The sequence below is a fragment of the Vidua chalybeata genome, chromosome 1 (genome assembly GCF_026979565.1).
Source record: "Vidua chalybeata isolate OUT-0048 chromosome 1, bVidCha1 merged haplotype, whole genome shotgun sequence".
NCBI classification, from domain to species: Eukaryota; Metazoa; Chordata; class Aves; order Passeriformes; family Viduidae; genus Vidua; species Vidua chalybeata.
This window is the reverse complement of record NC_071530.1, coordinates 144,979,806-145,235,709: the sequence shown is the minus strand read 5'-3', so window position 1 is coordinate 145,235,709 and position 255,904 is coordinate 144,979,806. Positions and strand designations below refer to the sequence as shown.

Sequence of the window (255,904 nt, the reverse complement as noted above, 5' to 3'; positions counted from 1 at the left end):
TTTGTCATGTGATCATAAACCAGACAGTCTGTCTTAGCTTGGATGAGACAGGGCTCAAGGACTGGCCCTGCAGCTCCAGGGCAAGGGTGCTGAGACATCCAGGTGCCTGAGCACCCTTCTGATAGTGATTCCTGTGTGGATATGGCACACTGGGGTACTTACAGGTGTGTCTGGGTGTAATGTTATTTCATTAAATCCCAAATTACAGGGATATTTTGGCTCCTGTTGAGAGAGAAGTAGCCCAGACCCGGGCTTCTGTGAGCTCTCTGATCCCTTGAAAATAACAATGCTAAAAGAGATCACTGCAATCCTGTGTCACCCTGGCTTGATCCTGGGGAGTCTTGTACTGACCTCAGTAAATGAAGGCTCTAAAACCACTTCTCTGTCTAATTCAAAGACTTCAATTTAAGATCTTCAAATGATGGAAAATCCACCTTATGTTTTGATAAGTTCAGTTACATTCACTATTAAACATTTGTGCCATATTTCAGTCTGAGTTTGCTGGTTTCATCTTTCTGCCAATGTCTGCTTGGCTGATGAGAATTCAGCACTTTCTTCCAGCATATAAATATGCAAAGGTTCCATAAATCACTGCTGACTCTTCTCTTTAATCAAACAAGGAAGCCACAATGTTTTTAATTCCCAGTGTCAAATTGGTTTTTGGGAACTTGAATGTAACAGTTTTATGACTTTTATCTCTTTACCTTTCCCTTTCCATGGACATTGTATCTGCAAATGCCACTATCCATCACTCTACAGCCATCCACAGTGAACAGGAAACAGGCAGCATGTCCCAGTTCAAGCTAGCTCTGATTCTGTCAGGTTAATGCTTTAATATAATTTTTTCCTCAATACATCCCTTATGCCTCTTGGCCACATAAACAGGTTTCTCAATTTGACTTCATTTTACAGTCTTCTTAGAACAAGTAAACTGGGAAATTGATTGATTTATTTTATGCTGTTGGATTTGTCTGACACTTTTACTGGAGGCTGTAGCAAGCCAAAGAATACAGGGACAACTAAGAGCAGAAAAAGAGCTCAGGGAGGATGGGTGCTGTTTTCTCTTGTAAATGCATTACAAGAATAGCTCCTTGTCTGTAGCTGCTTTCCTTTGTAAATAGGTGAGATCAGTCTACTGACAAGTCCAGGGGAAAAAAACCAAAACACCTTGGACTTTCCTGACTCATTAAAGGTAAGGGCTGAGTCATGAATCTGACTTTTAAATGATCCAAACCACTAGCTGTATTAGTTTCCTATCAGGGTGCTTTTTCTTCTGCTTTTCTCTGTGATGAAGGTGACATCCTGTTCAATCAGGAGAAAGGCTGGGTTTCAGGAAGCAAATACTGGAATGGAAAGGGAGGTGGAGAAGTCAAACTGCATCATCAATTATTGTTGCTGTTATTGACACTACTTAGGTGACAGGAAGGAGTTACATCAGCCTGGGCCTTTGAAATATCAAAGAAGCTTTACAAACAAGAGCATGTAAACATCTGTTTTAGCTGACTCTCTATATCATCGAACATCTGAACACTCAGCCAGCCCCACTTCAGCACAGGTGAATATCTCATTTTCAGAGTTGCTGGCCTTTGCAGATGAGACCTGACACCTGAGTGAAAGAAGCTGCAATACTACAGGAAGATTCACTCTTTTGCTGTCTAAAGATTCTTTCCAAAAGAAGATGGACAGAAATCACACTGGATACAGAGCCAAGTGCCCCTCTGCTCCTGCTCAGCCTCGTGTCACCCTGATGCAGTGATGCAGAAGGTACCAGGATCTAAGGTGGTAAATCCAGCACTGAATTCCCTCAGTCCTTTAGAAAATGCCAGATGAAGGGATTTACCTTGGAATGTTGCTCAGCCCAGGTTTCCATTACTGAGTACATATGCACCATGCTGTGTGGCTTGAACTCCTTGTGCCAGAATATTTGTGGGGCTGATCACACACCCAGCTGCTAAACAGAGATTCAGCTGGTCCAGGTAAACCAGCCTGACTGTCAGCACTCCAGGACCAACTGGTCATTTCTCCAAAGAGCTGGTGTAAATCAGCTCCACTGATTTAGGTGAGGCAAAGCCAAGTCCGAAAAATGGAACATTCAATATTTAATTCATTCATGCAGCCAAAATAATTTATTCTCACCATTTAAGCAGGACTATTGCCTTTGAGGAGACATGACTGTGGTTTCATTCCCCATAAATAAAGTCAGATTTATTAGGACAGTTCTTCAGCTGGTGTCAATCTGTGTGACTCCTTTGATTTCAGCAGTACTAATCTGGCTGACAGCATCTGAGCTGTTCCACTGTGAGCAAAAATGTACAGGCACCAATGACAGTAGCTAAGAAACAAGTCATTAAAATACTGTAGTTTCCCATATAAAAGATTATAGAACTTTATATCAATTTTCAAATCTGTGTTATATTAGATTTTCAGTTACTGATGACAGCAACATTGTATTTTCTACATTGCCCTCAATAGCAATGGCCTCACTACTGTGTTCATCCATTCATAAATTCTCATAATTTCCTGATGGACATTTATGTGGGCAAAACACATACTCTGATGGTTTTGAACCACTACCAGACATTTGTAACAATGGCAACAGTACCCTAGGGTATCCAGTGTTTTTCCTGAGTAATTGTCTGTCTGAATATCTGCACTCAAACCCCCACCAATTGCGTAATTAAAGCTTTCAAATGTAAATTTAAATAAAAATTAATAACAATAATTTTTTAAAAAAATCAAACACAAAACCATCACACAAGTAAGATACCAAGCTCTAAAAATAATTAATGACCAAAGTGTACAGTCCATAAAGAATGAGGAAACTGCCAGAAATACAAACTAACTCTTAATAATTTCTTGCTGTAGAAAAGTAGTCTTCTGGAAAGTAATATTTACATAATGTTTACTAACCATTAAAAGAAGCTGGCTCAATAACACATATTGAATCTGAGCCTCAGCTGGTTTAAGTATGAAGTACTTGGAGTTGCACTGATTTGTGGCATTCATGGGTGCAATGCATTATTCATAAATATTAGTTCAACTATTTGAACAAATGCAAGAAGTGCAGGGGAGGAATTAATCTTTGGGCTTGCCTCCTGCAGATGCTTTTCTTGATGTCCCTTAAAAGAGAGGAAAATATATAGGCTAACAAACTATGAAGGGATAAAGAATCCTAACAAATATTGCACACATTCCTGAAATGGCACAGCTTGCTCCCTTTATAGGTTTGTCAGCTTCATATCATGGTCTCCTGGACAAGCAATTATTTTATGATATGCTCCAAAAAATTATGCCACCCCCTGCAGATAATGTCCACATGCTGACAATTCTATTGTCTAGATCAGTAGACCATAGAATTGCAAAATTATACATTAATCTGGTCCTTTTTTATTTCTACTAGTGCTGCAATATTCTGCAGTCTCTGGAATGGAGTTGGTTACATGAGGAGGGAAATCTCTTCCATTCTCCTGGAAATTCCATTCTAGGGAAGAATAGATTTTGAACTTTTCCATCACACACTGAGGCTTCCCAGCACTGTAGATATATGTCTGTGAATTTCCAAGACTGGGTTAGATTATGCATGTATTTGGGAAAAAAAACCCAACCAAACAAGCCCATGAAATTGCCTTAAATGTACGAGAAGTAAATGAAGTCTATAAAATAGAACCATCTCCTGTCTGTGGTGGCCTTGTTTTTTTGTTGGAAAGTAGGTCTGCTCTTCCAGCCCAAGTGTTATTTTTAAAATATTTTTTAATAAATGCAGACAAATCATACTGTTTTCTTATTAAAGAAAATAAGAATGAAACCTTGTGAGATGTTTAGAAAAGTTACGGATAAATTCCCAAGTGATCAAACCTGTTTGAAACATGAAATATTTGAGAACAAAATATTTTCCCTCCATGGCCCAAGTGTCCAAATTCTGCATTCTAATTCTGGTAACATTTTATTCAAAGTTTCCTGTGGTATTTGGTTAGTAAACATTTTCCTTTCAACAGAACTGCTTTCAGTCTGTGTTTCCTGGGGAAATGGAGCTTATGCAATCACTCTGTGCATGTTCATGTCTGTCTGCCTGTCTGTGTGCCTTTGCGGTAATTTTTGAGCCTTTTAGGCAAAACCAAGCCTAATGTTGTCAGAAAGATGGGTATCTCACTGATGATGGCATCCCTGCACTTTGTGAAAGGAGGCACCGAGGAAGATAAAAGAGGCCACTGGAGTATCACCACACTTCTGGGAAAAGTGAGGTGTTTATTCACACACTATTGGAGCCAGAGAAGCCACACAGCTGAGACCTCTCAGTCTGCAGGAAAACAGCTTCAGCTGGAGTTTGCCACCAGACACAAATCTGTGGGGAAAGTGGCTTTTATTGATGAAATGCTCACAAAAATACTGCTACTTTAGGCACATATGGTCCACATGCTCTCAAAGTCTCATATTTTTATTTTTTATTTTTTGCAAGCAGAACACTATAGTTCCTCTTCTCCCACTCCATGCCAATATTTGTTCTTAATTTGATCTTGGTTATAAAAGCAAAATACTTGAAAACAAAGGTATCCATTTTCACACTACCACCTTTGCAAGTAAAATAGTAAAAAGTCCATTCCAAATTCCTGCCTGGATGCTTTCAAAGTGCAAAGATACGGTCACTTTCCAGTAGATATAGAGTGGTTCTGTCTCAAGAAGATCAATAAATTATCTGATGATATGAGCTCTTTTAGACCTCTTCTCAGCAGAAGGAGGTCTAAAATGAGAGCATTCAGAATTTACACATTTTTATTACCATTGATAATTGTATTTGAAGCATTTAAAAATCTGACAATGAAGATAATGAACTACTTTTCCATGCCCTGGAAGGTGTTCACCACAATGTCTGCTAGCATTCAATGTCAGTTTTACAAAATTGGGAGCATTATGACTTTGTTTCCTAATTTCATTTGGACACTGTTGCCAACACAACAAACCCAATGCAAGGAAAGGAACCAAGGCACAGGAGGAGATGTATCACACCTGGAGTGCCAGAGCAGAATCACTGCCCTGAGCTCTGATCTTTGTGATCAGTTCTACTTTTTTCCATCCCTGCCTAGTGTGATAAAACTTTCCACCTTCTCCTGGTCTTAGATCACCACACACAGTGATCACTGTTTCCTTCTGGACTTATTTTTCCTTCCTCTTCTCCTGTCACCCTTTTGGAGCAGAAGACATGATATAGACTTGTGTTCAACCTGAGGGAAAAGAAGATCAGGCTGCATCAAAACATTGACCCCATGTGCTTAGGGAAAAAGTTGGTGCAGTTATGTCTACCTTGATCAAGCAAATGTTTTTCTTCTTCATCAAGTGATAAAAAAGATTTCCTGGGTTCTGGCAATACTTCTTTCCCTTTAATATGGCTTTAGTCCATCTCCCTTTAATCTCACCTGAAGTTGTTTCCCTGAGGAATGGCTGAGCTGCACATATTCAGCCAGGACAGGCTTCCAAAAAGAAATTTGGACAAGGAAGATGTATTTTGGGACGCTATGTGAGAACTCATAGGGGATCCACAACACTGTGCTTCTTAAGGCTGCATTAGTTATCCCAGGATTTAAGCACCAGAAAAGTATACAGAGCCTGTAGTTCTCATATTGAGCAAAAATTGTGGCCAGCATGGTGTCTGGTGTGTGTTTGTTTGTTTTTCCCCAGGAAAACCACCCTTTTCTTTGCACAGGGGGTACTGTTGTCTTCATCTTCTCCCATGTCCTAAAGGAAACTCAGGAACAAAAATATCTGACCAATTTGTGGCTTAAAGCAGTTGCTGAGATTACAAGTAAGGTGGCCAAGTTAGGAAAGCTTTCATATGTTAAAAACCTCTTGGCATTATCTATTCACCATAGGCTGGGTCAGGGTTGAAATGTGCCCCGGGAAAGTGTCCACATAGGCGCTGGAGAGGCCTGGCTTCCATCAGGGTACCAGCGATGGAGCACAGCTCCTGGCAAGGGACATCCTCAGGTGGGAGCAATCACAACCTCCCACCTGTCTTAGGACTCCAGATTTTTTGGAGCAGGGAAGGATATGGGCAGAGAGCAGGGCCAAGGTCCTGAGCCTTGAGTGAGCTGATTCCAGAGATGAAGAGGAAAAATGGGAGGGAGAGGGAAGCAAGGGAGCACATCTGAGTACACAGAGGGCTGGAAGACACTAAAGGGCTCCTCTCATGTCTCCTCTGCCCCAAGGCACAGCCTGCATTAACTGAACTCTTACTGACAGATGCTTGTCTAACCTTGTCTGTGGGGAGCACAGCCCCTTCCCTCTAATTTCTCTGCAGTGACCTGTTCTAAGTCTTCCCTCTCCTCAGAGAGTTTAAGCCAAATCTCTACATGAAATCTCTCTTGCTGCAGTGTAGGTCCACTGCTTCTTGGGCACACTGGAAAAAAATATTTTCTTTGATCTTCATTGCAGAATTTCATGAGTTTAAAGACAACATACATATATCCAGTGCAGCCTTCTGTCTTTTCCTTTGAGGTGCCCCAATCAGAGCTAGCGCTGGGACTAGACAGAGAACCACTCTTTAATTTTCCTCGAGTTCACTTCCCACTTCCTTCTTCATGACCTAGACTATTTCTGCAGGAAGGTGCCTATTCCCACTGTAGTGGTTGCTCTCTCTGAGATCAATGACTACCAAGCCAAAACAGGCCTCACCTCTATAGCCACAACCCTGTTGTTCACATCTGGGAGAGCCAGGCTGGTTGCCACTGCAGTGGAAGAGGGAGGATGTCTGCAACAGCACTTAAATTATATGGAAATTATAAGGAATCTGCTGGGATAAAATGGTTGACAAAAGCAAAAAAATCTCAGCATCAGCAGACATCCTCAGATATGCCCTGGCAGGACGAGTAACCTGCAGGGCTTTACTTCTCCCCATCTCTGTACTTCCCTTGTGCTGGATTTTGTGTGATAAATAATAATCTTGTTAATGCAACCTTGGAGAAAATGACTGTGAGTGTGGTTGATACAGCTGAGGAGCCTGAGGCAACTCCATGCCTGCTGTTGTCCTCAATGCCTTTATGAAATAGTTACTTTGTAGGATCTCCATGGGATCTTTTACTTTCAAACCTAGATTTGCATCATCAGCTGCTGTTCAAGACAGAAGATTTTGAAAGAACCCATCTTTCACTCCAAAGCCCCACTCCAGCTTTTCTTCCAGGACAAGAGGGCAGCACAGATAACCCCTGCTGAGGATAACTCTCCTACCAGATAGCCATCCACACTACAGGACGGAATCTGGGTTAGATTCCCAATCTACTTGAGCAAATTTCATGTGAAATAGTGGCAAAAGCCTTCCTACAGTCAAGGGAAAATCACACCACAGCAACTTCATCCTTTCCTACAGCACAAACTCTGTCTCCCATACCTTCAAGTTCTGTCAAGTCTGGTGTTCTTTCAATCATGATTTGATTTTCATAGTGTTCCAATATGGTCTGTTCTACTTGTTTCAATGTTTTTTCTAGGTGTTGAAAGTATGCAGATTGGTTGATAATTCCCTAGTGCCGCCGTGCCTACTCTGAAGCTTCCTGACTTCGCCTGACAGGCCGAAGCACGGTCAGCAGCAGGGGACACTCCCCTGTTTCTCAAGGAGATTCGGGGAGCGGCTAAGACAGAGCCCTTCGCTGTCTGCCTTGTATGGAGGAGAGGCGGCGTCCGAGGAGGTAATGAGGGAGTCGACTCAAGGCCGGGGAAAAGTCTCAGGTTTAATGGAAGCTCCAAGGAGCTCCGAATGCCATTGTATCCAACAGCTGAGAGTGGCCTCGAGGCTCTCAAAATCATCTTAAGTACTGGGGCGGTGACAAGGGGGAAGGGATGCTCACCACCCAGTGGGGGAATTCAGGGGAGTGGAAGGCAAAAGGACAGACAGACACACAAACCAATGGGGGAAGTTCAAGGGAGGGACCCCTGGCCCTCGTCCACTCACTCGATGCCCAAGGTGGAGGATTTTGGGAGAGTGGAATTAGGAGCCGAGTGATGGACAGGGTACCAGGGAGGGGACAGGGGAGTGACTGAGCATTTTCAGGGAGATTGGCATTGAGGGAAAGGGCAGGAAAGCTCAGGGTGTAACTACTGGGAGACAATGGGGGGTGAAGGGGCAAACCATTACAGGACTGTTACAGAGATATAAAAACACAATGCAACACCCTAGCTCTTCCCTTTCCTTCAGAACATCAGACCCAAATCTTCCCTTTTCTCTCCCTCCTAGGTCTCACATATCCTTTAAGGGAGTGGTTAGCCAGTTTTACAATTTGAACCAAAACAAAAAAAAACCCTGTGTTTTTAATGAAATCCCTTATCCTGCCTTCTGCCTGCCTAACAGTGGAATTGCTCCTCCCCCCTCACTGGTATTACCATGTTAGTTATGGGCTCATTGCAGTTTTGGTGAAGGCTGAAAGATGAAAGCCATTAGCCACTTCAGCCCTCCAGGCATCATCAGCTTTTCTTCCTCACTAAGTGAAGGACCAGCTTCTTCCTTCATCTTCCTCCTTCTGCTGAAATATTAATAGGAAGCTCTTTTCTATTTTTCACATCCCTTGCTAGTTGTGTTTAATTTTGTGCTTTGGCCTTTATGATTTTGTCCCTGTATGCTCCAGCAATTCTTCTTTAGGCGTCTTTAGTAAACTGACCTAGCTTCCACTTCTTGCATGTCCTCATAGAGCATTTGTCTGATGCCTGGAATTGCCAGTCCAGTGTAGGCTGTGATTTGCCTCTAAGCTGGAGACTGGGGGAAACCAGGATCCTCTACCAAATCATTTCCACCAGGGTGAGGTTGCTAAGAAGAAATATTCTAGGATCATCTCTTCTGTGAGCAAAGAGAAGCCTCAGTATTGTACTGGATTGAGAAGCAGGTGCCTAAGACAGAGATGTGCCATCAAATGGCAGAAGGTGTCAACCCTCTGTATTCAATTATTGATGTCTTTTTTTTTAAACTCTCCTTGGAAACTCGGGCATGAGAATTTTGAAGAGAAATAGGATATTTAATGGTTTCAAATTCACATCATTGTGCATGAATCCTCTCCCACATTTTCTTAAAATTTTGCTCTTTTGCTCAGAATGGCAACACATCCTCACTAACAAGCCCAAGTACTTGCTGAGGAATGGCTGTTTCCACTGTGTGCTCCTGTGGAGGAGAGTGGTGAAGAAAGTGCTGGAGTAAATTATCTGCTGTTTGAATTATTGTCATGAATGCTAAAACAGATGTTTCTTATGCATGAACTTTTCATGATCTTGGGCTGCAGGCTGGTGGGATAATCAAATATTATTACAGCATGGAACAAGGAGTTGTAATGGGCATATAAATCCCAAATCTAGCTCCCAGTGATATAGTTTTTTCCACAGCTTATCCCTTAAGCCACACACGTGCTAGTTCTTGCACATCCAGCAGCATTTTCTGTACCAATTCTTAGCTGGAAGTGGGACTTTTGGCAAATTATTTTGAAAACTCCATAAAATGTACACTCCTGCTTCCTCAGCTAGTGCTAAGCTCAGTGCCCTTCAGTGTGCTCGAGGACTCTGGAAGGTTCTTGGGCATGATTGTTTCTGTTGCCTTGTCCCAGGTGAGAATGTCTATTCTTACACCTACCATTAGCATGCCCTGGGCTTTGCAGGAGAAAATGCATCAAAGCCCTTTGCAGGGCCCCAGGGACACAAAGCAGCTATAAAAGAAGCTAAAGCAGTTAATTGCTCTGCTTCCCCAAAGCAACATAAAGGAGTTGGAGCTCCCTGGAGCATCCAGCATTTAGAGAGTAGTTTCTGTTGTATGAATGGCACAACTCTTAAAATCATAGACATAATGCTCAAAGGGATTTTAGATTACACAGCCCAACCTTTCCCACTGAGGTGGGCTCAAGGTTAGAGGCAGGTTACAGCTGACGATGTTTGCTTACACCTTTTTATGAACTGGAGGAGTTTATACAATATGTGTCTGGAGACAGCTTTGTGCCTGCCCATGCAGAATGGCCGAGCTCTCAGAAGAGATTTGCACACCAAATCCTCAGCCTGCTTTTTCTGTTTGCTGTGTAGTTTTCGTACCTGCTGTAGAACATCTGACAGGAACCAGCAGCAGAACTGGACACAGCAGCAGAACTCTCTTCTTCCAGTAGCCCCTGGCACTTGAACCTGGATTCAGACTTGTCACTCTGTGGAAGATGTGACCCTGCATTTGGGGTCCAGGCCAAGCCTTCCTCCAGCTGCACTGCTGGCAGGCAGCAATGCCCCATTGAGAGCTGCCTTTCCAGTGAGCTTGAGTACATGTAGCAGAGCTGAATATCTCTGACAGTCTGCACATGTTGATCTGAGGTCAACTCTACAGTATGTGACTGCCACATTCTCTTGTTGTAAACAGAAAAAAAAAAAAAAAGGACTTTTTGTATAAATTACTGTCATATTTAGCAATTCCTTGCAGCACTTTCTTGCACTGACCCTACTAATCATGAGGTTAAGGAAATACTGCTTGAGAGATGTGGTAATGGCTTAAAACCCAGCACAAGCAGTAAAAAATTGCACTGTTTTAGGAAATATTGTCATTATCTTATAAATACAGTGTATCTGCATAGTCTCTGTCTTAGCACATATGGACCATGGAGAAGAAATTATATTACATCATAACATTACCATGTGCAGTTGGCCAGAATTTTGGGAGCTGTTCCTTAACTCCAGGATCAGATGAGAGCAAAAAGGGGAAAGAAACAAGTGACAGGTAGAGCTGCATCAAGGTAGAATTTTCAATTTTTTAGAATAATTTTTCATCTGAAACAATTTTACAGTGGTAGAGATATAAACCCATCTTCCCCCAGTTTGGTCAAAGTTTCTATGGAATGAAGTTCTTTGCATGCAGTTTATTCATGTGTTGAAGTAATTTGCTTGGCTGTATCCTAAAATAGCAGAGACATCAATTTTCCTTTACCATGTGAAATAAGAGTAATTGCAACACAGGCCAGAGCAATGCATTCAGTTTGGTCCTTTATGGTACTCATATCAAATCCTCAGAAGTAGGGAAGATCTGTAGGACAAATAAAAGTGCATTCATAACATCTGCCATGGTAGGAGGCACACCTGAGCTGTCTGGTCTGCAGTCACAGCCCATTGAGCCAGTGGAGTTCATGGGATAGTTTATCCATTCACACACAGGTGTGTACTGCTGAAGGTGAAGCATCCACTCAACCCCACATTACTGCTTGGTTGTCCATGGAAGCACAGTCATAGAATCACAGAATGGTTTGGGTTGGAAGGCACCTCAGAGATCATCAAGTTCCAACCCCTCTGCTGTGGGCAGGGACAATTTCCACAGGACCAGGTGGCTCAAAGTTTGACTACACAGGAACCTGAGTTTGTTTGGGCACATAGAGAGATGTGCACTATTTGATCTCAAACTACTCACTGACTTCTGTAAGAATCTGCAGAAGTCACCCTTCCATGGAACTGAATGGTTTGGAGGTTTGAATCTGTTTGTTTTTTTTTTTTCCGTGAGGAAATTTGCTAGGTGGTAGAAATGAGTCATTGATAGATATGCAATGCCAGATATGTACATGGTAGTCTGAGCCAGCAGCCAGGTTGGACATGCTTGATTTCTACCAATAAATGAAGAAAAATAGGTCAAAAAAAACAGAAAAAAAATTGGGGAACTCATAGATCCTGCTTCATAATCCTTTGTTAAAAACCAAGATATGCCTATGGCAAATATGGATGTGTTAAAAACCAAGATATGCCTACGATACACATATGAATGAAGTGGGCTCTGAAATCTCTGTACAGTAATATATAGATATGCATTATGCATTACCTGCTCAGAGCAGGGACATTTTTACAGGATTTAAGACCACCTTTCTGTGAATTGTAAGTCACAGAATATCACCCAGTTGCCTGCAATCACATCATTATCTTGAAAAGCCTCCAGCATTGGCTGGAAACAGCAGGAGACTGAGCAGCCACCACTCCTCTTGCTGACTTGTTTCAGCAATCTAATCAGCCTGCCTTTGCTGAGACTGGTAGATCTTACCTCAACCCTGAGCTTGTCTCATGTTAACTGGTAGTTTCTGTATTCTGCACAACTTCCCTTGGTGTTTTCTCCCTGCCTCCAAGAAGCATCTCATTCTTCTTACCTAGTAACTTACAGAAGACAAATTTTCTAATAACTTGCTTATTTCATTGTGAGATATTTTCTTGCTGCCCTGTTGTTTTTTTTGTTTTTTTTCTATGGTTTTTCTCTGCTTCCTGTGCAATTTTTCAGCATCCCTTTAAAAACAGTTATCAGGCCAAGGTGTAGTACTCCAGTACACACTGCTGCTACAAAAGCAGGTAGAAATCACATCCCTTCTCTTACTCACTCTCCTCCCCTGTGTCTGATGATGTCATTTCCCCCTGCATCATTCTTAAGGTTCAAATTCATCTGTGCATCCAGTATCATCTTTAGGTCTGTTCTTCTAGGACTCAGCTGCCATCTTTATTCACTCACGTTTACTTTGAATGGCTCTAATTTACGAAATGTTTCATCATCTCTTTCGTATTGCTTAAGCACAGGAAAAATTTAGGAGTCTGACAAGATTTATGCCATTGGGAAGATCTAGTTTCAACCCCAAAGCTGCTGATAAAAACTTGGGTTTGGACCAAGCTCTGTGAGATCCACTAAGAGATCTATTGCTTGATAAAATCTACTCACTAAAAATGTAAATAAATTGATAACTGACAGTTAAGTGGTTCTTTAATCCATTAATATTTGTGCTTCTGTGTTGTACAGGGCATATTTTATCGTAGTTTATTTAGAAAATTATGTGGTATTAAAATCCTAAAATATTTAGAGCATGCTCAAGCTATGCAGTCTCTTTATTCAGTTTACTGCCGTATAAAAAGTATCAGTTTTGGTAAATAAGAGACATTTTCATATTAACATGTCATAAACTGTCATTAATTGCAGTCCTAGCCTTGAGCCTTATTGTTGATTTATGAACATGTCTCTTTTTAATACAAACAACTTGTTGGCTTCAAGCCTATCTTTGCATTGTCTTGTTTGTCTCTGTCAAGCATTGGCAGAGAAATAACATTTTTCCAGTCATTTGTAGTTTCCCCAGTATTGTGAGATTAATAGGAAGCATCAGGGAACCAGACACGTCACCAGCTTCACTTTAAGATGCCTGAGTCCCAGTTATCCAGACCTGCTGTTGTTTCTTGCTGTCTGAACCACTACAGGCTCAGAAGATGGTTTGTCATCCTCATGTGATCTCAGTGTGTCACCCTTCTGGCTCCCAAATCACCTGGAAGCACGCCACCTTCATTGTTACTAGCATTTGAGTTGTTCCTGATACACTTAAAAAAACCCTCCTTCTTCTTGCCTCTGGCCCTTTTAACTCTGGATAGTGTCCATCTTCTTTTATCAACCACCTAATCAGAGAGGAATCCCAAAACATATTCCCAGCCTTTTCATTTGCAATATTGTTTTATTTTTCAATTGTTTGCACTTATTGCTTTTACTTGCCAATTGTACTTCTAACTAAAACTAGTGTGTTTTTTTTTTCTTTTCTGATGTTTTGACACCATTTTTATCAATAAAGTCCAACTGCTAACCCTGATGACTCTTGCTTTCCTTTCTTTTAGTGCATTTTTAGTTGTGATATTGATTTTATGGGCAAACCTTGCTGTTTCCATTTCTGATATGAGAAATGCTGAACAAATGATAAAAACAGTTTGAAACTTCAGGAGGAGACTCCCAGCATACAGACAGATGGAGCATCCAAAAATAATAAGTGAAAAATGCAAATCAGTACAAGCAATCTATTGGTGATTTTGTTAAAGCATCTACCAGAAGGCTTCAGAGCAGTGCACGGGGTATTGGTTTGATTATTGGGATAATTAGACCACTGGCTGACCTCTGACACCACCTGGTTGTGTGACCACTTTCAACTTTTTCTCTGCATTTGTCTTTTAACAATGAACAGATAACATTAAATAAATTGTATAACAAATATCTATGTTTAAGAAGAGTTCAGTGAAGACTGCAGATGCAATCACAAATCTGATCTTAAGTGTTGAAGATTTAACTAGCAATGAAAAAGTTTTCATCTGCATATTTCCCCTTGTTTGTTTGCTTTTAAAATATGCAGTTTCCCAGGAATTTTGGGTATTTTTACTGAAGGAAGAAAGCAGCTTTCTTTTCATATATTACTGTTTGTTTGCTTGGTTTTCTAATATACTGCTCCCATGGATTTCTCCTTTTTTTGTGGTAAGGGAAGAATCCCACAATGTTTTTGCATCATTCTCCACACTCAGCAGCAGCAGCACAGCTCGAGCCATGTCTGGAGCTCCAGAACAGAAACAGAGCTGGTCTGAAGCCCTTGCAGGAAACCTCTGAGCCACAGCCTGCAGGTGTTGAGCAGTGCTGTGCTGCTCAGTCTGATGTGGTGGGCACAGGTGGGTTTACACAGAGATCTTGTCTTTTTGCCTCCTGATTTTATGTCTCTGTACTTCTGTCAGTGGGGTTTTACTGACACAGAACTTGCTGTGTAAAATATGAATATATGTGGCCACACATTCATGTTCCAGCATTGTTAACAGGCTCACAGAATTTTCTTGAGAATCACCTGTGACAGAAAAGTGCTGGTTTTACTACTGAAGTTCAGCTCAGGTAAACACATCTGGAATGTCACACAATAAAAGAAAAAGGCAAATCTCTTAACCCTAGTCTTCCTTGCAGTGAAACTTTTTAAGGCCAGCAGACAGAAAGGCTCTTCTTGCATTTCTCAGAAAGATTAGAATAGTGCAGGAAGTCTGACAAATGTCTCTATAACTCTCTCTGTGCTATGACAAGGTTAAGTTAAATATTTGTGTTGCTCAAATCTTATGCTGCATTACCACTGAGGCTCTTGCTGACCTACCAGCTGTGAAGGCAGTGCAGGAGACACAGGGAGCAGAGGAGGCCACTGAAATCTGTGGAGGATTTCTTTTCAGATGATGGGATTACTCCTAGCAGGGCATGTTCCTCTCCATAAAGCTATCACTGGCTGATCTTTCAAGGGCTGAGTGCCACCAGCTGTGATCTTCTACTCTGGAACAGTTTATAGGAAACTACTAGAAAATGTGATTTCTTTAGTCATTCAAATTACTTACAGATTGAGCATTTGTATAGGAAGCTTAAACTCATGGCTGTACTTCCTTGCTGCCCTTAGAATTTTTTTTAATGAGTCTTGTTCTGAAGATGCTGGAAAACATGTTTTTATTGGAAATTTTCTTGATGAGTTGCAAACAACATGTTGTCAACCTAAAGTTCTGTGTTTGTCTCTCGGTTTTTTTTTTTTTTTTTTTTTTTTGCTGAGGCCACTTACCAATCCCGCACTTAAGTTCTTGTTTTGATGATTTCAGCTTGCACAATGCAAAATATGAATGACACCAGCAAGAACCACATAACCTATTGGTTGACTCCAATCCTGAGTGAGGTACTTGTCTGTTTCCACTCTTCCTTAGTGAATATTGAGGGGGGGATGCATTCCCTCTGTCAGCTAACACCACCCAAAATATACCTTCAAGTCCAGTCCCTTGTTCATTCACTTTGACTTAATACTGATTGTAACTTGTACTTTCTTTTGGAGTAAACTGTCTCTTCCTGAAAAAAAAAAAAAAAAAAAAAGCCTTTCATGGGGCACAATTCAGCTCAAAGGTCCTTCCCACTAAACAGGACAAGTCTGCAATGTACACAGCTCCAACCCTCACACCAGCCCTCCAACATCCTCCAACACAAGCATTCCTGCAAGGCAGCTCATGCAGTCTGATGGCCATTCCATCAAAACACCCCTGAGGCACACAGTGGTCCACAAACTGCTTCAAACAGCTGAAGCAGAGCTAAAGCACAGAAGTTGGCAATGATATCTCAGAGGCACAGAGCACCTGATGCCAGGAAAACACCAATGCCAGCTGCTGTGCACTGTGACAACCAGAGAGTGCCAGCACTGAATGATGTGGGCACCAAGTTTCTGCACCATTTGTCCCTGGGCCCATATTCACCCTTGAATGGCTGTAATAGGTATACATTTATAAATATATTTACCATACCGGCAGCCTGAAATGTCCTTGTCCATGCAACTTATGAAGTCTTCCCATGTGAGTCTTCTGTGTCAACTTCTCTAGGCTTAAGAGAGATTTAATCTTCTCATTCTTCATAAATTACTCATAGTAAACATTTTAAAAGTTGAAATAACCAAACAACATATTTTAATCCATGTCTAACACACATGAATAACCTACTTGATCTTAATCTACTTGATCTTTCACTAAGCAGCCACCTCCAGTAGTATAGAATATACCAGTGTCCATAAATGGTGATAGAACCCTGGAATCCCCAACAGCCGTCCAAATAACAAAAAAAATGTCTATTTTTTTTTACCATGTGTAATGGGAATGCTATTTGAGATGCATCATACTCTTTACACACTGCCAGAAGCATCCTCTGTTACTTGAATCCCATCATTTCCCTTGGAAAAGGGTTATGGAAAAGAAACCCACAAACCTTATGTTTAAATAACATTGTAGGCCTGGCTGTAACCCATGACTGTAATGAAAATACCTAATTAAGGTTTCCAGTTTGCCCCTAATTCACTCCACACTGCTCAAATATTACAACATGTGTCTCACACTGTGCTTACAGTGAGATCCCTCAGAGACTGAAGAGTCCCTCCCCACCCAGGCAGTTTGGGTCAATCAGAAAGTATTTCATTAGCTCTGAGTGATCTTTAATGTTATTTGAATACTGCAGTCTGGGTAGTAGACTCAAGCTTTTACAATAACATTCAAATAATTCAAGGGCAGCCTAAATATGACAATTTTATTAGCAAAGCTCTTAAGTTACTCCTTGATTTTTTCCTTCTACCACTAAAACATACAAAGATAAAGCACTAAACAAAGATCTTAGGAGACAGGACTTTCTTACAAGGTTTCTAGGTGGCTTTGAACTATCACTTAGGTCCACATTTAGCCCAACTGACTTTGATTTGAGGCTACCTACATTGTCAGAGGATGAGAAAGAGAAAGTAAAAAAGGAGTGAGAAGCTTTCAGAGAGAAGCTCATGATGCATTAATGAGGATTGTCCAGGTGACCAGCCTTCTTTGAAAGTTGTAGGAACCTTGGCCAGCTGTTTTCCTGCTTGAGGATGTTCAGTCCAGGTAGTAAAGTAAATAAAGATATTTGGGCATACGTCTGCAGACAGCAGATCTGTAACTGGTAAACATTTGCCTTTGTGTAATGGAGAGCATTGCAAAAAATATTCCCTAGAGATCGAGAGATAATGCATCCACAGTAGCTCAGCTGCTCCAGTGCAGTCCTGTAAGCAGGACATGATGTGCATATGATCCTGGAACTCACACAGAGGGTACACTTCTCCCTGGCCTGGGTGGATTGCTTTCATAGGGTGTGAGCTCAGACCAGTTTAAATTGAAAAAGGGCAAATTTTGATTAGATATTATGAAGAAACTCTTTACTGTGAGAAGGGTGAGGCACTGGCAGAGAGAAGCTGTGGATGCCCCAGCCCTGGAGGTGTTCAACACCAGATTGGACAGGGCCTTGAGCAACCTGGTCTGGTGGGAGGTGTCCCTGCCCAAGGCAGGAGAGGTTGGAGCAAGGAGATCCTTCTGTTCCCTTCCAACTCAAACTGCTCTATGATTCCATGATGACCACCTCGAGTCTGGCATTGCTCTGGTGAACAGCACATCCCAGAGAAGCACAGTTGAACAACATCCCAGAGAAGCACAGTTGAAGAAGAGCTGAAGCTTTGCCCTTGCTTTTCTTGTTAGTGCCTGGTTCATCTGGCCTTGTCCAAGATTATAGCTTCTCCACTGACATCCTGTTGCTCATTGCAAATTGGTATTTACCACACACACACTTCTTTAACCCAAGTTTATAGCAAATCGAACACCATGTAAATGTAAACTGTTTGGATTTGTAAATTTGCTTTGCTGCTATTTTAGCTTTTCTTGACAATTGTATTTGTTTTTACAGAGACAATGTTTTCCTTTTCCCACATCTTACAACATGACTAAGAGAGACACAGAGGATTAACCCTTCTACATCCAGACCACTCAAATTCAAAGCACACCCAGCCAAGCTGCTGAGCTGTAGACAGACTGCTCATGAGAAAACCACTATACCTCTGAGGGTTCCCAAAACCAAGGACATCTTTGTACAGAGTACACATTTTGCTAGAAGTTTGTGCCCTTGGTTAACCCAGTGTAATAAGCAATTATTATAACCAAGTTATGGTATCTTGGTTCTGGCAACTTCCTCAGTGAGTGACTTTTCCTGCCACAGACCTACTGAGTCTAGAAACTAATTTCAGTTTTGAAGCTAATTTCCATTTTGAAGGGGTCTGTAAGCTATGTCTATGTCAAGTGACGACCACATAGCCTGTAGTTTTTCAGATATGCTTTAAACTGACTGGGACAAGGAGCAAGAACCCAGAGCTTTAATGTGGCTTTCTTTTCTGAGGCAGATAAGCCAGCCTACCCCTAGGCCATCAACAGGCTGCTACTAACACCTGAAAGGGAGTGCTGGGTGACATGGCACAAAACTGGAATAACTTTGGTGCTGGCAATTAAACTTTAGGTATGACCACAGCACAATTAGGTCTATTCCCCTAGTTTAACACTACAGCTGTAGCCACACAAACAAGTCCGAATCCAGCTTGCTGTTCCTAATCCTGATGACTGCCTGCAAGTTAGAGTAGACACTAAAAATTCCAGAGGGTCATAGTTTATTAAGATCTCCTGTTGTTTCATGAGGCAGAGTTATTTCATGTCAGTTGAGGCTCACAATTTTACGGGATATAAGACAAAGAGAGGTTGGTTTGCCAGGAATGGATGTGCTCATTCCCCCTCCATATATGTATCACAGATGTCTCACAAGACAAAAAGCTAAGACTGTTCTGCAGCAGCACAAATAATTTATGTTCCCCTTCCACAGTTAACTGTCCTTCCATGATTACAAAATATTTCCTTCTCTTTCCTCCTTAAAAAAAAATTATAAATTAAAAAAAGCAGTAGTTGGGATGCTTGGAGGGATGATGGAATGTTTGTTACACTGGAATAGGGGACTGTGCTGACTAAATACTGATGTGTGGAGTGTAACTTTTATGGAAGTTGTCATCTTTAAACGTTCAGCATCTGCTCCTCACACAAGATACCCTCTGTCCCTGCAGAGTGAACACACAACAAAGACTGTGATGAAATATTTTGTGTTCTGGGGTTTAGAATGTCTCTTCTCTTAGGGCAGGATGTAATAAAAAATTAACCTATGGATGATTAGGAAGTGTTTAACAAAGGTGGGAAGGCAGGCAATGTGTTTTTACTCAACTGAAGCCCCATGATGGCTAAAATAATCTTTCATCCTGAAATGAAATACAGGCTTGAATTTCAAAAGTAGAACCTCTGTTGCCAACTTGAAATTCTGAGACAAAACTATGGGGGTTTACTGGAACCAAAGCGGCTCATGGCTTCCAAAATAAAGCACAAGCCCAGTCATGGGATGAGAAGTCCATCATACACTGAAACCATGGAAGATCTAATCATCAGATGTGATGACAAGGGGAAACACCCAAGGGGCCATCTCTTTTTTAATAAAAGTTTCCCCCTTTTTCTCATTATAAGACTAGCTAAGGGCAAGCCTTTTTTGTCCTCTTTTTATTTTTGTTTCTGGGTCATTGCTTATAGGGAATAGGATGGAGAGTTTTTATATATGATTCTATGATTTATTGTTCTTGGATTTGTATTTATTTGGGCAAATGATTTGTCTGTGAGTAATTATATTTGATTTAATGCCATAAACGTGTTGTTCCAGAAGAGATTTTTTGTATTTCTTTTGTCTTCTTTACTGTGCAGTGAATATAAATTTTTCCTAAAAAAACCTCTCCAGAATCTCACAGCTCTTGTTACTGAATATTTATTAATCACAAAAATTTTCTGAAGAACTAGGATTAAAATCACCCTTAGCTAAATGTCACATATAGCCAGAAAACAAAAGAAGATATGACTGCAGTTGGTGTTGTTGTCCATGCTCCAAGTGCTGTTCTTTAATATCACAGTATCTTTAATAACACAGTATCTCAGTCGTGGCATGGAGGATGAGCTGTTACTGTAAACAGATTCTTTTTCTGCTAGTTCTTCCCCAGTAATCCCAGTTCCATCACTGATTAAAAAACTAAAGGACAAAGCTGATATTAATATTGCTCCACACTCAGAATTTGGAGCTGTTTTCATTTGCCTGCCACATTTTTACACAAACAAATTTGCCTTTTTAACCAAACCATGAGGGTTAGAAATGTACTTTTATTTAAAAGGACAAAGCCTTGCAAAATCACATGACCTCAAAGCTGTCTTTTGAAAGAAAACAAAAATTACGGGTCTTTTAATGTTATCATTGTTCTTCTTCCAGGTCTATTCTTACCAGTTTGACAGTCTGGTCCTGCCACTCTTGCTAAATATGACATGGGATGGAGATCAAGGCAGAGTTCATCAATCTGGCTACATAAAAGTTAAGATGTCTGAGCTGAGATAATCATCCTGTGTCGACATTCCAGAGTCACCAGAAGAAGACATGGACTGGGGATTGAGCCAATTTATTTTAAACACCTATTTTAGTATGAGAACAATTTTCCCCTGGGATTGACTAAAGAGAGCATGTAGCTCACTATTTGGAATCCAGGCATAACAGATGCATAATATAATTATTGTAGGTGACCCTAATTATATTCTATATGCCCTCAACAGAGCCCTCACAAGTCGTGGAGTGCCTTTCAGCAAAAAAATGTTCTGAGAAAATACCAACCTTTGCTAAAGGGCAGAGCAGACACTATACATGAAAGAGTGCTCCAAAATAGCATTGAAGTGGACATAAACAATGTGTGTCCTCTGTGCAAGGACAAATTCCACCATCTCATTGCTGTCCTGTTCCTGAACTTTGGATGTTAAGGCCCTCTGGGATCTGATAATGATGTTAAAATATTTCACTTATGAAATTAGCTCTTATAATACACATGGTCATCTTAAAAGAGTCCAGTGCTGGAGCAGTACTGGAAGGGCAGTATATCCATGATGGAAACACCTCCTAAAACTGAGGATTGATTTTTGTCCCATGCAAGTGATTGCATGAAGTACATATACATGTCAATATCTTTGGAAAACAGAAACCCACTGAAAATCTTCACCACAATCTCCCCTGGTCTGATGCTGAAATATAAATAGAACATGTGCTTTCTTTCCTCATGCCAAGCCAAAACAATACACAGTAATGGGTGCTTCCCATGTTATTCTTGCTGTGGGACAGACAGAATCTACCTCAGAAGCACCATGGTAAAAAAAGCACAACCCTAATTGCCTTGAAATTGGGTCTAGAGGGAACAGTTTCCTGTCTAAACCTGCTGTGCTAATTATAGTCCTGCAAAATGAACATGAACTCTGACCCATGTTTGCAGACATAGCTCAAAGACAGCCCTTGACCAGCAGCCAGTGGCAATCTCCAGGCAGTGGGTCCCAGAGCTCATGAATCACCAGGAAAGCAGATGCTCCATGTGTACATTGATAGAGGAGAAAAAAAGCTGGCTGGAGAAAGAGATTCTAAACAAAATCTGTGACACAAACAAGGTGGGTGGAAATTCAAGAAGAATAAAGATGGCAAATGAGCCTTGTGAAAGTATATTTGTCTAACCACAGCCTGGAAAATAAAGATTGTTTTATAATTGAGATATGAAGTTGAAGGGAGTCCAGGTTCAGACTCTGGTTCTTGTAGACACTTGTTTCATATTTTTCATCATGTCAATGATTCTGTGCTTCAGAGCTTAGAAAAGGCTTTGAAGAAGTACCAGGTGTCCTTCTCTTGCAAATGGGGAACTTGTAATTCCTCTCTACATGTCTCATTTTTCTGCAGGAGCCCTTCCCCCTCCCCCTCATGAAGGATAGTTCAAAGATGCAGACATAGGTACAGATTTCACATTCATAACTTGTAAATAGAAATTGCCATAAAATTCTAGCTTCTGAAGGAAAGAAAATATATGAAAAATGACTTTAAAAGTCATTTAAATGTGTCCAAAGTTTGATTTCTTGGAGGTTTTTTGACAATGGCAAAGTGATCTGAGCCTTCTTGGAAACTTGGTAACTATCAGGCATCCTGAAACCATAGTTTGCTCGATGATTTAGACCCCATAAGTGAGATTCTATATTTGACACATAAATAGAAATTATGTTATTTAAAACTTTTAAATGCAAAAAATAATATCTTTGAAGGCACAACTGAATGAAGAGTATGTCTATCAATCCACAAGAAATGTGTCTTTCCACATGGGTCAGCAGTGGCATGTAAACTATCCTCAGCAAGTTTTCCTGGAAAGGTGTAGCAGAAAAATAAATCACTGGACCTGTTCACTAGGACCTTGGGGAGTGGAAGCACTTCTCATAGAACCATAGAATCACATCTTGAGTTGGAAGGGACCCACAAGGGCCAATAAAGTCCTGGCCCCGCACAGAATATCCTGACAATCCCATCATGTGCCTGAGAACATTGTCCAAACATTCCTTGAACTCTGTCAGATGTAGAGCTGTGATCACTACCCTGGGGAGCCCATTCCAGTGCCCAGCCACCCTCTGGGTAAAAACTGTTCCTGATATCCAGCCTAAACTTCCCCTGACTTTTCTTCAGGCCATTCCTTCTGTCACTGGTGACCAGAGAGGAGATCTGTTTCCTCTCCTGAGGAAGTTGCAGACTGCAATAAGGTTTCCCCTCAGACTCATTCAGGCTGAACAAACCAAGACCTCAGCTGTTCCTCCTATGGCTTCCCTTCCACACCCTTCACCATCTTCACAGCCCTTTGAATATTCTCTAGTACCCCTATATCCTTCCTACATTGCAGCACCCACAACTGCACACTTTTTAAAAAGAGCATTTTTAAACAGGTCAATGAATCCACTGCAGTCAGTCACAAATCCCATTTAATTTTCCTTCTTAGCCTGGAAGAAGGCATTATAGCTGAGGTTGCATGATTAGACATTAAGTGTTTAAGGACAGTAGGCTTTTCATTAGGAGGGTTTTCAAAAGCTTTTTGAAATCCAATTTCAAAAGTGTTGTTGAGCCTCCTAGCCAAATCCAAAATGCCTAAAACATGTGTAGGATCATGCTTGATCAATTATTTGATTTCAGACAGAAGTAATGAATGGAACATGTTAAATCAAAATGAGAGCCTGGTCTAAAATTCTTCAGTCTTTAGTAAGGAGGGCTGATGATTTTGTCTTCAGCCTCAAAAAGGTAATTGCTATTCAGTTCCAAAATTCTTTGCCCTGACAAATCTGAGCACTGTTTATCAATTCACCCAACCAAATCCATCTGACAGCGGCACGAGGTTCTGAAAGGTTTTGCAGCCAGGATGGGATTACTGGTGTCTCGCCTGTTACCAGAGGTAACTGGGTACAGCCATCAACACTGCTGACATGATGACAAGGGGAAGCATCCAAGAGTCGACTGCTTTTTTGCTAAAAGTTTCTCTGAACTTGGCTGTGGGAAAACTTGGAGTAAATGGAATGTTCAGCTTCCAGGTTTCCAGGTGATGTTAGTCACACTGGAATTAATAGCACTTAGAAACAAAATGCCTTCTTGCAAAAATCTGAAGTTAACTCTGGAAGAAATTAAAATCTTTTCATTAATGCAGGCACTGAACATAATTGAGAATACATCTGTTTTTATCACATGAGAAGCCCACAAAGCATCCAGCACTTTCGGGATTAGGGTACAAAAGGAATACACGGCGATTGGCACGATGGAATTTCCATCACAGCAGACAAGAAAGCCATGTTTTCACATCTCAACACGAAAGAAAAAATGAACACATGCCTTGGAGTTATGACACTGTGGTTGAATTTCCAAGAAATCTTAGCAGCTGTGATTGAGCCAAATGCCTCAAGCCAGGAATCCTGATGTGAGCACATTGGATGAGGAGAGAGTGTTTGGGATGCTTGTGGCAAGGAACGTCTTCAGGCTGAGAGAGGTCAGAGGAGCTGCTCGGAGAGCAGGTCAGGCTGCTGTGCTGGTGAGAACAGTGTGGAACCAGTGCTCCTCTCAAAGGGACTACAGTAGAAAACAGAGATTAAATAAAGAAATAAGAATTCCTTGATATCATGCATTCATAACTGGCTGATGTTTCTGAGCTCTAGGGTAGTCAGGTAATAGAGAATCTTTATTCTGAAGAAGAAACTCCAAAACTGATCTTCAGGAGAAAGCCTGAGCAGGAAATTTATCTTTCCTGCTATGTATTTTCCTGCTATCTTTCCTCCTATGTATTTTCTGCAATTCCTTGTCCCATTCTTAGCTCCTTGTCTGTCTCAGACACTCAGATACAATTCAAAAGAAAAATAACTTTTTACATTAAAAAAATACTAAGATGAAAGACTCAAATCCTGATAAACCTGTCATTTCAAATTTTTATTCAATATATATTCAAATCTCTGTCCTCAGGAGGGTGAAGGAAGGGGGAACTGGAGATAGGTAACATTTGGACTGACATGTACAGTCCATACAGCAGATGGGACTATTAGGATTTCATTTTGATAATACATCCCAAAAGAGAAACAAACTGAACTGGGAAGTCCTCTGCTCACAGGAACTTTTTAACATCATGTGAGACACCTGAAGCCAGATTGGGGTGTCTCACAAGAATCCCTTAGTAGCTGCTAATGGGTTATTGTAATTTTAGGCCATGAAACACCTAATCTATGAGGTGCATCAGCTCTGGAAGAAGTCCTCAGACTATGCCCCAGGCTGCTCTGTCTCTCCTGGAGAGGAACCTGCTGAGCTGGAGGCACATCCTCAGCCAACACCTGTGGGTGGTCATCCCCTTCAAAAGGCTCCAGAACAACTTACTCTTGACATTTTGTAAATTATAGGGGAAAAAACCAAGGTGTTATTAGTAAATATTAGCAAATATAGAAACTTAGAAATGTAGAAAATTAGTTTTCTGTAGTTACTTCTTTCCATTATCTACAGTGGCTACAGCCATATTAGTGAATTAAATAAAGCTGGAACTTATCTCTGACCTCCTACCCTGATGAATCCTCTGTGCAAGACAGGCAATTTCTCCCATGTTTCCAGGCCCTGGATTGTCACCATCACTTCACATCATTCTCCTTTTCAGAATGATTAGTTCTGAGAGACAATAAATAATATCAGGGAACACAGGAAGAGACAAGATAAATGTTTTTTGATAAAACATTTCAAATTACTCTGTCAATGAAGATCAGAAAGGATTGAAGTCACAGACATTTGGAGTAGTAGTGAAACACCTGGCCCCAGACTGATGTTGATTTCTTGAGGGATGATGAAATGAGGGCCATCGAGTAGCTCGCAAAAGCAAATGATACAGGGACTCCTGTTTGTTGGAGAGATATTTTTCTTCAGTCAATTAAAGACAAAAAGAAAAGAGAAACTTACATTCCCTATTGTGCTTTTTGCTCTTTGGAACTGAATACAGAAAGCACTCTATTATTTCAAATTAATAGCCTGAAGATTGAAAATTTCTGCCTTGGTCTTTGTGGTGGAAGAGTGACTGCATCCTCTGCAACAAAATCTCCCCAAACAGCCAAGGCCTTATGCAAGAAGGAATACATTGCCATATCCTTCCTATTTTTTCTCTTTTCTGCATTTTGTGCAGCAGTTGGTTCTATCAACACTTCATTTTTCTTCATTGAGGATCAACCTTTTATCCCAAAGGAACCCTGAATGGTAGCCTGAGCCCTTTCAGAGTTTTGAATGTTTGGATTCCTTCAGCAGAGAAGAAAAATGAAAGAAAACTTCAGCTCTTCATCTGAAGGCTGTGTCTGACTCACCAGCTACTGGATGACAATTTGGAAAGTTTTGAATTCTCCTGACAGTTTTGGCCATTAATAAGTGAGATGATACATGCTTTTTTGAGACTGCCAACAACCTTGTCTGTCCAGGCTTTAGTCACCACTCTGTTGATTATTTTTAAGTAACTTAACACATCCATTTAATAAAGTTGTTCACAAGAAGACTCTGGAAGGTAACAAGAAAACTCATCAGATCTCTGTGGAAGGATACATGGCTTCATAGCCCTTATCAGCTCACCCCAGTACTGGTGCAGAGCCTCCCAGTTCCTTCACCGGGATTTTGCTGTGGATTTATGAATCTCTGTGATATCTGCAATTTCTGCAGGTATAAGCAAGTAGAGTGGTGCTGTCTAGAAGACTGTCAGAGAAACCTGGCACTGCTAAATGCTTTTAAAGTTTCCCTTCAGCTATGAATGGTACTCTGTACTTTGGGAATTTAAGATAAGAAGTCTTGATGCAGCTCTCAGCATCTGCAACTTATTTCTGTATTCATCATATTTGTTGCCTGTCTGCAGGGATTGACCCAGAGCTGTAATAAAAATTAATGTCCTTCACATGCCACTGACTCTACAGGTTCAGACCACAGCAAGAAAGAACGGTGCCCAGTGAAGGCTGCAGCCACCAGGGCAAAACAAATATATGAGAGTAAATTTGATGGTCTGGCATTGTGAAAGATGAGGAGATGATGATGCACAAGAGAAAGCTTTCAGAAAATCATATTTCTGGGCTGTTAGCTGGGCATTTAAAAATGGTGTAAAGACTTCACAGTTGTGGGGGCCAATTAACAGTGTATCTTAGTAGGGTGACAAAATATTGTGGGTATGTGTGTATATAAAAAATGTACTGTTTCCTAAGAAACAGTAAGATTTCCTACTGTTCCCTAAGATACAGAGACTAGCACACCGTTCCTGCCCAAGAATTGCTGAAAATAGTCTGCCTTGGGCTTTTGTTTAAAAGTTACTAACAAGTAGCATGGAACATGCCTGTTGCACATTGCACTTGGAGGAAGACTTGGCAAACAGCTAGTTATTCCTATCTCCCTGTGTAATCATAGCAATATTTCAGTTGCATTGAGTCTCTGGTTTGCCTCATGATGCACACCTCTGGAAGGAGACTTGCACAGACAGAGGGAGCATTTTGTGTTCAGCTGTTCACCCTGCTTAACCCTGGCCCTCCTTCTCCTCCTTCTCCCCAGCAGCACCAACTGATGCTCTGACACGTGCTCTGAGTGGGGACATCTGTCCCCCTCTCATTGCCCCTGCAGATCTCTGGTCCTTCTAGCAAAAAACTCAACACCTAAGTTAGCAATCAAATATCATGATCTGATATTTGATGCTTTTACCTCTTGCCCTGGTTCTGTCTGCAGTGCAGCCCACAGGGTGTTGGGGGGAGGTTGGAGTTTTGCCCCAGCTGTTTCTAAATTAGCCATGGACCAGGCTCAGCCCTGCAGCACTCCCCTTTCTAAGGCTGGGGCTTGGTGGTCTCACAGTGTCAGCAAGTTTGTTTTGCTCTTCCCTGTCCATTGCTCTCATCAGGGATTTGAAGCCAGAGAGATTTTAACTGTAAGCTTCAGTGGGAGAAGACCTCAGCTCTATTTGACTTTCTGTTTTTTTCAAAGTACTAACAACTTCAGGCTGCTTCCAGGGCCAGACACTTTCTTGGCCAGTTGCAGGAAGTGTTCCTGATCTGGCTGCAGTACAAGCAGCCAGAATTTCACTTGGATGAATTGTTTTTGTTGGAAACAACGTCTCCAATGTATTAGGCAAAAAAAAGGCTTTTCTTTTGATGTCAGCTGTTATGCAGGTTCTTTTATCTCAGCAGACTTTCATTCACAGACCTATTTACTGTGGTGGTTGAGTGAAAATGCTGAGTGAGAATTAAAAATGTGTCTCAGGCAGCACTGCAGTGCAGTTTGAATTTATTATTTTTTTTTCCTTTATACTATTACCATTAGATTTTATCTACTACCCCTAAATGTTGCTCTTAGGGGCTGTGAATCATCTGCTTTCTGCAGAGCTCCGTTCCTTTAATCAGCACTAAACTAAGTCCCCAAGCACATTTTAAGATTAAAACACTATATTATTTTAAATTTTCTTCCTCTCTCTATTTTATTTTTTATTCTCAATCATCATGAAATGTTAAGTAAATCCCAGGAAAAGTGGAAGTAGAATAGGTCTGAGTTCCCTATAGCAGAAGCACAACAAGCTTCTACTCACAGCAGGTAAAAAATTCTATTAGGGTTTGCTGCAGTTAAGGACAGAATCACAGCACAGGAACCAGAATGGACAGGGACTGGAATCCTTGCTAAGTGAGGACTCTCTCCTGGAGAGCAAAGGGATACCTGGCTGGAACTCTGCAGTTCACCCCAGCTGTTGGCTTTGCATCAGAGGCTCAGCTTGAAGGTGAGGGAGAAGAGTTGTCTGAAACCAATATAGACAGTGAGAAGAAATGGGATAGAGTAGAAATAAATAATTAGAGGTTAAAGAGAAGAGCAAAAGCAGCTGCAGGGGGCAAGAAGAAGAGTGAGCAGGAAAGAGGCTGAGTGCTGGCAAGCTCAGGCTCCGCAGCCCAGGGAGGGCTGTGGATATGGAGCAGGACTCTTCCAGGACAGCATTTCCTGTTGGCTCAAGGGCTGTGATGAAACCAAAATCAGTTGGGGAATGTGGATTTCTTGATACACTTCTGTGCTGGCAAAAGCATCACCACTATAGATGAAAAGTGCTCATTTTTTGGAGTTTCACAAGCAATAGGACTGCTCCTCCACTAGTGTAAACTGATTTGTGCAGAAGGACCTGCCTTGGAATAACTATCCCAGTACCAGTGTCCTCACAAACAAGACATTTTTCTCACACAAACCTGACCTATGGCAGCATCATGAGCAGGGTAGGAACATGGTCTCCTCTAATTTACCTTTTCCTGAGGGTAATTTCTTACACTGCTGTACCTTAAAATCTACCTGCCCTTCCATTCCAAGCCCCATCCTGCAGCCCTCATGAGGTGACAGAAAAAGAGGATTCAAGCAAACGATAAAAGAAACCCATGAAGATGTGTTTGGGGGCTTACATTGGAACAGCCAGCCTTTCATTGGTGCTGAAATGAAGCTAAACCATTGTCACCAGCTTTGGGTCACTGACAGGTACACACAAAGGGGGGAGCATGAGGTCCTCCACCAGAACAGCCTGGTCAGCTGTAGAGAATTGCATGCAATGGAAAGGAATGAGAACAATAACAGGAAAGGCAAATTTCACCCAAAACAAGAGGTGGTGGATTAAAGGAGTATGTTGGATTTGTCTGGGCAGATCCCAAGTACCCGATCCCTGGGAATCATACTCAAAATTTAGCTTTCTAGTTTTCTACCAAGCTTCATTGAGCTCCACTCTGTGAGACAGTGGCCTTACTGAGAGCTAAGCATAGCCCAAGGAATCTATTTTTAGCATGCTAAAATATTCCCAAAAAGGTGATAAAAAGGGTGTAAATCTGCAGCTGGACTCCAGGGTGGAAGGTTGTGGGGAGAGGCTTGATGAAAAATGGCTTCTCAGAGAGAGTGCTCCTTTTGGAGCACTTGTGGCATCTTGGCAAAGGAATAATCCATTCCCTCATAAACACAATCACCACTCTAAGTGCCACTGCTCTGAATCAGTGCAGCTTGCAGCCTCTGGCTCTGATGACATTTTTGACATCAACTGAAAGGCAGGCCCACGGCTTTTCTGCCAAATTCAAGAGCCTCAGCCCTTGTTGAGGTGTTTATTACCAGGTGTGAAAGGAGCAAACTGCCATGTAAGTGATCTGAAGCAAACACGTCTGTCAGAGTTTGCCTTCGCTCCTGCCAGCCAGCTGCTGTCTTTGAAAGCAGTCAGGCTTGCCACGGGGTTTTTGACTGTGCTGGCTGGACCAGAAACAGTTTTTCAGGGTGAAGTTTTAACAGACATGGGAGCCTGTCTCCTGAGAGTGCTTGTCCTTGAGAAGTCCCTTGAGGAGTCCCTTGGGTGGGCGTGCAGCCCTTACATCATCATGTCCAAGTGATTCAACCTTCATCTCGCAGCCACAAGTTCTGACAGCCCGGGAGGCTGCAACAGAAACTGTGAAAAAAACAGAGCTTTGGAGTCACAGAAACCAGGCTGTCAGGCACAGCTCTGGCTGTTCTTGAAAGTCTTATTCCATACCCACGTCTTGTAGGAGTTGCAGGCAATAATGAAGGGTAGGACTGCAGGTGTTAGGCTTAGCTAGCTCCCAAGGTGCTAAGTTAGGTGCCTAAATAGCTTTGTGAATTTGGAGAGAATGGGGAGATGACACAGAGCTCTCTTCAGCACATGGTGGGAAGTGACTGCTTCCTTTTGGGATGAAGGGAAGAGTCAGGTTGAGGTCCATCCTTCCCCTGTGGTGAACACTGCTGGAAACTTCTCTACTACTTCTGAACCAAGTGCTGTTGGTCACCGCCCAGGCTGACCTACACCCTCTAGAAACAGGATCTGACTTGTGCAACTGCCCTACACCTTACTCTGCTACAAGGTAGCATTTTGAATGAACACCCATCATGAATTTCTTTGCACTTTAGGCTGATCTGATATACTGAATTTAAATGATGCTGCTTTACGATAAACCAAGCAGCCAGTCCTTAGTTATTTGAGTGATCTTTCACCTTTCACGTGGCCTTTACTTTAGAGCTGAATCTCCCAGGTAGCCAGCATCCAACCACTGACTTTTGAATTGCCACTCCAAAGAGCAGCTATCAATTCATGCTTGTATTCCCTATGTTTTAGGATATAAGTACTGAGTAAACTCTTCAGAGCCAGAATAAAGCCTTGCCTTACCTAGGTATCCTGTTTTTGAGGTATCCAGCCAAAATCTTTTAAACAAAAGGCTTTGCAATGAAAAATCATCCTTCTGTTATTTAAAATTGATGTATCTGAGCAATTGTGATTGCAAAATGTAGACGAACATCAAGTCTCTTTGCTCTTGAACTTGGACTGTCATTTCACTTAAGCTGACACATGCAGAGCAGATCACTGCTTTCAGTGGTATGTAAAAAATGCTGTAGTAAACTGATTGTGACACGTCTGAATTCTTTCCTGAATTTAATATAGGGATATGTGAGTCCCTTTAGAGGTGTGCATTACTACTCTGTGTGAGACAGGAGCTGTATGCTAATAATGGTCATGAAAATGCTGGCTGCCCCTGAAAACTGGCCGCTGTCTTATTCGCATGAAAAAAAATAAGCAAGCTTTTTTGGTCTGTCTTGCTAAAGATCTCAATCTGAACCAGGGAAACTAAATAACAAGCTAAATTCTCCCCTTGTGAGACAATGAACTGCTGCCAATTGCAATGGTGCTTTTGTCTGTGGCCATCCGCTCATCATGAAAGGGAAAGGCTCCTAAATGAGCACTGACCATTGCACAGATGTTGGGTGGGGTTTCCAAAGCCATAATGGGAACCGGGCATCCAAATTCCCTACAGGTTAGTGGGATCTGACTTACAGAGTTCCTTAGTCAGCTTTGAAAAACAGCTGTAATATTTAAAAATATCCAGTCCCATCTGACTCCCATCAGAGACCTAGAAGATACTATCAGTTACAATGACTTTTGCTCACCAGACTGCCTGTAGAGTGATTGTGTAAGAAGCAGGAAAGAAAAATTTCTGAGGCATTGCCTCTCAGGCCATGATAGCAGAATATATAAGGAATAACAACAGGAAGGAAAATGAGGTCTCCTTAAACCAGGAAAATAATAGCTTTTGTAATGATCAAAATCTGTGCTGTGGACCACTGCATTCTCCACACCCAGTCATACCCCAGCCTCTCAAAGAGTGAGTAGATTTGTCAGGAATCCTGATGCAAAACTGTCTTAATTGTCCTTGAGGGCAGTGAGCTCTCAGGTGAGGTTCACTGAATTTTAGCCAGTGCTGGAATCAAAGGGTCTTCCCTGTACAGCTGGAAAACTAGGAGAAGGAGCAAACACCATCATGACCAAAGGCCATGTTAGAGGATTCACATCTGCAGCAGCAGGAAGGAGCAACCCCTTAGCTTTTGGTCAGATCAACCTCATATAAAAACAGAAATAAAAAATAGAAGTTGAAAGTCCTGGCTATCACACTTCCAATTAATCAAATTCTCTCACACCTGAAACATATAAAATCCTAACCAGGCTGATGTCTGTGTTTCAAAGACCAAATGAGTACAATGTGGAGGATCTTTGGCTTTGTTTATTTTTTTTTCAGCCTCACATAGGGAGGAGCAATGGTCCATAAATATCTAATTACTACTATATAAGCCACTGCTATAGAGTGTAGCTCGAGCAATGAGAGAATGTGAGTCTTTATGTAATACACAACACTGACTATGGTGCTGCTATGGTGAAAGACTGAATCCTTAATTTTAGCCAAGGGAATTATATGATGTGAGTAATAGCAGGATGACAACTGTGATGTTCCACCTCTATGTGTCAAGTACTTATGCAAACAATCAATGTTCCAGCGTTACCATTAAGTCAGTTGTTTTCTTTCCAACTCTGCATGGTAAAATATTTCTAATACTCCACATTTTTTCTCTGTTGCCTAATATCTCCTGTGTGAAAAAAATCACACAAAATGCTGTAGGTTAGATATTCAAGTATTAAAAGCAACACATACAGAAAGGTTCTGATGGCTTGTCTTTCAAAAAGTTCAGATTAATAATTTAAGTAGCATTAACTTGAATTGTCTGTGTGTGTGCTCATAGGAAGTTTTAAAGAATGCTACACTTTTAAAAAATTATAGCCATTTCCAGTAGGAAGGAGGAAAGCATGGCTCTAGTTGTGCTTCTGTGCATTGCTTCAATACCAGATTACAGTCTTTGGTATTTCAGTTTAGATCTCAATGACCTAAATAGTCTGGGAATGTATTTTTCTTACTAGGAATTATATATGTGGGAGCAGACTTGGCCTCTCCGTATCACTAAGGCTAAAGTTTCCTGACCTCTGTCAGTCAGTCCACATGTGTGCTTTTCTAATTAAATCTCCTATTGGATTTGACCAGGATATTTCTAACAGCTTGGTTCCCCATAAAAAAGAGGAGTAAGGTCAGGAAGGTGATGAGACTCGCAGCCAAAAAGACTGAATCACTTGTGCTAATGCAAAACTTGTCTCAGAATTCAAAGATGTTTGAGCTTAGGGTATATGGGATGGAAGATGTAGAAAGATGAGGAAATGTGGAATTACAGGAACACAAGGGATCATGAGACTGCATTTGTCAGCATCAAAATGTGCCTTTACAGAAGCAAGTTTAAAGAAGCATGGAGAGTGAGCAAGACTAGCATAAGAAAAGAAGAGGGTGCAGAGAACTGGGGAAGAATATATTCATGCTTTTTTAAAGGAGGAAACCAACAATGGGCTACAGAAAAGACACTTCTAGGAAACCTGGAGCGAAACAGAACAGTTTGTCTGCATCCACTATAACAGAGTGTGTGAGGGCAGTCAGTCATGAAATAAAGAGGTTTTACAAAAAATCCATACTTAAAGAGTCTCTTTTACCATGTTTGCGGTCGAGCTGGATATCTCAGGAGGGATGACTGAAAAGCCCAGTCAGACCTGTCCATCTACCAGTCCTACCAGATGGCCAAGCCTGTAACTAGGAGCCTACAAGACTAAGTTGCTGCGTTCCTAGCTCAAAATGAAAATCTTTTCTCAAATTCCTGAGACATCTCTGGACTCAAGGTGGAGCTGAATAGTGAGTGGGAAAAGATTATATATTTGGCTTTCATTAACATAAGTCAGTACTGAATCCTTCTAAATCCATTCTCTGTTTACCAGTTCTATGGGCAGCAGAATAATACTGGAGTTGCTGTGACCAACAATTAGTTCTCAAATAGGGCAAAAATAAGCCCAGTCTTGCCCAAGGAATCAGAGCTGCTGTATCTATGGTAACTGCAAAGAAAGCATTCTCTGCTGAGATAGATGTTTAAATCTGGGATTTTAAAAAAGCTTTTAAATAGTTTTGGTTTTTGTTTTGTTTTGTTTCTTTTCCTTTACAGTTAGCTAGTTTAGGTATAGCTAATGATGGAAAATAGAGTTTGAGTTCTCCATATTTACTCTTTTATATTTAACCAGTTAACGACCTTCTTGATTCTTCCAATCTTTTTACTGTTCATTGAACAGGATGGAAGAATAAGAACTAGGAATGTTACATGGTTTTTCTTCTATCTTGGTAAAAGCTTTGGAAACCTGGATACATAGCAGACAGCAGTAACAGCTCATGTGCTGTCAAAGGGCTCAAGCAGCAAACAAAACCTTATGAGTTGTTTTGCTAAATCATTTCAGTACTGCACAAGAAATTTGTGTCCTACTGGGCAACCTTGATTTTACTTTTTGTGAGGTCTCATGGACATGTGTGTGGCATACTGTCAGCTGCAGGCTGTCTGTTGCCAAATGATACCAGCAATAAATTAACAGCCTAATCCAAAATACCTTCAGAGTCATTAGAGGTATCCTGTGATTTTTCCTTATGTTTCCAAAACTATTGTGTATCTCACCTTCTTCTTTAAAAAGATAGATGCCCCAGGGATAGCACGATCTAAGCTTTAATGAACATATTCTTTGCATTACCTCTTTTGTGTACTCTGCTTTATCCAAATAGTCTTCAAATAATTTCACAGGGGATCATGAATATAGCATGTGCATGACTTCATGTGAACACACTCAATTCATACTCTTTATTCACTTCTTAATTGTTCTTCCTTCCTATTTTAGACTTCTTTAGTTTTCTCCACAACGCCAAACCAGGCTCTCTCTCCTATCAGCAGCTTGTGATAGGATGAATAAGGAAAAAGGACAAGACACATATGACTTTTAACAAATATGAGCCTCATCAATGAGGGAGGGGCTTCTGACTGTTTTAATGTATGTCCTTTTCTGGCTGGTGATACTAGAATACGCTGGCATATGTGTAGTTGCAAGAAATAAAGACCAAGTGTATTTGTTTTGGTTTTGCAGTTTTTATTGATACTTTATTTTTTTTCAAATTACAGTCTCTTCTGACTTAAAACAATAGCTGTAGTGCTTATTTTGTCCCATATTAATAAATTTTCTAGAAAACTACTTTATTGAAAGGTCTAATTGACTTGTTGAGAAAGTTAGCTAAAGGAAGTGCTGTTCATCTGGTGTGAGATGGTTGTGTGACAAAGCCCTGTGATTCCCTATCTGCTGTAAGCCACCTCATCACCCAGGGGCTGGCTCTCCAGGGAGGTAACTTCTCTTGGAGTTTCACCAGAGCTGTTTTCTGCAGATGGTTCTCCACCACTTGCACTTCCTGAAAGACAATAAAATTAAGATTAAAATAGATGTCATATTGTTGAGGCAGCAAGCTACAAGGTACACATTTTGTCAATCACACCTGAAAACCTTTCATGCAGCTATAAATGTTCAGGAAACCGTTTGGGTTTTTTTTTTTTTCAGTTGGCAATCCATTTGCAAAATGCTTTAGAGTAATGGTAGATCACCTCATAGTAATTAAGTATTGTCCTTTAAAGAACTGCCATTGGAACACATAATAGCTTTTTCTCCACTCATGCAAGGCTTTATTTTTCTATTATCTCCTGAAAATTCCCTGCCAGGTAGGAAGTGTGGGCAACATTAATTTTTTGTCTGTCTGTAATACAAAAAGCCCCAAACACCCACCTCCAACAAATCTTTTCTTTGTTATCTTTTAACTTCTATGATTTCAGTCTTCAACCCTATTTCAGTGATGCAGTTTCCTCAACACCACCAAGTTATGTCAAGAAAGTGTACTGAGGGTATTTATTTAATTCTCATAGCCAGAGTGCTCTCATTGCTGCACAGATGTCTCTCATCCTAAAGGAATGTTTTCTATTTGAGATTTCCAAAAAAGAAGGTGTGACTAGAAAGGATAAAAGATAAATGCTAACCATGACATTGCTGATTCAGTTTTGATTCAAGTCTGAACTCTGAACACTCTTACTTTGTTTGGACTCTTGTTTGGCTACACCAGGCATCCCAGAGCTCATGGAGAAGGTTCCAGCTTTGCTTGAATTTTCTACAGATAAAGTCCAACCTGGCTAACTTGGGCATAGCTAATATGCCTAAAAGTCAAAATTTAGGCACATGAGTTAGACAGACATGATTTCACTGTGAGACACTAAAGGCATCTCTTTCTCCCCAGCTGCAAGACTGCTTACAGAGGCACTTGCTTTAGAAGGATTGGTTCTGTTTAGATACCAGCTAGAGTAAGAGATGCAGACTGGATCCAACTCCACCTGTTTGGGATGCAAACAAAGGGACTCACTGTTAGGCACACACAGTCCACCACACTATGTAACGGGAACGTTAGCATCCAGACATCTGTCTGAATATATATAAACATTCTGGAGCTCCTGTTTTTAACTGAATTTCAAGTTATTAACACATTCCCTGGAAAAAGCCATCTACAGCTCCCTTTTTCCACAATTGCTACTCTTCTTGTTTCTCAGTTTGATGTTTCCCATGGAAACCGTCATAATTCAAAATATAAAGCACATCTTTGAAATGCAGCCATGGGAACTCCAAACCTCTTCAAGCACCATCATTTTCATAACTCCCCAAGCAAACTGCTCCTCAAAATGGCAACTTTACAAACTGGTCTCAAACAAAACTTCAAGAGATTGTTAGTTCATTGGCAGTGAAACAGATTCCAAGTTCCCTCCATAGTTTGTGACGGCACTGCCAGCAAACATTATGATGAATCATTGCATTTATTACATGGATTTTTAAAAATTATCTTCAAATACAACAACATACATTCCAATTATGTGCCAGGGACAAATGATACATTCTGTCATTAAATATTTTGGTCTGATCACAAAATGAAACACCAACTTGGACAATTTTTTTTACTAAATGGAAAGAAAATTACAGGTAACAGCTAAGATAAACAGCTTCTATATCCAGCAGTGAATAATCTAAAAGACATCTCAGATTCTTAATATGAGAGATTTTGTTCCAGAAGCTGAAATTTATGAGTTTAGCTTAAACCACAGCAAGGAATACCTCAGTTTTCTGTTGGATAGAGATATTGAGCTTTGAGCCTTTAGTCATCTCTGATTTGACATTTTCAAGTCAAGACATTTCCCATGGCAGTATACAAAGGATTGAGAAAAAAAAAATTAAATGCCAGTTCCAGCTATATTTTATGACCATTGGTTTGTCCAGTTCTTCTCCATTTTATTGAAATATATTGGGGATTTTTTTGCTTATAGATTCCAGATGGTATAAGAAGCTGGAAAAATATTAATTCCAAGGAAAAGATGAGATGAACAAAACAGGATTCATCACAGCTGGTTGAGATTGCACCACAGTAGATCCTGTACACCTTTGTACTTAGATGTGAAGACTGGAATGTTTTGTTATCCGTGCTTCTCACTGGCACACTTATAAATTCCATTTGCTTGGCATGAGGACACAAATTGCATCTCACAACAACAATCTAAGAACACTACCATGAACATTATAATTTTTGAAAGGCAGGAAAGTGTTAGATTGGTTCTCAGAGTAGCTGACAGACAAATAGATCCTCCTCAGGAAGGAATACAAGGAACAACATCCAGAAATGGTTTGCAGCATTGTTCTCTTAAATCTGTGTTCAGAATATGCCAAGGACAGCCTGACAGCACTCCAGGAGCAGAGGCTGGAGCAGTCAGGGAACAACAGAGGTGCAATGCTACAGTTTTGAAGGGAGGTCCAGCAAACTACCTCAGGTACAAGGACAAACATCAACGAGGTAAAAACATGATGTATAGGGATTCAATTCTTGCAGAATCTAATTTTTGGGAGCAATGCAGCTACTTGTACTGGTAGACTGACTCTTCTTTGGCATGAATTTCAGCACAACATCCTCTCAAAAATAAAGGGTGGTCAGCCATCACCATCTGAGTTTTTTGCAGTCTTTCTAACCAAACTGATGAACATTATGAACGTTTTTTCATGAGGACCTGGGTTCAGATTGTTATCAAGAGACTCACAGGATGTGTCTCTGTAAGTTACCATCCCAGGCTAAGGGGTCTGTAGCAGAAAAGGGTTGATGTAATGTCTATTTAAATTGTATGAAAAAGTTTAGTATTCAAGAGAGAGAATAGATTAAAAATGACTATCAAAGTAAAGTGTGAAGCCAATATTGCCGTGAGATGGAATTTAGCAGAAATCAGCTGTGTAACTGCATTACCATGGTGCTGAGGCCAAGCAAATACTGGCTTAAAGAGCCAGCTGGGTGTACTCAGTTCTGCTTGAAGATTAACATGCACTTTTGACATGTACTTTTTAAACATTTTCTTGACAATCCATGCTCCATAAATTTCACACTTTATGGCTCATTTTCAAAAATTTTACTCAACTTTGTGAACTCTTCAAGTATGTTTTTCTCTCACTCCCTGTATTTTTATGTTTAACATGCAAATATTTGGCTTTGGCCATGGACAAGAGCAAGATATTGAGCTAGACAGATCATTGGACTAACCCATACATGAATTTTGTGTTACTATGCCAGTTTGGATAGTTTTAAATCTTGTCTATGTCAAAAACAATATACCCTGGTGGATATTTTCCCACTTTTCGGGGAATTTCCATAAGTGCTAGGAACAGTCTCTGTCCGTGGTGCTTGGTCAGCAGTCATTCTACCAGAGCTGTGACTTCAGCCCAGTCTGGCATTACACAGGCACAGTGCTGTGAGATGAGGTCCAAAAAAGATCTAGAAGTTTTTGCCAGGACTATTTAAACATCAGAATAAAGCTGGGAAAATTAGCAATATCTCAATCAGCACAAAGTCATTAGAGAGATCAAAGTTCCCTCTGACCTTGAAAGACATTGAGGGATACCAGGAAACTGATAAAAAGGCTGACAACAAAATCTTGACTCCACTTTGGAAGAAAGACCATGAGTAAAGACTGAGGTTGTCTATTGAATGAGGGAACTGATGCTATGTGTTTGCATCAGAGCCACCAGCTTGATGGTTCTGAGACATTTTAGTTTTGTGTCACTCAAAAATCAGCCTCAGCCCATCTGAGGTCTCATGTCAGGAACACATAGCCTGGGTAGTTTGGTGTCCTGGAAAGTACATTTTGTTCTCAGAAATTCAACAGCCCCCAAAGCAGAGCAAGCCTGAACTGTATTCACTGTGAAGATGAATCCTTAGGACAGAAAAAACACATGCAAAACTTGCAGGCCTCCAAGAACAATTCAAAACATCTCTGCCTGCCAAAAAGGGATGGTTTTGTTTGCTTTGCTTGAGGCTATCCATATTTATTTACAAGATACACAGATATGAAGGGGAGTTTATTTACTAGAATAAATTCAGGACAGGCAGCAGATTGAGATCTAAGCAGAGTTGGTTTTACTGTCCTAAGCAGTAAGAAAAAATTGAAGGGCTCTCATAGCTGCATTAAAATTTATGGCAAATATAAAAGGACACACACAAGAGGCATAATCACCACAGCTATAAAAAAATTGAATAAATTAATCTAGTGAGAAGTCAAAGCATGCAGGAACCATAATAAGATTTAAAGCCTCAACTGCAATTTTACAGTGGATGGAAATTATTTGAGCTCCTCCTAATCCATAGGAGTCTCAACATTCTCATGTTAGGTGTTTCCAGTATACAAAAGAGGCCTATATACATGGCCTTCCAGTTTACCCAGTCTATATTGTGACTGCAAATAGGGAGTAAGCTCTCTATATGGCTTTGTCACATCTTCTACCACCATAAGAATATTTCTCTAGCTAGTTAAACTCCTGGACAATTAAAGTTTATTACACATTATCTGCCACAAAGTAAATTTGTTTAGTGTTAACATTCTTAACTGTATACCTTGGACATTGCAAGATGTTTAATTTGCAAAAAGTGCTTTTCCACAGTGACGTAACAGCACTATAGTCAGACAAAAACATTTAGCAGAGAATTTAGGGTTTATTTAATGTCAGAAAACATTCTCACCTGTGGATGCTTTCAGCCTTCTGATATAATCAGACCAGAAGGAACAGTCTGCTTTTTTCAGTCCTTTAAGAGTCGGCAGAGAAACAGTGAATTCCTTGTAGTTATCGCCATCATCACTTGACAGATACATAGGCCAGGCAGGCATCACCCTCAACGCTCTTCTCGAGAAACTGTGCAGGTAGTTTGGATTTCTAAGGGAGTGGGAGACATTGTCATTAGAAAAGAATGACATAAACTGATAAGAATGACATGAAATGATAAGAAGATTGGCTAGGTCAGGGAAATGTGTATCCAGTCCCTCTGACCAACGGGGTTCAAATTCAGTGCAGATTGGTGAATCATTCATGGTGCCTCATCTGACAGTATCTTTTTAGTCTGGTTCACTTCCTAAGGAACAGGTACACAGAATGTGTATAGACACAGGCTTATGAACACCCTCAACAGCCCTCAATCCCAGCCCAACCCAAGATACTGGAAAAAGCACATTAAGTCAGTGTTCCCACCATTCCCACACTAGGTTTCCAGAGATACTCCTCATTCTCAAGCATGGCCACAGCATGGTAGCACAGAATGATGTTCACAGAGTAATTGGTAAAGGGTGCACTGTGTCTTCTTGTGCTTTCCCTTTTCTTCTGGGAAAAAGAGAACTCTTAGCCAAGAGGTTTAAGCATTGGGATCCTAGAACTAAGTTCTGGAGACAACACCAAGGCCTTTGAAGCCTGCATGTACTTTAGCAGAATTTGCAGCTGTTCCATAAAATGTCTATTCCTTTTAGGTAAGTCTCATACTCTAAATCTTTGGTGGCTGCTCTGGTTGGTAACGTGGCCATGACTTTCCAGCAGTGTGGACCAAACTGTAGGCTTATAAACTGCAGAGGAAATGGAGAATGACTGAGGGCAGGGTCTGGACTGACAACACTCCCTCTACTTCTTACCATCTCCCCAGTCACAGCAATTCTTAAATATCTCACACTTACCCCGAGTTTATGAAATTGGAGATATATTGCATAATTTGCAAGGAAAGGCCCTTTTCTTCGTCAGTAAATTGTTCTTCATACTTTGGGTAAAAGGGCAGACCAAATGCATACTGAACATCCAGCAGGAACTCCTGACCTGAGCTAAACCAAATATTTATAGAAAGGTAATTAAAACCATCATTTATTTATTTGTGGAAGAAAGGGAAATAAATTACTTCAGAGAATAAAGCAATGTTGTAAATAATTAATGACCATTAATTAGAGTGTGGTGAGCTGTGGGACTTCAATCTAAAACATAAATGAAGAGCAAGCAATAACAGAGAATTTTCCATTATGTTAGTGTAGGGTCTTTAACATTTGTTACAAAAGGAAACTGTGGAAGGTGTTAGAGCACATTTTCTAAATTAACTGGGTGTATAAGAGAGAGTGATAGAGGGAGAAAGTCACTTGGCTATTCCTTAAATGCCTCTTAAGTTTTGGACAGATTTTCACTAAAATTAAATTTGGAAAGTGGAAGCAAGTGGTGACATGGATTCTGGCAGCCACAACGGAAGGTTAATTGTGGATTATTTCACAGACTTGGAATATAATTCTGGCCTTTCTTAGCAGCAACTGGAGTTTTTCCATTGACTTCACTGTGGCCAGGATTCTGGATAAGAAAAGATGCAACAGGAGATGTTTATGAAGATTTCTTTTAGACACAGTTTTAATCTAATTTCTCTGCTGTTTGGGTGGTTTTGGTTCATACGCTCTGTTCATCCCAAGTTTTATATGGCAGACAAGTCAAAACAGCTTGAAATAATCCCCTAGATAAGATTTAAGAAAGAACAACTGCTGTGTAGTTCTACGTAATACTTATAACTTATTATAAGGAATATTTCAACATTTCAGGGACAAGACAGGCCAGGTAAGATTTGCAGGATCTAATTGCAAAGGTTACACACCTCAGCATTGTCAAGTCCTGCAGAAAAACAGTGGCCAACTTCTACTAATAAAATTATAACTAAACAGTGTTCTACACATAGTTTTGAACCACAGCTCAGGGGGAGATATTTATGGCCTGATCAATTGTATTTTCCATATCCCCACATTTGGACAAAGGTCTTATTGACTTGGTGTAATGCTGCATGAAGGCAGACAGCATCAAGGGACCTGGGACAAGGAACAGATGTCTGTGAGGCAAGAATAAACAAATCCCAGATCCACTTTTGACTCGCATTTGTCAAAAGGTAGCACAACTGAAACGATTTTCTCTTTGGACATGAAATGCAGCAGCACTGGTGTGACCCTGATACTGCCTCTAATGGAACAAGGAGGGTTCCACCACCATTATAAGCACGTGATCTAAAAGCAAGATGAGTGCTTTACATTTTATGAGTGGTGGCACCAAAGCCTCTATTTTGAAAAGCACACAGCCCTCTAAATGAAATACATCTTGGGTTGTGTTTTCCTTAGTCTTATCATAATACCTCAGTAATACTTTGCATCTGGAAAGTGAATTATTCACAGATTATTCACCAAAAAAATGTAGAACTGAAACAACATTAAAGCATATTTTTCTTCTCCAAATATTTATAAAAGGATTAAGCAAGATCATAGTTTAATAATTTTGCCTTAAAAATAATTTGCTTGGCCCAGTACCTAACAGCAATTTCTAGTGTCAGTATTGCAGCAAAGGTACGATATATTTAAGGAGGCAATTTTCTTGGCAAAGAAGAGTCACTTTTGATTAGATTAGAGGACATGAAATTAGTTGAGGTGCAATGAAGAGACAAATCTACCCATTTAGGGACTGCATAGCAGAGGTGAACTTAGCTGTGAAGCTAAAACAAATAAGCTGGGACTGGGGTTTCCCTCTAAATGAGATTTTGTTCTTAGCCCTCATGTTTCTAGAGGTGAAAACTCTTAGGGTCACAGTCCACACTAAAAATTCATCAGTCTCATAAATAGAGAATTTATTTGATTTGAAATTATTTGTATGACTGTACTTGGTTTGATACAGAGACATAAAGTGGTACAAAACCCTACAATTTCACAGGCTGTTTTCTATATTTCTGGTTGATGAGAAAAAAAACATGAGAATGAGAAAAAACTTGCTAAGCTTAAGAGGGAAAAGAGGCACATACATAAATGCACAGAAGAGCAGGAAAGACAACTGGGAAATATCTAGAAGGCAGCTGGATGGGAAATATCAGGAGAATAGCTCTGTCTCCTTCCTCAAACTCTGATCATAGAATCACAGAATCATAGAATAGCAGAACTATAGAATGGTTTGGGTCAGAAGGGACCAGAGGGAAGTGCAAAATGCCCAGAAATACTCAAACAAGGATTTTGGAGTCTTGTAGGAGCTCTGAGCATACTTAAGGTAACACCAGGTACTGACACTGCTTTCACTGGAAAACTGGAGTGAGAGAAAGAAAGACAAATAAGTATTTGTAGCTTTACTGTTGTACACTGCCAGCTCTGAAGGGAAGTTTTTATTTCCTAAGCTGCTCCAAACTGCACTCCCAGGATACCAATCATGTGCTCAACAGCAGCAGCTCTAAATGGGGACATGAAGTGCCCACGACTGTTGGACTTCAGAGGAAAATTTGACAAAAGGGGGGACTGCACAGACAAGGGCAAAAGAAGTTTTTAAGGAAATCAAATAGCAACTAACTTCCTCTACAGAAGTCCCTTTTCAAGGATCAGATCTGTTATTTTAAAGACAGCAGTGAATGTAATTATGTGTAAGGATGAAATCTTGGCTTTGGTGACTTTACAGGAGTAGTACTTTGTGCAAAGGTGGCTCTTCAGATCTCCTCTGTATAGCTTTGCTTTTTAAGATGTCAATATTTTTAAAAACAGATTCACAGCTCTTTTTGTTTGGCAGACCAGTAAATTAAGCCATGGGGAAGATAGAAGCCAGATCCTACAACTTTGTTAACACTAAAATGAGTTCTACATGGGGAATTCTTATTTCACCTCAGAAGTGAAATGCTGCTGGAGTCCAGTTTACAAAAAAATAGATGGTAAAATCAGAAACTTTGTGACATTCATAACCAATGATTTAACAGCAGGGCCTGAAATATCATTTGCTGGGATTTTTTATTATCCAGTGCCAAGCCATTTAATTGGGAAGGTATAGGTTCTGAGAAAAATTTCCTTAAACCTAAGATGGATTTTCCATTTAAATTTCCAAGTAGGAAAGACAGAAAGAGATTACTCAGCCATCAGATACTCCACTTCTCTCTCTACAGAGTTTTGGCTACTTTCACACACAAAGGACAGCTTCGACAGGGAAGAGTAAAAGATTAATAAATCAGAATTTAGAACAAAACCACCCCAGTTATGGTTGATTTGGTTTAAATTCTGGTTCCAAATCAAACAGAGCATAGATATAAGCCCCCATGTCCAAGAGCTGAAGTTAAAATTTTTTTTCACAAGCTTTTGGAACAGAAAAAAACCAAGCCAAATCAACAACTAACAAATAAAACCAGACAAAAAAACCCCAAACCAAACTGCCTCATGACCACCAACCCCAATTCAGAAATCCTCAAAAACTTTGTTTGCAAAATGGAATTGTCATTACTGGCAATCTGTAATCAGGGCAGTCAGAACAGAAGAATATGATCTGACAGATTACCATGCTATGTTAGGACTGAATGCACAACTCAGAGCTGGGGCTGCAGGGACCTCACAGTGCGATCCGTAGTGAATTAGGACACAGATCTCATTTTGAACCCTGTCCTTTTTCTAGGTCTGGCTAATTATTTCATACTGGAAACTCATTTTGATGATTAATGACTTACTCTAGCATAATATTTCTCCTTTTCCTTTCATTTAAAAATAGTCCTTACTCTCCGTTCCAACTAATATCAATCAATCTCAAAGCATTTTGAGTCACAGCTTCTATTTTTAGTTGCCTTAATGTAGTTTTTGGTTCTTTTTTAAACCTCCACACACAGACAGAAGCCAATGTAAATTACCTCAAAATTCTAATGATATCCTATATGATATCAAAACACCAAACTTCCTACTGCTATTCAATCATTTAAATTTTAAAATAACAAGATAGATATAACTAGCTAGAGTTCAGCCAGAATTACCAGTGATCACCTGAGAAATGCAGAAGAAACATTGTACTCAAACTCATGTCAGTCACCAAATAAAACAGATGTTGGCAACCTGTGACAGGTTGCTGAGATAAGAAAATCATTTGTCCTTTAATGTAAACTTTTGTGAGAATAACTGCTCATTTTAACAATTCTGTGAAAGATCATGGCTTTCAGTTCCCAGCCTCACAATCAAGGCCCTGTTCAGTATCCATTTGCAAGGACATGCCTATCATTGGGCAAGTAAAAATCCCCACCTCTTCAGTGTCACTTGGCTTTGCTGAGAACAGGTTATTTACATACTGAGTGAGTTGAACAGCGCAGGTGAAACCCAGACTCATAGGTTGCTCATAAATCTCCTGCTGATTTGAGTTGAAATAGGATTTTGTAACCACTCTGTCCCAGGAGAAGAGGATATGGTTTACATAAAATGTGCCACTGCCTGTGTGCCCTTCTGCCCTCATTCTGTTTTTATTTTCAATAAATGCATTTAAAATTATTTTTGTAAGAATTATTGGAAATATTAAATGTGCTTAAATGTTAAAATTGCACCCATCTGCATTATCTTCACATTAATACCAGCAGATTTTTACAGAGTATATTTGCATATCCAGTATCCTGAACAGCCATTGTCTCATCCATGTCATGGGAGAGGAGCAGCCTGCCAACCCTGCACTTTGCTTGAGCTGAAATGCTCATTTGTATGCCAAGGAAAAATAATTTTAAAATTATATACAGTCACATATTTTATGAAAGGAAATGGTATGTCATTGCAGGGAGAAAAAACTAATCAAAGGATAGCTGAATATTTATAGAAATTCAGTGAGCCAATATGAGGCCTGGTGTGACCTCTGCAGTTCTAGGGATGCATTTGGCTCATTGTGTCTCCTCTCATCATGAACTCCTGCCAAACAAATGGGGGAAAGGATGTGAAAAACAGATGAACATTTTGCTTTCTTCTTTTCAGGAAAATCAGGACATATGGAAAAAGCTTAACTCCTAACAGGATTAAACTGCCAAGTTTATCCACCTTTGTACCAAAAAAGCCCTATAGATACATGTGATTTGCAAAGATATTCTAGAGTTTGCTGCACCTTTTCCACTTGAATTACTCCCAACACACACAATGTTCCACTTTTGCATTATAGCTGTGCCAATTAAAGAAAATAAAACTGAAATAGCAGATAGTAAATTCAAGAGCCTGAAAGCTCACACTAATTGAAAAAAAAAAATCATAGATCTTAAGGCAGGAAGAAAGAAAGCACTTTTATCAACTTGTCAGAACTCCTAAAGAACACAAATAACACAAATCTGCCAGGGAATTACTGTACTTAAGATCTAGTAATAGGCATGATGACACTTGATTGGACTTTTGGGAGACAGAAATTCATGTGTTTGTTCAGAATGTCTACTCTTAAGCTAAATGAATGGATGAATTTCCAGAAAAAGGTGATGTGTACATCTAAAGATGATCAGATCACCAAGGAGAACATGGTGCTCAACATGCATGGACTTTGTGCTTATCTTGTAGATTACATTTGATGGGAACTGCCACCACAGCACATGGAGCTCCAAAATTGCTTTGTCATTTCCTGAGTCTTTCAGCTGAATTTTGGTTCATTTAAAGATGTTTTCTGCTTTTTCTGAGCTGGCTACTTTGCCTTTGCATATTTATTGCTAATTTACAAGACCTGGAAAATCTACTGAATTACAATGGCCTCTAAACTACTTCACAGGAAGAAAAAACAAATTCTCCAGACCCCAAGCCTTTAGAAGCAGAGGAACTTTGCAAAGAGTTGAGAATGGCATGATGTGGCTGTATCAGTGGGACAGTGTTTTCATAGCTGCAGCTGGCACAAAGCAATGGATAAGGCCAAAGGAATGAGAGGCACTTCCAAAACAACAATTTTTAGGAGATGGCTGGGAGTAGAGACTGGGATATAGAGCACAATGATAAGCTGTTCTTGCAGCAGGTGGACATAGGCAATTGTGGTGCTTTCCCAGCTATGGAGCAACATGCATCTTGTCACCACCCCACTGGTAATTTATTTGCCGTCTGTTTTTAGATCATTTATTTGAAGCTCAGAGGCAATCTCCTGTCTGCCTGCACAGCACCCAGTTTAGACTGTGTCCCCAGCCTGTGGGGTACTGGTACTCATGGAGTAACAGCTACAGATGGGAGGAGAGCATCAAGTGGACAGCAAGTAATGGATGGATTAAAGGACAGGGATATAATTGTTGTGAAATGAAAAGAGTAGAAAAATCTCCTTTAATTGAAGAGATATTAAGTACAGCCAGAATTCCTGCCGCATCCATAATAAAAGGAAACCAAGAATACTTCACATAGTTGAATGGGTTTATACACAAACATTTTTTGTTTTATCAGTCAGGAGTTCTCGCCTTCAGTTACAGGAATCTTAAGAAGTGTCACCGAAACCCAGCCAACTATGTGAGCCTTGGCACACAGCAGCCTTTTAACAACTCACACTGATGTACACCAGAGTGCACAGTCAGGAGGTAAAGACAGCCCCAACCAAAATGACTCAAAATAGGCAGCAGCTCATTAACCTTGGGTGAATCTGTCCCATGCAAAATCAAGTTTTTATGATGATTATTATGGTGATGTTAATGACTAGAAGATAAAGCCTCATTAAGTCTCAGTTTGATGCTTTTCCATACTGCTGATGATGATGATCAGCCCCCCTCAGTGGGCAGAGCACTGAATTTTAACCACCATCTTTAAGATAGAACATTTAGCACCACAATGTGACTTGGAAACTGTGCTGGCATGGCAAGAAGTGCTTCTTCAATATAATACACAGAAATCACCCAGAAACCTCTTGAAGGGTTAACAAGGCAAATCTTTGTACAGTTAATAATATTATCCTCATCAAAACATACTTCTCCTATCACAAATTTCTTTACCATACCTAAATCTATCCTCCAGTTCTCCTCACTAATCCTAGGCAGTGCTGAGCAGTCACATTCCTCTGACATTGTTTAGAATGAATGTTTACTCCAAGGCCTAAGTGTTCTCAAAGAGAGAGTGAGAAAATGGCAGCTGGGTCATGTATATATTTTTACCACAGATTATTAATGTGGGAGTTGGTTCCTCATTCAAATGGGAACTGAAGACTAAAGCAGACATGGTGTCATGCCAAGCTCAGGAGAACGCTACCACGTGGAAGGAGATATTATTTTTCTCTCTGCAAGATCCATTCATCTATACAAAAACTGTCAGTTCATGGTTTTATGTGATTTTCCACATATGTCATAGACATCAACTTAGAGCAGGCTTTTTAACCCTACGTTTGTATCTACACAAGCTTGAATGTGTGTGTGTGTATGTGTATACACTTTAGAAACATCCAGCTGAGAGACAAATTTTGGCTAATTTACTTTTACTGGCAAAAAATCCTCCCTGTTTAATAATTTTTTGTCTACTTTTCATCATTGTGGTTGAGTCTGTCTTTACTAGCTGACTTTTCCCTCCCTCTTGTTTATCTTGCTGTTAGTTATTAAGTGAAACAAGAGGAAATACCAGTACTTTTCTCATCCCTGCATTTTAACTCTCTTGTCTGTTACATTTTGGGAGACACATAAAGTAGGAGAGAGGTGACAAAGTAGAAATCGAAGATTGTGTTGCTATACGGTGCCTTATCTAATTAATGAATGGCTATTTTGCCAGACAGAATATTTTGTCCAAGAGTAAATAGTCTTCCACTGTTGTAATTATCTAAACATTATTTTAATGTACTCTTTCCAATACTCCTTTGAGGTAGCCATTAGCAATTATTATAGATTATATATAATTATATTATCATCATCTTTATGATACAGATTGCAAACACAAAGAGAGAAGATTCATCTCCTGTGTAAACTGATTTCTTAGGAACATTTTAGACACCAAAGTAAAAAACCCTCATTATTTTATCTTTTATGTTACCCTATGGACATATCACTAAAAAAAAATCCCATTTTTACTTGTTGAGAAATCATTATTCTATCAAAAGCCTATGAGTGATCAGGAATGTCTAATGAGGTTTTCCTCCAGGTACAAAAAATGAGGGAATCTGATTTAGTGTTTGCCCTCACAGAATACCATGTACATGACTACCATGTGCAAATCATGCTTTGGCTATTGCATTCATTAACACAAAGAAATGGCTGTAACAGGGTTCTGCTATTCAGACCTTTAACTGATTGTTTGCAGGGTTCAATTCTCACTTCTGCTGAGCAAGTTCACAGCCACAAGTCCTGCCTTCCAGCCTAAGGTGGAGGTTATCTGGGAGAGTACATGCCTCTGCTCCCCACACCCCCAGGAGTCACAGTTTTCAAAGAAGAACTTGAGAACTGTCAGGACTCTGTTCCAGTGGTTACAGAAGTCTCTTGGAAGCTGGGGGCATGTTTGCCAGATCTTTCCCCAAGATTAGTTTATATATTCTACTTGAAGGCTGTTTCATGGATATCACTGATTTTAGTCTGGTAAGATAAATCACTGATAATATTCCCAAGAACTGTTTTGTTGGTTCTAGATTCTTGATGGTTTCCCATTTTTAGGAGTCAAAGCCACTCTCCCATTTGAAGCCCCTTCCCTCAACAGCATCACAGCACTGGCATGAGTGGGGCTGCAATGCACCTACATTGCATGGAGGGGGGAATGCTCTAGAGAGGGTGACATGGCAAAAGTGGGATGAAGAATAAAGGAAGATTCATTTAGGAATGAATGAATTAATTAATTAATTAATGACAATGTTTAAACAAAATACTTTCAGTGTATTCAGCAGAGGACCTACTGTGGGGTCCCTTGGGAAAACGAGGGTATCACTTCATAAATAGACACATTGTAGTGACAAATTAGATCATTTCATACACAGACAAGCTGAATTCTGCAACTTCTGTTAAAGTGCTTGCTTTTCAAGCTTTTTTTTTCGGCATTTATTTTAATGGCACTTAGGGATAAATAAAGACTAAAGGAGTAAGAATATTATGCAGCATACCAAGCTGGGCCATTTTTCCTTGCAAGTAGCTTAACTTAAGGCAATTGAGCCTCTGCCTCACGTTCCTGCAAGTTTCAGACAGCATTCTGGCTTTCTTTGTTCTTGTAAGGAGGGTTATGAAAAAGCAAACCAATAACTTTAGCACTAAATTTAAAGTAATTAGCCTAGAACACCAGTGTCAACATAAATATGATTAAAATCTGTAGCTACATGCTATATAAACTATTGCTGTACAGAAGAGCTTGAGGAGAGCTAAATAACATCAGCACAAGAGAAATCTTAAATAGGGCTTGATAGAAGAGAAAATTCTTATCAATTCAAAATCAGTGCCTCAAAGCCAGTGAGTCTAAGCTGCATAAGTACTATTTAATCTACTTACAAATAAGATCTAATCGTAGATGGCTGGGTCACTATCATTCTCCAAAGCAAGAAAAAACTTGCTGGCTCACTTGAGAACACATCTTTTCTTTTTGTGCGGCTGGATTTTTGGCATACCATAGCTCAGCCCTGTTTGGAGCCTTGTAAAAATCACTTATCTGGACCTATCAGTAGCCAAATGGAACACTGTGAACATTCCCGCTGGAGCTGCCAGAGAAAGAACGGCTCCCTGAGGATTAACTTCTCAGTTAAAAAGAAAGCAAGCCTGTGTTACCACAGCATAATGGCCTTCATCTGTAACCTAGATCTGGGCTGGCTTCTTTCAAATGCTTTTTCATTATGCTATCAGGAAGGGAAAAAACCCAGGCAGTTTGCAGGGAACTTCACAGGATCAAATGGTGCCAGTAGGAACCCACCATCCCTCCCCTGAGCCCCTTTGGAGGAAGCCTGAGAACAAGGAAAAGGTCTCAAAAAGCCTTCCTGGAGAGAGGTGAGGGGCAGTCCAGGGGGCTGGGAACAAGCATGGTTTCCTCATAAGGAAACAGTATGAGAATAAGCATCCCTGTGTGCTTTCCTGCCCTGGTGTGTGGATTCAGGGAACAGAAGGGGCGACTGTCGCTGCAGTTTCTGGTCACTAAGCCTTTGGGAGCAGGAGCCACTCTGGTGAGTCACAGGGCAGCCCAAAGTGTTGACCAGTGCCTGCAAACTTCAGTGCTCTTCCTGACTTCTGCAAAGGGCTGGGTCTAAAATAAAGCCAGGGAAGGTCACCTTAAAGGCCTCTGCCTACCAGATTGTTCTGTGCCCAACAAGACATTGCATCTCCCACAGCCACTTAGGGCTTTCTGCCTAAAATATAATACAGCTTGTCCTGCTGACAATCTTTCAAGTAAGCTTCTAAAATGAAGGATGACACAGAGCCTGAGTCCCCAGTGCTCGTGTGCAAAAATATTTTTCTTCCCATGAGACAGTCTGTCAGCAGAACACCAGTCATAGTGCCAGTACAGGAAGGAATAAATCCCTGAGCTCATCCACACTGAAGGCCAGTCAGTACAACTGGAGTACAACTGCACTGACCTCAAAAAAGGGCAGAGTGGAACTAATGTTGAGTAATTAGAAAATGATACCCCATTTATCTTGAGAGCTGCGGACTCCTGATGACTTGGACCAAATTCTGATTCTTTGTGGCATGTTTATCAGATGTAGAGTACGAATCTGAAAGGCTAGCTTTGGAACTGGTCAGCACAGGTAAGTTGGAAAGGGGAAACTCAGTTTAGATATCTAATGGAAAGTGCCTCAGATCAGAAAAAGCATTCCTGTATAGTTAAAGAATTTATTAGAGACCAATCCCTCCTTTGCTCATCTGAACTGTTTATTTGATGTACCTACATCTATTCATTTATTCCACAGCATGCCCAAACAGTCAGCCCTGGTTTTACAAACTCTAAATCCAATAAAATCCATCTCCTTACCTGCTCTGTGAGGAACTCTCAGGTACGTGGTACATGAAGACATTTCCTTGAGAGGCAGCAGCCCAGTAACTCGCCATGTTTATGATGGGACATGTGATAAACTGGTCACTGATAAAAAAGGAGGAGCAGAGAACAGAAACAGTTGTGAAAAGGAAAAAAGGGAAGAACTCCCACAAGCAACAGATCACTCTCTATCTCGATAGTTTACTTCAATTTCCCAAACCAGCTCATATCTGTCTTCAAATCAACTGAAGGAAACCACATTCACCCTCTACAAGACTAGTACTACTTAGAATTCACTAGAAGTGATGTTTTATGGAGCGTTGAACAATGATAGTAAACCAAGCAGATCTGATCCATAAGAAATATCCTGTCAAACAAACCCCAACACCACTTTAGTTTATAAGGGCTCATGCATATAGTAGTTTAAAGTTCTTTCTGGTACCACTAGGTTGTGATGGCATCTAATAAGAGGTCTTACGTATTTCCTAGTTTAAGGATCAATAATATGATTTCTGAATTTGTATCTGTGTGATTTCTTGGGTAGTATTTCCAGAACTGGAAGAGATAAGAGACCACTTCTGAAGATAACCTGCAGGGCTTATCAATATGGAATTCCTGGTGCAATATGTCTGGGAGAGGAAGATTAACCAATAAGAGTGCAATGAGGAAGTCAAATGGTCAATTTAACACCAGGTCTAAAAGGTACAAGTGAAGCAAATGTATCCAGACCTTCCTGCCTTCCTTTGCCCCAAGAACGGGGCCTGGAAGGTGGGGTGAGCAATAGGTGGAAGAAACATGAGTGGTTCAAGAGGGGCAGGTAGAAGAGAGGAGACCTTACTGCAATATATCTCACTGTGATTCCTCAAGGCAATATGCAACATGCACCCCCACTCCCTGCTCTTCCTGTGCCTGAGGACTCAGCACATGCTTTGGGCGTTTATATACCTTTGCCTAGGTGGGTGCACACAAACATAGCTGCTGAGGAAGTGGGAGGTTTCAATTCTCAGTTTAGTGGATCTGAAACAGCAGCTTCTTCTTCAGACTTGGTAGGTTAAAAAAAAAAAAAAAAAAAAAAAAGTGGTGCAAGAACGAACAGCGTCAGAGAAGCATGAAAACATTTTGCTATTTTTAACTGGTATGGTTATGAAAGGCACTGTTTGGGTAGCTATCTTGGTTCGGCAGAGTTTATTTTAAGCTCATCTGTGAGACCACAAGCTTTGGGCTGACTGACCTCAGGGCTCTTTGACAGTTATGGTTGACAACACCCAAATGAAACAAAAATTACTGCTCTTCACATGCCTACCAGCATGGAGCCTTAGAGGAGCCGATGGTCTTTGAAAACCAGAAGTCTGGGAAGAGCAAAGCTCTCAAGAAATGCTTTGAGCTACATTTCACCATTTAAAATGGATTCTCAGTTGGTTAAGTAGAATTATTTTAAAACCACAAAATAGGCACAATGTATGTAGTTTATAACAACCACTTATGTTGCTTTGTCACGCTTGGTAATCCTGTTAAAACTTTAGCAGTTAATTCCTTACGTAAAACTTTCCTTGGCTTACACATCTATGCTGGTAGTAAGTTTTTTGTTAAAATGAAACAAAACTAAGGAGAAATAACCCAAAACCAAACCAACCAACCAAACATCAAAAAACCTAGAACCAATCCCCTGTTTTCTCCACCACGTACGTGATGCTGATATGGGTGACTCTCATTCTGTTTCACCTCACTTTCTGCTGTAGCTGGAGTAATTTCCAAAGTGTTTGAAGCAAAGTATTATCATCAGATGCCCTGGTCTCACTATTCATCCTTTTGCCTGGCCAAGAATAAGCCGTTCACTTCTTTCCTTAGCCAAGGTATTTGCCTCATATCATAAAGGAGCAGGTAATCCCTGTACCCAGGAGGCTGCCAAACCTGAGGAGCTGCTGGTGATCCCATTCCTGCTGGAAATGTGTGGTGTATCCCATTCCTGCTGGAAATGGGTGGTGTGCCAGCCCTCACAAGTTTGCAGAAGTCAATGTTTGCACCACACTGAGCCCTGGGCTGAATGCCAGTGATCAAATGTGACAGCCCTGTGTTATAACAGCTCCTTATAGAGGGTTCTCTGGATGGGAAGAATGGTTGAAATGTAAATCCTACAATGGTTTATTATGGCTTAAACCTCACTGATCTAAAGGATTTCCCCCCAGGGCTAACAGTGATGGAAGGAGACTGAAGACAAATTCTGGCTTTGATGTCCATGAAACACAGTGCTTCTACATGTACTGCAGGCAATGGCTCCAGTGTCGTGGTGATGGAAGGCCCATCCCTGGGACAGGCTACAAAGGAGGACAAATGTGGCAAGATGTGTGAGTTGATAAATGGCACAAAGCTCGGCCCACAACGCTCTGACTTGTTTCCTCCATGACCTCAGTGCACCGGCACACCTGGACCACCCAGAAACTGCTGTCTTCTTTTTGAATCAGATGTTTCCCAGAGAATCTTGGCTCCTGTTCCTCTCCGGCTCCCTAAGGCTCTCCCAGAGCAATGTTCTTCAGCTCTGGTAGAGGAATTAAAGGAAAATCCTGTCTCTGAGGTATTGTGGAGAGGCTCACAGTGGGACAGAGAACACTGAGAGTGCAGATACCAGGAGCCTATAGCTATGATGGCTCAGTTCAGAACACAGGTGGAACATCTTGGACAGGCCCATTAGGATTCAAGTCCCCAGTTTATAAGCTACATCACATTAGAAAAGTAAAGAGTATTCACAATGAATCTGCTCATAAAGCAGAGACAGGAATAGGGAAATATTTTTTTCGATTCATTGCTGAAAAATCTGTTTCAGTTACAAATCCAGTCCCTGAATTTGCTCAGAGGCAGAAAACAGGAAGTTTTCAGCTTCCACCTCCCAAAGGTCCATGCAATGTTTCAATGCAAAGGATGGGAGTGCATTTACTGCAGGCAAGTTCCTCATTCCTCTGCTGACATGCATGAGGTGCTGGAGCCTCCAGAGCAGGGCAGTGGAGTGGGGAAGAGGTTGAAGCACAAGTCTGATGAGGAGCAGCTGAAGGAGCTGGTGGTGTTTAGCCTAGAGAAAAAAAGGCTCAAGGGGAACTTCACTGCTCTTTAGAACTGCCTGAAAGGAGGTTGTAGTGAGGTGAGAATTAGTTTCTTCTCTGAAGTAACAAGCAAGAGGAAATGGCTTCAAGTCATGCCTGACATTGTGAATAAATGTATTTTGCAGGTTTCATAATTAAAAAAAAATATTGTAATTGCTGAAATCAAAGTTTTCAAATTTGGCCATCAAGAAAAAGTATCTGACTGTATAATTAGGGGACTGGGAATAAAAGGCAGACTATTAATTCTACTGTCAAAGGGATGAAACAACTCAAGGAACTGTTGATACACATCAACCCAGAACTCTATGACATGAAAATGCAAAAAGAAGTATTAGTAGTCTGAACTCAATATCCAGTTCTAGAATGACATGTCAAACTTTTCACAAGGCATAAAAATCAGTTCAATTTCTGTTTACCAACGACACTGGAAACCTCACGGAAAATGAAATCATATTCCCCATTTTCTGTTCATTTGCATAAGAATTTCTCAAATTTTTCAGAATATAAGTAGACACTTTAGACAAGCAAAACAAGCCTTGCTCAACTCCAATCACATAGGATGACTTTCTTACCGGGTGGCATTTTCCAATGCCCTGGAAAAGGATGAATAATCATCAGTTGAGTGTTCCAGGGAGTAATACCATGTAGCTGCATCTTCAATGAATGAGTTGGACTCTTCTCCTCCTAGAGAATTTTGCAGAGCCTGATAAAAGGCAGTTTTGCTGTTGGCTCTTCCTTGACTTTCTTCAAATTTCTGAGAAAAAAAGTGCATACATGGAATTCAGAAACAAAACCAAAAGATAAATTTTTTAGGAACAATGTAAGCTCAGATCTCCCTCTGCTGGAACAAGTCCTCTCTGCTGTGATCTCTGATTCCTAGGGGATTGAGTAGAGTACAGTCCTACTTTTGTTTTCCCAAAACTGTCACCAGTGAGAAATATTGGCTTCCTCTGGACACACTATAGTACAGAAACCCTGATCTAGTAGGTCCAAATCATAGGCACCAAGCTGTGCCGATGATCTCCAATAGTACAGAAATCTTGCTGGCTCTCATAGAAGGGGGTCCAAGGAGCAGTCCTCCACTGCATATGTGTCCAGGGCTGCCTTTCTGATGATCTGAGGAAGGAAAACTAGAGAGGAGAGAGGGAGTTACTGTTCTTTTCCTTTGAAAATTCCAGAAAGCAAACATGCTGTGTAGGCCATTTCATGGCTATGTCAATCTGCCTCTTCTGGGAACACCAACAAAGGAACATGGTTGCTCCAATTCCATATTTAGGTCCCTCCTGGAATAATATCTGCTTTAGACCTGGAAGAGAAATTCCATTCCTTCAAATCTCACAATGCAAGGAACAGCCATGATCTTCAAACTTTATAACCCTTAGGGCCTTTCAGAGAAACCAACAAAGAAATGCCCTTTTTCCTGAGATCTGTGACCTTTCCTAACATAAAGGTATGTTCCCCAGAGCAAAGCGCCCATGACACAGTGACCACCTTCTATGCCAAACTGTGTATCCAAACATATTTTTACCAAAGCTAAACACTGCTGGAATTTTTCAACACATTTTCTTTGTGGAAGTTTTTTATGTTATCAATTGAAAGTTTTCACTTTTTGAAAAAATTATTTCAATTTCAGAAACAAAACAAGTTTGTGAAAAAATGAAAGCCTACCCTGAACTTTTCTGTGCATCAAGTCCTTTCTAAAGAGGGCACTATACAGGTGCATATCGGTTGAAACTTGGATAAGAACTCCAGAGAAAAAGATCTTACAAACCACCTCTATTATCTTGGGCAGTCAGTCTGATGCAAACTAGGCCAGTGTCTGCCCAGTTTAGTTACTGTAGATGCTTTATGTATCATTTTGATGGCCCACAGCTGGTTTTCATCATGCTGCTAGAAGGTCTTTCCACAACCCTATACAGAAAGTACAGATGGAATTATACCTTTTCAGTAGATTCACAGAAATGAAAAGTGGAAAATAAGTTCCCATGTGCTGAGGCTGAGGTTTGTCCTTAGTATTCTAACCCTCTGTGCATTTTGAATAAGTGACTTTAAGGGATTTGAAAACTCTGCCAAGTATCCCAAGGTCCAAGAAGATCTTGGCAATTTGCCTTGTATTTTTAACAGATTCTTCTTTTGCTGGGTTTTAGCCCATGCAATGTGAAAGAGTCATTTGGTGCCAGCTTTAGTAATACAGCTGTACTCCAAAAAAGATGGGGAGTTCACTCCTGACACTTCATGTGCACAAATGCCACATATGAAACTGCACAGCACTCTTGCCTGCAAAATCATTCAGCTTAAAACCAGCAAGGACATGCATATTCTTCTGCAGGAAATAGAAATGCTCACTGAAGACCTGACTGCAAGGTCACTGAATTCAAAAGCAATTTTTCCATCGCAGCTTTGGCACATATCAGTCCAGGTTCCTACTAAGCAGCAGAAGTATTGCTTTGTTTAGTTAAGAATTTCTCATTTGAAGACTGGGGTTAGCAGTTGTGGGTAAGAAAAGATACTTTTCTGTAGCAGAGCAAAGCCCAATCTCTTGTGTATAAATCAACCCATACAAGCAACTTTCATGCAGTGCTTTCATTTTGTTGTCTTTTTAAAAGGGATTTGTTAACTTGTTCTACTCTTGTCATGGACACTTAAACCAGGGAGACACAAAATGAAAAAACCTTAGGGTATTGATTATGTAACCTAGGAACTTATCCATCACTCTTTCATCAATGGTCAAGTATCAATTAAAGGTTATGGTTGAAAATCACAGAGAAGGAGATGGATCATCATACAACAACATATGGTTAAGATGACAAACTCCCTGCCAATTGTTTTGTAAATGCCAAAAATTAGTGAAAATTAAGTTTCATGAATGATTTTTTTAATTAAAAACAAACAAACAAAACAAAAAAAACACAAAAAAACCAAACAAAAAACAAACAAACAAACAAAAAAAATAAAAAAACAAAACAAAAATAATTTGGTAGTTATTAAACACAGAAAGATCAGTTCAGGATAGGAAGTCCCTGAACTGTAAAGTGCTAGAGGTTTGAAGAGCTTTTACCAGAAGTATCAGATTTGCTTATCCTAATCTTACAGCAGCCTCTTTTAACCACTGCTGAAAACAGCATTTTGTGCTGAACTGCCCTTTGATCTGACTCAGGGTGGTCAGCCTTGGGTATTTAATGTCAGAAGTCAAGGAGAAGAGGGAGAAGTTTGGCTTGGCTGGACAGGGATCTTCTCTTGGAAATAAGGCAAAAAAGGAAGGTGTAGGCCCAGCTAAAGCAAGGTCAGGTGATATGGGAAGAATATAGAAATGCTGCTTGCCACTGTAGGGAGAGAATTCATTTGGCCAAAGCTCAAGTGGAGGTGAAGCTGCCAGAAATATGAAGGGCAATAAAAAGTTTTTTTTCAAATATGCAGTGTAGAAATAACATGGACCCTTTCCAGAATAAAAATGGTCACTTTCCCCACAGGGACATGGACAAGGAAGAGATGTTCAATACATTCTTTGCCTCTGTCTTCTACACTGATGATGGACCATGAGGACCTCAGTGCCCTAAGCTGGAAGACCATGACTGTGAGAATGATCAGCTCCCAGTTGACTCTGAAATTGTGTGTGATCTGCCCCAGCTGGATCCCTACAACCCTACAGGGCCTGACGGGATTCAGCTGAGAATGCACAATGAACTGGCTCATGTCATTCCAAAACCTCTCTCAATGATTTTTGAGCAGTCTTGGGAATCAGGAGAGGTTCCAGTTAACTGGGAGTTGGTGAAGATTGTCCCAATTTTTCAAGAAGGACAAGGAGGACCTGGGAAACTACAGGCCTGTCAATCTCACTTCAGTGCCTGGTAAAGTTATGGAGAAGATTATTCTGGGAGGTATTGAAAAACACCTGAAAAACAGCACAGTCATTGGTCTCAGCACAGCTTCATGAGGAGAAACTCCTGCATATTAAACCTGATTTCCTTTTATGACAAGGCAACCCACCTAGTTGATCTGGGAAAGCCAGTAGATGTAATCTCTTTGGATTACAGCAAAGCTTTTGATACTGTCTCTCACTTAAACCTGGACAAAACATCCAGCTTTCACCTGAATAGCTGTGATACATGATTGGTGAGCAACTGAGTCATGGGTCAGGCACCATGGAGGGGGTATGGAATGGGGTGACAGCAGGCTGGTGACTGGTCCCTAGTGGGGTTCCACAGGGCTCCATCCTCGGCCCAGCTCTTTTCAGCGTCTTCATTAATGACCTGGGCACAGAACTTGAAGGAAGTTTGCCACTGACACTAAACTGCCAGGGCAAGAGAGGGGATTGTCCTGCTCTGCTCTGCGCTGGGGCAGACTCACCTCAAGAACTCTGTGCAGTTTTGGGCACCACAATATAAAAAAGACAATAGGCTTCTAGAGAGCATTCAGAGAAGGGTCACGAGGATGGTGAAGGGTCTGGAGGGGAAGGCATATGAGAAGCAGCTGAGGTCACTTGGTGTCTTCAGCATGGAGAAAGGAGACTGAGTGGGAGACATCATTGCAGTTAGAATTTCCTTATGAGGGGAAGTGGACAGGCAGGCACTGATCTTTTCACTCTTGTGAACAGTGACAGGACTCAAGCGAATGACGTGAAGTTGTGTCAGGGGAGGATTAGGTTAAATGTCAGGAAAAGGTTCTTCACCCAGGGGGTGGTTGGGCATTGGAACAGGCTCCCCAGGGCAATGGTCACAGCCCCAAGCCTGTCTGATTTCAAGAAGTTTTTGCACAATGCTCTCAGGCACAGGGTGGGATTCTTGGGGTGTCCTATGCAGGGACACAAGTTGGACTCAATGATCTTCCAACTCAGTGCTTCTGTTCTACAATTCTATGATTCACTGTGCCTATGTACGGGTTTCTGTGGTCTTCAAAATGCCCCCAGAGATCTGCAATTTTCAGAGTTTTCTCAGCAGTAATTTGTAATATTTTGAGGCCCTCAAGACGTGTTGACTCAGATGAAAGAAAGCTCAACAGGCAGAGATGGATGATAAACAGAACTAGCATTTGTAAGATAGTAAGAATTTTCATCCCTCAAACCACTAAAATAGCACAACGTGAAACAATTTCTCAAGCGTTGCTTTGGCTACGGTATAATTTAAACATCTGACTTAAACATGATAGCCAAAACCAAAGCATTATGTTCAAAGTAAAATTCCACCTTCTGGTCTGGTTGCAGCCTAGAGTTTCACTCTCACTTCTATGTGAAGAGTGCAAAGAGTTTATAATACTTGCATGCAACTTCAGTCTAAGGTGATAAGATTTGCATCATGTCTCAAGTTTGCTTACATCCAAATAGCTAAAAAGTATCTCCTTACCATTTACAGGATCAGTACTAAGAGAAATCAGGATTAATAGAGCAAGTCCTTGACAGAATTGCCCAGCACAGTTATTCTCAGGAACTGGTGGAGAAAGTCAGTAAATGTTTTTACCCCTCACTCTTCACACTGTCTACACTGGCATCAGCCATCCTAAAGACAGATATTAGGACTTAACCAATTCCATACACTTGCCAGAGCACCTTTTAGCTGTGTTTGTCTACTGAAATACATGCACAGATCTCTCTGCAGAGCAGGAACACAGCCATAGGTGGACTTTCATCCCAGGGAGGTTTAGTTCCCTCTTTTTAGAACAGATGAAATACTTTGGGTGTAGTCAAAGGCGAACCAGTAATTATGCCTTGGTTTCCCAAGTTCAGTTCAGTGCTCTGTCCACCAGCTAAGCCTTCCCACACTCCTTAGTGTACCAGTAAAACCGGCTTTGGCTATTCCTAGAGAGGTGCAAGTGAGATTTACCTCAAAGGAACCCTTAAAATTAATTATGCAGATGATTGGGATACAGAGGGGATTGTCTCAAATCCTTCTCTGAAGTCTATTGTGGGGAGAGGACAATTTAGCACAGGTTAAAGATCTCTTATGACATTTATGACAGAGGAAATGGGGTACAGACTTCCAAGTAACAACAACCATCTGCACTAGATTTTGTCACTGTAGCTAAATATGTCTGTGGCTTATTCAGGACTTCATAATCAGATTGACTGCAACCATACATGGTCATGGCTAGCACAGAAATGCTGCTGAGGACCTGGAGATTGCATCTTCACAAGTAGCTCAGTGATGGAAGGAGCATTACAGTTTCCCAACAATTAATACCCTAACTGTGTCAACAAGGGAGAAATCAGGAAACTTCAACCTTGCAGCAAGTCTTTAAGAAAACAGCCCAGACAGGAATACAGACTGCTCAAAGCATCCATATTCCCTCAAGTCCTAAAAGCCTGAAGCCACAGGAAAATAGAAATAGAGGGAAATGTGCATTAAAAAAATCATCTGTGGATATGGCCCCTTCATATGGTTGAGTTGCACCAATTTACTGAGTTCCCTTCCAATCTTATTTTCTGCAAGCCTTTAAATAAAAAAGATATTTCTGATTTTATTTTTGGACAGGCAAGATTTTCCTACTGAACTCTCGCTTGCAAGTGTTTTTTTCTTTTCATTTCAGTCTGACAGTGCTGGGATTTAGCACTTGTGCCTTTAATCAACACCATGACTTGTTGCAAAATTTTTAATACAACATGGAATTTCATCTCAATCTGTCATATGCAGAAATAGTGGTAAAGAATTTCACTTCCTAGTCTTCATCACAGGGCTTGTAATGAGGTCACTGTGGTTTATTCCACTCTCAGAGGGTCTGGATCATTATCTGCAGGCCTCCAGCATCACACTATATCTTCTGTACCTTTCTCCTATAACTTTCTCATGAAATTGATTGCAAAAGAGAAAAAGAAATTTAAAAAGAGCAGGAAAGTTCTGAAAGAGAGTAAAAAAGTAATATGAACTTTGATTCAGGTGGGCCATTAATTCTGAAGTAAAATGGTCTATGTGCTGTTGGCTACCAGCAAAAAGAAGCTGGGACTGACATTTCAGCACCTTCTAAGAGGTGAAATCTTGCAACAATCCTGTTGCAAGATAGCAACAGACAGTACAAAATGGATGAAATTCTTTTTGTTTTCACCAGTTTCTGTTCAGAAACCTTAGACCACACATCAGGCCAGTGCTCCTCCTTATAACAGCTAGTCCATACTCAGAATCATCTTTACAAGAAAATGTACTTCTAGGAGACAACAGAGGAAAAGATTGCTAAAAAAACCTCAAAATGTTGATTTAATCCTGCTACACAGTGAATACATTTATAGTTTAGTTGCTTTCATCTTTGTGAGATACTACTGAGATTGAAATATAAATAGGATTTTAAAGACAGTAGAACATAAATGCTAAATAACTTCTGGTCTCTTACCATTTTGTATCTTCCACAGAAATATTAATCAACACATATTATTTGCCATTAGTCATCCTGACCAAGACTATGAGAAGGAGAAGGACAATGCATTTGCATATTTCTGTGGAGCATAATTCACAACTTATAGAAATCAAAAAGCATCTCTCCAGGCTGCATGTGATTACTGTCATCACTGTAATCACAGAGATACCATCAGTTCATTAACAGTGAGTGTCTTCCTACCTTAATTGCCTTGGCTCTGCTGATGAGACCATCTTGTTGAGCACTTCCAATGAGCAGATCTACTTTCCGAAGCTGAGGGCGCTGCAGGGCTTTAGCCAAAGGTTCCCGGAGGTAAATTCCATCCATCACTGGACCCCAGTACTGGAATGGGCCACTTATAGCTAGCAGCTATGTTGGCCAAAAAAAAAAAATATATATATAAAAGAGCAAGAATTGTGCAGTTGATTCAGCTTATCCTTTAAATATGCTTAATTCACCTGATCTGAATCCCTTCAAGTGAACAAGTGACCAGGTAATGTAAGTGCAAACTCCTCATTGGCAGGAAACAATGATTTTGCTGACTGTCTCAGTAGGAGAAAGAAACTGAAGAGGCCAAGAGAAATGTTGGTCTTATAGTAATAAAACAGTCGTTTTAAACTAGGGATTGACTTCATGCTAGTCCTTATTGGAAAACTCATTGCAGGTGGATATGTTAATTTGTGGGTAAAGGATCCATCTCTAGAATTATTCATACTGCACCTTTCACAAGCCTCCCACTTCAAATACTGAACACTGACATCAGCTACAGACATTTGACTCTCCTCTACAGAAACACCCAGGGGCAGGCAAGAGGGAACTGAAAGAAGGGAAAAAACAATATTTAGATTTATTTCAGGAGACATGATTAAAGCAGTGTAAAAGGAATTTAGTCTAAAGGAGAATCAAATTGTGAGTATTCATAGCTCAGAGCTGGATGTCATGGACAACAACTTCCTTCCACCAAAAATAGTCTAGTTCCTCTTTCACAAGGATTCAGACTAGATTATTTTTTAAGCTTTCTCACAGCTTTGTGTGAATGGAAACTTTTTGATTTCTTGCCAATGGCATATGCTTTGCTATGTTGTACCTTAGTTTGAGCATCATTGAGGACACGAGCAGGCAACTGGCGAAGGCAGGCTACAATTTCCTCACTGGTGGATGAAGGGCATCCCACATCTTCAGCCAGGGCTGCTGCTTGGGTCTGTGCCCTCCTGGTAGTAATTATAGATGCTGGAGAAAAAGCTGAGCCTCCCTAAAAAAAAAAGCCCCACAATATCAGTCAACATATGTTGTCAGAACACCTGGTTCCCTGGTGCAGGTACAAAAGTTGAGAAGAAAAATCTTTCCTCCTGCAGAATGTAAAACCCTGGCTTTTAAATTAAAATAAGTGAGTTCTAAAGATCAAAGCAAAGGGGTGAGGGTCAGTTAGGCTGTTTCCAGCTCTGCCACAGTTATTTTGGAAAAGCTCTAAGTGTCTATATTATGTGTCTAACCAAATCAGAAATCTTTCTGAAAACTTTGGTGGAAGGACTAATTTCCAAACATTTGCATCAGTTTACTGATAATAACTGCTAAGATTAGCTCTGTCCTCTAAAAACCCCATAACCTGGATGCATGATATGAAAGACCCCGATCTATTGAACTGATTAACGTACTTCTTACTGAATTTGCTCAAAGCATAACTACAAGTCTTGTAAAGCAAATTCAAAAGAAACAAAAATCAAACAGTAAAATTTTAAATTGAAATAGTCTCAAACCTTTGAGCCCAAAGAACTCTGTGAAGCCCTGGCGAGCACCCACAGCAATTTTTATATTTCAAACAAGGAGAAAGGAGAAACATTGAGACAGGAGTAGATATAAAGAAGGTGCTGTGAGGTATATGAGGGAATGGAGAGCCCATCTTACAAGAGGATACTAAATGGAGCTTTATCATAGCTCTGATAAACAAGGACTGAGAGCAGGCATGAATTCCATAAAGAAGAACTATTTCTACCTTGGGACAATGCTGGTACAAGGACAAATGAGCACTAAATATTCACATTGAGTGCAAATCAACTTCAGCCAGAAACCAGAGATAACTAGCACAAGGAGCAGGGAGGGTCTGGAAGTGCAATGAACTGAGCAAATAGGAACAAAAGACTAAAGGAAACTGCAGAAGATTAACCAGAGCATGAAGATCAAAACCAGAGCACAGGCTACAGTTCAGTCTCTACCCCAGACTCTTCCTATTCTTGTTTCAGCTGTGCCAACATAGCAAATGTTCTTAACAAGAAAGGATGGCACAACGTTTTTGAGTAAGCATGAAAACTAGTAGCTGCAAATGCAGATAAATTAGTTAAAAACTGATAAGATCTGACCTAGAAGAGAAAGGTTGGAATAGCTCTGACATGGTTCAAATGACTAATTTCCAAACATTTGCATCAGTTTACTGATAATAACTGCTAAGATTAGCTCTGTCCTCTAAAAAACCCCATAACCTGGATGCATGATATGAAAGACCCCGATCTATTGAACTGATTAACGTACTTCTTACTGAATTTGCTCAAAGCATAACTACAAGTCTTGTAAAGCAAGTTCAAAAGAAACAAAAAAACAAACAGCAAATATTTAAACTGAAATTGTCTCAAACCTCTGAGCCCAAAGAATTCTGTGAAGCCTTGGCGAGCATCCACAACATTTTTTTATATTTCAAACAAGCAGAGCCAGTGATACTAATGGGATACCATTGCTCACAACTGGAAGAATTGATTTCCAAAAATAGTGAGAAAGAGGTAACTTGGGTTTGGGTGTAGAGACAGTCTTTTTAAGTTCACTGCATGCAGAATTTCCAATGATACTATGCAAGCAAAACTACCAGTTCTTTGCTTTACAAATGTACATCAAAATTCAGGGTCACTGTTTCTTCATTATTGTCAAAAAAAAAAAAAACAACCAACAAAACGAACAAAAAAAACCCAAAACAAACAAACAAACAAAAAAACCTTCAGGAACAAATAAGTGAGGATAGAAGCCGGTATTACCTAGAACTAATTTTCTTTCTTTTTTTTTTTTTTTTTCTTTTTGAGCCTGCAGTTTTCATATTAAACAGAAATCTTCCCTAAACACTGAATTCACATTACAGGTGGGTTCAGGACAGAGAGAATAACAGAGCTACACTTAGCAGCTCCCTCTTTTCCTAAAAAAACTATAATTTATTTGTGTGATTAGTCCCAGAAACCAATAATGGGGGACTTGTGTACTTTAAAAAATAGCACTTCTTAGGCAGAAGCAGAAATATTGGAGGGCCTGTTTGTTTCCATTACATGACACCCATATTACCATCAACATGACAGAATCATGAATCAGAAAACCAAAAAATCATGAGATCAGCTCAAGAATAACAAACACTGTGTTCTTTTTGTTAGTCCTCTGGTTTTTAATTCTCCAAGAATTCTCTTGTACCCATGAATACAAGAGCTAAAAAATTCCCTTTTAAAACTAACAAGTGAAATCTTTGCTGTTCCAGCAGAGTTGTTTTTCGAAAGTGAACCTCTAAAAAATGGCATATACAATAAAATTGTAGTCATTAGTCACTTTGTCATCACTGGGGGATCGTTTAGAAGTGATTTACAGGGAACTGAAGCCACACACACTTCTTGTTTTAGCTGTCCTTACAGATGGACCCACAACAAGGAGGAAGAGGAAGACAGAGGAAGTTCCATTGACATTTTTGACATCAACCTGAAAGTGTTCAAAAGTGCTAAGAAAAAGCAGTTGCAGCTGTGTTACACAATCCACAACAGCACTGTTACACTGCTGTCCAAAATTCATAGGAATAGGAGGAACTTTACAGTGTTGAGCAATAGCACTTACTGCAACAAGTGATGGCATTGAAAATGGGAGGCAAAGCCTTCGGTACTATTTAGTTCAGGGACCAGGAGCATTGCCAGCATTTCTTAATTTCTGTTTTCAACATTAGAGGTTCAGATACACAGTAGAAATTCAGATACCAGGAAATGTTGCAGCTCACAATGGTGAGAAGTTGATGAATCAGTATTACAATGAAGGTGAATTCTCACGTTGTTATCAATGTGACCAGCTGAGCTGGGGCTGGTGCCTCTTGCAAACTTTTCTTTTGGGACATCAGAGCTCATCAGACTTTCATTGGTGCTATCCTGGCTATCTCACTTCTTCCTGCACAAGCTCTTGCTGCTATTCTGATGGGATGATAAAAAAGAATATACGGACCTCTGTTTGGTTTGTGTGGCCATGTTTTGGTAGTGAGGGAGTCTAAATGAAATAATTGCAGTGTTGTGAGGAAGAGTGAGAGTGGAAAATCCCAGATGGTCATAATCATGCTTTACTTCTCATTATCCTGCTCTGTTTAATTGGTAATAAATTAAATTAATTAAAATAAATTAGTTTAATTTCCCTGTCTTTGCTGGTAACCAGTGGGTGATCTCTCCCTGTACTTATCTTGACCCATGAGATTTTCATTTTATTTTCTCTCCCCAGCCAGCTGAGGAGTGCAGAGCAGGTTTAGTGTGCAGCTGGTGTCCAGGCAGAGTGAACCCACCACAGTGCTATCACTGTACTCTGTACCTCTGCCTCACAACATATCTGGAAAAGCCAATTGCCGTATAAGCTGCAGTGCTGAATGTCTTTTGATTCCTCATTTACTTTGGAAGCTCACTTCTGCAAAATCTTTCAAAAATTATTCAGAACACATCTAATGATTAGAAACTTCCCTGGAACTAGATTTTATCACCCACACTTTGCAAACCCAAATGCAGCTTCCTCTCCTCACATCACAATCTCTTGTTTTTTTCCCAAACTGACTTGAAAATGAAATTCTTTCTTGTCTCCTCAACACAACCACTCCCTGCAAGTGCATGGGGTTTCTCTGATGGCTGCAGCTAGAGCAGGCTTTCTGTGTGCCCTGAACCATGCTATAGGCAATGCAAACAGCAATTACAGTAACACCACCCAAAAATGAGATCAAAAGACATCTAATGCAAACAGTCAGAGCAAGGAAATGTCCTGAGAATTCTACTTTCCCAAAAGAGCCAGCTGTACAGCAATATTTTATTTGTTAAAAATAGGCACTCTCCAGGCTCAGATGCACACAGTTCCCAGCCAGAAGTATCTGTCAGACCATCTGGTTTGACCTCCAGGATAGCCAGGGCTCTTCCATTTCCTGGCTGCTGAGCTCAAGTGCTTCCTATCCCTTAAAACATGGTTTGTATTTGATCTTGCATGAAGCATTTAAGCTGGGCTCAGAGACACAGAAATGGACATTGCAGCCTTCTCCTTGGCAGTTTGTGCTTAAGGATAATTACTCCATGGACAGGCAACAGAACCTTGTTTCTGTTTGAGGGTGCCTTCAGTTTCAGTTAATGCCAGACTACAGATATGTTTAAATCCTGTTTTTTCTCCCTGCAAAAATAAGCAAACTGCAACTAAACAACCACTGACTACTTTCACAATGAGTTCAGGAGATTATTCTTTAACAGACTGGATTTAAAATATTTTCAGAAGTTGTTTTCAATTTGGACTCTATTTGCTTCTTTCTTGCAGGGTTGTTTTTCAGTGTCCTTCACTGGTTTTCCTTAGATAACCAATTCTACATAGTGACCAGTACTTACAAGACACCAAGGCTGCAGGGCTCTCTGTGATGACATTAATGTAATTTTTCCAGGCTTTCATGAAGTCTGGCTTCAAGAGCCTGGAGAAGTAGAAAGCTTTGGGAACAGCTCAAGGAGTCTCTGTCACAGCTAAAAAGACATTTGGCAGACACCTGGCAAACACCAGCACAGGGAGTGTGACAGGGAATGGTCAGGTCAGTCCAGCAATGGAAGGGGGGACTGAGAAAGAAACATCATTCCCTCCATAATTGTTTACTAGACTGTAATTTCCATATAAAAATGGGGGGAAGGCAAGGGTTCTCTCTCTTATATCAAAAATAACTTTTTGAAGAAGGAAAATTTCTTTTTCATATATCAGCCTTTGCAAACCCCTCTTTGCTGACATCAGAGGCAGCCCTGCAAGGACAATGTTCCTCTCACAAGTGACTCACAGAGTGCCTGTGTCAGGTTAGTGACTTGAATAACAGGATATGAATATTTCTAAGATGACATATAAAGTCTCTCTTAATTCATACAAGCACTTTCTTCCATTTAGATGTAAACACTACCTTATAAATTATTCTGTTTGACATGAGGTATTAGCTAAATGCACAGAAAGGGTAAATCAGCTCTCATCCTTGCACAGGAACAGACAGCCACCAGCAACAGGCAGAAATGACACAGAAATGGAGAATTCTATCTACCACCCTCCACTGCAAACTCATCTGTTCCTCTACAAGCACGATACAAACAGTGCCTGAGATTTACTGTGTTTCCAGCAGATCATGTTCTATCAAGCAAGTCCAACCTGTCCTTAAGTGTGACCAATCTTTCCTGCTCAGTCCAAGACCTGTCCCATTCCCAAGTGCATCTTATTTCTTGTAAAGGCACAAAGACTGCCAGAGGCAGTCTAAGGCTGAGGGTGGTGAGAAGGATTGGGAAAAGGCTCTGCCTCTTCCCATTCCCACATGCAGACATCCCCTAACCCATGATATTTCAGTAATTGCAGACACACTGTTCATCAGTTCAGTGAATGCCATTAGTGGACATGCATGTCACATCCTTGTGATTTGAAGAAAGCAAGAAGGTCCTAAACAATCAAAATATAACTGGTCAGGGTAACCACGGAGCTGTGCTTTAGACTGATTAGTTTATCAAGCTCCCTAGTGCTTTCCTAACCCTTCAAACTGAGGACTGCTGGTACAGCCTATCAAAGAGAAAGAATATTCTCCTGAAATTACCAATTTTGGGCACAGCTTTGGGGATTTGATCAGTGTTTCCTGGTTTCAATAACAGTTACACATCAGCTCCCACATAAGCACCTACTTGGAGCTACTCTAGTGCAAAGTAGGAAATCTGCTAGGGCTTGCTGGTTTGTTTTCTCTGGGTTTGTCAAGAGTTTTTTAATATTTTCCTGTACTATGTTAGGGAGTTTTTCAGATCCCATCTTTATTATAAAATCAAAGGGCAAACCTTAATAAGTCCCTTTGACTTCTATATTCATATCCACAGTACAACATTCTTCAGTGCCTTTATCAGGTTATTTAACAGGCCAGTATCTTGGTTCCTCCATCACAGACACTGAGATGAGGAAGGTCCTGAGGCTTCTGCACTTTTTACAACCAGTGTGAAAATGGGCTTCACAGACTGGCTTTCAATCCATATTTCTTCATTGCTGATCTTAAGCTTCAATTATTTGCAGAGAGAGGTATTTTGGGGTGCAGACTGAAGCATAAAGCAAAGGCTGTTTTCCTATTCAGACTCAATAAGAGAGAAAAAATGTTTTGTGCCTCTTCCTGTCGGTCAGAAAAAAAATAGCAAAACTGCATAAAAGAAAACAGTTGGGAAATGAGCATTGCTGGATAAATAAATTCAGAAGAAGAAGAAAAGAAAATAAACCCTTTTTGTGTAAGTAATATAAACTGGGTTATTTCCCTCATTTTTTATATCTGCTGAAACCAGCCCTGATGCAATACATTGAAAACCTCCCTGTTTTTTTCAGCCCATAGATAAAATGTGCCTTCAGTAGTGACTTGCAACAGGAACCTCATCTGTTGCAAACACTTTGAGCCTTCCTTATTTCTCAGAGAGGAAGTATGTGGCCTGTTTGGCAAATGCTGCTCTACATGACAGCGTGAACTTCACAACACTCTCATTCGACCGGCTGCTCCTCGACTTGATCAGCTAAACCTTGCTGGCAGCGTGAGAGCAGTACTATGACTACGGCTTTTCTCAGAAATTCTGCAACCTGGAATGCCATGCCCAGCATTTAAAGGTAATCACTGCTGTGATATATTTTACATTAGCTGCGTATGAGACCAAATGTTTCAATTTTATTTATATACAAGGGTGTTCTATTTAATTAACAATGACAGTATTCAGACCGGGGATTTCAAGTGCCACCAAAGGCAGAAATAGAAGAGTCTGCCTTGATCCTTTTCATAAGGAGTGGTACTAAAGATAGACAGGACAAGGAGTATTTCTACTGAAACCTAAGAGTAAGAGATAGATGCTTAGGACCTTATGCTAAAGCAAACTGCATTTCACTATAACCAAAATATGAGCCCACAGATTAGTGGGTTTTTTATTCAAAGTGTTAGAAGTGTAGATAGTGTAGTATTTCTGTGTTGTTTCATGTTTGCATGTGTCTCTGAATTTCTTTGATGAGAGTATTATGTTATTCTTTCTAAGTGCAAAGGTACAACTGCCTCAAATCTGAAAGGATGTTCATTTTGATTAATGATAAATTAAGGGAAATCCACAAAAAAATATGCAGTTTCTGAAATCTAAGTTGTTCTGCTTTTCCTTTCCACACATGAAAATAGCAGGATGCCAGTGCTTTCATTTTCAAGCTAAATGAGATTCAGACATCACCTGGGAACTTCATTGAAAATTAAATTGTAAGACTTTGGCAATATAGATGTGAATATCAGGAAACAAAAATAAAGTATGGTATAGCATCTCAGGAATGATAAATGCTCTAATTTTACTAGTCTACAGTATTCCTTGTAGGAGGGCTTTACTCAAGTGCTTATCTTGCCTTTTTATTCCTTATTACTTTCATTTCTTTATATTAACTAATTCTCCATCGTATGAAATATAACTTTTTCAAAGTTCTCACCAAGTAGCAGAATTTCGTATGTTCCATGCTATTTAACTGCTGCAGAAGCACGTTTTCTCAGAGAACAAATTCTGTGAGAGGAAGTTATTGCTACACGTGCTGCACACAGGAACGGAAGAGGAAAATTGTACCATAGGTTTTGGGGTCACGCGATGTAGGTCAGTGGGATTCCAGTCTTGACAGGTGAAGAATTCATATCTGCTGAGAGTTCTGATAAATAGGACACAAAGCAGGTCTGGAATTGTGGATGTTTCCTCACATTCCTTTTGGCAGCAAAGATCCCTGAGCCCTGACAGCTGTGTGTGCAAACAGCCCTATGACCACCCTTCCTTGACACTATGTGCACAAGTGGAAAGGAGAGAGGAGGAGGGATCAATCCTTGGAACACTGCAAATGTGATCTTAATACTTAAAACCAAATTTTCATGCAAGCCTGAGGAGATGGCTGGTGATCAGGAGAGCTGCAGGTAGATTTTGGTTCCCAGCAGCCCAGCAGGATTGGGGTAGATAAGACACAGTGAGTTTAGAGTCTGTCATTTCTTGTTAGCTCTTTCTACATCACCCACAATGAATTATTTCCTTTGGATCTGGCATAATTATCTGTTCCTGTGAAGGAAGGATGGCACTTCTACTTGTATCCCAAACTCTGTCATCAAGTTTAGATACAAGGAACAAAGTTTTTACAATGAGGGGGGTGAAACACATGTTGCCCAGAGAGATGTTAGATGCCCCATCCTTGTAAACATTCAAAACCAGGCTGGATAGGGCTCTGAGCAACCTGATCTAATTGCAAATGTCCCTGTCCATGGAGGGATGGTTAGACTAGGTGGCCTTTAAATGTCCCTTCCAACCCAAATTATCCTATGATTCAATAAGGTCAAGTGAGATGCAGTGCCTGTAGCAAATTTGCTATTTGAAAAGATTATAATCTATAAAACTGTTACTGTTCTTCTATCAATTACAATGAAAATAATTGGTTCATGACATCTTTAAAGCTTCCAGTAAGTCTAGTTTTGCAGAGTGTCTCAAAATTTCAGAAAACCACACAAGAATTTATAATGCAGCAATGGAATCTTGAACTCTGTCCCTTTCAGGACTTTATGCTACCAATGGTTGTGACAGTAAAAGAGCACGGAAAATGCAATGAGAAAGAGCAAAGTGCCACGTTAATGACGGCAAAGCCCGAGACGTCACTGCTCTTCACTGTACTGAAAGTACTTCACAATGTTTGCATTTTCCACAAGCCACATTATTCCACATCTAAGGCAGCAGCACGGAGCTGCACATTATGCCCTGATGACTTCAGAGGTCCTTTGAGAATAGCAATGCTTGGTATGGCAGAAGGGAACCAGGCTGTGCGCTGCAAAAATAAAAAATAGGAACTTACCTGTTGTCCAGTATTTAATCCCTCTGTGGTTTAATTGCAAATGATGTATAAGCAACCCTGGAGAAACACTTCAGGTATTTCTAAAGCAGCATTTAGACTGTAGATCCTTAAATACCATCTAGAAAAATGCAAGTTCCTTGGTGAAATGTGTCACACTTTTAAAAAGATTGGAAGCCTGAAGAAAAAATTTTCAGAAGCCTTTCCACCACTCACAAATATTACGGATCACTTTCCAAAGAGACTCAGGCACACCTGAAATTAGGAGCAGGAAAAAGGCCACTAGTCACGAGCCTGACACTTGTAGGATGACTTGCTCTCCCAGCTCTCAAATAACAAAACTCAGCATAAAATAGTACTTAGAGGTATGACTCTTTTTTGTTTTTTCCCCAGACTTTAGGGAAAAAAAATTCAAGCAATTCTCATCTAAATATCAATTGCATGTGTTAAAATTATAGATGGACATCAGATGCTTGTGCTGTCATTCTTGCCATCTATCTGGAATTGCACAACATTTTCGGTAACTGCAGCTTAGATTCTCTATACTGAGCAAGATTTGAGCTCCCCTTTTAAATTACATTACAAGAATGCACCTACCAGAGCACAGAGCTCAGCAGAGATTATCAGTCCAGGTATTTATCTCACTCTCCTGGCTGACATTTTCAGCCCTGTTGAGCTCTCTATTGCTGTGCCCAGGAAATTTTTCTGGCTAATTTGAAGATGAGCCATGAACATCTATAATATCTGTAGCCCTAATACTGGCTGCACTACTCCTATGGGTTTACCTCTTGTTCTTTATGGGATACAAGTAAGAAAAATGTTCAACAACTTAAAATTGGGTCTTGCAGAAAAATACTCATAATTAGATCAGAAAATTATGATCTTGAAAGCAAACATTGCCTGACAAAATGAATTCTGGTTTCAGGTTTAGTAATTTAGGTGCATTTATGTGGAGAAAGATTTTTTGTTTTGTTTTCCATAATGAGACCTATTTTTAAAACGTGAATACTCAAGTAGTTTATTTAAATTTAAGGGTGCTGTTTTATTCAGCTTCTAGGCATCTCCTATCAGGCAACACATTTTTGTTCTTGTGAAAGTAGGTTTCAGATGCTTGTCAGAAAGACACTGGCACAGCTGCACCCTCCAGATGTGCCACAAGCCAGTTCTGAGTGCATAAAGTGAAGGGGTAATGTTTCATTTGGCCAGTGAAATAGAGAATTCTAGCAAAGAGCCTTTGGGAACAGCACTAAGAAGCTTGGAAAGCAGATGAGGTGGAATCAAACTGTGCACTACCATCTGTTCTAGCACTGAGCTCCTTGCATTTGGTAAGGGATGAATTTTCTTTCCTTTGAATTGCATTTTATTCTGTAGGATATCTTCCTAAACTGTCTGTAAGACATTAAAAAATTACAGTATTAATCAACATACTGAAATTCTGCCAGTCTTATTCCAAAAGACAATTAGCAATAAAGTACTTTCTTGTTGATGTCAGTGGTTCTACTTCTCAAGTTGGACATCTCTCCGCCTGACTGACCCTCATCAGGCTCTAGCATGGGTAGGTGAAGAGCAGCACACCAAAGTCAGTAATCATCTTTGAAATATTTAAGCTAGAAAAGGCCACAAGATGCAGAATACTCACACAATGCTGCTAGAGCTCCTGTTATCATTGGGCAATGGACAGAAATACATTTTTAAAAAATAATTACCCATCAGCTGGTGGAGTTATTTTCCTTAATGAACAGTTCTTAAATAGATATAGCTTTTTGTCTTCTGCCTCTGAAAATATATGATACACCTTCTACATTCAAAATATTTATCTCTTTGTCCTCTGTCAGAGAGAATTAGGACGGCTGCAGCAAAGCTATGAGAAGAAACTGCTCCTCTCACACTATTTAGTTCCACAATTGTCTGATACTGTTTCTTGTACATCCACCAAAACTTTTTAAGACAGGTATCTGAAGAATTTGCACTGCTGGCTTTATGCAGGAGGATTGATTTGAGATCTAACATTTTTTAGGCAATGTATTACTTAAAAAAATGTGCCCACGTTTGCTGAGGGCACAATTACATCAGAAAAAAACCCAAACCTACCAAGCTGTGTTCTTTGTATTCAGTAGTAAACCAACATAATATACACATAGTGCTGAAAACCAGGGATGTCCCTACTGCCAGGGACGTCAGTCTGATTAGATCCTTTGTAGCCTCAGAGCCCCAAATGCTGAAAAAACAGTTTGTATATGAAATGCCCATATGGGCACAGCTCTGCTGTTACTTCCTATTGTGCTGAGGTACTGGTAATGGAAACTTTTACTACATCATGTTCTTCTGAGCAACTTCCCTCGCTGTGGTTTTCTGCTATTCCCCTGATAAAAGAACAAAAGTGGTGAGAGTTTAGCAAGTATGTAAAACTCTTGCATGAATTTGACACCAGAGTTCTCAAAAGCAAAACTGTACGAAATTGGATACGCCCAAACTAGGTCATTTCTCATCTGTTGGCACAGCAGGTGTTATTGTGATGTTAAATTTCAATGTCTGCTTTGATTTAGTTCTGAAGAACTTTGACGGAATTAGCGAGCACAATGGGAAATACTGTGAAAACTCCAAGAGCATCTGAGGAAACAAACACGCCGAGCCAAACGGGTAAGCACTCATTTCATTCCTTTCAAGAGAAAAAGACGTTCACGGTGCATGATAGACTCAGCCATGTGTCGCTCTTCACCCGCCTGACAGGAGCAGGCAAGTGCATGGCTGCTGCGGGAGAAGGAGGGCATCCACCAGACAGTGCTTATATTTAGCTACGTTTTAGCTCATTTTCCAAGAAGCACTTTAATTAAAAACCCCAAATGTTAAACGTATTATTTGCTGGTGCTCCTTGAAAGACGTTCCTTCCAAATCAGAAAGCACTGAAACACTACTTCAGAAACCAAAAATGCTGTGTTTTGACATAATTGTATGCGATATTTTATACAAATTTATTCTTGAAATTTGGGGATCCTTCATTTAAGGTTAAAAGTTTTAATGATGTATTGCATTGAACCTTATGTCCATCCACTGTCAGATAATTGCATTGAAAGTAGCACACAGCCAACCTGTCACCAGATTTATCCATAAAGGCTAGGGAGGAATACAAGTTCCACAGGGCAAGCTGCCAAAGAAAAATATAAGACATCTGCCTTCTGCATCCACATGTGAATAAATCAGGTTGCAAATCCCTCCCTGCCACCTCTGTAGGCTGGTAGAGGTCATGCATTAGAGGGGGAAAGGAAGAGGGATTTGGTGATCAGCTACTACAAACTGTGAGTGAGTGGGTGGAGAACCAGTAGTGCCTCAGCCTTCCTGGTGCACTAATACAGGCAGCTGGCACAAGAGCTGCAAGAAATCACTCCCCAAAGGTGAAGAGGAGAAAGCAGTTTTGGGTTTTTCCTTTGGATTTGGGCTTTTTAAGTAGATTTGTTTGTGTTTTGTTTGTGTTGTGTTTGTTTGTGCTGTTTGTGTTTTGTTTTGTTGTAATTTGGCATTTTTTCCATCAAATATTTTCTGATTGGGATACTGATTATTATTATAAGGATAGGGAATCAGCCTGGTTTGATTTTTGCTGCAAGGAAACACAGCCCTGCTCGTAGTATGGTTAGGAACTCACTGAGATGGGGTCTTGCAGCCCTAGGTCCTAACATAGAACATAGCAGAGACCAAAAACTACTCAACAAGTTGCTTTTTTTTTTTTTTTTTTTTTTTTTTTGGTGAAGAAAAGAAAAAATATCAGCCTTATGCTGATATTCCAAACAACTACTGACACAAATACCACATATGAACACCAAAACAGAGACATGCATTCACTCAAAGCAGGACCTTGCTGATGAGCAGGCCATGGCTGTGACCAAGTTTGTCCTGCATGTGCTAAAAGTCAGGATTTAGCAGGGCTAAAAACAACTGCAACCCTTTCTGTGATGGAAATATAACATACCCCTAAAAGTTACCTCTGCAAACATAGATAACACCGTGGCTACCAGGGAGAAATATCAATTTAGGAATTCAGGTCAATCCACTTGAACTTTCCTACACATCTAGCACATCTAGAAAGGGGTGTTGTTAGTCCCACCTGACCTCCTGCTACCACCTGGGGAGAGAACAAATCTCCCATGGTGGCAGTGGCAGCTGCCAAGGCTGTAGGGATGTTTCAGACACTCTCACAGCTGAAATTGCAGCAGACACCCATGTTTAATCATCCAAAGACAGGGGGTTGTCACAAAAATGATCAGTGATGGAACACCTCTCCTATGAGAAAAGGTTGAGAGAGTTGGGGTTATTCAGCCTGGAGAAGAGAAGGCTCCAGGGAGACCTTGTTGCAGTTCTCAATACTTAAAGAGGGCTTATAAGAAGGAGGAGGATGGGCTTTTCAGTAGGGTTTGTTGTGATACAACAAAGGATAATGGTTTTAAGCTAAGATAGGATAGATTTAGACTACATATAAGGGAAAAATTATAATGGGAGTGGTGCAATACTAGATCAGGTTGCCCACAGAGGTTGTAGATGCCCCATCTCTAAGAACTTTCAAGGCCAGGGAGGTCAGGGCTCTGAGCAACTTGATCCAGTTGAAGATGTCCCCATTCATTTCAGAGGGTTTAACTAGATAACCTTTAAAGGTCCCTTCCAACAAACTATTCCTTGATTCTAGGATTTATCATCCTGAATAGCTCTTTGGATCCATCCACCTCTTAGTCTGGGTCAGACCAGTATCTTTAATAATGACTTAGATGTTGCTAATGAAAGTTGAGAATACAAACATTAGTACTGTCATCTAAATCAAATGGAAAAAGACTTCTAAAAATGAACCTGGTACCAAAGTGTGTGTTGGGGTTAATCCAGTGAGTTTGTATCTGTTTGCCTTCCTGAGCAGATCAAACTCCAAATCACATCACAAAACAGAAGGTTTCCACCAGACCAGAAATAAACTTGATTTAAGTGAGGTGGAGGATCCAATCCATGCACTTTCAACAGTTGAAATAGTTATTCAGAGAAGTAGGTTTGACACTAGCTCATTTCAGGAAGACTGAATAAAATTAAGGACTGAAACAGAAGGGAAATAATGAAAGTTTCCAACAAAAAGGAAAATAGAAACTGCAGTCTGCAGACTTGGTCTGCCGTGTTCATTAGACCCCCATGAGCCCCTTGTGCTGCCTGAAATTTGCACTGAAAGCAAAACCTTGTGCTTTTCTCAGCACCAGTGTGCCAGTCTTGGTCCTGGTAAAGGGAACAGTGTATAAGCTGCATTTCCCAAGGAGGCATTTGGACCCCAAAGATAACTGCACCCCATCTGCCTGCACACTGCACAGGCATTCCTGGCACAACCCAGGGACTGATGACAGAGTAAGCAGAACAGCAAGGGGTCATCAAGGGTTGTGAGCCTCTCTCTGTCCTCCTTTGGGACCCTGAATCAATGGTTAATCCTTTTGGGCTGCACCTTCACAGTTCTCAGTTCCCAAGCTGGCTGGTTTAGATCTAGCTTTAGACCTACCAAAATGTGACTCTGCAGACATACCTTGTGGTGCTGCACATTTTCCCAGATGAGTGCCCTCCTTCACCCTCTCTGGTGCACCCCATGCCATAAATCATAATATTTCTGCTGGCCAGTAAAGCTGGATGATGCATGGAGCTGAACTCCAAAGAGTTCGTTCCCACTCCAGACATGGATCTGAACAGAACAGCAGATTTTTGAGGGCAATGAGCTGATCTGGATGCTCTGCCTATGCTCTTCCTACTCTCTATTAATGCTTCATAGTCCATTCCCAATGAATAATTTGAACGGTACAATATTCAGTTTCACATTTTTCAAGACATGTGGGTGTGAAGACATCTAAAATTAGCATGTATTTCACATTCATTTCCTACTCCTAAAGAAACCACCCAGAATTAGCACCTGATGCAGTGGAAATGATTGTGCTTCGATCTTTCCACTCTAACTTTTGGGTTGTTCCACTCCAGATGTGACCTATACTTGCCCTGTGGAGGAGAGTTTGTGTTAGATAAACTCAGGCAAATATATTTTTTTTTTTTTTTTTACATCTTGAAAATGTGGGGAGCCCACCAGATCAAATCTATTAGATCACTGTGAAATTTAGGTGTGGAGAAAGCATGTAATCTGTTTCGTTCCTGTTTCCAGGCTTTTGTGTTTGTAAGGAGCTGGTATGGGTTCTGTGAAATGTTGTACAGTGTGGTGGAGTATTTTGCATGACCAAAAAACCCAGTGAGGTTTGACTTAAATACCAATCAAAATGAAGAGAAGAAGGAGGGGTTCACTCCTTTCCTTACGCTTTAATGTAACTGTATGTAGTTTAAGAGATAACATTTGCACATGGATGTGGAAGATAACACTCTGATATATTCCTTCCTTTTCAGAACTACAAATTACATGCAAAATTGAAACAAAAATTAATATAAATATGAAAGTGTAAGCAAAGTAACACAGGTCTTGCTAGAGTAGACAAAAAGTCACCTTCCCCACAGTGCATAATGAAATGCAAATTACAGTGCGCAAGGAAGGAGAGCAGAAAAGCATTTGTTTTCCACTCTTTCACTATGGAAGCAGAATATTTATAAATAAACAGCATAATTTTTTTAAAAACCATTGCTAAAGACATTAAGCTAAAAATATTTATATTTAATGTAACATTACATGATGTTTTATAACCTGCAACGAGAAATGAAGTGATGGCATTTTATCCTCATTTTGCTATTTTTAAAATGCACCTTCTAGCCTGTATATTTTCTAGTAGTTCTGGGTAAAGATTTTGTCAAAAAAGACTCAGTGCTAGTGCTTTGGTGTTATTAATCTCAGGTACTAAGTAGCTTCATAGACAGGAAGGTGCCACTAGATTTTCTGTGCAGAACAAGGAAATCATCAAAGGCTTAGCACAGAATTTCTTCAACAGGGTTGAACTAAGTGTATAATAAGTTATATTAGACTAATCACAGTGGTTGGCTGTACTGGACTAGTCCTGTTTAATTCAGTGACTAATCAACTAAGAAAATCATAGCAATATCAATATTAAAATGTTATCAAAATAATAATAGAATGGTCTAGGTTGGAAGGGATCTTAAAGATCATCTAGTACCATTCTCACTGCCATGGGCAGGGATGCCATCCACTAGATCAAGTTGCTCAGACCCCATCCAACCTGGCCTTGAACACTTCCAGGGATGGGGCATCCACAACAACTCTGGGCACCTTGTTGTGTTTCTTTTCTTCGTGTTTCCTTCAGCCTTTTACTGTTATCTCTGTGAGTTGTTTCTAAGGCCCTGAGACACATAGCTAAAAACACAGAGCATTCATTCAGGGTGTTGCACCTAGGTTTCCCTCAAAAGCTGTCTTCCTTAAAGAGAAGTTGGCAACAAATCTACATTAAATGAGAAAAAACTAACAAGATACAGAAGTGTTTCTATCTATCTAATTTCTTCCTTTCCTACCCTGAATTCACACCCATTTTTGCACATGTTGGGCTGCACAGAATGGGAAGTATGGAGATCAAAAAACCTCTGCAAATGTAGTGCTAGATGGTGTTCCCAAGGTGCTGATCCTGGTGGAGGCAGAGGGAAATTCTGTCTCCCTGTGAGATCATGGAGGGTACTGAGATGTGCAGAGGGGAGGAATTGCTTCTAGGAGAAACACAGGCAGTGTATGGCATAATCCCTCTTGCCAGGACAAAGAGCTCAAAACACCCAGCATGACACATTTCTGAACTTCCCAGCTGTCAGCAGTTACTGGGCACCACAGATTCCAGTAGGATGAGGAGCATTTCATGATTGATAGTCCCAGTCTTGTGTAAAGTGCTCTATCCTTCAGAAACCCAGAGACTCAGCATGTCCTACACAGGGTGCAAGTCCCAGATTCATCCCAGCTGATGTAAAAGGTCTTCTCCTCTCTTTGCTGACCTCAGCTCTGCAAATTGCCATTGTGCAATGGATTCAGCTTAAACACTCCTGTGCCTGTTTTCTTTCACTGAAGCTCTTGCACAGTTTCCATGCAATGGTGAAAACCAAGTGCACTGGCTGATCATGAAGCTCCTTTAAAAAGTGATGGAAATGGGCAATAATGGCCAAACTCTCATTGACCTTGATCTAAACTACCACTGAAAAGTATCAGTGGTGTAAAATTATGAAACAATTCAACATGCATCTTCCTTTTCTTAAATCTTATGCTACAAAACTGTAGCTGGAGACAATTAGAGACAGTGGCATTAATCAAACTGGGTTACTTCCTAATACTATAAATAATTACTAATTTTTTAGTTTCAAACTGAATATGTCCTTTAAATAAGTTAATTGCTAGAAAAAGTGATCTAAATTTAGTTGCTTACAATTAACCTCTTGACTTTTCATTTCTAGTATCTTCAAAGTCTTCTTATAAATCTATAGGTTTTCTTTGGCTCAATATTTTTATTAAGTGACATTTCAGAGATTTTTTTCCCCCATTTGACCTACTACATAAATTCTATCATACTTAAAGAAAAATCCATTTTTGTCTCAGAGCACTACCTTTTTTTAAAGTGACCTTTTCTTTCTTATTTCACAGGTCAGGAGAGTGACTTCCTTGCTGTTCTCTATGACTATCCTTCAGCAGACATAAGCCAACCTATATTTCACGTAGGGGAAAAATTACGTGTGCTATCAGAGTAAGTTGATCAATTTCTTTTTAGATTAGGTTTTATTAGTGAGTGAAGTAAAGCTCTGTTTTAGACACCTGGCCCAAACTGGATGCAGTTCAGCAAAATGAACTGAGTTCAGAATTTTCAAGGAAGGATGCTTAGCCACAGTGTAAATTTCCATGTAGTTTAAGAATGTGGGATCACATATTGTCCTTTGATCTATAGATTTCTCTTATGTTTCTCAAGCTGGACTCAGACTCTATTCTAAAATAAGACTCAAAACAAATCTGCTTTGAAAACTGATTATAAGAAAGTATTCCCCAAATGTAATGGAAAACAGAGTAAGAGCCAGACTATTTTGAATCACATAGAAAAGGAAAATCACCCTGAATTTCTTTATGTCAAGCATGTCTGTCATTTTCTCTCTCACCCTTTTTAATCTAACAACTCCATTATGATTAAGTCTTAGAATTTCATCCCGATTTAAGGCACATGTAAAAAAAAATTTTTAAAAAGTGTGTGTGTGTGGGGGGGTTCTTTTTCTGTTTTTTAATCAATTCTGCATTTTCTTAGTGAGGAAAAAAAGAGAGCTTTCTCAGCCAGTTCCACTCAAAAAATTTAAGAGCCCCAGAAATAAGTAGGCTTCAGAGCACTAGTTCAGACTGACCTTAACCTTAGTGCAGTATTGCCAGACACAAGAATGAGCACATGTACAAAAAATGGAAGCATGCAGCCCTGATGTTCTTCTAGGCACAGCTTGTATCAGCACACAATGACCTCCTGGAAGTTACCTGGCCCCACAGCCACTATTTGCAGTGCTCAAAATGAAATGAAAGGTTTCGTTTTTGCAACTGGTCGAGTAGATGTATTCAATGAGAGGCCAGACACATTGATAGCAGAGGAATCCTTGGAGGACTTCTAAAATAATTTTAAAAATTCTCAACCAGATAGTCAAATGGCTGAAGGAAAGAAGTACTCAAGAGAAGCATCACAGATGACTGATGAATTCTCAGACTCTTCTCCAAGCCACCATGACCTGCAGTGGCCTTTGTCAGTTACAAGACACAGGCCTCAGTGGACCTTTGGACTGACCCAGAATGGCTGCAGTATGTTCTGCTGACACAGTGCTTTCTTTTCCTCCCTCAACTAAGGGTCCCAAGACTCAGACAATACCACCAGATAAATTTTCTGCTGATGGAGAGCTCCTCTAAACCAGGGGGATTCTTCTCTGCCAGCTTCTAGTAGTGTAAACCTTGCTGCAGTTTGCAGAACATTCATGACATGGTACAACAACTGCTTTAGCTTGGAAATTCCAGCTTAAAGCCTCACTCTCAGATTTCATCAGCTTCAAGCCCTCACACAGCACAGGACTGCCTATGCCCACATCAATGGGAATTATATGTGTGGCACATTATATGTACACATGTGCTGCAAAGTATAATCTACTGCAGGAACAACTTCTAAAAGAATAGGCTTTGGCAGCAGAAGTTTTTGACATGCAGTGATCAAGGGCTTTTCCTGATGGATAAATTAGATCCAAAGCAAGTTTTGATGGGAACTTTCCTCTTCTTATTTTGAATCATGAGCTTGTTCACAGATAAGAAGACAGTCCAACGCTCCATGCAAACCACAGTGTCCTGATGAAGGACCTGCTCTCCCCTGCTGGGGCACCTGCTGATGTCAGTAGGAATTGTTTGCCTGCAGCCTCTTCCTGCTCATAAGCTGCAATTCTTTTTCTGAAATCTTTCAAAGAAGTAAAAGATAGTCAAAAAGAAGAATAGCATTGCATGACCAGAGCACAAGTGATGAGGACTCCTCACCACAGAGGAGTCAGCACAAGCAGCAGCTTTTCAGTTCTTTTACAACAGCAGCTTTTCAGCCTTCTACCAAAGTAATGATGTGTAGTGGCAATCAGCCCCACCAATCCTGCCAGGAACAGGACATATGGAGCCTCCACAGGAAATGCAATTCCTCACAGATATTTGTGACTGCTCTGGGTTGGCAGTTTTATATAAGCACTACTGGCATAATTTCTCACTCCCCACACTGGTCAGGCACTTTTCATTACCAGATGAACTGCATTTGGCTGGCAGAAGTCAAACCAAATATCCTCCAAGATTTGCCTCAATATACATAATTTATGTAGCTCCTGACACAGGAGAGATGTGCTGCTTTGGGATTTTAAATCATCATAGGGATTTTTCAGGGTTAGTAATATTAAAATTTGGAGGGAGAGAGATGATGAATCTCTCAGGGTTTTTTGGGTTTGTTTTTTTTTTTTTTTTTTTTTTTTCTTATTGCAATTTTTGGTTCTGTCTAGGAGAGTTCTGGGGGGAAAAGGAGCAAAATAACCTAAAATTCTTATAGATAAATTAATTTAATCTGGAAAACCAAACTCAAAACTTTACTTCCCCTTTTTCGCTCAGCACAGACATTCTGGACCATGGTCCCAGAAGCTATAACTCATGACATTTAACCTAAGTGATTTCAACTCAGCTGTTCTGACACACACTGAGACTCTGATCTGCAGTGTAGATATTATTTTGGGAGCATTTATATGAACATCCACAGAAACAGCATTCAAACACAAGACACAGTTCCTTGTATGCAAACTCTTAAAGTGAAGGTGCAAAGGACCCATCAGTCATCAGGATCCTTGTACTATGATTAAAGCTCTGCAGCATCCCTGTGAAAATTCTTGGTACCATTTATTTCTGAAGAGATTCAAGAGAAAAAGCCAGAATTCAGTATCACAGCAATAACTTAAGATATACTGGGGGGAATACATATCCTGCAGCTTCAGCTACAAGGTCTATTTTATTGGAGTCTGGTCTGCAGCTCATGGAAGACAAGGGAAAGAGCAAACCACAAAGCAGGTTCAGTTGGACTGACAGCCTGCTCCCAAGCAGACAGGCTCCATTTCCCAGATCCTCTACCCTGGTGTTTCAGGGCTGTCCAGACACAACACACTCAGCTGTAAACTGAATATCTTGGACACCAGTACAAGTCTAGCTGTGGGAAGGCAGAGCACAGCATGGTTTAACCACTGAGTATTTATCCTTCTTCTTTCAATTGCAGAAAAATATTTTATTACTTACGTAATTTAAATGGAACAAAGTAGCTTATTTCTGTGTCCGCATTTAATTCTCAAGTAGGTTTAAAATGGAACTACTCTAAATGAAACCAAACAGGGTTCTTTTCTGAATGCATCGTTTCAGAAGCACACACAGAAGGTTGCAGGCTAATCTGTGTAACTTCACTAACTTCCAAATGACAAGAAGCTCTGAAAATACATCTGAAAATATCCCTTCTCTTGCTTTCACACAGTGAAGGAGGCTGGTGGAGAGTCCATTCCCTTACAACAGGTCGAGAAAATTATATTCCAGGAAAATATGTAGCAAAGGTTTATCATGGGTAAGTAAATGCATTTCTATAGCCTTTCATCACCACATTTTTACATATCTTCCTCTGATTACTCTGAGTCATAGTCCAAATAATGCCAACAGTGAGTTGGCAGACAAAAATTTTATTTATTGACAGTCTCAAATACATCTTTTGAAAATTGAGAACCTCAAATCCACATATAAATTTAGACTAAGTGAAAAGGAAAATCCTTCTTTTAAATGCTGGAAAGAGCCAAAACCACCTCAAATCACTAATAAGATATTTAATATGCATCTGTTGCATGGACTGATCTCTAACTTAAAGACATTGATGAAGAGAGCCTATTTAGAATGGCTTTTTAATATTTAAATAGAGCAAAATTTTAGCTAGGTTTGCTCATGGAAAACAAGCCAAAAAGAACAAATAGAAATGCTAATAAGTCATTCAAGAATGTAAACTTTCTCACTGAATGAACTACGGAAATTTCAGACATTTCTTGTTGCCATAGACACCACTCAGGGAAAAAAAAAACAAAAAAAAAAAAAAAAAAAACAAAAAAAAAAAAAAAACAAAAAACCCCATTAAAGCACAGACTTAAAAGCTTTCTGGCAAATGTTTTAATACCTGTTTAATTTTAAGGATACGAACTGTGAATGTCACTACAAACTATGCAAGTGCTTCAATTTTAACATGCTTTTACATCCTCCTGAAACAGCGATGCTTTGCCAAAGGCAGGACACAGATGTGAGGTAATGGAAGCTACTGTCTGAAAATTCAGTGACAGCAGACTGGATCAAACACATGAGAACAACTTTAAAATAAAATTCTATTCTATTCTATTCTATTCTATTCTATTCTATTCTATTCTATTCTATTCTATTCTATTCCATTCCATTCCATTCCATTCCATTCCATTCCATTCCATTCCATTCCATAACTCTAGAGCAGCTGAGCAAGCCCAGGTGCCTGGGCTTGAGACACTGAGACAATGAGACACTGACTGTAGCAAAACACAGCGCTGCACCAAGTTATGGTGAAAATTTGTAGGACTAATTCCACTTTCCCTTATCCACAAAGCCCTTTAACTTAAAGGGTTGGACTCTTCCCTAGAAGAAGTAAAATAGTTGTAGCTTATATGGAGTTTATTTATGATACAAATTGGGGTTAACAAAAGTGGTTTAAATGAAGAGAGATTTAACTAATGCCACAGATGTCAATATACCACATGAATCTGTCCCCAGCAATACAGATCAAAGCAGCTCCAAATGTTTTGTTTTCCCTAGTAAGTCCAAACCTTATTACTCTTCTCTTAACCTCACAAAGGTTAATGGAACTCAAAACCAGCAAAATTTTCTCCAGAAACTGGGGAAATATGCCTGAATATAGATGAGAGAATAACTATAGAAAGCCACAGTGTTATTTTTGCAGTCACTTTTCCTGGCTAATGCAGCACTTTCACAGCCACATGCTGCTTGCTGTTTCACTGGTGTCCAAATTTCAGAATTTGTTTTTTCCTGCTTCACAGCTGGTTATTTGAAGGTCTGGGAAGAGAAAAAGCAGAGGAACTTCTACAGCTACCCAACACCAAGGTCGGCTCCTTCATGATCAGAGAGAGTGAAACTAGGAAAGGTGAGACAATACAGATTTTCTCCCTCTTGATCTCAGGCATTTACTGTTTATAGGGTGATCTATACAGCTCTTTAATTCACTCTCTGTCCTGCTTCATATGGATCAGTCCAAAACCAGAAAAGGTATATAATGGGAGGGTGAAGGCACCCAGTGCAGTCTGCCAGCCCTTACCAGTCACCTACTGGAAACAGGGTTATTGATGGCCATGGAAAGTTCCACAGGCATCAGCACAAAAAAGACACAGTTGTTTAAACACTATTATTTACTTTGGTTGCATGAGGCAACCTTATGAGGCAGTGGGACTTTCAATGAAGGAACAGTCACAGCTTTGCCTTTGTCCACAAAAGATTGATTCAAGAAGGTGTAAAATGCACACCAAGTAGAGGGGATGGCAGACAAGTGTGTTTACTATATAAACGAGGGAGGTCTTATTTATTTTTAAAGATGACTGACCTTCAATTTTATTTTCTTTCTTTTGGGAATTATACTGTACCAACTTTATACTTTTATTTTCTTCAGTGGGGACATAAATCAGAATCATAGAATGTCCTGACTTGGAAGGGACCTACAGGGATCACTGAGTCCAGCCCCTGACCCTGCACAGGACCACTCCAAGAATCCTACCATGTGCCTGAGAGCATGGTCCAAACCCTTCTTGAACTCTGTAGGGCTGGTGCTGTAACCACTCCCCTGGGGAGTGTGTTACAGGGCCCAAAAACTCTCTGGGTGAAGAACCTTTTCCTGCTATTCAACCTAAACCTCCCCTGACAAAATTTCAGGCCATTCTCTTGGTCCTGCCACTGGTCACCAGAGACAAGAGACCAGTGTCTGCCCCTCTGCTGCCCTTCTGAGGAAGCTGAACACAATAAGCAATAAGGTCTCCCTCAGTCTGCTCTTCTCCAGGCTGAACAAATCTCCCATATACACCGTGCTGTGCTCCTTTTCTGAAGCACCAGAACACATTCTAATATCATGATACTGCAGATAAAAGGGAATAATACATCATCTCTTCTGACCTCGTGCATACCACTGGCCACTTGCTTTCTTAATATCTATACTAAATTCAAAGAAATTTAAGATTGGCATTTATTCCTTGCCAATAAATGCTGCAGAACAATTCTAAACAAAGAAACAGAAAAGTCCAAGTGGCCATCTCCTGCCATGACTGCATTACCAGGTCTCACCTACTTACATTAATTGAAGCTGTATCCAGAAGAGTACCAGCCTGTGAGCCTGATCTCCCTATTCAGTGGAGGGCAAACTCTGTAAAGGCCTATTTCCTTTATGCCATTTCAGAAGATCCCATGCCAGCAATAATAAAGGAAAAGCACACCAGAAATTTGGTTGAATTTTATTTGGTTGAAATTGAATTCAACCAAAATCTCAGGTCATGTTATACCCTTTATTTTATTTATGTATATCTATAAGGTATAATAAGATATATAAGATGGCCACTCAGGTTTTCTCAGCTGTTTCTGAGATGTTTTGAGTAATGGCACCATATCTTACAGATACTCTATTCTGCTACAGATACCCAACCAGCCCTACTTTGGTGTAATTAGTTCTTCTCTCTCCAGGGTTATATTCCTTGTCAGTGAGGCACAGGCAAGTGAAACATTACAGGATCTTCCGCCTCCCAAATAACTGGTATTACATCTCTCCACGACAAACCTTCCAGTGCCTTGAAGATCTTGTCAATCACTACTCAGGTAAAAATAAGTGCAGAAAAAACATATTCCACTGGCAACTGTAAAACTATCTATCAAAGGTGCAGAACAAGAAGTTTTGCTTATGTCCAAGACTTGCAAATACTGCCACAGAACAAGCAATGGAAAAAGTTTTGGTTTATACATTTTACTTCATTTTTCATCCCAAATAAAAATATGTTGCCCTTAACAGTATAACTGAAATCAATACAAGAACTCAGCTAAATAAGGCCAGATAGGCTCTGTCTGTATTGGTGTTTTGTAAGATATTGTATAGCCATGTCAATAACACTGTTTGAGCCAAAATGCAGTTTGGAGGTCAGCACAGGTCAGGGATTCCCAGACCCTCTCAGAGCACACCTAAAGTCAAAGTGTGAGCATACAAAAATGTCCAGCTGTACAGAAGCCATGTACCTGCAGATCTGGGTTCCAGAGACAGATTGCAACTCTTGGCTGACTCTGTTTGCCAGCATAAAGATGTCTGCCATTCATTTATTTGCCATTTAGGCAGGCAGATAGCTTCAGGGCATGCAACACCAGGTTTCTATTCACATTTTCTTAAAGAACCACTACAGCACACAACCTTATCTGCAGTAGAAAATTTTCAGAAATATTGTAAACTTCTTCCCTATCACTTTAGCAGAGTGCATGGCAGGAATTTATCAGCAGAGCTTATATCAAGAGGCTCAAGCTGTTAGCTCAACTGCAGAGCCAGCTGTACTGTTACTAATATCAGTCCAGTGGATGACACTTTTTCAATGACAGTTTTCCAGATTTATGGCAGAAAGGTAACTTGACAAACAACACAATTAAGTGGCTGCAGTTACTATGCATCATAATGAGAACGTTCTAAAATGAGGAAGGAAATTGCAAAAAACTAATTGCCTAAAAGTTATAAAAGAACAATAGGTTCTGTGCTTTAACAAGCAATGGGTACTCTGTAATTTTAAAAATGTGAAGTTACCATACCTAAGCATTTCACAGGTAAAAGAAAAAGTATGATGGCCAAAGAGAACACTGATAAACTGAGAAGAAAAGTCATTCACATTCAAAACAAGCAAATGAAACTTTCAAGTCCAATGACATAAAGAGAGTAAGAATTTGTACAGGAGATATACATGCATTTACATGTTAGCTAGTTGACACCTTTCACCATTTAGAAAGAAGGAAACAATTGAAGCCCAAAATTTGGGCTGGGGCAGAACCCAAAAGAGGAGACATAGTTAGATTTAGGTCTTCTCCTTCCCTCACCATGAGAAGATACAAAATCTCCCTCTGAAATAAGACTCAGAGTTGAAGAACACCAGCATTTAGCCATGATGTTCTCTACTTGGGCAGAAGAATATCTGTGATGTTCCTAGTGGAGCAAGAAGAGGGTAGAGCACAGAAACATTGATGAAGGTAATATGTGAACCCCAATTCATTCCACTGTCATATTCCACAGAAGAGTAGGTGTGCACACAATCCAATCTGATCTTTTTCACACTCTCTTTGCATGGCTGACACAATAGGAAGCAAAGCAGAACTCACTGAGGGCTCAGAAAAACTAGGTTTAATTTTCTGCTCTGTCACCAAATTCCTTCTCATCTTTGAGCAAGTCACATTGTCTTTCTGTGTCTCAGTTCCTCACTTGTACTGTACGAAATATACCCAATGAAAAATTAAAAGGCAAAGGTATGAGGAAAGGAAAAATTAAGCCTGTGTTACTGTGTCCTTGCTGAGAACAGACAATTTTTGAATGCTGTTGCTGAGTCCAAAACTGTTAATTTGAGCATGCACCAGGGAAAGAAAACAGTAAGCAAAGATTAATTGTCTGTGTATTCATTTTCCTGTTCAGAAGTTGCTGATGGTCTCTGCTGTGTCCTTACAACACCCTGTCTCACCCAGTGCACTAACAACAACACCGTGATGAATCCAGTTCCTCCTGTGGTGATGAGGAATAAAAATTTCAGCTGGAGAAACATTCACAGGTACCACACAGAGCACAGGCTGCCAGAAACAACAGGGCTGTTTCCCAGCCATGTATATTCTTGTACTTGCGACACAGAAGACATAGCTATTTATTTCCTTCTCCTGAAAGCAGTTTTAAAGCTTAGACAATCTGACATCAAGCTAACCCATGAAAACTGAATGCCCAGCTCTCTAACTGATAATTTAGGTTTTAACTTTGAAAGGAATTATCATTAGCATTCAATATTTCTGCTCTCCAGCTATCCATGTGTTCAGTCCCTTTGGGACTCCTGAGTCCTTTCACCAAGGGGTAGGAGTGAGAGCTGGGTCACAAAGCCCAGTGACATCCACCACTGCTGATCCATCCCCGCTGATGTGCAGGGACTCACAGGTGAGCCGTGGCAGGCAGAAGTGGCTCCCCTTTCTTCACCCACCCAGGAAACAGCACAGGTGTAATGAACACATTGTCCAAAAGTAAACCTTTCCTGTTGTGTCTCTCTCGATACACAGCCCAATTCATGAGATTTCTAATATCACAACTGCCACAAGAGAAAGTAGGTCAGGTTTCAGAAGCTGGGGAAACAACAGCCCCCAGAAACAAAAGCACCTTTTACTTTTGAAGGGTAAATTTCCCTTCACTACTCTTCTTCACAAAACATTCATGTGCTTATGAAGGCAAGAAAATTTTGTGCAGTATTGAGGTCATTTTTCCTACAGATTAAGAAGAGAATATAGATGATATTTCCTTTTCAAGTGCCAAAAAGTATTTATATCTTACTGTTGTACTGTTGTTTTTTTTTTTTTTTAGAAATGCTAAGTGACAGAAATTCTTGGTGATTTATGAGGCAGAAATGTTTTTATACAACAAAAATAACATTATTAGGTTTCACAACTGTTAATATTATCCTAAGAGGCTCAGTCCAAGTAGCTGAGATGATAACAAAATTTTGTTCTTTTAAAGGCTGGAGGTGACTGAAGATACCAAAAGTACCCTGGCAGCAATGGATGACTCTTGCCTCAGCTATGGCCTGAGGGAAAGCATCGCTTCCTACCTCTCCCTAACTGAGGATGACAACACTTCTTTTGCAAGTGCCAGAAAGAAGAAATCCCAATCTCTCATGTATACAGGGAGCAAACGTAACAGTATCCTTCACTTGCCACCTACGTACTATGACGACTAAATACAAAACAAGCAGGAAAAAGCCACAAACTGACGAGTTAGGAGAGAAACCAGAGCATCCTGTGGTCCTCCCATCCTTCAACAGCTGGGAGATACAATCTGCTAAGCTGGTAACCAAATGCCAGAATGCTTCTGCATTTCCTCGTCTAAAGATCTTCTCAAGGGTGCTGTCCCAGCCATGGCATATGCTGGGAATGTCCCCAGTGCACCAGAACTGGATCACAAGCAGGATAAACTGAGACAGACTCTAATTCAAAAGCCAAGTGGTGCAGGTGACTGTTCAGCAGGGGCGATGCCCAGCATTGTACAGAGGTGACTGCATAGGGAAGAACTAACTGCAGCTCAAGAGCTTAAATTAAGACTTACTCTGGTTTTCTCTACAAGGCTGAAAACCTTCTTTACAGAATCTATCTACACTGAAAAAAGGAGCATTTTTCTTCTCAAGATAGACTTATCCATTGTCATCGAAAATGGGTCAGAGAGACATCAATAACCCCAAGAAAGTATCTGACATCTGGCATCCAAGAAATCCACACCTGATTATAATGACTCCATATTTACCTTTTAGGAGAAAAAATTTAAATCACTGACTTTATAAGTAGCATTTAATTCACTTGCTGGCAATGGCCTGCAGTGTCATAAAACAGTCACAAAATTAAGAACAGGTTTAATTCACAGAGAAAAGCAGTTCCTACTTACACCTGAGATGGGAGTTCAGGCATATCCAAACATGTAGCTCAGCTGCTCATAGTAAAGCAGATAAACAGAGAACAAAGAGGGGTTTAATTGAAAAGCAAGATGTGATGATAATGTGCCTAACTGCAAAGGTTGGCTTGGAAAGGTGTGACATTTTATGTGTAAAGGGAGCTATTTTAACTTTGACTTCTGAAGTCAGCCACATATTTATGTATAATATTTATATTAATAGCAGCTTTTAAAATAATTAAACTAAGGGAACAAATCAGTAACAGTGGATGTTGGAGATTTTTCCTAATTTCTTGTCTGACGAGGGTTATGTCAAATAGTAATTACACTTTTCATCAAATCACTTAAGGATTAGAGGGTTTTCTGAAATTTCATTTATTTTTTTTTACCGGTATGTACCCTTTTCTAAGTCATAAAAGAGCAAGTAGCATTTTCACAGAATTCACAGAATCACAAGGTTGGAAGAGACCTTCAAGATCACCAAGTCCAATCCATGCCCCAACACCTCAACTAAACCATGGCACCGAGTGCCACATCCAGTCTTTTTTAAACACATCCAGGGATGGTGACTCCACCACCTCCCTGGGCAGACCCTTCCAGTACTTTCTTTTGAACCTGCTTGTGATTGCTTTCTAAACCAAGCAGTCACTCTTGTTTGAGTGTGTAAAATGCTGTCAAGCTGAGATAGTTTCATTCCAATATTCTCTTGTACCTTTCTGCACAGATTTGAATAATGAAGGTTTTGAAGGTTTGGAGAAATAGAGAATTGGAGAGGTTTTATATATATATATATATATATATATATATATATATATATATATATATATATATATATTTAATCTCTAAACAGCTCTTAGGACAAATCTATGTGCTCTTTAGATCTTGTGTCAGGTTATTTGCACTAGCAAGAAGATTCAGAGATCAAAATATTTCACAGCCTGTTTAAATGCATTTCAGGACTTAAATGATGAATGTCATTTGGCTGGTAATCAAAAAGCAAAACACACTCAGGAACTCTAGGCATTTGTACAATCAAATTACTGTTACTGATAATCAATGCATTATGGTGGCTGCATTTTATCCATGAAATGTATATGGGGACCATTTCAGATTTCTAAGTCATGACTTGTATTTATTCATTAAAATAATATTCAGTAGTTACTTTGTGCTGCTTTTAGAAAATGGGAAACCTGGTGTGCAAGTAGTACAATCACCCAGCCTTGCAATGCAAGTGCCAGAAGGTATCTTGGATGGAAGGTGACAAAAGAATCCCAGAGCCCACACAATTGGCAGCACTCGGACACACTCTGTGAGAAGGGGATAAAACATCCTGACATTGACAGGTTCAACAATCATGGACCAGTTCAGCGTGGAAAGGACCCCCAGACATCCTCTGATCCAACCCCTCCCTGTTTCACCAGGGCCACCTTGAACCATTTGCCCAGGACCATGTCCAGATAGCTTTGGAATACCTCCAGAGATGGAAACTCCACTCCCTGGGTGACACTATGCAGACACTCTGTCATCCTCACAGTAATGACTTGACAAAGTGACAAAAATTAATTAAATGTGCCATAGGGATGGCTGGATTTCATGGATGGTTATGGGGAAATTCTGTGAGGTCTGGCCATTTCCACAATTAAGTGAAAGCCTTTACTGGGGACCTTTTGGGAAATACAAACTTGCAAGGGATGACAGCCCCCAGGTGATTTTATACAAATCTGACACTACCTATGAAATGGTATCATGAAAAAAGTAACCAAGAGAGCTGGTTGGTTTGCCACGTCAGTAAAGGGTTTTGAGAGGGAATGAGACTGGTAAAGGGAGAGAAAAAGGAGATGGGAAAAGAGGGAAGAAAGGGGATCTAAAGAGTAGCTAATTACCAGGATCAGGGATATTTAGAGTCCATGTCAGAGAGCCCTGCACCTGACTGCAGTAGAAGAGCAATAAACCTTCTCTGTGCACTATTGTCTGATATGCTTCCATGGCCAAGAGGGACCTGGTCTTCCCTTGCACTGGGTGGAAGAAGGTTGGAAGCTGCCCTTGACATTCACCAGGAGTTCTTGGAGAGGACACCCAACACAGCTGCCCTCTGCAGCCCCCTGCCATCCATACCATTGATCCAGTCACCTACATCAAAACTGCACTGGTAAATTAATTGAGTGATCAAAAACTGAAGTCAAATGCCAGGCTAATGCTCTTAAACCACTTAAAATAAGACCAGAATTATTGATAACACTTATTTCTAATCATACCACTGAAAGATGAAATAAAATCTAAAAAGTCCCCGTGATAGCTTTGCACTGATTTTGTTCAATCTCTTTTCAGATTTGTTCCAAAAAAAGTTATTATAGGGTAGACACAGGAAACTCAACAGCATTTTGCTATTTCAGGTGCACATTTTCTAGTAAAGGAAGTTTTGTGCACCACTCCCCTCTGCATGCTCAGAAGCAGCATGGTTTTATCATGCATAGCAAATACAGAAACAAGAAGCACAAAGCTGACTTTTGCAGAAGGGCTCTATTGAGGGATTTTCCCTTAGGAAAGATATATCTGTTATATATTCTCAGTTTCATGATTCTAGTCTGTGTGCACCTCCTTTTTAACAGTAAAATTAAAAGTACACAGTGATTTTGGTGTCTTTGAACAAAAACAAGATACATCCTTTACAGGAGATGTAAGTGAAAAACCAACTTTGGCACCACTTAAAAAAAAAAGACAGATCAAATATATTTTTAAGATACAAGCTACTTCTATTGTTGCTTGCTTTTCATATTGTCAGTGTATTTCACAAAAAAAACTAAATCCAATGTGAGGCTGTCAGGATAAATAACACTACTCTGAACTCAGTGGAGATGCTGCTTTTGCCAAGACAGTGGTCTGCAAAGTCCCAGAAAAAAAAAAATATATATATATAAACACTAGAAAAGTAGGAAGAATTGATGCACCTGTCTGATCATTGCACTTGCCACTCTTTTCCATTGATTAGTGTTCTGCTGTAGGAGAAAGAATGAGTTTAAACTTATCTTATAAAAGAAAATACATAACGTGGAACTACTCTCCAGAAGCAGCAATAAGCAAAGATGTCCTTGTATTTCCCTTCCCTAAGTGGTTCAGCTGTTAAATTGCACTGTGTCTAGCACAGTTTTCACAGGGCCCCATCCTCAGCCATGTCAGTAAACAGTTTGTGACTTCAGAGTAGGAGGAAACTGAGAGAAAAGTACTCTGGTTCCTCTAGCAAATTAAATTCTATGTCAAGAGCTGACTAAAAATCTAGGAACTGTGTGAGGAATTATCTGTAATGACAGAAAAAAACAATTAATGAGCAGCAATTTTCAGAAACTTCCCTTGCCTTCCCCACTAGTGCGATGCAATTAAAATAAACTTATTGAGCCATGGGGATGCAAAAGCAAGTTATGTTTCCTGAAGCAAGGACACAGTGAAGAACAATTAGGTACTGAATTAAGATGTCATTATATTCAAGGCAGCATTTTATTTAATTGGGCCCTCAGCTTCCTGAATCAAGAATTCTATTCCACTGCTCACTGTTCCAAGGCAGCACTGCTAGCAGAGCTCATTTTGTCCAAGTACCATTTCTTATGGATATATAAAATTCCTCTGGTGATTGAGCCTCATTTCAGAGCACACTGAGGCTGTGAAGATAAATGGCAGTATTGATGCTGACAAAAGTGATACCAGAGTCCTGAGGCTCAACACAGGAAAGACTGTAAAGATATGGATCACTTGGAGTGACTGAGAAAATAGTCTAAGCTGATGGGAAACAAGCCCATCCGTAACCTGATTTTTACTCTCTGAAACTTGTTTTTTTCTTTTAAATGAAATCTGTCTTAAGATCCGATAAAAAGACTGGATACTTTAACATGTGGGAGTTTGGCTCATCAGTTTCAGGGTCTAAAAGCTGCTGACCAACATCATATTTATGGAATGGAAACTAAGCTGTTGTACCTCCAGGTTATGAAACAAGGTTATTTATATAATACACAAAAAACCACAGTGACGAAAACTGGATTCTTACTATGAGTAAATCAGACACCAAAGTGCATCTCTCGTACATCCTGGCAAAGCATCCAGCTCCTGGAGATAACAGTCACAGGTGAGATGAAAAATAACTACAGCAATAACAGCCCTGTCAAGGTATGGATGAAATAAAACCAGCACCCACGCACTGCCACTGCAGCATCCTCATCTCTGTAGCAACATCCTTTCACAATGCAGGTGAAGCTGAAGCAGGAATGGAACTTACCATCAACAGCAGCCTCCTGAAGAGGTCTGTACCCGCTGAGTCTGTGAGCAGGTGAACGCTGGTGACATCGGCCCCGCCGCGCTCGGCTCCCAGGGAGACGCGGCTGGGGTCGCCCCCAAAGCTGGCGATGTTCTGCTGCACCCACCTCAAAGCTGCCAGCTGGTCCCAAAGGCCAGCGTTCCCACTCGCCTCAGCAGAGCCTGGAGGAGGAAACAAAGCACGGCTGAAAAGAAAACTATGAACATTGAAATTTGGGGTAAATGTTACATGTTTTGCAGCTCTTGTAGCTGAAATTTGACAAAACTGATACCAGAGTTTAAAAGTCTAAGGTGGTCTCTTCCAAGGTAATCACTTTACACAGTGACTCCATTTCAGTTTTTGACACTCCACAGGGCAGCCCTAGGGGTGCTGGTTTGCACCAGTGATAGAAAAATAACACATGAACTTCTAAGCTTCATTAGGACACATCATGGCAGGAGACAAATCCAAGCTCAAGTATTCATAGATTTAGCCATAAGATTCTTTTTCAACATAAGTAGCTTAATCTTAAAATGAATTGAAAACAGACAAAGCAAAAATCTGTGTGTTTGCCAAGTTCACAAGTTGGAAGGGATCTATAAAAATAACTGTCTTCCTGGGGTACACCTGATTGCATGTTTCCTTCCTACATACCTCTTACACTTGCCCTGCCCGACCAATCATAAATCACAATATCTTGAATTTCTTTACACTCTTCCAGATATTATTTTAAAATTTATAAGATTTCTGTCTATATTCTTTGAAATTGTCCTATGTCTCTCCAATAGAAATCTAATATATATATATTTTTTTGTAAACATAAAAACAAACAAATAATTAATCATGTGCTTCTTATACCTAAATATGACCACCTCCTTTTCAACACCAAAAAGTAGTAACCTGATACTTTCATTAATAAGAAATAATGCTGAAAGCATCTAATGATGCAAGAATGTAGGCAAGCTTGATTTTATGTCAACAAAAAGAAATAAGTAATTCCTCCATGGTTTGTAAAAAAGGAATAGAAAATGATTATTCACTGTCTATTTCTTTTTAGTCCACAATGAGCCATTCATTTTCAAAGTTTTAAAATTCTTCACATTTAAAACTTGGAAAAAACCAAAAACCCACAGGATAAAACAGAAAAGCTGTGAATAGAAACACAGCTGAAACTATTTGTTTCTTCCATTGCCAAGACCAAATAGTACAAGTTTAAAATAAGGGTAGGTTCAGAAACTAGTGAATTAAAATGAATAGAGAGTGGAATAAAAAGGTGCTGCTTTGTGGATAGGTCTTAGGCAAAGAGCAGTTAAAGTGTACGTCCTTTACACTTCTGTAGTGAATTCCTGAGGTATCAAACACACCAGTTTACACAGCAGAATAAACACAGAGGAGAACAGATTAATGGTAACCTTGCAGATCTTAGAGGTGCCCACACTACAACAGCCATTGTTAGAACAGCCTTTCAGTAGGACAGCCAAAAAGTGAAAGGCCCAAAACACTGTGACCTATAGCCATTGTTTCAGATGGTGAGTCCAAGCCACACCAGTGAAGCAATGGAGGAAATATTTTCCCTGCTTAGTTTTTTGGTTTTGTGATTTGGGTTTTTTTGGGGGTTTTTTTAGTTTGTTCTGCATACCATGACCAGTTCCCAGAGCTCTCAATCCAGCAATAAACCCACTCTTTAAAAAGGAAATCTCATTTTAAGAACTTGCTCCATCCCCATTGAGACCACTCCAAAGGAAGTGAAATCATAGAATCAGTCAGATTGGAAGGGACCCTTAAATCATTGAGCCCAACTGTTAACCCAGCATTGTCAAGTTCACCACTAAACCATGTCCCCAAGTGCCACATCTACATCTTTTTAAATATTTCCAGGGATGGTGACTCAACCACTGCCCTGGGCAGCCTGCTCCAATGTTTTTCAATCCCTTTGGTGAAGAAATTTTTATGTGCAGATCCATGTAAATGTTTTAGCCACACAATCTGCCTTGCTTTCACTATACTAAACAAAAAGACCAAAGAGGGAAATATAACCAGTTCCTTTCTCCTTGGCAAAAACCACAACTGGGTTGTGAAATGTACCACACTGGAGAACAGATGCACGCATGGACCTTCATAGGAGTTAGACTGAAAGAAACGTGTCTGCCAGGAATCTTTTCCACTGCCTTTTTGTAGGAAAAGATCACATTCCTGAGAACCACAGGAAGCTGAAAAGAAACCAGAGTCCTCGTGTGCTTCCTTCTGTTATTACTAAACAGAAGAAGAATAGTGCTAAATTAAAGCATGAAAATCATTCTGGTTTATATGACTTCATGGAATCTTTAATGAATAAAACCTAAAAACATGACTGTCTTCTCCAGACTCTTGCCATCCATATCACTGGCAACTCACCTTAATTTTACTGGACAAAAAGGAAGAAGTGAAGGCATTAGTAAGAATGTGCATCACTTTTTGCAACATTAATGGGTGATAGCAAATTTAATTAAACATCTTTTATATTTATAAGAAAGAGAGCTCTTTCACTTTTTACAAAAGCCATGCCACGGAGAGACCAGAAGAACTGTAGAACTAACAAAAACTCCATCCACACAAAAGGAAATCTTCTGTTTTCACTACTCTTCAATTCACTAAAAATCTATTTAACTCCTTACTTTCTAGTTTTGTAATTTATAATAAATTAACTTGAGAGGATTCAGGACTTTGCTCAGTTGAACAATCAAACTAATATTACTCACAAGTTCATAACTTTTATTTGTAACTGCAGGGTCTTCTAACAGCTCTGCTGTGAAGCCCTAAGGGTGAACTCCTGCTCCCTTTGAAACTAATGGCAAAAGTTCCAAAGGACCAGGTGCAGGAGCCTGGAATGTTAATGGTTAATGACTTAAATAATCACCCATTTGTTGTCACAGCACCAGGCCTGACAGAGTTCAAGGTGTGTTGGACAACATTCTCAGGTGTATGGTGGGATTCCTGGGGTCTCCTGTGCAGGGCCAAGAACTGGACTTCAATGATTCTTGGGAATCCTTTTCAACTTCAGATATTTTGTGATTCTAGGAGTGCACAATTTTCCCAAATACACACCATGGACTTCTCAAAGACGAAGAGACCAGGAAAGACTGAACTTTTTCCTGACCACAGCTCCACAGTACAGAGAGCTGGAGAAGGTCCCCAAAAAGTCATGTAATGAACCACCTCTATCTGAAGGTTTGCAGGAATGCCAACCATGCACACACCAAGCCCATGTATTGACATTTTGGGACATGCAGGCAGAACCCTGTGAAACAGAGACGAAATAATTTTCCAAAATTATGCATCATCATATAAATACTGCTGCATCATTTTCAACCAGCATTTTTCATTTAGAAGGAAACCTAGGCTGAAGGAGGGTGGTGTGGGCAGTGCTGTGTACTGGAAGCTCCCACAGCACCTATCCACACTGCATTTGGCTCTAGACAAAATGAAATTGTGGTATCACTTTCATAAACATTGGGTTTGCACTGATGAAAACAGTGATGTTTTTTCTCCAGACACATCCATAACCAAATTCTTATCTAAATAAGTAAAGATCTTGTAGTGACAGCTCTCTATTTACAGAATGAAAGAGACTTTCCTGTGAGTGAGCTTTGGACAAAACAATAAACAGAGAAGGGGGAAAAATAACCAACAATTACAGCTATAACCTTAAACCAGACAAAATCCACCCAACATCACTAGCAGTGAACACTCAAAAGGATCATGAGACCACGTATGTAAGTCAGATACTTGTAAACATGGCAAATATGACATCCTGAAAGTTATAAATGTATTAAAATGCCCCCTAAAGAGGCCAAGGATTGCCACCAGACTGAGACAGAGCTCCATTTGCAGCTGTTGCATTTTTTCTCAATGGCTCTCTACCGTAAGTTCCCCTGCCCGAGGCAGAAGGGAAAGATGGTAGAAAGGTGTTCCCTACTTGCTTAAAAAGGCAAGGCTAAAAAAAGGCAAAGTGAAAAAAAAAAATGGCACTACCCCAAAGATTTAGGGAGACTGAATGTGTGTTTTCATACCTCTTTATGCAAGACAAAATCCTGTTTGTAATGGGAATTTGTGTAATTTTTAATGGCAACTGGCATTAGGAGAGCAAAAATCCTTTACACTGGAATGTGGGGAAGGGTTGCAACATAGAACATGCAAATGTTCAGTCACATCCAGGCCAGTACAAATTCAGGTTAAATGTGGCAAGTCCTTCAGAGAAGTCAAGCTGAATTGTTAAGGAACCAATCAACCACCTTTGTGCCTTACTTTCCATCCTCTCACATCCTTCTTACCATAAACCTGCAATTATCTGTCTCTGCCTCTTCCCCACTCTGACATGGGCACAAGAGAGCATCAGCAACATTCCATGGATGGAACAGGTTGGAAGTTGAAATCATTGAAAACTCTACCCACAACAATAGGCCACTGGAATTAGCAAGGATTTTTGATACTAAGCTATCTTCACATGTGTCTGCAAAACTCAATATGCAGAAGTTCATCTGCAAGCACAAGTCTATCCAGTGCTTTGATATAGATATTGAGTTGGGTTTGTTCCTGTCCCTGTTCCCCCAGCCTCTCCCCTTTCTCTTCAGATCAAGTCCCCACTCCTTCTTGGCCATTTTTTTCCCACAATAATTTAGGAAAAAAAAAAATCTGTGAAAGGTATAGGTTACTTGAGTTAAAAAATAACTTGAAAAAAATAAAAATCAGAAACAGAAGAGTTACAGAATGCATAATTGTGTTTGCTCTGGAAACCCATGACTTACCAGTGCTCAGGAAGCCAAAGACACCGACACGGTAGTTTGCTGTCACGACGATGACGTTGCCAATGGCAGCCAGGTATGACCCATCCAGGGTTGTCTTTCCCTCCTCAGCATTGTAACTCCCTCCATTGTGGAAGAACAGCAACACTGACATGTTTTTGACCTGCCATGACAATGACCAGGTTAATATTCCCGTTGCCAACTGCTTTGGTAGGTCACACAAGCAGCTTTTTCTTGAACATTATCTAAGCCATTTATAGCTTTTTAAGAGTGACCATAAAGAGGGAATATCTGCCCATCTGTCTGGAATTTAAAGGGTGTTGTCCACAATTGTCCACAAATTGTCTGCAATGACCTGAATATCATAAAGAGGACACTATCTCCAGTATAAAGTAGATCTAACAGTACCATCATATTCCATCAGCCAAAATCTCCTCTAGGCCAGCTCCTGCTGCCTTGGCCACTGAGCATGTGGTGCGCTTGTCTTTGCTAGAGCACATCTGCTTGATACAAACATGCAGGAAAAGTTCAAACAAGTGGGAAACAGGAGAAGGAAAAGGCCCGTTGGGTTGCTCCATCTTGAGTAAGACTAACTTATAGCTCTGCGCATCTGCTTCCTGCTCTCAAGTCTTCAGCACCCAAACACTGCCTAGTCTCAAAAATGTCACATGATACTGATAACACTCCATGCTCCTTCCAGTGCCCATGGAAATTTTCCCCCACCAGATACACAGAGGGATCCTGTAGAGAGGACTTTGTCTCTGCAGAGGAGAGACCCACATCTCACAAAGTACAGATGGATTCTGCCTCAAAAGAGCCCATCAGGACTCCTGGGATGGCAGGAGTCCCAGTCTGCACCCATGCTAACACTCCTGGCAGAGCCACCTGATTGTGCACAGAAACAGAAGCTTTTGCCCAAAGCAGCACCAGGTATGGGCCCTCTCTGCACACACTGCAGAGCTGCTGCTGCATCAACAGGAAAAAGGCAGAACAGCCCCAGGACACCTCAGCACTTACCAGCAGGTTACACACACTCAATAGAAACATCCTTCAGTGAACAAAAGGGAGGAGGTTGGTTTGGTTTTTCCCTTTCCTGTAGCAGCATCAAAGTACATCTGGGGCTGGTTTTCCCTGCACCTAGAGGGCATTGGCCTCTGCTGCTGTTATTTTCTGGATGGAGCTTAGCTAAACACAGCAGTCCCATCTGTTCTGGCAAAGAATGTCTCCAGCAGAAACACAAATGGCTGTATGGGAGAAGCAGCAGAGCAGCGATGGCTGCAGCATCCTGCAAAATTACAGCTCAGCAGGCAAACTACCCTCAACTGCCCTTAATTTGCCCACAATTGTGTGGGCACTCCTCATTTATCTCTCTGATGAATCAGTTCAGGGGCTTCTTGTGAACATAACAATGTTGCCAAGAAAACACAAGACATTACAAGCACTGAGACAGTTTTTGGTTTTTTTGTTTTGTTTTGGTTTTTTTTTGTTTTTTTTTTTTTTTCTCACGAACTTCTCTTGAATTGAAACTGCCTAACTGGTAGTGCCTTGTCCCTGGTTCCCATTTCTGCACTGCATGCAACAGAGAGAGATGGGGGTGAAGAAAAAAAAAAGAAATAATCTGTTTTCACATGGAAATTCATTCTGAAATACAACCACATCGAGTTGTGTCAGCTAAAATGGTATTAACAGTTATATTGAGACTGCTCCATCCCCTCAGCTCAACATGGTTAAGCCTGAGGCTCATACTAAGCATTTCCCACATGTCCACAGTCTCCATAGCACCATGACCTCCAGCTGCCCTGTAAATTGCATATTACATTATTCTGAGTGACTTTACACAATAAAAAGCTTACAAAGGTCAAAGATGGGCAGTAAAATTTGGAAATGGCAAACCAAAGCCATTTACAACAGCTGCAACAGATATGGAGTAATTCAGGGGAAGATTTAGCACTGGGACTGTGCACAGAGCCAAGTGTCTGGATGCAGCATTCCCGTTTGTTTTTCTGCACCAAGCAATGGGAAGCCCAGCAGCTCCATCATGGTCTCATGACTACAGGGGCTTAGGTTCCATGTGCAAGCCCTGATGGGGTAATGAAGTTCAGCAGCCACCAGGATGCTGCAAGTCAGCTGGAAGTCTGAGAAGCTTCAAAATATTCACAAGCATCTCCTCCATCACAGAATGACAGAATGGTTAACCTTGGAATGGAACACTGTTGGGGCCATCTGGTCCAACCTCCCTGTTCATCCTTCTGTAAAACACTTGATGAGCTATTTGACAGGAACAGATTTAAACTCCATCAAGACAGGAAACCTTACTACTGTATAATATTGCTCTGTAAAGAATTGAATGCAATGGGGATGACACAATAAGGATGGGAATGTGCAGGAAATGGAGAAAAAAGAGAGAGGGCTTAGTTTTTTTTCCATTTTAATTTCTATTAATGGAGATTTTTAAGTCTTGATCTTACAATTAAACACTTTCTAAATAAAGGCAAAGCACAGCTTTTCTGAGCTAGTGTGGCAGGTGGTGATAATTATAGGTGGGAAAAAGTCAGAAGCACCGGTTTAACTGTGGTACAGTAGCTATGGAAGTAAAATTATGTCATTCACCTACTTCAATGCTTGACACTTTGAGAGTCCTTTGGTGACAGGCAGCAGTCCCTGCACTGTGCTCTTTTTGAGGCTCAAAATGCTTCTGAATGACCTCTGCATTCACTGCTCTCTGGGAGATTTTATATTCCATATTTACTAGCTAATTTAACTTTCCACAGGCTGAAAATATATAACTATCTAGCTGCATGTGAGCAAAAAATAGAGCTTGCCACAAAAAGAGACAGGAAAATTCTATGCCTTCTGTTCCCAGTTACTTCTGCAAAACCAGAAATTTTAGTTCTCTCCTGAACTAGACTTATTGCATGTGAAACTGATTTTCTTGATTGGACTTACTTCTACCTTACAATTTTACAAAAGACAGGAGAGATTCAGTTCACAGGACTGAGAAGGAGAATAGACAAGCCTATTTAGTCTGGTGGAAAATACAGTGCTTTCAAATAAAGTATCTTGAAAGCAGCTCTTGCAGAGATGGCAAACTGCCTGGGACAGTGACCTGATGTTTTCAATAAGTGGTGACTGCACTCAAGGCAAATGACAGCCTCTTGCTGCAGGGATAAGACAGACTGCTGGTCTCTCTGATGATTAATATGGGCCTGCAAGGGACTCTCTGAGCTGCTGTCAGATTGCAAAACCAGCTCTTTCTAGACATGCAGTATGACAGATTCATAAATTTCTATTACAATTACCATCACCTTCTGAAAATTGCCAGTACTGTGGAAAGAAAAAGTTCCTGTCTCTGGGCCCACTCCTCAATGGGATTCACATGTTATTCAGCATCTTCATCCCCAGCCCCCCAGGGGCTGGACAATCATTTTAGCTTGGCTTTAACTTGCAGCTCTCTTTTATATCTGCTTAGAATGAGAAAATCAAGAACTTTTGAATGACAATTCCTCATATTGTACCAGTGGCCCAGCCATTTTTGGAAACATTTATTTTTAAGCTCTGTGAGCTGGCCACAAATCTAGTATTGCTTGCCACTCTCCCAACAGACCTCCCACAGATGTCAACAGGGGAACAGTAAAGAGGAGGGTGAAAAAAAACATCAGCAGCCCCCTGTCTGCTGGTAAATGTTGATGTATTGCATTGCACTGTTGTCTCCTGGACAGATGGTCTGCTTGCAGGAACTCTGCCTTCTCTGTCCTTAATTTCTCCTCCTTTGCTGTCACCTTCTTCTGGTGTTTTGTTTCCCTCTCTGTCTCTCTTATTTCTAGCTTTTTAGTGTGCTTCCTCCAAGTCACCCAACACAGCTCACACAAAGCCTGTAGGGAATATTCTTGTACCAGTAAAGACACCAGAGTGCCTAATTTAACTTTGCAGCCTTGGTGAACTACACAGGCAAAACAGCCATTCACGCCAGTTAAAAGCACTTTGGAAAGAGACAATCCTCAGCTACAAAAAAAATTTGATTTTAATTACATCTCTTACTTACAGTGGTGGCAGGAACAAAGATGTGCAGATACAGACAGTCTTCACTGACAGACTGTGATGGGGCCTCTCCATCTCCTGGCTGCCAACATGCTGCCCTAGAGACACAGATTGAGAAAGTTACAATCAAAAAGGCTTTTACTCTTCTTATACTGCTGCTACTTCCTTATATTTTGATGCATTAGGCTAATAAAACTTTTAAATCTATAAATCTTGATCTCATTTAAAACTGTGCCCACCTGTAAGTTAACAACAGCTATGTGGGTTTGTATACACACACATAATGCATTGCATTTGTGTGCCTAGAACCCCTCCTCAGAAACCCTGCCTCATTTTAAAAAGCTTAAAACTTAAAAATATGCTTTAAAAAAATCCACACTTCACATAAACTACACAAAATTAGGACCAGCTGTAAAGAGAGCAGGGCTGAGGCTCACAGGCACAGTCTCCCCTGCACACCTACAAAATCTACTCTTTTGCTGATCTGCTGGTTATTTATTTAAATTTCTAATAATCTGTGGGATACATACATTTTGATTTATTTCCCAGTGGTCTGTGGGCTACATTTCATAGTGTTTAATTTAATTTCTAATGGTCTGTGGGAAAATTTGGTAACTTCAAAATTTTAATGCATTTTTAAAATCTCTTTGTTCTAAGCATCATAGCAGACCATTAACAGTGTCAATTAATGTTTAAAGTACCCTTTCAATAAAAATTCAGTAGCCAACCACATAGAGAAAATTATTTTCTGGCCATCATCTGAATGAGATTCTTCTGCTCAAACATATCAAACTTGAATCAAGTGGATGATTTTTGCTGTTCAGTGATAACCTACTTTGAAGCCAGTTCCTCTATTTTACAGCTTTATCCATACCACACAATGAGTTATGGAAAAAACTCACAATTTATTACTGAAGAAGCTAAAAGAGGCTTCAGAAAATATGGTAATAGCTCAGAGAATTATTTCTAAATTATCATTTTTAATGCCCTTGTAAAATTTTGTCCTAAAGCTGTAAAGAAATTATTAGAAAACTACAAGGAAAAGGACCAGACTTAATGGAATTCTAATTTTTTTTTTCCAAAAGCTGGAGATTCCTAGGATGGTGATGTCACTCAACAACTTTTACACTGACATAGTAAAGCACATCATCTCCAAAACAAAAAAACTGCTAAAGCCACTTTTGGCAGAAAAAATACAAATTCCCAGGTACGAAACCTGCCAGGACAATAGGTATTACATTATTAATCATACAGCTTTCCACAGGGCAGCAGGGATCATCACCTGTGATCACAGCTTCTTTTCTCCAGCTCCCAGGAGAAAGGCTGCCACCTGCTGAAGCAAGTCCACAGCTCTTCCAGGAGCTGGAGAATCCAATAGCTGGCTGGTGGTTTTGGTTGGCTTGGGTTGGTTTGGGTTGGGATTTTTAAGTTTTTAAAGTCTTTTATCAAGTCCAAGCTGATAAATAAATATATCTCTTCCATGAATAATGGCCCTGTGCTAATGTGAATTTCTTGTATATAAATATTTTGCATCAATACAGAATATATAGAATCCTAAAAAAATCAACAGTTTCTATACATAAAGTGAGGTCTCTCCAATTCCCCAAGTGTAAACTCAAATAATTGCTTTTTTAACCTTAAATGAATAATAAAAGATAATAACCAAATTCTTCATTGGACTAAGCAAGCACTGTGGATTCAAAAGTCAGAAACAGATTGACAAAGTTCCCCAAATTGTTTTGAAAATCTCAGCCAGGCTGCTCATTGAAACCCCAGGCCTTCAAGGGGAGATCACAGAGGCAGGTGGGTCTAACTAAACCCAGACTGTGGCTCAGACACCAAGAGCTGGTGCTGTGTGTGCTAAAATAACACCACTGAACATCTGAGGAAACAAAAAGTCACATCCCACCAGATGCCTGCAAAGTACTCGAGGCTGTGGCTTCACACATCTGGAGCATCCTGAAAGATGGAACAACCAAAGGCCAAATACACTTTCAACTCCCCAAGAATTTGCCTTACAATAGGTTTTGGACAGAAGAGATTGATTTTCTGGGCTCTTCAACCTGATCTCTTGGACACTACCAGGCAGAGAATTTCTATATGAGGCCCACAGCTTCTGGTTACATCAGTGTTGAAGTGCTCTCTTGGATTAAATGAGTAAAAGTGCATGGCTCAGCAGGAGCAAAACTATTTGTATAAATATAATAAATACCTATATAAATACTATTCAGAATGAAAATGGACTGAGAGCAGACAGTTGGTGGGGAGTTATGCAGAGATTCAACAGAGTGTACAGGAGTTTGCCTTTTCTCTTGAGGTGCTTGCATTCTTTAACATATAGATGGAAAAAATATTCTCTTTGCTGATCAAAGTATCTGTCTGTACTCTGTAGGTTGCTTTGCAAGAAAGGACATGAATATTGTTGTCATCACTCCAGCAGCTTTCCCAGCCCTGGCTGGAGCAGGTGATCAGGGGTTCCTTACCGAGCCGCCGTGGCATTCCAGGTCTCCAGCCAAGCAAACGGCTCTGGGGGATGGAATCGCCTCTCGCCGAGGGGAGGGGCAGCGTAAGGGATCCCCAGGAACTGGCTGATGTTCCTCCATCCTGAGCCAACGTGGATCACCTGGGATTTGCCCATCAGATATCCGTGGGACGGGATGTACACTCTTGGGGTTGAATCCGATTCAGAAATGGGCAGGAGAAAATCTATCAGAGAGTGAGCAGAGGAAAAATAATTTGTTTTTTCAAGTTTCAAATTTCAGAAATGAAAATCAGTCCCATTTCCCATAGTTTCAAACTGTTAAGTGTCCCCTCTTTAAATGAAATACAGATAAATTTACTGTTTAGTTTTACTGTTTTCCTATAAAATAGTTCATTAAAACACAGTGAAGTGACACCTCCTGCTATTTTTCTCCTAAAACAATGTATTTGATAGGCAGGAAAAAAATTAAAAGTCATGGGACTAAAACCAAACCTGTAACAAACAATAAACACACAAGTCTATTTTTGTATCTCAGTTTGTGATTTTGTTTTATTTGGCAATGATAAACTGCTTTTTCTCTCACTGAGTTTCAACCTAGAAGGTTCTCAATGACTTTATGGAATTTCAGTGAAAAGGAAAATTTTCTTCCTTTCCCCCTTATTGTCACCTGTGTTCTAACTACCTTTAATAAATAAAATATTTTTTTTATTACACAAAAAGAAAGCAGTGTCTTTAAAAATCAAGGGGAATAAACCCAACAAACCTACACTTTCAAATAAGTATGTAACCAAACAACAGAATTTTTACTTATCTACACTGTCTACACAACTTCTTTTTCTCTCAAATATTTTTCACTTATTTAAAATATTATTTCATCCTGTTTAAGGAGCAGGGATATCTGTTTAGTTTTATGTTTTCTCTAGAGATTGTCCTTAATACTTTCAATTTACAGTGACTTTTCAACACTCCTAGTGTTATTCTCCAAGCTTAAAAGGAAGAGCATATCACAGCAACTTCTGCAGATGAAGCTAAGAGCTGGACTTGCATTACTGTTGTTGTTTGGTTTTACTACTCTGCCATTTCAAAGCATCTTTGATTAACTAGACTTCCTCTGTCATGCCTGCTTCACCACCAGAGGGTAACACTACAATTTCATGCATTTTTAAAACAGTATTTGGGAACATTTTTCCCATCCTCTTGGCTGTAACTCCTCTGCAGCAGCCATGGACAAGTGTCTAGGAGACATCCATATTGCTTTATGAGGTGAGGAATTCCTCAGTCCTCCATTCACAAGAATTGAGCATCACAGTTGAGGTCCTTACTCCACAGCTTTGACCTGCTCTTACCTTGTCTCCTGTAGATATAGGTAGCAGGTTCTTTGAGTAAAACCCAGCAGCTCTGCCCTTGCAGGCCATGTGCACACGTCTGTGTATCAGGGTAGAAAATGCACCTTATGGCTGAAGGCTGGATTTCCAGTGTAACCACTGTACATGACTGGTTCTTTGAACAAGCTGTGAGGTGAAGCATGAAGAAAAAGGAGCAGGTAAAACTGTGTTCTCACATTTTGCATTTTGACAGTGTTACACTGTTCTTAAAAGAAAGGTTTTCAACAGGTGAAGCAACAAGGATATGATGTAATTCAGAGTAATGGGACATAAATGTCCTCAAATGCTCAGAACATTCTCCAAAATAGCCAAAGGACAGAAGCTTATATTGGCTTTAAAATGGAATAATGCAGCAAAAGAACTATTATCACAGGTTTTTGAAGGAGAAATATATAATCTAATAAAGTGCTGATAACCTCATCTGAATTCTAACAGTCCGCAGTGAGTAAGTGGGAACTTTCCCTTATTTCTACCACTCTGTGGCATTGAGGATTTCCCAGCCATGTGAAATTAAAGGACTCTTCTCTCTGGTCAGGCTGTAGAATAAAGCAATTCTCTTTGCTGTTACTACAGCTCAATCCCTGCTTCAACCTGCCACAGGTTGCTTTAGGTGTTGGCAGGTGGGTTTAGCAAATGGCAGTGGTTCTTTAGAAAAACAAGACATTGTTGCTTTAATTATTTGGTATAATATTCTCCCAGCTGTACAATGCCTGGAGACGTAAGAGATCTCCACGCCCAAGAGGTGTCAAAATTACCTAATTACTGTATTATATTACAGCATTTTATATCTATTGCATCTCCCTCTAAACTGCTTCAGAATCCCTCTCTCAGATTAGGAAATGCTGGGATAGTCTTTAAAGACAAGTAAAATCAGTGTATCTATGTCAGAAGTGGGAAAGCTGTTCTTGGTTTTCAGGCTCACAAGTCAGTATTTTCTGTAAAGCTGTGAATGACCATTTCTTACCAGACAGGCAAAAATCTCTGGCCGTGGAGAAGTCATTAGATATATCTCTGCTAACATGCACAACTTCAAAGTGTGAGATGGATGAATCCATGAGAACAGATGACACATTTAAGGGTTGCCAGGTATCCATATACTCTGTAAAATGAACCATAAAAAAATAATATAACTAGAAGGAGCAGTAAAAATTTCAGAGGAACTTAATAAAGAGTTAAAAGCATTGGGGAGTTCCTCAATGAACAAAAGACATCTTCCTTTGCATCAACTGAGAATAAATTAAATATTCAAAGGCCTTTAATTGACGTGAATAAATTAAATATTCAAAGGCCTTTAATTGAAGGTCCAATCCTATGTTCAGAGGTCAGATATTAATTTGTTTACAAAGGTGTTTAGTAAAGAAACAGGCAAATCCAGAGCAGCTTTATCCAGGTTTGAAGGTAAACCCAACTGATTTAAATAAAATATTTCTGAACAGCCCTAATTACATTAAAGGGCATGGGTTCTAATGCTTGCATACAAGTTCCTGAACAGGAACAGACACTAACTTCTTGGAAAGTAAATGGAGGTTAATTTGATCATTTTAATTTGATTTGGTGGACAAAATTATACTAAATTCTATGAACAGATATAATGTTATGCAACTTCTACATAATTAAGATTTCACTCAATTTTACAGGCATATATATACACAAATATGTGCATATGTGTAAATATAATCATATGCATTACATATATGTATATTCCCATATATACATTTAACATCCATGCACTTGTGTGAGCATGCATATACACATATGTACTAACTCTGATATTCCTCAAGAATTGTCCTTCTGTCTCAAACTATATTTTAAAAAAATACCACAAACATTCTTTTCTCATGCACAAAGAGATAAAAATATCTGAGAATTCTCAGTTTTGCACACAGAAGACAAAAAAAGAAGGTTTGGGAAAGAATGGGCCTTTAATTACTTTAGTTCCTTTCAGAAGTTCAATATATTTTAAAAGCAAAAGGTCCTGCTGTGGCCACTGAGTCCTAAAGAGTAGGTTGGTGTTGCCCTCTCCATGTAATTGTAGGGTGAGGACAGAGCAGAGTGAGCTGTTCCTTTGCTATTCCTAGTGAGCAGGTCTTGCCCTTGAGTTCATTGACCCACACAGACACGAAAGTCATGACCTGTCATTTCATTAAACATTTCTTTTATTCTACTGAGAAGTCAGTGACTGGCAAAGATGGCCAAAGTTTCCTTTCTCCCCCTCTCAGAAAGACAGTTTGACCACAGCACTCAACATCAGACCTGAGGCTGAGGTCTGGCATTCAAACACTCAGCTTGAAAGTCCTGGTGTTGACACACTTGTCCAGTTGATGAAAACCCAAGACCCAAAACACCACAGAAAAGGCTGGTTGCATCCTCCTTGAGCAAATAGGCAGGGAATAGCAGAGACTAAATTTGATTTCATAACTATTGTATAATTGATGACAACACAGGGTAACTGCCACAATTCAGGACTCTACAATGATGCAAAAAGTCTTTTCTTTTGTAGGGTAAATCCTTCCCTAGGAAGTGTAAATCTCAAGCATGAGTTATCTCACAAAGGACAAACTGAAAAAAACTGATGTGCTACCACCATTACCAAGGTTGTTGCATTAGGGCTTGGCTCCTTTGCCATCCCCCTTGCTGAAGAGAACATCTGATGGAGTGATGAACTGACCTTCTGTATTCCATGGAACTTCACAAAGTTCAGGTTTTGAATTAGAAGCAAGAAAACAGGACTGGGCTCCGTGGGTCCTTTACAACCAAAATCATTCCATTCCTCTTATAGTTGTGAGCAACTTTTCTATGAGAAAGAAGCTGAAGGTCTCCAGCGACGTAGAAATGAAGGTTAATGTGGTGTTGCAGTATTATGTTAACACCACAAGCTTACTTGAGTCACAGAGAGGCAAAGTCATCAGCAGTGCTACATCAGAGGGGATCTGAATTAGTCAGGAGCAGTGACCCTGCAGTCACAGCTTGACTTGTGTGACAGACTCACTGCACTGGATTTTTTCTTCCCTTTAAGGACTGACTATTCAATTCTTTTAGAGGAACAGAGTGATTTTAGTCATGTAGAAATTACTATTTTTAATATTGTCAATGGTTTCTCCTTTTGAAAAACATCCACTATTAGCTGTTGCATGACCTATGTTAGAAAACTTCAGCCTCTACATCCAGGGTGACAGTTTGTGGCACTTATTTAGAAAGATACTTAAAAATAGACATCAACTTTAAGTGATAGAGAATTAACCATTACATCCTCTCCAGAGATTTTCTGCCTCCTTTACTAGATCCTCCAGGTCTTTCTTTTCCAGACTGAATCTTGGCAATTTATGTTTTCAGTTTGTGGTTTTTTGGTGGTTTTTTTTTTGTTGTTTGTTTGGGTTTTTTTTTTTGGTTTTTTTTTTTTTTTTTGTTTTTTTTTTTTCCTGAAGAACAAGAAAATATTACTTTTATCAATATGACTAAAAGTTTGTTTTTACCTAAGAGCAATGTTGCCATCTGTGTGCTGTCTACAGTACCAGCAGCTGAGGTCCTACTACTGGAACAAGCAAAATCTCTCGAGGTTCAAACACAAAGCTTCAAATTACCAGTTGTGGTTCTTTCAAAAGAGAGCCTTGTCTGGATTCCACTGTAACACAAAAAGTCTGGGTGCACCAGTGGCTTTGGATGACATTTCCCCAGACTCTCTTTCCACAGCTTCCCTGACTACCAGGTGACCTCAGGCAAGTCTCACCCTCCTCATTGCCTCCATTTCCCACTGGCCAAACATTCAGAGGGGTCCTCGCTCTCTCAGGAAGGAAATTCAAAATGAATCCACAAAAACAAAATAAACTTTTTGGATTTACAGCTCTGACACTTGAATTTTGCTTCCTATACCTAATTTCACAAGCTAAACTTTCTACTTCTACATTAGAAATTTATTTTATCCCTTTATGTGGGATAGAGTCAAGTCAGGAGCATACCTTTTATATATATATGAGGCACACTGGTCACTTTGCAGCCTGTGCTAGATATGGAAGAGTGACCACTCATGATGCAAACATCCACAGCTCATACGTTCCTATCTAAACTGATTATTCATTGCCCCAAATCTCACAGAAGTGACCCTTGCCATGCCCACATGGCAGGTTGTTTGGGTTGGGTTGGGGTTTAGATTGTTTTGGGATTTTTTTCATCCTCCATCCTGGATGAAGCATTCATGATCTCAGATTTAAATGCTGAGACTCTCAGTTTTTTTTCCTTTTCCCTTTTTCTGCCCAGCTGACCCCAGATGCAGAGAGACACAGAAACCTTAATGGTTATTTTAACAACAGAGCAAACCTCTTCAACCCAGAGCTGTGCGTGGCACCCCGGTGGACATTGACAGCCAGCAGTGAGCTGCTAAAGAGATTTTGTATATTGGTTCTTCCCTTCTCCTGAAAGCAGATCCAGCAACAGCCATGCACACCCACTTCATTCTGTGAGCAAAACACAACTTTCCATGGCTGATCTAAACTTGTCTCACGTGGAAACTGCTCCCACAAGGCAAAGCTGCAGGCTGGACCCGTGCTCCTGGCAATGCACAGTGCACCTGATGGGCTGGAAGACATTTCTGATTTATATATAGGTTAAGAGCTGTCCTTCCAACCCACATTTTGGCAAAGGCTTTCATTGGATAATTACAGCCCTCTGAATCCAGCCATCCCTGTAACTCTCATTTCAAAATTATAGATGTCCCATATAGAGAGCCTCTCTCTTCCAGATGTTCTTGTTTGGGTAGGCAAGGTTTAAGACTGGATTTGCAAAAAGACTCACACTGGCCTTACTCTGCTCCCACTGCAGTCAGAAGATCACAAGACTGGAATAGATTTCCTGGCAAAGAGATTATGAAATCTTTGCTATAAAGTCAACTAAAATTTCATCACTGACTTTAGTGGAAAAAAAAAGGCATCAATTATGAGTTTGCTGCAAAATTTAACACTTGATCTAAGGAAACAGAGATACGGAAGTGCATTAAAATAACAAGTTAAATTTAAAAGAAAACTTGTGAAGCTGAAGAGGTCAATATGAGGTTAAGAAGGTATATAAATCAGACCTCTGGGTTCAGTATGCCTGATTTATGTTTGAAAGACAAATTCTGATCTTAATTCTGAAATTTGTGAGCCATATTTAATACCCCTGACTCAAACCCAAAACATGCTTACAGACTGAACTCAGTGCTTTATATTCCTAGTTTTCAGAAGTTTTTTTCAACATACTGCTAACCTGTCTGTATACCAACAATCTTCAAAGCCTGCAAATCATCAATTCAGAGTGGAGCTGCAGAAAATATGCACTTCCTAAAATATAACTACTTCTTGTTTTTGTTGATCCACTGAAATTCGTTTAATTCAAAATGAATTATTTTCTTTAAACTTCTGCATAATAACTGTAATGACACCTCAGGCAAGTCTCAAAAATAACAACTGTGTATTTATGGCCTTTAGCAGGGAGCAATCTCACTATGTTCCTGTTAAATACAAGCTTTCTGTCTCCTTTAGGGATGCCAATTATAGCAAATGATATAGTAAGGGGATATTAAAAATGTACTAGGTACTTATTCTGGTTTAAAATAAGCTGTTTTCAAAAGGCTAAAATCCTCATATTTACAAACAATAAAAATCAAACTTAAGACCAAAGATAGAGTAATTCTATGTCAGAGATCAAATTTGCTGTGTGGGAGCATGGTAAATCAGTTCCCAAAATTGGATAAAATAAGCTGTCTTTGTTTCACACTAAGGATGTCTCTGGCAAATACTCACCATTGTGGGAAAACAGGAAGATAAATTATACTATTAATCACCAAAGTCAGCTACATCAGCACTTGTACTACCATCAGCATCACTCTTGAGAATGGAAATACCCCATGTGCAGACATAGCCCAATGGGAAATTTATTCCCATGTTGGAATATCCTGTAGCCACTGCTCTGCTCAGTCCTGCCTCAAGGGAATGACTATAAATCACTAGGGGATCATAGGGAGGGGGCAGGAGCAGGAAGGGCCTAAGATCATTACATCCACATGCCTTGGTGGTTTCTCAATTAATTACTTGATTTGCATGGAGTGGGAACAGAGCCCACATGATCTGTTTGTAATCCGCAGGGCCATGCAGGAGCCACCCTGTAAGGGCCACTGCCTCCTAACAGCTGCCAAATCTAAGATAGATAGACATGCTCGAGTTAGAACTGAAGACAAAAATATTCATTAAAGTTTAGGCAATTACTGTATACATTTAATAAATCTCGTAACAAAGTCAAAAGTCGTCAGGCTTGTTCCTCCCACATACACAGGAGTATTTTCAGGCTCTCCAGTCTGTTCTAAGCACAAGTATTCCTTCTATAAATTCAGGTAATATGTCTCATAGATTGTTTTGCTTCTTTCAGACTAATTTGCAAACGCATAAAAATTTCCAAAACTCAAACCCTTGTGCATAAACTGTTTGAATAACAGCGTTGCACATTTGGAAAATAACAATACAAAATTATATAATTAAAAACCCCATTTTCTTATCTCCCCTAGCTTACAGCTGGCTGCAGGTAGTTCCATCTCAAACCTACTGATGAGACCTGGTTGTTTTCTCTTTATAAGACGGTCCTCCATGTTCACACAACTGAGGAGAGTTGTTTAAATACCAGCCTAAGTAAACCAAGACTGCAGGATGACATATGAGCATTTTCAGCATAGGCAGTCTTAAAATAACATCTGTCCTCCCATTGTTAAAGGTCACAGATCATACCTGAAACTCCCCACAGATGGTTCCATACTCAGTGTCATCACAGCACATGAACTTCTACAGGGGAAAAAGTGCTCCAAACATAACAAGGTGGACTTTCCCAGTCAGTTCAGGCTATCAATTTTTCAAGCACCACTTCTGAGATGACAGGAACTATGAGGAAATCACAACAGACCAGCAGGAGCCTGCTCTGCTCCATGCAATAGATGTACAGAAGTAAATGGAAGTGTTCATTCAGTTAAAGATGAAAACCATGCATTCAGTTACACACACTAGAGCCTGGAGATGAGATGACTTGGAGACTTTAGCCTTGTAGCAGAAAGGTTTTTGCAAGTAGGCAAAACTTGCTGAGGCAATAAAAAATCAATGAGAATTCAGGTGAAAGACATTGTGCAGTTCACCTCCCTCCTGCTAAAGAGTAGTGGGCACTAGAGAGCACTAATCCCTCTTTTTCAAGGCTAATGGGGTATCTAGTGAATGTTAGAAACACACAGCAGTGTTGTTTGTAGGGGCAATAATTTGGGGAAAACCCACTGGAGCCTCAGGCTTTTGAGAGAAATCACAGGGCTGCAAGGGGCTGCTGGATGAACACTCTGGTACAAGACAAAGGAAAGGAAGAACCCTGACCCTCTCCTTTTGCTGTGTCTCTCCCAGAATTGACCTTACATAGGGAAGGGTCTTTTCTTGCATCTCCCTAGTGGCTGCAGGCTGCTCTAGGACAAGACATGAAAAGAAGTTGCTCCTGAAAATTATTTTTGTCATTGCAGATTCAAAGGTCTAGACATTTTACGGTGATTACTGCTGAGAAACTTCTTCAAAAGCCCAGACCAGGAAACAGAAGGAAAATAAATATCTCCCCCACCACCTTCGAAGGTACTTGAGAGTGGCCTCAGAATGATATTAACCAGCTCCCTCTGCATTCCTGGATTTGTATGTCCAGCTTGGTCCCTGACCTGATCCTCCGTCTCTAAGTCTAAAACTTCCTTGCTGCAGTCTTCCCCCTGGTCTGAATATCCTGAAGGCTGGACTTGCCAGGAAAGACTGAGGTGAAAAAGGCACCTTGTCCTTTTCCATCTCCTTTGTCATCAGGTCTCCTGCCCCATTCAGCAGCTCCACACTTTCCCTTTCCTGCCTTTTGCTATCCATGTATTTGTGAAAACCTGTTGAGATCTTTCTGTTGTTTTGTAGTCCTACAATGCCTTTGAGAAGAACAACGAGTAAAACAGACAAAGCATCTACTTCCCACCAGGCTGAAAATAAGTCTGCTCATCTGGGTTTCTTCACAACACATTGGGGCTGCAGACACCACAGATTTTGAATAGAGCAGCATCCTGACTGCAAATGGGAGGAAGCAAAGTGCTGGGCACTCTGTCCTGAGCACTGCAAACTGGCTGACTCGGAAATGAGGCAGTCAGTGCATTAACTTTTGATTAAAAAGTTAATCAAAAGTTAATCTTAATAGAGCTTCAGTTAACTCAGACTCTAGATTGGACATAAAACTAACTTCACGATTTTACAGAGCCTTCTGGCAAAGTATGCAAATTTAAATATTTTTCTGATCTTTCGATGGAAAAAATTGTATTTTTTATATGTATAGATACTCTTACATTCACACACACACATATCCACTCATGGCAGTGCCCTTTAATCAGTGATATTTTCTCACATTCACCATCTGGTTACCACAGAGCAGCCACAGTAATTTTTTATCCCCATGTACAAGCATTACCACAATGTACAAAATTCAGTAAATGCTAGTTTTTGTGTGATGCCCAGTTCTAAAACAGTTAGTCTTCTATAGCACATATTAATGTATGTAATTGTATGTTATATTATAACATACAATCATAAAGTGTTTGGAAACAATGTTTCTGAAAATTTTCTAAAACCTCTGACAATATAGCCCAGATAACAATCTGACCTAAATAAGCAGTCTGGTACTTTTACTATCAAAATGAGGCAGAACATAGGGACAGATGGTGTCCAGTTGCATTTTGAATGTGTTTCTCCAGTGGTGTCAGAGCCCCAAAATGTCCAGGAAAGCGGTGCTAATTTGAATTCCATTCCATTCCATTGCATAAGCCTTGCTGTGCTCTGTAATTAAATGACTTCTCCTAACCACTATCAGTCCCCAGGACAACCACTCTAGCCCAAAATCCTGCATCCTTGTGGGAAGCTCTGCTGGCTTGGGTTGCAAACCAGTGATATCCCGAGTTGCTCTGCATTTAGAAAGATGACCTGGAAATGGGTCTGATAGATCAGAGTTGTTACAAAAGATGAGCACATCACTTGCTGGGGCTGCTCTTCTGGGCAGCCTTAGAGTCAAAAGCAAACAGCAGAAAGACCTAATTTCCTGATTTTCTTAAGTGCTGCTTAGGGCACTGTTTTCCTAGATTTAAGCAAGCAAGAAAAACATAAAAGGAAAATGACAAAATTACTACCAAGCTTCACTCTGGGAGGAAGAAAGTTTCAGCGAAGTTGTTTTCCACATCCCATGGGAAAAACAGTTTGCAAAGGAGTTGAATTGCCCAACCTACATGCCAGGCCTACCCCACCACCTCCTCAAAGTGTTTTACACAAAAATTATTTCTGCTTACCTACAAAGATAGGAGTTTTCCTTCTATTGCATTAAAATGATCATTTAAAAAGCACAAATTCTACTAAAAAATAGACCAAACTTGATCATGACTCGTGGTTATGGACATGATGATAAGACAGGTCATAATAAATTCTGAATTAAGTATTGAAAATTCTTTACAAATATCAAGTCTCCTGCATTCTCAGCTGCATATAGTTTAAAGAAAGACAGATTCAGTCAGATGAAATATTTGTTCAGATCAAACAGAAAATCAAAGGCAGAGATGGAAGTGACTTCTCATTTCAGTATAATTGGAGGGTTAAATTGAGTTTTCTAATAAGCAGTTCACTCCCTTCCTTTCTGTTACACACAGCATTTTGCTGCTATGCAGTGTATTTCTGGAAAGGACACTTCAGGGAAGCCTGTAGCTGCTGACAATTTGCATATATTTTTAGGGGTCAGTAGACACAAAGCCCTGAAAGAGAGCAGTTAAGTTTCATTTACTAAGAAGTTCCACCCACTTTTAAAATAATGCACGTGAGTACCATAAGGTTCATTGTATCTGGAAAGTGATGCAATATCCACACTCATAAATAAATTTTTTCATCAGTCCTGCCAAATATTTTGTATCATGTGGCAGTGAGTGAGAAATTAGGTCAGCATTGTGGACGTGACAGTTCTTTCTTTTAAATGGTACACAATTAATGAAAATGAGTATACACCTAAATGAGTGACCTCATGGGGAACACTTTCATTATAGTGTGATTTTTCAGCAATATGAACAAAATAGAGGATGGGGGGATTTTTACTGGTTTTTTTGTTTGTTTGGTTTGGGGTTTTTTTGTTGTTGTTTTATGGTGGGGGAGATGTTTGGGTTTGGTTTTGTTCAATTCATAAATACACTTACCACTTTCTGGCCTGAAAGGTACATTAACAGGTGGACACAGGTTGGGAATGGTGCTCTTCAAGTCAGCTAAAAGCAGAAAAACAACAACACAATTGAAAACAATAATACTTCAAGGTTTAAGATGCAATTGATACTCAATATTTCCAGTATTACTTCTCGGACCTGGATGTTGCATCTTCTCCCCACAAACACCAAGAGTAAGGATGCAAGGCTGCTGTGCTATCTAATCCTTTTGAGCTCATACAGCTCAAAAAAACAGACTTCCCTAAATTTCTGTATTTATAAACATTTCTACAAAAGCTTTTTGAGATGCAATTATGAACAACTCATTTCAGTATTTCTGTAGTTTTTTTGTGCCTCTCTCTGTATTCGAGTTTCTGCACCAGGAGAGATATGAGATTCTCTCTGCTTCCAGCAAATTGGAATTTCTCAGAAATATTAATTAGAAACAAGGCAGTTTCCAGCACAACACTTCCCAAATTGAAGTTCAAATAAGTATTCATCATACACCAAATTTCATATTCATTTCCATACAAAAACCTTCTCATTTGCTAATACCTCCCATAAATATTTTGTAATCACAAATAATAAAAATGAAGTTTTCCCTGTGCATTCATATTTTGTAGAACACTTTGGCCAATCAACCAGTAATAAATTCTCCACTAAGATATAATAAATGACCACCCCTACAGAAGATGAAGACAGATCAGATTTTCTGTTAACTCCTTCCAGCATGTATTTCCCATGCAGGTAACCAATAGATGTTTCTAAACACTTAGAGGTTTTCCCATTAACACCAGTGAAGAGTTGGGCCTACCCAAAAGTCTTTGAAATGCTACTCTGTTTTCCTTTTTGACTGAGCTACAGCTGTGACTATACAAAATGAAATTGCTCATGAGCAGAGCTGTGCAGCAGACAGATCACACATCAACTTAGCCTGTTATGAAACACAGAGACAGAAGTACCTTCCTCAAACCAAACTGTGGAATACAGCCACAGATGCTGTATCATGCTAATATCCCACTGCCTACAGTAAATCACTCCTTCAGATTTTACTAATTTTCCTTTTTAGTCTCAGAACCCTTTTGTTCCTTTTCCTGGTTCTCAGACCTTCAACTCACCAGCAGAACTGATACAAATTTTTGTCTGTAAATATCCCCATTTGCATAAACATCTGTGCCCTGCTGTGTGTTATGGTGGAAACACATCTGTAGCTCTCTCAATGCATAAGGAAATGTCACTGTCTCTCTTAAGATTCCCTACTTTGCATACACCCGGGCTCCTCTTCATCATCCCTCTGTCAGAAATAGCCTATATTATTTTTTGGTTCTTTGCCAACAAGGGGAAAACAATTCCAAGAAATGGAAGTGTATCTAAAACTCTGCTGTCCTCTCTTCACTCCACCTTTGTTTTCTTCACTCTTACCCATGTCTGTATCTCAACTCCCCCTGCCATCAGGATGCTTCCATTGCTTTACCAGGGTGTTGTTCCCTTCCTCTCAGTGCCAGACCCTCAGCCCACCTCTTCCCAGCTTCCAAAATGTTTCCATGCTCTACCCTTTAACAAGGACTGCCCCACAAGAGGACATGGACGGTTCTGTGGGCATAGGGACAGTGCAAGACTTGAAAAGCTCAACATTGAGTTCACATTTCAGACACTTAGAGTGTGAATGAAGGTTTCATTTATCAACACTGTAAAATACAAGGTATTGCCACAATATCTGATCCATCTCTACACAGCTTTAACTGGATTATCACATTTTCTGGACAATATATATCCATGCTTTGTGCCCCCCTCTTGACAATAGGCCCTTCTCTACTCGGCAAAAACTAGGGGTATAATCCAGTATAAAAGCAGAAAACAAGTATTCCTTATTCAAAAATTTTCCCTGATTCTGTCAACATCACCAGACCTGCCCCCATGGGGGCTCTCTGCTCAGGAGTTGTGTTTGTGTGACCAAGAAACAGGCTGTCCTCCCATTAAGGGAGACAAACTCAGGCAGGCAATTGTTTTTCTCATTCTTTCAGTTATGTGAACTCAGAGCTTCACAAAGTAGAACTAGACCTGCCCAAATAGAGTGTGACAAATGGGAAACCTATTTAAAGTTTTCAACAAAGCAATGAAGCTTTTGTTTCTCCAGAGAAAATAAAATCCATCTTGACTAGGAGTGGTTTTGATTCCTCCTGAGAAAACAACATCTCTTCTGTTTAAACACCTGATGGCTTCTTGCTACTTCAAAAATACAGGTCTAATTTAGAATTTGGTCTTGGTCCTTTCTTTACCAAAACAACCAGAAGTGAATTTTAAATTCTGTAGCAAACCCAAACCTTTTAAGATTATGTATCCACATGGATGGTAAAACTATAAGCCCAGGAGTGAGAAGCAAAGAATGATTTTCTGACCAGGACTTCTCAGTGAGGCAAAATATATTTGAATTCTGACATTGGCCACAAGTTTCTGATAGAATCTAAGAAATTAAATTATACATCTTTGAGGTATTGCTATTCCTTTTCTATTAAAATGGATATAAAATTGCACCTTTCTTTCCTTTGCACATACTTGTTTGCCTTGTCTACTTGTGGTCCTTGCACATGGCTCCTACAGCTGGAAGCTGGAACTTTTACACACTGAAGCTAAATTATAAACTTCAATGTGCAGAAACCCGTTAGAAAAGTCATGGGTCCTGCATCACTTACCAGGCTTTTGATACCAGCCAAATGGGTGTATTTTGACTTCAGCATCTGGTGAACTGCAATCTGAAATGTGCCAAGAACTTCTTGTTTCCTCAGCACAGGTCTGGATTCCAAGGCTGTTCAGAGTCACACACACGATCTTTCCACCTGCCAAGGATGCACATGGCTATAGCAATAAGGAGGAAAATTTTCCTTTTCTAGATAGTGTTGTGAGGAAAAAGAACACAGCATGGTTCCACTGAGAGTTAAGTGAAATTCAACTGACTTAGAAATCAAAGAAAGGAAATACCTGAAATGAGCCAAGTAATTGAAACTAGTGCTGAAAAATCCCATTGAATTCATTATGAGGGAAGGTGGGTACCAGCATAAAAATCCATTATAATCCAAATCACAGAGAATTTCACTGAGCAAAAGTCACAACTCTTTGAGCAAGGAGCCTTTTTATGTTAATGAAATTAAAAATCTGCATGTATGTTGAAACATGTCCCCTACTTGCATAAAGATAAAAATTATTTCAAAGCCCTGGTGTAAATAATTTTGTTCCTGAAAAATATGGAGGATTTGAAAAACAGTTTCATTGAAGATTTCAACTCATGTTAAAATTACTACTAGTTCTCTTGACTATATGAGTGCCAAGACTGGATGTCTGAAATGTCATAGATATTAAATATTAATCAGATAAACTAAAAATGGGTCCATTTTGCATGTTGGGCACCTTAATTTTTTTTAATTTATTTTAGAAGTATTTAAAGAAACTCAAAGTCACATTCAGTTAAGACTTCAAATTTCATATGATCATAAGGAGACATGAAAACTATCAACTATTTTTTATTTGAACATTAATTCTTATCTAAAATACACTGGGTTAATTTTCTAAGCCATTCACTTTTGACCAAGTGAAAATTTTGTCTTCTTAACAAAAAAAAAGGAATTAAAAATATGTATTTCTGGAGAGTTTCAGATTCCAAAATGCATTATAAAAAGAGCACATTTAGTGACCTCAGGGAGAGTTAGCACATGACTCCACCAAAAACAAAGTTGCACATTTCAGTGGCCTAAATCTGAATTTGCAATAATATACTAAAATCCATTTCATTGACTTTGAGCTGGGTGGTATCCAATTTCAAACACCAGCTGAAGACTTCCTCAAGTAAAAGACTAAAATCTGGGAGCAGAGAAGGTCAGACAACCAAGAAAGCCAAAAGGCTAAACTGCCCCAGAATATCCACAGACATGATGTGCTTGCGTGCACCTAATTTCAGTAATATTTGGATTTCAGAGTCCTTTAGGCTTTAAAAAATGAAACAACATAAAAGGGGGAAAAATCACTAAAAGAAATCAAGCAACACTTTTGAAGATAGGCTGATGAATGAGGAAAAAACTGGAGTTTTATCAGTTTGAATTTTATGCTGTTGGAATTGCAGCCTGTTAAGGACTCATTCTCATGAAGTTTTCTTAATAATTTCTGAAATGTAGAATGTATCATTCCTAGAAATGGTTATGGTTACCCAAAAAGGTGCTGAAGAGAGCTCCATGAGATCTGAAAGAGCTTTTAAAGTGCACTTTTAAAGAGCAAAAAAAAAGGTAAAATTTGGATAATGAAGAAAGACTGAAGTTATTTTATAAACAAAAACGGGGGGGAATACCTGACAGCTGGGAGTCATTAAAAAAGCCAAATCCTGTGCAACAGGGGTCAGCATCACACCAACGCTCACACTCAAAAAACCTAGGAAAGGAAAAACATTACCCATGGTATCATTAGACACTGAGAACCTGTAGAGATGCCTTTCACAATAAGGCTGAAGAACCAGTATGCACACACACTTCCATACATTTTCCATATTTAGATTAAATTGTGCTTGATTATTATACACCTACCAGACTATATCTATTAATTTAGATGATCATTTTGATATCTGCCCAAAAAATATCAGCCTAAATTGATTTGGTGTATCATTGGCAAGAGATTTAACAGGCCAACTAGTAATTAGGAGCATTATAAGTAACAATTTTCATGTATATAATTAATAATTATATCGATTATTATTTATAACTCAATTATAAATATCCTTTAAACCATATGTTATCTTTTCTTCATTAAATACTCCTAAACAATGCAATTCTTGGATTAATACATTTGATTACCTGTATCTGCATAACACAGCCTTGGAATTCCAGACATGGTTAAAATTCCAAGGAGAACAAAGGAAAATTCATGTCTTACCCATCTGAAACAGCTTTTCCGCTCATGTCAGTCTTATTCCTCACTGAGATTTCTGTTACTTTCTGGAATGGTACACGTGTGTAGAAGCTCTTCACAGAACTTTTAAGAGTGACTGGAAGGAAACAAAACAAAATTGGAAAAATCAGTTTAACTTTGTCATATACAAATACTGGCCAAGTAATTAAATGGTAGGGGTCCAGTCTGTGCTTTTATGCTGACTCTGGTTGATTAAAAGATAGTTTTATGTTATCACAGCAACATTTTGATTGTTAAGCCTGAAGATGAATAAAAATTCACCAAGTGAAGGCTCTGAAAGCTTCACAAATTACATCACCAAGGAAAGACTTCCAGCCAGGCCTTTTGTTTCTGAGACCTGTATTGATGCTACTTTTTCCACGAGGTCTTAAACTGGGATACAGCTCCAGACTGGAAGACTCCAGTGTGCTCATGCATTATTCAGCCCATGCTGCCCTTTGGGCTCCCCAAAATGACATGACTGAATAGCTCAGTTCAGTGGACCTTTACATTTGTGGTAGCAAAATTACATGTTCCTGTACAGTGAAAACAGGCTTGTTTGTTCAGCTTCCTTACATGTGCCCTATGAGAAAAACACTGAACTTCCCAAATATTCACAGAGCAAAGGTTAAAATTCACATCTATAGCTCTGAATTTGCTAAAAAGATAATTTAAAAAAAAATTTACACTCAGCGCGTTCAATTTTTGCATTTTTTTTGCTACCATAGAAAATTTAATGGCAGATTGTGACATTCCAATGACATTCCTATTTCACCCATATTATAAAAAGGGCTAAAAACTGATATATAAATTTGAGATCCACTTGGCCTCTCTGACTTGGGAATGGCTGAGGTGGACAGACTGAAATTCATGGTTAATTTCTTTCCATTCTGAACTGAAAATGAAAAACCACATCCCAAACAGCCTGACCTTTCCCTGCACCATCACATCCTAAGACTCATTCATACATGCAAACTTTTTATCTCAGAACCAGGAGCCAAACAGTGGCTTGCATTCCCAGAGTTAGAGCAGACATTATACATCCAAATACCAAAACTTGCCTATTTTATGGTACAGTGTCTGTGGTTGCCAGGGTAGCACAGTTGCACAGTTTCCTGGTACTTGGTTGATGCTGCTGTCACAAATCTGTGCCTCTGGATAGAGGGTACACACAAAGTGCTTGTCTGTGTTACTTTGCAGATCTGCCATTCGACAGAACTCTTCCTCTTGGGCACAGCCTAGGAAGCAAAGTCATGAACAGTTACACACAGAATTCCTTTTCCTCTCTGCTTCCCTTCATGTTCTCAGAGCAAAGCTGTCATCAGCAAACAACTAAAAGTGAGAATTTCAATATCATCCTACTAATCGGCAAACTAATTAATTTAATTAATTAAAAGTGCAAAAGAAAGAGGGACACGTTCTGGCCCCAGTGGCACTGAAGAGCAGGTTTACCTGGAAAGCACAGTAAAGGAGTTACAGCACAGCTACTTGGGAACATAAATTCCCCAGCTGTGACAAGCATTACTCCAGTGTATTGGTCTCTCTTTAATATTTTAATTCATAAAGACCTCTTTCTTTTTTAGTAAATCTGACATACAAATTGTATAAACATAAGAGAACTCTGCATCAGTCATGATCTCTAATAAATAAAAAGGACAATAATGTCTACAATGTCTTAATAAGCTTTTACAAAAAATATTTCTGAAGCATTCAAATATCACACAAAATTAAACACAACTTTCCTAGAATCAACTGTTCAAGACATTTGCTCATACTAATTTGTGCTGAAGTTTGTCCCAGGGTAAGAGCACATCTTCAGAAAAGAACCAAAGATGTCAAACACATTTCTTAATTACCAATCAATAGCTCCTGTAAGCATGTGTGCCAATGCTTAATTTTAAAGAGGAATAGCTCTACTGACCTCTCACAGTGATGTTTGTGCACTGTTTAGTACTCTTAGTTCTGACTTCCTGGTAGAGCTAGAAACTCTTGTTCATTTACTGCATTAAATGTAATTGATCATTTGCAATTGATCATCACCCCAATTATCTAAATTTTACCTTCCTTTACCTCTATGCCACCTCTCTATTTGGAGTGGTACACTTCAAGAACAGCAGGACATTGCCCAAGCTGTACCTTTGACTCCTCTTGCCCATGACAGGGGCACCCTGACGGTGAATTATGAGCACCCCTTCAGCCATGGCAGACAAAGACTGTAAGGAATAGGTGGCCCCATTGGCAATTTCCATGAAAATTTTAGGAGTTGTCTACCAAAAAAAAAAAAAAAAAAAAAAAAAAATCTCAAAGTCTAAAGTTTCTACTCGTCATTATTACAACACCTGTTAAAAGATTTTAGTTAGTTATTATCCCCTACAGAATGAGTCTCCCTGATGCCTTACGTGTGAGACACCAAAGCAGAGCTTCCTCAGCTGAGTATTTCTGTCTGAAGACCCAATACTGCTGGTAAGGGAGAGAATAGTTTTGGTCACTTTGTATCTGGCTGTTGTCCATTAGGTAGAAAAGATCCTTTGTGGAATCTGAGACAAAAACAAACAAAGAATCCCACCAAAAAATTAACTGTGATCTGGAATGAATTAAATTTATTTATATATAAAATTCTGCCTTTCTCAGTAAAACAGCTGCAATCATGTTGTAGGGCTAGAATACACCAAATCCTGCTTTTAATAACAGAATGTCCACCTACAGTGCCTCTCCTGTAGGCAGTGCCTCCTCACTGAGCTGTACTGCACAAAATAGCACTGCCAGACTATTTCCAACACCCAAAAACTAGATGAAAATTCCTCCTCCTAGAAATTAGAGGGTTTGCTCTACTCTGTCATGCAACAAAATATTCTAACAGTGAAATATGAGGATTCAGAGGATATAAGTATGAGGATTCAAAGAATGTTTGTAATTCCTTAATTGATGTAGTTTTGTTAATTCAAAATAGAACAGTTTCCTTATATTCCCTTAAGAAGCTTTTACACCTCTCAGTCTTAAAAGTTTTCTTGACAAGCTTAATACCTATTTTAGTCATTTAAGCTCATTTCTCTGAATTTATGCTCCCAGAGACCACATTAAATAACTCATTTCTGTCACCTGCCTGTGAACTTTAGACATGCATGCAATGATTTATATCTCCTGAGCTCCCTCTGAAAGAATCAATCACAGCCATTTTCTTGTTCCCAAATTCATCCCCTTAAATAAGGGTCCAGTATTAAAAGAAATGGACACTCCTCACTGATCTCTTACAAATTTCTTCATAAACACTTTCTTATTTATAAAATGTCATCAGCAGGTCTCATCCCCAGTTCCAACATTATGAGACATTGCATTGCTTAATCTCACATGCAGTGAAATGTTCAGACCATAATGAAAACAAGAAGTAAAGACGTGCTGATGATTCTGTTAAGTGCTGAAGCACCTACTGACAGGCTGACAATGCACTGTAGCTTTGAATTTTCTATCAGAAACTAGAAAATATCTGTAATCCTGTGTTTTACAAATATTATCAAGTGATAATAGCTCTGTAGACATTTTCCCAGATGTATTCATAACTTCCTAAAAAAGGTAACCTATAATTCGTGTCACCTCTCAAGTCATAACTTCAACCTTCAGTTTCTTTTAAACAGCTGGTGTCAAGACTAAGATTTAGGGATGGAGGTAAAAACTGCATTCCTTGCATAACTGCAGGCTTTAATGATATCATCAGCCCCAGCAAGGTAAATGAAGAACCCTGAGGGCTGCACTCATGCCTTGGCAGGTAAATGCAAGGTACTTTCAACCACCATAGTAAGTGCGTTTTTTTTCTCTCTATTTTAAGTCTAGAGTTTAAAATACCTCTAACTGGATAGGAGCTCTGCTAGGTAAATGGGCATTTTTCATTTTTTAATTGGTTTAGTTAACTTTCCTTTCAAATAACATAAGCAATTCACTTCCTTTTAGGATTTTGCACTTATGTGCTCAGACATTCATCAAGACTCCTCAGCAAAGATTCTCATTCATTAAAGGTGCTGTCAGCAAACTCCACTGCTCACTTTCTCTTAGGATTATGGTGCTGATGGCCAAAATTAACTCCAGTAACCTCCTACAAATTATTTGGGTCTGTACATGACTTCATATAACAAAGAACAAACCCCAGAATAACAAAGGAGCCAAGAGAAGTTCACAGGTCCCTCACTGTCATCATGCGTGGAAGAAACACTTGTGATTGCAGTTCATCCTGGGTTTCTCTATGGGCTGTATTTACAATCATACTGACAGTAGCAGTAAAGATGCCCAAGTATCCAGGCCAAGGATTTTATTTCTGGGTTTATGCAATTTTTTTTTCTCAGTCAAATAATAGTTCCTGTGCCTCTTCAGCTCAGTAAGTCTGAAAGAACAGGTCTCCCATTTAACATTTTAACACTTTAATTTCTAGCCTTTCCTGGCAAGGTAAGAATCATAAATCCAGGCCTACATGTTGAACATCTTTCTCAAAACCTGTATCAGACATCCTGCTTCAGGGAAATCCTCTGGACTTTACAATACCTATACCATAATGAACATATATATAACAATATATGATATTTTCTGGTTAAATTCTGCACCTCCTCCCTGCTCTCTTCTGTTGCCTGCTCTGTCTGCTATTGCTCTTATACCTGATAACACCAGATCATCCTTTGTCTTCAAAGCAGCAGGCTCACACAAAGAGGTTTTCATCCGGGTGACCATATCAGAGTCTGGAATGAAACAGGAATCAAAGAGCAGAGTAATTCCCTTTATCTTTCTTTCACAAGACAAAATAATCCTCAGCTCCCACAATTGAACAAACATATAAAGTGCACCACCTAGGAAAATTCCTTTGGTAGTTCCTCCAAATGTTGAATCAAGAATGAGTAAAACCACCTCTGTATAGCTCTGGGGAATACTTAAACCAAAATGCATTGTTTGGATGACAAATGTAAATGCCATATCCACAGTCACTCTGTATTCAGCATCAGCCCTCTGAAGGCTTTGTGCACCTATAAAGCATTACTACAAATCATTTGTGCAAGTCCTGCCATGTACATGGTGAGATTCAGAAAGAAAAAGATACAATTGTTCTGCTAATAAACATAACCCATGTAATTAGGCATAAAGTGCCAAATTATTATGATATTGGACACTGATGGGACAAAGGCAGGTGTCTTCATGATATAATTTTCAAGGGTATTAAAAGTTATAAATTATGTTCTTAGACACAAGAATTTACCCAAATTTCATGAAAGTGGCAGTAGAAGAATTACTCCAGATTACATATCCCTGCCAATAGGCTTCTGAGTTGTGTCCTAATTTGGATAACATGAAATGAAGTAACAATGACATTTACATTATAGAACAAACATCTGCCACACCCTACAGTTCATCATAAGTTTTTATAAGAAATTCTGTGAGATAACTTACCTCTCCACAGGTAAATTTCCTGAAAGGTAGTGAAATTTCTTTCTGCCATTTCCACCAACTGAAAAGCTAATAAAGAAAAAAATTTGTTAGAATAGCTGTTTAAATTGACCATGTTTTTTCAATGCTCAGAAATTGCACAGAAAGCACATCACTAAACTATGCATCACTTTCATTACAATATAAAAGTTTAAAGAACAAGGTCCCAGGTGTTATGGGGCTAGTCTGGGTCCAGGGTGCCAAACTTCACTCAATTTCCTATCATTGCTTTTACCATGTAGATCTGGACATCTCCTTTTTTATCTTTGCTACAGACTTTACCTTTCTTTCAGATTATTGGCTTGGATCTGCCTGAATTAAATGCTGCAAGTATTACAGAGTGACATATTAAACTGTCTCAACTTTCATTAATATTCATGTGGCAAAATGTGAGAGGTCCGTCTATCCAGCAATACATCCAGCCAGAGAATTCTTATTCTCTTGTGATATGGATTTACTTGAAAAAAAGCACTGGAGAACAAGAGCAGGCTGGTGAATAAGACAGTGTCTAAACAACAATTAAGGAGAAGTGATGTAAATTGAGGTTATTCACTGACATACTTCCACTGAACACTTGTCCTCCCAGGGTGAAGGAAAACCTCTTCTCCTTCTCATCATAGCTCACACCTTTACACATCTCCCCCATGGCTGAGGTTGGTGCTGGACTCCAGCCTTTGGCATTGCAGATCAGCACGTCTGGGGAGCTCAGCAAACTGCACAGAATGGTACCTGGGGGCAGGAAAAGACACAGCTGCATCACTGCACTAATGCTTGGCACCTACCCAAGCCCCCCAGTACTTTCTCTGAGTTCCAAATGAACCTGTGTCACTGAGAGAGGTACCCTTCAGTAATTGCTAAAAAAAAAACAAAAAACAAAAAAACAAAAACAAAACAAAAAAAAACCTAAATAAGCAAATTAGAATCATATGTTCAAATCTGAGTGCTAAGGTTAGCTACTCATACCCAAACAAAACATTTACAGGCTGTTTTATTATCTGATAATACCCAACAATGTTCTCAGCACTTCATAGCACCACAGAGACACATCCAATCCTTTGATGGTCTTAAAATCTCAGGTTCTGAACCAAAAAAAAAGCACTTATATATTTTTACTGCAATGGTTTCCTGAACTGGTGCCTCATTTCAGTCATCCCAGGCCTGAGTCTCCCCAGCACTGTGATGTGAGCTGGAGGACCAGAGTGTTTAAGGCCTCGTGTTCTGGCATCAATCTGTTATCATAACTTCTAGACAATATTCAGTTCTTGCTTTGCACTTGGTGTCACAGCTCAGGCATTTCTAAGGTTTTACAATGCCCTCTCCAGTTTGTTTTTATGTACTGTGTACACAAGATATTGAATATGCTGTCTTTCCCTTCTTTTTTCTTTCTTTTCAAGCAAAATGCCAGTTCAGGTAAGGCATTTACCTGTAGAACTGATTCAAATAGTCACCCCAACCAAAGAGATAGTCACCTTCTACACTCACAAGCAGAGAGAACCCAAAATTTGATTGCAAATGTATAGTGAAATAGACTTTACAAGATCATCTAGAATACTGTGATGAAAAAAAAAAAAAAAAAAAAAAAAAGAGATGCCAAAGCAGAGAAGAATTTTCTGGAATTATTTTCTTGAAAACTTTCACAGATAATTTGTGACAGATTTTCACAGATTTTCTTAAATCTAGGATCAGTTTCCACTCCAAACTGGAGAAGTGCTTGTCACATAGCAGCCACTAGCACATGCCTGGATTTCACAGAATCATAGAATATCCAGAGTTAGAAGAGACCCACAAGAATCATCATGTCCAGCTCCTGAGCTTGTCTTTAAATCCTTGAGGCATGTCATTTAAAACTTCACATTTCCTACAGGAAATGCATCTCCAGGAGGAAAGTCAATACTTTATGAGCTTGAAACTAAACTGCAAAAGGTAAGCATTGGCATAAAGTGCTTGAACTTGTTAGCAAAAATCTGGTTGTGCCAAAGTCCCACCTCTGCCAGACTCTATCCATCCCACTACCACTTGCTCTCCTAGATAGACATCCAGACCTGGGAGATTTTAGCATTTCTGCATGAAATAATATAACATAATTCTGTCTAGCATCCTTTCTTCCTGCTGTTAAAAGGAAGCTGATTTTCATTTGCATCACAAGAACTCTGTCTGGAGGCATCTTCTTAGTTCCTGCATCAGCTGAAAGGCACCAACTTCTGGCAACCAAGCTGCACTATGTATGGAGAGAGGTGTTTTCAGAACAATTTGTCTCATCCAAATGCAGATGTCACACACACAGAGAACAGGCTGAGTTGGAAGGGACCCAAGGATCCCTGAGTCCAATTCCTGGCCCTGCACAAACTCACACCATGTTCCCAAGAGCATTGCCCAAACACTGCTGGAACTCTGTCAGGCTTTTCCCTTAAAATGCCCATCTTGTTCCAAGAGCAGGTTGCTGCCTCAGGTCTTTACTGCTCCAGACCAAGTCTCGGGCATTACTCAAACCATCACAACACCACAGAAAAGTCAGTGATGTAGAGACAGGCTGCTCACACAGGTATGATTCACAGGTGGGTGAACTGTGTCCAACAATGACTTCTACTCATTTAGCATTGGTGTCCTGCTGCAGGACTCTCTCCTGAGCAGCCAGGCAGTACCTCCATCCAGCAGGAGCTGGCTCAGGATGAATCCATCGCAGCAGGAGTCCCGGCTGCACTCCTGTCTGCAGAGCAGCTGAGCGTCAGTCTGGGACGTGCCGGCTGCTGGGAGCACCAGGGAGCGGTACACGCCAGACAGAACGTTCTGGAAGCCAGTCCTCTCAAAGGCCTTGGATCCAGAGGAGTAGAATTCCTGTCCTGGGTAGACACAAAGAGAAAGGAGCTCAAGGGGAGCTCAAGGAATGTTTCTGAATTGCCTGCAGACTGGAGTTGTTTTATGATCAAAACTCAGTTTTAAAAGTCCTTTTCTGGATTTTGAGTTTCAGAAGCAAGATAAGATCATCAAATGATGTGGTGGCATTATTCCTGAGTAGCTGGTTGTAATGCACTGCCATCAAAGAGCTCCTAAACTGATCTATGCAGTAAGGTTGGTAATAGTCCACCTTCAAGCACCCAGTTACACTGTTAGTAACTCCCAGATCAAACTGAAACAAATTCATCTCCTTTAAAAAGTAAAATGTGTCATATGGCCAGCATAACTGCATCTGCACTTAAGACTTCTGCTAACTAGGAGGGCATGGTTCATAGAATTTTGGATCTAGAAAACTAGAATAGATTAGAATTAACAAGATTACACCAATCACAACAAGCTTGGGGGACTTGATTTATTTTCAAGTGAGACTTAGATATTTTATTTTTTATTAATATTAATAAATAGTGACTCAGTGGTTTGGATAGAAGTACAAAGAACATGGTCAGAGCAGAGACTTCTGACTCAAACCATGCAGCATTTGGTTATCTTGCTCCCAGTTTGGCATGACACTTAAAGCTGGACACACAACAGATGGGGTGCTATCAGCCACACTCAGGCCATAAATGAATAAATAAGTAAATAAATAAAATTTGTCTCATGCATCCATTAGTTCAGCTGAAATGTTTTGGGATTCATGGAGAGCAGTTTACTTCTTGGCTGGTATATTACTAGAACAATTCACAGTCAAAAGTGAAGTGAACTTAAATTATGTACAGGCTGGTCATTAATAGTGTCTTACGTATTCAAATAACAAACTGCTTAGTATTAGATGTTTATTTACTATTATATATTTATCTGTTGTTAGATGTTCATTATTAAATGTTTATATTAATAGTTGTTTACTATTGTGAGTTACTTACCTGTTATTAAATACCTATTATTAGTAGATATTTAAAATAAAGACTCAGCGAGGTAAAGGCCTTGTGTAGCCTCTAAAGGGGGGAAATGATGCCTTAGGTTTTAGCTTTTATATTTTTCAGATTCTGTACTGCTTTAGTGTGTAGTTCTGAGCTTCACATTAAGAGATGGTAAGCTCTCTTCACAGAGTAGGGAGACAAAACAATTCCTTCTCTAGCTGGGGATCAAGGACAAATGATCCAAATTTCAGGCCCAAGAGCATAAACAACAGCAGAATGAAGAGAGAAAAACAAGAAGGATAGGACCTCACAATCTAAAGCTGTAATTGGACTCCAATATGCAAATGGACCAGAACTTATAAAATGTGAGACCTCGTGACTGGTTGTGCATTTTGTGACCATTTTGGATTTATCTTGGGTGTAGTCCTGGCTGGGCTCTTGTGCTGCCCAAGGTGCATCCATTGAGGCCTTTTAATAAATACCTACTTTATTCTTTAGCTCTGTTTAGCCTCTGATTTAGGTCAGCCTTCTCAAGACATCAAGAGAAGTCATAATAGAAAATACATTGGATAGATTTTGAGTTTTTATAAGACTAGTTGCTGCAAAAAGCATCAAAATGGCTTACAAAAGTATTCCCAATTTCTAGGGAACAAGATATGAAAGAAAGATTTGCTGAAGCTTCTGGACTGTCACTAAATGTTGAGCTCTTTAAAGTATTGTGTCTTCTTAAACAAAGATGCTCCCAAATTTAGTCATGATCTTCTACAGAGGTAACTACCAGCTTGGACACCGAGTCAGATTTAGATGAGTGATTCACATCTGGTACCTCTCTTCAAAAAGGCCATCAGTGCATCTCCCTCTGGGTTCCTGACACGCAGCAAGCAGCTGAGGCCGCTGATGCCAGTGGCAGCAGGGTTCCCCAAGACACCTTGCACCTGAGACAGAAAACAGGCAAGCCAAATAAATACAACTTAATGGATTTCCTCTCCTAAAATACATCTTCTTTATTAAGAAACTCATGGGGAGCAACGAGCAACACAAAGGTTATCACAGCACAACTCCATGTGGACATTTTTTATTCTTTCTCATACAGACAATTTTTACATTATCAAACTGAGATCTCAGCTCCTCAATGCCACATTGATGTTTAAAGTAGTGAATAGGAAAACAGTACAGTGATAAAGAGCACACAGCTCAAAGCCTGGGCTAGAGGAAGGGACTCAGAAAGTAGAATTGTTTCAGGTGACCTGATTACCAACCTGACTACTTCTAGTTTGGACTATCTAGATTAATGGATAATCCAAACCCTCTTTTTAAACCAACCTGATATCCTATCTGCAGGTGCTCAGCATGTTTTAGGGACAACAGTGCTGTGTGATGTTTCAAACATTGAAGTATTCAGATGCCATTTTTGAAAACATCTGGGTGTAGCTTCTTTACCAACTTGCAGGGATTTATCACTGCCATAGGGAAGAGCAATGCCCAAGGGGTCAGGTAACAGCCTGCCTTTCTCCTGTCATCTTGTCTACTTACATTGAACACACAGCACTATGATAAAAATATATTTTTAAATATGATCACTCTTACCAGTCCAGAGGTGGTGCAGTTGAAGTTGGCTTCAGCAGCGCTGTATAATTCACAGAGCACTTCACTACCAGCAGGAGTTACAGTTGCAAAGCCACAGGCATCTTCCCCCTCACAGCCTGAAAAACAGGAAGGAAATTTTAGGTTTCCTAGCACTTCACATGCAAAATTCCACTGCTTACTGCTACTTATGTAGATTTCCTTATGTTTATCAGACATTAAGTTAATTAGCCAAATGAACTTTAGTACTCAATTATTTTAGTAGAGAATTAAGGACTTTAAATTGAATTAAATTAATGCAGAAGGTTGTTCATCACCTGATGATATAAACAGCTGAGACAGGTCTGACCACACACCCAAATATTTAAAGTCTGCTGGATAATTTTGCCAGAGGCAGGACTCTCATGAACTACTTTGCCAGCACATCACATCTGCCTGATACAGTAACCCCATAGTAAGGAGGTTGTGACAAATATCAGAGTGATAGGAAGGAGGGAAACATCAAATTTCAAATTCTTCAATCCTGCTGGCTTCCCCTGCAGCAACCCCCTGGCCACTGTAAGAGAGAAAGAGCCATTCTCTCCAGATTTAGGAGGGGTTGAAGATCCTTCTGCCCTTACACATTCACCATTAACTTGTTCCCACATCTCTGCTCCTAGCCCAGGTGAAACACTTTCCAAATCTTTAGTATAAAATCAACCAACTTAGATTAAAACATCAGCTGAAATGCAAGCTGAGCTTTCTGACCTTACAGGGACTTAGGGAGGGAAAGATTAACCCTCACCCCTCAATGAGAACTTCAGCAGTTCAGTATTCAGTATTGAGTAATATTTTGCAGTTGTGCTGCCATTTATTTACACAACTCATAAAGAAAATACAGCTATGAGAGAGATGGAACCAGATTGGTTGGCAAAGGGGCATGATTTCTTCCCCAGGTTTGTTCTCAGGCTCTCTCAGTTCAGTGCCTTGCTTTTGAAGATCTCCATTTTCAGGGGAAGGTGCAAGAAATCTTACAGTATACAGCCAGGATGAGCTTGTGCAGGAAAATCATTCTAGTAGTAAAAGGTTTCACATATTCAGTTCTTAGCATAAGAGGTGATTGCTCCAACTAAACTGTGGCACATGACACAAAGCCACTGATTTGTCAGAATTTTGGACATATTTGTCATTACTTTGAACATATCCCTTTGCCTCCTTTCACAGCCTCAGCTTTAGGAGACACAAGGTGAGACTGACTCAAAGCACCCTGAAAGTAGTGTGTGATTCCTCTGGGTTTTAGGTAATTCTGAACCAACTTAAACCAGATGCAATACAGTACATAAACTGCAAGGCTTGGCAGAGGAATATCTCTGAACTCCTTATAATGCCCTTCTAACGTAAGCAAGGATGATTGTTCCTATTTCATGTGCCAATCAGGTAATTTGTGAAGAGGTAAAAGCTGACTTTTCCTATGTTCTGAACACCTAATTCTTCTTTTATCTGCACAGTCGGATGAATGTTTCCTGGTTTAAATCTCAGTTCTCATTAGTATTGCAAACTACATCAACTGGCTTTGAAGTCAGATGACTTGTCTGAAGTAGTATGCAAAGTCAGAAGACTTCTTTCTGAAAGAAACATCAATCTCTTCCCTGAACCAAGGTCACCAGAAGTTGTAAATATCTTGCAGTGAATTGGTGACAAACTGCAGAACATATATTTCATCTAGGAACTTAACTATAAACTCATAATATGAAAATAGTACTATTTTCCACAATTATTAGTGTCGTCTCTACAAATTTTCTCAGTTTTCTCACCTGAAATACACTGAAAATATGTACTTTGCAGGTCTCCCTCAAATGACTGAGACTGAAGAATTTGAGCTTCTTCTGATCCATAAATCAGGCTAGAGGCAGGAACTCTTTCAAATTTTCTGAGCACTAAAAAAGAGATAACAAAAAGCCCCAACCAAGTAGTATTATCAGTTTCCATGCTGCAAACAGACAAAGACGTAAGGTAGAAATTAGGCTTGAAGAATTCTGGGGAAAGAGGTTTGCTCATTAAATGATGTACCATAACCTCACAGATAATGCAGGAGACAGCTGGCGTGAGGGTAGAATTTCTGCTTTGAAATAAAAAGTGTCACAAGATAGTTTAAAAACCAGTTAGCCAGGAGTGGGCTGTGATTTTACTTTCCAGTGAGGCTTTCTCCCAGCAGCAGACCTGCCATCTCTCATTACTTGTTCATGGCATTGAAACAACTATTGAGTCAAAGGGGGAACCACCTTTCTCCAAATCAGTCACAGAAACAAGAGCCAGCTCCAACAGCACTTGGTTAGACAGGAAATCCAGAAACACAACAGCCTGATCTCCACTGTGGGAAATAGTAAGGATAAGAAGATTTTAAATAGTAAAGGTAAGAAGATTTTCAGGAAGCTGAGAAAGCAGGCCTTAGAAACAGAAAGAGCAGAGACATTAGAACTAGCTGCAGCTGCAAAGTTTGAAAGTAGAAAAAGTTACAATAGTACAGCAAGCAAGGACATGAAATAATACCTTGAATTTTAGGCTTGGCTGAGATAGACCTTAAGACTGCAGGAAAACATGCTTAGCAAGATAACAGAAGGTTTTAAGCTGAATGATGATGTATTGTGTATTGTCAATAGAAGGCATACCAGCAAGCATTGTGTGACGCAGGTGTACATGTACTTCTAGTGATTAACTAGAGCAACTGTCTGTAAGCTTTAACAATATATTATTGGCTAAAATGTTTTTAAAACATATGTTTAAAACATATGTTTTTAAAACATAGCTCTGTAACAAAGAAATCTTTGGCTGCTGCTGGTTGTACGTGAGCTTTGCCATCTTTTCTATTGTCTCAACCATGTAATGAGGCTGATGCTGCAATAAAAGCTCAAGGAACGTTCCCCAGCAGTCCCGTTCCATTCATGAAAAGAAAAAACTTCCCAGCACATCCACTGACTTCAGGCCCAAGGCTATACCCAAGCTAGTATGTCCTACATGCTGCTTTATTACTCCTCCATTCCACTTTTCACACCTGACTGTCACTTTTCTGACCAAACCCTTTTATCTGCTCCCTCTGCACTGGACCTGCCCATGTGTGAGGAGTCTGACAATCAGCACTGTTCACACACTGGGAAAAACTCGTGGGCTCTAGAGATGCAAACCCCAAAGGTCACTAAATGGGGTGAGGAATCTAATCCAGGCTCCAGAGGGTTTGGCCCTGTCTGTGCCCTGCAGAGGCTTACAGGCTGGTGAGAGGACACACAGTGCCACCACCACCCTTCTGAGGTTGCTACTACCTGTATTACCAGGGGGTTGGGCACAGGGTGCTCACAGCTTGATGCACCAGTACATCTGAGTGAGCACAGCACATTATCCCTGACCATGGCAGGGGGTTGGAAGTAGAGGCTCTTTTAAGATCCCTTCCAACCCAAGCCATTCTGTGATTCCATGACACATTGTTGCTGTGTTTATAAACAGTCATAAATGAATTTTCAACAGTCATAAATATTTGTAGTGTCATCTTCCAGCATGACCCACAAAACCAAGCACAAATATCTACAACTGCTCCATCCTGCACAGAGTCAGAAATGCCCAAGCAGAAAGGCTCATGGTAACAGGAGAATTAAGATCCCGAGTCCTTTCTGCAGAGAAACATCCCAACAATCATTGATTGAGAGCAACAGAGGCTTTCACCTCATGTTCATAACTGTGATCAGTCTCTGAGTATGCTCAGAGGAAAAAAAGTTATTTTTACTGAAGATAGTTTTGCAACCTCTTCATAACTGAGGACTTTACTTTTCACACTCCTTCCACTGATCACACTTGTCATAAGACATTGTCTAATTCAAAGCACAGCATGACATCAGTTTCTAAACAGAATATTCCATTAAATTCAATACCAATCATATGATGAGCATATAAAAACTTCTGGGCAAAAGCAAAAGCTGTGAGGCTGAAAGATGTAATTAGACCTTACTGCAGGCAGTCTGGGGACTGTTTGATAGATGACTTTCTTTGTTTTTTCAAGTTTTTCATCCTTGAAAACCAGTGTTTTGCAGCTGTATTCAAGGAGAAGCAACCTCCTCCAGCCTGCTAGGATGTGTTCCCCAAGTCAGATACCTTACAGCAGGGGCCCAGAGAGTGATGTTATGCTGTGGCTGTGAGGTCATTGCTAAAAATATTCTATTTCCCATGAATACACAGATGAAGGATAATTTTACAAAGAAATTAATAATTCTGCTTCTTTCTCATTAGCCCTCTCATTATTCTTTTGGGTTTCCAAGCAGAGAGCACCAAGGTCAGCACAAATCAAAAGCTGGCAGCCATCTGAGAGTGCAGGAAACCTGCTTCTCTCTCTTCCTTACCAGGAATAACTTCCCCAGTGTAGTCAAGAAATGCAAAACTAAGGAGGAATGTGGCTTAAGGCAGAGGCCAAAAATATGGGAAAGTGAATAACTATGGGACAGTGAATCCCCATAAGCTGTGGAGTGCTTAGTCTCTTCATAAGGAAGTTACACCAATGTGGGGTCAAAAGATATCCAAAATACCCTTCTGCCACTTACCCAAGCACTGCTCATCTGTAAGGAGATCCTCTGTTTCAGTCCAGTCCAGGGCTGCTCCAAAGCTGTCGACACAGAGGGATTTCTTGGTGGCAGGGTCCTGCTGGGAAGGTCTGTACTGGCCATCTTCATCACACTGCAGGCCCTGCTCACCGCTCTGGCAGGGGGTGACACCTGGTACAAGGGAGCAGGGGAAGGAAAAAAGGCTCTTTGATAATGCTATCACTGAGTTTCACAGAACTCAGAGGCTGGACAGGACCTCTAGAGGTTGTAAGGTCAGAGACCCCTGCTCAGGCAGGGCCACCTAGGGCTGGCTGTGCAGGACCCTCTCCAGATGGCTTTCACCCTTCTCCAAGGACTCCACAGCCTCCCTGGGCAACCTGGGCCAGTGTTTGGTTGTCCTCACAGCAAAAAACATTTTCTGATGTTCAGAGGCAACCTCCTGTGCAGCCACTGGTCCTGTCAATGCAGTAGGACAATGTTTCAGGACTGTGGGACAAAAGTCTCCTTAGCACAGCAGAGACTGCACTGAAAATTAAGCCAAGATTTGCACAGTATTTGCCCACTCTGAAGCATGGTGGTCTCACTGCTTTGTTGCTACTTCGATTTGTGTTTCAAACATTTTTTGGATTCTCTGTCATGCACAAATCTCTGTTGCTGTATTTCCAGTACTGTAAAGCATAGTGTAGAGAAGAAACTGTACTTTCATACAGGTTTGTTCAGTGACTGCTGCAGTGGATCTGTGGAATGTTGTGAGCAATGAGAAGATCTATCACATCAACAAATTCAGAAAAACTCTTCAGACTCTGCAAGGAGATGGCAGGGACTGAAAGAAAGGAGGAAGGTAAGGTGTAGCCCGGCCTTTTGAAGAGGGCTGGCATTGAGGTGCAGCACAAAGGTAAAGTGGAAACCAGGTGGGGAGGAAGTTTAGTAAAAAAAAATTGCAAGTGCAAGTTTTTAAACCCTAAGGAGTGAACTCTTAAGGACACAAGTCCAATACCTACCCAGGGAACACACATGGAAAAGAATGATAACTGTATGCAAAAGCTAATTGATGTTGGGGTGCATTACAATAAAAATGGGAGGTTTATTCCCACCTAAAAGAACAAATAGGTTGAAAGAGAACAAAGTAGACCATATACTTAATGACACTTCCCAAGAAGCCAAATCTTGTTACTCTTATTTATATCTTATTTTATATAAGATAATTCTGTAGACAAAACTGAATTTGGACCTAATAACTGATTTTCTGTATAGAACTGCATGAAAAAAGACCAAATAATTTAAGCTGAATTCACCAGCTTTAGTGAACATTTCAATAGTTGCTTTGTGAGAAGTGTTTATATTTGCAGGGGAAAGAGCTGCACAAAAAAAGACTATTTTAGTGTTCACGGAAATTACAATAAATTAACTTCATAAGAAGTTTCTTACTGATACTGAACACCCAGATATCATTCCTGAGGACAATGAACATGTCTAGAGGAACCACAACATCCTGGATGAGACTGACCACTTGTTTCTCATGCATTTTTGGTCAAAAAACCAGACAGTTTGTACTTTGTAAAATGCTTTTGAATGTATGCAGAAGGGATCATATCCATCCAAAAACCCCCAGAGGGAGGATTAATTTTTTTTAAAAAACAACTTAGAAATTAATAAAAAAAAAATCATTAGATATTTGAAGCCAGAAAATAAAGGATATGGAAAAAATGAGTTCAACTTACAGTGATCAGCACTGATTGCCCCATAGGAGTTGGTAGTTTTGCCCACAGGACACTTGATACAGAAGGAATATCCTGTCTGATACTGATAGTAGCCAAGAGGGCAGGGAATGCATTCATCATCCTGGAAATAACTGCCTGGAGGACAAACAACTGCAGAGAGAACAATCACCTTATTACTCGTTGGAATTCAACCACTTCTGGCATTTGCACACATGTGTGGGTATATATAAAAATATAAAAATATAAATATATATATATATAATGTGTATAAATATATATTTTTATAATGCTGATAAATTTGCCATAGGCTTCAAGCTCTTCATATATGTATTTCTAAGTAGTATAACAAAGTACACTCTTTAAGTAATCATTAAACTCATCAATGACAGGAATATAGGCTGTGATATGTTTTCTCAGATCACCCAAAATCTCTTCTTTAGAATTCAAGCACATGAAGCTCCTTGGAAACGCCAAGTCCAGGACTGATTTCCAACTGTCAAATCCATTTGTAATAAGATAATGCAGGTGGACGAGTTGTGAAAGAAAACAAAGGAAGTCAAGCTACAAAAAGAGTAACTTCTAACACTACAAACAGAAACAGGAAGCTTCTGAGGAGCAGAAACTCCAAAACCATCATATAGAAATCCACCATATGGTAACACTTTTATTCAGAATTCCTGGTAAAGAAATTTAAGCACTTCCAAACTAAACATTAAGGGCTGGATTAAAAGCCACTAGCTGTGCACATGACAACTCAAACACAAAACAAAAAGGTGTTTCAGTGATGTTCTTAGTCTGTATCTATATAATTTTCAAAACAATAAAGAGCAATATTTCCAGCTGACCTGTTGCATATTACAGAGAAAATTTTTGTCTTCTGGAATATCATGGAATACTGTCTTTCCCTCCAGAGCATTCAAATGAACACTAAAGCAGAAGAGGCACAGACATTTTGCAGGACAATATCCCTGCTTGTTATTTCACAGCTGCTTCCCAGATGTAGATTTCCTTCAAAACACTATCAAATGTATATTTTGGGACTTTGACAAGGTGCAAAACTTTATTTCTGTTCTTGCCCTGCATCCTGACAGAAGTTTAAGCTTCCAAGAGAGAGAAACAGCAATGGAATATTGGCCATTCTCACTACAACCCATATGATGAATTGCTGTTCTGGCCAACACACCAGAATGTACATGAATTTAACTCATGGGACCACCTAAATCATAATAGACTAAAAAGACAGCTAGTAGGAAAATTATCATATCTTCCTTCATCATCTGTAAATAGTCCAGTGGGAAGGTCTGGGAGGATACAACTGTGAGACTGAAATTTTTCTCCTAGTATGCACCAAGGCAATTACTCTGGGTAAAACACATATCTAAAATCAATTACAGAATGAAAAAAATCCTGGATCAGTCAAAATTCTCTTTTCAAAAATCCATCATCTAATACACAATTGTCTGATATGTTTTAAAGACAATTTTCAACACATGCAAAAAGCATAATACTCATTGAACAACAGCAGAAATTAAAGTGAAATGAGAAATCCATTCCTAAATTGAAGACAAAATGCATTGAATGAAGAGGCTAATTAAGGAATTAAAGTTTAAAAATAAACAAATTAAGCTTTTCAAAGAATTCTACTTTTTTTTATAGTTTTAGTCACAATGTGAAAGAAACATCTGTGTCTCTTATCAGATTTTGAGCATGAAAAACTGTCTTTCATTTCACATTGTTGGATTGACAAAAGGGCACAAAGAACAGTAAAAAATGTTGGTGCAGAATCATATTTTCTAGACTCTATAACTCTTGAAGGGACCTATCAGTTCAGCTACAGGCCATGCTGACAGAATCACATGTAGGTTCAGTTTGACCCTACAAGTGAGGCAAACCATTATATTGTACCTCTTTCAAGCATTAACATTAATACAATTTAACAACATAAGAAACTAGAGAACAAGTTTCAACTAAAATCTAAGAGCTAAGTGTTACCAGTGGGACCAAACTGTGTAATCTAAAACAGGGAAAAAAAATTAAAATATATAAAAAATAAAAAAAAAAAAACAACCAAATAAATTTAACCCCTTGCTCCTGCAATGAAATTTGGAACGTGGTCTCACTTTTAACTGGACTTGGGCTTCTGTGTACCAGGGGAACAAGCTGCAAAATCCAGGCTAAGGAGCAGCTCTCTGAAGTGATTCCACAGGGATATTGCCCTTCACAAAAGCCTCAGCTCTCACTACACTGAACAAGTTCAAAAACTGTCCCAGCTGATCACTGCCCAATGCTTGCCCTGCTTCTGCTTTCACCCAGGGATACTGGAAAACTTTGGGATATCAGATTCTTGAAATCGATTATTAGAAATTAATTCTTAAGCAGTCAATCAGCTATAAATCTAGCCCTTTCATTTGGGTTATATTATGTTTAAAGTAAATCTAATAGAATCATAAAGCATTTTAAATAAAAAGAGCCAGCATAAAAATGTATAATAAGACAAAGCTAATTTACAAACAGCCTTTAGGTGTTCTCCTGAAATAAATGGGGGAGAAGGGTTATGTTCCTAAAGTCTCCCTGGACAGTTTCTAACTCTCTTAATTTTAACTCATCCATTAGCAAAAGAAAGTGCCTTTTCTACTATTAAAATTTAGCTAAAATAATATTGTTACCCCCAACTCTTAAGGAATTGTATTCATAGACACCTGTGACATAACATAACTCAGTGTAAGGCTGAGACTAAGAAAAAATGTCATATAAGAAAAACTAACATATGATAAATGTTACCCATTTTACAGGTAGGAAGATATGAAACAACAAAACAATAAATGCAAATAAACAGATGACTGTAAAGAAAATACAAGAGACAAAGAGGCAGATTCATATAAGTTGCATGTTCATATATTAATGAATACATTAAGCTTATTGAGAACACCAGAAACCTGTTCCTATTGAGCTTCCTGAAGGAAAAGCAATGACATTGACAATGAAATAAAACCAAACAAATCAAAAGGATCAGGATCTGAAAACACATTTTTTATTTCAAGAAGAAGCCAGAACAGGAAAGAGAAGAGAAAAGAAGAGAATAAAGAATCTCTGCCACCCTCACATAATTTTTTTTTCTGTAGTCACAGGTGATGCTTCTTACTAATTGTCACTATTATTAGTGGGGAAACAGACCCAGACAGGATGAATGAGCAGGATATATCCATACATACATATATATATATATATATATATTAGAAGAACCAGAACCTGAATTCCTAAGTTCCCCGTTCAGAACAAAATACGCAGTCCTGCAACACAAACCAGTGTCCAGCAGCATGTACACTATGACTGCTTAGAGTATGAAATCTGTCAAAGGCTGGAGCAGAAACTGTCTCCTTGCCACATATCTATGATGTCTGTTTTACTGAGTGACATTTTCCACAGCTAGCTGGTTCAAATATGTATTAATTAAATCACAAGGCAAGTTAATTCACTGCTTCCTAGAGGTCTTTATGCCTGGCAGGCAGTACTTGGCAGAAAGATCCAATCCTTTGTAAGTTCTGCTCTAAGTGATGGATTCTACCTAAAAAATAATGATACCTTTAAGCAATACAACTCTATATCTTGTTAAGTAGCTGGTTGTTTTTTTGGTTTTTTTGTTTGTTTGTTTGTTTGTTTGTTTGTTTGTTTGTTTTTTAATGTGTTTAAATAACTCAGATCTGAGGTGTTTCAGACTGTGGAGGTGAACTGAACCTGCAAACAATTTACCCTTAAAGGTCCAGGCTGGAAATTGCAGCAGTTCAAAAGTGTTCATCATTTGATTATCTTACTCAGGCATTAGGAAACTCTCTGAGCTTAAAGAGAAACACCACACCAAGCAGGGAGATAAGTTTTTTTCACATATTCTGATGGGCTTCATAGCAATGAAGTGATGAATATCTGAAAACATACCCATTACAAAACTTACTCAAAACCTGCCTCTGTTATCTTATACCTACAAGTGGTACATCTCTACTCTGTTCCCTAGATAAAAAAGGGCTAGATATAGTAAATCCATCCCCAGCTGACATAAATGAGACATGGACTCATTGAGAACAATTGGCCAACAAGAACAACCAGGACCTGAAGGAAGGTTGGTGCTGATAGAAACAAGAGTGGGGCTGTCAAGGCAAAGGCACTTTGGCAGCATGACCTGGTACAGGGACAGGTTGGCACAGCCACAGGGAGCTGTGGAAAAGGCAGGTTTGGCAGTCCTAAGCAGGATACTGGCAGAAAGGCAGCCTTTTCCAGGGAAGCAGACTAAAGAGAAGGAAAGAAGAAAAAAGGGCAGAAGTGCAGTTAGGTCTGGGTGTTGGCCAGCATCAAAAAAAGCTTCCATCTGAGCTGGCTGGACTTGGCCCAGGAATTCACAATCTCAGGACTTTTGGCATTTCTGCATCTAGGTTTCTATTCCAAGTAATGGATCATTATCTGAAGCTCTGGCTACATTATCTTTGTGAAATCCTCTTATTAAAGTTCATGTGCATTACAGAATGACCTTCTATTACCAGACAGATCTAAAATGTTTACAAAAATCTCAAAAATGTTTACAAAACTCTCTACAATGTCAGTGCCATGATGCCTATTTCCAAATCATTGGTTCAACACAAGAGCTGAACAGTAAGCAAAGTACTAATTCCCATCTTTCTCATTCACATTGGTGCCTCACACCTTTAAATATGAACTTTAAACACAAGTTCCTTGATGACTTTCTAATTTCAGCTTTATACTGATTCCTGACAACATCTAAGAATGGAAAGCTAAAAATGAGACATACCACATCCTTGTGAATTAGGACCTGTTTTCCCAGGAGATGAAATTCTTCTAAACCCGCTTCTACACCCAAGCTGCACACGGGGAGACAGATCAAACTCTTCATCCCGGGGAAAATCAATGACAGAATCTGCTATGAACTGCTTGGAATCCAAATGCAGCAGAAAAACACCATCCTTAATCTCTTTTATAAATGCTCCAATGAGATTTTCCCCAACAATTGCATTTTCTAAAGAGGGGAAAAAAATACAACAAAATAGCATGAAAGACTTTTCCGTAATACAATGGATAACCACACGGAAACTGATGGGTTGAAGTTAAAAACAGAGGCAGATGCAGAAATACAAGCATGTTAACAAACAGCAGACCATAATTAATCTGTACAGCATCTATAAAATTACAGTCTTACTTTACTCTGCTAAAATAGACCCAAAACCACCTCAAACAGAAGGCCCCAAAGCTGCCTTAGCAGGTAATGAAAGTTGGAACTTAATGGGACATGATGGTGCCATGACTATACAAAGAGAGCAGGCTCTGCTCTGTCTCTTCTGAAACCACACAATCATTCCCTCAAAAAGCTATTTTTGTACTACAGGGAATTTTTAGTATGGAGAGGGTCAAAAAGGTAATTCCCTCAAAGAGGAACACTTTCAAAAGGAAAGTTTAACATGAAACCAAACACACTTAAACTTTGATTCACTTTCTGCGAACTGCTTGAATATTCACAGGGGCAATGGAATATTAAATAAGATATAATTGAGATTAGATATAATTTAGATTAGACATAAGGAAGAAGTTTTTTACAGTGATGGTGTAAAACACTTCACCAAGTTGCCCAGAGAGGCAGTAGATGCCCCATCCCTGGAAACATTCAAGGTCAAATTGGAATGGACTCTGAGGAACCTGACTGTGTTGAAGATGTCCCTGCCCATGGCAGAGGTGTTGGACTAGATGACATTTAAAGGTCCCTTCCAAGCCAAACCATTCTATCATTTTGTGTTTTTTGTTTCGCTTAGAATATGTATGTAAACAATATCGAACTGTAGAGCCAGGAGCTACAGGACCACTACAGCTGCCATCTGTGTCCTGAAGGATTTTGAATTCAGTTCTGGTCAAGCAAAATGGCTGTAGGACACATATCTCCAAGCCCCAAAGTTAGAAGGAAGAACACATGCAGACAGACCTATTTCCTTTTAGTGCTGGGAACACCATTCCAAAGCAGTAAAACTGGAGGAAAGGTCACACAGAACCACCAAGGCTGGCAGATAATCTAGTAAAAGAATCTACTAAAATAATCTTCAAGATAATCTAGTCCAACCACCAACCCAGCAGCACCATAATCACCCCTAAATGATATCCTCAAGTGACACATCCAGATGCCCCTTGAACATTGGCAGAGACAGTGACTCCACCACTTGCCTGCCCAGTTTATTCTAATGCCTGAGCATTCTCTCAATTTAAAACGTTCTAATATCTAATCTGAACCTCCCCTGGGACTCCCTGAGCCCATTTCCTTTTGTCCTGTCACTTGAGACTTGGGAGAACAGAATGATCCTCACCTCCTTTCAGGCAGCTGTAGAGAGCAATAAGATCTCCCCTTTTCTCCAGGCTAAACAGCCCCAGCTCCCTCAACTGCTCCACACCAGACTTGAGCTCCAGACCCTTCCCCAGCTCCATTGCCCTTCTCTGGACACACTCTAGGACCTCAATATCCTTTCTGAAATTAGGGGTCTAAAAATGAACATGGGATTTGAGGTGTGGCCTCACCAGTGCTGAGTATGGGGGTCAATCACTGCCCTGGTCCTGCTGGCCACATTATCCTTGATACAGGCCACTATCCTTGATATGCCCACAGAGGGCATTTGAACTTGGGATATATATTTTAATATATTTTATATTGGAGGAAAATACTGACTGCTTTGAAAGGAATTCCTTACACCACCCCTAACTCTCGTGAAAACCACAGCAAACATCTGCCAGTCAGTGGTCTCTGTATAGCTGCTCTAGGATGTCAGAAGTAAGGATCATTCTTTAGTGTCAAAGGTAATGCAACTAATAGAAAAAGAGGGAAAAGAGAAAAAAAAGAAAAAAAAAAACTTGGAAGAAATTAGTTAAGTTTTTGACAATGTGTGAATTGTGTTTCTCTGAATACAATGAATATAAATAGTTTTCCACCACTGAGGACGTGTCCAATGGAAATTAACATCTGGGACAGTTCAGCTCATGCCTGATAAAGTAATTTGCAATCCTAGTTAAGGCAGCTGCAGTCCTATCTGAAAGAAATATTCAATTATAACTTCTTTCCACTGTGTGGTCACAGCCTGAGAAGGGAAATGTATCAACACGGAAAACTCAAAAACACAACACCAGCACTTATAAAGACAGGGAAGCGATATGATTAAAAGCAAATCAGATTTAATCCACAGAAAAATCAGAGAAAGAAAAATTACCAATATCATGTAAGTCAGGGAGAGAAGCTGTGGGGATGTTTTCCAGCTGAGTCCTCCATGTGATGTTCACTCCCAGGCGATCCACACTCAGGCATTCGACATAGACAGTGGAATCATCACACATGGTAACTGAGCCAGTTTTTCCAAATGCATTCACCTTGAATTCAGAATTAAGTGAAATCACAGTTAGACAATCTGAGAACTTTCTTGCTCTTGCCTTGCCCTATTCATTTGCACTGCAGTATACTCCAAGTATACTGTCAAAAGGGGCTGTAAAAACAGAAGCAAGAAAATATAATTTTAGCAAGTCATATACTCACTGAAAGAATAGTCAAAATATTCTCTTCCATTGAAACATTTTTTTAACAAATATTGGGCTAGCATGATATTACTTTTATGGCTGGAACTGAACTGATCTGATGATGTGGTGTGAGACTAAACCTATTTTCCCACTCATCCATATGAGAGTGCTGCCAATCCTGAGAGATTTCATGGCATATTCCATTCTTCCACATTTCTCAAACAGGCAAAGGTCTATGTTGTGTTTCACTTTTTTTTATTAATTATTTTTAATGCAACACAAAACCCAACCAAAGAAAACAAAAACAAACCAACCAAACAAAATCCACCAACAGGAATTTAAATTACCTGGAGGTGACATAAACCACGAGCCTTCAATTCATCTAAAATAAATATCTGGAATGCCTGGAGTAATCCAGAGTAGTCAGAACTACACGTCTTCTCAGGAGGCAGGCGTAGTTGAAAGTGTGTTTGAGCTTGGACCGTCTGAAATAATTGAAGCTCTAAAAATGAAGTAGAGAGGACATTTAGTAACCTCACTAATGAGGAACCTGACCTTCAGAGTTACTTTGAAAAAAGACAACATTGATTTGACATTCTCATGTTGCATCAAAACATCTCCCCACTTTTAGATGAAAGCAGTAGAGCTGTCAGGAATAAATAACAAGCATCAAGACACAATCTTGATAAATATAAATGTTGTGCATTAGAGAAAAAACCAAGTGATACACTTAGATAATAATGAAGAGATATTTGACACTGGAGCACTAGCTCACAGAAGGATAAGGGCAATCTGGAGAATTACTGATAATTTTTCATAAGCCTTAGCAAATAGGAAGTTCCAGAGAACTACATGAAAGCTGACATTTTGCCAATACTTAGAAAAGAAACAGAAAGACAAGAACTATTGACCTGTCAATTTTCACTTTTCTTACATGCAATCATGAAAACAATTTAAAAAGGAATTGAATGGTGAAAACAATTAATACTATTGTAAATGGGCTTTTGGAAGCCCGCCTTGTCAAACTAACTGAGAGTAAGTTTTAGGAGAGAATAAATTTGCAGAATAATGGCGTTGCCATGGATGTCTACTAGTGCTTTCTGAATTTTTGATAGAAAACCCAAGTGATGCTAATCACTCAAATTGATGACAAATCGTGAGCTCATCAGTCAGAAAATCAAAATCTATTTAATGAGTTTTTAGCAAGAAAAAAATATGCAAATTTCTTGTCTCCCCTGGAGTAACACTGATCCCAGGCCCCATGGAGGGTTTGTTATCTCAGGTTCAGCACGACAGTCATGCTGTCATTCCACCTCCAAGTGGAGCTGGTTCTTATCCCACCAGGCTGGACAAGCAGCAGAGCTCTCCCTCATTCAGCTCCTCTGCAGGCCCCCCCAGCATCACATACAGGTGTCACTGCTGGAGTACAATTCCTCATCCCTCACCCCAAAAACGAGCATGAGAAAGCCTGGAGAGCTTCCAAGGAAAATGACAGACAGGACCAGAAGACACAAACCCCTGCTTCTTCCTGCAAGGCACAAAGCCCTCTCTCTGCTTAGTTTCTCAGAGAGTATTTAAGGAGCTGATTTAACCACAGTCTCTAGATGTATACATAAAGAACACAAAATACGATTTTTGAGAGTGAGGGTAATTATCCATTGGAAAAAATTATGAAGTGTTTTGGTGAATTCTCTATTATTCTGAAGTTTGTTCAATCACCTTCTGATGTGTTGGGAATTTTTAATTTCTCCTTAAACCATGCTCTATTCCAAACACAAATTACTGGGGGAAGTCCTTGCTTACAGTAAACTTTATAGCAGATTGCTACACATGCCCCTCTGTCCCTACAAAGCTATCCCACTGCCATCAGGCAAACATGGAAGCTATTTCATAACATGCTACAGAAATCTCACAAACACAATCACAAACAGACAAAAGTTTCAGTCCGAAATTGAAAGTTTAAAAGTATTTGCATTTGGAATAGAAGAGTTTAACCCATTCTGAAGACTGACTAATGGGTGTAACCTATTCTGGAAGTGAAAAGTAGCTGCAAATTTTGCAGGAAGACCTGCATTTCTCAAAGTTCAGCACTGCTACAAATTGCCATTTCGATCACAATGTATGTCTTTTAAAAATAATTGAAAAGGTCAACATTAATATCCAATTACATGAGCTTTGAATGGGCATCCAATTCTTCCAAGATTTAAAGTGCTATTATTTTCTTGAAAGCAAAATGGTTTGAAAAATACTAGAAGTCAGCCAAAAAATACAACAACAGTCCTTAAGAACAGACTGCTGCAAAAAAGATGCAGAACTAACAGTGACTTGATTATGCAAATAAACAGTCAAGTTCTGCCAAAATCAAACATCTGGCACTCATCTGTTCTTCCAGGACTAAGTAGTTCCATCAGAATCACTTATGCTGCCAGCATCTTTTAGCTAACAAGAAAAATCTGCATGTAGATTGAATAGCTATTTATAGCTCTATTATTACAGGCAAGATGGACAGTTTTTGGCATGGGGGCCAGCCAAGAGCCACAGGTGAAGATGGCAGAAGACAGAACACATCTTCTGCATCTCAGCTCAGCAACTCCCCTCTAACTATGGCTGTTATTCACACAGTAGTTCTGTGATAAACGCTGATTTTTGCACTGTTTACACTGCTCTGAGCCCTCAGAGCAGGCTCCAGTAGATCAGATCAGACCAGATCAGATCAGATGAGACCAGATCAGACCAGACATACTCTGGCAGGCCTGGAGCAGAGGGGCAGCCGAGACCCAGCGCCGCTGCCGCGCGTCACACTGGGATGGGGTGCTGGGAGTGGCGCTGTGGAAGCCCTGGCGACACACGAGCTGGCACTGCTGGATGCTTGGAGCTTGCCCAGAGATGGTTTCACAAAGTACAGCCCCATTGGCAACTGCTGAGGCACCAAATGGCAGAGCACACTGCGGACCTGCGGGCACGGGAGAAAGGGGATATGTGTTAGAGGCATGCTATGACAGAGTCCATAAACCCCTCACATCCACAGATTCAAACCTAAACAGCACCCTGTGCCTTTCCCACTCATCAGCTTTGGCCTGGTTTGAGGTCAGCTTGGTTCAGTTTACTGAAGTGATGGAAAGGCACATATTGACTGTGATGGGTAATGCATCAGGTCCAGAAAGGGACGTGCGTGGTTTCTAGGAACAGATACATTTTGAACAGTCATGAATAAATTTAAGCAGGAAATGAGAAGGAGATTTCTAACCAACAGCAGAACAAACCTTTACAGAAGATATCTAGTGGAAACAGGCAGAGCCAAATAAACCTCAGCGCCCCTTAGACTGAAGTTTGAAAGGTTTGAGATCAGGAACTCATGACTGTGGTGTCTTCAGTGGAACCAAGATGTTTCTAGTGACCAGTAGGGCAGAATATACATTTTTTTATATGTATATAGATATAACAGTAGTATACAGCTCTAGAGTTGGAGCACAGTTTTCCTTATCAAGTCACTCTGTATGACTACAGTCATTCAAACCCTGCTAGCCCACTGTAACAGACTAATTACAGCGATAATTAATTTTTACTCATCAGTACAAGCCAACTGCATCACTCAATATTAGCCTAATCTCAACTCAATTACTAAATATATCCAGTAATAGCTAAACACTTATTAGTTCCAGAGCTACAAAACATAGGAAAAAAACCAATTAATTTCCTCACTTATAAATAAATACAAAGAAAAAGATGCTATAATATCATACAATTCACTTGCTTGGTGTATATATATAGATCATTTTCCAAATTACAATGCTCAGATCAGTCTTAAACTTCCTGATCATTGAAGGGAGGCAAATATTGTTGTTGGTTCAGATCCGAGCACCCTCCCTCTCCCCTTCTGATGGAGATAAATTCCATAACTAAGCAGGCATTTCATTTAAAGTATTAAAAAACTTGTATTAAACTTTCAGTTATAGTATTAAAACATTGCAGGATGAATCTGGGATCCAGTGTGTTTAGTACATCTTTGCTTTCCAACCCTGAGCATGTCAATGTCAACAAAAAAAAGCTTTCATATTTGCCTCTCTGAATTGCCAAATGCATATTTTTATCCAAGTCTCCTTTATAGGAACTTTTTTGCAATAACTCTGTATATGGGGCCACTACATTCCTTCTCTTCACTCACTGACTCTGTAGCCAGACTCTCTCAGTAAAGGTGGAAAGCTGGAATCCTTGCTTAACAAACTTCTAATAAATCTCCCAAGCTTTTAGGATCAGAAGGCATCTCTGTAAAAGAGATAGTAATACTTATCCTGGACATTAAATTACAATAATATAATCTTTATACAGAGGATGTAAAAATCAGTCTGTGGTTTCTTAATTGCTCTAACACATTTCTATATCCAGCAAGTTATATCCAGTCTCAGCTGAATGGTGCTACAATCTCTTACTGCCTGTTCCATTGAGATTTGGTGTGTGAACCAGGGAAATACCCAGCCTCCAAAACAGAAGCAATCAATGGTTTCCTTGTGTGGTTCAGAGGTTTCAATTCACCATCAGTAACTTGTTTGCTTATCCCTCTAGAGATTCCACATCATTTACTATTTACTAAGCCTGTACCATTTTGTCATTGTCCTGTTTCTTGGTCCTGTAGGAGTGAATCAGAAACCAGCTGAATGCTGACACTTCTTTCTTAGGTGTTTCCAAAGATTTTCACAAGGAAATTAATATCTCCAGGACCTTCTCTGGAAACCTCTCTCCTCTGTCTCTACTCAGAGTTACAGGAAGTGGGCACAAGGATGGGAGACACACGAGGACTGCTGGGGTACTTGGCATCGTCTCTCCATCATCTCTCAGCTAGAAGAAGCTGGATTCTACCTCCAATGGAAGTGATTAAACTAATGAAAACCTCCTGGTATGTACTGGGCACTCTGAGTTATTACTTTCTGTTTAGACCTGTCTGTTCTGATGCTGGAGGAGAAATTTATCATATTTTCCCACCACAACAACTTATTTTGCTGAGAGACAAGATCTCCAGAGTAGCAATACAGTACTCCTTTTTCCTGAACAATTATTAGTAATTCCCAGGACTAGAGGCATAAGGTTGGTTAGACTGAGGAGAAAACTAACTTTTTATTCTTCATTTTTACACAATAACTAAGTTGTGCATTGTGAAAATTCCATTGCTCTTTCAAAATCCAGGGAAACCATTAAAGAATATTTCAATCTTTATGCAGAAAAAAAGCAAATCACTTTCAGTAAAACCAGATTTCCACTATATTTTCAAAGCAGTTCTCCTTCTCAGCTCAGCATTTTAAAAAAGAAAGGTCATTAATCACTATTAGTCATTATTTTCTCTAGGAAAAGTAGAGGATGGCAGCAGCATTGTACTTGTGGTCAGCTCTGCTTCTCTGAAGAGCTAAAACTCTGCCTTGGATGGCTACGTTCAGGTGACTACACCACCCTACTTTGGAGCTCATTTCCTCAGAGCTCAGCTGGCATCTTCACACACCACCACAAGCAAGGGTCAGATACAGCCATGGGGTCTCCTTCTGGCTTCTCATAAAATCCCACCCTTAGAACTCTATTGATACAAGAGAGCACAAAGAAAATTATTTCCAAGTTGCCTGAGCAGTTACCTAGTTGATGAAAACCTTGCAGGCAATTGGGTTGACACATTCAGGTATTTCACAATAGAATTATAGAATCATTAAGTTTGGAAACAACCTGTATGATCATTGACTCCAGCTATTAACCCAGCACTGTCAGCTCCACCACTAAACCATGTCCTTAGGTGCCTCATCTCCTATTTGGTCAGTGAGCATCAAATCTGTGTTGATCTTTATACAGCAGAATCACAAAAGGAAACTGAAGCAAATTATGTGGTCTTGTTTCCCTAATTTTTTTTTGAATCTGTCTCCCCCAAAACAAACAATCAAAAAAGCACCAACAAAAAACTATAAAAACAGCAGTGTCCTGCAGATAAACCTGAAGGTTTTCTTTTTACATCTCTACTTCCCACTAATCATTACATTTTGGAGCATAGCCTTGTAGAAAGTTTAATTAATTTTGCTTCACTTCAGTGATGGGAAAATGCATAAAGGACATTGAAATTAAGTTTATCCTAATGTCTCCCATTTGGATGTCTCACTGGAAACCATGAGTGAATTCCAGTGCTTCACAGCTCTGGTCATTCAGGAAATACTCTGTGGATATGCAATGTTTTGGCACATCTTTTACACAATTCTGGTCGCAAGCCAAGAGTCAGAATGGCAGAAGCATACATTTTTCAAATTTTATTTTAGTCAGCTGAATGGGTTTTAATCCCAGAGCCAGCTCAGACTGGAGCAGGTTCAAGTTTGCAGCAAGCTTTTCAGGTTGGCCTTATAGCTGGGTTTCATAGCTCAAATGGTTTGATTAAACCAATTTCATGAAATACAAAAAGTCAAGGATCCGTTCCGTTCTCCTTTTTCCCTCACAAAGCACCTGAAGAAAACCAGACAGCATGCCCTGGTAGGTCTGAAATCTGCTGTAACACAAAGATAAGCATGTTGCTTGCAAAAAAATATCTCTAAAGGTCTGAAGAAATAAGATTAAATTCAACTAGGGAGTGGAAAAATTCAGGATGTGGGTTAAATTTCAGGCCTGGATTTGCTCACAAGTAAAATGCCTGAAGCAGGAACTCACTTGCACATTCCGGTCTTGTCCCGTTTACTCGTGTCCCTGGCACCTCTTCTCCATTGCCAAAGACACACCAGCAGCTCTCCTGGTCCTGGCTGCACTGCACAGGGGAGAAAGTCCCCTTGTCCCCTTCACACTGGGGGATGTCTCCTCTGGCAGCTTCTCGTGAAACCGCTTTGGACTTCAGCATGTTACAGAAACTGGGACCTTCAAAGAGAGAGATTCTTTGCAAGATACAGAATAGAAGACAACAAATTGACCTAAAGACTTTACCAGCAGTGCTTCCAGCCTGTTTTGTTGGTAGAAAGAAAGAAGAGTGACCATGAAAACAAATAATTTGTTTCAATATAGAAGTGGGAAATTTACTTCCACTAGAAAAAAACCCACATTTTTTTTTCTAAAGATTGAAGTGCAAGTGATACTGTTTTAGAAAAACAGTTGAAAAAATGCTATTATTTATTTTTCATTTATATATATATATATAAATATATATATATTTATAAATGTGATGGTGTATCATTTAGAAGCTGATATTTAGGAATAAAAAAAAAAAATCAAGTTAGTAAAATTTAGCTTTCCATAAAAATTTTTGATCAAGATAATTTTAAATGTAATGATATGATCATTTACATTTTTAATTAGTTAAAATGGTGGTAAGAAAACAAAGATTTAAAAATGCATAGAATTGCATTCATAAGTTTGTCTAGACTGTTTTATTTCTGGTGTTTTGAAAGTAAAGGGTAACAATTTTCAGATACCCTTTCAATGTTGCTGTGCTTTGTAAGTACCCTGTCACTGAGGAATTAAACTACGAGCCTCCCATGTTTCACAGGCAGCATTCTGAAAAGGAAAGTACATATGCTGCAAAGCATGAGGGATCACAGGCAGGGGGCAAAGCATTACTCACACTCAGGATTGCCATCCAAGCCTTTGCTGCCACGCTGGAATATTTCTCCTGACACAGGATCCACACACCAAATATCTGTGTCAGATCTCTGCAGCACAGCGTATTCTCCTGTCTACAAAGAACCAAGGACTTGTCATTGCAGAGCAATGTGTTTTAATACAGACACACCAAAATCCATACCCCAAAGATTGGTTAAAATGCTTTATTATATTTACACTTGTCCGTTATTAAAGCATATTGAAAAGAAACACAAAATACAGTCTAATTTAATAGACAGACCAGTCCCTGAGAGAATCAAGAATCATTTACGTAGGAAAAGACCTCTGAGATCACTGAGTCCAACCATTAAGAGAGTGTAGACTGAAAGTCCATTGAGATAAAGTTCTGATAAAATCCTAGATTGAAATGTTTGCAAAAAATGTGTAGCTGTGGTGCTTCAAGGTATGATTCAGTGGTGGACTCAGCAATGCTGAGGTGATAGTTGCACTTGATCTTTGCAGTCTTTTCCAACCTAAATGATTACATGATTCTATATGATAATGACTCTATTACATGAAATGTCTATTCCTTGCCTCTCTCCTGCTCCCTGCCACATTTTGAGAGAATCACAGACCTTGGTTTTTTTGGGACGTGCACCCAGCTCCCCCTCACATTGTCATTGCCTCACAGCTCAGGAAGAAAGAGCCCCCCAAATGTCAGTCAATTAAGATGCGCCTTTTAAGCACAGCTCTGCAAGAGCACCAGGCAGAGCCAGCCTGTGGGAGGGAAGCGTGGGCAGGCACAGAGCTTCCTATTCCCAGTCCCCACCTCAAAGCTATTTAAATTCTGCCTTCTGCAGGGCAACACCAGCTGTTAGTTTTGTCTTGCCCTTTTCTTTCAGGTTAATAGAAATGCACACGGGGTGCTTGAGGAGCATGGACAGAAAGTGTGTGTGACTACGGCATGGTGTAAGCAAAACTGCTTCCTCCCTCAGTCATGTCAAATCACCTCAAGGCAGCTGGGGATGAACAGATCAGCTGTAGAGGTATCCAGCTTTGCACTGCTCTGTCTCCAGCTGGAAATTAGGGCATTGGCTTGAGATCGCTGACATGAAGTCCGGCCTGTTAGAGGGAAAACATTTTTAAAATAAAATCAAGTTTCAGACCTAAGCAAGAGAAAGAGTTACATCACCAGCTCCCTCACACATCTGCATTAGGCACTGCTACAGTCTCAGGCAGGGCCACCAACAGTAGAGGGTCCATTCTCAAATCATGCAAGCCAAAATCACATACAATGAAATTAAATGAATTGGCAAAACAAGAATAGAATTATTTTTACTTTTCTTGGAATGGTTAGAAGCAAGCCTTACTTCATGCATATTAGAATTTCCAATAAATATTAAAATTTGCAAGAATAGGTAAAGACAAATATTTAGGAAGAAACCCAACTGACATTTGGGAAGTTCTGATGAACGTGAGACCAAGGAATCCATGACATAACGACCCCTCTCATCCACACACCAGCAATGACCTGGCCAGGGAAGAAAAGCAGCTTTATTTTAGATGTGGTACTGCTGTGTGCTGTGTTGCATACTAGGAAGATTTTCACCTTCAGCGGCTCTATAGAAAGGAGTCAGTAAATCCAAGTCACAGCTATCCAGGGGTAAGAAGACCATATCTGAGAGCAGTGGTACAAATGGAAATGTAGCAGCTCTGGTGAGACTCTCCCACTGCAACCCTATCACCTACTCACAGAAATCTGGCATCATCCATAAACTTGCTGAGAGTGTGCTCCATCTCATCATCCTGGTCATGAGTGAAGGCATTAAACAATACCAGCCCCTGGACCTACCCCCAGGGAACACAACTAGCAGCAAGCAACTGAATATCTACTCATTTTTGAGCCCAAATGAACTTCCACTTGAGTCCAGCCAATTTACACACATCTTGTAGACCACATCACCTTCCTCCAGTCTAATACTGGTTTTCTATCTTTTAATTAGAATTCTTGGGGGGGGGGGTGGTATTTTTTGGGGTTGTTGGTTTTTTTGTTTAGGCAGTCCAGAGTGTCTTGTTAGGAATTGCTCACCTGTGCTCTCATAGCACTGAACTGGCTCCCAGTTTCCCAGGCCATCACACTGAGGGATGTAAGGGAAAAATCCCAGCTGTGCTGCTTCCCCAGAAGAACTCTTTGAAGTAAAGTGACTCTGCCAGTAGAAGCGCAGGACTATAAAAGAGAAGTAAAAGGAAGCTCCAGTGCCCAGTACAGGACATATAAAATGCACATACTTGCAAAAATCTGAATGTTCCCTGTACTTCAGAGGACAAATTAATAAATGTTTTAAGTACATAAAGCAAGTGCCCCGATTTTCTATTTGCATTGAGTCATGCATATGAGACAACTGAAATCAGTTCTTGGAGTGGCAGCTTAATGACCCCGATTAATTACACCTGCTGAGTCGCACCTGCTTTTCAGCAAAGTTGCGTTTGACATCAAGTGCTCTTGCACAGATTCTGGATGTGACTCCATTCAGCTCAGCCCTCCTCTCCCTCTCACCCACCTGACCATGCAGCCAGCTGGAGAGCAGAGTCACTGCCCGACAGCAGCTTTTGGGAGATCGCTGCCTCCAGCCCGTATGGCCCAGCAAAGCGCAGGAGGTCCCTGTCTGTGAGCTGTATCCCCTTTGCCAGCAAGAAGCTTTCTCCAAAGGCAAACTGGGACCCATTTGAGGCCAGGATGAGCTGCTCTGCCTCCTCCATAAATTTCATGGCTTCCTGCTTCACACCTTCACATATACCAGGGCCTGTATAAAAAAGTGTATACATGAAAAGTATATTAATGACTTTCATCTAAATCCAGTAGATATTTGCATGTGAAAACTAACAGGTCTTTAATTAGCATAATCTGTTTCCCTCTGAAATCAGTGTTGAATTGCATAACAAAACAAGCAAAGGAGACTTGCCAGTGTTCAGCTGTTTAACAGCAAGAAATGCTATAAGTCACACAAACATTCTCCATGTCCTGGGCCAAAGGCTTGATGTTTTCACATCCTTATTGGTTACAAACTGAGTTAATACATCTCTACAGAACATCCCCTCAGTTGCTGCCATTAAAAAATGTGGATAATCAGAAGTGAGAGTCAGAAAGGAAAATGAAGGTATATCCTTTGGGTCTGGAGTGGCAGCTGGCACTTGGCTTGTCCTCTCCATATATCTACTGACCCAGAAAGGGCAGTTCAATGCACCAATCCAGTTCCATGAAAGCTGCTCCTCCAAAATAACTCTGTTAATCTGCTTCATCCCCTTTATTCCCCATTTGCCCACAGAACTGAAATCTCCACCAATTCATTGTCCTGTCTCTTCTTCACAGCTGGAAAAAAACTTTATGATGAGAAAAATTTCAGTGATGGCATTTATAATACAGGTCATCTGCTGGAGTAACCCCAAAAGGGCCCAGCACCTTTGGAGGACGTGTCTAGACAGAGAGCTTACTGAACTTCAGTGCTGGCCTCACTCTCCTCCTAGTGACTTCTAGGGGATATCTCTTACTCTTGACCACATAATAACAAACAGTAAAGAAAATCCCTCTTGCTTCATTTTAAGGCATTCTTGAAAGTCATTTACATTACAGTGTAATCCTGATTTTTCCATACAACCCTTCACACATTCTAATATCTTTTACCACCTGGATAAGTATCTTCTGCAAAAGCATTATATGTCCAAAGTCCAAATTATAAAATCTACTCAATCTTGATATGGAAATTTATTTTTCCTTATTCCCAAAGCGCAGCCATCACTTATTTATATGGAAATGAGTTACCCTACTTCTGACATCCAACGATAATGGCAGTGCTGATGATCTGTCTGACAAGTTATTGTTGGCTACTTTACAGCAATTGAAAGGACTTCCTGCTCTTGTGGCATAAAATAAAAGACCAGAAAACACTCCTCCTTACACACCAGAAATTGTTACTTACATGCTGGAACCTGGTTCACTCCTGCCTTTGTTCCTTCCAGCTCTCCTCCTTTGCTGTCAACACACCAACAGTCCCGAAGTTCAAAGTGGCCTAGAGGAGCACTGAAATCAGTATAGGGTCCAGGGTAGTAGCTGAGCTGGTCAGTCAGAAGCTGCCAGAATGTATATGGGTCCAGCAAAATGTTCTCAGATGCACTGGTCAGGTTTCCTTTCAGCACTTGAGGTGGGAGATCGGTGAAGGAGGAATACATGGAGAATGTGGGGAAGACATTCTGGTGCCCAGCCTCATACAAAGCTTTAACAAAAGCTGAAAAGTCCCCAGAGGATGCCTCTTTATACCCAGCTATTATGTTCAATAGATCAGGAACAGGCAGGGGCTTGCCCTCGTTGTTCTCTGCAATCCACCTTTCGTACCACTCGAAGGCTTGCTCGGGAGGGCCACTGCACTGCACCTGCCTCCAGCCACCCGCAGCGTCACACTGCGGGAGGTGAAGGCTGGACAGCTGAGGCACAGCACTGGGATCTGACAACAGCAGCTTCACAGCCCTGAGAAACTCCTGACCAGCTGCTACTTGGCAAGCACTTGGGCCTGGGAAAAGAAAAACATGCACATCTTCTGAATGCACTGAAGATATACAATACCCCTATCCTCTAGTACAATAAACACCACTACTAAAAATTGGCCACTCAGCCCAATAATAACAACATTCCTGGCCTGTTGCTAAGAGGGCTTAGCAATATTAAGGTCCCATGCTGAATCAGGGTAAGATTTCCAAAGGGATGTGAGCCCTCCAAGATGAATACAGATATGTTTTTTTTTGAATTTGTGAGTACATTAGGTACTTGTAGTTCTTACCGGGGGGGGGGGGGGGGGGGCAGGTGTCACTAAATGCCTTCCTGAATCTGTTTACATAGATCAAGTACTTTCAGATATACTTGGTAATCAGGTTGTTACTTGTTATTCAGCCACTCAATGCAAAAGCAACCATCTGAATAGCGGGATAATTTTATTTCCCCTTGGACTGAACCCGAATCTTAATACTGTGTGTCCTCTCTTCCCACACTCTACTGAACATTGCTGCTGAATATGAAAATAACATCCCTCAAAATACTGGAGTGAGTTTGGTTTGGAAGCCTTTTCTGCCATCTCCAGAGCCAAATTTCACTTTGCCACCAAGCTGCTCTACAGACACAGCCAACCATGGGAGCTCATCTTTTGAGCACCAGAGAATTCTAAACCTTTTTATTTCGGATTGCACTACAGTTGGGTTGTTAGATATAAATCCCCTCTCAATTCAGATCATTACAACAAACTCCCCACTACTTCTGCAAACTGCTATTCAAAGGAGGTCCCTCACTATGCACCACTCTCAACTGCTGGACACTGCTATTTCTCCCAAAATGAGAAGCAGACTCTCCTCTTGGTCTCTTCTTCCTGTTGATGTGTTGTTATCAGTTCACAGAAACTTGAAAAACAAATATTCACTGCCTTTGTGCTTCCTTCTTTCATCATATTCCATTTTAAAAAAGAGCAAGGAGAGGCAGTTCATAGTCTATCAAACTGATGTCAGAAGTCATTTGCAGCTCACCTTTTTGGCCTGACTTTGTGACTTATAAGAAACTTACCAGCCATTAAATCCCCCCTCTATGTTTGGAGTCCTGTGATATCTTACCAATTTGAGGATATATTCTTGAGCTAAAAAGACTAAATCAAGTTCATAGTTTAAGGCACTGAAAATCTTAAGTTCTTATGAAAAGATGAGCCAGTGACCATGCCCAGGTGCCTTGGTCTGGAAGTAAAAGGGCTTTTTCACTAGCCAGGGGTCACATTCAATTCCACAGATGCTCCAGGTCTCCTGGGCATCATGGATGTTACACACTCCAGCTGCACACTGAGGTAGAGACATGGCAATGACATGTTCAGTAACCAGGCAAGACCTCAGGCTCCTCTGCTTTGAGTGTGCCCACCCTACACCCTGGCCACCTTTAGGACTGGGGATATCAAGGCTGACACACACTGTATTTCCCACTATCCCCTTGCCACTGTAAAGCTGGCTTACTTTCCTGTTAGGAGACATTGGCATACATCATCCATTTATTTCCAGATGTAATCAGATATGAAGAAAGAACCATGGAATTCCCATAAAAAAGAAAATTTCTTTAAATTCCCAGTCCCTAAGACTTACATTTCACTGGATTTCCAGCTTCCCCCCTTATTCCTGGAATGGTCTTGCCATTCAAATCGACACAGAAGCAATTTGTTCCATAACACTGGAGTGGCAGAAAGTCTCCATCCTCAGTACAAGAGGGAATAAAGAGATCTGATCCCGCAGGCAGGCTTTGCTTCAGGTTTTTCAGGTTTCTCCTTTGCTTCTCACACTCAGTGGGACACCTTGGGCGTTTGCCTTGACGTCTTGAGCCTGGAACCTCCTTACCTGAAGTGTCCAAACACCAGCACTCTCCTGCATAGCACTGAACCTCCTCATACCTCCCCTCCTTGGTGCATGTTGGAACAAACAGGTCCCTTGGCTCCTCACCACAGCCTCTGGATCCCAGTGCTAGTTTCACCACTTCACCTAAATCTTCAGCTACACTTTTGGGGACAGAAATTACTTGTTGAAGAAAAGTAAAGAACTCTGGTAGTTCCAGGACAGAAGAAAGGAATTTCATCAAATTCTGATTGTCCTGCAGAGTTACTGTGCGGCCAAAGCTGTTCACAAGAGGTTTACTCAAAATGGAGCTCCCCTTTGATGCCTCCAGTGAAAATGCCTCAGCTGATTCCAGAGGGCCTTGGCCATTATCCATCTCTGACAGATCCTCCTGTGGAAAAAACTGGCCAATGCTGTACTTCCCACTAGTGCCAAGGATCCCCGTGAAGTTAAACTGGATCAAATTTTTCAAGAACCTTCCTCCAAAGAGGTTTTCTTGGAAGCGCTTTGGATTGGCAGTAAATTGCAGTGCCACTCGAGCCAGTTCCCTCGATGGGAAGATCCCTGTGATGGCTTCACTAAGGGTGGTTTCTAGCTCAGGAGTCTGGCTGGCAAACGGGCTTTGTGCAAGTGGGGATGACAATCCAGAGTCCAGAAACAGCTCCTTGAAAGAGGGAGGGCAGGGCCTTGAAAAGCCATCAATTTTGTCTGACTGCTTATCTGGTGTGGAAAACAAACTGGACTGACTGAAGTATCCAGCAGGGCCATAAAAGAGCCTCGACAGGGCCCGTCGCCGCTCCGAGATGCACGACTGCTCCTCACCTAGAGAAAGATTTAAAAAAGAAAAAAGTACATTTTGGAACCTTCAGAACCTGTAATTCTATTGCTCACTTTCAAGCAGCTGGGGCAAAAACAACATTAAAGTATAGACTAACCTGCTTCTCAACTATGCATCATGCACATTGTTAAAGAATTTGAAATGTTAGTACCTATGGTCTACAAATAAAATTCTCCAGTCAAGACCCAAAATGAAAGGAAGCATTCCTTCCCCCCTGCCGAGTTCTCTGCTCTGTGGTCTTTTACTGGTTCTGTTGCTTCCCAATGTAAATTCTCATCCCTGTTCCCATGGCTAAAAGAATGAAAAATGTCTTTTTCAAATATTTTAGCACTCTAGTAGGATGCCTGCTGCTAATAAAAAACTCCAATGATCCAGGTGAAATGTGGGAACCTAAGAAGGAGAAATAGATTGTGAAAGAACACAAAGTTATTTTAAACAATATCCACCAATGAGGAATTTATGGAAGTTTCCTAAATAAATCTTCAGTTTCATAGTGAGGTGTTTATTGCAAGAGGTTTGAAAATGAATTGTTAAAATTAGCAGTAATAGAGTGCTAAGGACCAGATGGCATTAATGAATGAGCTCTAAGGGGACAAAAATGCAGAATTTCAACAAAAATAGTCCAATGTCAGCATACTGAGGGTACCAACAGTGGCCCTGGGCACCCATATCCTGGGCTAAGCTATGTCACAGGTGTAGCTGCATCCAGCCCCATCTGTACACTGATACACAGGGAGCAACAGCGACAAGTTAGGATGCAACACATCAGTGAAGAAGGGCAAAGCTTAGGGCTCAAAAGACAGCAAAAAAGGAAAGACTTGGTAAATATAAAGACACCAAGACAGACAGCATTGTTATGGCACTGACTGCATGTCTGGAATGCACACAGCAGCTTAACTCACATGCCACACAGTTACCTGTCCTTGGAAAGCAGAATTATAGAGAAGGGAGGCAAAAGTAGCAGAATTACAGAGAAGGGGAAACAAAAATATTTTGAGGACTGAACAGCTTTTCCAGTATGAGAGAACATTCAGCCTGGACAAAAAAATATGAAAAAGGTCTTTTAGAAAACAGGATTCTCCACATCATTCACAATAGACAATTATTATTCAGTACAGAGAAGTCCAGATGTAGAGCACATAATGATGATCGTGAAAGTTATTGCCAGAGAGTGCTAGGAAGGTTAGAGGGTTAGAGGGCAATTAGGCAAATCCCTGGAAGATAACTCCAGAGGGGAGGGCTGAACACAATGATCTGGACTCAGTCTCCACTTTGGGGCATCTCCCACCTGCAGGAGGATATTTGGAAGTTATCTGCATTTTCCATGTTTCTCAGTCTTTCTGACTCAGCACCACTGCTGTCCCTTTAGGGGACAAGATGGATAAGGAGCTTTAGTCTGCTCCAGCACCAGCTCCCTTGGGCTCCCCACTCCATCTCCATTTATTCCACAACCAAGCAATATGATAAAGCTGTCATAAATCCTGTTAACAATAAGGATAAAAGCCAGAAACCTAAAAAACTGCTAAAAAGCTAAGCAAGTAATCTGATGCTCTGTGATTGACGTCTTTCTCACTCCTGCTTTTGCACCCTTGTCGTGTTCTACAGTTCCTGACAGGAGCTCAGGGCCCCTTCCCAGAAGATCCTTTGTAAAAGAACTTTCTGTAGGACGAACCCCTTCTGTTTTCAGTGTTGGCTCTTGGTGGTTGGAGGGATGAAGAACATTCTTCAGAGGGCCAATAAGTTAGTGTAAGCCACAATTCCACAAGAACAGTAATATGAAACAAATGTAGGATCATGGGTCATAAACACTCTCCCCTCCTACCCACTGTTGAATCAAATCAAAACAGAGGAAGAAAGAATAAACACCAAAGGCACTGCTGACGTGAATCCACTGCAGAAGGTCTGAAAAGAAGCACGTCCCTATCAGGACTGCCTGGTGCTCTGACTACTCCACTGTTAACAATGCTGAGTGTGAGAGCCAAAGACATTAAACAATCACAGAATCATTAAGTTTGAAAAGACCTGTAAGGTTATTGAGTCCAATCATTAAGCTAGCACTGCCAGGCCCACTACTAAACTGTGTCCCTAAGTACCACATCTACATGGGTTTTGAACACAAAATAAAACAGAGGAGAACTGGAGACACACACATGGCATGTAGCTGTCTGAAGACTTCAGCCATAACCTCATGAAATACCTTCTCAGGAGTTAATCTTTGAAACCTCTGCAGAAATTTTTCCCTGCTTAAATTTCCTGAGTCTGCCAATAAAAGCTGCAAGCAGCCTGAAGTCATTGTCCCCCTTTCTTCAAACCACCCCCCCCAAAAAAAATTATCAGGAGGGCTCAGCAAAGCATACTCAAAGAGAAAACAACTAGCCCCAGCATATGGCAAGGCCTCTCAGAGGTTCCCTTGTAATATCCTTGGTGATCAGCCTTGAAGGCAAACTGAAGTTTTCATTTCACAGCAAGCCTGTGTGTGCCCAGAGTGCTCTGAGCACTTGGAGCTGTGACACCTAGGGCAGATTCCTCCTTTTTCAGCTGCATGGGAAGCTGTGTATGTGTGATAGACACAGCAACTGCCTTTCCCCAAGGCAGCCCCCACATTAAGACACTGTGCCCCAGCCCTCCAGCACAATCCTGAATATTTAGGTAATGCACTTCAGAGCAAAGGTTTTTAACTTTCCTCCTCCCCTCCAGCCCCTGGACATTTCTGCTGTCATTTCCATTTGGGGCACTGATTTGATGGTGTATTCTCTGTGGAATCTCTCAAAACCCTAACCTATACACCTTTTCTGAATTGTTTGTTGTGTGGGTTTTTACAAGATTTGGCAGTTTTCATGGAAAAATATGCAGTGACAGAGTTGAAAAAAAAAAAAAACACAACCGAAAAAACAGTCCGAATGGGAGATGAAATTCCACAGCATTTCACCAAAGGAAGGAGGTAAAACACAAAATCACCATCATTTGCTTCCTTATATCACCCCAGACATTCTCACTTAACACTTCAGTTCCTGGAGTCAAGAGCCAGATATCAGAGCTGCAAAGAAAAGCCCTGCTGCATGCAAAACTAAAAGGCTAAAGAAAGATCACAACAGGAAATAAAAGCAGTATGATATTTAATAATTTATAAGAATGTGACTCTTAACCGTGGGGAGGTTTCAGGATCTTTGAACACCAGAATCTGTCGGAGCCGAGAAAGGAGCTGGTCTGCTCTGTTTCCTTCTAAAGACACTGAGAGATTTCTCCTTTGGCAAATCTCACACGTACCACAGGCCGGGGGCTGCCCTCGCCGCCTTGTGCCCGGCACCTCCTGGCCCTGGGTGTCCACGCACCAGCACTGTCCCCGCTGGTGGCACTGCAGGGGCGCGTAGCCCCCGCCGGCGGCGCAGGACGGCACGAAGGGGTGCTGGAAGCGCAGGGCTGCCGCACGCTCAGCCTCGCACCTCGAGGGGCCTGGAGGGAAAACAGTAAGCGGTAAGCAGGGAAAGTTCAACGTTTCAGAGCCACCTCTCTTTGATCCCATTTTTTGCCTATTTGGGAGGAAAAAAAAAAAAATAGGAAAAAAAATTTAACTTCCTGATCGTTTCCAGTGACGCATCAAGTACTAGCTCAGAATGTGAATTCTCCATCCTCTTTTCCAATGAAGAATTTGCCCCATGGTTTTCTACTGTAGGTATTAATGCATGAAAACTAAATAGAAGATAAAACCTCAACACATTTTTCAGCCACAGTTGCAAGTAGGCAGAGAAGGAATATTTCTCCCAGGGAACCATGCTGGAGGCTGGGGGAGCTCTAGCCCTTAGTGCAAAAGCAAAGTTGGTCAACAGAGACAGATGTACAGCCTGGGGGACTGATTTGAAGGTAAACATCAATGTTTCTGAAGAGAATGAGTCATTGCTCCTGCAAACTGACTGTAGAGATTTGGGCTGAGACCACCCCATTTCTCCATTTCCCTCTGCAGGGATCTGAGATCCTATTCCTGTCAATCTGGCCTTAAAGGCAGAGAGCAAGCAAAAATTCAGCAAGTAAATTTTCTGGGGTATGATCTCACCAATGCAAGATTTCACTCTCTGAACAGATTTTTTTTTGTTTGTTTATATTAATCGGCAATCCTACAGCCTAAACACTTCTCACCTTCAAGAACTTTCCAGCTACACCCAACTACCTGAATGAGGCAGCGAGAGCACTGTGTCAGAGCAACCTGTCCATCCAGGGGAGTCTGACAACTTCTCCAATTTGAGTGCATTCAGGTGACAGTGTGAGAGCTTCATAAGTCACCAGAGCATGTCCCTCGATGGCTGATGAACGAGGTCACATCTCCATCTTGTGGCTGTACACATCTTCATCTGTGCTGACAGCTGCTGCAGCCCCAGCTACAGCCAGAGCTAAGCCAGAACCACTGTACAGTGCAGAGGTAAGATGCCTTCAAAACTCCCCAGAAGGATCAGCTTGTCCCAAAGCCAGGAAAACTGTGTGACTATATGGCCAAAATAGTGACATCAGTATCTGCTTAATATTTCTGGTGATGCAACTCCTTAGCAAGAGTCAGAAAGCAATGTCAGAGTTTCAGACTTTGGATCCAAAGATGAAGTATCACACAGGAGATTCAAACTCTTCCCAGTTTGCTCTGGGCTCTGGTCTGGGAGGGAGGAGGTACCTGACCTCCTGTCCTGCAGAGTTCATTGCCTGTAGGTGGAGAAACTCTCTCCCCGCATGCCTGCCCTGACCAGGGAAGGAAAGGGCCCAAAGGCAGATCCAAAAGTTCAGCCTTGCTGGCCAAGGCTCTTCAAACTCTTGTATGGCCTCCTGGGAATGGAGTGTGTTGTGGTCAGTGTAAAGTCCTTCCTGTTTCTGAGTGTACCAACATAAATTAGGGAGCATTTTCTCAGTCTTTTAATTTAAGAACTCAACAAATCTGTATCCATAATCTCAGGGCAAGAGATACGGAGAGTTCATGGGATTTCAAGCAATGTGATCTGTAGGCATGTGGGAAAGCACTGACCAAGTACAATCTGCTGTTAAAGACAGGTACAATCTACTGGTAAAGAATGTACAGTGCAGAGGATAAAAGCCATCTGCAGCTCAGGGACCTTGATTCTTGCATTGGACCTGTGATAATGCACATTTTTAGAGAAAAAAAGTCCTAGAACAACTCTCCCCAAGAGTAGCTGTCACATAAAAGTTCCAGAACTGCCACCTGATTTACAGGGCATCTCCTGGGTGCTACTTACACCTGAACTTGCCAGAGGTAGCCAGCTGGACCCCCAGGAATCTCCTCTGCAGGATGCGATGGATGCTGCTCTCTGTGAACGTGCGAGCAGGTTCTGGCACCGAGAAAACCGTATCATAAACTTCATCAAGCAGCAGCTCCAGGCCTGGAAAAAAAGACTTTTAGCACAGGGCCTGCTTTTAAGACAGAAGTCACCCTTACACCAGAAGAGCAAAGCTGGGAGAGTCTCAGGAAAAATAAATCCAGTTCTCTAAACAAATCAAATGTGAAGTTATACTGCATAACCCCAATAACCCTGCATAACCCTAATGCACCACACCCTGCAGCCAGTGCTGGGTGCCCAGGCACCACCTTTATGCCTTGACATCTACCAAAACAAGCAGGAGAAACATCCCATACCTGGCTATAGGCTGTGGTTTTGTTAGGTTCAGCCATCAGTACAGAAATTGATGTAATTTTTGAAACAGATGTTACCAAAACCAACGACAAGTCATTTTGTTTGCATACTAAAATCCATTCAGTAGTTTCTCTGAGTGCACAGATTTTTGAGAACTTCTTTCTTTTCTGGGAATTAAATGTTGAAATTCTTGTCTATAATCTAAATTTCAAGCTATTGAAATTTAGATTATTTCAAGCTATTGAAATTTAGATTATCAAATTTGTATTTTTCCCCTTTAAAAAAAAATGAAAATTGAAACCACAGTGTCTAAGGAAGGTCTGGAAATTCTCAACCTCCTCATTCCTCCTTGCTGAAGAAAGAACATTCTTTCTTCTAAAGCATCCCATCAACTATTAACATGCCTAAATCATAAGATTATGAGAGAAGAGGATGTCCCTACCCACTGTAGACAGATTGGACTAGATAATCTTTAAAGGTCTTTTCCAACCCAAACAATTCAATGATTCTACCTAAGCAAGAAGAAAAGAGTTCACTCTTCAGGCCCTTTATATTCCCCTGGATCTGCTAATAGGACACATCAAATATGACACAGCTTTCCAGTGTGGGCAGAAAGTGGACATTCAGAAATCTTATTCTACATCCCAAAGAGGACAGGATTAGCTCCCAGGCACCAACTCCACTCATTGCTGACTGAAGCTCTGCTCAAAAAGGTGGGATTTCATCAGTGAGCTCCAGCCCTTTCCATGGGCATTACACTGGTCACATTGGTCTTATCCCTTGTAAGAGTGAAATTGAACTTCCAAATGAATCTGAAGACTGATAGTTGTTATTTGTCCTTTCCCTTGGGAATGCAACACCCCCCAGATTAAAGGATGAGATGCTGGAAGGCACTTACCTGTGTCTGCTAACTCCCTCCCCAGGCTGTCCACACAGTAACAGTACCCAGAGATCTCCGGGAACGCTTCCCTCACTGAGCTGAATTTTTGGAAAGCCCTTGGGAGCCTGGAATAAAAAGTAGTGTGCTGAGAAGAGCCCAGGGAGGCTCATCAACCACAACAAAGTACCAGCTGTTTCCTTCCTGATTTTGTAGGAGAAGGATGTCTGCAGAGCACAAGGCCAGTACAAAAGGCTTTGCTCTCCTTTTGGTAACTAGGCTCTGACAAGATCCAGAGTGCTGTTTCAGCAGGATAGCAACTCTCCTAAATGCCATTTTTCTAAACAAATGGGATAATCTCCCTTCAAACAGATTTCTGAGCCCTCCTAATCATGTACTCAGCATCTAACCCACTTTCAATTCTATTCTCATCTTCGGAAGCCTGTCAAAGAGTGTAAAATAGACAGGCGTTGGCTTAATGTTATTACAACACTCATTCATTAGCTTCTTCCACAAATCTGCATGAGATGGCAGAATGCCTAAAAAAACAGGTTGCTTTCCCTTCCTTACATGCCACGTACAATTTCTGCACTGAATTAAGTACAGAAGCCGATAAAAAACTCACTAATATCTTTCATTTTCAAGGCATGGCTCAACAGATTAAGGAGAAGGAGAAAGGGATTTTAATATGAAGCAAGACTGACTTTGGCTTCTGGAGATCAAAGAGATGGTTTCCAATGTAATATTCTAGGAGTGACAACAGCCAGATTCCAGCAAAGCAATTATTTAAGAAAGAAACTTAATAGGGTCCAAGTCGGAAAAACCATAATAAATGTGATCTTAACTGACAGACATCCTAGGGTTTCTCCAAGCAAAAGATAAGTTTCAAGTTCTAGTTGAAAAAAAAAAAATAGGAAAAAAATTTAACTTCCTGACCATTTCCAGTGATGCATCGAGTACTAGCTCAGAATGTGAATTCTGCAGCTGCCCTGGATTATCATGCACTGTCTACTGCTAGAACTAGCTCTTTGCTGTGGAACTCATCCCTTCAACTCCACATTCTGCCCTGGTTTGGGGAGGGAATAATAACATTTCAGGCAGGAGTAGTGTGAAAATAAATATATTAATGACCTGAAATACTCAGATATGATGGCAATAGGTTAAGCCAATGCCACAATTAGAAGGTAGACAGCTGGGACTGAAATGATCCTGCTGTGATTAATTACATGACATGGACAGAAAATAAATCCAATTTCGCAGGTCTTTGCAGGCAAATCTCCCAGTGGGAGAAAAAAAAAAGTCAATTTAAAGCATTGATTTCTCCACTGTAATTGCTTTTTAGCATTTCAACACTCCACAGACCAACAAACAAAAGAGCCAGATTATTTTGCTCTCACCAAAATAACCTCTCCTGAAGCTCTGACAAATTTGCACTGTGCATTCAGACCTGTCTTTCAGTTTTAGTTAAATTAAAGAAAAAGAAACCCCTCCACACAGCAAAACTGACATTTACAATAAAACATCTTTGCTGCTACAGAGCCAAGTCACAATGAGATGTTATGTTTAGTGCTCTGCCCTCCACCAGGGAAACTGGTGCTGACTGAGGTGCCAAGTCAGTGGCACTTCACGAGACACTGACAGGTTTCTCAGGAGAGTCTGAACATCTGCACCAAAACAAATTCCTCTCCCATCAGCTCCCCTTGCCCATCCCCATATCTCCATCACAGTATTAATTCCCAGTTCCTCCACAGGACAACTGCTTCCTGCCCCCACAGACAAGGATTTGATCCGGCGTTCCAAAGCATTCCCCAACCCTCTGCAACCACCTGAAGCCAGTTGTGCACTAGCACAGCTGTTCACCTTTGCTGTTTCACCCACGTGAGCAGCCCTGGCACTGCCTAATATTTGGGCAGGTAAGAGGTTCTCATCATCACATGGAACTTCATCTTTGCATGTTATCACTTGTCCATCTGCTTTCATCTCCTATATGGAATTGTCTTTCCTACCTCATATATACATCCAAGTTCCTCTGTTCCTTTTGCATTTATCTCATTTGCTGTTGTCTGTCTGTCTCAAAAGTAGTCCTGGCTACTTTTCCAACTATATATCACAATGTGGTATCCAGTGCTGTGTGAGGACACACCACTTAGAATGCAGGGATAGAATATATATATATATATATTTTTTTTTTTTTAATCAGCAGATTTAATTCATAAGAAAAAGGTTTTTTTGCTTGGTCCATTCTTTAACAGAAAGTATCATAATGTGCATTTACAGAATAAGGGCTCCATGTAGCAAAAAATCACAAAAAATCAATCAGATGGTGCCTTGAAGGGGTATGCAGGATTGCACTCCTGATTTAAAAGCTTGAGCTCTTACCTATTGTAACTATGAACAAGATCAAAAACACTCATGTCTGTTGTATTGACAAACTTGCACTGGACAGGCAGAAACTCTCCATCTGCTGAGCACTGTGGTGGGCTCTTCTCCCCAAACCCATGCAGGATGCGACGATCTCGGATCTCGCAGTTCCCTGGACCTAATGAGAAAAGAGGCAATGTTTATTTGTGTGTTAATTTCCCCCAGACAGATGAATGGTCACCCTATTGTTTAAAAGGGGGTTACACTGAGCAGAGACACTGAGTGCATCATCTTGCTTTTATGAATAGCAGGGAATTGGACTCAATAATCTTATTGATCCCTATTCACACTAAGCCTTTCAAACCCACAAACCCCGTAATTTTGTTGAATACCACTTACACTGTGCTGGCTTTCCTCTTTGTCTGGTGCCATAAATCTCCATTCCCTCTGGATCTACACACCAGCACTGCCCCAGCTCCATGTCACACTGCACCTCGTCGAAAGCCCCTGAATCCAGGCACTGAGGGATGTAGGAGATGCTGCTGCTGTTGATGTATCGGCTCACCAAGATCCTCTGCTTTTGCAGCTGGCAAAAGGACAAGCCTGGAGTATCAGAGAGGGGCACTATTAGATGAAGGTTTTTGTTGGGCACTGAATCATTTATTGAGGCAACATCTGATTTTTCTCAGAATTACAAGTTCTAAGTCTGCCACCCAGGTGGCATGAGGACATTGATGGACTTGAGGTTATGAAAATTGGTATAGAGAAGTCCACCACAGATGGGGTTTGAAGTTCTCCAACTCAAAAGCCATTACACTAAATCAATCTTTTGTTCACAATTTGTCTTACTGGGACCTTCATAAATGCAGACATCCAGATGTATCAGGTTTTCATGATAAGCCTTGAAGAAACTCCAGAACTTCCAATAGAAAGACCTAGCAAATTAGCACAAACTAGAGTCCATCAAAGTCTGGGGCTAGCCTTTTCTTGATTTCAGCAGTTCAAATGCAGATTTAAATGGTTCTTTACTCAATCTGAGCAAAGATAGAAACGTTTTACTTACAAGATATGGGATATCCATTCTGTTTGCTGCCAGGAACCTCAACACCATTCTCATCTACACACCAACAGGAAAGACCATTCCTACTGCACTGGACTGTCCTGAAGAAGATCACAAGTAACATTTTATTTTGTGTAGAGTCCTCAGTCAGACATAAAAAAAAAAAAAAAAACATAAAGCAAACCAAAACACATCAAATACTTCAAAATCACAAATAATGGAACTGGCAAGAGCTGCATTTCTGGTGACACTGATCAGTGGGAACCTTTAATTCTAGTAATTCTCTGAACTCTTCAGGAATTGCAGATATGTGAATTGAAGTCATGGAGAAAGCAAGCAGGTTGGACAGAACCCTAATTCTCATTATTTGAAATTTACCAAACACTTTGAGACAGTTTCAAGGTCAAATCTAGAATGGTCACAGCTGCCACCAGAGGCAATAAAAAGATAATAGAGAAATTACAATCTGTACTCAGCCTCAGTTTTAACTTGTTAGCTTCTTGCACCTTCAAGCAACATGCTGCTCTCTAAATCACTGTTCTCTGTGTGCTTTTTAGTTCCTTCACTGCCTTTAGAAGGATACCTGACTGTTCCACTGACCAGGGTGGATAAGTTCTCAGTCACTTGGCTGAGTTGTGCCAGCTGGCACACACATTCACCCATGAGCATGTGTAGGAAGACAGCAAAGTGCACTACACTGCAAACTGTACTAAGTATTTGACATGCAGATAATGCTGTCAAGATTAGCTGTTAATCTCAGATAGACCTCTTAACTCAGAGATTACTTTGCATAACAGGGAATTCATCTGGGAGAGGTTGGATCTGCAACATGGCTCAGTGAAGTCCCTTCAAGTCTCCTGCACCCCTCATCCTCCAGTCCACTGATACAGTGGCTCTTCAAGACAAGCTAAAACTTTCATTAGCAATGAAAGGTCACATCATATGGCAGCACATTAATAGTAGGGATGAATTACCTGAACTGGCCATCCTCTGAGCACTGAGGAACATAGGCTTCTCCTGCTGAAAAAGCCTCTTCCCTCTGAAGCTCACACGGACGCAATGGTTGGGAGTCGGTCTGATACTCTGAAAAGAGCAAGGAGATAAACACCTAAGGGTGGTCTCACCACAAACCCATTCTTATCAAAACCCTGTTAGTGCCAGTGCTGCAGGGGAGCATCCCTGGATGTTTTCCCATTGCTCCCTGTGCATTCTGTGTGGGACAGCACAGGGAGGTACCGAACAAACCCACTGCTCTGCCAGCTGCAGGATGAGCACGTGGTGGAGATGATCGTGAAACCCTTTCCCAGGCCTGTGTTTAGTTAGTCTCAGCTCTGTTCTGTACTGGCCTGCCTATAATTTTCTCGTACTTGTAGTTCTTTACTTAGTTGTGCCTATGACCACAAAAGAGCCCTTTGCATAACCACACACACCACTATTAAATTTTCTGAGTAATTATCCTTTACTGAAGCTAAGTCACTTGCTATTTCACCAAAAGGAGAGGTATTTCTTCTTAATCTTATAAAAGATTTTAAAATAATCAATTTCTAGCAGTAGCATCAGACTAATTCATATTAGGAGCACTCTCAGTTTTCAGTAGGCAACTACTGAAGCCACCAAGCAAGTTTTTAATCATTCAAAGCTGCACTAGCTGCTGTTTTAGATGTAGAATGTAGAATGATGAAATTCAATAAGTTCTTTTTTACAGAGCAGATTAGTTGATCTGACACTTTCCTCATCCTTTAAAATCTGATGAATGTCATGTTCTTAATACCATGGATTAGTTTATAAAAATACAGCAAACAAACCACAGGTATAGCAATCTAGTCCAAATGTTTGCTTAAACCAGTATTTGGTCTGAGCATGACTACACACTGTAGTGCAAATACATCATAAGTATTCTGAATGCTTTTCAGCCTGAAATAATTTGCAACTCATGGAACTTCTACAGCTGCAGACCGTTCCTATACTTCTAATGCTTCTCAATCACATCTGTTTCTTGAGTTTTTACTGTGTCCCTTTAAAACCATGTGAAAATTTTCATGAGATTGCAAAATTTCAGGTCATCTCATCTACAGACAATGTCACATAGGCAAAGCTCCCCATTTTCACCTCAAACATCAGCTGCTTTGGGATGTGTGGAGATCCCTATGTACAGTGCTAGAGAGGGTCTACCAAGACATCTGAGTTAAATGACTAATTAATTCAGTGATTCAAATCACTGGTTGTGCAGGACTATCAAACTCAGGCCAAAGAACTGCAGGCTCAGTTAGCACTCAGACTATCCAATATCTTTAGGTTCAAGCCTAAATTAGACAATGGCACCTACAAGTAGAAGATGTGATTGAGGAACTTCACAACCTTGCAGCAGCACTTTTTCTTACCTGTGTTCCTTCTCCAGCCCTTGATAAAAATTTTTCCCACCTAAAATTCAGGTGTACAAATTCAGGTAAGCCTGACCACTTAAAGATCCTGATAGTTTAGTATTCAACCAGAAGCCCAGCCGTAGTTTGCACAGTACACAATAACCTGCTAAATTTTCAGAGTGCAAGATTAAAGATCATTATATACTTCATCAGGACAACACACAGAGCACACAAAGATCAGTCACCCTTGGACACAGGCAGAGGAAAAGGACAAGTGTACTTACCAAATATATTGGCTGCTGCTATGCTAATAAAGCAACAGAGGGTGCAAAATGGGATGGAGCCCATCTTGCAATGGGAGAGCCCCATCCCCTCCTGTCCCTGAGGCAGCTCTGTGCACCCCACAGAGCCTTTGCTGCCCTTTTATAGTGCCCATCATGGGGATGGGTTCACTTGTGTGCTGCTGGCTGGGCACAGAATTGGGTGAGTGACGCACATAATGCTTCTGAGCAAACTGCAAGAGGCCCCTTCAGCTGGAACTGCCCTCCTGGCTCCCCTCAGCCAGTTCTCATCCCCGCTCCAGGGAGCACAACTGAGCCAAGTGGCAGCAGGCACAGTGGGTGGCAGGGGGGCTCAGTTATTCCAAGTAAATTGAGGATATTGGCCTGACCCTGGGCAGAGCTCTGGCTCTCACCTGCCCCAGGGTGCAGCCAGGCTCTGTTCTACCAAGTGGAATTGCACATTTTTGTATTCCCAAAGAACTGAGGCTGCTGAGGGACAGACCAGAGTGAGACCTCTGGGCGCTGCATATTAGGAGTTAATATAACTCATAATGTGGTTTTTTACTAAGTGGAAAACAGGATGGATGCACCTCACTGGCTAAAGTGAATTGAGGATCAGAGTCAATCACATTCCATCTTTTGCTTTCACTCCCACTTGCACCATGCACTTTAACACAGCCAGGTATCTGACAGGCACAGCTTCACTTCTTGGGTTTCATCCTCTGGGTGTGAGATCAGTATGACCATGAAGCTTCTTAAGTTAAGCTTTTTTGTACTAATTACATGCAAGATCCTCAACATAAAACATATGAGAAGTATTTTCTTGGTTCCAGAATTTCACTTGTTAATTGGTCACCTCTTGTAACTGTGAGTCAGCATTTACTTACACTAGGAATTATGAGAACTCACCCTCACTTGTAACAAAGGTGGTTGGATAAATAAGCCCCAAATCATTACTTAAATAATAACAGCCCATGTTTGAAGCTGGAATTAACTTGATTTCAATAAAAAGTGAGAGCAGCTCTCCTGTTTGTGATTCATGAATACTAGACAGCCTTAGAAACAACTCTGCTGATACTCTCCCACAGACTAAGATCATGACAGCAATGATCCAAGCATCCATCTGTGCTGGCTGTAGACCACTGCCATGCCACGGTGTTTGATGGATATGGTAAATATGATCTCCAAGAGCAGCACAAGCTTCTTTTAGCATGACTAGGTTTTTAAAAATGAGTGGGATTGTATTTGCTCAAGTCCAGAATAGGTTGCTTGAATGTAAATTCCAAAGTTAACAGTCTACAGAAATATCAGGCTAGGAAAAAATGAAGAACACATCCAGCATAGATGACAGACCAAAAAAAGGCATAAAGAGGCATAAAGATGACAAATCCTGTAACAGCCCTGATCAAGCAGGCACAGAAAGAAACTGAATTTCTGGATTAGCACAGCATTTGTAGGGAAACATCCATGAAGAGCGAAAGAATCAGATTAAATAACAGAATTAACACCAGCATGGTTAAATCAGGAAAGAAGAAAAGTTTGACCACACCATGTATTTCTGACCCAAGACTGCTTCAAGAGCCTCAGGTTTGTCCCCCCTGCACAGTGGGGCAGACACAGGAGAGCAACAAGAGAGAGCCCAACCCAGTGCCACAGACAGGCTCTGCAAGGCAGCTCGGTGCTGGCAGGTCCTGTGATGTCTCCAAGCCAACGAAACATCTCCAGAGTGTGTGGGGGTCTGTGTGTGATACTGATTTAGCCCAGTATTCTGAAGTTATTAGAAAAGTGTCATTCAGGTTCCTTGCACAGCAAATGGAGAGAGGAGCTTATTAATGTCGCTATTCACTTTCCTTCTTTATTCTTTGCTATAAAAGGCTGATAAATGGAGGAAAGCAGACAGGAAAGTATGAAGTATCAAAGGGCTATTATTATTAGAAAGAAGCACAAACTCACCAAATCTACGTATTGCTGATTCCCAAGATGATGTTTATATCCTTCAGAAACACTCAAAAACAACCTATGAACTACTCAAGTTGGGAAGAACAGCCAAGTCTAAGTCTCTTAAAAAACTAAGTGAGAAAAGGAATTTTGGCAATTGGCATCACTCAAACCACTTCTAGATGTGCGTCAAACCAAGATGGGCATCTTGGTTCATGAATGTTCAAGGGGATGCAAGAGCCCATGGATTAAAAAGAAAAAAAGTTGTTTACAAAGCATTGTGTGGAATTCACATTCATCAGAGAAAAAGAGGCACTTGTCTATGGCTAGTCAAATACAAAGAAAAGCCTTGCATAACCTTCAGTGAAGGGACAATGGTACTGACCTCTATTTTTAGCACCTGATGGAGTAACATCTTAAATTAGCTCACCAATGACGAGCAGAAAAGGAGTAAGTGGAAAAGGTCCCTGTGGCCAATACAGCCTTAAAACTATCATGTCTTCAAAATCATTACTCTAGTGCTGGAAATGAGGGTTTTGTTTTGTTGTACCTACTGGCAAAAACTACTCAATCTATACTACAAACTACAACTCCTGGGGCAAAGATAAAGGTCAGTGGGATGAGACACTGCAATCACAAACCTCAAAGAAGAAGACATTCATTGTTCCAGTTTTGCATACACTTTCTTAGCAGAAGAGACAGTTTGTGCAACTGCAATTTTACATATTGAAAGGCCCAGGGATAAAAGAGTCATGTATATAAATACACAGACATCTGTACCCACAGAAAAGTTACTCTTACCCCAATCAAATTTGAGCCTGAAAAGTCAACCTGAGTTTAAAAAAAGAACTGGAGGGAGCTTCCCAAATGAAGCAGCAAATTGGAAGCAAAAGTGTTAAGAAAACATTGTGAAATTATGCTTACATCAACCAGTTCATTCATTTCAAATGATAACTTGTTTTTCTGTGTTAAATAAAGCACCAATGTTGGACAATCCTCTCACTCATTTTAAGAAAGCTACATAAAAAAAAGGTTTTTTGTAAGTTTTTTTTTGTAAAAAAACTTTTTTTGTAAGGTTAACATTCAGCACATTTCTCTCCAAGACCTGTGAAGCACTTATCTGTGTCATCTCTGATTAAGACCTCATGTGATGCAAAATTAAGATGACAAGATGACAGCCCCAGATAATGCACTTTTCAGTGTATTCACTTTATATGTGACATATTCTTCAAATTTGAAGAACAAAAGGGAAGTTTCAGTCATTTCCATGCTAAACTTGGCTAGATCAGAAAAGTGGGCACAGGACTTGTCAAATTTTAAAGTATAACTTACCATTTGAAAAAGTGCCTTTGGTGACAGAAGAACCTAAAGAAGCCCATGTAAAAATATTTGATTTTGCATTTGTCCCCGCAGGAATTGACCATTTCTAGGACAAATAAAATGCCTTTTTTTTCTTAGTTATTAATTGAAAATAACAAGAGTTTTCCTCAATCCAATAGTACCACAGTGATTCCAGGCAGAAAAATAGGTATTTTATTCTCACAGCACCAGGGATGCAGATTGGTTTGAAACCCCAAGCAGGAGCCAGGTCTGCAATCACAGAGACACACAGGATTTGCAGCTTGAATCGATTCAGTATTTGACAAAAAAACGCTGAGGCAGCGAGAAAAATCACCACCAGTTACAGAAGGACAGCAACAGAGTGCCAAACCCTTGGTGTTGGTGAGACAAAACTGCTTTGGGTCTTTTCAATAATGCAGTATTTAACCTTCTCTGAACTAAAGGCAATGGTGCACAGCCAGTGGAGTCAGAAAGGAAGATCTGACATCCTATTTCTACTGCAGACAAGACTCTGGGCTGGCCAGACAGTTGGTCTGACTCAAGAAACCTCTTCTTCAGAAAGTCTGCTAATTCAAAAAAGTGTTTCACTATGTTGCTTCAAACCTGAATCTGGTCTTGTATCTTAAGTTTGAGAGCCTGCTTTGAGACTGTCCCTACAACGATTAAAATGTTTCAGAATTAATTTTTTTTAATTCATTATTTATTATTGTATCTACTTTTTCTGTGAATGAAAAAAAATTTCTGTCAGTAACTTATTGAGATTCTGTCCAATTTCATTCATCTGCTGCTTATCATATGTGCCCTTGTCCACAGGATGTCTAAGAGAAGAACTTCCTTAGCATTGTTGGCTTATTTGTTTTCTACTACAAATGTAGTAGTGTCTTGGACAACTTGTGGATGATATTAAAATAAATGACTAAAAGCAAATTAAAGTTACTTTGTAATGACATTGTACAAAGGCACATGCCTGCCCACAAGAAGAGATGACATCACTGTGAACGCATTGTTGAAAGACATTTACTGTAAAGAATAAAGTGCATTGCAGAACTCCAACCCTGAAACTGTTAAAACACCAGTTCAAGAACAGAAATATCTTCTAATTACTTTGTCAGATACATTGAGTAATCCAGTAGTGTAAATAATTTACTGATTGAATAATTTGCCTACAGGCTAAAATACAACTGAAGGTTCCCCTCAAGCCTTGCAATGTAGAAAGCTGAGTATCAAAGACTGCACATAACCTAAGGCTAAATGTGCAACGGAAGATTCCCTAATGCTTTAAAACATATGCAAACAATCACTAGCTCACCAGAAGAGAAGTCCATGGAAAGGGAGCCCAGGCACGTAACAATCTCAACAGACCTTTATTGTGAGTATTAGAATGCAGTCAACATTATTGCTATTATAAAAAACAAATCACAGAAGGAAGTATTTTGCTTCTCTCACAGAAGATTTAATCATAGTGCAGTGCTGCCTCTCTCAGAGTCTTTAGTGACAATACACTGATGCATGTGGCTACAGCTGAACACAGGAGGCTTGGCCAGTTTTCAGGAAAGGAAGACAGCTGTTTGAAGCAAATAGCAATTGAACTAGCTTTAGTTATCCCACCCACAGAGTAAGGGAAGGGAACTTCTGTCCTGAATGATTTTTCATGCTAGTTCATTTTCTCCATGTGGTCTCCAATTTTTCATTTGGGTTGTTCAGGCTGGTGCAGAATGGCTGCCAAATGCACAATCTGCACTCGGTGCAGTGTATTTTCACCATTGTTACATGCTCTGTATTTGTTTTCCATATACAAACAGATATACACATAGTGTATAATATTTATTGCTAAAGACAGACCCCCAAACCCAGTGCCCAGGACATAACAAAGTATAAAAGAAACCATTACTGAAGCATTTCAAACAGCCTCTGCAAAATCCTCACCTAAAGCCATATGCAATCAGTACAACAGAAAAAAATTGTGAGCTAATAAAATGTGAGAATAGCAATGGGTATTTCAAAAGTGATTAAGTCTCTGACTTTAATAAGCACTCCAAAATTAAGGTGCATATACTGAAACATTTTTAAGCAGTAGAGCAAAAACCTATCGTTCCAGTGTTCTAAACAATCCTGCTTGCAAATGAATGGCATCATTGCACACACCCCCTTTACACATCAGCACCTCCACTGAGCTACTAATAGGGTAAGGCAGCCTGACTGCTCTTTTGGCTGGGAAGCCCCTGCCTGCAGTCCTGCCCATCCTGCACTTGTTTCTACACCAATCTCCAGTTCAGTTCAGGATCTGTTTTGTGCCTTTAGAGTTCCAGTGAAGAAAAATGGTTACAACTTCCCTTTAAATACAAAGGAAAAATAGTGTGGTTTACAACATCAAATACTTTTATAATTTTACTGTAATGTTTGAATGACTCCTTTGCATCCCAACCCTCAGTTTGGTAAGGAGTACCAACAGTGGAGCTGGAGCCTAACAGTGCCAGAGGGGTTTTACTGTAATATTAATTCAAGTCTAGTTAAGTTAGAAGCCAGATGGGAGTAGAGGAAGATCACCAATTGCACAAGACAGAAGAGGCTTACTTAAGAAAGGCATCAAAAACACCTGGAGATTTTGATTATGGTGCACATACTCCAACTGTACACAAGTCCCAGGACGCTCTGGAAGCTGTGGACAGAAGAGCCAAAGAGGCCTTTCCCCATGACTGCTTCCCACAGCAGCCAGGAAGAACTGGGCATGAGAACAGAGGTGTGACACCCTCCAGGCACCTCAGAAGCCAGAGTGCAGAAAGCTGAAGAATGAAAGGAGAAAAAGATGCAAGCTGCAGAATGAACAGATGAGCACATGTAGAAGCTCAGAGATAAAATTAAGAGAGACAGGTGGCTGTCAGCCATACAAAATTACTGCATCCATGGAAGAATAGTTTCAATTCTTTGCCACCCAGCAAATACAGGATATCTATCAGAGAATTGCAACCCATCTTCTTTGTCTATTTGAGAGAAAATGACACTGTAAACCACTCCACAGCTGAACAAAGATCTATGCATCTAAGGCCAGAATATCCAAAATATGGGCACTATTCAACCTACAGCTACCCAAGAAAAGGGTTAACAGGAAGCATCTTCCAACCCATTCCCTGCGATATGACCTGAAGTATGTCCATTTTGTAACCAGAATGTGGCAGCCCCATCATGTCATACCAGATCACAGCACCAACACCACGTTTCATTTGTGACTGCAGTACTGCTGTCCTGCCATCTCTGCAACTGAAACACAGAATTCCTGATGTAGATGCCTCCAGTATGGTCACAAGTAGGAGCAGGCTTTGAAATGAAATCACCCTATACCACCATTAAAAAACTAACAGGTAAACCCCTAACTAAACCTCAGACAAAAAGCTGGGCATTCAAAGGCTCCAAAAGTTTGCCATTTAGCTCTGTGAAATCACAAGAGGCTTCTGTAAAATGGCATTTCCCTTTTGTCTATTACTATTTAGAACTCCTATTCAGTGACAGAAGTCTGCAAATTTAAACATTTTGCCTTTCTGTGCACACCTATCAAATAGTCCTTACATTGCCAAATACTATTTTTTCCTCAGAGAGGGTCTGCCCCCTTCATCAAGCAATGCAGTCACAATTCACACCACAATAAATGATGTTGCAAATAGACTGAGTGTACATCCCTGGCTTATTTAGAGAGGAAGCAGGAAGACAGATGGAAAATTGTGCCTACAGGAATAAGATTCTCTTGATAAGGCCAACTAGGAAGAAATACTGGTAAGAGCCAGATCACACTGGGGTTGATTGGCACACGAGCAAAGCAATCAACTGTAGGTTACATTCTGTGCAAAACACTTAGCATTTTTATGGCACTTGACTTGTGTTTAAAAGAAAAACCTCAAAAGCATCCCAAACCTTTGAATACTTGAGAAACTGGGGTCAGAAACTAATGTCCACATGTTACAGACCAGCACCATGACTTGAGAAAGCAAACTCAGACAAGTTTGTGAAACATTGGAGCAGGACACAATGCATCATACATAGCATGGTCCGTACGGACACCAAGATTGTATTTCTTAGAAGATATGAATGATTGCAGGAATTTTTATAATACATGACTACACAATGAACATTAAAAAAAATACTGAACAGATTGTTTTTGTAAGCACAGTCCATCCTGAACAAGGCAGGATCTTGAGGAGTAAAATTACATATTTGTGTAAATTAAGAGGCCGTTACACATACAAACAGAAGACACATTAAAGCTGCAAGGGCAACTTCAACTTTGACCTTAGGATTTCCTTTTCAGGATACCATTCCTCCATCTCTGTAGTAAGAATAAAACCTCTGTCGTCCCCCCTGAACTTTCCAAGTCCACCTCCACCTTCAGTAACATTTACAATTATATTACATCGCACACATGCACACACATTGCATAATATTGCTACAGTGTATGCTGCATAAATTCTGTAAATACACTCCACTTTGTTTCAAAGTAATTCATCTGGATTTATACTTCTCTTATACAGTACACACAGTACCACATTCAAGGATATGCAGCAAGTGAATAGTCTATAAAAACGTCTCACATATCCAAAAGCAAGTAGGTCACTCAACTATTCATGTTTGAAGCAGTTATTTAAGCATCATCTATAAAATACAGAGTATTTATTAACAGTTGCTATAAAATGTCAACAACTCCACAGCTCTAATGTTCTTTCTGCATTATGGAGTTGCCAATCATTCCATAATTCCATGTTATCATGCAGCTCTGTGATGTCTCCTACAAGCTTGATGTGGGAAGACTTTTTAAGTAGCAACCGCTCTGTAACAGGGGTTTACATTTTGCTTTGGCCATCAGGAGTGATAACTCACTTCAGGTATGACAGACAGAGAGGAAAGGTCAGGGTAGGTTTACTTTAGCAATGAACCAGCCACGCTGCTTTCTTTCTCAATAATGGTTTTATCATGAAAGTTCAATGCACTGGTTGCAAAGTCTTTCCCAGATAATCCATCTTTGGCACATTTTTCAGTTGTATGCATCCTTAAAAGGCATTCCAAGATTTTTTGATGGTCTGTACATAATAACAATCATTTTTTACATTTGTATGTAGATCAGGAAGAAAAGTGGAAAATGTAGAATATGCAGAATAGTTTTAATAAACAGTTTTACATACAGTACCTTACATATAGAACAGTGTGTTTGCAAATTTAAATAATTTTTGAATGTACAGTGGCTTGTACTCTTATCAAAAGGTAAATTCAAGTTTACTGTCTATCAGTTCTAAAATGCATTTATACAGATAGCTAGAACTGATAAACAGATATGAGGCATAAAATGTTCAAGTATCTTAATGTCCTCAGTTAAATAGCCTCCTTTTAACAGTCATATTTTACAAATTTCAAAACCTGTACATACATTATTTTCAATTTTAGAAACTGCTTGTTAAAAGGTAATATGAACCACCAGTTCTTGTAGTCTGTGGTAATAAAACTAGACATGTGTAGATAGAAATGTGTATGGTATGTATATATGTACATGTAGCTAGACACATATACATACACACACAGACACGGATGTAGCACTGGGTACAGCGGCAACTTATCAGCACAGGAAAAGTCCTGGGCTCAAAATCCAGCAAGAGCTAACAGAGCAAGTAGGTTGCCTTTGGTTTCAAGACATTTCATTCAATGAAGGTGAAAAATTTTATAAAAACAACTTGGATAAGGTATCTTGTAATTTTTCCCTCTAATGGTTTAGAATTTCCACAGCCACAGACAGTTTTGCTGCTCTTGTCATTCCTCATCCCCACTGAGGTTGGTGAAGTTTTCAGAGGGCCAACATCAGAATAGAGCTACCCAGGACAAAAATTGTACCTTGATTCCTGAACACTGCTGTAGAACATAAAAAAATATAAACTAGATACAATTCTGGATGGACTGCTGGCACCAAGTAGGACTTTGGAAAAAACCTTTGCCTAAGTCATAATTAAACTCTCATCCCAATGATTTTAATATTATTTGGCACATCTGATCACTATTTTCCACTTCTGTTTTAAAGAAGCCTAGGGGTGCTGTTCTAGGGATTTCTATTTAAAAAAATACTTTAAAAGGGAGACCATGACAAGTAATTTTTTTCAAAAATCAAAGCTAGTATGTTTGTTTTCCTGAACACTCATAAGAAAAAGAAATAATCTAAAACCTTCCTTGTAGAGAAGATACAGCTCTCTCTGTACCTATCGTTCAGTAGCAAGATACGAGGATTGCATTTTTAGTCAGCTGAATTCTGCTAATTTAGAGATGTGTGCCAAGATTTTCAAAATAGTAGCACTGCTCTTAGAAGAGTTTTTGTTTGTTGAATTTTCTTGTATCTGGGGATTTACTTGTTCAACATGTTAAAATCCTGAGAAATTGGCATTTCTCAGTATATTATTAATAATTTTGAAGCCTGGACATTGAATATTCATATTTTCAATAAAACAGATTCCTGACTCTAAACTTCCTCTTTTCTTTCTAAAGCTTCAGCCTATTAATGTAATCAGCAAAGAACCAGATAAATGCTCAGATTTTGCTGTCTTCCTGTCAGTCTTGTGGCTAATAAGAAAATTCACTGTAAAGAACCTATTTTTACTTCTATATTCTTCCTTTTGTCATACAGAGCAAAGCGTTGCTATTTGCTGTACTTTTCCCATGTCGATTAAGAGCTGTTTGATACGTCGCTTGAGCTGAGGCAATCTTGCCAGAGGATCTGGTGGTTCCAGTTCTCCAGTGAAATCAAGCCAGCTTTCTAAAACTACAGAAGGGAAAGGAAGAAGCTGATTAGAGTAAGTCTTTGAGAAACAGTCTCCATAAAAATTAAACTTTTCTTTTTTATTTTGTCTTTCAAAAAAAACGGGAAAATACACTGAGGCTGTGATTTTTATGCAATAGAAGAAATTTTGTTAGGGAAACACCAACTAATTCCGTATTTCCCTTGAACAATCCAATCTTCTGATTTGATTGTTGCTGTAAAAAGGTATCTGGGAGTAAATTTTACCCTTGGCTCACAATTTACCCTCTCCACACATAAAAGGAACTTCAGTTCATGGTCTACTCTGACAGTTCTGGAACAGAAAATGCAACCCTTAAACACAAGCCTTGCTTCTGCCACTTTAACAGGCTCCTGTGGACAAGGTCCAGATTACAAAATGGTTTTCCAATCTTCAACAAATGTTTTCAAGGAATTTCTCTGCGTGTAGAAACAGAGAAGGGAAAAGGTCAACCCTGTTATTTTAGAAACATTGTGTCTAGGAAAAGCAGGGATACTGGAAGTAAAACTGCAAATAGAAATAAGACAACTTTATTTGTTAAAAGATTAATTAAGGTGTCCTAGGATTAGACTACAAGCTTCCTTAATTACTAGTTTCTATGACTGGCAAGTCACAGACACCTATGTGCTACAATATTCTCATACAGTGTAACTTCATTCAAGTTTTCCCATGAAGACTGAATTGTCTTCATGAAACCACTTGCTTACTAATAATAAAAACCCAAAGTTGAATAAAGTACAATAAACACCTTTTTTTTTTCTCTAAGTATTGTCAATTACTAGAACAAAACATCTAGGCAAAATCACTCTAGGTGTAGAAAAAGCCATCAACTTTATGATTCATATCTGGACAAAGACTAGACAAGTTATCCAAGCTTTCTGAAGTCTGAGCCTGATCTCAGGGGTTCTGAGTGCTTAATCTACTTTATTAAGCATTGAAAACTTGAGGAAGGGGGTGGGGAGATCAAGGGTACAAACTCTGCTTATAATTCTGGGACCCAAATTTGAACACAATACTTAAAAATCCATCCTCAGTGCCTCAGATCACTTTGAACACATTAGTTAAGGGAGATGCAGCTATAGGTACATTAACAAGTAATCTGGCAATGCAGTTACCATCAACTTCTTTTTCAATCAGGTCCATTCTGCTGGTGACTTCGTTCTGTACATTCTCTATATGGGTGAGGAGATTTAGCTGCCATTGAAGATGTGTGTCCACTTGCTCTTCTGAGCCTTTTCTTTCATTACAAACAAACACAGTGTTTCCTTCAGCAGAATTCTTCATAGGAGCAACAGAAAGAAAAAAAATTGCCATTTAAGATTTTTTTTTCTTTGTTTTAATTTCTGGTGTTGATTTCAACATTTGAGTTATACGATAAACTCTGCTGGCTTAGAATTGTACTTCTGTGTACATGACAAAAAGCTTACTCAGAAAGCCACATGCTACGACACATCAATAGACTAAACGAAACAAAATGCAGATTCTACATAAATAAGCATCTGTATCTTTTGCCTCATTTCCCTAACACTGAAGTTTATCAGTTCAAATACTTTCTTCAATGCAGTAAGACAGATTGTACTTCTGTGCCCTTTTTATATAAATAGCAACTTAAATCATAAAGTGCTAAACTGCACGGGTCTACTGCCACCAAAAATGTGCAAAATCCTAAGGTTGGTTTCCATGGAAAAGTCACCAAAATGCAGAAGTATCTAAGATGTCAACAGTCACTATTTGGCACAAATAAATTGGACATCCTATTTCACAGAATCCCAGAATGGGTCAGGTTGGAAGGGACCACAGTGGATCACCTGGTCCCAGAGGGTCATCCCAGAGCACATGGCACAGGATTGTGTCCAGATGGTTCTGAAGTATCTCCAGAGAGGGGAGAGGCTTCACATCCCCTCTGGACAATCTGTTCTGTTTGCTGATTAAGACAAAAAACTTCTCTTCCTACTTGCTATGACCCCACCTACCTTCCAGGCACAAGTCTGGGGCAGAACTGAACATGTCTGGGGACAGCTACAGTAACATGTGGAATTATGCAAACACAGTATCTGAGGAAGACTGACTTCTTCAATATAATTAGTACCTTCACAGTATGCTAGAGATAATACACGAGCCCCCAGTCTTCCTATATTTGATGTTTCAGCTACTGAGTAGAAGCAGATCAAAAATTTAACGAGTTAAAAATGCTCAGCATCTTAGGTAATTAGCAGGATTAACAGCTTCAATTTTATAACTACTATGACTACATATCCAATGAAGTTCTTTCACTATTGAAGATTTTAAGGACTAGAATGCCAGATAGGTGTGCTCACCCAGTGTCAGTTTGTGTCAAATGCCAGAGTAAAGAATAAGTTTAATTCTATTAATACACTTCTCTGAAGAGCTCAGCTAATTTTCTACACCACATAAAGAAAAAAAAATGGTGTTAGGTCTGTTATTATTTCTTTCTCCAGTCAAGTATAGGAAGAGTGAGAAGAGAGGTAAAGAAGAAAATAGGAACTGAAGGATTTTAAGTTACCACTTAAGCAAAAAAATCCAACTTTCATCTTAAGACTTAAAATCAATTAAAACCACCAACCAAACAAACAAAACTGACTGATCTGCAGGCAGCTTTATTAGCAACTCAGATGGGACAAGCGTGGTTAATATTCATAATGCTCATTAAAGGAGTTAAAATTATGTATCAGATATAGATTTTATTTGAAAGGTATGAGAGTTTTGACATTTTTATGATATTTAAAATCCCTTCTCTGAAGACATCAGGTTTTCTTCCACAGTGTTTTCAGTAATCAAACTGTTGGTAATATTACGGAAAATATTTCCAATGTAAGTAAGAAATTATCTATTCCTTACAATTTTCAGACCCTCTCTAAAACTACAGGAATGCCATTTTTCCCTTGCTGTAAAAGGATCCAAAGTCTATAATTCTAAAACTAAAATCATCTTTCAGCCTGCTTCAGTAAGTTAGAGAAAATTTCAAAGCTAAGGAACTGAATATCTAAACAACATCATGAATGGTTTCTTTTTTCCTTCTAATGACCTCTACATTCAAATGGCTCCTTCAAAAAAACCCACAAAATCCACCATGTTCTCCTCTAAGCTGTGAGATTAATGTAGGTAATCAGGGAGTGATGGCAGGAGAAGAGTTAAGGATACAGCTTATGGACAAGAAATAACAGGAGGTTCAGGTGGGGAAGGCTCGTGCTTTCAGAACCAAAACCAAGGAAGCTAAATACAATTTTAAAGATAATGCATAGTCCAAAAAGGGACTTGATAACAGTTGATCCAAACACTGTTTGCAAGAGAAACCGAAGTATGTAACAGAACTGCAGATTAGACAAACAGTATGGAAAACCAGAATATTAGAAGGCTGTGAAGAATGCTAGAAAGGAAGATTCAAAGCCTCAACAAACTTTGACAAGGAGAGGAGAAAAGGTACCTTAGAGAGAAGCCAGATCATTTAAAAATGGTCCTTCAATGTCAGGTTTAAGGTAAGTGCAAACAGGTTCATGGAGAAACCAAGGAGAGCTTTTCCATGCCTATCATGTTTAAACAGAAGGCCTGATTTTAGTATCAAGGCTGACTACTGGAAAGGTGATCAAGGTGTCCCCAAAGGAAAGAACACTCTTAAACCTAGAAGAGATCTGTTTGGGACAGTGTCACACAGAGAGCACCTAGCTTTTTAGATATATGTTTAAATCTCTGAAGGAAATATTAGTTTTGTTTAACTGCTCATGTATATTTTCCTTTAATTCTGAATATCTTTATACTCTTTAGACTGTTTATGATGATAATTTAAACTACTGCTGGAAGGCTAATAAATATAAAAAATAAATTTTTATTCTCTTACAAACAGTATTTGACACTGCTGCATGTCTCCTTACTATAAACCTGCATATATCTGTGCAATGTAGCAAATTTAGCATAAAAACAGGTATTTTTAATTAGAATGAGCCAAAAAATTCCCCATTCAGACTATACAGCTTACATACCACATTTAGAACTAAAATTAAAAAGAAAAAAAAATGCATCATACTAATTTCTTCCATACCAGAAATTGCACTTCTAAAGGGGGATGAGTTGGTCAATATATCCTTATACAGCTGGTATTGCAGAAAACAGAAAGGTTTGGTTCTCTTTGGTTTTTTGCTCTGAGAATTGTTCACTAAAATCAGATTAACAAGTTTCAGACCTTTTCCACCAAATAATGGATTCAAACCATTAATGTAAAAATGAGAAAGAGATGTTTAAACAGCAAAATATAATTCTGACTAAAAATGTTTCATTAGAAGAAATATGCAATATACAAGACTGAAAAGCAGTTGCACATGAGGTGAAATTAGTTGGTCAGTAAATCATTGCATATGGAAGGCATTCTAGGTAGCACTGCTATTAAAAGAATACATTACAATAATAAACACTATTAAAAAAAACTTGGTGTAACAAACAACAACCAAAACCCCCTAACACATGTAGATAACCAAATTGAGAGTAAAAGGGAAACCTGTCCCATTTTCCTCACCTTGTAAAAACCATGTAAGTTCTGTTCCAAGACCTTGCATTTTAAGCATAGGGTTTCCTTTTTCTCAAAACATTAGACTGAGAATAAAATTTTAGCATAGGCAATACCTTAAACCATACCTTGTATTTCATACACCAGCTGAAATGAACATACTTCCGCTGGAACAATTTCAGTGATCCAAGTTTGCTTCTAGTGATTTCTGCTGACTTATTTGATAAATATGTTAACTTACAGCAATAAACATTTTTAAATACCTGTATGTACTTCTGTTTTATCAGACTGAACCTACTTTTCCAAATAAAATTTCCCAGGTGAAGAATGATACTTACCTGCTCATTCATGCCACCATCTTTAAAAAAATATTGTAAACAGTTTTTATTCTCTGTGTGATATTCCTGGTCTTCCTCAAAGCTACTTGTGTCTTCATCATCTGAGCTCATAGGGTCAGTGACTGCTTTGTAGTCATGACTAAAACTCTGTGGTTTTTGGTAACTGTGCTCACTTGTGATGTACGTTTCTTCCATCTTCTGGGGTATACTGGGTGGCTCTTTATGGTTTTGACTATGACACGTCCTTTCAGCTGGGTTAACAGCATCCTGCAAAGTCACTAACTTTTTCTCTACCCCAACAGTTCTTTGTTCTTGTTCTTTTCTCATCCCTGAACAAGCCCAGAGATGAAGGTCTGGGTGATGCTTATTTCTGCAATGAAGGGGAGGAAAAAAGCAAGTTATAGAGAACTTAGTGCACTTATAGCACTGAACTATTAAGCACCCAGCTCTCCTAGATATTAGCTACTGATAAGCACCATTATCAAAGAAGAAGTATTCCTAGGTCATTCATCAATTTAAGATAAATCTAGAATGTCCCTTTAACACAAAATTCACCAAAAAAAATCACCAATAATCCCAATAGACCAGATCTGCTTGGGTGCTGAACACCTACCTCCTGCTGAAGCTGAGGGTATTGCACATTTTGCACTTGAATTATTTAAATTATTATACAAGAACGAACTTCAGTGTGAGAGAATATGCAAATAGAATAATGGCAATTTTTGCTACCTGAATATATAGAGCTGGAAAATAAACCCTGGAGTGATACCTACTTCAGTATCCCAATCTTCAGCTGCAGTCCATGCAGTATTTCAGTTACCCCATATACATCTGCCAGTAGGTGATGTGTTGACACGATCTTTTTGGCATTAAGATGAGAGTAGTTTTCTTTCAAAAATGATAATCCACACATGTGTCCATTGTTTAGCCAGTCTTTGTCATAGAGATATTTGGCACTCCACCTCTGTCCTGGGGTAAGCAATAAAGAAATTGAGGGCCATCTAAAGCCACTGCAGAATTATGTTTACAACTAGAATGCTATAATTATGTGCTGTACTTGCCTAAATATCTCCTAACATCCATGAAAGGATGACTCAAGATTTTGCTATTAATATGAAAGAATTTAGTTTTTGCAGATTAAGAAGAAAGTCAAAACTTATGAGAAAGAAAATCAGCCTGAAACCTCAAGACCCCTCTAAATGGAATTTGAAATTAAAATCTAATCATCTTTGCAATCAAACTATATGATATTAAGATCTATGCTGTTATCAAAATAAAAATCAACAAAAAAAAAGTTTACATTGGCATTGTATTTATCTAAGTAGTTCAACTTACATTTTTTTTTTTTTAAAAAAAAGAAAGCCTAAGTTACCAAGAGAAATATTAGAGTGTATTTTATATGGACATATCCAAAACACCCAGTTTGTTCCTAAAAGGCAAATGTTTTGCTTCAATACTGAAGTCAGTATCTATTTATTAGAAGCCAAGAAAAGGCTTCAGGAAAAGCAGGTATTTCAAAGTTAACTGACAGCAGAGCTCTTATACTCCCCTTTGAGGTGCCTCTCACCAGACGTGTAGGGAGGGTATTGATGTATGTGGGCCTCAGATCTCCCCTGCTGTGTCTTAACCCAACCAGCATGAATGAGTATTTAGCTACGGCTTCTACAGTAGCCAAATAACTACTAAAAACCCCAAACAAATAAAAAAAAAAAAAAAAAACCAACAAAATAAAACAAAACCAAAATGCCCACCCAAAACTAGAAATGCATAATGCTAATTATTGCAATGTTATTGTTTACAACAAGGCATCCAGACGGACTGACAATATCTTGCACTCGATTTCAAATCATACTATCATCATAGACAGAACAAAGAACGGGATGATGGAAGCCCTTCATACCTTTCAGGAGAATACCCTGTCTATCTCCTTTTTGCCCATAATCCCAATACACTTTAAAATACTGACATTGAGAATGACTTTTTTCTCCTGACATAGAAAGAAAAGAAGTAATGGTTAGGAAGGGAGAGAAGATAAAAAATAGGGATACAGACTCTGCATAGCAGGGGAAAACGAAGTACCTAATACAGTGCAGGGAAAGAGCACAAGACAAATTAGTTGCGTTTAGTAAGAAAAAGCTGGGCTGCTCAAAGAGACACCACACAGAACTATCAGACAAGACTCTCTACCACCAGTTTTGATTCACACTGGGACATACGGAACCAGCTCTACTTTCCTAATATTTCATCTCAAAAATAGCTAATAAAATCTCTGCAAACAATTTTCATATTTCACTTCTTAAATTTAGAATGACAGTAAATTTGAGGTTATAGTCCCATTGCCCTTTTGAAACAGCTGGGGTGCTGCATATTTCAGCAGAGGACAGGTATGTGCATTTGTATCAATTGTCAGAAGAAAATACAAAAAACTTACTTCCAAATTCTTTCGTTTTTCTCCAAATAACTGTTAAGAAAAATGGGTTTATCACAGAATAATTTTTAAATCGACATCTTCCTAATCAAATGTATTCAGTTTAAAAGTAAATAGTTTCCTAGTTCTTATGAATTTCACCTAACTATCTGAAGTTCAACATATGCTGTTTGTGCACTATTGTTTACTATAAGATGTGCTAGATATTTCTGTATTTTAAATATTCAGTTCCACACTTTAACACAGTTCTGGACAAATGTAAACATTATAAAACTACAATTACTATGAAATGCCATTCACAGCATGTTTGAGTGTACTGTGGTACTGAGTCCTTTTCCTCTAAGAAAATATTTAAATGAACAAATGTGATTCCAAGTATTGGCAAAACAGATCCCTGAACAAAAATTATTTCTTTAGAAAGGTTTCCAGACTACACTGACACAAAAAAGTGCTAAGGTTTGGGGGGAATTAAGTTTCAACAAGTAAAACAATGGTAACTGAGTTCATGGATAAGATTTAGCATAGCTGACCATGATGTTACTAACATAAAAGTAAGTTTCTGCTCAGAGCCAAACTTAGAATCACTTGCCCCAAAGAAGCATTACATATAACACAAAACAGACAAAGCTTGAACAATTTAATCAAATTCATAACATCTTTGCTCAAAAATCCCAAGCAGGGCTGTAGATAAAGGTGGTTTATCCATACCTGGTGGATCTCTGCAGATGTAACAGATGTACTGCTCTGGAATGCTGTCCTCCAACAGTCCCATGCATACACTGTGCTGCCAACACAAGCATTCTTCACACTGACGTCAGAAAAAAAAAAAACAACAAAAGCAAAAACTAAAACTGAGACAAGTAGATGCAAAAACCCAGAAGCTACTTCTTGTACCATCAAAATGCAGAGAACAGCACTTTAATTTAAATAGCTGGTTTGAGCAAGATTATTTTAGTTGGGCAATTTGTGTTTGGGTAGACAAAGATATCAAGCTAAAAAAAGAGCTTTAGATCTGAAAGTTACCTCAACCACAAACTCCAGACTGGAGAAAAAAAAAGGAACTGAAGATGTAGTATTAAATAGTATTTTATTACAACATTCAGTATTTTAGCACCTACATATTTAGTAGTGAAACATAAGACAGGAGTATAATATTATAGTAAAGTAGAAAGATAATGTAATACATTACAGCATAACAGTGAAAAGTAGAAAACTCTTCAGTTTAATTATTTATATTTACAAAGCATCTCTCCAGTGCGCTAGAAAGATGTGCTTTTAATATCGCACCAATGGAAAATCTAAAAGAAAAAGAAAATTAAGAGAAAATGAAAGAGGAGAAACAAGAGAATAGGAGAGCAAACTAGAAGTGGTAAGACATGAGAGCCTAGAAACAGCAAACTGGTTGCTCTCAGTGAGACAAGCATGAAGAGGAAAAATCAGGCTGCCATTGGACTTCAAAAACAGGCAGGAAACTGCCTTCTTTATAAAGATACTTCCCTTTCTCAACTCTGTGCTTGCCAGTGTTTTAAATATCTGCTGGCTCACTGCTGAAAATCTCTCCTCTTTGCTTTGACTGCCTTTGAGTACCAACCTATTCAAAACACCGAAGTCAACTTTCCTCCTGTCATTACAGCTACCATGTCCCCTCCTGTCTCCAAAGATTGTTACACCAGTCCATTTTTCCACATTGTTACCACAGCTGAACTGCTCAGTTCCTCCAACACAGCACAGCCTTTTTGCATGCTCCCCAAGACAGCCTGAGTGCCCTTCATTTCCAGGGCTCTGTCAGTTCCAGAACAGTAAGTCCACTAACAAATGACAGCCCTACTTGTTTCCTTAAAATCTTGACTAAAGAGCTCCATACTATCAACTGGAACTGTACCATAGTCGTAGTTGAATACAAACCTGATTTTGAATGGGTGTAAAAAACACATGAGTTTCATGACCTTTTTAAAGTTGTTGACAACTGAGTTCTTCCTTACTGCTTTTTGCATCTGATTTAATCACTGCATTATAAATTGCTTGAGAAAAAAAATTAAATTACTCATGGATGGGAAATGTTCTCCTCATTGGAGTACCAAGTAATAAGCAGCAGGAGTTGCAATCCATCAACACCTGAATGCTGTGCAGACATGGTATACTTTTCTTCCCTTTTATCTAGACCAAGTTCAGATGCAAATTCTCAGCAGTTTCTAAAACCTGGTAGTGATACCCAGCATGAGATGTGCTATTCTAAAGATGAAACACACGTCACAGTACTGACAGTATTTAGTGTCTGCACAGGAGACACCCTGCACACAGAGGAGGGACATTTACAGTGAGCAGAGAGGTTTCTACAAGTGGCACTGCAAAGCACAAGGGTCAAGCCAGGAGGGCTTGTAAAATCAGGATGGTCTGGGGAACAGAAGCAATGGTTTGTGTGCAGCAGAGGATACTTTATTCCAAATTTATCAGCTGGCTATGTAGAGAAAGGTTACCCAGCAATTTGTCCTATGTAGCAAATTGCTAGAGAAACGCCATCCTAGAGAAACAGCTCTGCATCCACTGAACAGAGCCAAACCAAGTGCAGAGCAAAGAAATATTTTGTTCTTGTTCACTTATGTACAGCTCTCTACATAATTCCAGCCTGTGACACATCAAAAGGGCACCTCACAAGCAAAACATTCACATGGAAAATATAACTCCACACACCAGACTTCTTTACCTGAATCATAAAGCCATTTTCTTCATCAAGTTCACAAATGCATCTAACAATTTCATTGAGAGCATCATCTTCATCCTGAGACTCTTCAAAGTTGGTTGAATCAAAATCCTGATTGTATTCATCACCACTAAGTAACAAACTCTCTGTGGAAGAATCATCCAAGAACTCCACATCTGAAAGGTCTAATAGAAATAAATACATGTGAAACTGTGTGTGGAGAGACACGATAATTGAAAGAAATACAGGGAGCTTCAACAGGTAAAATCTTAATCTGCATTAGCAAAAACAATTGTTCTCAGGCACACTGCTGATATATGATTTCAAGATGAATTCTGCAAATGCCTTTAACATGCTCTCCTCAGATGCAGAGTAGCAACACTTAACCAAAGCAAGTACATTGTAGAACAGCTTGAGGAGTGTAAGAACTTTGTTTTAAATAGATGATGGATAAATCAGTCACCATATTTATAGCTACAATCCCAAACATAAACCAAATGATTGCCTTTAAAATTCTCTTTCTTAACAAATTAAACCTACAAACTGAAATTTGCTGTTCATTCAACCTACTTTCTCCACTAAGGTCAACAGACAGGATAGCTCTTGGATACTGGTATGATGTGTTCTTCTCTGAGAACATACTGCGCAACGTCAGAGAGCTGCCTGAGGACCGCGTTAAGGGAGAGGAGCACCTGTCCAGGAATTCAACAGAACTGTCTTCATAATCCGAGTAATCTGAAAAGGTACAAAAAATGAAGTTGCTCTTACAAAAGTAAAATTTATAACAAATGCAAAAAAAAAAATTATGTAGATTTTACTGCAGCATTATGTTGACAAGCAAAGACTATCAATGCCAAGGTATCAGGATGATGACACTGTAAATAAGAAATGGCAAAGACTCTTTGTAACATTTTATTTAAAAATTTCCAGTAAGAAACATAGTCAAGTTTGGTAGATAAGCATCACCAACTGCAACTCCACCATCTCTGAATGTACAGAGGGGTAATTTTTCCTAGAATATTATGCAGCCTTCTTTTTTCCACAATTCATCCTGCACCATCTGCTATCCCTAGAGATGCTGCTGGTGACTCTCTTGCCTTAAGTATGCTTGCAGCACTACCAGCATTGCTACCTAGAAGCAACCACAGATGACCCTGCCAGTTCAAGTGATAAAAGCTTGTCTGCACCCCTGCAGAGGAGCACAGGGAGCCCAAAGGAAATTGTCTTTGGATGTTCCCAGAAAAATAGGTAAAATATGTATACAAAGCTTCAAATGAAGAATTTAAAGAGATGAAAACAACAAGCATATCTTTCTGAAGAAGGAAGAAGATCTGTGAGATATGTGTGTCTATCACATAGAGAGAGAGAGACAGGCTATAAATGCAAGAAGAAAAGAAGTCCCAAGTGTCCTTTTCATATTTAAGGCTAAAACTTACTCTTGGACATTTCTGAAATTTTACATTCATATTGTTTAGAAACAAGTTTTATTATCTGATGTTAGAAATATACTGGATGTTTTACTTACTTCAAAAAAATATAAATTGAACTTACCATGCTGTTTTGATTTCTTCTTTTTTTTCTTCTTCTTTTTCTGTTTTGGTTTATGATCTTTTTCCTTCTTCTCCTTTTTCTCCCTTTCTTTTTCTTTCTTTTTACCTGAAATAAAAATTAAACAATTTAAAGCAGCTTAACCTAAACAAGGCATTCAAAATCAAGTGCTCTAGTTGTCTAGTCAGATCAAAATGATTCAGTTAATTTACTTGATGTCTTGGACACACCTCTTATTAATTGCTGATATAATAGTTCAAAGCAATCTCATTTGACAAATAATATTTTATCATTTAAGTATTCCCAATTAAGATACCAAGGCAGAAAAAATACAGCAAAGTACACAAAATATGTAACATCACATAAATAGCTTATAACTTCTATTTTACTTACAGTTTATAACAAAAACATTTGGGCAAGAGAAAAAGCTTTCACAAGGGCAAAATTCCCAATTATAAAGGTTACATTGTCCTAAAAACACTTATTAGGCCTACAGAAAGACATTTGGAGGAAATTTCAGTATCAGAGTGCTGCTGTCAGCACTCTGCACTATACAGCGGCATCCTCACAGAAAACTCGAATTTGATACATTTTTTATGCTGCAGTTCACTTTTAACCACTGTTGGTATATACACAAGGACAAGCACTTTGACTCTGAAAAATTCTATTTATCCTGTTAATTCTCCCCAGACAAAATACATCCCACATTTTCACTCCACAATAATTTCTTAAGTTATCAGCAGTGAGACAAATAACAAGGGGATTAAGTTGCTATAAAAAATATGCCTCAAAGCCAGGATTGTTTCCTGCACACAAATTTGAGCAGTCTTATCTTCTTGGGGAACACAGAGACAAAGCTTTTACCTCCTGGAAAAACAAGGTAGAATCACTTCTGAATTCTTGCCAGTCTCTAACAATTTATTCTATTTTGAACAAAGGATAAAAACAGAGTCCTTTTAAACTGTATTTTATTTCATGAATTGCCAAATGTTTTGCTAGTAACCCTTGTTTGCTCCTCCCATCTCAAATCTGACAGCACAATGAAGTAGCAAGTATTACTCATTCTACTAAGAAAAACCCCAATCAAATGAAAAATTGGAGGCAGTGGGCCTTGTATAGGTACTTTAGGATCCTTCAAACTCATTGCTATGGGCACTTTCATATTATCTTACAAATTACTCTTCTGTTACAAACCTGTCATATGCATAAAAACTCTTTTTAGAACCTTAACAAACAAAAACTGCAGCTGGGCCCAGGAATTACTTTATGCTTTTATATTTGCTCTCCAGAAACAGGAAGTAAACAGGAAGTGTTACAGAATTTTTCTTTTTTTCATAAAAATAATATTGCTCTCTACATACCATATGCTGAAGAACTTTTCTCTTCCAGTTTTCCTTTTCTTTCCATTCTAGCTGCACCTGCAAATTGAAGAATGTATCACATAAGGCCAATGTCTGGCTGATGACCTAATTTCTTGTAAAAGTCATTAGACTGTAAAAAATCCTAATGGCACACAATATTAAGAAACATACAAACAAAAGAATTATTTTTAATGTCCTTTTACAATTATTTTTATTGTCTAAAGCACTGGAAACAAAAAGTATTGTATTTTACCAACTTCTGAATGCTTGTCCTCCTCAATCACGTTCTTTAATATTTTCTCCTTCAGACTCTCAAAACATTTCTCCTTTACGGGCACAGAGCACTGTATCTCTGTCCCTTCAGAGCTCACTGATGTGGAAGACCTCTTTTTTTTACTATTCCCTTTGGGTAACTTGAGACTATTGGTTAAAGGCATTTCCAGATGCAAGGCATGTACATGGGACGAGGGTGCTGAAAACAAGAAGATGGATTTACTCGGCATTCCATAAGGATTGCAGCCAGCCAGGGCTAGGTCAGATCACTGAAATGTTAATATTGGTCATCATTACTGCACATGAATGCCTAGATCTTAGTCTTACATACAAGACAATACATGCCACAGAAGGTTTCTTCCTGTATTTTGGAATTTGCACTCACTTTTAAACTACCTGTACTGGTTAAAGTGTACTTTTGCTGACACTTTTAAGACTTGTTTCATTTTTTTTTTTTTCACTGTAATAGGAACCCACTACAAGAGTAACAGTTAAAGGTGCTGACACTGTCAGTATCATTTAAGTTAATGCTCCATTACGTTAACAGAGAAATTAAGCTCTGGTAAAATATTTCTAGTCCTATGTATAAAACATTTCTGCTTATTGAGTTTTTCATATATTTTCATATATTTTAATAATATTTAAATAATTCACTTTCTTTCATTAATCCACATTTAAATAACATGTAAAAGTACCGTGACTTGTCAGAATTCGGCATCATATACTGACAATTCTTATCTTGCACTATTTAGAAAAGTTTTTCCAGTGAAATATTTAATTGTTATTTTAGCCCTTTATTAGGAAGTAACGAACTGTAAACAAAACGAAACTGAAATTACAATTTTCACTGCTAATATTTATAATAATATTTATAATAATTTTAAATAACCAAACTAGAATAAAAGTTATTTATAAAGAACATTATTAAAGTAACTCAAAACTCTCTATTACTGTGCCCATCAATATTGTTAGAGCTTCAAGATTGATCAAATTGTAATTAGGAAAGCCTAATTTTCATCAGACCCTTGGTCCATTTTACGACCATGCCAAGGACATATTGTACAAAAATGCAGCTATGTGAAATCACAAAGGGCTCAGGTTTTTCTGTGTCAGCTGTAAAAATTTGGAGGCACCAGTTACCTTTGGTGTCTCTCAACAGAAGAGCCCAAAAAAAGCATAAGCATGTTAAAATTTTTTTTTTTTAAAGTCCTGAAAGACACTTGAATATGGAGCTGATCTGGAATGCATTAAATAAGTTGCATTAAGATAATTTGGTAAATTCATCAGTCATAAAAAGATTCTGGGGGAAAGAAGCCATCAAGCCTTCCCAACAAGGACAGACCAACCCAATTCTACTGGAATAGAACTCAGCTCACACAACACCTACTCCCACTGCTGGGCCTCCCTGGGAACACAACTAAAATGCCACTAGTTGGAAAGCTGAAGGACCAGCAAGAACAGAAAGTGGTCCATCACCTCTCACACAACACAGCACTTTTAACACCAGGTGTCCCCAGCTGCAGGACAGCTCTGCACTGTGCAACCCAGGCAGCAGCAGCTGCTCAGCTCTGTGTGCTGGTTCCTGCCACACAGCACAAGCTGCACAGCCACACCTGGGGCTACCTGAGTCTTTCCACTGCCTCAAATCAACCACCTCACCTAAGACCATCATCCTTTTCACACTGATTCAGGCTCTTGCCTATGTCTGTATTTCAGATGCATTTAGCTTGCTGGAATACTTCTCATTGGCACAAAACATTATCCAAATTATTCCTTTCTTAGGTTTCCTAATTACCATTTGTCTCTGTTACAGGACTGAACTGCTCTGCCATCTGTAGAGCAATAAGTATATTTTAGCACATTAGTAAAAGAAAAAAGTGACACTTTCCCACATCATCATGCTATCAACGTCTTGTCTCATTTCTAAGAAGAGCACAAAAGGATCACCCAAATGCACGTAATTCATTTAGATCACTGCCATTTTTGATGAAAAGATGTGAGAACACTCCAAATCTCAACAGAAATTCAGTCTCAACATTAGATGAATTAGTATTTAAACTTTATTATTGAGAAGAAATCCTGACCTGACATCCAAATATGATTTAATAACAACATCCACAACACAACAAATTTCAGTATCTCATTAATTTTCAACACAAGCACATCTGACAAAGTGATTAGTAACTGCTTGAAGGAACACTTATATTGGGCAGAAATCTCTCCAGTCAAGCAAATACCCCTCTTGCTGTCAGAAGTCCCCAAACTGCCTTTCTATAGTAACTTGAAAATAGAAACTGCTATTATGCCTGTATACATTGCAATGTTATTCTTGGCTTTTACTTTTCTTCATTGAAAATAATTTTAGATAAAGAATCTTAAATTCTCAAATCCTACATAAAGTGTCAAAGCTTGCAAAGTCTGCTTTTCAGCTGCTTTTCACTATGCCTTACACATAATCACAAAATTAGACAAGGTGGTCAGTCAGAAGGGCAAATAACAAATACAACCAGGAAATATTAGTTCCTTTATGGAAATACTACCTTTTTTTTTTTAACTGCTCCTTTTAATTGCAATTTTATTCCTGTTGAAGAGTCTAGCCAGCCACTTCCCACACAGTGAGCGTGGGAGGTCTGCAGTTAACACTCGGCACAAAGACGACCAGACATTAGACTTGGTAAACTACTGATTTTGTCACCATTCCAAGATCAATTTTATCACTAGAAGACTAATTTCAGATTAAAAAGAAATGCAAACCACAGCATTCCCAGTCCAGTTTATAACATGCTTTCAGTGCTACTTCTCCTGTTATGGCAGAAAGAAGCTACTCAAGCCCCCTCATGCAAGTACAGGCACAGGACAGGATGTTATGCCAGAAGTACAACAGCACAACTGGGCTTGCAGTGGTACTGCTTACTGCAATTCATCAAGATCAAATGAATTGTAGCAATCTGAAGCAACTTATTTTATTGACTGATATTCTATTTCATGGCTTTCCATGTTTAAAATAATCTCATAAATATCATTATCTGCATTAATAAACAACTTAAATCATATTGCAATAGAAATATCAATCATGCTGGTCATGTTTAATTTAGTGCTTTAAATTCCCAGTGCATAAGATCAATTTTATATCTAAACAGACTTTCAATTGTGTATCACAGATTAACACTGAACCCTGCCCAAAATTATGCTTTTAGGAAGAATAAGCCAATAAAAGGGTTCTTGCTTGCCTCATGACCAGCCCAAACTGTGAACTTCAGGGCAGAGATTTGAATGGCAGGCATTCAAATTAGGGAGTAAATCTGGCTGTTAATAGATGGTAGAGGTAAAACAAACAGCCCCAAAGTAACATGAGAAAGTAACAAGATGAACAATAGTTCATCCCTTTTAAAAGAAAGGTAAACCAGAAACACTGGCAAGAGTTTTTAAAAAGCGACCAATCTCATTTTCCAAAAATTTTGTACATCAGCTGTTTCTTGTTCCTGCTACAGTAAACTGTTACCAAGGAAATTATATAAAAGTATGCAATGTTTTTTTTTTCTTTTAGTCTTAAATGCAAATTTCTCCTATACAGTTAATCTAATGTTACCCTATCAGCAAAATCATCTGTTGGTGTTAGAATAGAAAATAACAGCTAGTGATAATATTGTTGTATCAGCATTACAAATATTATATTGTTAGATTAGAAAGTGTAACAATATTTTCCTTTTACTTAAACTTCAAAACCCAGATTGCTTCCTGAAATTGTGTTTGCTCAATATATAACAGTTACAGTAACATAAATGGTGCAGGGTTACAGAAGCCTAGAGAAAAGATCACAAATTTAAAGAGAAGCACAACTACAGAAAGACCTGAACTTCATATATTCAGAATGGCAAAACTACTGCACTCTTCGAGTATTCACATTGACTGTGGATTTAAAATATTTGAAATGCTAAAGTGATCAAATGTCAGTTATCTGCATTTTAAGCAATTTGGCAAATGAAAGTAAAGATTCTTAGTTATGTGTGTGCAGTAACAGGTGATCACAAGTAGGACCTCGCAATAGTTTAGTAAAGCAGTACCTCTGTCCAATAATGGGTAGTGTACAGGTGTCTACCAAAGTACACAGCACTTCCATGGAGCCTTTGGATTGAATGAATTATCACAGAGCTTTTGTTTTGCCTCTACAAAATGTTAAGGTGTTAATTTTGAGCAATGTTTTTGAAATCTATGTGCTAATACTATGAGTTGCCATTTATGCATCTTCACTTCAGCACACCTAGTCGCTCTCCTCTGAAAGCACCTTGTGAATAAAGTCACTAAAAATGCATAATTTTTAACAACACCAAATTATTTTTTTCAATTTACTTAACTGATAGCCTCCATCAGAAGTCACAATGTGCAACATCACAAATTGCATCTCTGGGCTTAAACCAGCTCAGCTCTGTTACAGAAGGGTCAGGGATCGGACCAGGCTGTTCAGGCTAAATACCATTGTGAGGTATCTCTGAAACCATTCACAGTTATCTACTTCAATAATTACAAAAACAGCAGGTCTCACTTAAGTGCACTTAACAGAATCTGTAGTGATGTCAAAATCTAGAACTCCAAATATGTCCAGACCGTGTTAATAAAATCTTAGCAGCAGAAATGCCATAAACAGATGCAGATTTATAACAGTTCTTTCAGATCAAGAAAACACAGCTATAGAAGAGTGTGGATTTTACACCAAGTTCTCAATTTGCAATGGACAGGGTCACAAAGCATACATTTAAACAATGCAGTATTAAACTGCACTTAGGTAGATATTTCTGCATAATGCAAATTAACTTTCCGCAATTACTTCAAGAATTGATAGGAATGAGAAAGGAAAGCTTTGGGTACCTCTCCTGCATATATTTGCTTGCTATTGTTTAGAAATTACTGTTTAGAAATTATTGTGAAGAAAGTACTGATATATAGAGTGGACCCTATTTATTTTCCTGAAGCATGCAAGAATTTGGTGTAATTATGTGTGCTTCAGGAATGTGACTTGAGAACCTGTGCTATTTCAAAGGCAAAACTATGCCTTCTAAAGCAGAGCACAACAAATTTATTCAGTTGTGTAGACTAATTCCAGAGGTTTCAAATCTGAACTTTAAATTTATATTTTTCTTTTAAGATTATGAGGATAAACATGTTCCACCAGAGTCAAAAGAGTGGGGTGAACCCAGAACACATACGGATTTTACTTATAGAATCCTAGTGATACCACTGACAGAGGCAGATAGCTCCAAAACCTGCAATGAAATCTGTGAATTAAAGATATCAAACTGCTTGGTTTAGTCTTTCAGGCCACAAAGGTGATACTCAAGAAGCCGTTGGGCTACAGGCTGCAACCTACTGAAGATTTCTAACATTTGGACAAAAGGTCAGTATGAAAGTTCAAGACACAGTTCCATTTATTACATGATGGAAAACTGTAATACATGAAAATTAGGAACAAAACAGATGAGCCTAGAAGGCAAAAACCCAGAAGACAAAAAATGTAGCTGGCAAATCAGTTCCTTTAGAGCTTATAACTCTTAAAATTACATAGATATGAAAAAAGGCTCATTAAGATTCATATACAGTATAAACTCTATCCTCTGGTAGAGGTTACAAGCACCTATGGCTTCCCACTATGGACTCAAGCAGTAACAACAGACAATTTTATCATGGAATTTTTCCTTGACACAAACTATGTGGACATGTCACATAATTCTGAGTCATTATATAAAGCTGGCTCTAAATGAAACTTATTATTTTATTGCTTCACTTTTGGTCAAGACCCAGCTCAACAAACATGTCCAAAGTGCACTCTTGAGTGCTGGGTTTAGAACCAGATCACTCTGATGCCAGGCCTGAGCCAGGCCTATGACAGGAGCAGGCAACTTCCAGCATTACAAGCTATACACAAAATGAGCCAGAAGATATATCAGAAAAGCCAGAAATTAAATTTCTAGTAAGTGAAATGAGTTTTACCAAACAGGAAACAGATGGCTGTTGGAAGCTGTTGATTTCTTTTACGATCTTGTTCAATGAGTGGGCAAATACAAAACTCCCAAAAGCACTTCTCTTAGTGGCAAAAGACATGACACAAAAAAGACTTTTATAGAAGTAATTTTCCCAGGAATCTGTAATTCTGCGCTATGCCATGTATCAAGGGCAAATGAAGACTGTCACATGGTTTCACTCAAGTAATTAAATAATATTTTAATGTTTTAAAAAGCTTAAGTGGTGGCTCACTAGAGATACCCACAGCACTTATTTGGACAAATTAGTTTAAGAGCTTCACAGATTAATAGAGCAAGATACAGTTTAACTGTAGTAACTCTATCTTTTAAGGTCATGCTGTCCTCCCTTACCATCAATCACATTTATCAAAAACTTTCCGAGCATATTATAATAATTTGATATTTTTTTCCCCTCTTCTTACTTTTATGAACAATTTTCTCATTAAACAAAACAAAACAAAAAAAGGCTTTAAAATAGTTCTTTCTTGGAAGCCAGTTAAAAATGGTATGATACCCACATATGAGTCTTATAAAAAATTTTATGAACACCTAGCATATACTGGATGAAAACATCCCACTTTTAGGGTCTGCAAACCACTGTGTAAACCCTTCTCTAAATCTCTAAGTTACATCTATACAAGTGTTTCACATAAACCATGGTAGTCAGTAAACTGTTGCAAAGGGAGAGGCAGCCTAGAGCTGCAGCACTGGGCTTTGTGCTGAGGGTGACCAAGTCTATCTAAAAGTTCTTGGGGATTTTTCAGAAATATTTTTAAGTAACATTTTGTGGCAAGCAAAGGACAGAATTTTCACCGCAAAGGGACTCAAAGCAGAGGAATGCTGACTGTCTTTGAGAACACCCTTGTTTTAAAGCTGAAGCCACAAATTAGTATGTTAGTAAAAACTTCACTTCGTTAATTATTTTTACAACTTTTAGCAATAGCAAAAATATTTTTGAAATACTGCTTACTACATTCCACACTTTCAGATTCTCCTTAAAGCATGTTAGAAGTGCCAAAGCAGCTCTAAGCCAGTGAAGACAAAGAATATGCAGATGAGTGGAGTCCAGAAGAGAGGCAGGAATTTGAGTGTGCAGAAAAGAAAATAAAAAGTATCTCCTCTTTCTGTGGGATTGAATACATATACATTTTAACCCTACAACTATAAATCTCTCTGGTTTTATACTGAATCTCTTTACCTGACGCTGCTGTAGCTACTCTTCCATCAATTACTGCTTTGGAAGAAAGATATGTAATCATCTGAATATCTTCCTTGTCTTTACTGGAATATTCATTATGCAAAGTGGATTCTGCAGATAATGGTGCTGTAACTTCCGAACTACGGCTTAAATCAAGAGGGAGACATGGTCCACGCTTCTCAAGTGACACATGAGCAACATCAGGTACTACATAAAAGAAAAAATTTCATATTAAAAAAAACACATGGTCCAACAATCAACAGTCTGGATTGCAGTGTTACATAACATAGGAACAGCAAACAGCTTTAGCTACAGCAGTTCAAAATATCCCATTAGTTGAAAACCATGAAAGGTCTAACTTTTATGATTCAATTTCACTTGGGCAGTTCTTTATTAGATTAAGATACATTACCCTCCAGTTTTGATGACTGTTGGTTTTGACCACTGATGGAGAACACTTTTCCATCAGTAACTGAAGAGGGAGAAGAAACTTTTTCTACAGAATCATCAGGCAAGGAGCAAGTGGCTAAACGCTGTGATCTTCTTCTCCGTTGGCTATGTTTGTAGGATCTAGGGGAATTCACTGGCTGTGATGGACCTAAAAAGAGATCTTTCAATGTTCATGAAGCAGAGAGATACACCATCATCTTACCGCAGCATTTGAGATCTAAAGATGGGGAGTGCTTTTAATAGCTCTTATTTGCAAAGCTGGTAACCACAGCAAAACTGATAAAAGTAATTACAGAACTGTGACTACCAGGAGCAAAGAAAGATTTATGCTCAAGACATGATTCTGGTTTTTGCTTATTATAATAGGGCACCTACTTCCCCACAGTGGTAAAGGTGGTTGTTTTAGGCAAGCAGTGTATTTACAGTAAGCAACCCTCCCCATAAAACCCAGGCAGCAGGTTACTTACAATGGAATGGGGGCAATAGAATTTAACAATAAACAGAACAAATGATCACAGTTAAAGATCTAAAAAGTTATGGATAATGTCAACATACAACTTAAAAAATAATCGAAATTATATCCCACCTTCTGATAACCTGATATCAATACCCCAACTGAAAAACTCAAACACACACTGCCAATGCATGGCACAGTAAGAAGGCTCAAGAACTTTATACTTAAAAAAACCCAAACAAATGGGGGAGGAGGACTGATATAGGTTAATATAGGCCTGATTCATTAAAAACAAAAAAAACACATTCCCCTAACTCCAATATTACCCAGTTCCACGAAATTTTGCCTTAGAAAAAAACATTTAAGTTACTATTACACTGTAAATTACTGTTCTCTCCTTTTTGTACGCAGTTTTTAGAGTCAGATATACAGATTTAAAAATTAAGACACAGCGAACTAACTTTCCACTAGAGGCAGAAAAAAGTTGGAAGCCAAAGATTAAGGACAACACTAACAAGATCTAAACTACTAAGTAACCAAGTTTTAAATTAGATGTTTTTAAAAATATTGCTACAGGGAAGTCCAACTTAATCCAAAATAAAAGCATGCTTCAGGAAAGCTACTTACCATTGCTCTAGGGGTGGGGATGGAAGGCGCATTACAATATGGATGACTGCTAACATTTTGTGGGGACAAAATACAATTTTTACCAATGTGTCCTGAATAAAGAAGGCTGAATTTGCACTCCTCCCTCTCCCACTCATTTAAAGTTATCTATGAGCAAAGATTAAAAAGAAACTTAGCTCATAAGTGAAAATACAAAATCAAGGTTATGGGGAACACATAATACAGGCTGAGTCTTCCATCCTCAATCACTATACTAAAGTGAAAAAAAAAAAAAGTAGCTTTTGACTTACTGAAACCTGCATTTATGTTAACCTTTGGCCTCATCATTTAATATTCTTTAGGCAAAGAATCTGGCACTAAGCAACACTAAAAACCTAATGTAATCTCAAAAAACAAAATCATAGAAATACCTTAATATTTGCAAAAAACAGCATATTCAAGTATGCAGCATAAAGCTTTCCCTATTCTTCTGATAAACAGTATTTTCGTGCTTGGCAAATCAGTTACACGTTAAGAAGCTGAACACCCATGGGATTTTTCTGGGACAAGGAAACGCAACTTTTAATATTTCTCCACTACAGATCTTGAACCCATCTTCTCTTTCACATTGTGTTTGGAGGAAATATCACATAAGGTGACGAATGGCACAGCCAACAGGTACAGAACAGCAGCCTGCTGAAGGTGAAGTTTCTCAGAGAAAGAAAGGTCCACACCAAGGTGTACGTCTTTTCTTTTTAATGAATCAGGCCCTTTTCAGAAGGGAGGTTTGATTTTTCCTGTATCACTGTTAATGCTAGTGTGGAGATTTAAGCTAGAGGGAAAGCCAACCCTTAAATGCCATGACTCTATAAATATCAATATATTATTTAAATATATTATTTCTGATAGAGTAATTCAAATGCCTTATTATGTGACTTGACTTTTTCATATAGTGAGCTACCCCTAATTCTCCCACTTGGACATTTTATTTAAAGCAGGTTCATTTTTAAAAGCAATAGCCATTTACAACCAAAGAAAATTTCTGTATATCTCTTAGAAGTAGTTACGGTATTTTTTTTAAAATGTCTGTGCTCACTAGTTTTATTTATCACAGAAGAAGGAAGCTGAGAGACCAGCGTCAAATCCTCGACTTGTATTAATTCTGGGGAAAGTGGTGATTTAGGGGGCTTTATACACCCAGAAGAATCTCCAGATTCTTGTTTGCATTTCTTGCTGCGAGCCTTTCCTGAAGACAAAGTTGAGGATAACAGTGCAGGTTTCTGAATGTTGGCAGAACTGCTAATATCAGCTTCATTTTTTTTCTGACTTTGTGGTTTAGGTGAAATCTCCTGAATAAATAATAAAAAATTGATACTTTTATTTCAGTTTCTTCGTTGTAGTTCTTCTATTCTATTTTGATTTTTTTAAAAATAATTTTAGTACTCAAACACATAATAAAGCAACATTATTTTATGTACAAATGAAAACAATTTAAAATGCATCACATTAAATTTTGCTTTTTTTAAAGGAGCACTACCAATTTTTTTTTCAGTATTCAGAATACTCAATTCTTACTATTTGAAATACCTGCAAGAAAACTGAAAATAAAACATTTTTCCTCTATTCCCAATTTAAAAATGCAATAAAGTATTTTTAGTTTTCTCTTTCATCTTCACTGTCAGTACAGTCTCCAAGCAGAACCTGGAGAGCATGTGTTCCCAGCCAGAACACACATACTGATGCACAGAGCATTTCATGCTGGAAGGGACCCAGAAGGATCCCCAAGTCCTCCTCCCTGCTCCTCACAGGGCTGCCTGCTGCTGAATCATGACTGGAAGTGTTGTCCAGACACTCCTTGAACTCTGGCACTGCTATGTGCAAACAATCCTTCCTCAGAAGCACTGCAGCTCTAAAGAATGTTGCCAAGATTTTCCCTACACAGTCATTTCCCCATCCAGGGGGGGGGGGGGGGGGGAAAAAAAAAAAAAAAAAAGGGCAGTTCCTCAGGAAAATTATATTTAACAAGGAATTTGTATTTTTGAGAACCTGAAAAAGTTGATAATGCTCCTTTAAGGAATGTCTGAAACAATGAGAAGCTTCCAATAGTGAGCACACTTTCGCACAACCCCTTTCAGTGCTGGGAGTCTGGATTTCACCACATTATATGTTTGTGCAAACATGAAGAAATCACAACTTCTAGCACCACAGGGTTAAATAGATTGATAACTGTCAGGGGGAAACTGGCAGATGAAGAGTTAAAATAGTTTTTGAAGGAAAGTAAATCAATATATAATGCATCTTTCCAAATTCCTCAATTTTTATCTTTCTTAACACAAACAGTACTATTTTTAGACCATTAGCATGCATTGACAGACATTAGCACTTTAAATTTTTCACTGGAAGTTCCTCCTACATTACCAAAACTGTGCATGTGTTACAACTTGCCTAATAAGGGCAAACTACAATATCTGAATATAATTTCTTAGGCCTGTCTCCCTTCTCATCCCAGTTACATCATACAGCATAGTACCATCTAATAAAACCATAGCTAACAAAGCAGAGAGGTATTTCTAAAATGTGTGCACCACTTTATCCAAACTAGAAACATTGCATTCCTGGTGAGTTGAGGGTATTATTGAGTTTTGTTATGAATTGCAGTTTTATTTTCCACTAGAACTTTCCATGTTCCAATGGAGGAAAAACAAATAAAAGGAAAACAAAACCCCACAAGTGCACATTCTATGTCTGTAAAAGGGTGCCCCTGAATGCTACATGAACAGCTTGCTGGGAGGTAAAGATCCGGTGCAAAACATCCCATTCAGCAGACATCAGTTCTACCTTGCATAATTTCATTACACACATATTAAGTGCAGTTTATTCATTTAAATAAAATATTCCATGAACTGTAGAGTATACCTATGCTGGTTATGAGAGGTATTACCAGAAATTAATTAGAGTCGTAACTTGTAAATAAACAATTTTATTGTTCATCTTCACAGATGTGAAAGACATACTACAGCATCCATTACTTTCAAATTACAAAGTTATTTAAACAAGATTAAAAAAATTAAATTAAGATTTTGATAAGGTGCTTAACCTCTTAACAGGACAAATTAACATTAAAAACCTTAATGAATTAATGTTATCCATCTACTCAGGTCTTGGTCAAAAGGAAATATAACATGACATACCCTAATACAATTAAATAAACTACTGTATCTGCAACTAATTGTCTGAGGTTTTGGGTTTAAGACAACTGTAAACTAAAATGTATAAATATAAACAAAAACTTGCATCAACAGAGTCAGTTTTCAGCTATTGGCCTGAATATTTCTACTGTATTCTGCATTACATTATTAAAAATACCTACAAGATACTTTATCCATTCAATTTTTTAGCAGTAGCAGACAAAACCTCTAAGGAATGTCAGTTTCGCTTGGAAAACCTTTTGGGGAGGTTTATAACTCGGCCATTTTAATTTCAATTTGTATAGGAACTCAGTGAAAAAAGCTTTAAGCTCAAAAAACTTCCTCCCCACAGTTAATTGTTTAAATGTTTGTGAGGTTTCTGGTTTTAGTTATACACAAAAGAACAGGGCAATTTGGGATTTTAGATGCCTCTTTAAAAGAGCTTAACTATTATTTCCAAAAAATGAGGTTTTTCCAGACCATTAGCATGTAAACAATGACAGAGACATCTTGTTTTTTATATCTGATCAATAAAACAGTAACAGCCGAGTTACTAAGTCTGAGAAATAACAAAAAGGTTATAGTAAATATGCACTGCAGTTTATACTGTTGCATACACAGTCTATGTAAACCACAAAGTCCCATTCACCACAATGGGATTCTGCATGGCAAGATTTACATTGTAATGATTCTCCCAAAAACAACATGCTGTAAGCCATTTCACAGTTTTTTGCACATTGAAAATATCACACACAGTAGCAAGAAAATCATAGCATCTTTAATATGCAAAAATTTGAGAAATGGAATGTCATGTCAGTACACTGTAAACCTTTATGCAAAATATCGGTCAATGCATTGGCACTGCAGTGGCTCCACCAGCCCTGACAGTGACAGCATCAAAAACAGAAAATCAGGTTCCATTGACTCTCATCCAATGCAGCATCAATGGAAAAACCAGAGTAATGCAATTATATATCAGCTCTAAAGAACCAGTACAACCAAAATATCAAATCAGGTTTGGGGTAGGGACTGTTCATAGAGTGTGCCGGGGCTAAAGAACAGAAGTGCTTGTTAAAGAATTGCAGGCAGCAAGGCTACTTTGTTCAAATGCTGCTGTTAAAGAATGAAAATGCATACAAAAAAGCTGTATTAAAGATACATTAAGGCTCTGATTTAAATAATTGGAAAACAAAGATGTCCTGAATCAAGACTACTGTTCATCCTTAGCTTGCTTTACCATGCTTAGGCATTCAGCCCTTTTAAAATGCAAGATAATGCACAACTCGGAGTCAAGCAATGCCTGAACACAGTGCAATAAGCCAAAGACAAAATGGCAGCCTCCAGATCCTGCCAATATGCAGGTTTAAAAATCAGATCCTTAACATTATTTAAAAGTTTCTTTTTTGTATTTATTAAAATACACACTCTTGCAAAATGTATGGCTCATTGAGCAGTTCATAAAACACATACAAGCCTACAACACCAAATTCTTACAATAGAAAAGAAACTTCTTTCAAAAGAAGTTCTAAGTGATGTCAAAAACCCTGTTTCAAACACAAATCAAATTTGTGTAAGGGCCTGTTTCTAAGCCAGTCATCATTCCAGCTATAAAACTGGACCTTGGGACACTGGTCTCCTCATATTTGTTGCATGGAGACTTTATTTTGTTTTCTGTTAAGTTTTCTAACACAAAAGCTCATTACTGAAATTCAAGTCAACACTGTGTTTAGAGACAAACTCCATACTTCTGGCTCTGCCAGAAATGTAAACATAAGATAAATTTTGAGTTCCCTGTTATATGTGAAGGGGAAAATTTTAATGTTGTAGGTACTACATCTCCATGGCACACTCCAGTGGGAACTTTGCAAAAGAATCAAACTCTACCATTTCATACCTGCTCCAGGACTGGAGCTGTTTCTTTGTTGCCTTCCTTTTTTTCAGCACCATCTGCAACAACAGCTTTGGATGCCAATAAACCTTAGGAGAAAAGTTGCAGATATTTTTAGTTAGAAGTACCTTGCAACAATAATTCATAAAGAAAGATGTAGAATATTGAGACTAGAAATATGAACTGCACAAATCTACAACTGAATCTTTCTGAAATGGCTCCACACAAAGCTGAACACTTTAAATTAGAAAAAGCAAAAAGTTAAAGGACATCCCAACAATGGCATGCTTACACAGGAGGCATTTCTTTGGCATATTTACTGACAAGAAGAAAATCAAATTAACAATTCTAAAATAAAGCTTTGCCATTCTTCCAAAGCTCAAGCACTTGAGCTTTAAACCCAAATGTGTGACACATAAGTAAATTTTGAAATCAGAATTATTTACAAAACTTCTCTCTCTCCCCTTTCCAGTCTATGAGAAATTCACATCAGAATTTGTATTACTACTTCTTAATTATAACACATGCAAAACTTTCTTAGACATAATACAAAAAGGGATTTAATTTCCTAACAAATATTCTCAGCAGTGGAGCTCCCAAATTACCTCCATAAGATGACCATATTGGGAGCAAATAATATATTAGAATATGTAAATTCATTCACCAAGTTATGTAAAATATCACTACTACAAAAAATCTGTAAAGAAAAGGGGAATATAAATACAAGAAATCTTTCTGTCAGCAAAATATGGCAATAGCTTCAGTTGTGCCTCACACAATAACTTTAACTGCCTAACAGTGCAGAGACAGAAGTTCTACACCATTAAGAAAATACAGAACTGATAAAACCTAAAAAACAAATCTGAATAAAAATTTCTAATATTATCTCTGGGAATGTCAATATTAGGAGTGAGGAGTTCAAGTACTCCACATTAACTTCACAAATTCAGAGGGAATTGCTATTGCATTCCATAAAAAATTAGATATGGCCAAAATTAATTTAAGGTTCACAATGTCCATGGAATTATAAATTAGTGAAATGTGGGCTCTCAGGAACTGTTCAAGACATTAAAGCAAAACTAAAAAAATTCAGCATTCAACAGTAAACACCAAGTGTTTTATCTCATTTACTATTTATGTTAGATTAAGTTATGCTTTATTTTAGGTTAACTGAAAAGCAGAAACTTACTTAGTCCTATTAGATAAAAACTAAATTATCAGGTAAGATTTTAATTCTGCATTATACTAAATAAAAGATTTAGGTTTTACAGACTTAAATAAACATTTTAAACTTAAATTATCCCTATCAAGCTGCAAAAATTGCAGCGTTCTTTATCTTTGCAATCATGCATTTGTATCAAAAAGTGTAAAATAATTTTCAAAGTCAAGTGAAGTTGAGTTTTGAATACAAAAAAAAAAAAAACAAACAAAAAAAACAACCAACCAAAAAAAAAAAAAAAAAAAAAACCAAAAAAAAAACCCAAAAAAAAAAACAAAACAAAACCAAACTACAGTTTGTGAGGAAGAGTTTGTGGTTCTGTAAGCCATAGGTTGCCCAGAGAAGAGTGTCCCATCCCTAGGGGAGTTCAAGGCCTGTCTGGATGGGCCTTAGAGAAAGCTGGTCTAGTGGATAATGTTGTAATTAGATGACCTTTAAGTTCTCTTCCAAGACAGACCATTCTGTGATTCTCAGATTCTCTGATTTTTAGTTTTAGCTAGATGATCCCTGCACAGAAATTCAAACTATTAAATCCATCTAGATTCAGATCTGTCAATATATAATCCTTATGATTTCATTTTTCTCTACATCATGAAGTATATTTCTAAGCAGGCACCATGCCTGTAGGACAAAGCATCTTCACAAGCTACTGCACATCAGGACTACAGGTTCACCACCCTGTCTGTAAGAGCACCTAACAAAGCAAAAGCAGGGAGTGGCACAGTGAACCAGGAGTATGTTGTTCTGCAAGCTCACTGCAACCGTTATCTGGTTTTAGGTACCAGCACAGAACGAGAAGACATAGAAGCAAACATTCCAACAGAGGCAAAAACTGATTGGAAGACGACATTAGTATGTGCTTAGCAGGAGATATTCTTCACCTTTGGGAAATGTAATTGCTACCAGTGATAGTAGCAAAAGAAAGGGCAAAGGAAACAACTTTATTTTGTTGAATGGTGAGAAAGAACACCTGATGCAGCTGTGAGCCTTGTGGCAGACAAGAAAACCCTTCTCCATCAAATGCTGAATGCTGAACTGAAAACCAGGGAACATACAGCTTCCTGAAATAGTGTCTTACACTATTTCCCCAATACAGCCATAAAACGTGGTAAACGTTTTCCTAACAGTTACAATTCTTTTATTAATCTGTAGCCACTCCAGTGGGTACACCAGCATGGTTCCCAACCTTCATTCAAATCTAAAAGCCTGTGCTGGAGACAAAAATGTCACAATGCAAGTGTATACTGATATACAATATATTGTATATACAAGCATTTAACACATAGGAAATAAACATGTGACAAGAAAAAATTTGATCATTAGCAGTCACATTTTCAAAATGTACTGTTATAAAAGACTTATTATGGTATGAACTGCAGAAGTGTGTTAATTTGAGAACAGACACACAAAGTTATCTACAAGGCAAGACAAATTTCTTCTCGTAGTTAAAGGATAAGTACACTTTCAGTGAAAGGTAACACATCCTCTGCTAGCCAGGTATGTCTTGTGGAGACAGACATACTTTTTAAAATGGAAACACAGTCAATGGCTGTAAAATCATGGTTTGATGGTTCAGTTCAGTCTGTATGAACCTGTGTCACTACTATGATTCTCATAATGCTCCTAAGGTAGTAAGAATCTATCCACAAGCACAGGCAATACAATTTCTAAAGGTAAAGTTTTTTCAGCCGGTTTTGGTATCTGTTGCTACTAACTGCTATTGGAAAGAAATTAACAGGGCTCTGTCAGTACACAGCTCTAGTCTCTACATCTTATACTACCACCGCTCATGGCAGCAATTAAATTGGAACTTAACTGAAAATGTACATAGCATGGGAAAGGAGAAGAGAAATGAGGGTGATAAATTTGACATCCATTTACAAAACTTGGAACCAAAGAAGGACCCTTCCAGGAATGGCAATCCTGGAGGCAGAAGATGGGTTTTTCTAAAGACTGCTTTCTTTGTATGAAAAGAACAGATCCTTTTCATCCTTTCTTAGATGAAAAGCTGAACAGTGGATGAAAGAGCTGGACATGAGCTGCCAACACTCTCCTGGGCTGCATCAAAAGCCCTGTGGGCAGCAGGATCAGGGAGGTGATTCTGCCCCTCTGCTCTGCTCAGACCCCACCTGCACTGCTGTGTCCAGCTCATGGGTCCCAGCACAGGAAGGACATGGACCAGCTGGAGTGAGTCCAGGGGAGGGACCCAGAGGTGTCAGAGGGCTGGGAGCACCTCTTCTGTGAGCAAAGGCTGAAAGAATTGGGATTGTACAGCTTGGAAAACAGAAGGCTCCAGGGAGACCTTATAGCCTAAAGGGGGTCTACAAGAGAGCTGGAGAAGGACATTTTAGAGGGGCATGTTGTGATAGGACAAAAGGGAATAGATTCAAACCTAAAGAGAGTATGTTTAGATTAGATAGGAGGAGGAAATTCTTTCCTATGAGGGTGGTGAGGCACAGGTTGCCCATAGAAGCTGTGGATGCCCCATCCCTGGAAGTGTGCAAGGCCAGGTTGGATGAGGCTTTGAGCAACCAGGTCTAGTGGAAAGTGTCCCTGCTCATGGCAGCAAGGTTTGAAGTAGATGAACTTTAAGGTCCTTTCCAACCCGAACTATTTCATGATTCATAGCATTTTATTTTTCTGGTTGAGAGACTGAAACAGAACCATTCTCATAAGAAAACTGACTAAACATCCTCCACTGCAGACCAATGAAAGACTGGGTAAGCCAAAACAAGTACAAAAAAAACCTCTCACTATGCAGTTTAGCAAATTTGGTTATTTTTGCTTTACAGAAACAAGAATTTTTATCTACTTTCAAAAAAAATCCCAAGAAAAAAAGCCCCTCTCAATTTGTAGCGCAGAAAAGTTTACCAGCCTTCACACGAAATACTATTGACTAGAATAATAAGTGGAATTAATTTCTATCTTACAGTGTGTCCAAGGGCTCCTCTGTTAAGGGAGGGACTTCACAACTTTTTTCAACCCAGCTTTTGAAATGCACCTGATACTTTCCCAGCACAGGTACAAATATAAGACTTTGTTCTAAATACTAACAGGATGAAAGCTATCAACACAACTTTCTTATTTGGAGGACTATAATTTGAAATAATTTTTTCACAGGTAAGTAAATTTCTACTAAATTCTGGAATAAATGCATTTTTCAGCTTTTAAAGAGAAATTATTTCATTTCCTGTTGTATAGAGTGTATTCTGTAGTAACATCCCTGTTTTCCATTAATATCTTTGAGCAATAAAGATACAGAATGAATGCTTAGACATTGAAAAAAATCAGATCTTTATAGCTTCAATTTGTAGGGATGTTTATTTCCAAGCAACAATTTCACTTCAGGAAAAAATATTTTCTGTTTCTCCACAGCTAACCACAGCTTTAATTTACAGTAATATACAATTCATTACATTATTAAGAAGTTGTATAAACCCAAATTCACCCAATAATGGAAAAAACTGTACATCTAGAGGTAAAATATGCTCAAGAAATTCATCAATTCAGGAGGGCTACTATACTAAAAAACTAAAAAGACCAAGTACAGTCTGTGACCAATTTATGAACCAGGTAGATTTTACCATTTATGAATTCCTTTAAAATTCTAAACAAGTACAGACAGCAATGACCATCTGCCTCATGAATGTGCTTCTATGCAATCTACTTCAGCACCTTCTTTACAAGCATGATTATTTCACTGCATGAAAAAGGAACAAAGTCAACAACAAAAAAAGTCTTTTACCAGTGATCTTGTTTAGGCGAGCTCTCTTTGCCTGAAATGAGTTGCCTAGATTACTTTTCCTCTTGTGTGATAACGTGCTCTCTGCCTGTACAAAGGCCATCTTTGGAACATCCACTACAGGAAATCCTACTTCTAAACACAAGAAAAACCTCATTAACTCACATTTCATAAATGCATAACATTCAAAATATTTAAGTATTTCAGAACTGCTAATAGAATACTGTAGTAAAGAAACTTCAAATGCTTATAAAAAAGGAAAACTATACATTCTGAAGATCTAGAATTACATACTGAAACAATAAAGGGAGATTACCTCAAAATTTGTAATTTTTACTGAATGTTATGAGAAATAAACATTAAAGACTTAAAATGAACAAATCTTATCAACTTAGATACAGTTTCAAACACCCTTGAATATGGAGATATCATGCATATTAGAATTCTTTTTGTCATAAAACACAATCAGGGATTATCTCACAGGTAAGAAAAGATGCAGGAATATCAACCAAACTGTACAATGAAGTCATTAATAAAAAGCCATGTTTTGCTCTTGATAAAGCTAGTCAGAAGTTTAGCACAAGCAGTAAATAATGACTGAACTAAATTTATCTGATAAAAATAGTTTCTGAACCGATTACCATTATGTATCAGAAAGCTATCATAGCAGCAAATGTGACATTTTCCTCTAGAAATATTGTTATTACTTAACTGCAAAATTAGCAACAGGAGTTCAACACTACAGAAAAAAAAAAAATTGTTTTTAGAGGATGTGCTTTTACCAAATGTGTCACTAGATGTAGGCTCCTCTTCCTTTTTTTGGACTTCCTGCATGATTGTAGAGGTTGAGGTTTCTTCCTTTTTTGAAGGGACTTTTAGCCATTTTCTGTCCTCTTTATCTTTATTGCTGTTTGCACTGGTTCTAGGTTTACTTCCTGCTTTGTTCTTGGCTGCTGCTGCAGCAGCAGCTTTGACCAAAGCTATCCAATCCTCCAAAAAGGAAAAAATGGTGAGTAAGTATTATAAAGTGCCTAAGACTCAAACAGAAAATACTCATAAACCCAGTGAACTTTATCTAGAAATGTTCAAATGAAATTAATTTATTTTTATGGTTACTACTCAAAGAGTGGTAAAATCGGCCTTCCCAAATTTCCAAATAAACTTGAAGTATTATCAGTATGTCACATGGACAGAAAGAAAAAACATCTTTCAAAGAAACCACTGTATATAGAATTCTGGCTGTACACATTCCCTGTTAAATTACTTTTTGTGTCATTGCTTTAGAAACCCAAGAGCTCCCAGTCCCAGAAGATTGACATTTTTCTTACCCTTCTGGCTCTGAAACACACAATTCCATAGTTGTTGACCTATTATGCAAAGCTACAGTCGCCTCAAAGCAGTGTCCAGCTGCATGGAATTCCTCCTGAACTAAATTGATAAACCAGGGATAACTCCTACCTCATTACACCTTTGTTTCTAGAGCAGCTACAAACTCTTTTACTCTTTTTGTATTACATGTTACAGGTTTCACTCACTAACTTCAATGAAGTACTCTATAAAATGTCTGAATTTCACAATCTGTATTTAAGGTAATTAAGCATCATTTTGCGTAATTGCTTATTTGTACCATACGGAAACATTCAAAGGGTAAACAATACATCCCACTCTCATCTACTTTTTGGCACTTAGACCAAGTCAAGCCACCCTACAAGCAAATGGAGAGAGCTTCCTAGGCTGAGCCAAGCTCTTACCACTAGTTTAGAGCAATGTGACTACAGCCATATGTCTCCTGAATGTCAGGGATCAATCTGACTGCAAACACTGTAACTTGATCCTTTTGACTAAAGTATTTTTTAAATTTTCTATAACACTGAGGTACAGAATTCTTCTGTGGAGAAGTTATGTGCAATATAGAAGGCAGTAGAAATGATCAACCAGTCAGAATGAAGCATCTGAGTGCTCTGAATTACAAGTACTACCACACACAAAAAAAAAAAAAAATGAAAAAGACTTTTTGTCTAGTTACCCATGAGTGCTTCACAAATTGTGCTTTTTTTTTTCCCCAACTGCACACAGACTATTTTATTCTGGAATATCTCCTTGCTGTTATGTCATCACATGAGATAGCTAAAGTAGAATGATTTTACAAATCTTGTTCTAATGCAACTGTTTCCCCACTCATTATATATTATAAGCCTTTCAAGTTTCTGTTCTGTTGAGGGTTTCTTTGCCTTCTTTGACACATGAGGAAATCATAACACAAATACAGCGTATTTGTGCAATACATACTCCTCCTTGCATTATGCTTTTCCTTTTCCGTAGTTCAATACTTCTGAATCACTGCTTTATAAGGGTCATGTCTCTTCTTTGCACCAACTTAGGTCCTTAGAAACAACAACAGTTTTGATTCCTCTAAGATAAAGTGTTCCATGTCCACACTGTCAATGCAAGATGCAGACACTCACACTAGCCAGCAGCAAAGTTTGGAAGCACTTTGGCAATGCTCACACAACAGGCAACTACTGAGGCCACGTGGTGACATGCCAGCACAAACGAGCGTGTCTAAATGCCAGCTGCATAGTCAGTCAAAAGCACACCTCTCTTTTGGCCAGCCACCTATTAGCTCCAGTCCATCCAGAGCCTTGCCCATCCAGCAGGACAAAAAAAGGATTGAGCTAGTTGTGGTGCCAAGGAATTAGGAGACCTGAGAGTAGAAGTCTTACACTGTACCCTGGCTAAGGGTGAAGAGGATCAGTAACACGGCTGGAGATTAGATCTTATGATAAAAGTGGGAATGGGAAGTAGTGCAGCCTGCGTCAAAACAGCTTCTAAAGAGCATCCTAATTTTCAGTCAAGCTAAGCACCCTGATTCAGAAAATAATAAGCTTCAAAAGACAATGCTGAACCAAGTATCCTGGTCTAAGCGCAGCTGGTGCAACATGGAAAGGAGTTTTGTGATTTTCTTTGTATTTTATTTCACTATTTGGATACTATTCTTACAACATGGAGCTTACACCAGCAGGACATATAACGATGAAGCAAACAAGGGTTGAACATTCAGAAACCAGAGAAGAGAGACATTAATTATGGTGACAGTTACACTTTTTTTCCTAGATTAACATGTAAATTTAAACTCCGTGAAAAGAACCTGAAGCAGCTGGGATGGTCAAAATTAAAATGAGAGATTCCTTCCAACTTAAAACAACTTTGTGATTCTGAATCATTCAGAAACTCTGTGGGTCCATTTTTGTTTTGGCTCTGGAGTAAGCACACACGCACTAAAGTGACACAGTTAATGCCTGCTTTTTAACCATGAATTGCTGCTGAGTGATTGCTCAGCAGCACAGCTCCTGACATGTGAGAATTATTTAGCATCTAAGATGGTAATGTGACTATATTTCTTTTGTAGAGCCCAGGAATTCCTCCTTCAAAAGGATACATTTGTGTCTTTTTCAGAATTTTTACCAAGAAATTAACAAAACAATTGAAGAATAATAGTGAGATCCTAAAGCATGATAAATTCTGAAATCTGCCTCAAGGTAATAGTATGGTATCTATTCTATCAACCATAATAACAGGACACTAAATATCACAGGAATCACAGAAACTAGTCACAAATTTTAATAGTAGGAAAATTTCCCAGATCATACAAAGCCAAGGGCCCAAATATGAACACATTAGAAATTAAGAGTAAAAGCAAAATCCTTCTAAGAGAAGTTTTCCCTACTTTTCTTTCATTTCCTGACATTGTCTCCCTATTGGAAGAAGTTGTGTAACTCTGAACCAGCTACTCTGCACCATCCAGCCTGATTTCCCACTTCCCTCAGTATCTCACCTCAGTGAGCTTCTCATTTACATATGTAACTTCAAAAAATATAGAATAAAATACGTTCAAAAATGTGTATTTACTTCTTTTTCTTTCTTACTAAAATTCAGCTTTCAAGTAAGCTGAGAAAACTGACAGGAGAATAGTAATGACCCACAGCAGTTAGAAAACAAAGCATTACTTTATGACTACTGAGGAAAACTGTCATTATGCTAATTAGATTCACTAAATCAAAACACAGGAAATTGCACGATCAAGAAATACATCAGCATAAATTACTTAACGGCCTTACACATCAATTGGCTAAAAAACTTGTATTTTAAAATATTCCTTGTGTAACCATAATCCTGCAACAGTGGGAAGGCAAAACAAGAATAATTTCCAAAATCCAATCCTTGCGTCAGCAGCAGAATTCACACATACATCGCTCTCCCTTCACCTGCCTACAACCACCAACTTTTTGCTTCCCCACAGTTCTAAAGATTCAGCTGCTTTTTCCTCTTCTGTCACACCATAACTTCCAACTCCCACACATCCATGCATACACATACATAAAACATGAATCTATTGACTGGCTGATTCCACATCAAGCCTGGATTCCTTACCCTCACCTTTCAATTCTACAGTCTGCCCCACCTACATCTTGGCTCACATTGTCTCCTGTCACATCTTCTTTTTTCCTCTGGCCCATTCGCAAATCCATGCTTTTTCCTCAGCTTCCTCTTCCTGTGTGCCAAGTCCCCTCCCTCTCCTTCAAATCCCTCCTCAAAACTCACTTCTTTTGGTTCGATTTCCGTCACTAATCTCAGCTCCGGCGCTATCTGCTCCCTCTCGCGCGCCTGATTACATCGAAGATAAAACAAAAAACATGAAACAGAAAAAGTAAGTTATCCAAATACTTCATGTGTGCTCTCATAAGGGCAGTCTCAATATCCCTTTTTTCCCCTCTCTGTACTACAGTAGTCCCAGACCTGTGCGATTTTGATTAATTTGTGCTTGTCTGAACCACAGCTGAGCCTCAAGAGTCATTGCACTGAGACAGAAATATTTTTCACTCTTTAAAAATTTTGCCTTTCCACCCTCATTACTGAATTTTATTAAAACACACTTCTGCTGCAACTCAGAAATAGTTTGAGTGCTACAGCACTTACAGTCTCTTCCTTCAAGTCACACTAAGCTCAAATCAAAGTATTAACTAATCTCTATCTCTCTCCAAGCAATTTGAATTCTGCATGCTTAGCACACACCTTCCATAAAGATCTTAAAATTTGTTAGATTTATTGATGTACTAGAACTTGAAGTATCTTAAGCTTACACTCCTCTCTGGAAATGTATTTTTTAGTTTGGATACACATAAAATATAAGTTATAAGTTTAAATGAAGCATGAAGTGTTGCATCTGACAACTCTACTTAATTTTTTCAAATCAGTTTACAGTCTTGGCATTTTCGCAACCTATACATAGATTTCAGCAAATATTTTCTTACAAAATAAATAATGGAAAAGAACAAAAACATCCATGGGAGTTTGAGGCTTAAACAAAGCTCAGTCTCAGATAACTGATTTTCAACCAAATCTTAGTTCATGTTTTCATTCTGAAATAACACAAAAACACTTACAAAAACGAACATTTTTCCATTGCATTATATGAAAAAGAAGTTGCAAGAAAAATTATATCTTTGCCTTTGAAAGCTACAAACTTTCATGCTTATTTCTTATTTTTCAGGATTAAATGCTACAATTAATTAGTATCAATCACCATTACAGAAAGCAGAGTTCGAGTTGCTCTTGTATCCAGACAACTTAAAAATTCTAAATCCATCTCACAAAGTGTAAATTTGTGCCCCCAATTCCTTCTCAAGATTTCACTGAAGCAGCCTACATTCAACCCCCAAGATGCATAAGTGGCACCACAACTCTCAACTACTGAGAAAAATTAGAAATAACAGATGAGCTGGACTGCCACCAAACAAGTCTGGACAACATAATGGTTGTGAAGTAATGGATTTACTGTTTTTTTTTAAAGCTGAAATTGCCTATGGCCTAAAGAGTAGTAACTCAAGATTAGACACAACATTGCTCCCTAGAAAAAGCACAGGACAGAATCAGGGAGCTCTTTCCACTGTAACAAAAGGCTTATTTCTTTTCAGTCACAAACACATTACCCAAGTTTTGCTTTTTGTAAGTAAAAGGAACACTCAAGCTTCCTAACTTACTGTCATATTAACAGTATTCCTTGAAATACTACACACTGGTTCAACAGAGTTACTGTAAGACTGCAGCAAGAAGCCAGGGTTAGTGTGACTATAGATTTCAGTTTAATCTCCTTCAGGAAGCATCTTTTAAATAATGCAGTGGTGTCTGCACCAAGTTCCAGTGTCCCTTGCATAGTGGATCAACCCTACCATACAGCTACCTTTACCCTGAAGGCCAGAACGTGGAGATGCTTTCAAGCCAATTCAATTATCCATCTGCTCTGGTCACAATAGGGCTGGCTACAATGGTAATTATGAAATATTTGAAGTCTGCAAAGTTAAGAGTATTCTGAAGAAAACTAAGAGCAAATAAAGACTAGTTTTCATGGATTTTGTCTCAAATAGTTTCAGTGGAGTAATTTCTCATTAAATATGAAAACACAGTTACCATGCAAGATAAATGCAATGGCACATGTACTGAAAGCACGTAAGAGTTTTCAATGACGTTTCCCTTTCACAAGTAAAGATAGGCCTAGTGACTAAATCATGTCTTCTGCTTCAGAATCTCCCTCAACTTCTATTCAGCATCTCTTCTTTATCAGCAACTGGATGTTATAAGAGACAAAATACTTATCTGATTGCCTGAAAGTTCTGATACAGGGGGTAAAAACCCCAAAGTCATGTTTGCAGTAACATGTGGGCAAAAAGCTCTCATAGTAGCAAACAAAAGACATGGGGAGAGAGTGAGGAATAAATAAAATTAAAAAAAAAAAAAAATCAACAGCAGCACAGACTGCTGATAAGCTAAAGCTTTTTTCCTGAAAAGATACCAGAGAGAAAAGTCATTGGATGTCCCTGGTTTTGTAAACTCTGTAAGACAAGGCCTTGTGAACAGATTAGTTGGCAATGGAGTGTCCAGCAGCCAGACATTTCAGTGAGGCAAGGCCGCTTGAGCAGCATACTCTGAGGCATCATCCATAAACAGGTGAAGCAAGGCAGTGCAGGGCCTAGAATAAAGACTAATCTAAATCTAGTTTGCTACTGACACTTCTATGGTCTCATGATATTAAAACAAACAAACAAACAATGAAAACCGAAACAACTACACAAAACCTAACAAAGAAATTGCTTTAAGTATTCTTACCTGCCCTTTTGCATCCTCTGGCATAGATTTGATATGCATCCTTTTAAGACATCGAATAACACCATCATAGAATTGCACTGTGAATGTTCCTAGAAATGATTGATGATCATTATGAGTACTCAAGAAACAAACACACTTTGTTACTATGAAAGCTTTATGTTTTGCATGTTACTTTGTATGACAAGAGCAATCAAGTGTTACCACCAGTCAGGAGCAAGAGAGGTACAAAAAAACAAAACATGGCCTCAATGAAACCCTGCTTTAATACAGTTACTCTTTGTCCAGCTGGGCAATTTCAAGTATGTTTAAACTATTGAGTCACTTCTGCTCATAATTCATTGAAATAGTTATGTAATGTTTAAGATGCTGCACTAGGGAAACAGTTCAACTTTCATCCAAGTCCTCATTTGCTCTAAACTACAGTGAAAATGTTGATTTCTTATGCTCATTAGAAATATCACCATTGTGAAGTATTTAATCTGTGTTCCTTGATTTTCCTATTATGATTGTTTTTCTTCAATAAAGAGAACTAAAACACTTGTGAAAATTTAAATAGAACATTAACTGAAATCAACAGTACAAAATACTCCTAAAACTCTGCACAGGAGCTTCTGATCACTGAAACAGTAAAAACATTTAAAAAAGCATTTTGTCTTCTAGGAGGAATTTCAGTTTTCAAATTTGATACAGATAAAAGACAAACATTTTACTAAATTAAATACATAAAAACATTTTCATTTAATATTGGGGCAGAGAGAAAAACTTTATAGCCATATCACTTTTTTAAGCAGACTAAATCTACAGCACAGCATTTTCAAGCAGACCTTACCAATGGAACACTGCAATACATACCCTCTTTATTAATTGCTTCAATCTTTGCAGGGTAATATCGACAGTCTGTCCAACGAGCTAGGACTTCTTCTCCAGGTTTAAAATCCTATTTTAAACAAATTTAGTAATTAATTTTTTTTTTCCCTAAAAATTAAGGATTATGTGCTAGAGAGTTTTAATGTAGGAAAACAAGTAGAGCAGTTTACAAAAGTCAAAGATAAAATAAATGTACCACTTACAACAAATTCTTCATCATCCTTCAGCCCCTCTTTCCTTAATGCTGGTCGCTCCAAAGGTCGCAACCTGTTGCTGTCCCAGTAAATCCACTCATCGTAGCGATGGCTCCAGCGTTCAAAATGCACCAACATCTTCCCCTCTTCATAATCTATCTTCTCAATTCGAGATGGATACCTGGAGTGTTAAACAAACTGCTAAGTCTCAAAGGTTTCTTTCTTGGTTTAGTACAATAGTGCCTATATGACCTTCCAGAAAGTTGTATTAACACTTCGTACTGAAAACTTTCTAAGTCTGAAAAAGGCTAAGTAACTAAAACAACTGGATAACATTTAGTTCAAGAATCTATAAACAACATTGCAAATTGGAATCAGGCAGAATTCAGCTCCTTCTGCCCTTCAGAGAAGTAGTGAAACAGATTCAAAAGTGCACAGAATCTCATAAAAAAAAGAAAGTTAATCACATCACTGATTTTTTTTACCAGCATTTATATTCAGGCTGCTCTAAAGTCAACAGCATGTATGGAAAAGACCACAGGAAAAGGACAGCTGCCTTTAACTTTCACAACCTGTTTTTCAAACCAAGTACTACTGTGAACCAATAGTAAAAGAGCAGAGCATGAGCAACCAATTTCCAATCTTACTGCAAATTCTTTAGCTAGAAAGGCAACTGATATATATAGGGAACCTGTCAACACCATCAATTTTGAATATAATCTCTCCAAAATACTGATTGTGCTCTTAAAGGAGTCTCTAACACTATGTTCTGACTAAAATATAAGTCATCAGGAAGTACAGGCTTCTAACTGGACCTGCACATTAAAACAAAAGATGTCAATCTCAATTTGCTCCTTCTTTTCTCCTGTCCTACTTCTTCAACTGCAGTGATGTATACAGCTTCCCAAGATTTAAATATCTCAGGAGCTACTGATTAAGAAAATGTCTCTGATTAGGTTACTACTGCAGCCACATTTCACCCTCACATCGGAATTCAGAGACAGTCCAAGCTCTTGTATTTCTCTCACGCATATATTTCAAAAACACTAAATATTTTTATAACCATTTTTTAAGTCCCCATCTTTTTCTCGCTGAACTCCCAAAGAAACCCACAAAGTCTTAGTCTAAAATTGAAGCCTCTCATTTGCCACTCCCCTAATAAAATCTTTTTCAAGTCACTTTTTCAAGTTTTTCAAAGAAACAAGATCAGCCTCTCTTCCCCCTCTAAAGTAGACTGACAACAGCAATCTAACAAGAAAGGTGGAGCTGATGATCTACTGCATTAAAACAGAATGTAAAACTCATGGGTCAAACCTGTATCCCAGCAGCAAAATTCTAGTTTAACTTTGAACAAGGCTTCAAGAAAATAAGTCAGCCATGAGATGGTTTTCCTAAGCCCTGCCTCTGATTATAGTTTCTTTTTAAGTCCATATGCTGCTACACTTAGAAATTTTATTATAAAATTTCTAGGGTTTTTTTTCCATCTTCCAGAGTGTTCCAGTTCCAGACTTAGAACTTGACACTAAAATACCAAAATAAGCAGGAAGAGGAGCAAAGCAGAGGAAAAAGTCAAGTTACTGTTACAACAGCAAGTGTGTAAGAAACCTGTAACCTAAAGGAGTTCCAAGTAGAAGGACGACACAGAAGATATTTAACTGAGGGAAAAGAAGGAAAAACACCAGAAAAGCAACAGGAGAGAAAGTTCATTTTGCAACAATCAGAAATGGAAGCCAAGAATGGTGATGCCCTTTCCCAGTAAAGTTTGAAATTTTAGGTTTATTGCATGCCAGCCACCAGTGATGCAAAACTATGGTTGTTTTACAAAATTCAGGGCCAACCAGCTGAAAGAGAATTCTCCTTTTCCTACATATCTCCAATGCAAACAATCTGCTCCCACTATGGCACATCCCTATAGCAGTTCCCTTGTCATGGCCAGGGGCTTGCTCTGGTCAGCAGCAATCAAGACACCATTCCAAGCACTTTGTGAGAAGAACAAACCACATAAGAGGGGAAAGTAAAATTCAGAGCAGAGTTTAGAGACAAATATTTTCAAATTAAGATAATTATAAAGAAAATTCAGCAAGCCAAGAATCAAGACATTAATATATGTACAAAATCAAAGGTTAGCATCATTTAATAAAAGAAGATGTGCAAAATATTAATTGTCATTAGAGATCACTTTAGATGAGACATGAAGCTCAAGGTATTTACAGGTTAATTTCTCTTTGCTAAATACAATTTCTGCTATCAATGTCTTTCTAAAATCCATGATATGTCCACAGAGATGGAACTGCCCAAGCCATGTGCAATTAGTTATTAGGTAACCCAAACACAACTCTCTATTTAGCAACAAACTATTATCCTCAATTTCCACTAAATTTAGCCACACATTGTGCCACAAATATGTACAAACAGTAATATTTCACAATACTGATCCCACAGTGGAAAAGACCAGAACATATGTATTGCAGAACTTACTCTTGTAAATTATCCCCTGCACAAAAAGATCTTTCTGGTAATTTTGTACTTTTACTGAAAAGAATAAATTTAATGAATTATAAAGATTAATATGAAGATTATTACATTTCATACACTTCAGAACTTTTATGTGGAAGTTCTTTCCATCATAAAGTTACAATTAGGCATTTGAAGACATACTGCAAAAGGAGGCAAAGATACCATTCTTTACAGTACCAAAGAATAATAATATCAAGGCCAAAACAACTTTCCAGTCAGGTTAATTCCCCCTGCAAGTAAGCCACACTAACTCATAACAATGAAACTGATATACAACTGGATTTGACAACACTTCATCAGCACAAACCAGAAAAAAATCACTCTTAAAAAAAAAAAAAAAAAAAAAAAGACGACCAGCACACCAAAACTCAGTAATTAAGGAGTTTCTTTGTTTCTTTTATGGGAAGAAACAATATTCTGCAAATTTTGGGTGAGCTTTTTCAAAAAGGTGTTAGAAAGAACATGTAGTAATCACAAATGAAATTTCATCCAAATTTCAAGGGGGTTTGCTCTTGCTTTTCAAAGAGAGAACAAGAGAACTGCTCTCAGCTGAATTTATTTGCCCAGTTTACACACCGCACACCTTCCATTCTCAGGTTCCAATCTTGGCGATTCCAACCCATTAGAATTACGCAATATTTTTGGAAAGCCTCAGAATTTGATATGGCTTAAAAACTTATACTATGAAGCCCTGGTCACTCAACAAGAGTGTTTTAACATTTATACAATAAAAAATAATTGAAAACTTCCCACTTCATTTCTTGACAGTGTAAAAAAAAAAACCACCGATTTTTTCCAATGCACTCAACAGACATTAAAAACCACACAGACAGCACTATTTTTTTACATCATCCTTCTAACCCTTTAAAAGTGACCAAAAAGTGGTGAATTGCCTTGTGAAGTGGGACAATAGGCATTTCAAACTGTAAAAAAGATACAAAAACATTAAGAAATTTGCTCAAGTTTGTACCTACAGTCTACAAACACACTCATACTTCTTGCCTTTGCAACACTGGTTTAAAAAGTGCTTCCTTCTATCTCATAGAGGATATAAAACCAAATACCCTCCATACTGACTTCTCACAAATAGTGTTCTAGTGTCTGCAAAATCTGCAAACATCTATTTCTAGGTCCCCACATTTATTATACATATATTATATTAAATATAAAGCAGACTTTACTTCCCTTTCAAACACCTGCCAAGTAACCCAGTCAACTGAAATCCAAAGCAAGGACTGTACCAAGTAAGACTTCTCAAAGTCTTTCAGGGAAAAGATTTCCTCCACTTGAGGGGGGGCGTGGAAATCCATCCAGATAATCAAATATACTGAGAGGTAGTACTGTTGTTCCAACAACTAACCTGTTTTAGAGGGGTTGTTTCCATTCCAGAAACCAGGGCCATCCATCTGTACTTTATTACCTAACTTAAGAGTTTAGACCGAGCAAATTAAGAAAGACTATGGTCTCAGAAAAACAACAGGTTTTCTTCAAATCAGTATCTGCTGCTTACAGGACAACTAGTAGAGAGCTACAGCCAAAAAAAAACCCACACAAAAATATTAAAAAAGTAAGAGATGCATCCTTAAATACATCAGCTTTGCAGGGACAGTGTCCTACTTGTGGGAGCTGACAGCTCAAGAACTGTCTTACACACAGACATGCACTTGCAGGTAAGTGCAGCTCTACTGCTTTTTCATTTGCTCTGTCAGCAAAGAAAGGCAGAAGAAGGTGTATGCACATGTATCAGTTTATGTATGAGATCACAGGGGAATTCAAACTGAAAGCAACCTCAGAAAGCCTTTAGTCCAACCTCCCACTCAAAGCAGGGTCAGCTATGGCAACAGGCCAAGTTTTCCAATGTTTTATCCATCCCAGTCGTGAAAAGCTCCCATGCTGGAGACTCCACAAACTCTTCAGGCAACCTGATCCACTGCTTGACTGTCCCAAGAAGAAAAAGATTCTCCTTGAACTTAGTCTGAATATCTCATTTCAGTTTGCAACTGTTGTCTTGCCCTCTAACTACCTGTAGGGTTTGGCTAAGTCTTGTTGATAACAGCCCTGTAGGTATCGGAAGGTTGACAGTGGGATTTCTGAAGCCTTCTCCAAGCTAAAGAAGTAATTTCCTCACTCTGTCTTTATAGATCATACATTCCTCCAGCCCCTGATCATTTCACATACATAGTAATTTTCTATTTTATAATTTTCAATCCCATCTCATTCATTATCTGCTGCAGATGATCAGTTTTGATTAGAGCTGCAGTTCATAGTTTGCTTTAGCAAATTTAAATGGAACAAGTGGTACAAGTTCTTTACACAAGATGATCCCCTGCAACAGCATAACTGCTGTACTTGATAAGGCAGCAATTGCAGTTACCTCCACAATAAAGCAAAACTAAACATGCTCACTGACAGCCTGTCTTGTCTTTGCTGAACAGTTTGACCAGGCTTTCTTCTACTCTGCCACAGTACATGACAAATGACACCAGTGATCCAAACACCAACTGCAAAAACTTCATTTAAAACTACAGGGCTTTAAAGCAATAAGTAGTCAAGGCACACCGATGACTCCTCAAAACTTTACAGAACATAAATGAAAGACCAGATGCCAGGAGTTCAATTTCAGCAACTACTACACAGTTGAAAATTAAAGACCTGCAAAAGTACCTCAGAAAACAAAAACATACTTTACTGTATTTTTTCTCACATCCCCTAGAAGCCTTTCTTGATTAACATTTTAAATAGTCATGATCATTAGATGACAGCAAGCTTTCAGAAAAATGGAGAAAAAAAATAAAATTTTTAATTTTAAAAGCTATTTTTCAGCAAGTGTTCTCAATTTGTCACTTGCAGAAAGACTGAGCTAAGCAATGACAATGATCTTCAATTTGGCTATTGTTAAAAAATAATAAAGAGATTTCATGTAAGTTCAGCAAATTTATTTTCTTTGAAGTATGTATTTCTGCATGCAAATTAGCAGAATGCATACAGATTATATTTAGAAAGAATTTTAAAAACATCCACCTCCCCCTTATGCAACAGAAAGCCAACTAAAAAAAAATCCCATAGACTATCATTGCAACCCTTGACACCCTAATAATAGCACAACAGTAGATTTTCTGTCACAAGGTATTTGGGTTTGTATTATTAGTTCATTTTATATTACTAGTTCATTTGAAATACAGTCCTGTTTTCATTGTTGCTGCAACTGCTAAATTTTGATATTAACTTTCTTCTGTATATGGCACCACAATAGTTTACATGTATTTAAACTTGACCTGGGTCTACCTGGTGGTACAGGTAATGAATCCAATCCTGGAAAGTTCAGGATAAATTCTATTCTTCCTGAAAACACCCAGCAACTCAGCTGCAGAGCTTGTGACATGGCCATGCCTGACAATCCAAACCTAGACAAGAACTCCAGCACTGACATGCAACCCTTCCCTGGAAAAAGCTGGGCAGGTCTGACACAAACTATACACTGGACAGTCAGTGATATTTTTTGATACTATTATGCTATTTTTACGTATTAAATTTTGTTACCTGATTACATAACCAACTACCTCTAGTCACAGAAGATGCCATAAAAAGTTTTATTGCTCTATTTTGGATATTTTCCTTATACTGCCACTCAGTTACAGAATCAGTGTGCTGAAAACCCAGTCTACAGCAACAGGTAAGAACAACAATAGTTCTATAAACCAAGTCCTTTAGAGTCCATTTATTAAGACGAACACTCTTCCTATAATTAAAATCAAAGCTCTACAAATAAAAAGTTTGACCCAACTTTTTATACAGAGCACATAACACTGGAGCAGACACGTCAATAATACACAGACTTCTTTCTCACATCACCTGGAGTTAACAGGATCAGATATTTACAGGAACATGCTGAGCTCTCCAGGAATACAACAGAAAAACAGCTACACACCTCTACATTTCCTAACCCTAATAAATCGGAGGGCAGCTAAGAAAAAACTTCTAAGTAGAAGCATCAACTACTTCTGTCACCTACTTTAACAAAACCAGGGATTTTTCAAACTCAACTAGCATGGCCAGCACACATCAACAAATTAGCCCACTTGCCTTAATAAAATTTTTACTAACAATTTTTTTCATCAGAACAGCTCCTTTCACAATACACATGCTGTGTAGCATAGTCCTTGCGTCCACAATTCCCATTTTATAGGCTTTGAATTCACAAAACACCTGGATGGTTGCAGAGTCACAGTTTGAAGCACTTCATTCCTCCAGCTGTTTAATAAAAACACAACTGTATCTGCCTATCCCATGAACTCCAATTCAGGATGTGGGTTTGCTTTTTTTTTTTTTTTTTTCTAGAGTCAGTTTTGTGGACCTGTCAAGTGTGACAACTGAATACAAAACAACTCCCCTTGCATGCCTTCAAATGAAGACAAAAGAAGTCTTTGATCATGAAGTTTGCCTCACTGACACACTGATCACCTCGGCCATGACACTGAATTCCACAGGACTCCAGAAAGGCTCTTTGCTTATTACACCTGCACAAGCCACTAAGAGCAAATAAACACAGACCCACAGAAAAGTTTAGCTCAACTTCTGAAGTGAGAATATTTTCCTAAAAGCTAATATTTTTAACAGACTTAGGTGGAAATTCATAAAGTTAATGTGAGGAAATTGTCAATTAAAGGGTGCACTGGTTTTTATAATGAGTTATCAAAGCACACAAACTACACAAAATAATTATGCTCTCAGCAAATACTACACAATGCCTTCCGTACCATTTTTGCAAATAGTCCAGTGCCTCCAAACGAGCACCAATCTCAAATGTGATTCCAGGACGATTTGGAGGCTTTTTACTCATCTTGATATTGTCTTTTTCACCACCTTTGAAGGAAGGAAAAAAATTGCATTAAAACACATTATGTTGTTTCAAATGTGTCACTGACAGCAAATGTATTCCAGAGGGTGAAAAGATGCAAAATTTTGATCCTGACTTTGTATTAACTGCGTAGCTTACAGAAATACAGTCAGGGCCCCAAAAAAAAAACATCAAAAAACTTTAATATATACTTTTATTCCTATTTTTTCCCATCAAAAATATCTGTTATCAAACTTAAGTAAAAAAATAGTGAGAAAAAAAGCATAGTACTCATCTCTGAAATTGTACTAGACTGTAATTTCTTCACATAATTTTTAAGCAAAATTTTAATTTACCTATAGTTAACATGTGTGCTCTCCTCGGGTGAAGAAAACACAAACCAAGAAAAACTTACCTTACCAAGAACAGATAAACATGGCCTAAAGGACAAGTAAGATAAAATTAGCACAATCAAAAAATAAACAAAACCCCATCTTGAGTATTTCTATGCACTCTGGAGTCGCACTCACAGCACTGAGTTTCAATCACAACTGGCTTCTAATTTTATTTTGTAGCTCAGTCGCTATCAAAAAATAAAAATAAAAAAAAAAACCTCTCCGTGCAACTACTGTCGCTATCACCTGCGGTGCTCCCTGTACCAGCCCAAGCCCACTTGCCGAGCGGGAGTGCCGGGATGCGGGGTCGGAGCCTCCCAGCCCCGCACTGCGGGGGGAGCGACACCCGGCCCCCCGTTCTCCAGCGGGGCTCCCCTGCAAGCGCCGGGAGCGCGGAGCCGCAAGGGGCGCAGCCCAGCCGGGCCGGGAGCGGGAGGGCCGCGGCCCGGCGGGGACGCAGCGCTCGGCACAGCGGGGGAGGCCCCGCCGGACCCCCGGCCGCGGGCGGGGCCCGGCGCGAGCAGAGCCGCGGGCGCCGCCCCGCCAGGCCCGGTCGGCTTGCGGGGAGGGGCGCCGGCGCCCCGTGGCCCGCGCTCCCTCCGCATTCCCTCCTCGCTACCCCCGCGCCTCCGCCGCGCTGCCGGCCCTTACCGCCCGCTCGGCTCGCTCGGGGCCCGGCGCGGCTGCCGCGGGCTGTCCGGCACGGCCGCCCCTCACCGCCCCATCCTGCCCGCGCCCCGCTCGCGTCACCGCCGCGCGACGCGCCCCGCCCCCGGCACGTGACTGCGCAGGGGCGGGGGGCGAGCGAGACAAAGAGCGGCGGCGCCGGCCTGGGACGGCGGGCTGGGGAGCGCGACACGGGGACACCGCCGGCGCCTCACCGTCGGCACACACCGCCAGCCCCGCCGCAGAAACAGCGGAGGGAAAGGAAGGTGTTTAATTAAGGCACTGGAGCATTTCTCGTACTGGCAAAGGCTGAGGGAGTTGCGGCTCTTCAGCCCCAGAAGAGGCGGCTGAGAGGGGACCTCGTCCAGGAGTATCTGAAGGGAGGCGTCAAGAGGATGGATCACGCTCTGCTCGGTGGTGCCAAGTACTAGGGCAAGAGGGAACGGGCAGAAACTGATGCACAGGGAGTTTCAACCGAATAGGAAGAACTTTTGTGTGCAGTGACCCCACACTGAAACATTGCCTAAAGAGGTGTGGAGTCTCCCCTGATTCAAGTGGACACAGTCCTGTGCAATGTGTTGTAGAATGGCCCTTCTTAAGCAAGGAGGTTGGACCGAATGACCCACAGCTGTCCCTTGCAGCCTGACCAGTTCTGTGACTCCGGGACCTGTGATTCTGTGATAGGGAGAAAAAGACTCAGGGCAGTCACTGAGATGGTCCTGGAGGTGCCACAGCCTGTGGCTGGTGGCCACAGGGCAGGCCCGGCCAGGCAGCAGCCTCACAGTGGCCTGTCTTTGCCTCTTGTTTTTTACCCATGAAACCAGCTTCATCTGAGCCACAGATTTTCTTGCTTTTAATCATCCTAGCCTCCCCCCGCCATGCTGCTGAGAGCTGGGTGGGTGCTTGGCAGCTGGTGAAACAGCCCACTGCTGTCCCTGTGATACCCAGTGTTGTGGTGACTGCTGTGCTGCTTATCACTGTGTTCTGCTCTGCCTGAGAGACCTATGATAAAGGCAATGACCATGAGCCATGTCTGGCATTTAGCCCCTGCATTGCTGCCATCCCAGTGCTCAGAGAACAATCTCATGGAGTCTTTCCTTCTCTTCTTCTCCAGGACAGATGTTCCCAAGCTTGTAATGGCAAGATCAGCATCATCACATCACATCCCCATGGATGTGATCAGTAAAACAAATGTCAAGTTTCCACCAATTAATAAAAAGGCATAGTGTATTTCTGGAAACTGCACATTTAGGATCACAGTCAGCTTGTAAGTCCTTTCCATTAAGTGACCTTTAAGAACTTTTTTCAGTGTATTGAGTTTGTGTGGCAAGACTTTGGTAGTGGGGAGTTTCTGTGAGAAGCTGCCAGAAGCTTCCCCCATGTCCACCAGAGCCAAAGCCAACTGGGTCTAAGGTCCACCAGTGGTCAATGCTCCGGCCATCAGTGACAGTGTTTTACCTCTGATGGTAACTGGTGAGTGATCTCAGGAGTGATCCTTAGGACTGACCTCTCCTCTTGCCATAGAAGCCTTTTGTTATATTTACTCTCCCCTGTCCATTTGGGAAAGGTAGTGGCAGAGTGGCTTCGGTGGGCGCCTGGTGTCCAGACAAGGTCACTAAACAGCAGGAGGACAGACAGGACAGTTTGTATGGTAGCCCTTGGACCTGTCCAGAGAGTACCAGCTGTGAGAAACATGCTCTGTGCTCACCTGGAACCTCTGGCAGAAAACACCTGTAAAGACCCAAGGTTGACCTCTGGGGTTTGGGAGCTGAGGGTGTCGAGGGTCTGAGATGTACCAGATGTTCATAGGAAGGGGCACGTCTACACATAATGCAACTGAAGGTACATGGACTAGGGAGGTGGGATTGATCACACAGTGGGCTCAGATGAGGACTCCCAGTGCCCTTGAATGCTGAAAGAGGTCACCATTGAGCCAGGAGGCAGAGATTTCAGAACATCATCTGAGGAGGTGGCTCAAGCCCAAAAGTATAATAAATAGCAGAAAGTGAAAGGCAATATGCTCTGTTTACCAATGTTTCCTGTTGTGTTGTGCAAAACTATCTCATGTGGAAAGCTACTGGGTGGAGCACAACTCAAGGACCAAATTAATTGATTGGACTTGTATGGATGTTTGGGGGATGTCCCACAGACTAAGGGAATGACATCTGTGTGTGTGTCACTGGACAAGGAAGGGGATCATGACTGATGGTGATGTTGATAACACACCAGTGTGGTGGCTGCTGCTGAATAACATTTCCACAGTGTCAGGGCTCGCTATTTTTTTTTCCCACTCATCTTCCCCATCAGATAGGCAAGGGGTGGGCAAGAGGCTGGGAGGGACAGAACTAGGACAGTTGACCTAAACTGGCCAAAGGGGTATTCCATACCATAAAACATTGACATCAGCAAGAAAATCTGGGGCAGAAGAATAAGATTGGTGGGACATTATCATCCAAGGTGACCATTGCTGGAGATGGAGGGGTATAGGTCTGCTGGTGGGAAGTGCTGAGTGCTTGCCTTTGAATTGCTTGAAGGTTTTTTTGGGTTTGGTTTAGGGGTTTTTGCTTTCCTTCATTTATTAAACTGCATTTATTATTAGATCATGCAGATCTGCAAACATTTCTGGGGGTGCTGGTTGACAGCACGAGCCAGCAGTGTGCCAAGGAGAACAATGGCATCCTGGCTTGTATCAAAAATAGTGTGGCCAGCAGGACTAGGGAATGAGATTGTCCCTCTGTACTCAGCACTGGTGAGGCCGTATCTTGAATCCTATGCTTAGTTTTGGGGGCCACTCACTGCAAGAATATATTGAGCTGCTGGAATATGTCCAGAGAGTGGCAGTGGAGCTGGGGAAGGGTATGGGCCACAAGTCTGATGAACAGCAACTGAGGGAGCTGGGGGTGTTCAGCCTGGAGAAAAGAAGGCTCAGGGAGAACCTTGTCACTCTCTACAACTGCCTGAAAGGAGGCTGTAGCCAGGTGGGGTTGGTCTTTTCCCCTAGGCAATTGATAGGACTTGGAAAAGGCCTCAAGGTGTACCAGGGCATGTTTATATTGGATATTAGGAAAACATTCTTTACATAAAGAGTGGTCAGGCATTGGAACAGGCTGCACAGGGAAGTGGTGGAATCACCATTCCTCAAAGTGTTAAAAAATACGGGGATGTGGCAGTGGGGGGCATGGGTTAGTGGTGAACAGAACGGTACTGGGTTAATGGTTGGACCCAATTGTCTCAGAGTTCTTTTCCAACCTCAATGATTCTATGATTCTCACTTTTGTTCTTCCCATTCTCTTCCCTATGCCACTGCCGGGGGAGTGAGCGAGTGGCTGTGTGGGCGTTTGGCTGCTGTTCAAGGTCAATCCATCTGCTTCATTTAGTCCCCAGGAGGCTGCCTCCCACTTGAGGAGTCTTTATAGACAGACTGTTCAGTAGGATATTTTAGATTATTTGCTAAGGTATTATTTTTCCTCCCTAGATTTTCCCTTGTTACCATTTTCTGGAAGGTGGTGGCAAACAGAAGAGACTGAAGGAAGAAGGAGGCTTGAAGAAAAACAAAGGAAACAAAATAAGAAAACAAAGAAAGAAGGGAGGGGGAAGAGAAAGGAAAGAAGGAGTTTTCTTTATTTTTTTTTAGTAAAATTGCCATTGCATTCATTTGAATTCTCCAGCTCTTACTACTCTTGGTGTAGTTTTGATGCAATTTTTGGTTTAAAGGGTTTGCTACAGGATAGTGAAGGTTGTTGTGTAAGGAATGAGCTCTCTTTGAGCAGCAATGAATGCGCAGCATCAGGATAGTTAGAAAACTGGAGGTGCTTCTGTCCAAGGAGAGGGAATAGGGGAAGGTAAGAGGCCGTGAGGATGGAGCTGGGTACATGGGAGTCACTGAATTATGCTCTTGACTGCTGAAGGCTGAGTTATGCCACAGTGAGGGTTGGGCTCAGAGCAGTGTGTGGCACCCTGAGCATCACCTCACTGCTGAGGCTGTTGAGAGGAAGGCAGAGCTGGCAGGAGGTGGCAGAGGCACAGCAAGCCCCTTGTATTGATTAATATGGACTAAAAGCACATCTGCGCACACAAAAGAGCACAGGGGGACAAGCCCATATAATCCCCAGCCCTGGCAGCTCCCAGGAGAAATGGCCCTTCAAAGGCCCATTTCCTCAAGCTCAGGGAGCACAGGAACAAATGGCAGGTGGGAGCCAAATTAAAGACTTAGAGGAAGGGACACCTGATGCAGGGTGCCATGTGTGACTCCTACCACACTGCCTTCAGAACAGCAGAAGTCCACTTGTGGTCCAGCAGCACAGGGCAGCATTTCCTTGCACTATTATCAAAACATTTATGAAAACAAGGAGCCCCAGCCACTTTCCCCATTTCTTTGCTGCCATTCCATGTATACCCACCCCTGCCCTGCTGTAGCCCACAGGCAACCACAGCCCCTGCTGGCCCTGATTTGCCTATCCCAGTGCGGCCCAGGACCCCATTTCAGCTACACTATTCCACCATAAAGCCAGCAAGGAGCAATTTAGGTCAAGACATTTTTTATATTCTTTTAGCACAAAACCATATCTGATATTTCTTTTTGTCTCTGAGGAAAACAAGGCCTACATGGCTGCATTGCCTGTCTGCCTTCCATTTTCCCTTTTTTCACTTACTCCTAAGACTTCTATCTTATTTCAAGCTTGACACTGAGACAGACACATCACATTATTCCAGCTTTTCTGTTAAAATGCTCAGCTGGACAGGAGAGGGTGACTGAGTCAACCTCTCCACGATGGAAAGACTCAGTGGTTATTTTCCTTCAGACACCAGAGCATGACAAGACAGAGTTGCAAGAAAAGAGATTTCACTATTTCTGCTCCTCACACAATTTGGTGTTTAATCTTGTCACGAAGCATGTCTTCAGCTTCATCATGAATATACAGGCCATAAATTGGAAACCAAACTGGATGGGAGATTTTATATTGCCAGTCAGTGACTCACTGAGACTCAGAGGGGGGGAGAGAGGATTTCATAATCAGCTGAGCATGAGCTCATGATGTGCTGTTGATGCTGAAAAGACTAATGCAGTCTTTGCAAAGCACATGCACATGGAAACACAGAGTAGGAGTAGAGAGGTGACATTATCGCTGCACTTGGCACCAGTACGTTGTTATTTTAATAACTGACTGTTTAGAAAACCCATCCAAAAACTGAAAGGGTTAAGGAAAGGTCTGGGAGAATGATCAAACACCTGGGAAAAGAAAGATATTATGGTGAGAAACCCAGACATCAGTTTGTTTATTTTGTCATTTGTTTTTTCTTGTGGGCGATTGGGTTAGGTCATAAAAGAACTACTTTAAATGTCAGATATTGCAATTGTGAGGTGACAGTCAATAGAATAAAACTTCATTGTTGTTTTTACCCTTATTATAGTAGAGAGGTGTATTTAAAATTACTGCTGGTGCTTGTATTCAAATGGTGTCTGCACAGCTTCTTCAGTCTGGCAAATGTGCAGCAGCACCTCTGCCCTGCTCTATCCATCTGCACAGGCAGCTGGGATGTGGCCTGGCTCTGTTCCATCATCGTCTGTCCTTCTCCTGCCACTGCCTTGGTCTATTTTGGCTCCATATCTGGCATCAAGCTCTTAGGGCCCTCTCTTCAGTTTCTCTGCCTTTCTTCTTCTTTCATCCCAGAAACTCCCTCCTCTCCAGAAATTACTCCCTCCTGTGAAGATTTCCATTATCTCACCGAACACTTCTCTTTCCTTTTAAAGCCCTAAATTTTCCAGATGCTGGGAAATACCCTAAAGTGAATGAGTTTTGAACCAACTGGCCTTGTATGAAAAAAGAAAGTCACTAACACCCATTGCCATGGACTCCATACAAATTAGTAACCCTGTGAGTTTGGGACATCAACCCCATCTTTTTCTAGTTTTGAAAGATACAGAAACTGGACATTTTTTTACTGAATTGCTCACTGGTTCTTTGCAGAGTGCCTTTAATTCTGTCAGTGTTTCTCTCAGAGAACTGGCTGTTTGCCCACAGGTACTGTTTCACTGCATTGCTGGAGAGGTGGCATGAAGCTGTAAAGCAGAAGTAAGGTTCCCTACTGGCAGTATTTTAAGGGTGAAGTACAGTAAGGTGAGAATGCTAAGGAGTGAGACCTGGTAAATCCAGGTGGGTAATGAAATTTGCATTTAGCAGGTCGTTCTGACATTAGTGAAAGGGTCCCAAATCCACAAAAAGAAAGAGAAGGAAGAGCAAACATTGACATTTGATGGGGTTAAAGGAAGCCTTGAGGCAGAAGTTGCTGCTCACTAGAGTGGTACCTCCTGATGCTCTGCATTGCTGGGAGGGAGCAGCTCTCTGTTTTGGATGCAGGCAGCTCTGCTGTGTCATGTTACAGCCTCACTAAACCACTTTCTATGTATCATTTGATACTTCTTGGGGGCACATGGAACATTCACCACACTATGAATATTGTTTTGCAATGAATGTTAGACCTCTTGAGATGTAATTGTGCTTTTGCCTCAGAAGCAGTGCTGTGCAATGTCACTTCTGCCTTTCATATTGCAGCTATATGTCTTGGAGAGTGTTTTGGTTTTAGAAGAGATTCTGTAGATTGGAATATCCTTTAAAGCCTTGATGAGAGCAGTGCTGAACAAAAGCTGTAGTAATAATACCTGCTCTATGCACTGATTTCCTAGATTATTTCCATCTGAGACTGAAATGCAGCATACACTTTCTGGTGGATCAACAGAGCACTTAACTTACAAACATACCCCAGTGGGAAGATTTTCATGGTCTGCATTTCTAAGAGCTGACCTCTGAGTGGACAGAATTTACAACTTGTGCTGAAGGAAAACAGAATTCCAAAAATCACATGTCTAACCTGGTGGAGTCCAGGAGTGAGAATGAAAAATGCACATCACTTCTGTCAGCAGGCAATACCAATCACTTTGTAAAACTAGTGTGATATTTTCCTCTGTGGTCCCATGTAAACTTAGGTGTCCTCCGGGGTTGAAGGATGGTTGTTGATTGTGAGATTAGCCCTTTATGCCCAGCCCTGCCTGTAAAATGCCTGTAATGTATTTGCTCACTGGAGCACATGCTCATGGTAGGAGTCACTTGTTTCTTGGTACTTGGCCATTGGGTCTGTGCTGGTGTCACATGGGCAGGTTCCTGGAAGGCTATCAGAGTTCTGCTCTCTGTCCTTAATTGCCTTGTAGGCCACATTCAAATCCTTGATCTTTATGCAATGCTGGATATTATCCAGGCTGTAAAACCACTCTGCCTCTCATGTGCATGGTTTTCCACTAGATACTGAGGCTGCCTGTGCTGTTGCCTCTCCCTAGCCATTGAAGTAGTCCAGGATATCACTTTGGATCTAGCTGGAAATGTGAGTTGGGCATGGGCAAGGCCAGAAAAATTGCAAACAATACCAGAAAGGCCTGTGGACCCTCAGTATAAGCCTCACAAATTTAGACTTTGATTAAATACTGGTATACAGGCAGAAAGGGACTCAGTCAATGTCAGACTACAGAGAGGTAATTGATAAGGTTGCTGTGTAAAGATAAGCATTTTAAAGAACATTATTAGAGTATCACTTCAGTTGTTACTGGTCTTCATTTATGCCTCACTCAGTAGGATTTATTATAGAAATGACCATGATACCAGAATCATCAGTTTTGTCACTACTGTAGTCTCAGGAACCAGTGGGACCAACATCTCTCAGCTACAGATTTTCAGTATATATAAAGCATGTTATGATTGTTTACAATCATGTGTTGGCCAAAAGTCTTCACTGTACATCAGTACAAGACCTACATCAGTACAAGACCCTCTGTTCCATGTAAATCACATCAGGGCTGTCACAGAAACCACCCAGGTTCCCAGGTACAGTGGGCAGCAGTGCATGGCCACCTCCAGAGGAATATTAATTTTTATTTTGGGACTCAAAATGTCACAAGAGAACCCCCAACCAAAGATGAGATTTTATGTGTCTAGTTAGAGCACCGTGAAGGTCCCTAAAGCCCTGTGTATCTATGTGGCCTGTTCAGCTTTTAAGCACCCAGAGGCTGCTATGCAGGTGGTGTGTCCAGCACTAACTACAGTGACATGGGAGATAGGAATATGGGCAATTGAGTCTTCTCCATGTCTTATGGGTTATTCCTGGGTTGGTCACATAGTGATGAGTGTTAACACTTAGAGCTGAGAGTCAGCAGTACCCCCAATGCTGTCCTACCTGCTTTAGTCCCTGTCCTTTCCCTCTCAGTCTGTGTGTCCTAAAATGTGTCATGTAGATGTGTGCTGGAAGTGTGACGACCTGTGAGCTTAGGAACCATGGGTGTACACCATTCATACATCACCTCAAACCTGTTCCCACTCATTCTGTGCTCAGCCCAGTGATCTGTGCATTAATATTTCTATTCTCCGCAAATCAGATGCTGCTGGAGCACAACTAGCCAACAGCTGACTCTGCCCAGGCTACTTGTAGTCACAGCAGACACTGCAGTGTGCTGACTCATGAACTTTTGTCATCCTTTATAAAATTGAGTCAGACAGCTTTTAGTACAGATCTGTCTGTTTGTTGCTTTTTTTAGTGTTCCTACCTTCTTGTTCAGTAATGGTCAGATCTTGTGAGGAAATTTATGAAGAACTCTAATGAGGACTGACCTGAGTTCTGTTAGAAACCTTGACTAAATTCTGCTTTGGCTGGTGGATTTGAACCTCTTCCTTTTGTTTTCTTCCTCTGATAAAATAGGTTTTAAAGCAGTGTTTTCAGATGCACGGAAAATAGGTTTTAAAGCAGTGTTTTCACATGCACAGTGGGGGAGTTACAGATTCTAATGGAAACACTTCTTGTATTTTCCCCATGCCTATCTTTACACTGCTCTTGTATCATGATGTGGCATTTTCCCATGTCTACATCAGGTTCTGATACCAAGGAAATTTCTCTCTGGTACCATATGATCAAGAAGCAACGAGATATGACATAGACTGGTCATGGCTTTGTACAGAGAAATATAATTGTACATCACAGTCTTACTTGATTTAGATCCTTTTTAAACGTTTTTTTGTCTATCTGGACTGTGTCTGTGGTATAATACAGAGGTAGCTGATGTAGCATTATTGGAGGTAAGCTCTTGAGATCTAAGTAGCATGGATGTATCAGCAAGCTCAGAGCTAATTCTAAATTTTACAGGTCTATTCATTGTACTCCACCATGCAAACAAGAAATGCCCTTTTTTGCCTGTTTTGCAGGAACAATTAAGCTAAAATAATGAATTTGGGGGCAAAAATCAATCCTGAAACTCAGAAAGTCTGTGATAGAGTGTGATGGGATTTCCATCTGATAACATTAAAAATGGATTTGTTCCACTTCAAGGCAAATTAATCTTTGTTCAGGCTAATTAATCTTTGTTCATACAGCTGACCTGATAAGGTTATTAAAGTCATATATGATATGACAATTCTGTAACCTGCACTGAAATGCTAACTTAATGCAAGATCAGCCTTTTCTTGAAATTGAAATAAAATGTATAGGTTTGTGAGATTTTTTTTTTAAATTACCAGAGTTCTTCAAATATTGCTTAAGTGTTTCCGCTGCATAAAGAAATGTACTTAGCTTAAAACATTACCATTCACAAAGGTGAATGAAAATGGGTCTTAGTTTGCCCTGCAGCAAGCCTGCAGGCAAGGACAGTTTCATAGACCTTCATTTTGACCCAGTGAAGCTACTCAGAGATTCTCATGACCAGCCCTTCCTCCCCTGCTGGATTTTTAAAAATTTTTCAATTAATTTTCAGATATCTCAGAATATATTTTTTACTTTTGAGTACTATATAACCAATATTGACACAGACCTGTGATATAGGAAAAATGGCCTCATTTGATGATGATTACTGAAGCTGGTGGACAGTTAAAGGTTGTCAGGTTTCCAGGAGGTTCAAAGAGAGTTACAGGAGCATCGCATTACTCTCAATTATATTCAATCAATAAGCACTCCATTCTCTCCACCAATTCACTCTACCAGGAAAATACCCTTCCTGAAAATTGTGTGTTTAGCATAAGAGTACACTGCATTGAGTTGTGCTAAAAGCTCATCTGCACACTCACAGAGGAACACAGAGGGACAACAGTGGGGGGAGGAGCCCAGAGAATTCCCTGCACCCAGCTGTTCCCATTCCAGGAGCCATCAGCCCATCAAAAGCCTTTCTGATCAGCCAGAGGAGCCTGGGGGCACAAAGGCAGGTGGGAACCTGAATTAAGATTTCCGAGGAAGGGACACTTTGTTGGGCCTTTCCCAGGGCTGTCCCAGAGAACTTTCAGCCCATGTGGCCAGGCACGGAACCCACCCAGATGAGTTAACACCAGAGCACCTTGGGATTGGAAGGAGCTGCTGCCTGGAGCATGGCACACCCGTGGGCTGGGATGGACTCTCTGTGGGCTGGGGCATGGCACACCCGTGGGCCGGGATGGACTCTCTGTGGGCTGGGGCATGGCACACCCGTGGGCTGGGATGGGCTCTCTGTGCGTTGCTGAGGACCTGGGGAATCCCAGCCAGCTGTACCTGTGTGTGTGATGGTCTGCACCACCAACTGGGCTGTGGGCTGAGGGCTCAAATGTCCGGGTGCATGCAACTGGTGAGACTGGGATGTAGGGGCAGCTGTTGGGCAGAGTTCCTGAGCCCAGCTGCTGGAGGGATGTGTACAGATGTGTGTATCTGCACATTCTCACTAGAGGACCCCTACACAGTTCAGCAAGAGGGGTAAGAAGGATGAGGCTCTTGGTGCTGTGGGGGTGCTCTCTCTGTTTGTGCCTGCAGCCCGCGTTGCCAGCTGTGTGTGTAACGTGGTTATAAAAGCACTCTGCATGTCCCTTCCGGGGGTGCTGCTCAGGCTCAATGCTGGTGGGACCCCAGACACGGAGGTGCCCCAGCCCCACCTCTCTTGGACTGTCAGACCTTGCACAATTTGTTGCATCAAAAGCAGAGTGGGCCTGGGAGAAGTGTACAAAGATGGGTGGTATTTAGTATCGTAATTTCTAATTTCCTTCCTTTTGTGGGTTGAATGGTAATGCGTGCCACAGGCATAAAACTACTGCAAATAAACTTGTTGGTGTACTCATTTTGCAAAATTTGAAGCCTGATTATTGTTGAGATAGGGTGTGTGGTGGAGTGGGAAATTTGAGGAGCTACAGGGTGAAGAAAAAAAAAGCTGTATATAAACCCTTGTGTGTGTGTGTATTAACTATAGTCTAGCACTCACCTATAAAACATTCACCAATGCACAAAGTTTATGCATCAAAAGCTTGTGGAACAGTGAGTTTCAGATACAAATAGCAGTGATTAAAAAAGAAAACACCTCCAAGCCTGGACATAGACAAAATATATTTTAACTATACAAACATGGAATGCCAATGTCCTTCAGAAAAGCAGTTCAAACTTGGAATTAACTGCTTCCCGGTGAGAAGAATAAGAAAAGAAACCAAAAATATGCCCAAGGAATAAATACCTTTGTGTACAGAAATTCTTCTGTAAGTGACCTAGTTTTAAAGATCATTGGGAATTTAAATTCATTGCCTGTAGAGAGGCAGGGTGGCCAGGGAAATGCTGCTGTGATGAAGCCCATGCATCCATGGAAATAGTGCTGGACTTAAGTTCCTCATTGACATGATTCCACTAAATTAAAAGAACTGATGTGTAGATGGACTATGTCCCTATTTTCATGTTTGACCAAAAGAATCATAAAATGTTCATTTTAGCTTAACTCACAAACAGAAGGTGTTTTGCAACATCCTAATTGCCTAATTCCTAATTTTGTTACCTTTTCTGGGAGGTGAGGTTTTTACATTCTTTTTGTCAATGGAAGAAATATTTTTCCTTCTCCAAGCAGAAAAAAACCCACAAGCTATCATAAAATCAATCCTATTTTACTAGACTTATGGTTTTATTTTTTTATTAGTGATACATACAGACATCAGGAGAGAAAACTACTAGATCATTTTATCTATTTGGAGATGAAGTGTTACCCCCTAAGGCTGTACAATTCAGTTTCAAGCAGCTGATTTATATTACTTTTGTATGTAATAGTTCTGTAGCCAAATCCTTTGATTGCCAGGATATCTTATTCAGGCTCCATTTCTCTTATGTGGATTTGATTTGATTTTTTATACTTTAAGGTATGATGAATGGATACCTTACAGAGTATGAAACATTTAGCATGCAGCAATGACTATGTTTACAAATGGCTTTATTCCTTTCTCCTTTCTATGGAATTTATATTAACATTGCATGGCATATATTTGCAGTAATGTTTTTAGCTGTGAAACATAGCTCTGAACTCTGACCAAATGTATCTTCTGTACAATAGTGCTTTTGTAAAATGTATTGTTATTATTTTTTTTTTTTTTTTGGTAACTGGATCATTTTCTTACATCAAAGCCTGTCAGGCTCACAAGTATTTCAACAAATTTAATGATTTGTATACACAACTTGAAAGTTTTCTGTGCGAGGTAGAAAAGCAAATCTGAAACAGAACTCTGTGTCACTGATGAGAAAATATTCTGTCTTTGTTCTGTGTACGATCATTGGAGCAAGACGTTATTTGTAGTGGTTCTTCTCTTTTGCAACAGCCGGCAGGAGTATTCACTGGGCTAATCTTTATCTTCGGTTTGCTCTTCAGAACGAACGCCTCTGATGTGAAGCCACTTTGCAGGAAATGTGACCTCATTCGGGCTCGGTGCCGCTGATTGCACAGGCTGTTTTCAAAAGGAAACAGGGACTTGCTAGACCTGCCTTTGCGAAGAGCCAGGGCTGAGCTCTCCCGGGAAGCTGCTCAAGGAACAGCCTCCACCAGCCGTCCCACGGGCTCTCGGGCTGATGAAGAGAAAATTTTTGCACGCATGTGTTAATTGTGAAATGGATTTTCCAGGTTTGAAGGATTTTAGACTTATTTATCTCTTAATATATTTGTCAGCTGAGGAATAGCTAAGCTTTGGATTAATTTTTGTGCTGTTCTTCAGGAACTTTTGTGGGTTTGTAGATGTTGCTACCATTACCTGCAGGGAGAAAAAGACAAAACTGCTCTTCAAAAACAACGGATATGTGTGAATAAATAAAACTCCTTGTAGACACTTGTGTTTGGTAGATAAAATAGAATAAAACTGGTTGCCTGGGTTTCAGCTATTTTAAGGGTTAGCATTATATGTTGGTAGGTACTAATGTAAATATTTAGATTGTACACGGAAGGCATCATTGGCTTAGACACTAATTTGATTTTTTGGAGGGAAAGACAGTTAAAACTGACTGGTTTGGACAATGACTTTTTGTTTATATTACAACATGAACTTTTGTGTGTTTTGAAATCCAAAGGGGGTTGTTGCCTTAAATTTTTATTTGGATTCTTGACATAAAATGTTGCCACATTCACCTCAGATTCGCTTTTAGTGAGATTTAATAGAGCTGTTGGCTTTTTCTCATGCCATAGTTTAGACATGCTGTGTTGATGGCTCATTTTGTGGATTTCAGATACAATACCACTGCTCCATTGTACAGTGGTGGTTGAGAAGCTTTGTTTTGTCATGTCATTACTATAGCTTCTCACGCTATTAATAGCACAGAAATAGGACTGAATATTAAACAAAAGCAGAACACTGTGCAGTATTGTCTACAACATAATGTTTCCATGTTTTCTCCATCACTGATTAAATTATTTTCAAGAACTCTCTTCATTATGCATGAGCCAAAAATTTTCCTGATCACGATCAGCAAAAAATCTGTTGGACTGCCTGTTCTATGACTGTTCAGAGAAGCTTGATATTATCGTTACTTAAAATAGTTTAAAAGCAAGTTACAGCTGTTTATTAGCTGTTCTTGAAAAGAGGGAAATGCTTCCCCTGCCCAGTAGTACATCTGCATGTGTATATTGCTCACTTTCCTTTATAAATAGATGAATATACTCTATTTTATCTTAAATTTTATTTCTCTGGAGAGTGGCAAATAAACATCCTGCTGTGACATACCTTGCAAAGTTATGAGAGAATTCAAATGAGGAACAGAAGGACTGTGGTTTGTTCTGCCACTGTGATCAGTATGTGTCAACACTTTCTAGTGAAAACACTACGCCATAGGAAAGCTGCCACTCCTAAATGTTATTCTTCTTTAGATGTTGCTACTTTTTATTATCATGACTGAAAGAATTGCCTGCAATGCAGCTGTGTGCAGTGGGTTTCAGTTGCTGGAAAGTTTCACTCTCAGATTATTAAAGAATTGTGATAGATATAACTGATCCTGACATATACTTCTATATATCCCTTTCAAACAAATTTGTCCTAGAATCAGTTACTTTTGCCTAAGTGAGAATACATTATAACTAATAATTTGATTAATATTGCTGATACTATCTTACACATCCTGATTTTCAAACAGGACAAAATAAAACATGCTTCAATTTATTTTTAAACTACTTTACAGATAATCTATATTCCCTGTTACCCTAGGGTGTATGAAACAGTCCTTTTCAAGATGTATGGAACATCGTATGTTGCATCAACTGCAGGAGCAAATAAATTTGGATACATTTCTCAGAGTTTTAATAAAAATAAATACCTTGTGGAGGGGATCTTTTTTGACTAATAAGACTTAGGATTTTGCTGGTTTTAGTTTATATCCAAATCTACAAACTGCTTGTTGAGTTCTTCCTGTATTTTCTTCTACAGTTTTAATGCATTTCTTGGTTTTGAATATAAGATTTTTTTACACATTAAAGAATCATGATTTTGCCTAAAATAAGAGAAATTATTTCAGGGGGTAGTTGTATGTTAAAAATAGCTCTAATACATGCCAAACTATGAAATACACCACTGATCCTACTGTTTGTACAACTTGCTCTGTGGCATTCTGACTGATGCTTCTTGATCTCTCTGTACCTCCCACCAAAATCATTCCATTTTCTCCTCCTCAAGTTATTTTTGTGGCCAGTAGAGCACAATTCATTCATGGTAAAGTGATTTTTTTTTCCCAAAGGGTAGGAGAAGCAATATGTATGGGACCAGGGTAATGGGACTGATTTGTAAAAAACATCCCAAAGGTTTCACTTCTCTTTTTTCATCACCTTGCCTGGTCCCAAGGCTGAGTCAGCCTTCACACCCAGCCTTCACACCCAACTGAGCTCCCAAGGAGGTTAAACAAGATTACCAAAGTGGAAACCCTGACCTTCCTGTCTTTTCTTTGCCTCAGCTCATAACTGAACATAAACATATAAAATTCTGTTAGCCCTATCTCCTCCCAGAGGTTAAGGATGGGCATTTACTAACAGGGTTGTAAGTCTGAAGCTCTAAAGATTCAAGAGAGACAAGGTAATATAGGGAAAGATCCTATCTTTTATCTTTTCATGTAATAATAGACATAAATTCTCCTTATGCATAACCCTTGCTCACATTTCGTAAGATTGATTCTGTCAGGTGAGGCACATCTAGCAGCACTTTGCACACTTCAGCCACAGTAATCCAGACAAATCCTATTTCCTTAGTCGCCTGCCACAATATTACTGTCAAATATTTGTCACTGTAGCAATCCCTGTGCTCATTGTGCTATGTCTGCAATTTTCATCTGAAAAATATAAAGTAGTGGTAATGATGGCCTTTCCATTCTACTCTGTGTCTAGTGCCAGTTCAGGTTCTAGCTTTGGCATGAAGCAGATTTCTGGTAAAACACTTTAAAATTACTGCAGTTATTGTATTTGTGTCCATAATTATTTCTCTCAAGTCTGTTATCTGGGCAGAGTATCTGTATCTGGGCAGAGTACAAGTATCTGATTTCTGCTGGCTCTGATTCTCTGTTGTTGTTGAGATGAGTTTCCTATAAACACTAAGTCTTTCCCCAATGCCTTCATATGTTTTGTCTCCTCTAATTCTTCCCTTAATTTTCTTTTCATTTTTAGCTTTTTTTTAAATTATCTTTCTGGTATGCACAAGCTACCTGTCAGTGAATATGATAACAATTCCTTCTTATTTCACCTTTGCCTCTGCAGGTTCAACACCATTTAATGAAGAGCATAGACACAGCATCTCAAGACATATTTTTCCAAGGTATTAAGGAAAGTTACACTTGCTTAATTTTAGTTTTGTTTTGGTGTAGATTTTGTAAAAGTCCTTTTGGGCCACTGAGAAATGTAGTGCTGATAATAATTTAATTACTGCTCTAAATGGAAGTTCAGAAGTACTGCTGTGGAGGTTGGAAACACTGGCTTTGCAATTACAGGGTTTTGGAGTATCTCTCTTCCATCTGCTTTTCCCTACACTGAAATTATGATATCTCTCTGTGGCATGCCATATGGGGTAGTTAAACCTCTTAATGAAACACAGGTCAGACACTAAATCAGTCCAGTGTCTTCCTTTCTTTCCATGATGTCACTGCATGGCAATTTGGAACTCATAGGTGTTAAGAGGAAAGGTATAACCATAAATTAAATTTTAGTCAAACTAAGTACAATGTCTACAACTTTTAGATCCTTTCACCTCTGTCACTATTCCCTTCTATTTTAAACACCAGAGAGTATATTTTTCTGTGCTTTTCTGTATTTAATCCCAAAGTCAGTTGTGTTTCAGTGCTGGATGGAGCTATCACAATGTGTGGGCTTTATCCCATGTTGTTCTAGCTGCATGGCATTCTAGGATTTGTGAGAATTAAAAGTCACGTATCTTTAAATCGTCACCAAGTATAGCTAGTTTATCAAAAAAAAAGTAAATCCTGCCTGGCTCAGGGGCACCCAGATTCTGCTATGTAGAGGAACTCAGAGAAGCCAGGTACTGGAATGCCTCTGATGGCTCCAGGTCTGTGTAGATCTGGCAGGACTCCTTGGCCAAGAGCACTGCCACAGAAACACACCGAGCACTTCTGAGCTCAAGCTGGCTCCATGCTTCAGGAAATGCTCCCCTGGCATGTATCCCTCCTGTAATCTGAAGCTCTGGAATGTGTGATGCACACGTCAGCTGGCTGAAACCCCCTAGTACAGAGTAATATCATTACATCCACATATTTTAAATCTATGTCATTACCAGTCCCCATCAGCTTGAAATGTAAATTCATTACTATTAAATCATGGGTTTACTCTGTCCAGATCTTCTCTAAATTAGAGGCTTTCATTTCTCCTTTTCAGTTGTGCTTGTGCCTTTTTGGATGACGATCCTGCCTATGAGTGCTCCACAAATCCTCTGGCAGGCTCCCTTCCTACATGCCGCCGCAGCCCTCGACTGCTTTCTAATGGTTATTATGTTTTGACAGAAGACAGTTTTCTGTCTGATGAAGAGGGCAACATAACACTGACACCATCCCACACAAGTGTTACATATAAAGAGAATTTAGTTCGGTAAGTGAACTATGTGAAGATTTTACTCCATGTTGGTGATTGCCTCCACATCTCTGGCCTTATCTAGAGGTGTATCTGGAGGTGTCTTTGCGTCTGTCTACATTTTGCTTGGCATAAGACCGGCATTACTTCTGATTGGGAACATCTCAATTGCTTTAGAAAGTGTAGTGAATGAAATGGCCTGATTTTCAGTCACATCTTACTACCTAAAAACTCTTTAGTGCAGAGTTGTCGCTATAATTGAGTCCAATAAAGGAAGAGAACTACAGCTCATTTTGCCACTGGGGTGTTACTCTAATAAAGACTAAGAAAAATGTATATATATATATATATATATATATATATATATATATATATATCTTTGTCTAAAACACACACACACAAATAAATAAAAACATCTGATCCTGGAATTCTTACTCAAGGAGAAACATCTCATGATTCAGAACGACAATTTAGAAAGGTATGTAAAATGTAGTTCAAAAAACCTGGAATTCAATGGATTTAGACTACCCCAAATAGGATACAGCAGTGAAAATCACAGGTAGCACTCACAGTACTATCAGAGAGGAGTAGCTGTGATATCATTTGGTACCACAGTACCCAGTATCACAACAGCATGATCAGCCCCACTGTTAATACGTTCCCTGACATATTGTGGTGTGCAGCAGCCATTCCTGGTGACGTGCCCAGGGTCAAGAACAGGGCTGAGAGCAGCACCCAGAACGTGGTTCTTTCACATAAGTCCTGCAAGCTTTAGAATTCTGTCCCTGCTCAACAAAGAATAATTAGCTCTATTCCTTGGCAACATATCTTTTCTTTTTAGTGTATTCAGGCGAAGGAAGAAAATTCGTCGCTCTCTTGACAGCTTGTTCAATCTCAGTGCCTCTAGCTCATGGCTCAGCTCCACCATTCCCAGCAGGATGGATTTCTCCCATGTAGAGGATCCTTGGCCTGATGGATGCAGTAAAATAGAAGCCAGTCACAGTGATATTGGTAAGCCTGGATTACATACCTGGTAATCAAGATACAACATTGCAGTCTGTGTTTAGTGTGAATTGGGTATCTCTTTCTGGAAGTTATGCAGGTGTTTGCCAAGGTGTGCAGGTAAAGCATAGAATGAAATACAGAATTCTAAGGGATGAACAGAGCTCCTGGCATTAAAACTGAGTATGAGTCTGCAAAGATCTCTGTGCCAAAAAGTCATTTTTTGACTGAAATTGAATGCAAAGTCATCACCAGAAATATTCATTCTGGTGTGATTAATTCCTGGCACTGTCTGCTTTCACCTGGCTCTTTCAACAGCTTTATCTGTTATGCTTTGTGCAGTTTTGTCTTTACTCTGCATATTTTCTCCTGCATACATTTGAACCCACCAATTCCCTACCCATAACAATTTGCAACTTCTCCTGTGATTCAGTAATTAATTCCTAAATTCATTAATACAAAATCTCAGAGCTCTTCTTTTGTGCAATCTCAGTTATATGTGCATTTTTTGTAGGTGATTCAGACTTTTCTTCTGAATATAATAACCAAGTGTCACAAAGGCAAATTCCAGCATCTAATGGAGCATTTCTCACCAAAGATGGTGAGTTTCTTCATTTTGAGGAACCATTTTGTGCTTCAAAATCCTGTTCTTCATTTATGATGAATGCAAATGATGAGAATTCGAGCAATGCAGGTTTGTTATATTCTTATTCTGTCATGCCTCATTTTTAGAGTGAAGTGAAAACACATTAAAAATGGATCTGGCCCCTTGCAGAATAGAATTTATTTACTAAAACATGTATTTTAAATGAATGATTAAAAGTAACAAAATCATAAAACTGGTATTTGATTACTACCCCCTGCTCACATCTTTCCCTCGCCCATTTAAAAAAAAAAAAAAAGAGGAGTGAAGAGGAAAATGGAGGAAAGGGCATAGGAGCAAAAACTGAAACAGGCAATTATGCAGAACGGTTTGTTTTCTGAGAGCATGGAGGGCACAGTGTTTCTGTAGTTGTGGGGGAAAAAAGACTCCTGAGAGACACTCAAGAGCATGAAAATTAGGTTTCTGCTTTGAATCACTCCAGGCAAGTTCTCTTTAAAAGCAACTGAAGAGACTGGTCTCAGAGGCTGAAGGTAGCCTTTGCAAACACCTCCTGTGATATATTTACTTTCATTAAAACCCATTATTTTCCTGATTTTTATTTTAGAATCCAGGACAGTGAAAAATGTAATTTCTCAGATGGTTGCACTGATCATGTGTTTAATCATTTCAGTATGTACAAGGTAATTTTTATTTCTTTTATTTTCTGTTTCTCACATGAGTGCTTGCTTCATTTCAGCTAGTGAATAAAACTTAAATAAAGGGTCACATTTTCAAAGTTATATGTATCTTACTGTGAAAATGTATTTTCACATGATAGTCAATGCAGGCAAATATCTGAGCTATATAGATATGCACAAAAATACGAAATATGTATGCAGATATGAAAGCTACTTTGCCAAGTGTGCTTTGACAGGGGTTTTGGCAGGCTGAGAAGAATCAGAATGGATCCATGTCTTTCTAAGTGGGTTTTTCTCTCAGTCTGAATGCTGAGGTCTTTCTTTCCAGGAGATTATCTTCAATAGTTTACGTAATTTAAAGTTTCAAATTACAGTTCACCTACCAGAGTTCAGAGGGTTCATCTGCAAGAGCCCTTCCTCCTCCTCCCACCCAGGCTTCACCTCTTTTAACCCAATATGCATCCCTTGGCTTTTTTTAACCTTTCTGGGTATTGTTATGTTCTCAGATATTTTCTGGGAGGACTGTCTGCCACTTTGTTGATGATGATTTTAGTTTGTAAGTATAGAATTTCTTTATTTCCAACATAATTTTTTTACTAAGTCACATCTGAGGACCAAATTCTGTCCTTGGATGTATATCCATGTGTCTTAATGATCCTAATAAGAGCAGTGTATGGTCAAATGGGGACAAATGCTTCAATCCATTACAGCATTTTGCATTTTAATTTCACAGTTCTTTTGTCCCAAGATGCTGCTGTGTCATCTTTCTTCAGTCTTGATGCATTTTCCAAAACAACTAAGTTTTGGTAAGTGGTTCCAGTGTCACGTGATGTATAGAGGAATTTAGAAATTTTATATTAAGAAGAGGAAGGAGATTCCTCCTGTTGTTTTCATGTCAGAAGATAGAAGGGGGGATCTGAAATTACTGATGGAGCATTTGGCTTTTCCAGTTACTGATTTGTATTCATAGAAACTTTCTGTTAATTCAAAAACCTGCCTTTTCATAATGTGCAATAAATGTTGTACCAGAAAAGGGAGGTAAACCTAATATGCCATAACATGGTGCACAGTCCAAGCAGTGTAATTTAAGATTCCAGCAGTGCACTTTCAAGCCTTGCACTGAAGTCCATTCCCAGACCTAGCCTTTTTTTTTAACTTGAAAAAATAAAACCCAGCTAATTATGATGCTCACCACATCACCAACTTCCAGGGACTACAGAATTGATATAATTTGGCCTCTCCAATGCACCATTACCTCACACATAGGCCTTCATGCTGAGAGCAAGTATGGATGTGCTGGATTTATGAATTACCATTCTTTCACCTTTTTTTGCACCACAAAATTGTAAATGTCTAGAATACAAAATGCTTCTAAGACCTAAAGGTTTGTGCTTATCTGAATTTTTATGGGCTGAAAGTGAAGCTCAAGAGGATCTTTTTTGTTTCTGAAACTGTCAGGGTTCAGGAGATCAGTGTATGCCAAGGGCACCAAGATAATCTGGCAGACCTCAGCCTTTGAATTGTTTATGTTGGAAGTCAGAAACAGCAAGGCACAACTTGGACAGCCCCAGTGCAATGACAGTCCCACTTTTTGACAGATCATGAATCAGTTTGTTGCTATGTCTCTAGTCCCTAAAACTCTGGTTTTACCAAAGCCACCAGGTCAGGACCAGTGTGTTGCAAGCACATGTCCCAAAGTGCTGCTTTCCCTCTTCCTGAATAGCTTAGCCCTGAGTCATAACAAAGCTGTTCCTCACAAGAGAAAAACACACTCTGAGAGCTTTTCAGCAGCAGGTATACAGAGAATGCCTCTTTTATGCTCATCACAAGTGAGAAGTTACCTGCTCAAACAAGTAGGCCTGCAGTTTAGCTGAATTTGTCAAACAGGACCTACTGATAATATATAATAATTATAAGAAACTGTGATTTAAATCAAGACATACAAAAATGTATTCTTTTTTTTTTCCCACAGAAAATAATAAAAAATAAAGAAGAATTG

At 39.6% G+C, this 255,904-nt stretch overlaps 4 protein-coding genes across 9 annotated transcripts; 2 read left to right on the top strand and 2 right to left on the bottom strand.

Moving 5' to 3' along the window:
- Window positions 1–34,831: 34,831 nt before the first annotated feature.
- TG (thyroglobulin) lies at window positions 34,832–175,708 on the bottom strand. Its single transcript, XM_053958544.1, has 48 exons — window positions 175,645–175,708; window positions 173,972–174,080; window positions 173,001–173,098; window positions 172,337–172,540; window positions 171,956–172,115; window positions 169,598–169,704; window positions 168,304–168,447; window positions 166,340–166,525; window positions 161,992–163,056; window positions 159,807–160,394; window positions 158,391–158,633; window positions 157,919–158,056; window positions 157,283–157,360; window positions 156,839–156,951; window positions 155,852–155,963; window positions 154,951–155,151; window positions 151,028–151,237; window positions 148,632–148,786; window positions 147,984–148,140; window positions 145,538–145,762; window positions 140,740–140,889; window positions 139,019–139,189; window positions 136,250–136,372; window positions 134,460–134,575; window positions 133,699–133,807; window positions 131,703–131,900; window positions 129,622–129,789; window positions 129,025–129,090; window positions 128,241–128,321; window positions 126,000–126,137; window positions 124,662–124,838; window positions 123,586–123,697; window positions 123,008–123,087; window positions 121,365–121,508; window positions 118,669–118,734; window positions 109,402–109,536; window positions 108,399–108,563; window positions 107,054–107,276; window positions 104,575–104,668; window positions 100,536–100,695; window positions 95,734–95,933; window positions 63,254–63,418; window positions 62,368–62,535; window positions 55,401–55,582; window positions 51,731–51,838; window positions 40,790–40,930; window positions 39,814–40,004; window positions 34,832–35,145 (listed from the first exon to the last, which is right to left on the bottom strand). The coding sequence occupies exons 1-48, from the start codon at window positions 175,706–175,708 to the stop codon at window positions 35,033–35,035; spliced, it is 8,301 nt and encodes a 2,766-aa protein (XP_053814519.1). The 3' UTR covers window positions 34,832–35,032.
- On the top strand, window positions 69,909–92,271 carry SLA (Src like adaptor). The gene is made up of 8 exons (XM_053958602.1): window positions 69,909–70,044; window positions 74,820–74,913; window positions 80,843–80,942; window positions 84,243–84,329; window positions 85,825–85,928; window positions 87,506–87,637; window positions 89,472–89,604; window positions 90,546–92,271. Exons 2-8 carry the CDS (start codon window positions 74,853–74,855, stop codon window positions 90,763–90,765), a joined length of 837 nt encoding a protein of 278 aa, XP_053814577.1. The 5' UTR covers window positions 69,909–70,044; window positions 74,820–74,852; the 3' UTR covers window positions 90,766–92,271.
- A 4,557-nt stretch (window positions 175,709–180,265) lies between the features above and the next one.
- PHF20L1 (PHD finger protein 20 like 1) lies at window positions 180,266–234,347 on the bottom strand. 6 transcript variants are annotated; one of them, XM_053958574.1, is made up of 23 exons: window positions 234,276–234,296; window positions 233,645–233,669; window positions 233,150–233,255; window positions 225,885–226,056; window positions 225,667–225,751; window positions 224,815–224,903; window positions 222,253–222,315; window positions 218,433–218,640; window positions 217,654–217,785; window positions 212,696–212,778; window positions 208,710–208,962; window positions 206,516–206,701; window positions 206,104–206,310; window positions 198,869–199,087; window positions 198,616–198,672; window positions 197,258–197,362; window positions 196,277–196,441; window positions 195,710–195,891; window positions 193,714–193,813; window positions 191,351–191,546; window positions 190,578–190,947; window positions 186,836–186,998; window positions 180,266–185,704 (listed from the first exon to the last, which is right to left on the bottom strand). In XM_053958574.1, the coding sequence occupies exons 3-23, from the start codon at window positions 233,230–233,232 to the stop codon at window positions 185,562–185,564; spliced, it is 3,261 nt and encodes a 1,086-aa protein (XP_053814549.1). In that variant the 5' UTR covers window positions 233,233–233,255; window positions 233,645–233,669; window positions 234,276–234,296; the 3' UTR covers window positions 180,266–185,561. The 6 variants fall into 6 exon arrangements, with proteins under 6 accessions (XP_053814549.1, XP_053814541.1, XP_053814533.1 ...); XM_053958566.1 differs by lacking the exon at window positions 233,645–233,669 and having other exon boundaries at window positions 234,276–234,347; XM_053958558.1 differs by lacking the exon at window positions 234,276–234,296 and having other exon boundaries at window positions 233,645–233,995.
- Window positions 234,348–234,434: 87 nt separating this feature from the next.
- On the top strand, window positions 234,435–254,715 carry TMEM71 (transmembrane protein 71). The gene is made up of 9 exons (XM_053945659.1): window positions 234,435–235,557; window positions 246,955–247,203; window positions 250,303–250,360; window positions 251,431–251,640; window positions 252,464–252,633; window positions 253,139–253,318; window positions 253,833–253,908; window positions 254,412–254,461; window positions 254,639–254,715. The coding sequence occupies exons 2-9, from the start codon at window positions 247,152–247,154 to the stop codon at window positions 254,713–254,715; spliced, it is 873 nt and encodes a 290-aa protein (XP_053801634.1). The 5' UTR covers window positions 234,435–235,557; window positions 246,955–247,151.
- Window positions 254,716–255,904: the final 1,189 nt, after the last annotated feature.

Excerpts from the sequence above, each read along its gene's own strand:
- SLA (XM_053958602.1), top strand. The coding sequence starts at position 74,853 with ATGGGAAATACTGTGAAAACTCCAAGAGCATCTGAGGAAACAAACACG. Across the intron at positions 84,330-85,824 it reads GTAGCAAAGGTTTATCATGG|CTGGTTATTTGAAGGTCTGG; the intron begins GTAAGTAAATGC and ends CCTGCTTCACAG. Across the intron at positions 89,605-90,545 it reads AGCTGGAGAAACATTCACAG|GCTGGAGGTGACTGAAGATA; the intron begins GTACCACACAGA and ends GTTCTTTTAAAG.
- TG (XM_053958544.1), bottom strand. The coding sequence starts at position 175,708 with ATGGGCTCCATCCCATTTTGCACCCTCTGTTGCTTTATTAGCATAGCA. Across the intron at positions 136,373-139,018 it reads TACAGATGAGCAGTGCTTGG|TGCTCAGAAAATTTGAAAGA; the intron begins GTAAGTGGCAGA and ends TCTCTTTTTTAG. Across the intron at positions 35,146-39,813 it reads AAGGCTGAAAGCATCCACAG|GAAGTGCAAGTGGTGGAGAA; the intron begins GTGAGAATGTTT and ends ATTGTCTTTCAG.
- PHF20L1 (XM_053958566.1), bottom strand. The coding sequence starts at position 233,232 with ATGAGTAAAAAGCCTCCAAATCGTCCTGGAATCACATTTGAGATTGGT. Across the intron at positions 195,892-196,276 it reads TGTTGACCTTAGTGGAGAAA|ACCTTTCAGATGTGGAGTTC; the intron begins GTAGGTTGAATG and ends TATTTCTATTAG. Across the intron at positions 186,999-190,577 it reads ATGGTGGCATGAATGAGCAG|AATTCTGCTGAAGGAAACAC; the intron begins GTAAGTATCATT and ends GCTCCTATGAAG.
- TMEM71 (XM_053945659.1), top strand. The coding sequence starts at position 247,152 with ATGAAGAGAAAATTTTTGCACGCATGTGTTAATTGTGAAATGGATTTT. Across the intron at positions 251,641-252,463 it reads TATAAAGAGAATTTAGTTCG|TGTATTCAGGCGAAGGAAGA; the intron begins GTAAGTGAACTA and ends TTTTCTTTTTAG. Across the intron at positions 252,634-253,138 it reads AGCCAGTCACAGTGATATTG|GTGATTCAGACTTTTCTTCT; the intron begins GTAAGCCTGGAT and ends CATTTTTTGTAG.